Consider the following 288358-nt stretch of genomic DNA (forward strand, 5'->3'; position numbering starts at 1 on the left):
GACGAGAGGAAATGGCCTCAAGTTGCACCAAGGGAGGTTTAGATTGGACATTAGGAGAAATTTCTTTACTGAAAGAGTGGTCAGGCCTTGGAACAGGCTGCCCAGGGAAGTGGTTGAGTCCCCATCCCTGGAAGTATTTAAAAGACGTGTAGATGTAGCACTTGGGGACATGGTGTAGTGGGCATGGTGGTGTTGGGTTGACGGTTGGACTCAATGATCTTAGAGGTCTTTTCCAACCTTAATGATTCTATGATTTTTTTTTTTCTCCTGCTTGGAGTAGACAGAAAAGTTCATCCGAAGAAAAACAATAAAATCTTCATGGTGATAAGAACAACACTCCTCTGCCTTAATAAGAAATAAGCTTGTGCTGAAGAGCAGTAAAAGTGCCATGGAATGAGTCCAGATATGCCCCAAACTTAAATTCTGTCAAAGCTAAATTCTATCAGTATCCATAATGTTTCTCTTTTTCTAAAGTAATGTACCACAGGATTGACAGCAGCGAACAAAGGCTCATTTTATCTATTATTACAGCTAATTACTGTACCTCTTTATTGTTGACCCTGGCCTAATCTTCCTCTCTATAATTGCTCCAGATGGAAATGGAATCTTTAGTGTGATATTTTCTAACTAGTAAGGTTGTTTGGGGTGTTCTTTTCGTTCTGTTGGTTTTTTTTTTTTTTTTTTTTTTTATGTTTTGTTTTGGTTTTTTTTAGGGGGGGTTTGGTTGGTTTTGGGTTTTTTTGGTGGTAGTGTTTTGGGTTTTGGTTTGTTTTTGTTTGGGGTTTTTTGTTTTTTTTGTTTTTTTTTTTTTTTAAATTCAGAAGGACAGTTACTGCTTATCTCTAGGGTGGAGAGTTAAGTCATGTTCTGTGGGGGTTGGCTGAACTTTCTATCCATTGGATGATTTTGATCTTTTATCTTCTTGATTTTTCACTTTTCAAACCAGATTTTTTTTAAACAGAAATGAACCACTTACTTACTCATTAAATATATGGTAGTTCATTATAGCTGCATGTTGGTTGTGTGATTCACAAATTGCCTCTGTTAACTGAATTATACTCATGCAACTCAGTATATCATAAAGGGGTATTTGTATTCTAGAGATTGCAGGCAACAGAGCAAAAAAGCTTTAGGATATTTATTCCAGAAGTTCACACATGCCCCCCTTAATAAATGGCATTATAGAGAAGGGAGTTGTAACAAAATCAGAGTTAAGCTCTTCACACTGATCCCTTGTGGAAATTGGTTAACTCAAGCCAAGCATAAATACAGGTTAATTCAATAAATGGTTGCACATTTGCAGGTTTGGCACTCCCCACTCTGGTAACTCATGTCCATAAATTCCAATTCCATTGGGTAAATCTGAGAGACTCGCTTAACGAAAAGCTACTGTGTCATGTCCTTGCAAAAGCAGAGCAATTTGTTAAACACAGAAGTACTTAGTGACTTATAAAAGCATCAGCAGTCTTTCCTGCTAACCAAACAGAACACAGCTTTTCAACACGGATACAATGAGCAACTGCCTCTGTACATCATTATGTGATTAATTCTATTCTCATAGGATTTTATTCTATTTGTAAATCACCTATGCAAGAGAGTTTGGCCCACAATCCAGGGCTTGGTAACATAAAAATGTTAATGTTTTGTATACTTCTAGTTGGGACTGTCTTATTTTTAGGTGCAAATGTTTACATCCTTATTTAATCTACAGCAAGGAAGATACAGATTAAACTCTAGGTCACTTTGTTTTTTTAAACTGTAAGAGTAGTGCAGTGGTATGAGTTGCCCTTGGAAGTGATCTCTGGAACTGATAGTTTTTAAGGACAAGTTAGAGAAATGTGTTTCAGGGATGGTTTTATGTGGTGGACAGGATACCATCCTCAGGGTTCCTTCCAGCTGTTATTCAAAACACTGCTTTTAGCATCAATCATTGCCAGAAAAGGGCTATTTACTTTGAGTAAAGACATCGTCCTTGATTTCGTCTGGTTTTGAGTCAGCTAACCTGTTGGACTAGCAGTACTCTAAAGAGGAGAGAATTATTACAGATTGAGTCCATAGGAGCAGGTTTGTATGGGACGGCTAAGTCTATTTCTTCCATTATTTCATACTGCTTACTCTGAAGGGAGAAGAAGACACACGTCCGAACTGAGGGACATGAATCCTGTTTCTCCAAAATCCTAATATCAAGTCAGATGTGTTGTGGGGTTTTTTTGTTTGTTCTTTTTTTTCACCCCCCGTTTCTTTTCCTTTCCTCTGCTCCAGCAGGTGTGTTTTAGGCCAGAATTTGGCATAAACAACACGCAGGGTTTGCTGGGCCAGGAGAGGCTGCAACCCAGACATGAGAGAAAGCATTTGCAAGTTTTTGCTGAATGAAGTGGAAGATCTGCAGTATTCTGCATGGATGCAGCCTTTCGGATTCAGGTCAAGAGAGGCAATGTATTTCTCTCAGTTTAATACTCCCAGCTACTCCAGCCATAACCCCAGTACTCTCCTCAGTCTTCTCAGCTCTCATCCTGACCTCAATTTTTACTGAATCAGGTGGCAGCTGCGTCCTCTTATTATGCATCCTACCAAGAAATAAGAGTAACCAGGTTAGGTGATAACCTCTAACTGCTCACTGATTAGGTTTATTGACAAATGCAGAGGTCTTATTGTAGAAAGAGCACAGATGTTTCTCTGGCTTCATTCACATGAGGCAACTCTTGTGCTAGGCAGGCTATCTCTAATGGGACCGTTCCTCTGGTGTTTCAGTATTTCTGGGATTTTAGCCCAGCTCCAGTCAGAGGTGCCAAAGAAACTGTTTTCTTTAGATGAGGCAGGCTAGGCCTGGGGACTTCTCTTGCACAGGATCCTCGCCCTGCATATGTCAAATGTCCCAAGCACAGCTCCATCAGCTGCTGACCACTCCAAACACAAGACAGCTTCTGCTGGGAAGCAGCTTTATGGTTCTGAACCCCTGAGGAAGCCTATGTTGCTCGTGATAGTAGGAATATAAATCTCTTCCTGGGCCTCGTCTGGATACAAAAAGCTTTTCCCAAGGCCAGAGAGGGTGTGAGGAGCAGAGGACTAAATTGCCAAAGTGAGAGTCTGAACCGTGATATCCCCTCGCCAGACTGCCTCCATGCTGTTGAACTCAGGCCTCTCCGGGGCTATAAGAATGCAAAGTATTGTCAAGCTTTAAAAACAATCATTGTTGGGTTAGGTTTCATCCCTCCCCCACCCCCCGCAAAATAAGAGAAAGAGAGCTTATAACTAGGCCAGTAGCAAATTGCAGAAGAGAAGGGTTTCATGCTGTGCTCTAAGCCAGAATAAAGGAAAGTAGCAGCTGATGAAAGGATCAAAAAATGTTAAACTTGCTGGGCGTGAAATGCCTGGTAGGAGAAAACAGCAAGTGCTCCTTGATAACCAGTCAGGCACTTTTTTCCATTACTCTAATGGAAGTTAGCTCACACCTGCATGCAATGATAGAACTGGGTGGAGAGCTGCTTTTTGAAATGATACATGGGGTTTTGTGTTTGGTTTTTTTTTGTTTGGTTGGTTTTTTTTTTTTTGCAAAGGAAGAGGACAAAAATACTCCCTGAAGCTGGGGAGTAGCACAGGCAAGTGCTAGATAGTCTGGAAAGAGAGCAGCCACAGGAGGATTAATTATGTCAGGCCATGAAAAGCCTATGAAGGGAGTAAGGCATGTCTTACACTGACATCTGATACAGTACAGATCCTACAACCACCTCCTTGTAATAAAAAGAAACACACAAAATTCACTATTTCTTCCTACATTAAAATCACCCCCTCCTACATTCACATCATTGCTGTCAGAAACATCTTGATTCTCTACACCTAAGGGGCCATGGAAAAAACCCAAGCATTTCTTCTAAAAATAGACTTTTTTCCCAAGCTGTATTTATTCAGATCTGTTTTCCTCCAAAACGTAGGATTATTTTAATTTTAATTTAATCGCATATCTACATAATTCCAGTACTGCCAAACAAACAAATTATAGTCACTGGGAAGCAGGAGCTTTGCCCCTTTCAGAGTTCCCACTGCTGAGAGAAGGCCACTTAGAGAAGCAAACACTGGAAACACACCTAGAAGTAAGTAGTGACTTCAAAAGTTTTCTATTGTGAAAATCCACTGCTTCAGAAAACTAAAAGCAGAACAGCAGAATTGCCTATAGAGTTGAACACTGCTTAATCTGAAGCTGTCCAGGTAGAAGCACAAGACAGCATCACACAGACACACAGTCTTTGAAGATCCATTTATGTGATAAAGTATGTCAAGCAATTTGGAGACAGCAGGGAATGAAAAGGTCAAGGTTCAGACAAATTTGGACCAACTAAAAGATCTGAGGTCTTACACGAGGGTGGAGACAAGACAAAAATTAAGGAGTCTGAGTTTTAATGAAGGTAATTTTTAAAAACAAGAAGAGAGCAACAGACACGATAGAGAAGAAAAGCAGTGTGCATTTACAAGCAGACACATGGGATCCCAAGCAGGAGGTGCAATTTGAACGACACTGTGCTATGACCATATGATCTTATGACCAGTTTCATACCGACAGAAGAGCTCATTCTGCAAGTGAGATGTGAGTGGGCATGCAGGTAATACCAGGGATGGATTCATGCTGAGAAAGAACTAGAACTCTTTGATTCCTTCCCAGAGCATGACATCCACCTGCCTACATTGAATTAATGCAGATATCTGTTATTGGGGGAAAGATTTTTCTTTCCCTCACCCTCTCTGGACCATCCTCCTACCAGGCTATGCAGCAAAACTGAATGATCTAAAGGGCAAGAAACACTGAAATCCTTTCATTCTTCTGTCTTTTGTTATGAATAACTTTGCAAACGAAACACAAGATGATGATGGGATGTTGGGAAGAGAGTTTCCTAGGGCTGGAATGGAATTAAAAAGTTGGGAAACCCTGAAATCCTAGAGATTTCATTCTAGCTGTTGCAAAATGCCAACTGTGAGGCTTGATTCTGGCTCCGAACTTCCCAGGGCTGCAGTGAATACCAAACTATCCACTTTTCTTTCAAGTTAAAAGAAAGGAACAACTGCTTGATATAGCTGTAAATAAAAAGGACAGCCAAAGAGAAACACCTTCTTCATATAAGCAGTTTCTCCTCCTAGCAGGAACAATTGATCTTGCCTTCTCCCATACTTTTACTGCGTTGTCTGTTTAGACCAAAGTTGCCTCAGAGCAAGTAGCGCTGCTACTTGCTGTGCAGGTGCCCAGTGCTGTTCAGTGTCCAGCACAACGGGACTTCAGCATCTGCTCTCCACCGTGGAGGCTAATCCCTCACAACAAAAACAGTAAGAGAAATTCCAAAGGCCAGCAGAAGATGAAGAGATGTCTGCTGCAGTGAGATCTATTGGGAATTTTTTTCCCCCAGAAAGACTGTGTTTCTCTGTGTTCAAGACTGTCCTTTTTCTTTTAATGATATTTCCCAAAGAGCTACCTTGATCAGTGCATTAATTAGGAGGGATAAATTGCAGAACTGCTGGAGAACCATAAATCATGTACTTGTGACTGATGGTAGTCCTTAGTTTGGAGAACAATCTCTTACACGAATTTTCTTCCCAGTTTTGGAGAGGGGAAGAGATCATAGCAATGACTTTCCAATCCTTTCCTCTAACCCTGTTCCTAGGAGGATCATGAGACTTGTCTCTTGGTGCAAGCTAGCCATAAATTAAAATTAAGCCTCCTCAAGCGAGATACTTTCTTCAGCTTTCTTCTGGAAGAAACTAAAATATTGCAAGGATGCAGAATCAGTGAGAGACAAGTCTATTCTGGTGATCCTTCTTCATAAATGATATGCCACTTCCTTTTTTCCCAGAATAAGCCTTATGACCAATCCTGCTGTCCCACAAGATTCATAGCTGCCCTATGGCACTTTTGTCAAAAAGACCTCAGAGGCAGTTCTGGCCAGCCAGAAGAAATTCCAGTTGTGATATTTGCTTTCATTTCAAATCAGAAAAATGCCAGAGCACTGTTAATTTACATTGAGCATTATTTTGAATCCAATAGCATTGAAACAAAAATGTTTGATGTTTGATCAATGCAAAACATAAATGCAAACTGAAAAATTTCATTTAAAAACATTTTACTGTAAAGAGTTCCCCACAGAAGACCTAAACTTTTTACTGAAACGTCCACAAAGCGTTTTCATCATGACAAAACCATCTCTCCTGCAAACAAATTTTTCATCAGAAATTTTATTGCTCCATGCTACGCATGACAAATCCCCACTTGCTCACTTTCTGTTAGATAGGTTGTAAATTTCTCAAGTGAAAATTTGTTTATGGTCAGATACAGCACTAAGAAAGCAGACAGCACTTAAGAAATCAGTAACAGTCCTAGCTTTCACCTCTCTGGTAAGAATGTGAGATGCGGTAAGACCATTCCTTGGTTCTGTTGATATATTTACTCTTTACTGAATTTATTTGTGTGGTGTTTGTTGAGAACCGTATGTGTTAAAAGTCACACCCTGGCCATTTCCCCATGGATCTCTTGGACAGAAGCAGTGGAAATGGAATGCAGACAGCTGGTTTGGTATGCCCAAATTACATGACAGTGAATTAACAGAGCATGGGGTGGCTTCAGAAAGAGCTCACAGGAATCAGATCAGTGGTGCCTTCCAATGCAAAGGGCAGTAGAAAGCAATGTGAAAAAAACAAGTATCATACTGGTTGTGTATTTTTTTTGAAAGCTGCATATGTGGAGCTGTGATTTAATCTAAGCAGATCCGTATAGAAATATCTTAAAAGCGCCTCCCTCCCCATATGTCAGCAACAAGGGTTTCATTAACTAAAGGCATCTGAAATTGCCCAAGAACCCAGTCACCTCTAGAACTGATTCTCCATCATCTTCTACCATGCATAGTGCTGAGTAAATGAAAACCACCATGAAATCAAATCAGTAATGAATTATACCAATTACACATGCGTGTCTAACTCTGCAAGATGCCAGAGATTCGGTCTGTCTAGCTTTAATTCAGTTTTCAGTTTCAGAAGTACAAATCACAGAAAGCCTGGGTTTTAACTATGTTAAAATCTTTTTAATGCCATGCACAGAATTAATGTAAGCTGAATGTTGCTCCTTTACACTGCAAGATGTTTCATTTCCAGAAGGATTTGAGCAACAAAGAGAAGGTTTTGAAGAGCAATTGATATCCCCGTGGTTCACGCTGGCTGGAACCGCTACATGACGCAGAGATGTTCAGGGTAGCGCTCCTGAGTCATCCCATCAGGAGGCAAGGAGTAAACACTCTGTAGAATTCCCTGACATGAAATGCCCGTTACAGAAGGAAGATGCTCAAGGTTATGTTTCACAGCCAAATACAAGCAAAGTATTTAGCAAATTCTCTGTTCATTTGCCCGTGGACTTTGCATACAGGCTTACTAGGTAACCCAGGGCGGTTCAGCAGTAGACACAGACTGTCTCCCTTCCCTTCCCTTTTTCAGATTTCACGCAAACTGGAGGGTTGTAGTACTACATTATTCTACCAGCAAGAACCCTGGATCCAAATGCTTCTAAGCACTAGGCTGCTTGAAATTTGTCGTCCAGATCAACCGTGACTGGTAGGGAAAAGCAACAGCTCAGTCATAAAAGATTCACCCATCCCACCCACTCCATACCCAAATCAAACTCAAACTCTAACAAACTAGCCTCAAGTCTCAGTCTCAGAGCAGATGTTGCTTTTGAGTCAGGTCTGTTATGAAAAATAACGACAATGTGGGGAGCCCTGCCAGTTGAGGTCATTGACAGATGTGTGCTGCACAGCACTGCCAGTGGCACTTTTCAGATCCAGAAGAGAAACTTCTTCTGATACAAGACCACAGGTCCAAAGAGAGCCAGGCTAAGTTTGGCCTACATAGGGCTGATGCAAAATAAAACCTGGCACTTCCTTTCTGCTTTCCACCTACAGATCTCAGTGCCTTTTACAAATATTAGTAGACCAGTGACCTTCCTAACCCTATCACAGAAATCACCTTTTTCCCAAATATTGGGAAAGCCTCATCTACTTCCCCCCTCAACCTGTATGCAATAGAAGAAATAACACTGCAGAAAATTAGACATGCAACAAGGAGATTAATGTGAAATTTTATATTATTTTTGCATGTAAACTTAGAGTGCTGAGAATCCACTGCTGAAGGTGCTGTACAAATGCCCCAAATAAGGGCAAGCAAGGACTCTCAGCATGTATGGCTGCCTTTCATCCCAAGTTTGGGGTATTGTAGGCAATGCTCAGAGCTATCCCTGCAGTTCAAGGCTACAGGCAGTCCTTTCAGTCCACTCAAGACTCACCAGAGAGACATTGCTAATGCTAACGAGAGAAGAAACATCTTGTGCTGGAGAAGCACTCACACTTGCCTTCCTGAACAAGGTCAGTGGCAAAGTGAGGAACTTCACCCAAGCAACTTTGGATACCTTAAAGACACGATTTTCCTGAGGCCTAAGGGTCACCAGTTTTGGTCTTTTGAAGAGTCTAAACAGTGCAGTCAAGAAACGAGCTGTTTAGAAGATTTATGTCCTGTTACTGCTCCCTTCAAAAGACACTGCTGACATGTGCTGCCTTGGCTGTCAGCGTTGGCAGTTCTTGGTTAAGAACATGATATAATCATCAGTATATTTATCAGCAGGGACAAAAGACTAAAATGTATTTGAACAAAGGAAAAAAGGGGGGGATGGAGTCCTACGATTAATTTTAGAAATAACAAGCTGCGAGTTGCACAGTCACAAAGCGGAGGCTGGAATGCAGTTTTCCAGAGTTTGTAAAGACTCATTTAATTTCTATAGAAACTGAGCAGCAAACAGGTAATTTTCTCTGCAAATTGCTTCTATCACCTCTGTAATGCTCTGCAAGAGGAACGTATTTCCCTTGTGTCTTCTTAATCCCCTGTTATTTTCATTATAGATTTAATTAAGCTCTGCTAAAGAACATTCTATGACATATAAGCCAAGTTTTGTTTTTCTGTCAGTGATGACAGAAATGAGCTGCTGAATTGCGTGGCAATTGGATTTCTTTTTTCTGTGTAAATATTTCAAATTATATTAAGCAGTGGAGACATTCACTTTCCCCAGCTGAATCAATACAGCTAAAGTTAAGAGAAAGAGCTGTACAGAAAAGGTCTGAGTGTCTGAAGTATGCCTTCCAGCCAGTCCTTTCCTCCTTTGGATGATGCCCGCAGCTGCCATTTTGCAGAACATCTCAAGAGCAGATTATTTCTGTGCAAATCAGGTAAATGCAAGCAGCTCTAGGACCAAAGCTTCAAATGCAGCAATCTGCACAGCAGAAATGAATCCAGAGGAATATCCTACTTTTTGTTGTGAAATTGGCATTTAAGGATCCTCCCTAGATTAGAGCACAGCTGAACACCGCTTCCTTGTGATAGCTTTTTCTTTCTGTACTGGCCCTCATTGCAAGATATTATTATTCCACAAGGCCTCTTCTGAGTGTCCTCTTTGTTTTACTTGGGACTGGTTACCAAGCAACACATGCTGTATTATCGATGTTCCAATAAAACATAACTTGAATGGGACACTTCTTGTTTTGGTTTTCTCTTTGCAAAGTTTAAGGAGAAGATTTATTCTAGGCTAATTTCCTGTTTCTAACATCCTGCTAGTTTCATACACTTACTTGACACTGTTGGATTAAATTTATCAAATCATAAGATTACCAGTGTCCCCAGTTACACAAATTATGTCTGAAGACAGAGATTATTGTAATTACCATTTATGTTACCATGCAGAGGTCCTCAAAACAAGATCTAGGCTGTCTTGTGTGAAAAACAAATCCATGCTCCCCCCCCGCTCCCAGTTTTCCATTTTAACCAAGTGACAGTTGAGAACATCTGCCTTTGTTCCTGTCTGACAAGCAGCCGGGGGAGTCACTGATACAGTAAAGCCAGAAGTTTTGCAAAAACTCAGCACTCACAACTGAGTCCAGATTTCTGAAGACCCATACAACCTGCTTTCTATATTTCAGTGGCAGGATTTTCAGAGCTGGACATAAACATCGAGAATAAAACCCAAACCATCCTTACTGAATAATTAAGCCTTTAATGCATGTTGTTGCCCAGCATTTATGAGGGATTCTGGTATCCTAAACCTTTCAACTTCGCTTCCCAAGAAGTGGGGGAAGCAAGAAAAGATCACGTGACATTAGCTGACATCAAGGTCAAATATGTAAAATATGTACTGATACTTAAAAAATAAAATAAAATAAGAAGTCCTTCATTTTCCATATCACGTCAGTACGTCCCCCAACTGCTTTTCTATTATTCCCCTCATCTATCACAAATGCCATCACGTGTAGGAATACACGGAGATCAGCAAAGAAGTGCATACATAGGGATAAGACATGGGGAAGTGAACCATACTGCTTTTAATTCTCATGTCTCTACAACTCGGTGAAAGCAACAATTGTGATCAATGCAAACAAGCTGGGAAACATGCACTGTGCACAGCAGGCAGAAGTCAGTCCTTCATGCCTCACTTCCCGCCCAACCCCCCCAATCTGCTACCTGGAGATTAAAGGGAGTAAAATGAACACCAGAGGTTCCTGTCACAAATTTGAGCCCTTGAGAGCATGCCTTTAAAAATAAAAAGGAAAAAAAAAAAAACAACACACCACACAGAAAAAACCCAAAACAAAAAACCAAACAAAAACCCCAAAACCACAAAATGCCTCCCCACACTACTTCAGTTACCGCTCAGGCTTTGGGTTGTTATTTTGGCTGTTGGGTTTTTTTTTCTTTTTTAAAGACATTGCTAGTACAGGGAGACCAGTATTCCTGTTGCCAGTCACATCCATCATTTTGCAGAATTTCAAGCATCACTGCTAAGAAAAACATCTTCAAAGTGATATTGGAGTAAAAATGTCACACCAAGGGAGAGCTATCTGTCTATGCTTGGTACTTCTTTAATGTTATGCCTTTGACAGCTTACCAACAGCTAAACAGCTTAGGTCTCAGCAAGAGATTTCCAGGCTGTTTGAGTATGAGAAGTATGACATTTTAATTAGAGGCGAAGCTTCCAATTTGCTACAAACACCCCTCTATTTGAGGCAAAGCATAAGGAGCACGGTTTCCGCAGCACAGCTCATGGCATCAGCACTCAAAGCAGGTTTGAGTCCTGCTTTTTCCACCGGAGCCCCAGGCACCACTGTGGTCAGTGCTACTGGTGCTATTGGGGCCTTTCCACAGAGAAAGCACCTGTATCTCCACCCCACACAGGAGCCACTGCCAGTGGCAGGTCGAGTTTAGGATCATCTTAATCTTTAACACAAAGGTGAAGAAAAACAGGACTCCCACGTTGACTTTTTCAGCACCTTCTTCCTTCTCTCTCTCCCCCTTGAACTCAGGTCTGTGAGTTCTCCTGTCTGCAGCGTCCTGTGAGCCTCCCAGCAGATGCCTGGTAGCTATGAGGCTGGCTGGGCCACCAATCTCCCAGGCTCCCCATTGTTCTGAACTTAAGAGAAAGGAGGCTCGCTGTGCAACCCTGAGCACTCTCTGGAGAGCTTTGAAGACAGCTCACTGCTGCCCAATTGCAGTTAAGCAAAGAAAAAATGTGCTTGTTTCAAAATACTCCTGTTAAATAATGAAGCTAGGGCACCCCATGGGAATGTCTGAATATGAGGTGTTGAAGGACACTCTTATGGGAGCAAAGTTTAACTCCTTCCATTGCAAGTATTACTATGAAGGAATCCTCCCCCAGAATGCTTGAGGAGGTGTTAACCAGACATCCATTCCCAATTTTGCCGTTGTTGATGACATGTAATGCAATTTGCCTTCTGCATGCCACAGAATCCAAGAAGATAACTATAACATTAGCAAGATGTGTGCAAAAGTATTGTCTTTTTCATTCTCCTGTGACACAAAACCATCAGAAACAGAAGATATTAGCCACAGTCCTGCTCTCTGCATGATATAAGTAATAAAACCATCTTGAATATCAAGCTCATATCAAGGCACTGAGAAGCACAGAGAGCAGACAGAACAAAAACTGTATCATTTCACAGACCTCAACAATTGTGACTAGTTTCAGTGCATTAAATTGCAGGCTTTCCCTGATTAATGAGAAATGGATAACCTCAGGCATCTCTGCGTGTGAAAGGTCCATTGGAGGAGGGTGGCATTCTGAGAGTCAACTTGGGACCTTGGCATTTAGTCTTCAATTAGCTGCCTTCTCTCAATTCTTTGGGCACTGACTTAATACAAAAGATGTCATTATCCTTCCTCTTTTCCACTTCAACTGATGAGTAAGAAAAAGCACTAGCAGCAGAACAGCCTCTTTCAAAACACTGCCTGTGCCCGTGCCCTGGACTGAAGACAGGGCACATTTAGCAGCCAACACTGGGAAACAGCTCTGGATTTCAGAGCTAGGCTTCAAAGCTAAACAGATGGCTTTAGCTCTTTGGCAGGGAAATACTATAATGGCTAAAAAAAAGAAACGGGGACCAAATTGAGCAAGTGACGCTCCCCCATCATCTGAAGGGCAATTCTGCAGATGCTCTCTCTCTGCATAGTGCTCCATTCTTATAAAAGTGAACATCATCCATGAACGAGAACTAAACTGGGAGTCGTCTGAAATAATCCATCTTATGCATATGCAATATTTTTGGGGCCGGTCCTGTTCAATATCTTTATCAACGATCTGGACGAGGGGATCGAGTGCTCCCTCAGTAAGTTTGTAGATGACACCAAGTTGGGCGGGAGTGTTGATCTGCTCGAGGGTAGGAAGGCTCTGCAGAGGGACCTGGACAGGCTGGATCGATGGGCCGAGGCCAACTGTATGAGGTTCAACAAGGCCAAGTGCCGGGTCCTGCACTTCGGCCACAACAACCCCAGGCAACGCTACAGGCTTGGGGAAGAGTGGCTGGAAAGCTGCCCGGAGGAAAAGGACCTGGGGGTGCTGGTTGACAGCCGGCTGAACATGAGCCGGCAGTGTGCCCAGGTGGCCAAGGCGGCCAACGGCATCCTGGCCTGTATCAGAAATGGTGTGGCCAGCAGGAGCAGGGAGGTGATCGTGCCCCTGTACTCGGCACTGGTGAGGCCGCACCTCGAATCCTGTGTTCAGTTTTGGGCCCCTCACTACAAGAAGGACATGGAGGTGCTGGAGCGTGTCTAGAGAAGGGCAACAAAGCTGGTGAAGGGCCTGGAGCACAAGTCTGATGAGGAGCGGCTGAGGGAGCTGGGGGTGTTTAGTCTGGAGAAGAGGAGGCTGAGGGGAGACCTCATCGCGCTCTACAACTACCTGGAAGGAGGTTGCAGGGAGGTGGGTGTTGGTCTCTTCTCCCAAGTAACTAGCGATAGGACGAGAGGAAATGGCCTCAAGTTGCGCCAAAGGAGGCTTAGACTGGACATTAGGAGAAATTTCTTTACTGAAAGAGTGGTCAGGCCTTGGAACAGGCTGCCCAGGGAAGTGGTTGAGTCACCATCCCTGGAAGTATTTAAAAGACGTGTAGATGAGGCGCTTAGGGACATGGTGTAGTGGGCATGGTGGTGTTGGGTTGACGGTTGGACTCAATGATCTTAGAGGTCTTTTCCAACCTTAATGATTCTATGATTTACATTACACAAGATGTCCCTTGGGGAGATACAACTGGGGAAAGAAAGGCAGGAAACTGTGGAGATATTAGCACAGGTGATGGAAAGTTCACTCCATATTGTGTCATGGGTACAAGCTACATAGTTCCTTCGTCTCAATTATAGCAACCTCTAATCCCAATCTGTACAACCCCTTTCCTCCTCCATCCCTTTGAAAACTTGCATCATAAGCTGGCGCTGGAAGGTAGACAGCATGAGTAAGTAGGCAAATATTATTTCCATTCTCAAGGAATTTCTGAATACTTCAAGCTTGTTTTTGTTGCAAAAAAAAAGGTACATTTTTAAGCTCCCTGCAAAATAAAACCTCACCAGCATTTCAGTTCATAACCTGGTGAAACAAAGAGCTGTGCAATGGCAAATGCTAAAAAGGAATCATTTTAATATAACCCATTTTAAAATAATATCTAGAAGCTTTGCTTTAGTGTCAAAGCATCATGAAAAACAGAGTTAAATATATTATACATTAATATTTTAAGTTAATGTAAAAATGAAAATGAAATTAGTAGAGGTTAGGCTTTTTAACCTTCTCAAGATTTGGATGTTATCAGGCAGCACTTAATGAATCACTTCAACTTCTTCCATGAGTAACATAATCCATTTACCCACAGAAAATGGTTCAACGGAATATATATCTTCATAATGTAAGAAAGTTACTCTCTTGTACACAGCCAGAAGAAAACCTTTTTGGCATATGAAAGGTTTGGAAGGTTTCCTTTAAGTTCTGAAGGCAGATAATTGCAAGGCCATATTGCACAGATACTAATTGTATTCCCAGTGTGCAAGGCAGGGTACTGGACCTCCCCATTCAAGCAGGAGGCAAACCTGGAAGTCAAAGACTTCTATGCCCTGCAATGGAAGGGGAGAGTAAACTGGGCAGCTTCCTACCTTTGTGGTTCAGGAAAGCACCTTGCTCCCGCATCTGCCGTTCTGCAGAGTTGCGGCTGATCCAGTCTCTCCCGCAGAAAAGCAGCCCGTGGCCTGTCCTTGGAGATGCAGGCTGACCCCTGTCTCTACCCAGTTTATAATAATATCCTCGTGACATGTTCAACTGGTCAAACATCAGAAGGAAAATAAATGTATGGGAAGTGACTAAGAGATTTTTAATAGCAGGCACTGTCATCACAATCATCCCTCTTGATCTTTTATTTAGTGTAGTCCAGGGAGCTTCAGTGGGTTAAAGCTAATCTAAGGAAAATCATGCTGTATTAAACAATGAAATATAGTTATGACTCACACATCACAACATAGCTTAGCTCTCATAGAGCATTTTAAGCCTGATGTTCTGCTCTGTCCTGATCAAACTGCCAGGTTTTCCTGGACAATAACTATTTCTCAGACACACCAAGCCTAGATGAAGCCACTGAACAGAACCTCCCTGTACTAGAGCAATTCTAGTTGTTGGCCAGAGCTGGAAAAGGAACCCCCTTTCGTATGCCATTCACCCTTGTTAGCACAAGGGAAACAACCAGGACAACATTTCAAATGGCTAAAGCACTAAAGACGACACTCGAATACCAGCAGAGCAAACAGTTACTGATGTTCAGCTAGAGGAGACAGTCTCCAGCACAGTTACATTTCTTTTCAGCCCAAGCACAGCTACTGGAGCTTTAACAGCTGTCTGTTCAGACCGAGTAAGCCTATTTGTTTGGAGCCCACCATTCTCTCACTGTAGGAAGCAAATTGCATGTTTGCGTTGTTGCTTTGGCTTGCTTGCTGGGACCTGAAGTGCACTGCATGCACAAATAGACTTTTCTATTTCTCCATCTATAAAGGATAAAAAGCAACACTTGCTAAAGTAATGACTCCCAGCTAAGAATGTCCATCAGGAAAGATGCATCTTCTCCTCTGCAGAGCTGTGCATTATTTGGTTACATTGCAGCATCTTTCCAGCTAAGATGATGAAAGTCATCATCCCAGGCACGTTTTGGAAGTGCTTAGCAAATCATGGTAGGATTGTCACAAGCTGCACAAAAGTGCTACTTACTGTGACAAAAGAATCAAATCCATGAAGACTATATGTTCTCCAGAGAAGTAATCAAGCTCTAGAACATCTTCCTGATGGAGATCAAGAATGAGACATGACTTAAACCTTGACCTGAAGATAGCCAGTTCTCTTGTGGATCAACAACTTCTTTGGGGCTAGAAAGTCTCCTTTGCTCTCCAGCCAGTATACTGAGTGACCTATGCTGCTACCTAACTTACTGTTGAGCAATTTCCCCAATTCTTCACCTCTAAAAACAACCCCCACAAATAGGACCAGACATGAAAATAGGATGCATTTGTCGTAAAGCCTGTTCTACCCATCTACAGAAACACACACAGAAGCGTATTTTCAGCGGAAAAGATTGAATCTAGGCAATTGAATTCAATACCTTAAGCACCACTTTCCCAAACACCCCATCTCCTCAAAGACTAGACAAAGGCTCTTAGAAACTAGCCTTTTAAGCTAATACCTGCAGCTGACTGTTATAAGCCTCACCTGTCCATTTCCACAGAGTAAGTACCTGCTAACTTTCCCAGCTGCTCAGTGCTCTTAAAAAAAAAAAGCCTGTGAGAATTTGGGGTAACCCAAGTTAGATACTGCTTTTCTAAGTAGGAACTCTTTCAACCAGTCTATGAAACACCCACAGCAGCATGTTGTAGTTAAGACTGGAGATTATTGGTAGCCCTCATGGCAGGGAACAGGATTCAGAACTGCACCCACTTTTTGGCTTATCTGTAGAGCCATCTTTCTAATGACAGCCTCAGTGTTTAAAGTCTGAAGTGTGGAGGCAGTCAATAAGTAATTTGAATGCTTAGGAAAAAAGCCCTTGGCTCTTTTTTTCTGAAGGGATGGAGTGGAATTATTCTGGAATTTCTTTTTTCTGCGTTGCATCCATTTAAATACCTTCTACTAGTGATTTTTCTTCCTTCCTTGTTTTATTTTATTCTTGTTACAAAAATGAGATGTCAGAAAATCTGACACATTGCTGTACCATATGCTTAGTGTCTATTTCCAGCAGCAGGTGAGAATCTCATGATTCAATTCCCACCTGTGCCAAGGCCATTTTACACCAATCTGCTCTGTAGGAAAACATGGAATAAAAGCAATAAAATCTGTGGAAGACAGATATATGGGTTGCTGTGCACCGTTTCAGCATTGCCTGTATGAAAGGGAGTACACATATCCATTTCCATCCCTGCACAGTAAGTATTAAAACAGGAAAGCATTGCCTAAAGCCAGCATCACCAAGCCAAAATGTTCTACAAGCTTGGTCAGACTCTGGAAAATAACTTGTCGGCTTCCTTCTGCAGCTCCATTTTCTTTTACTCTTTTAGTGCTCATGCTTAGAAACTTCCATTTAAAAAAAAAAAAAAAAGTATTTTCCTGCAATCACCAGGTGACAGGATATGGTGGTTTAAGGCATAGCACCTGATATTGGAAAACTAAGTCGTAAGTGCCAGACTTGATGAATCTACAAATCTGTCCTTCCTGGAACAAATTTGGGTCTTGAAATCTTAGCATCGTTCACCAGAGTCCTATTCCCCAATTTATTCATCAATGAGTCCTTGCCTTGAAGCAGAGTAATGATGTTTTCTCTCTGATGTCTAATTGCCAACTGGAGGGCTGTACAGCCAGTGGTATCTTCCAGGTCAAGCAGAGCACCAGCCTTAATCAAGGTCTTTATAATGGCCATATTGCCCTTGAGGACAGCAAGGTGCAAGGGTGTCCAACCCACTTTGTTCTTAGCGTTGACATCTGCCTTGCACTCCAGAAGATTGATGACGGTCAAAAAGGAGCCCCGCTGGACTGCAAAATGGAGGGGGGCCCACTCGGACTTCTCAGCGATGTTGGGATCTGCCCCACATCTCAATAGCTCACAGACTACCGGCTCATCGCTGTAGCGAGTAGCCAAGTGAAGGGGTGTCCAGTCCATGCTTCCTTTGGCATTCAGTTTGGCGTGGCTGTCTTTTAGCAGGTGGATGATTTCAATGTGTCCTTTGAAAGAAGCCAGGTGCAGGGGAGTCCAACCTTTGTCTGTTCTCAGCTCCACATTAGCTCCGTATTTGATGAGTTTCTCACAGATGAGATACTTCCCCCTCACCACAGCCAGGTGCAGGGCGCTGTAATGATTTTGATCCAGGCTGTTGACAGAGGTCCCATTCTTCAGCAAATAATGGACTACCCTGAATTTCCCCCTCTCCACAGCAACATGAAGTGGGGTTCTATGGTTCTTCTGCTTTTTCTCCAGGTCCGCTCCTTGACTCGCAAGCAGTTTCACCAAGCTGACATGTCCAAAGCAAGCTGCCACATGCAGGGCAGTTTTCCCGTCAACCTCCTGGGTGTTGGAGTCAGCCTGGCGAGATAGCAGTACTCGGGCCACGTTCTCAAAGTTGTTCTGTGATGCCAAGTGCAGAGGGGTCCACCCGTCATGCTCTTGAGCATTTACCTGTGCCTGGTGGTCCAGCAAGAGGCGTACAATTCTGTCATCCCCATTCTGAGCAGCAAAGTGAAGAGGTGTCCAACCATCATCATCAGGCATATTGATGTCCGCATCATGCTCTATCAGAACTGAGCAGATCTCTGGTGACCTCTTCTGAACAGCGATAATAAGTGGGGTGTAGCCACAGACTACACGGCTGTTCACATTGGCTTTACAGCTCAGGAGAAACTTCACCTTTTCCACGTTTCCCTGGATCACCATGAGGTGAAGCAATGTGAGGCCATTTTCATGGACTCTACAGATTTCCTCAGACAGGATGTCTTCTGGACTTTCAACCTCACTGTAAGAAGGTGGGATACGAACCTCCTGATTATCAGTTTCTAAAGGCAGGGGAAACAAAATAGGAGAAAGAGAGTAAGACCAAGTGAAGTAGCTTGGTGTGCACAAGATGGGAGGGAGAGCATGTGAATCCTCATAGTATGAAATGAAATAAAAGGCATTTTAGAGATAAGGAATATGAAATGTGGCAAGACTGCTACATGCAGTCTCTTAGAAAGCAGTGAGACATTTGGCCTCTCCCTCATGAGAACTATATCTGCTATTTCCTGTATAGTTCATTTTCCTTAACTTAAAAAGAAAAGTCACCCACACGGAAAACTTTCGTGAGCCACATCCTTATCACTGGAAAGTGAGGAAATAGGCTATTTTTTGTAGGTTTCCCCTTCTTTATTTTTGAATTATAAAGAAATCCCCCTACTTACCAGCACTTCTCGTGTCTTGGGGGAAGGTAAACTCTTCTTTGTCACTCTCATTTTCAGGAAGGAGAAAAGAAAAAGCCGTAAGACAAAGTTCCTTATTTGCATTCTATAATGTTTGCACAGAGTTCTTTGCTACTGCTCTAGAATTTTGTATTGTCATTCCAGTGGTTTTTATCCAATCCTGTTATTGCATCCAAAACTCAGCAGGGCAAATCATGACACTAACAGGAATGCGGGAGCCTGAAAATGATCTCTGGATATCAATGAGATTTTCCTCTTACTCATTTGCTCCCAAACGTACATATATTCTACTTCCATATTGCAGCATCCCAGCTAGTAATTTTCCTTGTTGTATAGGGAACCCAAACACCCCACCTCCTCAATCCTCTATACTCAGGCATCTTGTTTCTTGCTGACTGCACAGGCAAAACCTCAGAATAGCAATAGTTCTCAGCTGCTACTTCTCCCTGTATGAAGCAGACTTCTAGGCACAATTACACTCCAGTAGCTGGGCTAAAATTGTGACTATCCTGAAACCTGATTTTTTTCTTAGTCAGAGAAAGACAGGGTTTTAAAACTTCTTTTTTTCTTCTGCAAGAGCTGTTTAAACTGAAATGTCCTCAGTTCCATGGAGCTGGAAAATGGTCATCTGAGTACATATGCCAGTGCCATGAGCAAACCCCTGTAATTCTGTGTCTGCTTGAACTTCTTTTAATGACTGAGGCCTATATCATAAACCCACTTCATCTGAGCAGTTAGAAAGAAGGGTCTTCCTCTCAGACTGTCTACCATTTAGCACACTGGCCAGCTTGCTAAATTTATTTGCAAGTTTCCTATCCCCATAAATGAATTACAGATGTACAACCTATGCAAACACACTACGCAAAGCTTGCTGAAGTGCCCTTGTTGTCTGATGATAAACAGTGATGAGAGAGGAAACACATTCTCAAGAACTGGTAAGAACAGGGAAAGGACTCAGTGGAATTTCCTGAGTGGTACTGGGAAGCCTTCCTCACCTGCTGGTTCCCAGAGATGGCAGGCTTGTGTGACATCTTCCTAACAAGGCGCTCATTCTCTGGATCTACTACAAGACTTTGTATCAGTGACAGCAGCACATCTGTTTCTACAGGGATATCTACCAGAACAAAAAGACTGTTAGCTGTGCAGAATACCCAGCTGTTCAGAATGTAGTCAGTACCCAAGGTTGTGGAAGTCTTCCACCTATCCTCCACATGAGGAGGAAGGAAAGAGGGGGAAAGAGGATGTTTTGACAGCAAATGGATACCAAACATTTCCAAGGCAACAGGCAATTTAACCGGCAAAGAGTTATATGCAAGCTTATCCCCCACTTGTTAATCCATGCAGCTGACCCTTGGCTAATCCATATCACAATCAGCTACTACACCTGTAAAGCTTGGCCTTTGTTTAGGGTCTTGGTCCCAACACCTCTTCATCAAGTCAACCATCTGCTGGCATTCCCCTGGCCAGTCATCGCTGATGGGTTCTAGGCAGGGCCTCTTTCCTGCTGCAACCTTGACTATAATGGCCATCATATTGGCTCCTGAAAAAGAGCAATGTGCGTTGGGCTTTTTCTCTGTGAAAATGGCTGTAATAAACATTTAATAAGTGCAGTGCATGTAAGTAGTGTTCATATTTACCTGCATAAGGTTTCCTCTGCATAAGTACCTCCCAAATGACAATTCCAAAGCTGCAGGCAATGAGAGATCATGAGCAATCACTCCCATATGTACACAAATATAAAATTCACTTGTTGCTTTCATCTTCTTGAGAAATGGGAAAATTAGGAGAGAAGTTCTTCAGGATAGTAGGATTTCATCCCCCACACCAAAAGGACAATATCTTATGAATCACCACATACATCTCTGATGCCTCAGCGAAAGGGTTGGTGTAGTGAACGAGTGACTTAGAGCATTTCCTGTGAAAGTCAGGCTCTCAGGCCTTTTTTTCCCCACTTTATTCACGTGGCCATGCAAATCCTCCTTTGCTTCTTGTTTTGGGTTACTGTGTAGTGTAGTGGCTAAGCTGATGAATTTCCAGAATGTATATATGTAGCTTTTGTAAGTGGGTTGCAAAACACTTTGGCCAAAAGGAAAAAAGTAAAGTTGAAAACTTTTCTCCACCTGTTACTGACCAAAATGAAGCTGAATACCGAAGCAGACAAGCAATATTACGGTTGTTTTTAAATAAAAATAAATTTAAGCAGTGACTGCTATGAAAGAGCAGACACTGTCTGTTCTGTGCTCTAATCTTACTCCTTTTCTATAATAACTTCCAGCAACCTAACAGGGTATGGAGATTGGTGACAAATGGTGTCCTGCAGGGGTATTGGGACCAGTACTGTTCCATATCTTCATCAATGACATAGACAATGGGATCGAGTGCACCCTCGGCAAGTTTGCAGGCGACACCAAGCTGAGTGGTGTGGTCAACACCCCTGAGGGACGGGATGCCATCCAGAGGCACCTGGACAAGCTCAAGAAGTGGGCCCGTGTGAACCTCATGAGGTTCCACAAGGCCAAGTGCAGGGTCCTGGGTCCTGGGCAACCCCCAGTATCAATACAGGCTGGGAGATGAAGGGACTGAGAGCAGCCCTGCCAAAAAGGACTTGGGGGTACTGGTGGATGAAAAGCTGGACATGAGCTGACAATGTGCGCTCGCAGCCCAGAAGGCCAACCGTGTCCCGGGCTGCATCAACAGAAGCATGGCCAGCAGGTCGAGGGAGGTGATTCTGCCCCTCTACTCTGCTCTGCTGAGACCCCACCTGCAGTGCTGTGTCCAGCTCTGGAACCCTCAGCACAAGACAGATATGGACCTATTGGAGCAGGTCCAGAGGAGGGCCATGAAAACGATCAGAGGGATGGAAAGCCTCTCCTATGAAGAAAGGCTGAGAGAGTTGGAGTTATTCGGCCTGGAGAAGAGGCGGCTTCGGGGAGACCTTATTGCAGCCTTTCAGTACTTGAAGGGGGCTTATAAGAAAGATGGGGACAAACTTTTTAGCAGGGTCTGTTGCAACAGGACAAGGGTGAATGGTTTTAAACTAAAAGAGGGTAGATTTAGACTAGAGATAAAGAAGAAATTTTTTACAAGGAGGGTGGTGAAACACTGGCACAGGTTGCCCAGAGAGGTGGTAGATGCCCCATCCCTGGAAACCATTCAAGGTCAGGCTGGACGGGGCTCTGAGCAACCTGATCTAGTTGAAGAGGTCCCTGCTCACTGCAGGGGGTCTGGACTAGATGACCTTTAAAGGTCCCTTCCAATCCAAACTATCGTATGATTCTATGATTCTATGATGGAACCTAAGGCAATACAGTCTGCAGCTCACATGGGATCGGTGCTGCACAGAGGTGCATCTGGTAAGAGAGAGATGATTATCCACAGATAATCCCACTCCCCCTCACTCTCCACCACTGACGTTGGAGTACTACATGTCACTCCCAGTGTGTTCCCCACCAAGGACATTATGCAAGACAGAAAGCCAGAATATAAACAAAATGAGGCAATGTTCCAGTCTCTCTTGCTCTGTGTAAGAGCTAGGTGGCAACCCTGTGTGACCTCTGAACAGAAAGGCAGCCCTTACCTGTACACATCATATTTGATTCCTGGGGGCTTGCTGTTCTGGAGAAACATTTCTGGGGGGATGTAGCTCAAAGTACCTCTCAAAGCAGAGCTTTCAATATATTGCATTCGGCTAGACTGCTCCATCCATTTTGATAGCCCAAAGTCTGAAATCTGCAAGCAGAAAAAATGAGAGCCTCCCCTGTAATGCTCACAATCTCCCCTCTCCTTATATTAGCTGGGAGATACCTCCATCCTTCTTGATCAGGGATATGAGGAGGTGCCTAGAGCTGAAACTTGATAAAACCCTGGTAAATTTGTAGTCAGTGCTTTTCACCGAGTCCAGCAGATCAGCATTTCCTCCTAAGTTGGAGCCTTAAGTTGCCAGTTCTGGCACAGATTGACTGTATGATCTTGAGAATACCATGTAATTTTTTTACCAGCTGCTTCTTATAAGCCCCACTGGTCAATCTTTCATTGAGTGTTCCTGAAGAACCTAACTTATTAAGATTCTGACTCATTTGGCAAAAATAATGTTTCTCTTACTTGAGAAATTACCTGTCCCTACAAACACAGCATTAAGGTCATACCTTGACATGCATATTCCCATCTAGGAGAATGTTCCCCGGTTTTAGATCTAAGTGCAGCAAAGGAGGTGTCATGCTATGCAGGAAATTCATAGCCAAGCCCATCTCATGAATAACCCGGAATTTGAGCTGCCATGACATTTTGTGAGTGGGAAGAATTTTCTCCAAGGACCCTCTCGCCATATATTCCATCACTATCCCCAAAGGGCTGTTGCAGACCCCATAGATAGTGACAATGTGCTGGAATTTGATTTTCTCCATCTTGGTTGCCTCTTCCATTAGACAGTTCATACTGGTCCTGGAAAAATAAAAAAGAAAAAAAAAAAGTGGAACCAAGAAATGGTATCAGTCAATTCACAGGCTAAGTTACTGTATAGTAGCTTAGTGATATCCAGCCTTTCCAAGCAGCTCTGCCTACCCCAAAAAGATTAATTCCAATTTGCCCCTTGAATTAGTGATAATGCAACCACATAATGATCTTCTGCAGACTTAAACCTAACATACAAGGTGTTATGACTTTTCAAAATGAGCCAAGGATTGCTTGGGCAAATTCAACCACTAGGCTCCTAGAGAGAGAGATCAAAAGTTCCATCTTAATCCAGCTCTTAGAAGACCTTCAGTGATCACAGTCCATGTGCTTGTGGTGAAATTGCCAAGTGATGCTTCCCCGAAAGCATGATATCGGGAGCAGGCACAGCATGGCGAACCATGCCTTTTTCATACACCACGTGTCCACAGGGTAGCCTCAGTGGTAGCCTGCACACTGCTTGCAGGCAGCCAGGGTCCAATGGCACACTAACCTGCTGAGCTTGAGTATATGGAGGCTTGCACGGCCAGAGGGCATGCCTTGGCCATACATATACCTATGCCTGTGCCTGCAGCTTTCTGTCCGTGAGCATGGTGAATCTGGTCCCAAAGGGAGTCTAGACATGTCTGTCCATTGTTGCCAGTTTTGGCAGACCTGTTTCACTAAATCTTTACATTTCCCAACCTGCTGAACGAGTTGGGGTGCCCAGAGCATGCTGGCAGCAGCCAAGCAGTAAAGTGCCAAAACTGCCTTTTAAAAAGCACACCCTGGGAATGAATCTGAGCTTGCAACAACAATTATGCCAGGCCACTAATAGCTCTAAACATAGTTCAGCTAAGCAAATCCTTCTGCCAGACTTCCTCTAGCAGGCTCCCCACAGTAAAATGTACCTTTGTATTGAGGAATCTCATGTATTGTCTTTCCCACTGTGGAAGAAAGGCTTAACACAGCAAGACAGTTGCAACCTGCAGCATAGAGGGTTGCAGATTGATTCTTCCACCGCCCAGGAAAATGATGGGCATGGAGAAAGAAGTGACTTCTGTGATTTTCTGTTCCCTTCCTGGGACAGAATCACTGGGCACAGCCCCTCTCTGCCTCCCTCCCAGGCACCCCAGGGGCTGGTGAGAGCTGTCCTGCACAGAAGCTTAAGCTGAATCCTGTGGCAGACCAGCATTGTGGGGAATAACAGAGGGAGTGAGGTTAGCCCAGGAAGAGGCATTTGCACCATTAGCACAGATATGTGAGAAGGTAGAGCAAGAAGGTGGATGTTGGACAAGCAGAGGGAGCCCCAAGAAATTAGGCTTGTAAGAGAGAAAAGCAAGACCCCCAAAGCGATTCCCATATAAGAATCTGAGTGTTTCAGCCCTCTGGGAAATACTGTGACTGCATCTGTGGCTGAATTTTCTTTTTCTGTGGGTTCCCTGTGATCTTTTTTCTCTCCTCAGCCTCAACAGACCTGAGTGTTTGCAGCTGACAGAAGTTGAGGCGAGAGCCAGCTTCCAGCCACTCTCTTTCCTTCTCTTAGGTGATACATAGGTTCAGTGGCATTCACTGAGCACCTGCCCTCCTTGCTTTCATGTGCCCACAGGGGTGTCTTTCATCATCCCACAAAATCCATCTTCTGTTTTGTCCTGACAAGCAAAACCATCCAAGGTTAATCAACTTTCTGTCAATTTGCCCCATCATTTTGAATGAACATTGTGAAGCAATTGGTTATGCATCAAGAATATGAGCAGATGGAAGTCACCACACCATTGTCTTCATTCATAGCTACTGACGAGACACATTGTTTTTACAAGCCCACAGAGAGAAGTGCTAAGGACTTTTAAAAGCTCCTCTGAAACTTTTGCCTCCTTTGCCTTCCTTACCAGACAACTGTGCTGCTGTGCCACTGAGTGGCCTGGAAGCTTTCAGTTTTGCATTTGGGGCTTCTACTTAGTGCTGACAGATAAACCATAACCTTTTTATAGTATACATGAGAAGGCTCATGACAGATTCATATGAATCTGTGGGTATGTGTGCATTAGACAAACTGCACACTGAAGGTCTGCCTCTCACAAATATGGAAACCTTCTAAAGCGAGTAGAAATAGCCATTGAACAATACCCCCAGATGCACAGGACTACAGGACCAACGCTGGCCCTTCTTACAACCCGCATGGAAAGGAAGAATTTTTTGGCACAGCCATAGTGCAGGACAGCACGGTCTTGCCTTGTAATCCAGATCGCACAGGGGTTACCGGAAAGTATAATATAAGCCAGAGCAGCCTTAAGGCTGTTTGGACATATGTAAGGGGTAGGAAAGCCTTTTATAACACCAGATTGAAGTGCAAAGTTGTTTTAATGACAAAATAGTATATCTTCAGTCCCTAGGAGACCAGTACAGTAACTATTAAAGGCACATGTACTGTTAGATATTTTTCCCAAACTCAGATTTTCAGATTTAGTTTTTCAAATCCTGGCAATTGCAGAAATATTAAAAAAAAAAAAATAATCAGTGAACATTTCTGTTCACATTCAACCATTCTTCTGGAGTGTACACTAGGAGCTGAGATAATGCATGAAAGCCATATGATTAAATTTACTAGAATTGATATATGCAGAAATAAAACTGATTGACTTTTTTTTTTCCCCAAAGGACAATGAAATGCAAACATAACCTCTGAAGAGCATAAGCAGTGCAAACTAAAGAGGACAGTCACTGCTCAAATTGAACCATCTCAATTGTTGTCAGTAACATGACAAGAAAAGTCATATAAGCATGTGATTTTTAACCAGGCAGGATCCTTCCAACTGGAATGGAATAAAATTTTAGAATAACTAACTTCATTGACTCGGTTGTTTTTTCATCAGGACTGCCTATATTGTATGTAGTATTGGCAGTGGTTGCGATTACCTGGCTTTGTTCTATCTCCAGACCCAAGGTAGTCAGCACAAGAATCTCTGCAGGTGAGAGACAGAGCAAAAAGTAAACTGAAGGTGCAGGTGCACCATCAAGAGAAAAGAGCATGTCTGGAGGGTAAGGCAAGTGAGGGAGCAGAGCGCTTTGCAAGCCCAGCAAAAACAACTGGAAATTCTCTGTCCCTCAGCTTTAAACCTGGTGATTTTAATGACTAAGTTAGTTTAATAGAGACCCATTAGTCCCAATGTCCAGTGAAAGCTGCAAATAAGTAATCACGCTGCTTTTATCCACATGCCCATGTTTAGTTTAAGATGCCTACTTCAGCCTCCACATTTCAACACTAATTTTTCTGAATAAGTGCTCCTTTCCCACTTGCACATGCACATACACACATAAGAAAGAAAGAGAGGCAGAAGTCCAGATCACTAGTGTTTTTTCCACTCCCTTTGGGTACCAAAAACTTGACTTCCGAGGGAGAAGAAGCCATGTGAACACTTTCTTCAGAGTTTTAGCACCGAATCACCATAGATGGCTCTAATTGACAGTTTGAACTGCTGAGCTAGACAAGACCGGACAGTTACCTTTCCATGCTGGAGTCCTGCAGGTACGGAGAGCATTTCACTGCATAAACTGTTCTCCACCTCTTGTGCTTGACTTGGTACACATGCCCAAAGCCTCCGCTGGCCACTTTAATCCAGTCTTCTTCAAAATCCTCCTCATTAAAGACAGTTAAGCTGCCCAGTTGTCGGTCTCTCTCCGAAGTCATGACAGAAAAGGCAGCCTGGCTGTCTGCCTCCTACTCAGGCGGTATCAGAGAAGAATAAAGGAGCTCTTCCTACTTCTGACTTGCATAGGGAGGTAGGGAGTTACCTGAGATGAGCCATGTTACTTACTGCCAAGAGGTGGATCCTAAGTGTCACTCTCATTTGGTATGCAGAGGAGCTGCATGACTTAATTCCAGGCACTCACGCCAGGCTACTGCACAGAGCTTGGCCAGGCTGGGTATGTGTCTACATTTCAGTAAGGCTGCCCTTCTCTCTTGTATCGAGCACTGGGTGGGTAAATGCTGACAGAATAGAAGATGAAAACCGGTGCAATGCAACAATCCTTTAGCAATTGCACTGTTCTGAAGATGGGATTTCTCACCTGAGGCATCAGTATATGCTGGGTGAAAGACTGATACGTAAAGGGAAGGAAGGCCTTACACAGAGAGAAATCCACAAGGCTCCTGTGCAGCATTGCATATGTGAGCTGGATGAAGAAGAAAAGTGGAAAACTCCACTCCAGAAAGATAAAGGACAAGACTCCAGAACTAGCATGTGGTGAACATGAGTGCAAGAACCTGAGAAAATCCTTAAACAGAAATACAACAAACATGGTGAGCCAGAGTGATTACCTCAGGGATAAAGTATGCTATCGAATACCTGCAAGGGGCATTTGAAGAAACAAGAGAATACTGAAGAGCTGGTCTGAGCAGTTTAACCATTACCATGTGAGCACTAGTAAGAGCATGTATGCTTTTAGTTGCTTTATGCCTTGACTCCCCAGCTGTGAAAAGGGTTTAATGACACTCGGCTGGCTCTGGTGCATATATGTCTTCACGACATAGGACAGAGACTATCTCTGTCGGTAAGTCAATATCAAATACAACCAGGTGCTGGTTTCCTTAGTGCCACTGCAATACAAATAATAATTAGTATTTCTGAAGGATAATTGTCATTGAGTCTTGACCTGGAATTTTTAGCTACGTATCAGATCTGAAGAAATTCTTGGAGGAAGACTGATCCAGGTGGAAGTGCAAGCTACTTCTCCGTTGCATTTGACATGAGGTGCTCTGGCAATGGCCCATCACTCACAACTGCAAGGCTTTAGGGAAAGAAGGAAAAGGAAGAAAGCCATCCAGGCTCTGCAGCCTTTTAGGGGAAAAAAAGCATTAGTCTGACGTGATTGTTGCTGATTCCCTGCCGCTCCCTAAGAGTTGCCCACCAAGTATGACGCTTCTGGCCCAGGTACCACCCCCGGCCACCTCCACTCCCAGTTGCCAGCACTCACCTGCCAACACAACTTCAGAGCCAAGGACAAGCACGATGGGGCTCCATTCCCTCATGTTCAGGCACAGGCAGGACAAACTCTTACTGAAATGCTCAAGTTTTATTATAGAAAGTTCAGGAAAAGATGAGGGAGTGGAGGAAAACACTCAATGGTTGCAGAGTGGCAGCTGCTGCTGCTTCACTTCCTCCACAGAGCTTACAGGTGTGCTGCATTTTTTGGCAATTAGCTCAGGCACGTTCCAGGGTCTGTCTCAACTTTAATGGCATTAAAATAAAAGGTTAAGAAGTGAGAAAGTCATGCCAATCATTTACACCTTTGTGGAGAACAGCAACTTACATTTCTTGAAATGAACCTTTCCTGCTTTTGCCCCAAACTGCGGAGCAATTTTACCCCAGTCCACTTTGAAGAACACCTTAACTGTGGAAGTGGTGCTCAAACTCACGAGTTCACAATTGTCATGCTTTCTTTTGAATTTCCTAAGGCACAAGCTTGCGGTGCTTCTCTGAAGTGAATGGGAACGCTGCAGTTATTGATGGCCCTCCTCAGCCTCAAGACGCAGAAGGGTAGATGCTGAGACGTTCAGGGAGGGCTAGGGCCTTGGCCATTCCGAAAAACCCAGCTCCAATTCGCTCTGCACACCAGTCCCACTGCACAACAGATGCAACCTCAACTCTGCCTCTAACAGCTTACACATCCATCCCCTTGCCCTGAACTAATGCCCAGCCAGCTACAGCTCAGTCCAAAGATGAACCAACATAAATCACTCCTACAGCAACACTGCCCTACCACCAAACTCGTTTCTGGAAACCACCACCTGATCTCCCTGAGATTCCCCTTGCAACCAGCCAGGACCAACACACAGAGCAAAAATTCCAATGGTTGCTGAAGGTTAAAATCACATGTGCAGTGCAATTTTGCTGGCATTAGTTAAAGCACAGTTGGGCAGGAAAGTAGCTAAATGGGGAACACACAGTTGGAGAAAGCATTTTATTGCGTACCCCCAGCACTGAATAGCTGGGAAAAGGGTGGGGACAGAAGCTGTTTCAGCACAGAGGGGAGAAACATGTTTCTCCAGAGGTCCACCAGCTTCCTCCCCTGTGCAGGTGCTGAAAGAGAAGCATTAAGAACAGGCGAAACCACCTGAAAATCCCTCGAGTACTCGTCCCCCAGTGTGCACACAGCCTGAAAGGACACTTCGTATGTCTGCAGAGCCCTTCCGCTCCCCACAGCTGGTGCAGCAACATCAAGGTACAAAAAGGAGTTTTGAGACAACTTTGGGAAATCCTGTCATCTTAATGCAGAATCGGAGCAGCTTCTAAAAATCTTGGGAACTGCAATGAGCCAAGTACCTGCTTGAGAGACACAGAAAACATTCCCAAAGGGCCAGGGATGGTTTAGGCGACCGCAGCCCCGAAGACAGGGAGATCCCCTTCCCAAGAGTGCCTTTTCTTGCCCCGTCTTAAGCCTGCTGCTGCTCCTCCTCTCGCTCACTCTTGCCTCACGCTTCCTTCCACACACGATGGATGCCTCTTCTTTCTTCTCCACCAGCTGCTGCTGCAAAGGCAGGAGGACGTGGTCAGGACTGAGAAGCCCCCACTCCTCCACCTGGAGGACAGACGGATGCCAGGCCAGCCCCCGGAGGGAGCTCTCTATAGCACCACCCGACCCTCGGCCGTCCTCCCACACCTACCCCCTATACCCTAACACCCCACCCCACACGGGGAAAAAAACCTCACAGATCAGCTTTTCTCACCAAATTGGTGCTCCGGTGCTCCCCCGGGCACCACCGCTGCCACCTGTGGAGTTCCAGCCAGTGCTGGAGCTGGGCTCGGAGGCGGGCACCCTGGGCAAATGAAGCTGGGCATGCAAAGCAGCGGCCAAAGAGGCTGCACCCCTGCTTACAGGGGGCTCGAGCCCGCTGCCTGGACTGCAAAGCGCCCGGGACTCCAGGGCACTGGCCGGGCCCTGACTTACAGGGCAGCCCTGGTCCCAAAGGGCCCACGGAGGCTCCTTCTCTCTGATTCAGGGGCACCCTGAACAGCACCCTGCTAACGGGCTGCCAGCTAAGCACTATCAAGAGTGCTGGGCATTTTCTGCCCTGGAGGCAGATGAATCTGCAGTGGTGACTAGTGCCTTTCGCAAGGGCTTTTCCCAGGAGGTTTTGGGGGCTTGGGCAGAAGAGCTTCCTGAGGTGGGTTCCTCATCACTTGGGAGAAGCTGCCGCTTCAACGCAGAGCAGCTGGTTGGAACGTGGCTGGTGTTTGGAGCCTGCAAGTGGTGCTTGCCACCCTAAATCTGCTGCCCTGCCCTGCCCTGCCCTGCCCCGCCCTGCCCTGCCGTGCCCTGGTCCCCTTTCCCCCTGCTCTCAGCCCCAGGAGCAGCTTGGGAGAAAGAGAACCATGGGGGAAGGCGGGAGGCTGGGGGGAAGGGGCCCGTTCCGGGCATCGGGGATGTGCCTGCAAGTGGGCCCTGGGTCCTGCCCGGGCAGCCCTGGCACTGGGAAGCCCTTTTATTGCCTTGAGCCGGGCCACCGCCCCAGAAGCAGGGCTGGGGCCTCTGCTCTTTAAGCCTTCAGGCTTCTGGGCACCATGACGGTGAGAAAGGTGGGTCTAAGGTGGCTGAGCCTGGGGGAGTAGGGGGTGGAGGGGGGAAGGATGGCCGGGGGTCGGGGAGCACTGTGGGGAGGTCCCTCCAGGAGCCAGCATCCCTGTGTCCTCCAGGCAGAGGAGCTGGCACTTGACTGCGCCCTCCTTCCTTGGCAGCAGCTCCTGGAGAAGAGAGAAAGAAGAGGCATCCATCATGTGTGGAACTGCGAGGCAAGAGCGAGTGAGAGGAGGAGTGGCGGGCTGAAGAGGGGGAAAGAGAAAAGGTGCACTGGGCAAAGGGACCTCCCTGTCACCAGGGCTGCAGTCACACAAGAGCACCCTTGGCACTTTTGGGATGGTTTTTATGACTCTGGGGGAGGTACTTGGCTCAGTGCTGTTCCCTAGATTTTTAGAAGCCATTCCAATTCTGTGTTAATAAGACCCAACTTCCAAATTTTTGCCCCTGAAAGGCTGGGGCCAGGGGCACCCGCCTGCTTACAGGGGGGCCCTCCCAGCACCTCCCGCCAACCGCAGGGGACACGCACAGCCCTACTTACAGGGCGGTCCCCCTCGGCTCGGCGCTCGCTCCCAACAAGCCCCACGGAGCCCGAGGCTCCGACCTGCGCCTGAGCTAGGGGCTGGCCGTCCTGGCTGCAGCACACCACCACGTCTTCGGGAGCCCAGGGAGCGACCTCGACCCCAACCGCGGGGAGGTCGCCCCAGCCAAAAGCAGCGCCAAAGGCGGGACTGCGCCCGCCGGGCGCAGCACTTCCTCAACCTGCACCCTCTCAAGGGCGAGGGAGGGCTCGTTCCTGTTGGCCGGCTAAAGCAGCCGCCCCAGCCCCGCTTTACAGGGAGGTCGGGCTGCTCCTGGGGACAGAGGGCTCCACGGCTCGTGACACACGCCCCGAGTACAGGGCTGTCACGCTGGCAGGTCGCCAGCAGGACAGGCAGCCACGCAGGCAGAGACCCAGGCCCCGACTACAGGCAGGTCGCCTTGCCCGCGCTACGACTAAGCGGCTTCGCTCCGTCCTTAGAAAGAAGGGGCAAGCCCGGACTCTCCCTCCGCTCGCGGGCTCAGAGGGGACCCCCTGTTGCTGCACAGAGCCCTCCTTTCCCTCCTGGGAAGTTTCAGCTAAGTACGCTGCAGCGATTTTAACAGGGGCCTAAACAAGAAGCTCATTCACTTGCTCACTCACACGGACGCAGACACGGGCACGGACACAGACACAGGCAGGGAAAAACAGAACTTCCCAGAAGAGAGAGGGAGCTCTCTGCAGCCAATGCCTGGGGAGCCATCCCTACGCCCCGAGGAGGAGGGGAGAGCCTCAGACCTGCCCCCCCGGGCTGCATGCAGGCCAGAGGGGCCTCAACACGCCAAGGGGCTTCACGGGTGGCCAAGGGGCAAATGCCGTGCCTCGACTTCAGGGGGTCACGCTGGCCAGGCTGCCAGCAGGCGGAAAGCCGCTGGGGCCGGAGGAGGGGGGCGGGGAAACGGCCCTCCCCTGCTTACAGGGTGGGCCCGGGGTCCAGAGGGCTCCATTTCCCCCTCGGGTGCGGAGACGGTGGCTCTCACCCTCCTTACAGGGTTGCCACTCCCTCCGGGTAGCCAAACCATGGGGCAACATGGCAAAAGGCCAAAGACCTGAGCCCCGGTTACAGGGAGGTCACCCAGCGCAAAGCCAGCCACGGCACGAAAGGCGCTGGCAATGCTCTTGTGTGACTGCAGCCCCAGTGACAGGGAGGTCCCTTTGCCCAGTGCGCCTTTCCTCTTTCCCCCTCTTCAGCCCGCCACTCCTCCTCTCACTCGCTCTTGCCTCGCAGTTCCACACGATGCCTTGTCTTTCTTCTCCAGGAGCTGCTGCCAAGGAAGGAGGGCGCAGTCAAGCGCCAGCTCCTCTGCCTGGAGGAGAGAGGGATGCCGGCCCTCGGAGGGCAGTCCCCACAGCGCTCCCCGACCCCCGGCCATCCTTCCCCCCTCCTACCCTCTATCCCCCCAGGCTCAGCCACCTCAGACCCACCTTTCTCACCGTCATGGTGCCCAGTGGCCTGGAGGGAGCAAAAGAGCAGAGGCTCCAGCCCTGCTTCTGGGGCGGTGGCCCGGCTCAAGGCAATAAAAGGGCTTCCCAGTGCCAGGGCTGCCCAGGCAGGACCCGGGCCCCACTTGCAGGCATGACCCAATGCCCGGAGGGGGCCCTTTCCTCCCAGCCTCCCGCCTTCCCCCATGGTTCTCTTTCTCCCAAGCTGCTCCTGGGGCTGAGAGCAGAAAGAAAGAGGGCTAGGGCAGGGCACGCCCAGCCCCACACATCTCAGCCCCATGCCTCTGAAAGGCCGGGGCCAGGGACACCTGCCTGATTACAGGGGGTCCCTCCCAGCACCTCTTGTTGAGCGCAGGGGATGCGCACAGCCCTGCTTACAGGGTGGTCCCCCTCGGCCTGTGCCTGAGTTACAGGCTGGCCATCCAGGCTGGCCATCCTGGCTGTGGCACACCACCACGTCTTCAGGAGCTCCACTTCCCCCCCGGGTGCCGAGACGGTGGCTCTCACCCTCCTTACAGGGTTGCCACTCTCTCTGGCAGCCTAACCGTGGGGCAACATGGCAAAAGGCCAACAAAAGCAAAAGACCCGAGCCCTGATTACAGGGAGGTCGCTCAGCTCAAAGCCAGCCAGGACACCAAAGGTGCAGGTGACGCCTTTGTGTGACCACAGCTCCGGTGACAGGGAGGTCCCTTTGCCCAGAGTGCCTTTCTCTTTCCTCCACCGCCGTCCCCCGGGCTTCCTCCGCTCCTCTTCTCGCTCGCTCTTGCCTCGCAGTGCCACGCGATGGATGCCTCCGCTGTCTGCTCCACCAGCTGCTGCAAAGGCAGGAGGACGCGGTCAGGACCGAGAAGGCTCCCGGCCCCCGGAGGGAGCTCTCCACAGCACCACCCGACCGCCGGCCGTTCTCCCGCCCCTACCCCCTGCCCCTACCCGCCCCCCCGGAAAAAACCTCGCAGATCGGCTTTTGTCACAGAATTGGTGCTCCCAATGCAGGGACGAGTGCGAAGGGCCCTCTGCTGCTCCGGGCTCCTGGCCGCTGCCGGCGGGGGCTGGACCCTCCGCACCCCCTACGGCGATGGCTGACCGCGCCTCCCCGGGACGGCGCCTGAGCCCCAGCCCTCCCCACGGCGCTCGCAGACCCCCCGAAGGCGATGGTCGACCCCCGCCCGCCCCGAGGCGATCGCGGACCCTTCCCCGGCGGCGCCGGCGCCCGCCCGCCCCGAGGCGATCGCGGCCCCATCCCCACGAAGGCGATGGCCGACCCCGCCCGCCGCCCCGAGACAAGCGCGGACCCTCCCCAGGCGGCGCCGACCCCCGCCTGCCCGCCCGCCCCTTCCCCAGGCGGGTCCCGCTCCCCTTCCCCTCAGGCGGCCGCTCTCCCCCTCACACACGCGCGCGACCGTTGGTGACCCCCGCGCGCGACGGCTGCTCCCGCCCGCCCCCGCCCGCGGCCCTGCCGCCGCGAGACGCCCGCGCGCCGCCCGGGTGAGGGGGCACGCGCCCCGCGCCCGCCGCAGCCCCCGCGCCTCGTTGCCCGCCCCACAGCGGGGACCGTCTGCACGGCGCCGGCCTGCGGCGGAGCTCCGGTGGCTCCCGCCGGCGTCGGACCGGCTCCCCGCGGTGCGGCGGGCTCCGACGGCCGCGGCGGAGCCGGCTCGGCTCCGCTGGGACGCAGCGCCGGTGGCAGATGCGACGGAGTCTGCCGGCAACTGACGGGATCGGTCAGCGTCTCACAGACCCTCCTTCGGCTCCACCAGACTCTTGCACTTAGTAGCAGGAGATTTTTATTTCACTCCCAAAGGCTCTGGGGGGCTCCATTGTGAGAATTCAGGAGTAGATTTTCCAGCTGTAGAATTACTGGTAGACGAGTCTAACAGAACTACCTAGTAGCACTTCTTAGTATCTGCGGCAGCCATGAATCACCTAGCGCAATCTGGGAGTCGCTACAGAGTCAGCAATGACCTCAGGTCTTAGTCTCTTTAACATTCTTAGCATTCTTTGTTAAAAGAAAGACCTAGTGGTATCCGCCATGCTATTGATACCTTTCCCCAGTGTAATCCTACAGATTCCAGTAACTCGGTCTGTTACTGGAGTTCTCTGTCAGCAGTTACATCTGCTGTAACTATTACCATTTGCGATTACCATCTGTATTAGCTACTCGGAAAGTAGTCTGCTGGTGCATGCAGCTGGGGCCCCACTGGGTGCACCCCTGCCACTGGCAGCCCAGCACACACCGTCCTCCCGTAGGGACTGAGCACCTGCGCAGAGAGTTTTCAGTGCTCAAATTGTACACAACCCTTTGGAAATAGTAAGATCCTCCGTCTTTCAGTGTACTCCATACCACCGCCACCATTACAAGGCGCCGGGCAAACACAAGCAAGAACAGGAAAAGTGAATCGGCATCGGTAAGGAGATCAAGTCCAGTCTCACAGGACCCTAGCAAAGAAAGGCTCCACTTTTTAAAATGAGGTTTCATTACACACACGCAGAACAGGAAGATGCTTGGTCTTCATTAACAGGAATTTCCACATTTAGAACGTGTGCAGGTACTTGAAGTCCACACCGCCTTTGTAAGAGGCAGTGCAATAACATGCAGTGTTAGGTCCAACAAGATGTAGGCCACATTTTCCAGATCAGCAACAAGCGCAGGCGCTGTTCGAGCACCTCAAAACAACATAGAACGCTCTACCGAAGAGTAACACGCAAGCATTGGTTTATTTCCTTCCGAAAGAGCAGCTGCATCTCTGCCACCGCCTGGCGGCTCAGTGCCTTGTCACAGGACTGAAAGGTCAGCCTGTAGCAGAGGCTCTTCCGTCCGGTCTCTGACTGCTGGAAACTGTCGATTAACTGGATGGATACAACCATTTCACCTGACACCCGCCTAGCGACGGTGTGAAAAGCAACTTCATCAAATTGTTCCTCATCAGGAACCCCAAAGCTGACATCATGCACATAGAAATGTTGACAAAGAGAAAACACTTGAAAAGCCCCATGGCAGTTACCCGTAGCCTGTACATTGACACCCCTGGACAGTATCCGCGTTGAAAGAATGAACATCACTCAAGACAAACCCAGCTCTTGCTGCCACAGCCACCCATGTGCCAGCAGTTGTGCTGCTCTCTCTTCAACTGATGAGGTGTCCCACCCCATCCACTGCAGAGCTGGAAGGAAAGCCGGACAGTAAGGAAAGCCGGACAGTAAGGAAAGCCAGACAGTAAGGAAAATTCTGCTAGGACACTCAAAAGCTTTATATACCAACAAAACATCTGCAAAGTGGCAAAAAGCTATATCACTGCAGTTGGCATAGCACTCTATCTGGTTTATTCACCCAAAAAAAGAGGGCAAAATGCTGCTGCTGACCAACCTCTGGGGTGGTTGCTGACTGAACCGAGATGCTTCTGTGCCCCCCCCCCCCAAGATGAATGCTGAACACCGCTTCCCTGAGATGCTTGATTACTGTCCCCAAAAAAGGCTGTTGCTGATCCCCTTGAAGATGGTTCCCAACCTGCCCCCGAAGATAGCTGCCAACTCTCATTGTCAAGGCGATTGCTGATGCCTTGCTGCAAGGCGGCTGCTGACCCCCTCTCTCCCACCAGCTATAGCCCCCATCATGTCAGCTGTGGTGTCCAGGATGCGGCACCCCACTCTGTACCTGGGCATCACGCCAGACTCCTTCAGAACCACAAAGCGCTTCTATTTGTGTTTCTAAGAAGCTGCTGTACTTCAAATGTGACTGCATTTCAGGGGCATTTTAGTGCAAAAAGCAGTACGGCTTTTTATGTTGTATTCCTGTCGCTGCTATTTTGTACAGAACCTGCCGTGTCAGTTTCAGAGACCCTGTTTACAAACTTACTTCAGGAAAGAGAACAGGTTAAAGAGCAGGGTTGGGGCACAGGAAAGCTGAACTATATGGCTGTATTGATGCACGCCTGCTTTTAGTTGCTTTATGCCTTGACTCCCCAGCTGTGAAAAGGGTTTAATAACACTCGGCTGGGTCTGGTGCATATATGCCTTTCACAGCTTAGCACAGGGACCATCTCTATAGGTAAGTCTATGTCAAATACAACATGGTGCTGGTTTCCTTAGTGCCACTGCAATACAAATACTAATTAGTATTTCTGGAGGGTAATTGTCATTGAGTCTTGACCTGGAATTTTTAGCTACATATCAGATCTGAAGAAATTCTTGGAGGAAGACTGATCCAGGTGGAAGTGCAAGCTACTTCTCCGTTGCATTTGACAAGAGGTGCTCTGGCAATGGACCCTTTTCTGCCTGCATTCTGGCAACAACGGTAAAGAAACTGGACGTAGAAGTTGAACGTGGTGCATTCTTTTTATGTGCTCTCAAATTCAGCCATACAGACAAAGCTTTTGCATTCCTAACTTTGTGAATTTTACCAACAGGCAGTTAGTGGAAACTTGCTTCCACTGAAGTGAGAAAACAGTAACATCAGTAAAGCAAAAGGATAAAGGGACTCAGCTCCTTAGATGTGAGAAAAGCTGTAACGCTGAGCGGCTGGATCTCTGGAGCTCTTGGGTCCCGTCCACATTCCCAATCAATAAACTTGGGTTTCGTCATTTTTCCTAACAATTCATTCTCCTTGATGGCATGGCTCTAGTCTACAGTGCTTTATTTTACGTGGCTCTTCTGCACCCTGATTTCCTGTTTGCTTTCCCATTTCTGTGAACAGACTGTGTGCTGGTACTTGCACATACTGCATTTTAAGCTCCGCTCACCTTTATAGCTGGACCGCTACTACAATTCTTTCTCTACTCTGCAGTTTGTGGACTCACTCATGCAGAAGGAAAGAAAGGATGGAGAGACGTGCTTAAAGCAGAGATTGGGTATCTTGCTCCCTGGGTCAGCAGAAGCTCTACGAAAGCAATACAGTGTGCAAAGCAAAATCAACTGCTTTTCTGATTATTGTAGCACTGGCATGGGATCTGCAGGACCAGTCAGCTGCTCATAGTTCACAGGCCATGGATTTCTCCAAGTTGTGGATAGCGTATGTTTTTGGTTTTCTGTCTGTGATGCAGCCAAAGGCTTACGAAAGCACTGCCCAAGACGGCACAGCCAGTAAGGGATCCCAGCAGAATGGGTACCAGCATGGCGGAATCAGGACCTGGAAATAAAGAAAGAAGTATTCAAGCAGTGAACAGCATTAAGAGAGGGAGGGAGAAGAAAGAGAAGGTTAAACTCCCATTCGTCTTTATAGCATGCCAAGCGGGTATGGCTAAGTTTCTTTCCATAGAGTAGTCTGAAAGGGTAGTGCCTTTTCAAACACACTACCTTCTTTGCCATAAGATCCTAGCAGTAAATATTGTTTGCATAAGCAAGTAAAGACACAAGAAGTTAGGTGACTCTCAGGGATGGTGCCAGTGGATTTAAGAAGTCTCTCATGTTCATGATGTGCCAGGTTCAGCGTCGCTCCTTTCTAATAGCTGGACAACATCTAATTAACATTGACCAGCTGCTGTATTTCACCTATGAACAGAAAGAAAAAAGAAAATGCTCCTGACTCATGGCCAACCTCATTCTGCACCTAACGTTCCTAAGTTAGATTTTTGTCCAGTTACCGGTGGATGGTATTTCCTTGCTGTACCAGATAACTACCTCTAAATATGGGGACTCTTCCCTAAGCTCAGTACAAAAAATTGCTGCATTGCTCTTCCATTCTAAAAGCTGCAAAGCTAACAGAAAAAAATATTTAAAAGGAGGCCTCTATACCTTGATTCCTCCTATCTCATCTCATCTCATCTCACCTAAAACCCAGACACCTGAAGGAAAGAGTTAGTGGATGTCTCTCACAATTATTTTAATGACATTCCTCATCCTCAGTCAACATGTTTCACAAAAATACTGCAACATGCAGGAAGATTCTTTTCAGCTAGAGGACATTCTGCCTTATTTTTCTCCCCTCTCCTCCTTCTAAAGCTTCAGTTCCTGCAGAGGATACATTTGGCTGTGTCTCCTGTCTGAAAGTCTATCAGATCTGATACTGATTAACCATCATATTTGGGATTTAGGAAGGCCAAAACAAAGATGAGGAGTTGTTGGGATATAATCTAGTCATGCCAGATGGCTGTCAAGAAAGTTGTTAAAAGTGTACCGTTTTTCTTACAGCAGGAAAAGTCAAACAGAAACTTCAGCAAGAGAGAGACAGAGAGAGAGAAGAAAAAATAGGAGACCCACTTTCCACAGGTTTATATAGAAACCTGTTCTTCATTCTCAAAACTGGACCAAACGAGATCAGGTTGTGCAGGTTTCCATAGCTGTTCCTGTCACTTGGCTGGAGGAGTGGCTCCACACTTTCAAAGCAGTTCTAGGAAAGACATATGGAAAACATTTGAAAGTGTACTGGCGGCACCTGAACAGAATCTCCTGCACTAGTGACTCTGCACAGTCCACAGCAACCACAGTGCTGATTGGAGCAGGTCTCCTCAGATTCAGTCTTTGTCCAGCTGTGCTGTCATTCCAAAAAGTGAGTTGCCTAATGCTTGGACCAGCCCATATGTAAATCTCTATTCCCTAATTCCTTTTCTGTAGCGAACAGCACCTATTGCTACCATTTCATACCATTAACTCATCTTCCAGACTTTTCACAAAAGGATTGACCAGATATGGGATGATCCTGATGTGGTGATTTTGTTACAAGAGATGGCTGAGTTTTTTCCCAGAGAGTCCAATTCTCTTTTTAGGCCCAATCGTTGTGTCTGCAGGCCAGGTAGTACTTTTAGAGCAAGCAGGGCATATGCAAGATACAGACATTCATGCTTCACGTGCCCATGCAACTGATTTTCTAATTCCTGCCAAAGCTTCTTAAAAGCAGGCTCAACCTGACTGGCTGAATTTTCAGAGCTTTTCTAGCTCTACTGTGCAGCTTAACCACTCAAACTTCCATGAACCTCTCTTCTACATCCATCTCAAACACTTCTTTGCACTAATTCTGTAGTGCTGTGCCTTTTAAATCCACAGCATGGCCTATGGCTAAGTATGAGACACTGCACCGAGTGTTTCACAGAAGCCTTATCCCTGAGCCCTCCAAGCTTGTGGAAGCCTGAAAACTTCCATATCCCGGACCCAGGACAATGCAAGACAGAGATAGATTTTAGCCCTTCCACATAATTCTACAATGCAAAATTATATAGCTCTGCTGAGCCTTTTCCTTGTGATTCTCGTATAAGGTTGTTACTTGCTTATTTGTTGATATGCTTCTTGTGTTGATTACACAGAGCAATGGTAAACTGTGGTTGTAAAGTGACAATAAAGCACTGCAACCTCAGTTAGCTTAACCGAGAATAGACATTCGCAGGGCTTTAGGAGACACAAAGAGCTGTATAAGCTGGAAGAAGGTGAAGCTGTATAATCTACCATCAAGATTCTTTACTGAATTGGCTGTACTTGCTGGAAGCACCAAATCTTTCCAAAAGTTCCTTAGACCAGTGAGAACAGACCCGTCCCACGTACCTGTTCACACCCTCTTTTGCCATGCAGACAGACATTAAGCTCACAGTGCAAATAGGCCACTGAATGATTCAGCATCTGGAACAGCTGGATGGTGAAGCTAGCAGCTCTGGACTTACTGCTCTGCAGTAACTGGATGTGTCTGCATTCAAATGGCAACCTGGCAAGGACAAATGGCAAAAAGTTTCAAGTTCCAGCTCTCCCTGACTAAAGGTTGGGAAGAGGGCGATCCTCTTACACAGGTCTGCACAAGTTCTAAGCCAGGTACCTGCATCTACAGAGTCAGAGTCAACCAAAAATCCAGAAAATGTCAGCGTCTCAGGCTGTACCTGTCCCTGCTGTGGAGGCCACGGTCCTAGAGCAGCAGAATTGTTTCCTGGAGGTTGATTTTGCTACAACCATTAAAGTGGCTGCTGTAGTGCGATAACCATTCCCTGACATAGACAAATTCAGAAGCACTGTAGAGGTGATCTCCCGCTACAGCTGATATGGGCAAATCAGAAAGCTCTTTTACTGATGAGAATAATGTGTAGCACTTCTAACGCACATTTCGTGCCCCAGTGGTTTTACAAACATCAACTAATGAATCCTCCAATTTCCCTGTGCTCAACCCAGACAGGTTAGGCAAGAATAGCTGTGAAATGCTGATGGGGGAATGGAGGCCTGTGGAGAAGCCTGGCTCCCATCCTTGAACTGCTCTGCTCCTAGGCTGTGCCATCCTCTAGCAGGAAGTGCAGGAGGATGCTGTAAACCTGACATCTGTGACAGCACAGCGTGGAGAAGCAGGACTGCTTATTTACATAAATCAAAGGGTGAAGTTTTTTTTTTTTCCCTGAGGGTTCTTTGTCTTACTAAGCCCTTAGTATTAATTACAAGGCAGCTAAGGGACCAGAGCACTCTCAGACTCATTCCCACTGCTTTGAGCTTGCTCTGAACTCCAAAGATATCAGACTGCAGCCACAGGATACAAGAGAGAGGGTCCTCTAAGGATCAGCCCATTCCCAGCCAAGGCCCAAAGAGCTGTGTGAAGCTACGTCCATCTCCGCAGCTCCATGTCTGACCTGTGGAACAGGCAGCACATCGCGCCTGGTCCCCCTGGGTTGGCGGAAGGCGTCACACAGCACGACCGGATCTGGAGCGTGGGCTGGCTGCTGTTACTCTGCACAGCGATTAAAGCCAGGAAAGTCTCCCGGGAAGGCTCTGACCCTTCGACCTCAGGGCCTGCTTCTGCAGCAGGGCGCAGGCTCATCTGCACAGTGTAGTTACCGGAGCCGCAGACATCATCACTCACAACTGCAAGGCTTTAGGGAAAGAAGGAAAAAATGCTGAGGCCCAGCTAGGCTCCACAGCCTGTTAGGAATAAAACAGCATTACGGTGAGTTTCCTCAGTGAAACAGTAAGGTGAAACAAATAAACAACATGTAGACCCTGGCATGACAGAGCCTCCCATGATCAGAAACACCTCCTGCCTCTCTGCACAGTCAAGTAATTTGAACTGAGGGGAACTTGGAAGTGTTTTACTGTGTGGGAATATCTACCTTCTTTGCTAGCGCATTTGATCACTTGAGCAATATAAAATGTATCAAAAATCAAAATCACATGCAAAATTGCATGTAATTGCTTTTGGGAGGAGAGGCAGAGAGTCAAAGGCTATTGTGAAAAAGAAAATCAGGTCTGAAGGACAGTATTAATATCCGAAGTGTGAAAAGACCCTTTTTTTTGTGTGTGTGATGTAATTGCTGAACAAACTAAGTGTTGTTAAAACCACAATACAGCATACCCATGTTACTGATCCCATGGAACAATTTGGATATTAACCCCCCCTCCTTAAATCCCGCAGCATAAATACGCAACAGCAACTACACTGAGATAATTACCCATTCAGAATGGCAGCATCTGACTGCAAAACCCTCCTCTCATGTGATTCACTCAGCAGTGCACTGGGCTCCAAATCCAGCAGCGTTGGAACAGTTACTAAGCCTTCAGCTGCTTCTTCTGTTACTTTTTTTGTTCTAACCACGTCCTCTGCCTCTGTGTTCAAGAACAGCCTCTCAGATTGTCCAGTGTTTACAACACCCAGCAAGGAATTCCCCTGTGGCATGAGCACTAGCAGACTCCGAGAAGAATACAAAGGGCTTTCTGGGGTTGGAAGGAACTGGATTAGATCTCTGGCTAGAAGCATCTCAGCATCAGTTACTTTATTGAAGACAGCTGACTGATTAGTAACCTTATTTACAAACCTATTAGCAGAGACAGAAAATGCTTTTAATGTAGATGGCCCAGTGGCATGCATAACAGTGTCAGGGATGGAATGACCAGTCTCATATTCAATGTTCTCTTCCAGTGATACCTTCTCCAAAGGGCGTCTTGCTGATGCCTGATGTGGTGAAGACATGGGTGCCTGAGCGGGCAGCTGTCTAGCAGTGGCTGCATCTCCTTTCACTAACATGTCCTCACTCTTCCCTGTTGATGTAGAGACCACAGTTGATTTGTTAACTCTGGCAATTGTAGGCAGCACCATGTTTGGATCAGATCGGATAGTTGATGTTGGCAGAAGAAACACTTTTTTGTTTGTAAGTGAAGTAGTGATATAATCAGTCTTAGCTGCAGAGAGGAAAGTCATTGCTAACGGAGACTGTAATGTGGTCTGTGTCAATTCAGGCTGTCTCTCAAGAGCAATAACAGATCCTGCAGATGATTGTACCGGAGTTAAAACAACCTTATTCCGAAGAACCGCTGTGGGGGATTGCTGTGTCCTTGTGTTAAACATGGCTGACAGAGACATGCTTGTTCCCAAGAATTTACCAGTTCCTATTTTTCTTGCATTTGTGCTGATTTCAGTTGGCTTTGTATTTTCTCCCATGTTGGCCTGTGAGAACAGTTTAGTAGGAGCTCGATGGATTTGGTCATGTTTCAGGGCTGAGAGCAGGGGAACATGTGTAGACGCAGGTGAGGGTGGGCTTGCAGGAGAGTTGGTATACATCCTTGGATGGATAATTGTAGACAGAAGTTTCCCAGAAACTGTTGTTTTCATTTGGACCTTTGTTGAAAATTGAGTATGTGCTGGTGCTATTGCTGGTGTCTCTGTCATTATAAAGGGCTTAGGCAAAATGGAAGTAAATTCCAAATGTTTATTAAGATCAGGTTTTGTAGAAGCGGTGCGGGTTTGTGCTGCTTTAGCATGCATAGTGACTCCTCCTGAAAAAGCCCTGCTGCCCACTACTGAATCTTTGTGATCGTTTCCAGCTGGAAGCGCTGAGAAAGCTGATGATGGGCTGGGTACAAACTGAACTTGCGATGGCAGCCTTTGAAGTGACTCACTACTTACGAGACTTTGTGATGTGGACTGCAAAGGCATGCTGCCTGTGAACATCTTTAATGGGTATTTTATGGTTCTAGCGGAGCGCAAGGTCAAACACTCTGTGCATTGTGCGTGGACAGAGGAAGGTGTGGTCACTAAGCCTTGGCGATGGCGGGTAGTTTGCAGGATTAGTTTCTTACTGTGCTGAACCTGATCTACAGTCCCTGTGATAGTAAATGGAGGTTGGGCAGGCATTTGAAAATCACGGGGTCCTTTTGCTGACCGTAAAGGAATTACAGAACAAGAATGTGGCTTTTCAGCGGTGAAAAATACTTTGGGGGAAATACGGGGGCTACGCTGTGCAGACACCACTAATGGTGGCACGGTGGAGATCAAAGGCTCTGCTAATATACCGTTAAGTAAAAGCAAATCAGTCCCCTTGGCCTTTTGGGAATTGGGAGCAGGTACCTGCATCTCTTCAGGCAGCCTGCGCAGATGCATGGTCTGCACTGTAGTGCTAATCCTCAACCGTGGGTCCAGCAAATGATTTGAAGCTTGAAACAAACTAGTGATAGCTGTATAATTAGGATTAGTTTGCACTGGCTGAGAACTTACTTTTGTTTTCCCTGCTTGTTGGTTAGCTGGAGTGGAGAGAGTAGTTTCAGGCCACAAAGACTTACCAGTGGGATAAGAGGAGCTAGTTTTCATTGGCGTATCATGGCTGCTTTCAGGGGTACCCAAATTCAGATCTTGCTTGTTTATGAACAAGAGGGCAGCTTTGTGGTCATCTTCACCATCAGGAGACGGCACCGTCTGTAAACCTGGTCTGCCAGTGGGCAAAAGGATAAATACAGGCTTAACCAGAATTAAGCTGGAAGGACTCGGATTTTGTAAGTTTGCAAGGTCCAGTGCTGAAGAATTTGATGCTGCCAGGATTTGCTGAACGGAAACCAGACCCCCAACACCAGCATTTGGGAATTTTGTAGGTAGAGGGGAATCTTGCATGGGCTGCAGGCATATCATGCCATTAGTACTTTTAAGCAGAAAGGACAAGTATGGGGATGATGGTAGCGTTCTAAGTTGATCACCTCTAAAAGCACTGAGGTTTTTGGTAGCTGCATCGTGTGACATACCAAACTGCTGTACTAGTGCTTGTGCCAGATATGCTGGGATCTCATCAGAAACACTAGGCACTACCGGTTCAGGATGTGCTGTTCTTGAGCTGGATTGGCTTCCCTGTGCATGGAGTGAGGGCAGTTTTGAAGCAAGAGCTGCCAGACTACCAGCTTGCTGGATCTGGGAGGTCAAAGGGGCAAAACTGTGAAGAGGAACTTTCTGGTTCCTGTTGTCATGTGGTCCAGAGGGGCTGGGGACTGGGCTGGCTTGTGGAGTCAGTGGGGAAGAACCAGTTTTACCTATCTGTTGTGGGAGACTTTTCTTTCTCTCGGAGTCTTGCACTGTGCTCATCTGCAGCATCATAGGGAAGGCTTCCTGAGATACAGGATGGGCAGAAATGCTTTGAACCCGAGACCCAGAACCAGTAGACCTGGATAAAGTTGGTATGTGAAGTCCTTTCTCAGGAGAGGTGGGGATGCCCATTAGTTGCCATCCAACATAAGTAGGAAAAGACGTACCTGATGGCTGAAGCCCTGCATGAACAGAATCAAAAGTGCTTACAGGTTGAAGGGCTGCATTCTCAAAGGTAGACATACCTGGAAAGAGTGCAGCTGTTACTCCTTTTAGCTCTTTAGTAGTTTGGGAAAGTTTTAATGTGGAAATCCATGATTGAATTAATGAGGATGAATTAGCAGAAGCCTGTGGGCTCTCAGGGAATCTAGATTTTTCAGGTTTACTTGTCATCATCTGATGATGAGTATCTCTTTGCAAAACTAGAACTGTGATTTCTTGAGAGCTCCTGTTGGTTTCTTGGGAAACACGTTGTTTAGTACAGTTGAGAGTCTGGGACAAACAGAGGGGCTGTTGTCTATCAGTTGTGCTAATGGGCCCTTGAAATGGAGATGGAAGCAAGTCATCATGAACTAGAGCTTCCAGATCCATCAATAATGAAGAAGAATGTACGTTGCCTTGTGGGAGTGTCTGAAGAGCAGGCAACTGGGTTGGGTGTCCAGAACCACTTATTGCAGCTGTTGTTGAGTTTCTGGCTTTACTGTCTGTTGTTTCTTGCTTCAGAGATAAAATAGGGGAAAACTGAATAGTGCTTGTCAGTGTCTTTCTGGAATAGACTGCATCAAGGTCCGCTGAAGCTGGCTTTTGTAGGAATGCAGAAGTTGTAACTTTAGCATCCATACTCTGAGTCTTCTTTGGGTATACAGGTGTCACTCCAGCTTTGCTGTCAGGCTGGACTTCTGGTTTTGTGTCTTTTGTACTTTTGCTAGTGGGAGGCGTTCCTGTTGGTAACCAATCCACCCTTGCACTTTCAAGAGCAATCTTAACTCCGGTGGGAAATGGAGATGCTGCTATTTCTTTTCTTGGAGGATGAAAATTTACCATTGACGTCAGAAGAGACATTTTAGGACTTCGCACCTCCACCTGCTTGATAACAGGAATGGAAGAGACAGCTGTAAAGTCGGGAGAGTCTTGATGTGTCCCTCCACTGAGAAAGGGCTGGGGCAGCCCAGCGCTAGAGCTGGTAGGACTGAAACCAGCCTCAGTAATATTTTCTGGTTTTCCTTGCAATGACCTGTCTGGCTGTTCCAGATGCATGGTAGCCTGTGATCCTTTTGTGGAGACAGGCATGCTTATGCTACTCAAGAGCTTGCTAGGAAATGTGTGTCCACCCTGGAGTTTTAAAGCTGCTGCTTCTCTGTGCAGTTGCTCAGGCACCTCCAAGTTTCTAACAGCTGTCTCTGTATGGACAGGAATGAAGTCAGCTGTCGTTTCATTGGTAGGATCAACTGCTGGACTCTGAAAATTAAAGGTCACCTCATCTGAGTTATCTTCTGTACTGGAAAACACTTTGCTGGGCACTGGGCTGCTCTCAGCTCTTGGTTGGGCTTCTCCAGGAAAGCTCAGGCCTAATGCTTCACTGACATGATGTTCATTCTTGGAGGCACCTAATGAACAGAAAACAAGCCCTTTGTCTATTCAGTTGTATATGAACTTTTAACAGCTTGCTGCAGCACTTTGCAACAGGCTGAGCGGGAAGCGGAAAGTTAAGCGGTCACTGGCTCCATTCAGAGCCATACAGGAAGGACGATGGGCAGCTCTGGCACTGCCATTCTTACAGCAAGCTGCTATAAATATGAACCTCTACTGTTTATATTCAGTGTCACATGAAGGATGACGCTTCATACTCCTGCCATACTGAGGCAAGGCATTAACCAGCCAGAAAGGAACCCTGTATCTTAATTGTACAAGGATATAAATGACAGCCAAAGATGCAGGGAGAATGAAACCCTCAGGTTGCCCAAGGACAGGCTGGTAGCTCTTTAATAGTAAAGCAAGATTAATATATACATGAATGAGCTCACTCACCTGGCTCTCCTTAACCACCCTTCCTCCCCCAATATCCCAGTCCTGTGATGAGTTTCCTGATTCATACTGGGTGACCAGGCAGGACAAAGCTGGTTTGTTTTGTGGAGTGACACAGAGCAGATAGAACATTGTAACTTCTTTACTTTTAACTTCTCAAATCAAAAGCAGACACTTTGTCATTTAAAGAGGCAGACCTAGGCTTTAAAAGGCTATTGTTTTATCCACACATTTTACTTTTTTCTGTCTTCACACTCAGAAGGTTGACATTCCCAAGTATACTTTCAAAACCATGGGCTAAAATATTAACGTACTTTTGTCTCCATAAACTTTAAGCATTTTCCCCTTGGCACCTGCCAGCAAACACATGTATCTAAAAGCTAAAAGTGATTATGCATTTAAGTGTTATGCATTTAAATTGTGTTTTTTGACAAAGGCAAAGCAGAAGTTTAGCAGTTTCACTTCAGATGAAATCCCTGAGGTTGGCATCCAAGTGTAGTGCCTTAAAAGGAGATCGCAACTTCTCTGTGGTCATTTGGAGAACCAGTACTACTTTCAGTCAACAGCAAGCAGGGTACGGTGATATAAGGGAACCCAAAATCCTGATATATTGCTAAAAAAGAAATGGAAGTTAACGGATACTGAAGACTGGTATGTTAAATCTATAAAATATTTTGAATTGTGGTTCTGTATAAACAAATGTTTGTATAACCATGGTTTAGCCCCAACTTGGTAAAACAACACAAGCAATCTGTCTATAAAGAAAGCACTTACTGAATCAAGGTCTTGTATAAAGAAAGTGGTGTAAATATCCACAAATACACCTTGCAGGGGGACAAGGTAATTAAAAAAAAATGTAACAAACAACCAAAACCCACAAAAAGAATACAGTTACTAATTAGGTGGAAAATTCTTTGACACCACCCCCCCAAGTTTATCTTTACTGAAGAGAACAGTTTGCCTGAAGAAACAAGACTGCTTTCATTAGCCAAGTTAATTTTGTATACACTTGCAGGGTATGCTCACAAGCACACAATAACAGGTAGAAAGCAAAGACGGACTGCAATGAGTGACAGCAGCCCTAGGAACTTGTTTGCGGCATGACAGCATTACAAGTCATCATTGATTTCATGCTGCCAGAAATATTTGGCAGGACAGCTGTTCCCAAAGAAAATGCAGAACAATGTGTTACTGCATGGTGAAGAGGGGAGCCCATGCTTAATGTGATAAACAGTGGTGCCTGGAAAAGTATATTCTGAACAAGGCTTCAGCAGACACGAGTTTGATCCTCAGTTCTTCTATGGACCTACTCTATGAAAAGTGACTCTATTTTTCCTTTGCTTTCCCCCACCTGAAGGAGACAATATATTCCTTGGGGAATGGACTGTCTCTTAGCTTGGCTGTGTAGTAGTAGCACAGCTGTGTCCTGATTTGGGGCCATTAATACTCCCACAACAGAAACCATTTAAACCAAATCTTCAGCCTTACAGCACAGCTGCACAAACAGAGAGAATTTGCTCCTTCATCTCATTGTTGTCACACACCTGAGACTGATGGCACAATATTTAGCATAGTTTTTCTGCTCACTGATAATAGAGGAAAAGAAGGCAGAAAGACAGCAATTGAGATTAGAACAAAATGCATCACTCACCAGATAAATCCAATAGTCCAGCTGCAATCAGAATAAAAATGGGGAATTTTTCCTGCATCTTGTGAAACAGCTCTTGAGTCACCCCAATAACAATATATTCAGACAGGAAGCAGCTCGCTAAGGAATCACTGCTGCCTCTTCGCAATGGGCATTTGCTGAGTTTGTTCTGGAAGGGCAGAGTATTGGGTTATTTTATAAGAGCTTAGGCCAGACAGCAACCAATAATCTGTTCCAAAAAAAAAAAAAAAAAAAAAAAAAAAAGCCTGCACGAATTGGAATCAATTGATTTTTAACAAAAGAAGAGAGTGTGTTCCCGTGTGTGGCAAAGATGGAAAACGTGATTGTAAACATGAGAGGTTGCCTATGCAAGGCAGCTCTTTATCTCTGAAAAAAGAGTTAAAATGCTACCTTGAGTACTGTGTGCAGTTCTGGGCCCCACCATTTTAAAAGGATGTTAAGGTGCTTGAATGCATCCAGAGAAGGGTAACAAAGCTGGTGAAAGGGCTGGAAGGAACGTCCTATGAGGAGCGGCTGAGGACTTTGGGCTTGTCTAGTTTGGAGAAAAGGAGGCTGAGGGGCGACCTCATTGCTCTCTACAGCTTCCCGAGAAGGGCACATGGAGAGGGAGGTGCTGATCTCTTCTCCCTGGGATCCAGAGATAGGACGTGCAGGAATGGCTCAAAGCTGTATCAGGGGAGGTTCAGACCTGACGTTAGGAAGCATTTCTTTACTGAGAGATTGGTCAAACACTGGAACAGGCTTCCTAGAGAGGTGATCAAAGTCCCATGCCCGGCAGTGCTTAAAAGGCATTTGGACAATGCCCTTAATAACATGGTTTAACTTTTGGTCGGCCCTGAAGTGGCCAGCCAGTCGCACTAGATGATAGTTGGAAGTCCCTTCCAACTGAATTATTCTATAATTCTAATTCTACCCAATAAGGGTCAGAAGGTTTTGCCGGTTTGTGCTGAGACAAATATGCACAGGGATCAGTCTGGATCCCAGATGGAAACACTTCACTGAAGCTATCCATTTATGTAGGCGTTTGGTTCTGTGAGCCCAAATAAGATGGACATTCTCTGCCCATGACCCTCCAGGTAGGGTTAGGCCACAGAGGAAAGGCTGCTGGTGGTGCTGCTTCTATCATTCTATCAAGCCTGCTGGATCCTTTCTTCCCTAGGCTTACAAACATTGGCAGAGTGTGTTCTTAATTCAAGAGACAGAGAGAAAAGCCAACACACACTGAAGAGAAGCAGATTGCAGTACAGAAACAAACCCCATCTGGCTCAGAGCAGCCTGAACTAACATTTGGATGAGACAGGAATGAGAACCATAGTGAAAGAACCAGCATGACAAACGCTTAACAAGCACACAATTTAAACTTTCATAATAACCAAAGAAGAGACCAGAGGCTTCTTAGGCAAAGTCACACTTGCACCCCTTCTACCTTTAACGATAAGGCCCTAGTATCCTTGCAAATACTCACCTGAAGATAGTAAGCAAATTACATCTTTTTAGTGCCAGGCACCTGCACACACAAATATCGAATGAAACTCTCGGAGACAGGAAATTTAGAGCAATGCAGGTTAGGAAGATAAGAGAGAAAATTATTACATAGCCATGACTGTTATGAGTGCAGTGGAAATCATATGTAAAAAAATGAGCAAAAGTCAGATAAGTAGCATAATGACAGCTCAGAAAAGCACTGCAAAAGATTCCGAGGACGAGGTGATTGCTCTTGAAGAAAATAACAATAAACCATTATCCATCCTTCAGCAAACTGGAAGTGTAGTCTAGTAGATAATTACACCACAGATTAGGTGCTGACAGATATAATTTCCAGTCCTAGCCATGTCACTCACCTGAATGTGGTAACCAAGGTCAGGTCACTTCATCTTTTTGCTACTCTGTAAGTTGCCTGGGAAAGAAAATTATCCTGACTGGCATTTGTACAGCACCTGACACACAGGGCCCTAATTTTAGGCAGTCCCTCTACCCAAAACCAGCACACAGTAATTTATCATGTTAGCTAACACATTAAACACTTTCAAGAAGGCTCCGTTTCCAGAAGTTCCATGTCTCCAAATTGTGTTCTGCTTCTTCCAATGGTTGACAGTCTAACCATTACCTGGTCTTGTCTTCACACAGCTGATAGTGAGGCCAAGTCTGTATTACTGTGTTACCCGGATGTCGTGGTTTAACCTGGCAGGCAGCCAAATACCACGAGCCGCTCACTCACTCCTCCCGCCCCCCAATGGGACGGGGAGAGAATCGGAAGGGTAAGAGTGAGAAAAACTCGTGGGTTGAGATAAAGACAGTTTAATAGAACAGAAAAGGGAGAATAATGATAATAAATAATGATAGAATACACAAAATGAGTGATACACAATGCAATTGCTCACCACTCGTGCTGACCGATAACCAAGTAGCGATCGGTACTTCCTGGATCACGCCTACCCTTCATATACTGAGCATGACGTCACATGGTATGGAATACCCCATTGGCCAGCTGGGCCGGCTGTCCTGATTATGTTCCCTCCCATCTTGTGTACCTAGCTCAGTCAGTAGGCACGGGAGCTGTCCTTGGACTAGGAGGGCACTTAGCAACAAGTGTGTTGAAAACATCAGTGTGTTATCAACATTCTCCTGGTACTAAATCCAAAACACAGCACTAGGAAGAAATTTAACCCTATCCCAGCTGAAACCAGGACACCGGATTAGAACAGATACGTGCTACTTTGCATCCTACGTACTGTGGTCAAAGTTTGTGATCTGCAATTCAACCTGTATCATATTGTTTGACAGACAGAGAGAAAGTAGCATGATACATCAGCATGGATACCAGACCTGGTACTGTTAAGACTAAACAGCATGAAACTTTACAATTATAACTAAAGGAATAATTCTACTAGAAACAGTAGTTACTACACTTAGAGTCTCTGCAGACCACTTACCCTTGAGAAGGCATGGGTCTCTTCCCACAGACTGTCATGAGTTATACTACCTGAATACCAGTCAAGACATATTCCTGAACCATAAAATCTGGTGCAACAGTTTTACAAGTATAAAGATGCTACAAAAGTGATCCATAAACCCATGTTGACTCCCAGCTAGGATCTACTAGCATGTTCTTTGTTCCTGAAATGGGACTATAGCTTGTACAAGCTCAATGTCTCCTCTGTAACTGCTTGATTGCCCAGATCCACTTACCATACCCAAATAGCAGTAGTTCCTGCTGGTAACCTGGTGCACTCGTAAAAATTCTGCAGTAGTAATTCTTCTTGAGGAGGACAAATCAGTTCTCAAACACCTTTTGCAGAAGGAAGTTAGAAGCAATTATCTTACCTGATCACCATTTTCTTCTGGGAACAATAGCAACTGGTATGTAAAAGGTGCCATTAAGCAAAACACAGCTCATCAGTCAAAACCAAGAAAGATCTTTAGCTTTTTGGCTTTTAAGATTATTTCGACTCTCCTGTAATTTTCTGGTGACACGTTACACCTGCTGTTCCCCTCTGACACCCTGCCTCTGTAAACACAAGATTCAATAACTTTTTTTCCTTAAGACAATGCTTGGTGTTTGTCAGGTTTAGAGCGTAGTGCTTATTTGGACTTGAACCCTAGACACAGTATTTGTTACATATTTGTCTAGGCAGGGTGTAACTTAATAGTAGGAGCTTAAAAAAAGACAGTGAGATTATCAATTGTATGCTTTTCACTGTGAGGGGAGAAAAACCAGGTGCAAGATAATTTCCTTCTTCTCAAGTGGGAAGATGATTCAGCTGCTATTTTGAAAAGGAGATGATATATAATTTGTCAGCCACTGTTCTGAAGGGACAAGATTTCATACAGAATAGACACCCACAGGTGTCAAGGAGGCAAATTGAAGAGGCATTTTAAATTCAAACATGACTGGCCTGTGCTGCTTCATATAAATGTAATGTATTCTTTTGTTTCCTGTGTTCAAAACCAAGGCAAAAAAAGAAGTATTGTATTTATGGCCAAAGTCCTTGTCTAGCCTAAGTTCTACAAGCTTTTAGTATAGATTTGTTTCTATGTGCATCTGTTTATTTGTGAAGAGACTATTTGTTAAATTTGACAGGCTTCTGCCAGCAATACTATAGCTGCTGTTGTGTTAGCACCACCACCAGAGTCCTCAATAGATACGCTTTGCAGAAGCATCTTAAACTGCCTTTTTGGAAGAACACATAAGAGGTAAGAGCAATGCGTTACTGCCTTTCTTTTCAAGTTACACTTGCCGTTAGTAGTAATTCATTTTTGACCTCTCCAGAAAACACACACCTAGAAGGATGTGCCATTTGTGTTATTGTTTAAAAAAATGAATAACTGTAGAGGAGATTAGAGATGAACACAAGGGGCCACGAGAAAGTACTTAAGATCAGGAAGGTCAACTACTGTTCTTACTCCACACAAAAGTAAAGGACTAAGGGATATCATTACATTTACAAAGATAGTAAGTGTAACGCTACTACAATAAACAGCCCATAATTCATAAACAAATCTCATTGTCATAAGTTATCACTAAGATTGAGCGCTTAGTGAAATTAAGACCAACATATTTAAGTAGGTAAGTATGAGGTTTAAGGTTTAAGCAAAGTGTGAGGTGATATCACACATGCGATACTGAATCATAATCTAGCCACCAGAGGACGGTGTAAGGGAGGAAAAAAAGGATTCTTCAAAGTCACAATTCACAATTTATTTCTATCTTCTTCCAGTACACTGGGTACTGGACCCAAACTGGAAAGTAGACTAGACGAGCCATTGGTCAATGATTAACCATCAAGAAACTCGCCAGTAAGGAAAAGCAACATCATTCATTAAAGCAAAGACAAGCTTAATGCAAGCTGTTATTTTAGTGGTTAGCCTAGATGATAAATTAACTTCTTTCTCCTGATACTTATATTGGTATTGTTTCACTGGCTTCTATGGAGGACCAGCAAATAGTTTGAAAAGGGATTGAAAAGTTGATGTGCTTTGAGTTAGTTTTATTAAAGAAAAGAAGAAAATACTCAACAGCAAGTGATATTAACAGCACATTTCGAAGCTATCTTGAAGACTTCAGATGCTATGCAGATATTTCATAGAGGAGCTCAGGATGGCTAGTCCATTGAGTTTCCGCAGTTGAAAAATATGCCTGAAAAGACAACAGAAAGGTTGCTGGGGGGATATAAGATAATTAACAATAAAAGTGTAAAGCTTCCACTGCTCTGCTATACCCCATGCTCAAACTGTCAAGGATGTTTAATGCTACATTCGATAAATTCCTCCTAAAGTAGCATGAGAAACAGAGTTTCTAGATTACTATTCCCCACAAAAAGGGAATACTTTCGCATACTCTTGGCAGGCAGCAGCAGACATTCTTTGCTGACATTTATACTTTTGTTTTGCTCTCATTATTGCTCTGACCTCTACAAACTTACAACATCACTCCTCCTCCTTCCATTCTTCCAGCACAGGTAACATCAGAAAGCAATGAAAAATGAGCTCCTTGAAACGTATTAAGACAGACAACTAACAACACAGGAACCCTAAAGCAGAACTGTGGGGACAGTACCACAAGTGGGAATTCTAGTTGGAGGAAGTGTGATAGCTTTCATGGAGTATTTATATGAACTAATCCTTTGCCCTGTACCTGCTTGCTCTATGAATAGAATTGACTTACACTGGCCAGTTTTTCAAGAATTATCATCTAATAACAACCAGATGGTGCAGGGGAACAATAGCCTTTTTTTACAATACCTTGGTTCAGCGACACAAAGCTTCCCCAGAGCAATTGCTGCATTCTCCTGCACTAAAGTTCTTGTGGCATCACCACCAGCATGTTTCAACAAAATCATCACAACATTGGAATTCAGTAAGGATGTTGCTGCTCCGGGAACTACAAGGCACTGGCCAAGGCAGAAAGCAGCATTTCCCACAATCATTTCATTCTCTGAGTCCAAGAGCTTCAGCAGCACACTGAATCCTGGGAGAAAGAGAAATTAATTGTACAGAATGCACACAGGTTTGTTCAAGTAGCACTGATTTTTTCTCCTGTCTTTACCTAAACTCCTAGAGAGTGAGCATTGTTCCATGTCGGGCATTTTTCTAGAAAACCTGGAGGACCAAGGGAATTTCATAGCAAGGATCCAGGATGCTGTCTCAGCTTCACCTGCCTAGATGTCTTTCTCACAAAACTGAATCTACACTCTAAGAGGTTCTCTAGCATGGAGCTTGTGTTTCTGCATTTGTTTAATATTTCTCTGAAACTGAACATGCCACCTTTGCTGCTTGCAGGATCTTGCACTGGCCTCTCACCCCACCATACTAGCAGGGCAAGCACAGAGTAGAGCACTTATAGTGCCAAGCTAAATGTGTTAAGACAGAAATGCTGTTGTGGAAAGAATAGCTGAAAAAAGGAACATAAAAAAGCTTTCTATGTATCTTTAGCTAACATAAAGCAGCTCAGCTCAGCTACTTCTGTAACCTATACTAATGTACAGCGGCAGAGTATTTTGTCTGTACTCTTGACACAGAGTTTTATAGCTCTTGCTGGCATCTGTAAGCAGCAGCAACATCTCAGACCACAGAATCTAGAAACATTTAGATAGACCGCTTTCTAAATAAAATAAGCCATGGCTTTCACATGCATGAAGTTTCCTTGGGGGTTAAATAAGTCTGCTTTGGTTTTCTTTCATGGTCCCGTCTGTTCTTCCAAATCACATCCCACTTTTTCTGCTCCAATAATATCTTCTGAAAAGGCAGTGCTGCTCCAGATAGCAACAGTGGCTGGTGCAGAAGCTGAACTAAGTGGCCCAGCTGGAATGCAATTTAATGTCATGGGACTATAGCTTGATTCCAACAGGCTTCTAGCAACAGGGCAATGTCTGGGTTGGCAAAGAGAGATGACAAAAATAAGAAATAGTGACTTCTCACAAGATTAATATCCAGAGCTTTGGTGGAAAGAATGAGAGTGAAGTGTTATTGCTAATTTGAGGAAATGAAAGCTTCATCTACAGATGACAGAAACTAATATGGGGTGTACAAAAGGAAGATGATGCTCTGAGAGGCTTTTAATGAGTGGAAATCCTTAGGGTTCAAGCTGAACTACATGAGCTGACAGTTTCTTGACAGGTTCAACCATTTAGATAAGACTTACGTATTCTCTGTTGTAGTTACATTTGCATTAATTGAACCTGGATTTTAAAGCATGACTAGAGGAAATATACTAAAAAATACCCTAGGACACCTGGTCTGATATCGTCACTCTGTCTCCATATCCATTTCCTTTTAATACCAGGCCAGATATCCACATGTAAATTGAAGGAAACTATAAACAGCCTCAACCTCCTGAAATCAGATGTCTAAATGAAGTTTCTTATTTTAGCCGCTAACTTTGGGAAATACAATGCAATTCAGTTAGAGTTTACAAGCATTTTTTTGAAAATATACCTATTTCTGGCTCTGAAAAAGCATATCAAGCCATTTTACTAAAGCACAGTTTCTCTAACTCAGGCTCATTATCTGATGTGCCTATTTCCATCTACACACAGAACTAAGGCTCATTAAGCACTATTTCAGGAGGTAAAACAGCACATTACTTGGAAAACATGGCTAAAGTCTTGCAAGAGTAAAACCCAGTGTTCAGTTCTGTTCTAGAGGGGAAGAAAGTAATCAGATGATACTGAGGTTACATCTCTGCATTCAGTCTCTAATTAGTGAAGTTGTCACTTACTTTTATCTGACTTCACTAGATCTTCTTGAGCTTGTCTATTACTTCTGGTGCAGATGGAAAGGGTCTTTATACCATAATTGGATGTGATCTGTCCTCCAGCCTGGATTTGATTAGAATAAAGCATACATTGACAAGCATACAGTTCATACCCCAACTTACTCAAGGTTACAGAATAGCTTAGGTACCATGGAGATAGTTAGGTATTCCTTATGCCTAAGCCCAAATACCAAATTAAGACCTTTGTAGAGTATATATCTCAAGATGAACACAGGCAGAAAATGACACAGGAACCATCTCTTTCCTGCCAGCAACGAACATACAAAATTCCCTGAATCTCTGGAGCCCAATTCCTTTCAAACTATTAACTCCTCTGATGCTTGCTAGTTACAAGAGCCAAGCTGAATGCCACAATCTTTTTTTTGACTAATTTTATCTGCATCATAGCAAATCTGTAGAATCCACATCAGGCTGGGTGGATACACATTCTGCTAGATACACAGATATGCAGCAAAACAGTGTCTACAGATTAACGTATGCATTATTTAGGGAATAACTGCTCCCAAGCTTGATTCAGCACCCACTGATAATCAGTGGAAAGGGCTCCATTGCTTTTCAGTGGTCCAAATTAGATTCAGGGGCAACTATGGTTTTCTTAAGGGACAATAGAAGCAGAAATAAAGTTAATTTTGTTAAATTAATTTACTTTCAAGAATGTGACCATTTTCTTCACCACCCCTCCTTTCACTACTTCTTCCACTGCTGAGGAGGATGCTGGCAGGATGCGACTTAGCACTCCAATGGCTCTCTTAATTAGAAAACAGTGTGAGAAAGAAAAAAAAAAAAGTTTATTTGTCCAGACAGCTTTAAGAAATTTTCAAATTACTTTGGTTTGGCAGCATAAAACTAAAGTAATTAAAGTGATAAAAGGAGAAATTTACAGAAATATAATGAAGAACATCTTTAGGACATATCTTTTTTTATTGCTTACTGGAAACTGAACTCACTCAGCACAGCTTCTGAAGACTCAGTGTAGAGGGAGAGATGAGACCAAACTGAAATCAGGACAACTCCCTGCATGTTTATTTATTGATACAAATTCCTAGTAGGAACCAGCCCAGCACTGCTGGTATTGAGTCAAGTAAAACAGATCAGAACAATTCATGTGAGTTCATGAGAGGCAAATGGACTCAAGTCCACATCTGCTCCTACCTATTTGCCTTGAATAACTGCTATCTGTGGGAGTTACACACCATTAATAGGAGTACCATCTCCTAGGTATGATTCACATACAAGAATTGAAAAAAGAAACAACCAAATTGTTCTTGCTCTTTTGCTTCTAGATTGATTTTTTTTAAGAGTTTTACATTGAAAACCATCCTAAGGATGAAATGATTTGTAAGAGCTTCTATTACGTAGATTTCAAGAGAACATTGAGAACCTCTTACATCAAACAATATAAAAACCTGAATAAAATAAGTGGTATATTATTTCTTTACTACCAATAATTATGAAAGTTTTAGGCTTCAAAGCCTAATGTACAAACTTGCAGAAGGCAGCAGTTTGCACTGAAGTGTTCGGGTCAGGTCAGCTAATACAGTCTTTTGTTAGTCCATAGATATCCCACTTACTGTCACAATCCTTCCATCCTTATCCCTGAGGAGAGACATGCACCTGCCACTTATGTCCACGGCAAAGTACTGAAACAACAATGTGAAAAACCAGGTCCAGTGATGGCTGGGAAGTGTTAGAGCAGAAATGGGTTAATAGACAAAGTACTCTACAACTAAGAATCCAATGGAGATCAGGGCACACATGGCATTAAGTTACTTACACTTCAGCACCCAGACGTAACTTAAGAAACTCTTCCTCTTGATGGAATCCTTAGTTTTAAATAATTTAGGAATGTGCCAAGCATCTAAGAATATCCCATAATTGGAGACTGATGCCAAACAAAACACTTATACCACTATGGAAAGGTACTATATGTGCTTTCCACTGTACTTTTCTCATAACTGTGTGTATATGGGGGGGGTGGCGGTGGAGAAAATTTTGTAAATTTTTTCACTTTTTAGCTTACTTAAATTGTCAACTACGCTTAATGATAACCTTAAACACCAATAAAAATTAAAAATTAACTGAACACCAGCAAAATCCAAGGTTGGCAGCCTTTAAGTGCTTCAGCATGCTGTGGTGGTGCATTCCTCCCCCCCGCCCTTTCCTCTGGGCTACGATACGATCTCAGAACCTTCTGTTAAGCTTTAGCCATTGTGTATGAGCGGGGCGGTTAAGCATCCCTTGGCCGTACCAAGCGCTCTTGCATGGCTAAGGTGGGGAACACCACTGATCGTACTAGGGATACTAGCTACATGATCAAAGTAGGGAACAGAAACAAGAGATAATTCGTCATCTCTGACGGCTCTGAAGCATTCCCTACCTGGATCATAGCTCAAGTGGAACGATACCATTGTTACCGTGAAACAATACCATAATTACTACCCTGGACCACCTCAGATAGTAGCCAAAATGGAAATTTACTGATGACTAAAGCCAATCATCTTGCAAACCTATAAACAGTGGTACCAAGTGAGACCCTTTGAGCTCTCCTGGACCGCAGCAGGCTGCATCCAGAATCTCCCTCTGAGTGGGACGCCTCTCAGAGTCCGCAAACTCGAATTTGCGATACTCGGAGGAACACCAAGATTTGGGCTGAAACACTCCTCGGGGCTCATTTCTCAACCCTTTGCCCATTGAGAAATGCCAAAGCATTTAACGTGAGTATTTCACGGGACTCGAGGGGAATTTTTAACAGGTATACCTTTATAAATTAGCTAACTCTAGGCCTTTCATTTAGCTTTGGTACCATATTCATATGCATATATATACGTATTGATTGATCTAGATCTTTTTGCGTGCTTATCTGTACAGTTACTAACAAGTATAATCTGTAGTTAAGTTGTTTTAGTATTTGTAGTAACTTGACTAATTCTTTCTATAGCTGCCAAATTGATTAATGCTTAAGTATTGTTGGACTCTAAGTTGCTGCTAAACACCCTTAACCCTTTAGTCATAAACCATTGCCCAGGTCTGAGACTAAGGGTAGAGCCAGCCGCACCTAGGCTCCTCTCTGAGAAGAGTTTAGAAAGCAAGGGGGTCTACTCTGAACCTCGTGACCCAACGGGAGGGCCTTCCTGTCCCCTTTTGTATTAGACACAAACCGTTGTCCAAATCTGAGACTAAGATTGGGTCCAGTCGGATCTTTTCTGAACCTCGTGACTCAACAGGAGGGTCCCCTTTACCCTTTTATCCTCAATCTCTGTACAAATCATTCCAACACAATTCTGATATGATTTTCCCCTACGTATACTTAATCCATGTAATAAGTAAGAGAGTGAACCTTGCCATCAAATTCTGTTAAGTCACGTTTCTATAAATTTCTATCAAAATCACCCTTTGCCAATACGTTTGCTAGTGATTCTTTACGCGGCCTTAAAACCACTCATTCGTGACACATGCTTGATGTGAAAGAGGGCTCTAAATCCACCTAACGCAGTCAAGCTCTTTTCCCCTGTACAAGGTCACAATATTCCACAGTCATACCCTCACCTATTCTATCTGAATGTTCTGGTATTAATTCAGTGACTTGCATCAGGCCCATTTACACTGACAAGGGAGGAGGATGCTCTAACTGCTCAAGCAATTCTGAATCTCTGAGGAAGTGATTATAAGAACACCACTACCAAAGAGCATTCACAGATCTTGTATACCTGGATGACCACATTTGATTCAAGCAGTAGGTTCATCATTAGGCCCAGCACTGCAAACAAACACTCCTGGTATTTGGGTGTGCTGACATCAAAGCATTCATCCTGGGTACAAAGGAGAGAAGAGTGCAATCAATTCAGAGATTCAGAATATGCACTTCCTCAGTCTTCTGCGTGCTTACTGATGCACCACTGATGCTCGCTTATGTGCTTACTTATGCACTTACTGATGCTCACTGATGCAGTGTTCCCCTGGTGCACCATGAACTCAGAAGGAAAAGTCCTGTGAGCACCAGAGCTAATGATGCCTTTTTGATACAGATTCATTCTTGGGTTTGTTTCACTTTGGTATCTAAAGCTGCACACTCCAAACTTGTGATGTTTAGGCAGTAAACAAGATCCTTTCGCACCCTCTGAATTCTTTAGTTTCTGAGGACTGAGTTCATACCACATCCCTACCCTGAAAGGGGCCACTTACAATAAGGGACCACTCACTCTCCTCCACCCATCTATCGATCCACAACTTATGTGAACAATGGACCGCTTTGAGACCTTTATCCAACTACCAGATTTGAAAGATTTCGGTCAAGGGTTCGGAGCTATTAGGGGAGGCAGACAAAACATGATCACACAACTGCCACTTCCACAGGACACAGGGCTGAAAACACTATTCTAGGGAGCCATCAAGTTTCTTTACCACAAGCTTTAAGCACGCTTGCCAGCACTCTTTGCACTCGGCCATCTGCATTCGAATGACTACATCTGCACACAGATTCCCCATGATGCCAATGCAACGGGCAAGGGCTGCCTGGTTCACCAGCTTGGCAGAGGTCTAGAAACAGAAGAGTGGAATAACAAATCAAGAACAAATGACAAGGAAACAACAAATACGTGTTCCTATCCCTCTGGTAATGGAAAATGGGATTCCAGAATCTCTCTCACCTATGTTAAATCCCAACTGTCCAAAGTTTGCAAATCACCCTCATTTTCACAATGAATCTCCTGATGATGTTTTAAGAGTCTTGGGGAAAAAGTGACTGGATTCTGTGGTCCCTAACCTCAGACTGTGAATATTTCCTATTATCACTTACTTAGGTCACAGAACAGAACAGCCCCTGCTGCAGTGGTAATTCCAGTAAGATATGCTCAAAAGGAGAGAGCAACAAGCAATGCAAAAATGCTGTAATTATTGCATTGTCTTGGTGCTCGTATGGAGGAGTGGAAGTATTTTACTTTCCAGCTATATCTGCCATTCTGCAACAGAACCAATCTTCCCTATCATCTTCCCTCTTCCTGAGGACAGGTTTCTGTACCAACAGTATTGTAAGTTTGTAGTTTAAAGAAACCATAACCAGGAAAGGGATCTGAACCATTAAACATCTTTACCTTGTGACCTAATGTCATCTCTTCACCCTGATCTCTTAACCAGTTGGTGACAGTGGATTAAAGTCACATTAAGAAGAGTGTAACACAAAGCTGAAGGTGAAATCCTGGCCTGACAGATTACCAGTGGGAATCTGCAACCAAGTCCAGAGTTTTCACTGAATATAAAACTAGTGATGTGTAGAAACCAAGCACTAAGTACTGGAGACTGAGAACATTTTCCTGAAGAAAGTGTATGACAAAACTGGATTTCTTATACCTACAGAACTAGAGACATGTTAACTACTGTACTTTTACCACAGAGGGTTTCTGTCTAGGAACAACTGGCTGTAAAACTGGAAAGAGCTGTCATAAGACATGTTACACAAAAGTAAACCAGAAATATAGAAACTGAGATCTTTCATACCAGCAACTGGGTGAATAAAGGTAAAACACCCGTGGAAAGCATGACATGACACTGGGTTTTGAACCTGTTGAGGGATAAAGAAAGCCATATTTGGACACTTAAAGCTTTAGACAAAAATCACAACACAACAGCAACATAAAGACACGTAAACATCAGTCAGCAATGTACCCTCACAGCAAAGAAGGCCAACAGCCTCTACCACTAGCTCATTTAGTACATTTCAAAGTACAACTTTATAAAAAAGAATGAAGAAATGTAAGTAAGTTACCTTTCCTCTTCAGTTAAATCAGATAGTATGTTCATGGCACTGCTAGCCCTGGCATCAGCACTGTTGACAAACGTCATCAAAATCTGCAGCCATCTGTTATTAAAAAAAAAAAAAGTCAGTTTTGGTTTAATTATTAAAGATCAAAATTGTGTTTTAAGTGCACCAACACAATTTACGATCTTAAAACTCCTTTGTGTTCAGTAGGGTTTTGACCAAGCTGGATATACTAGGCCCTCCAAACATACTCAGTCACCTAACTGCCATTAGAACAATATTTTGGCAACAGATAGATAGAATAGAACAATAGATTCTCTCGCAATATTGTCCCTCTTTGCACAAGTAGAGTGATTTTAACACATGTACCAATTTCTGTCAGCATTAGAACATTTCATCAGCATGTAAGCCTCAGACATTTGAAGCTAAGCTGCTTTGCTGCTGACAAACATCTTAGGGACAGACAAGTAGAATGCAACAGATAGGACCGAGAACACCATCAGCACAGCCCAGTACTGAACAGCTTCAACAAATTGTAAAGGCCTGCAGGGAATGTCAGTGTTGATGCTTGCATGGCTTAAAAGGACATGCTGAGCAAACCCAACAGTCTTTGGAGGGGTTTAACTAAAAGGCTTTATAGTAGCAAAGAAAAATTAACCTCCTGCCTGAATAAAAGAGCATCATTCCATTCACCTTTTGAGCTTTTGGAATAGTGTGTGCTTGTGGCTGTGAGATTTGAACTGCATGCAATTCACAGGACTTCACACTGTGAACCCATAAGTTCTGCCGAACAATAAGTACATCTGCAGATATGTGCTGGGGTTTCCACATGCTCCTCTACTGAGCTGAAATTCTCTGCCACTCTTCTCTAACTTTGTAGCACAGTAAGAGAACCTATAGTCTCGTCTCTTTTTGATGATGAGCCCAACTGCCGAGAAGCTCAATATCTGCAACTTTACCTTCTGAACATCCTAAATCTTTTCAAGCAATCAGGCCCAGGATCTCTTTCAGAAGTTGGCAGAAGATTTTTCAGGCTCCTGATATTTCAAGCCACAGTAACATTATCTGCCTTTTTTAAGCATCCTCTCATATGTGGCTCATTTCTTTACCCTTTCCTCCAAGGAAAAATGTCTCTGGATTCATGTTGTATATAATATAGCAAAGTGTGTACAACTGTTGGGAGTATCTTTTCTGTTCATCCATTGCTTCGAACCATGCAGTGCAAACCAGTAAATTAAAATTTCTCCTCTGCTTAACTCTAGAAGGAAATAGCAGGGCAATAGGATAAAGGTAATAGACTATGGTTTCTTTCTCCACTCTGTGAGTCATGGCAACACTGAATAATCATAAATACCAATTACCAAATGAGGAGAGAGTCACAGCTTGAAACCATGAGCTAATAAGAGACAACAGTGTAAGCTCCTGATTGAGTGCTAGACAAACACACACTTACTGGTTTAAAAAAAGGTAACTATGCCTCAAAATTACATGAGCATCCTCAGGAATATGCCCTTTTTACTTAGTTTCACAGACATCTTCACATACAAAGTTTACTATAGTTTTCCCCACACACCTGACTTTTACTTTTGCTTAGCTAGGCCCGTTCCTCAAGGATAGAAGTCTCAATGTCATCATGTTCCTTTCAGAAAGCCTGTCACCCTGATGCTAGTGGAATGAGTTCTGAACATCTGTGAACCCAGGCATTAAGGAAATTTTTTCTGAGGTTTAGTAGTGTTTATTACTTGGTTAGGTCCTGGTGCCTGACCAGCAGTCTCCTCCCATTCTCATTCTCTGAGTAAAGAGAAATTAGTGCCAATGTCTCCTTTTGGATCTCAGATACCCCAGAAGAAAGCAGTTTTGGCAGCTGTGCATTCACATCAGGGTGAGTCAACAGAAGACGCTGATTTTCTTCTGAAAAAAGAGAAGATCTAAGAGCAACGTCACACACAATGGCATCCCCATTACTCTTACAATTTTTTTTTCCTAGGTGCTGATTTAACAGGTTTAATGTCTTTATTTCATCCACTAATGTGCTCATTCACTCTGATGTGTTCATCTTGCATAACACTCCTGCAGAGCAATGGTAAAGCAGAACTAACCTTCTCTCAGGTCCATTACTTCAACACATACACTGGTGTTTGAATTTCTACTCTCACTAGCAACACGCTAGCTTCTGGGGCACCAAGCACTTCTTGAAACAAATAGACACCAGAATCGTGAGCACAAAGCGCTCCTCACTTCATCAGCTGCCTGCAAATTGCTAGGGTCCAGGCTGTTCAGGCACAATAGTACACTGCCCTGCCAGGCACAAACATGTAAGCTACACAAACCTGCACATTACTCTGTATTTACTGCTAACTACCTATAGGCAGAATATAAAACGGGTTTTCCCCTTAACCTTACAGCATGAATATTATCTTGGGCATCAGCTGGATCCCGTGATATACAAGTCAACACAGACGCTGACACCAAGCATTCTGTATTTTCCTTGTGTGGCACTCCGCACCACTTTACCACCCACCACCACCCCAAACTATTTTTCAGCTACGTGTATACTCCCTAGAAACAGAGGCAAGGGCTACCTGCCCAATGACTACTGATTGTGAATACCAAAGGAATTCAGCCTTCTCTAATGGCACTTCTATAAAACTCTGCTTTTTGCTGGTATAACTGCTTAAAGAAGACGAAATTATACAAGTGATATTATCTTAAAAGCAGCAATAATCGTGGGGAATTTACTTTCCACCCCTTCAGATCTACTTTCCACCACCTTAGTAGATTTAAAATGCTCACAGAAATAGACTGGAAATTTCATCTCATGATGCACAGAGCCGCCAAAATTGTGATTGCTGCTAGCAGTATACCTCCAACACTTGCATTTGACCTGTAAAACTTTGTTTACAATAAGGTCTAGACCCAAGTGTTCTGGGAAAGTGATGTTCATGCCAAACAACAGTTTTAGACACAGTAAGTGCCATATTAACAGTACATTAACAATGATTAATGTTGATTACATAGTTTTACCGTTCCCAGCGCAGACAGCTTGCCAAAGGAATAGAAGAGAAACAGACAGATCCACTTCAGCAGTGTTTTTTCTCTCTGCACAGAAGCCCCTAAATTAGAAATGTTAGCTCGTACAAAGAGCAAAGGACAGATCAGACAATTAGCTTTTTGGCTAGGGAAATCAGCAAAGTCCCATAGAGATGAGGATCTGCCACATGAACACTTAAGCTCATAAGCTCTAACCCAGCTCAATGGTTAAACATTTTTAGGATTATCACACTTGTTTTCCAGAGGACCTCCCCTGAGACCAGATTTATTATCTACTAGCTCTACTCTACCCTCAACACACTCAGACCCTGTACGAGCATTACACGGCACAATACAGGTGATAAATTCAGTTCTGCACTGAGATAGTTGTGAATAGCCAGGGCGTAAAAACTTTGTGCAAATTTGGAAGGGCTTCATCTCTTAAGTCTGTTTACAGCCAATACCCAAAATACTGATGAACCTTAAAGAAGTCTCTGTGCTGCAGTCCCATTGACAACCTTAAAGAATAGCTCTCCTGCCCTGTTCAACCAGATCATGCTGTTCTGAACTAACTTAGTTGTGCAAAATTTTCAAATTGCATCTTTTGCGTGTCTTACTTGTTTCCATTATCTATCTGAACCTGACTCAAATATACATTCAGAAAAGGGATCCCTTTAAAGACAAAGTTTATAAAGCAATACAGATAAATATTAGTCAGATTTGTTTCTTGATTACTGAAACACAATATTATGGCAGCCAAGAAAATACAGCAGCAGAAGATACAAGTCCTCCCCAGAGATGATCCTCTTCCTTGATTACAGGATTAGAGAGTTTCACAGGTTACATCACAGAGCTCTATGGCCTAATATTTACTGATGGCAGTTAATAGCACCGGGAAGTCTAGCCAGGTATACTTAAAGCAACTAAGTGCTTTCAGATGTTCTTTTATATTAAGTTTTTTTTACAAACCTTCTCTCACCATGAGAGATAGGATAACTGTACCGAAATAGGAGACAGAGGCAGAAATTCATTAATTCTGTTCACTGCATCTAAGAGAGCACTGTTTGTATAAGAGTGAGATATAAGTCAATCCATTCAGACATTAAAATCTGTTATTACGTTATCTTTTGATCATTTCATCTGCATTTCAGGAGGTGATTGTGTTTCTTGAAAACAGTATTTTCATTTTCTCATGCTGTAACATCCTACTGTTTTCCTTTGGAGAGCTCTTACCGTCTTACAATCTCGTTGTCTTTGAGGATACTGAATCCATTGTTTGTTCTAAATAAGGTTTGCTCAGTGCCTGAAAAATTCAGAGATAAACAAATCAGCTCTATGATCCATCTGGCTGATGTATCATTGTGAAGGCAGACTCCTGCTCTTCTATAATACAGTGTTAAAAGAAAAGGTCACTGGATCAACAGCTTTGGGAAAAGAACAACATTAAAAGAGGGGAAAAACGCCAAGAGTGCTACTTGAAGGAGAAGCAGCTTTGAAGCTGAAGGCCACTCTAATTCATGCCTTGTGCTGTAAAGAACAATTGACTTCAAGTTAAAGGCTTTTTACAAAGACTGAAACATGAGACTGGCTTTGCAAATCAATATGCTTTAACAGAGAATTACAAATATTTCTAAACAAATGAAACAGCGCTTAAGAGACCCAGATCCATAAGAAGTCTTAAGAGCTCAGCTACAACATCAGTCTAGTTCTAAAAAATAAATGTAAATATCTACTGGCCATAAATTTTGAAATATCACACACTGCTGATTTTATGTTTTAGATATAGGAATAGTTTTTCTGTTCCTTTAAAAACTACTCCACTTGTATTCATCTACTTGGATTACAGCTCCCATGATCAACAAGCTTTGCATCAAATACTTACAATCTTTCACAGCTCCTGTCAAAAGTCTGATCCCTCCCGTATAGTAGAGGATATTCTGGTCAGGCCTATCAAGTTTCTGCAGCAGTTCTTTTATGGACAGAGCGGCAAGCTTTCCAGACTGAACTTTCTTCATTGCTCTCTCTTCATCTTTAATTCTTTTTTCCTCCAAGTTTACCTCGTTCATACAATCTCGGAAATCAAAAGAAAACAAAGCATGGCAGCTAAATGTTTTGATATGGTCAAGTTTCAAGTAAAAAAATGAAGGTGACTCCATGACAGAGAAAGCACTACCTTCTACATACAGATGTACAGAATGACCCACGGCTCTGATGAGTGAAACAGAGCTTAAAGAAGAAATAATGAGAAACAAAAGCTGCATGAAGACACTCCATCAAAAGTTCTGAAGAGCAGAACAGTGGTTTCAATTAAGTCGCATCATGATCAGAAAACAAGGGACGACAGTGTAAAAATTTCTATTTCTTACCTTTAAATAGGCTTTCCTTTTGGGGATCAATTTGTAAGATCTTCTCATAACACTGCCTGGACTTAACAGAGAAAAAAAACAGGCTCTCAATTTAAGATAAAAATGGGAAGATGATACAAATTATATCCTAGTCAGAGTCATCCTGTTAAAGCTTAAAAGTTCTTGGGCCACAGTACTTAATAAGTGTGAAAAGTAAAATTTATGGAGACACACAAGTCAAAACTTTCATAATTAAAAACGTAAGTTGAAATTATTTTCAGTCCATACATCTGCCTGCTATTTCAATTTAAAAGGGTAATTTCAAGTGCAAACCTAGGAACGTACTAGTAGGAACAAAAAAGCAACGTTCCAGTGAGAAAACAGACAATGAGGCATAGCATTAAAACTGCGGGAACCGTAACTATCAGCAGGGATCAGACATGTGCATCTTGTATCTTTATCTTCTATTTGTGCATTTTGTGTAACTTAAGCATATGCTTGGAATTAAACTGATCACCAAGCTTGCAACAGGGAAGAACCTTCTTCACAGATCAAGCTGCCAAGAACCCTTCAAGGTGGATTTCTTGTAGACTTGTATTGCCCACGCTCTACAGTTATTTCTAGTGAAGTCATTTCTGACAGGATCAGAAATACTTTTGAGCTTGCCTGCTTTCCTCTTCAGGCTCTTTATTATTTTTGAAGATGAAGGGTCAGGGTTGTATTAAAATATCTGGCAGTTTATTCCAAGCTTAAGTATTTGTTAATAGGATGTTCCATTATTTTAACATTATTTATGCTGCCATTAGGTTTTCACACATGAAATGCAGAATTAAATCTTTTGTTTGACATTCATTTCACTAGGACGTTGGAAAGAAAAAAATTGCTCTCAATAGCATCTTTCATCTTAACAGTTCACTTAACTTGAAATATGTAGCGATTTTTCTCATCCACAGGTGACGTGCAATCATTTCTTAGTTATATGCAGCAACAGTTTAATAACACCCGCTGCACAGAGCAATTTAGAATAAAAAAGTGAAATACATTTTACTCAATTGTCTCTTTGGGGGAAATGTAGTCACTGCTAGTAGACTGCAATCACAGTTTGCAGTACCTGACAAGGACATTCCTTCATTCTGATCCTTACCTGAGCTGAAATATGGCACTTCCAGCACCACCACTTCCCTGAGCACACATTGCTCATATCAGTCTTGAAGCACTTCAACAGAAGTGCCAAACATGGGATTCTCTGAGCATATACACAATCCTTGCAGACTCCCCAAACACCCACCCAGTCTAGACTCAAGCCTCACAGCACCAGAGTAAAGCTTGCTGTCTTGGTGTCTGACAGTCAAGTGGTGACAAATTCCCACCAGATAAACCATATATACTGGATAGAAAATTCCATCATTCTTTTGAGGTTGATTAGAGTACAAATTCACACAGCTACACAGAAGTGCCCTCCTACGTTTTGTGTGTACCAAAGTAAAGGACACGGACTATTTTACTAAGATGTGGAAAGACAACTTGATTTTAGAATTATTAGTCTTTGCAAAGCACAGAAAATTTCTCTCAAGGCTAAAGGCTCAACACACTTTCATTTGTCCGATTCTAAAGATCAGAAATTTCTTCCTCTCACCCACAACATCACATCAAAAGCAGAACAAAACATGGTCCCATGGCCACAAGGTTTAGTCAACTTACCTCACTGTAGCGCTTAAGTGCCAGGTGAGCTTTCCCCATTAGAAAATAGGCTTTAATACATTTTTCATTGCACTGTGTTAAAAAAGGAATTATTAATTATGTGTTTAGAAATTTTAACCTTTTAATATTTTTTCCAGCCTTCTGATTAATAGTTATAGCTGCCCAAAATAACTGTAAGCACAGAAAAGGGTATTCATACCATTTACTAGAGGCATCTAAAGTTTATATGCTGAATTATTACCACTAGGTACCAACTTTCCTTCCCTATGCAAGGAACATAGGCTTTGGTCTGGTTAAAGGTGGAAAGCAGCTGGTGCCAATACCCTTCCCAGAAAACTGTACTTCAGGCAATACAAGCAGACTCTCGTGCAATTAGGTAATGTTAAGGTCTGCATCAACAAGTCTATAATTGCAGAACTTCTATAATAACAGAATTTCCATGTGTCTTTTGATTAGTTCTGCCAGGAATTAAATAAGTACTAATTTTCATTAGCTATGCACAAAAAAAATTGAGGAAACATCTAGCTCAACACTAACAGATCTTTTCCAGTTCAAGTATGTGTCAAAAATATTGATTTCTTGAGATGATGCTGCCAGATTATTTATTAATAATCTGTTAATTGTGTTGTAGTCATGGGCATCACTGATGTAACAACTGAATTTGGATTCGGCTCTTTGGCATTTTATATAATCTTTACCTTTCCCATCAGATCTGATCTTTGTGAACTTAAAGAGTCCCTTTTCCCTTTTTAGAAGGATGAGCAAGATACTGTGTGCCACTGTGTGCAGTTAATAGCTTATTATCACTTACAACAAACTTTTTAATTAAAAGCTCTTAAGAGCTAGAAAAGCTTCTGCACACAGGCAGCACTGAAATATCAACTGCTTTATACTGTTCAAGTTAACTCAGAATGCAGGAATCTGTGCAACACCACCACATTCTTTCATTTCCATTAGCAAGTTGTCTCCATATCATCAGTTACACACAAACCTGCCTTCCAGGAGCACTTGACCTGATCATAAAAGACAGAAACCTGAAGTTACCTTTAATGCCCATTCACAGTCACCAATGGCTTTTTCATAGTCATGCATCTTCAGGTAGGCCTGAAATAAAACCAGAGAGAGTCCAGGCAGAAGAATTAGAATACTTCAAACAACTTCCACTAACTATTGTACAACCATTAGCTAATTAAAAAAAAAAAAAACAAACCAAAAAAGAGACTGTTGATTTGCCTAGCCATTGATTTTGCAGGATAATTACCAGCTGTTTCTTAACTTGTCTTCCATCTCCTTGGAGTTTGTAATTTAGAATAAATTTAATAAAACAAAATTCAATACACACATATGGATTATACAAGGCAAGTAGAGAATGCAAAGCAAATGTTAACATTCTACAGTTATAAAAGTGATCTCTAAAAAAATAATCCAAAAAAACCCACAACAGTGCATTTAAATAAAACCATGAACTCAAATGATTTTTTTCCCCACTTATTCTGGAGGAGCAGGGGTTCACCTGTGCCACATCCAAGAGGGAGGAGACACGAACACTCCCTCGGGAAGGACCAGCCACAGGAGAACTAAAGCTTCCGAGGGATTCAGACACATCGATCAAGAGGGAAGAATTTACACCTCTAATGATCATCTTTGTGCAACTCTTTCATTAAGTTTGTAAAAAGATTAAAACCTTCAGCCTGCACTGTCTTGCTGTTAACTTCTAGCCACAGTAAAAATTTACTGTTGATAATATGGCAGCAAGGCAGAACTCATTAATTCCTGGTAGTGGACGACGGCCAGGAAGAATTGTTTTCTCTCTTTTTTAAGCCTCTCTGTAATGCAACATATATTACCTTTTATGAAATTCACTTAGATAATAAAACAATCCTTTTTGGGTTCTATCCTGGTAAAGTAACACTTTACACACAGTTCATTTCCACATGCTGACCTGTGCTCTGTTTGTGTAAAGTTCCTGCTTATCTTTCAGTTTTTCCAGACCTTCAGTGTATTTCTGAATGGCTATGACATAGTCTCCTTTCCTGAAGGCATCGTTTCCCTTCTCTTTCAGAGCTGCAAAACAACAGACATGCATTCAAAATAACATTTGTTTTTTATTTCCCCAAATAATGACTGAAGAAAGAGAGGCCATATTCTCCTGTTGGAATAATCATCAAAATTCCAGTCCAGCTCCACTGCAGCTGTCTTCATTAGCCATTATTTGCAAGGGACTTCTGAGCTATTCAGTGCACATGATCCCCATTCCTCTTTCAGTCGGAAAGCTGAGCCTTTGTCTTTGCCCAGCCCAGCTCTGAAATACTCAAACCCACTCCCTCCATCCCAAGACCTTATCCTAAAGAGGACAGTACGGAGAAGAACAGGTTGCAACAACTCTGTGAAGTGTTGCCTGGAGTACTGCGTCCAGCTCTGGAGCCCTCAGCACAAGACAGACATGGACCTGTTGGAGCAGGTCCAGAGGAGGGCCACAAAAATGATCAGGGGGATGGAACGCCTCTCCTATGAAGAAAGGCTGAGAGAGTTGGGCTTATTCAGCCTGGAGAAGAGAAGGCTTTGGGGAGACCTTATTGCAGCCTTTCAGTACTTAAAGGAGGCTTATAAGAAAGACGGGGACAAACTTTTTAGCAGGGTCTGTTGTGACAGGACAAGGAGGAATGGTTGTAAACTAAAAGAGGGTAGATTTAGACTAGATATAAGGAAAAAAATTTTTAGCAGGAGGGTGGTGAAACACTGGCAGAAGTTGCCCAGAGAGATGGTAGATGCCCCATCCCAGGAAACATTCAAGGTCAGGTTGGACAGGGCTCTGAGCAACCTGATGTAGTTGAAGATGTCCCTGCCCATGGCAGGGGGGTTGGGCTACATGGCCTTTAAAGGTCCCTTCCAACACAAACTATTCTATGATTCTATGATTCCAAGTGTATAACCCTATTATATCCAGCTAATCCATGCTGTGGGCAAGACCATTGGTCTCAGACAACCAAAGCACTGTCTCTGTGTGCGTAAGAATGGCAGAGTAGCTTGATAGTCTCTTAAATCAGCTCAGTTCCTGCTAAGTAGTTTTTGAAGGCATTAGCTAGAAAAGCCTTTAGCAATTACCATTTGCTAAGTGTTCATTTCTCTTCCTTCGTTTAGCTCGTTCTTTTGCATCCTTTTCCAAAATTGCCAGAAAGCCATCTTTGAGCCAGGAGAGTTGGTGGTATTTTAGTTTAAAAAAAAAAAAAAAAAAAAAAAAAAAAAGCTTCATTAAAATCAATCTACAGATGAGGAAAAATAATTTCTAAGGTATTTTTGAGTCATTTCTCTACAAAGAAAATATTGAGGGGACATTTCAACAATTAAACTGGAACATGAATGACAAGCTATTACACATAAAGACCATGCTACCACTCAGGATTTGCATACTTGCCTCAAAGTATCTTATCTCTAGAGATAAACTTGTTTCCCTTTAAATTCAGAATACTAACTTTTTAGATGAGAGGCCAGAATACGATAACAAACTACACCAACAAGCTTCCTACCTATGAACAAGTACAGCCATACTGATAAGATCCTTGAGTGTGTTCCTAGATCTGATGGAATTTTGATTAAAGTCACTAGAAAAGTTAGCTTTGACTTTGGCAGGAGTGGAATTAGGTCTTACATGAAGTAACAGCAATCCTTACTCCATCTCTGCTAAAACAGATTGCAGAGATGCTAAATACTAGAAGGAGCACTGTCCTACCTGCGTTCACTGCCTCTGCAGTTGCCATGTCCTAAAAAAAGAGAAACACAGCACATGCATGTACACATACAGACACTTTAGTAAAACCCACAGCAGCAAAGGAACACTTGGTTAAGTTGTTCAAAGCTACAGGGCATCTAAAATATCCAGACTGATGATAGCGGGAATATCAAATTGACACTTAAACAAAGATGGTAAGGACTTAATAATTTTTGACATTACCAGAAAGCTTCCATTTGTATCTTTAATGAGGCAAGTCACTGAAATCCAAACCCTACTGCAGGAATCAAAGCCTAATGAAATTAATGAAGGGGTTCTTGTGTCTCCAACTATTTTTGCTCAAGTTCCTGAAGCACAGGTAAAAGCTACAAGTTATGGCACCTCAGTGTTTGCATCCAACTTGGATAAATCCAACAGAAGTATTCTGTGTTATTAGCAGTCTTAAGACAAAGACATGACATCAAGTACCTCCCAATAAGATAACCGGTGAAAACAATAAAGTTACATTCAGAACATATTATAAGCATTGCTCAAAATTTTTTCTCCTAGGCAAAGAATGTGAATTAGTGTTATTTAAAAGACCTAAACCACATACAGCTTTAACTTCAAAGGCAAAAACCCCCTTACAGAAGCTCGTGTGCTGATGACTGTTCTGTTCACCGTAGACTTGCTTTCTTCCTCCTTGTTAGTTTCTTGATCATGGAGCCTTTTCTCTGTTTCAGCAATGTTTTTTTCCTTGACAGCTGAGTCTGTGGAGTTCAAGCCTTGCACTAAATTGGCTAAAAAGGGGATGAAAGAAAAGACAGATACACATACTCCATCTAAGTGATCCTGGACGGAGTTCAGTTGTGCCTCTGATGACGTATGCTTTCGAAGGCACTGGTGACCAGGATGCCCTTTATAAATGGAAACATTTACAAATACAACTTCGTCTCACTTTCAAGAGCTACCTACAGCTTCTGCATTACAAAAACTCCTAGGTTTAGAAAACAACTCTTAGCATCCACAAAGCCTCACGACACCTGAGCTCATAAGGATGCTTCACATAAAACACGCGGAACGGGGGGGCGGAGATTTTCCTCTTTTCCATTCCTTTTCTGCCTTCCTTTTACACACCCCCTTTTCTTTCAGTCCCTAGCACCCTATCTGAAGAAAATGGGGATGTTCGACCGCCTACCCGCGGGCGGCACCGCCCCACAACCGGCCGGGGGCGGCCAGCTCCGCCCCAGCCCCGGCCCCACGGCACGCCCGGCCCCACGGCACGCTTACTGATGTCGTCCACACGGCGGAGGAACCGCTGGAAATCCTCCTCCTGCTCCTCGTCGGCCAGCATGGCCAGGCTGGGGGGACCGGCCGGGAAGACCCGCTAGAGGGTCCAGCCGAGCCGGAAGATACGCAGCGACCCCGCCGTTGCCATGGGGACCACGCCCGCCAGCCACGCTCTTGAAGCAGCGTCAGCGGGGGAGGCGGGCTTGGGACGTGGTTATGTAAATGAAGAGGCGGTGCCTCGCTGACCGCCATTTCGCGGATGGTCGGGAGGCAGCAGTCTTCGGAGCCGGAGCCCGCGGCGGCTCCAGCGCAGAGCGCGGCCGGTCGCAGCCCCGGTCACCGCTCGGTGTCTGTAGTACCACCCCGGGGGTACAGCCGGCTGCTGTCCTCCTCCCCGTCCGCCCCGCGTTTGGGCTTCCTCTCCGTCAAGCATAACCCAGGGCGCTGCGAGGGGCAGGAACGGCCACGGCCACGGCGGGAGCTGACCCCGCTCTCGCCTCGCAGGGTGCGGCAAGGGGTCCCTCTTCCGGCCTAGCTCAGCGGGTGCTGCGCAAAATCCCGCTCGCACCGCGCAGCGCGGCCCCTCACTTTGCAGCCCAGAGAAGGTTGGTTCCCGCGAAGGAGCTGTGGCCCCAGCGAGGGGCAGGGCTGTTGGGACGTGCATGTCCGGGCTTACCCACAGACACCCGGACCTCGCTCGCCCTGACACGGTAACTTGCTGCACTGCCTAAGTGCCGGTGTAGAAATTAAGCACCTGAATGTGTGACTTAACATCATGCTTTACTGAGCAAAGATAATAGGCAAATCCTCAACACGAGGTAAAGACAGACCTACAGAAAGGGCATTCCTACCTCCTCTTTTTGCAGATTTCTTTTGAATGCCCCTTCAGGGCTGTGTTATTTTGGGGAAAAAAAGTGTGCTTTTATACTTGCAACGTATGTCAGAGTATTAAGCAGGTGACTTCTCTTCTTCCCCATTACTCCTAGATAAAATCCTTTTGATGGCAAATAGTGCTTATATTTCTACTGCAGCAGAATGGCTGGCTTGACAGGGGCTACAGAGGGCCCCTCTACCAAAGGCCTTCCAGGTGAGCCATGGAGAAATATCTATTGCACAGCAGAGAGGCTCCTAGTCCAGAGCTGGTAGAGGGCTACTATCTTCATCCTGGCTTTCCTCGCTTAATTTCTGGCTTGAGATCTCACAGAAATGCTTCACCGATCGCCGAGCTAAATAGGCTCCTTTTCCCTCTGCTAAACAGGTCAGCTTTTGCCTTGCAGCCTGAATGTATGCAAACCAGAACTGAGATCTGCTGCTGCTCCCTCTTGCTTGTTGTTTTATCAAAACACACATCTGGGTTTGATTTGGCGGAGTGAGGAGGCAAGCTGCCCTGCTGGCAGCCAACAGGGTATGCCATTTCTCCAGGAGCATTGAAGATCTTTCTGGTCTGGCTTTTTTAATGCCCGAAGTCATCTTCTGTTCATACACAGGGGACAGAAATGAGATGGCATGGGCAAAAAATCAGTGAAAGGGACTTCTTTGGTTAATATAAAGATTGGCTGAACTGAAATTTAACAGACCTACCAACTGGAAGAGGGAACCTGAAGAAAGAAACATGAACGCTCATCCACAACCAATACCCTCTAGCCCCCATTGCCCTGATTTTTGTCAGACTTGGATTTTTTTTTTAAGATACCCTTTAAAGACTGGGGCTTTCTCAATCTTTGGTTGGGAAGGAGCGAGACTGGAGTCGGGTTAAGCCCTCATTCAGAACGGGCACTTCTTCCCTCCAAGTTAACGGGATCAGAGGGTCTCAGCAGCGTCTGAGAAGAGGCCACTTGACAGGACGATTTCTGTATCCGCTGTGCTATCAGACAAGGAGACGTGTCCCTGGGAGGGTGCTCAGGTCAGTAGGTTGCAGGGTCTGGGGGGTCTGGTGCCCAGGGAGGCTTCATGGCACTCCCGGGAGCGGGCGCAGCCCTTCCCGGGGTGGGACGTGCAGCCTGTCACCAGTGAGACAGCCAGAGGGTGGCACCATCCTCCAGCACAAAAAGCAGCTGGCCAGCTGGGAGCAAAGCTGTGATTTCAGGCCTTTTCCTGCTTTGTTGCCTGTGTCCCCAAATCAGCCTCCACGCTCCCACCAGCCAGGCTTGTGCACTGCGTGTGCTGCCAAATCCGAGCTACCCACCCAGCTGTGCGTGATCTGTCTGGATGGATGAAGCTGCAGGAAAGGAAACACGGGCTGGCTGATCTCCAGCAGCACATGCAATGCCCCAGAGACATGTCTCTCAACCTTTTCAGGCTCTGAGGGCCAGCTGCCCTTGCAAGAGAATCCTAGCCCTCCTTTACACCATGTGGTCCTGCTGGGATGTGTAAGGCTTGTGGTTCAGAGCAGTTTCTGAATTCAGCTTCCCCTCACTCTAGCACTTCACACAAAGCATGTCCCCGTCAGGACATGCACATGCACACACATGGCTCCAACAGCCAGATGGATCCTTGTCACCACTCTCAGAAGGCGCTCTAGGGCTGTGTTTTCAGAGCCAGAAGATTGGAGGTAGAAGTTAATGGAAGCTGTCAGCCACCAAAGGGAGTCAGGGCATCACTGAGTCCCTGCTGTATTGGCAGGATATTTTAATTCCAGACACATTATAACCCAGCCATCTCAGGAGAGAAAGTCGAGAAACAGAGAGACACGTGACCTGGCAAGTCTCCTGAAAGTGGCAGCATTGCCTAAAGTGTGGGATACCAAGAAGGCCACTCTGGTATCTGCTGGGCGTGAAACTAGAAATCTCACTATGAAGTTACAAACCGCAGCTACATTCATCTGCCTGCTCTTCGATGTCCCACCACACTGCCCAGGAGGAGAAATGCTTTTCTGGGCTATGTGTGCCAACAAGGCACTGAGCTTCCTGACTCCACAGGCAGCGAGGATCTCCTGTCCTTTCCAGCCCCTTTGCTGCAGGAACTGCCAGAAGATCCCTTTCCCCTTCCCTCATGCACCGAAACAAAATAGCTCACTTCTCTCCTCTTGCTGCAAGTCAGCTCTGCTCTTGCTCATGTAAGCCTCCATCCCAAAGGTGGGTTTTTTCCCCTCTAATGAAGCTGTTTCAAATCCAGTGTCTGTGGTGCCCAATTAAAAATATCCACGAGGCAATAGCTATGTCACTGGGATGCTCAGATTCTAGCTTTTATTTGTTATACTAGAAAATCTGGGGAATAAAGCCATGCGTAAGGACTAAGAGAATAAAAACTGTTATAAGCAAACCACGCACAGTACAAAGAGCTTGTTGGTTCATTAAAAGACTGTTTTGGAGTTGCAGGTTTGCAGCAAGTGGAGTTGAGGCGCCCTTTCTTGCTTACACCTCTCTCTTGTCCCATGGGTGGTGCATGCAAGCAGCAGCATTCAGCCCTATGCACTGGTGGAGAGAGCCTGTCTCAGTTCCTGCCTCTCACAACGGCACCGTGAGAGGCCGATGGAGACAAGGGAGGGGCAGTCAGAAAGGTTCTCTCCGATGGCTGTGAATCTGCACAGATAAACTCCCTCCAGATGGATGGAAAACAGAGCAAACACTCTTTCTGCAGTCTCTCCCCTCACATCAGGTAGACTGACTGCTGCAGTTCAGCGTCCTGTGCGCTCTCGGCTGCCAGCTTTGCACTCTCCTCTCTTGCCACTGGGATACCCTACTGGCTCAGTGGCCTGGAGAGCGAAGCCTTTCAGCTTAAAGATGCAGCATCTCTATAGGCAGATCCTGCCTTTACTCCCAGTCACCTGCATCAAAATGGTCTTTACTTCTGCTCCTCCCATTCAGCTTCCCCTTCTCTCTCCATACAAAAAGTTGCATTTCATTCTGCCGTCAGATCCATTGTTTATTTCTCCTGGTCATCAGGCTCTGCAGGAGGGCTACAGAAGAAAGAAAATAATTTGCTAGGGCTGCATGCAAAGCTGCTGCTCCCTCCCAATGCTGTTCACATGCTCCTATAAAGTAACTTAAGAGGGTTTGCCAGCAGACATGGTGCTATACTGCTGTAGGGCTTCTGATGCGCCAGTGTCCCCAGCAGAGTGAGGTGACTATGAGCTGCACCAGTGAGCCAGAGAAACATGAAGAGAAGCCTGCAGGGCCTGAGCCTCCGCAGGAAGGATGAAGCTAATAATGCAGCTGTGGAAAATAAGAGTTGGAATTCATTTAGCAGCTAGGCAGACGTTTCATTACAGCAAATGAAATGAAGAAGTTATCAATTCAGCTCTGCTGCAAGATCTGCTAATCCCTTACAGAGAGCATGGCTGTGGTGCATACTCCCTGCTTGGAGCTCTGGGAGGCTGTGCTAGGCACAGCATTTTCCTAACAGTTTGCAACAAACAGTAGAGACCTTAATTGGCTAATGTACAGAGGGGAGAGCCACCTTTACTGAAGTGGTGTCCAGGTCTCTAAATATTTCCGTACAGTTCAGTACAGAAGCACTTAAAATGATGTGAAAGCATGTGCATGTATATTCATATATTTATATCTGAAGACAAGCCAACTCACCAGAATGGCTAGAAGAGACGGGAGAAAGAAGAAACTGTTTGCAGCAGATCTCCAGCCACCTCCCTTAAGACCCTCCGCCCCGCTTAGACTTAGTCTTCAGCCCAGCCTGTGGTAAAAGGAGACATGCTCAGCCAAGCTGACATTGACGGTTGGGTGCCATGGCCTCAACAGGGGGAGAGGCAAGTTAAAGTTACCAAGAAAGATAGGTCTGAAGATTGATGAATGGCTGAAGAAATACAAAGATCTAGTAAAAAATTTTTCAGTTCTGTCATTGAGCACAACCCCAACTCCAGGGAAAGAAAACTCATCACTCTTCACACATAGGCATGTGCTCTGCAGCAACAGTAAATTAGGCCAAGTGCTCCAGGCCCCTCTATTAATCTCTGAGAGAAAAGACTACCTGAGCTCCTCACGGTTCGTCAAGATGCTACAGCAGGAAACAAGCCAAGCACCAGGGAACAGAGCCCATTCACCAGGCATTACGTAGAGGTGACATTGGTGTGATTCAGGGAAGCAGCTGCTAAAGCCAGGAACACAGAAAAAGGCAACCTCAGAGGCTTCCCTTGAAACAGAATCAGTGACTTTTATCAATTAAAGCTTCCTGACTTGAAAGTAGTTGAAATTTTTTTGTTCAAATGGTTAGGTAGTGAGAAAAAAATCTCTTCTTCAGCCAAATGGAAACTTTTGTGTGAAAATAAAGTCTACCTTGCTTGAATTTGTGGAGGTATTCCCAAGAAAAAGTAAACAGACTCCCTCTGCAAGCCCAACTAGAAAAATTAAATAAAATGTGGAATTTTGGCAGTTTTTAGCTAAACTTGTAGGAAAAAGAGAAAGAAAAAAGTAACACCGAAAAAAGAAATAAACCATTTCCAGAGCATCTTTTGACTTTCCAACTTTCCTGCAGAAGCAAGCCGTACAATACAATTGCATGTGTGCATATTAGTTGAGGACTGACATTGTACCACATCCACCCACTCTCCATTGTTCACGGTGGATTCTCATAAAAAACGCGGTATTGCAAACGTGCAGTGTAACAAAGCAGAAATCAGTATCTGAATACAGAACCATTTTGCCTTCTGTATGCCACCGACTGGAATAAGGAGGAACTCTTTTCAAGAAAAAAGCAGGCTGGAAAAAGTCCACAAACTGTGTAAAAGAAAGAGTCAGGAGAGGGAAGTCAGGAATTCCGATGAAAGAAGAATGACAGCTATACAGGAGCTGAGAGCATGAATCTGGAACATGAATTCATCAGGAATTCTGCAGTAACAGACGCCTGATGAAAGAACCCACCAAGAAGATGGATTGTTTCCTGTGCATTTTTCCTGTCCCTTTTCCTGGGACAGCCTTTTCTAAAGCAGTAGTACCAAAGACACGTGGGGCCAATCATAGCAGCTTTGCTGAAATACTGTCTTACCACAGTGTAAACAGCAGCCAAGAATACAGGGCAAAGCGCTGGAGAAGAGGCAGAAAGGAGAAGGGTATTCTCTAGAGATAACAAGTGCTTCAGCTCAATACATTTACTTTCTTCATTTTCTGTGAACAATTCTGGCACCTAAGTATTGATACATATCAGAGCTCCCATTTCTCCTTCTGTGTCCTGGAAGATCAATGCTTAGGACTGAATTAAATTTAATTAGATTCATCCCACATTAATCAAGTTCAGGCACCCAAATCAGGATGGGTTAAGGACACCTTTTAAAGCCAACAGTCACATGCACACAGCCCCTCTCCCCCTCCCTTCCATAGTCAGCGAACAGAGGAGTGCCTTTTTATGGGAAATCCAGCCGTCCCTGATTCACAGTGGACACGAAACTACCTTTGTGCGTTAGTTAACTCAAGGAAATGATCTACAGTGGGACAGAGAAACAAACTTTTAAAAATACTCCTCTTTGTGACACTCAGAATTTCAGAAGAGCCCGTCAATGGAATCATGTGCTGGCAGGTCTCCTTTCTGCACATCTGAAGTTTGGAAAGGCACTGCAGTTGCCCACTGTTCAGAGATGTACCAGCTTGAACCATGCCGTCACAGTGCAGACAGTTGCATTTCCTGCTTGTCTACAGCCCAGAGCCTCAGACAGACGCTTAACTCATGCTGTGGGCATGCCACAATGGGACTGCTCACTCCGCGTTAAGCTGACATGCAAATCCAGCCCTGGGAATCCATGTCTGTACACAGAACCTAGCAGAGCATCTAAAGAAGGGCAGACTGTACCCATGAGCTTTTTTTTGTAATTTTTATTTGAACACAGTATTCTGACAGAATGCAAAGTCAAAATCCTCAGTTAGTATCAGTATTTACACCAGTGAGAATGGGAATAAAGGTGGAATCGATGTTTCACTTGGTAAAAAGATTTTTTGTGGGTTTTTTTTGTTTTTTTTTTTTAACAAGATACAAGGCCCCCAAAAGTAGGGAATGCTGGGTAAGGATGTCAATGGAGGGTCTGAGAACAACTATCAAAACAGCCTAGTGTGAAAATCTGGGGTTTGAAGGCTCCATAGAAAAGTGTGAAAATAAAACTCCACTCTAAAAGCTGAACAACTGGATGCACTATTATCTTATCATCATTACGTATGGTGCAGCATGAAATGTAATCACTCCACAACTAGAAGCTGATCAGTCTATATTGCCATATAGATATATATGTATGGTATGGATACATATATAAACATATACAGCGTAAACGGCATCAGGTTGGTCCCTCTTCAAAGGTTTACATAAAAGTAATGAAGCCTAAGCTATCTTGGAAATGGTGTACTTCGAACTTAAAACAAGTATTCTCCATTGAGGGCAAGTATAAAACCACTCTCCAGAATTAATCTACAACTGTTGGGAGGTGTCATGAGGGCATTAAAAAGGAGTTGGATGGACACTCCCAGTGTTCAGGCAATCACAGGGTTCACTTCTGCCTTGGAATGGTGCTCACTCCATCGATCTCGACACAAACCCACTGCAGTCAGCAGGGTACTTTCTAATGATGCAGCCGGGTGTTGGATCGGGCTTTGAGCTGGTTACCTTTTATGACAGAAATGCCAATCGAGGTGATAGATTTTCACCCAGCAGGCGCTCACCAATGTCACTGGACATGTTTCTGGTCATTAGCATTGTACAGCATTTATTTCTTATCAGCTGCTCAGTTCTCAGTGGGTTATAACTTAGGAGATATAACATACAGATGACAAAAGCAGTCAAAAAATTTGCAGAAATGAGGAACAAATTGTTGTGGTCATCCACAGCAATGGAGGTACACACTGCCTGCCCACTAGTCCTCCGCTGCCCCAAGGACTCTCCCCCCAACCATAGATAGACCATGGTAGCTTTTTGTGCTGCATTTTATGGATTGATTTCTTAGAAAAAAAAATCCTAGGGACAGTGGGCCAAACTTCCCCATAGTTATAACGACGCTGCTGTGATGGGTCATGCAAGGGCTGAGTTTGACACAAGGCTTTGAAGTGAGGACCCATCCTGCCCTGATACCCTGCTCAGGATGGGTATTGCATGAGTGTCTATGCCTGCATATCCAGTCAGCCTCCATTTGCATCCCAGGAGCTAAGGAAAAAAATGCAAAACCCCCCACACTTAGCAAATGACAAGACCATTATTTTTCACAGTTTGAAATTATGTGATGCCACTGTAAAAGACTGCATACTTAGAAGAACACACTGATAAAAGTGGCTCAATTTACCTGAGCCAAACTTGCAGTGTACCCACCCCCCATCATCCTTTCTCTTTATCACCTTAGCCCAACGGAATGGATGCCATAGTCAGCTCGGTTTGATTTTTCATTTAAAGGCTTCTGTTCCTTGTAAGAGTTGTTCTCTTTTTTTTTTCCTGAATATTTTTTTTTTCAAATCTGAACTATCGCTACACCTTCCACATCCAAACTATGTCGAAGCTTTTATTATTTCAATACTATGACAAAAACACATTTCACACTAAAATAGTCACGCACCCACAGTGCACAAGCTTGCAGATCTAAAGTAGAATAAAAAAGAAAACGAAAAAAAAAAAGAAAAAAAAACCAAAACCCCAACAGAAGGAACATCTCTATACAATGGGCTGGTCTTCCCTATATACCTCTGCCTTCCGTCTGCTCAAGTCTCCTTTCTTTTCACCCTGAAATCTCAGTGTTACTCCATGACTCCCAATGATAACCTCCCCCCTCCATAATGATAATACATGTACTACATCAGCCCCCTTTTCCAACTGTTAAAGACACAATGCCAAGACAAGTGAAATCAATGAGAGTCTTGGCATTGATTTCCAAGCACTTGCTCTTGATCTCATGGTTTTGATTCTGCAGAGCATACATGGATGACTCAATACACATGACGTGATAAAACAGAATAGAATAGTTCAGTTGGAAGGGACCTACAACGATCATCTAGTCCAACTGCTGATGGCGCCGGCTTTGCAGGAGGGGGGGTCTTGCATGCTGCCAAGCACCCTTGTGCAAAAAGGCTTTGCTTGTAAATCAGATTTCTAGGGTCAAAGGAAATGGTATTTACTGACATACTAAGGAGGAATTGATCTAGTCAAATATCTGAGATGAGACCAGACCAGCCCTAACTGTACAATCTCCCTTCTGCTTCTCAAAGCTCCGGGAGGGTTCCATGAAGGAAAGGGGAGAATGTCCTAAAAAAGCAGAGATGATATTTCTCTTATGCAGTCAGGCCCAGGTCCAGCAAGGGACTTAAACTCTTACTAAATTTAAGTATAGAAGGCCTCTCACCAGCAACTCTCTCATTCCAAGTTAAGCATGTGTTTATGTGGATTGCTGGATAAAGACCTTGATTGGTGACAAGTGGTTTGAATACCCCCCCACCCACCCCCAAAAAACCAAACCAAACCCCAGCATTACTTTTCTTCTTACTCCAGTAAGAAATAATAATAATAATAATAATAATAATAATAATAATAATAGCAACAACAACAATAATTAAGAAGAGATAAAGGGGAAACAACTACTGTAAACATCCATGTTTGAAAATGTCTCCCTTTGCAAAGCAAGCATGCTGCTAACCTAGTATCTATAGACTGTATTTACTTAAAAAAAAAGGCAGCTATTTTACACATACATTAAACACAATAAAAGTTAAAAAAAAAATTTGTCAATTGTAAACACTGGAAAGAACAAAAGTTGGCAAAAATTAAAATAAAATTTAAAGAAATTTAGAGTCTGAATACTGCAAATTGAAATATATCCCCGAAGCTGCAATTTTGGCATTCTTCCTAAAAAAAGATAATAGTAAAACCCAAATAAATGTCTAACATGGAGAACAGAATTCAGTCACAAAGAGCTCAAGACACTTTGCATACTGAACAAATACAAGGTGAACAGAAATTATAACTTATTTATGAGGCTTTACATATTTTAAACTCGACTGAAAAGTATAAAAATAAATTGTGGACTTTGTTCATTAAGTACCAGCTGTACCAAGTAGTACAGTGGTTATATCTGCTATACTAATGAAGGAAAGAACAGGGTCTTTTTTTTTTTGTCTTTTTTTTTTTTCCTTCTGTCTAGGACTAGTTGATTTTGAGCTTCCCAACCACATTGCAAATAGTATTTGCAATTTTGCTTGGTTGAATATACACAGAGTCAGCTAAGCCCTGATTTGGTTATGGGTTTAACCCTGTTTTTAAAATGTATTACTTTTTAAAAGCAAGTGCACAACAAATAGAACCTTTCTAGAAATCTTTAAAAAAAAAAAAAAAAAAAAGGAAAAGAGAAGACAAGAAAAGAAAAAGAGAGATTCCCCCCTCCCCCCATTTATGCATTTTCCGTTTTGTTTGTTTTTTAAAAAAAGGCAACAGACACTAGAGGAATGAGATGTGTGTTGTGTGTTTTAAATGCTTGGGTGAAGTTGTTCTGTCATTTGTTTTCAGCTGATCATGCTTTGCTCTCATTTTCATTTGTTTGTGTGGCTTCATTGGGGACCGTCTTGACTTCTGCTGGAGGTGTCTTAGTTTCCGTTGCTTGCACTTCAGATTTGTCTTCTACTGGGATTTTCCTGAAGAAGAATCACCAAAATGGCACAGTTTAGAGACAGAGAAATATAGACTGTCTATTGCTGAATTAGCAATAAGGAAAGAATGTGTTTCTGGAAACAAGCAAATATATCACCTTGCTAGAGCAAAATGAGCATTTCCAGATGCAGAAATAAGTAAAACCAAACTCACCCCCTGCCCGAGCTTCATTTAGCTCTAGTGAAATCTTTTTTGATTTTCCTCCTGCCCTGAGTTAACATACTAGTAGGATGAGGTCTCAGGCTGCAGCAGAGGCGCAAGGCGTGTTGTGGTGTGAAAAAAAGGAGCAAAAGGGAAAACTCACACAGTTGCAAAGGAATTTGATTTTACCATCACTCATTTATGTCATCCAAATGTCTTATTAAAACAGACTGCCATTTTAGCAGAAAATCTTTTTCCCTACAGGAAATCAGTCCCAGCATTTCCCAGTATGTTGCAAGAAGGGAAACACGGAAGTAGTGAATTTTGTCAAACACTTTCAGAAGTGTAAGGGAGGTCAACATCTTCACAGGCTGATGAATCTGTCTTTGGCACTTCACTGAAGAATCAGAGAAGCCTGTTTGTCCAACGCTCTCTTCATAGGCACAAAAAGTGCCACGCAAGGTATATCTGGTGGCCTCCCTGAAGAAGTGCCTGTTCCAGCCCATTAGCCACAAACTTAGTCTGAGATGACTGCAATCTTAATTCACCCTGACAAGCGGGTAAGATGAATCTAAGCCTATGGTTGCAACACTGATTTGCCCCAAGGGAAGCAGATGAGCAGCGCAGGTAGAAGGTGGTGGCTGGATCGGCAGAAAGAACACAGCTCTGCATTCCACCATACCAAAAATTCATTTACATGACACAGGCCAAGTTGCATTAATTCCTTTGAAATGTTTCCTTAATATAGGCAAACCATTTCCTACAGAAACTTTCAGCTCAGTACCAGATCATAACTCACTATTCTCTTCGTCTCTCTGTAGCACCCAGCATGACAGGGCAGTGGCTTTAGGTGCAGTGAACTGAAGTGAACATGGATTTCTCTGCTTGGGAGCAGCCCAATTGCACCCATAAAGGCTGCCTGGTTCCCTCCAACCCTCGTGCATCTGCTATGTCACCCAGGCTTTCCAGGAAGGGCCAGATGCTCCATAGCTTGGGGCACAAGGCAGTGCTGTGGAACAGTCACACGGCAGGAATGTCTCCCGGCTTAGGGGAGGACAAGAGCACAGCAGGGAGGTAGGGAGACCAGAGCCATGAGATGTAAAGGCACCTGAATAATACAGTAAACCAACATGGGTTTTCACTCAGATCTGGTTCTTGGTTCTACAGTGTCTGAATGACTGCTCTTCTGCGAGTGCTAATACACATTGCAATCACAGTGTCAAAGCCAATCAAGGCCAATGCTTTATTTTGGATTAAATATAGCACTTCCAGAAAGAGGTAATTTTCCTGGAGATGTGAGGATGGAAAAAGTTGTGACTCAGGGTGTGTCTCCAGTGTGGTTGCTATAGCATAGCCTAGATTTATTTGAGGGAGCTGTAAACCTCAGGTTCTTGGCAGCAATCTAGCTGACAGCGTAGAGCCCAGTGTCCTCAATATACTTTCCTTTGCAAAAGCTAAAGATACAGTGTGAACTCAGTCTTCTGGTTTTGGGAGCTGCTCCCACAACAAATCTGAGCTGCCTTTTCAGGACTCTCTCTCGTGGTAAAGCACAGACCCTGCTTGGGCAGGAAAGACAAGATACTCCTCCTATTTCATCCTGCCTCTATCCAAATAGGAAGCCAGAAGGAACAGGGACCTTAGGTACTTGTCTCCTCAAGGGTGGCTATCCATTTTCAGTCAGCATTTTCCAGGCTTCTGTGCTCATGGCTCTGTCAGCAACTGCCATCCAAACCAACACAGTAAGAGTATTCTTGTCCAAGACCTGCACAACAGCTGGGGACCCTCCCCACAGTTACCCAGGTGAGGACTTCATGCTGTTTTCACTCTCCAGTTACAGTATCTCCTGCCAAACACAAGATGCAGACTCGATTCAGCTGAGGAAAGTGGACCCTGTCCAGATGGCATACGGCTCCAAAGGACCCCTAGGGTTGTCCTGCCTAGGAGCATGCTGATGCTCTCTGAATAAATCAGCTGGGTAAAGAGGAGACCCAGTACAGTGGATGGAGACTCATCTCTAATATACCAGGACAACACACTGCCAAGTTATCCTGACCCAACTGTGCTATGACTGCTCCCCCTCTCTCAGACAGGATCACATTGCCTTATCCTTTTGCCAGTTTAGGGACAAATCCAGAGGTACCATGCTTTTACAGTTTCACATGGCACTAGTTTCTGCCCTGCCTTACACTGAAATGAGTTCTGAAGGGCTTCACTGATCTGTTAGGAAATTGAATTTGGGTGGCTGTGCTCATTGAACTGCAGGAACTCAGCGCCTCTAAGGACAGCACTTCCTTTGCATCAAACTGAACTGTTTCTGGTCTCTTTCTTAAAAGAATAACCTACAATAGACAAAGCTGCATAGAAGTCTAAAAAATAACACATTTATGATAATTCCTGGGTTTGTCTTTTCTCTGCTTCCCTGGCACAGCTATTCCTGCTTTCCTCCTGGACCTTTAAAGCCAAGCCCTGCTTAGTTGGTTCACAAGTGAGTTAGTTTGCTAAGAAAACAATGAGATTAGTTAAGAGAACACCCAACAAGAACACAGCACAAGCACCAGTGCACAAGAGACACAGCACACAACCAACAGAAGATTAAAGGCAGCCATACTCGGTCTTTGCAGGTGCAGCAGGTACAGAGCTGTCTGCAGTAGAAGCAGCAAGCTCACGAGCTTGCCCGCTAGTCACGCTGGCAGGAGTAGTAGTGCCAAGAGCTGCAAAAACATCCTTTGCAAGATCAATGTCTGGTGTCTTGAAGGTCCCTTCGTCCATTTTAAAGTCCTCATTCTGTGAGGGGTTTGTGGTGCTGCCTGAAGCAGCCTCGCTCTTCAGATTGCTTGGGTTCTTGGTTGTCTCTGTTGGGCTCTTCACTGTACTGGGCTGCACAGCTTCCTTTTCAGGGCTCTTTGTGCTTGAGACCTCCTGCTTGGGCTCTGATGGAACTGGAGGGCTAGTGAGGTTTGCAGGGCTTGGGGCAGCTGGCTTGTTACCACCTGCCACTTTGGAGATCTCGGCCACGTTAGCAACAGCGCTGGGGCTGAGCACTGCACCTTGGCTGGACAGGACACTTGAAGACAAATTATTAGTAGCTGGAGTAGAGCTTGGGGTATCGCTGAGATCAACAAGAGGGGCCACTTTGGGGGTGGAGGAGGGTGGTGGTGAAGAGACTGAGGTGGCTGCCCCTTTGACTGGAGTAGCCTGGCCAGGCGACATGGAGTTTGAGTCAGGAATGGCCGTGGCTGGCAGGGCAATACTGGAGGTCAGCGTAGTGGTCTCGCTGGTGGGGCTGTTCTGAGCAGTGGCAAAGGTTTCAGTGATAGTGTCAGAGTTAGTGGTGCCTGTAGTTACAGAAGGCAGCATGTCCTCAACAGTAGCTGCGGTATCGGCAGGGTGCCTGTGAAGAGGACAGGAGTAGAAGAGAAATAGAGACAATGAAGCCCGTAAATCCAGCAGGGGAAAGGGGAGCAGAGCGTAAGAGTGAAAAGGCAGGTGGGTGGCACAGCAGCAGCATGGCATGTGGTTACAATGTACACACACAACATGGAGAGGTACTCAGAGGAGCAGAAACCTTTCAGAGGTCAAACGTGCAAAAGGTAGCAAGGGCTGGCTGGGATGACTGAAGAAGAACTAGGAAGAGAAAAAGAGCAAAGAGGACACGTCCTTCAGGAATGGCTTGCTCATGCGGATTTTGCTTCAAGTCTTAGCCAAATGTAACCCTGTCAAGTTGCAGAGACTCTTCTCTTTTAGACTAACCTTCCTCTCAGCCTCTTCCACCTAACCTCACAAGGAATTCTGCCAATTCCCTGAGCTTGCAGCCCTGTGCCATCTGTCACCACACAACAAGGTCCCAGTGTAGGACCCCTGAATCCAGTCCCTCATCTTGGCCCTGTCCTTTTGCCTGCAAGTCTAAGGCCTTCATCAAACCACACAGAATATAATTCTATTTCTCACACTCACATGTAATGCGTATATATATGTACATACACATACACACATGCAGCTTTGAGGTAACGTTTTCTGCCCTTTTGACCAGATTCCAGCCTGTTGCGTTAGCTGGAATAAGGTTTGCTTTAGGACGTCTTACTGTGTAACTACGCTTTAGCAGCCATGATGTGGCACTGGTGGCCTTAACAAGTACACAGATGCGAGGCTGGAAAATTAAATGGTTTATTCCATGAGAAGCCAGTGTGCCTGAGAACACCATCTCTGGCTTATTAACAGAGAGAAAACCTTCACAGAGAAGGATAATTGAGTTAAAACTCTGGTAAGACTAGCCAAGAAAATCAGGACAATATAAATCCCAGCTATTCCTCAGTGCTGTGTGTCTGCATTTCAGTGCTGCTTATGGACATAGCCTCCTTTCTCCTCTCACCTCACAGAGACTTCCAGCAGAGCCATTTTATCAGTGGGCCCCACTGCTGACCTAATCAAAGGAGGTGAGCAGTATGCAGGTGGCAGAGCCGGACCACCTCACCGCTGTGATGACTCTGCTGAAGGAAAGGAACCCAACTTGTGTCATCAATCCCAAACCTGACTTAAATATTAACAAGCATTTCAGCAGCTCCCTAAAGTGAATTCCGCCCATTACTACTCCAGAAGCTATGGAGAAGTACTCAGAGGACACTAGAACTGCAGCAGTTTAGGAAAGAGCTTAACGTAGACAGTGGGCAATACTTAAAACCTTGCTAATCCCAGCTAACATGGATTCACAGACTCCGGCTCCAAACAAGTTCTCCAATATAAACAAAACTCGTAGGTAGCTCTCAGCCCTCTCACAGAATAATCAGACTTGCCCTGCCTCCTCCAACATTGAGAGCATAGCTGCTCTGCTGCTATCACTAGAGAGGACTCCTTTCACCATGGGGTGTTCAAGCACTCATCCAGCATTGCTAGGGCAGAGCTCAAGCAGAAGTCGGTGCTAGCTGGGGGCTGCTTTTGCTCTGGATCCTTTGCAGTGAACCTGGACAGGTGCCCGATCTACACGCTGGACAGGACTAGCAGAGACAGGCCTTTCAAGAAATATTGCTTTACTTCCCTTCCAGTGCTGGAAATAGGAGTCACTGAATCTTGGGGAAGAGAGGAGGCATTTCCTCACTGGTATGTCACAAGCGGAGTGTGGAGATTTTACCTTTCTCCCTCTCTTCCTGCCCTAAGTCATGGGCATGACAGATCAAGGATTAAGGCAACTGAAGACAATGTATTGACCCTGTGCTAAGATTGACTAATGCTAACATACTCTGGCTCCGTCAGCGGGGTGGTCTCATTGGGCTCTGTGTGTTTTCCCCCATCGTGATTGGGGGTCCGCTCCTCTTCAGTCCGCACCTCCACAATAGGCTCCTTGGACTCATCTTTCCTGTAAGAAGGGAATTGCATGGAGATTGGTTCCCATTCACACTAGGTATCCTCCTGCAAAGACACGCTGCAAATATTGACAGTGAATGACAGAAACGGACTGGCCTAAACAGCAGATTGCTTCTTTTTGTCACTCCCCCTTCCAGTTATTACCTACAGCACAGAAGACCACTGTCTTCTGGGTCAGCCAGACCATTTGGGCCAGCCACTTGATGGCTACTAACAGGAATAGGACAAAAACAGAGAAACAGCTGAAGAAACCCCTTCCTGGAAATACAAAGCAGGACCAGCGTGGCCCCAGATCTTTTCAGTACCCTCCCATCAGAGGTGAGGAATCTGGAACTCCCTAAACCAGTTTCTTTCCTGGAGTTGCTGAGGGGACACACTGATCAACAGAAGGAGCAATGTAAGTGATGACAGTACTCACGAGAAGGCGGCTTTACCCTCCTCCATGTCTTTGCCCTTGGCTCCTGGGCCGGATTTGCCGCATAAGTTGACAGCAATGCACATCAGCAGGCCACACTTGTTCAGGAAGTAGCAGGTGACATCCACAGCCACCAGGAGCAGCACAAAGATAACAATGAGAATGCCTACGATGGCAGCAGTCCCAAGGCCTGATGTAGGGCTAGTGCTGGCTTTAGAGACCAAAAAGAGAAGAAAAGAAGGCATTGTAGTTAAAAGGTGAGTTGGCTAGATATGGCTCAAATTTGGCTATGCTTAGGTTGCAAGCATGGAAAAATTACAGAAAGTACGCCTTCTCTCTAGCAGCCTTGTGTTATAACCAGTACTTAATCCTAAAGACATGCAGGACAATCTACCTGAAGAGACAGATTCACTTGGACCTAATAGGGTTTTTCCCCATCTCTATTGGGCCAAGGCCTGGAAAGCAGACTACAGAAACCTCTTCTACTGTAGCATATACCCAGCTGGAACTCTGAAGGGCTCTTGATTCCCTCCATCACTTCCTCAAGATGAAGGCTGTGTCTAGGGTCCAGAGTGCCTTTGGCACTGCCAGCCCGGCAGAAGGACAAGTTGTATGTTAGCCTTGTGCTTCACTAGTTCAGTGAAGCCTAGACTCTGTAGCATGACTTGCCCTGGTCACACAGAATACTGGGTGATACCTGTGGGACCTCAGCACTGGTTAGCCCCCTATATGGTGAAAACAAAAGGAAGAATTAAACCCCTTCCTGTTGCTCAGGTAAGACCCAGTTATCCAGAACTGGAAAGTGGTAAGCTTTTCATGTCTTATCCAGAGATAGCTGAGCTCATCAGTGAATGCTCTAGGAATGTTTTGGCTTACAACAATCCAAGTAGCCTTCTGAGAAAGCAAATAGTAAAGATAAGCAGACTGCCACTCTGCTGACGTTGTCCTGGTCACAGCAGCTGCTCGCTCCACCACACCCCATCTCCACCAAGTTTCCCCAGCTATAGAAAAGGAAAAAATACCTTGCCTTTTGCAGTAGACAAAAGGAGAGGAGGTGATGGAGGCCTAGAAAATGCATGGGGTTGCCCATATAGTACTAACTTCAGGGGAAGTACCTTTAACTTTCTACCTGCTTGTTAAATGCTGAATACTTTCTTAGAATCAGGGAGTGGATAAACACATCGGTTAATCCTGTCAAAGCCTTTGATCCTCGCAAAACGAACAGACGCATCCTTGAATGTTGCTAGCTGCAGCTTCCCAACCTCTTACTGTTATACCCTGAACACAAACTACATTTTGTTCCCCTTGTTTTATTCAGAACAATTCTTTCCAAGCTGCTGATCTTCAGGCAGAACATTTGGCTGTTGGCCCATACAGTTCAGCTCTTATTTAGATGTACCAAACTACTCAAAACCAGCTCGCTACTCTCAGTTGTCACATAATTTGCCTCTCACTATGGGACTGTGCACTCAGCAAAGGCCTGTGCATCTGACAGAGCTGCCTACTGGTATTTACTGAGACAGCTGAACAACAACAGCATGTTTGCCATTGCCCGTAGGAGTATTTTGTTTTTTTCTTTCAATTAAGATGCAATTCTATTAATTTCTACTGCATTTTTTACTGATGGATGTCATAAACCCCAAACACTTAGAATCTTTTCTTTGCAGAAAAGCCCAGCAAAGCACCTCTTTCCCTTCAGCTCGATCTAGGCGGAGAGATCATTTCCAGGGCTCACAGAGAGCCATACCCTCTGCCACACATTTTATTACTTAAAAATAGGAGACAGAATATCCTTAAAATGAGGCAGATAAGTGTTGTTTGATTTTGTAACCCTAATATGTATTAAGGAATCCAGACTCCAACAGGAAAGTTTCTTTCTGCATTTGACTGTATCTAAAAGTCACTCTGAGGCACCTGACTCCGACACTTACATCACAAGTCCATTAAATGCTCAGCAGAACATTTGTGCCACAGACCATACCCTTGCAAGCAAGGTGCATAATTAAATGAATTGTCACCCTCCGATGCATGCAGGGAGTGAGGAGGTCATGTATTTTCCCTCTTTTAATGTATTCAGGATTCTTGCGTGGATTATTCAATAATTAACATGTTCCTGTACACACCAGCTCCTGGAGAAAAAGCTAAAGACGTGTCAAACTTTTCTTCTCATCTACATTAGCTTTCTGGGAATGAGCTCCTTGGCAGGCTAGTAAAGGTACACCAAGGAAAACATCACAGACAGGATTACAGGATAATAGTTCCTTGATGTGCCTCCAAAATATACCTCATATCAGTCACCAAAGCTGGAGCGAGACAAAATATTTCGTCCTGGGACAGATGTCTTCTAGCACCTGTGTAAATTCCATCTTTTGGAAAATTCCATTCAAACGAGAGTCCTACTCTTTGCTTCCTCTCCCCACCAGCTTTTACAAGACCTGTCAGTATCAGCTATAAGCCCCTTAAGGTCAGGAATTATCTGTGGCATAAACTACATCAGTAGCCTTATACATTGCCCATACCTTGTCTGTGAACCACTGCACATGACCCATGTGAACTGCAATAAGAAGTGCAAAAGCTGCAAACCCGTTAGGACAATCACAGCCTCTGCCTCTGAGGCACAGCCAAAGCTTCTGGGTCCTCAGCAGGCATTACAGCAGTGGCTGTTTTCAAGCGCCTTAGTATTTACACATGGTATTGGATTTGGGCAAGCTGCTTTACATGAATAGTAAGGAAGGAACTAATTTCTTCCCTGTGCAGGAGTCAGTTCGCTGTGCCATTAGAGATGCAAAGGTTCAGGCATTCCCACAGGATCCTGGGCCAGCCTGTTACCATTTCACTTCTGGCAATACCAAGGCACATGTATAAACAGGGATGCAAGGAGCTGGAAATGAACGAATCTCTCTGTCTTTGGCATCAGTCTGATTAATGTGGGAAAGCTGTTCAGAAAAGATGCTGAGTAAGAAGACGATTCAGGGAAGTATCACAATCATGGTTGAAGAAATAAAAAAAAATTACTTGGGAAACTCAGTCAATGTAATTTCAGAAAAGAAATGTGCAGGGATTAATTAGGTCATTGTAGCCCTATATGCAGCAGAATAGTACATACAATAAAGGCACTTTATTTGAGCAAAGATACAAGAAGATTCAAAAGCTGGAAACAGAAGGTGGAGGAGCTTAGGCTAGGAATAACATATGAAATTTCAACAGAAATGCCCAAATGAGAGCAGGATGTCATATCTTTCTCCCCAAAATTTGGTTGAATAGAAATCTGCTTTACTTTCTAAACAGGGATTTTATGCAGATTACTTGGCACTACTGCAGAAAAGCTTGTCTGAATACTCACGTCTCTCTATTTAGGATTAGTAACAGAAAGCAAAAAAGGAACAAAAAGATGGTTCCTGTTCCAAGCAACATTTGCCATTCCACTTAAAATGACAATAGCGGGTTCTCATATGTTTGTGTGTGCATGTCCGTGCATTTCCGTGACTAGTGCTTGGGAAGCAGAGTATTAGTTCTCTGATAGCCCTTGGCAAGCACTAGGATCTATTAGGACAGCAGACACTCGGCTCTGCAAAAACAACCCCAGCAAGTACCAGGCCCCACAAAATGACTGATCTTGCTAATTGCAATGTGTACGATAGAGAAAGTGCCAGACTTCTACTCAAAGGCCCAGCGATGGCTCCTTGATTTGATCTACAGACTGTCTAAATTTTGCTTTTACGTAGCTTCCATCAGCTTCTTGTGAGGCACTGAGAACACTTAGAAACGCCACATGAACAAAAATTTAACTGTTCACAGACAGAAAACCTGAAAACTGTTGCAGGTATCCCAGGTTTTATGAAACTTGTCCAAACCACAGGCACATTATCAGATAACCTGCAAGGCTTTTCTCACATGAAAGGTTAAAAAAGATCAGATATAACAGAGAAAAAGATGGTTTTATGACTAACACAACAGATAAAGATGTTCAAACCTAGCATCAAGTTTTTGTTCTGCCACCGATTTTCTCTGTGACCCCAAGCATCCCTGAAACAGTAAAGCTTCAGCCACTACGACTACCAGAGATTTGCTGATGCCAATATAACCAGCAGTTCGTAGCAAAGATGGGCCCTGCTATCCTTCCACTCTGTCTCAGGGTCCTATCTTTTATGTTTAGGAAGCAAGGGCATAAACTATTTATAATGCTACACTAGAAGGGCTCCTATATAACTACAAAATAATTCTGAGTTTCCTCAGAAGTCCATTTGGTTTAATTAGCATGAAGATACAGTTCTAACCCAGACTGCTGTGGTCTTGCAGCCACAGAAAATGATCTGCAGCTGATCAACAAAATTGCAAAGAGCACCCAAGTTACACTGAATGACTGTGCTGTCAATGGAACTTCAACATGAAGTGCTGCAGGACAGCAGTCCACAAGAACTGCTGTAACCTGGTAGTAGACCGACTGGCCCTGAAATTTTGGAACCCACTGCACAAGGTTATAAAAACCACCAAGCACTGCTGTTCCCAAAGATCCAATTTCTGCTATGATAGCTACAAAATAACTCTTTTCTCTCTAAATACCCAAAGGAGAGCTACTGAATAGATACAAGTCTTCCCTCCTTGTTCCTCCCTCCCTTCCAAACCATTATCTTTCCTGCTCTGCCCCTCTGCCCCAGGGAGCACGAGCAGCTACAGTAAGAAAGGCTGCCAGGAAGAAGAGTATGGAGATGGGGAGAATAAGGGCAAATCTGCAGAGGAATGCCCTTGTTTTTGTGCTACTCTCAGATTTTATGTTTCAGACAATGAAACTGGGCCAAGGTAATTGCCTGCAATGTTGGTTTTTCTAGGCTAGTAAGAAAGCCCTGCAATTTTCAGTAACTTTCAAATCTCTTCTACTAGTTCTGGTTTTATAAATTCTAATTCATGACATGAATTAATATTCCAAATATTTCAGAGACTAGCAATAAGGAAGAATAATATAAGAATCCTTAAAGACCCCATGAATGTGGAGGCTGTTGGTGCTGTGTTTCTTTTTTCTGTACGTATTTTGTAAAGAAATTTTGCTGTTGCTATAAAATGCACGAAGCATGTAGTATATTATTCGGTTTCACAGAATAGCACATTTGATTAAATTAAATTGATCTACAAATACTTTAAGAACTATTCACTCCATCCTATAGCTAAATTTATGTTGTATTTAATCAAACTAAGATTTAGACACTTAATATCCCTAATGAGTTTGCTGGGGCCTAAAACAATTCAGTGTGTACAAAAGAAGTGTATAAATAAACAGTTAGGTTGTTGAGCATCAGCTGCTAACACTGTGTGTACGAGAGTACACGTGTATCACCAGTGAGTGCTACCGTGTAAATAGCCATGTATTGCAGTAGTATGTGCACTAGGTGGACATTTCTGACCTGATCCAAAGCACATTCAACCTGATGAGAAGATTTCCATTGATTCGCTTTTGCTATTCTCAGGACTAAGAGGAATAATACTTCCACAGGTTAAATAAGGAAACACAAAATGTTAAAAAAAGTCTCTTGAGACCTTAATTCTAAAGAAGTGAGGAATTTATTAATTACAAATTATTTTTTCAATGGAAAGTGAGCTTCCTGCAAGACTGACCTTTCTAATCATCCTTATTTTACAGTGTACAATAAAATGACCCATCAATTTCTCCAATTCTGTACAAACATCTGCCCTGTCAGAGAGAACAGAACCACTCAGATATGTCTTCCTAGTGGGGTCTCAGCTAGAGCGTGCAGAGAATGTTCAGGCACAGGCAGACAAAGAGACAAAAAAGGGATGGAGAGAAGCAGATATGATTCCAGGCATTTCAAAGGTCCTACAATATTTGGCAGAAGACAGAAGAACAAGCAAAACAAATAAAAATTCATTTCATGCATCAGAAGAAAAAAAAAAACAAACCAGGAGAAAAGCTATTTGTTCTCAGTGGTTGCCAACAGCTTTAATATGCAAACACTTAAAAATATCCTTCAAACAAGGGGTGCCACATTTTACAGACCTCATTCTCTCAGACACTGCACAATTTATAGTGGAGAAAAGCAACATGCGAGCAACCTTCTATTCCAAGTGACAACAGCTTCTATTTCCACACAGATTTAGGCTCGACAATTTATGCTTGCTTTAACTTAGCTACTAGGTAGCAGAAATACACAGCAGTCTGTGGAGCATTCCTTCCAAGACAAGAGGGCAATGGATATTTCCCAAAACTACTACTGAACTCACCAACACTGTGTAGCTTCAGTGGTCTGCTCCTGCTCCTGGCTTCAAGATCTGTAATTTTCCTATGACTGACTCCCTTTCCAAGGATGAAAAGGGGTATATGAGCATACAAAGAGGAAAAACTGTAGGCAAAGAGTGAGTCACATGAAGATCCTTGTTTCAGGAGTAAGACTGTAAATCTGAACAGCTCATCTGCAGTCTGACCTCTGCCACGGCTGCCCTTCTATACTACTGCAACGCACACACCTCAGTGCCACTGGCTGCTCGTTCCATTCCACCAGCTTCAGGAGTCAGGAGAGCTTCAAAAACTTCTTTTTACCTAGCAGAAACTAGGAGGTGTGAACAATTGCAACTGATCCTGGTGGAGCAGAATGTTATCAAACAAGGCCTTCCTGTAAAATGAAGGCAGCCAAAGTAATGCTTTGACAAACATCTTTGAAAATATGTAGACACTTAACACAAACTGGGAGTACAGCTGCTGGAATCCCATGGGCCACGTGAGATCCTACAAGGCTCTCTAGTTCATCACACACACATGGAAACATCTTTTCTAAGTGTTGAGGCCAGCCTTCCTGAAGGTATGACTTGTTCCCATAGAACATGTGTTTGCAAGGTTGCATGTGTGCGCTGAAAATCTGAGTGTTTGAACTTCTTCTGGTTTCAGATCTGGATCCATGTCTCATCTCTGAGCACAGAAGAGAGAGCTGGCTTTTCTGCAAACTTTTTTTTATTTTATTTTATTTACATCAAGAATAAGGCCTGGGACCTTGTCCAGCATTGACTATCAGATCTCAAGGATCCAAAGTATATCTAGTATCTGACATGTCACAAATCTGCATAAACTGGTAGTAAAAATATCAATTATGCTCCTTATTTTTACAAACACAGGGACAGAAGCTCTTTTTGTATATATTCCATGTTGACTGGATTCCTGTTTGCTGTTGAGTATGGGATTCATTTCAAGTAACTTCAGCCATCTCTCATCCTCTTGTCTGGGCTTTGCCTAGTCACCACAGAGAGGAGGCCCTTCAGAGCATAATGCATCTCCACTGCCTTAAGGCACCTCTCCTTGAATAAGAACGTCCTCCAGAGGTGCTGCTCTCTCTCCACGCAACATTATGTAAAGTTATAAACTATAATTTATAATCTATATAAGGCAAGATAATTTTAATAACCTATGAGTTGGGTGAGACATATCTCAACCTCAGCTAGTAACCTCCGTCTGTGGATAAGGAGAAACCCACAATACAAGCTGGTATCAGCTCTACAGATGAACTTAATAAATTCAGCTACAGGGGAAGGTCACACAACTTTTTAGTATTATGATTACTCTTGCTGTACTTCAGTAACACTAAGGTGTAAACTCAAAAGATCTAACAAATTTTCTATACTCTAAAACACTGCAGGTGAGGTGTTTTTTTTTTTTTAAAGAAATCCATATGCTTTTGTGTGCAACACCTGCACAAAGTTTTCATTTATAATTTAGATAAAAAAGCAGTTCACAAATCATAATGAACAAGGTCTGAATAAATACAGCAGAGACTTAGGTGCAGAGCATAAAATGCATAGTTAGACAAGACTGATGGCAGGGTTTTTTGTTTGTCCCTATTAGAATGTTGCATTAATCCCATTCCAGACAACTGATAGTATTTGAGACATTCTGTACAGACAGTTCAACAACTATGTCAACAATTTCATCCTTGGCAACCTCAGGCCCACTCACAGAGAAAGAGAGACCTAGAAGGAGGCACACACCCATTTTTAGAAGAGCATCAGAGCCAAATGGATTTCCCATCACAAAGACAATTCATGAGGGGCACAGGGTTTTTTGTTGTTGTTGAGTTGGTTTTTTGTATGTGGTGTTCTTTTTTTTTTTACGTAAGAACAAGAAAAAAAGTCAACTGAAATTTGTTCAACAAAATGCAATACACAGAACTTGATAACAAAGATGCATTATATTGCACCAATTTACACAATGGATTAATGCTGTCTGGTAGTGTCACATGCATAGTTAACCATGAATATTATCAAGGATCAGTAATAATAATAATTTAGCTGGTCAGGTAATTTGATCCAAGCTAATCTTTTCTGTTAAAATGGCAAGAAAAGGGATCTCTATGAAGTTGATAATACAGTAGTGGAAAACCAGAAAATATTAGACAAGCTTCCATTGCAAATTTGTATGCTTATGGGCTGTATTATGCCCCAGATCCACTCTGGGTCATGAGATGCTTGACTGCACGCAAGGGGCCAATGAAGTCGCAAGGATTCAACCACATAAAGAAGAAAGAAAGAAATCTCTTCAGTGTAATTCCCACAAGATGTTTATATTCAGACCATCACATCAGGAGAACATTCTAATGGCCATAAATTTGAATCCACATGCAAAAGCCCTCAGAGACATTTGGGCAACCAGTAGGATTCTCTCTGACAAATCTTCTCTCTCTTTTTATAGTCTGTGGGTTTAGATTTGTGGATGGGGCTTTGGAAACCTTTTGCACAACACAGTGGTGATCAGCACCAGATGTGCAGAGAAATCAGTAAAAAGCAGTATCTTAAAAGGCTTCCAATATTGTACCTTCCTTTGATGAAAAACAGCAAGCAAACAACAACAACAAAATCTTTCTTTACATCCATTAAAAAAGGCAAATTCATTACAAGTAACAAAAAAATGTTAAAGAGAAAAAACTTCGCTTAAACCTTTTTTTTCTTGTTACAAAATACTGACTCTTTCAAATGAAACCTTTTTTTTTTTTTTTAAAATGTTCTGTGTTTGGTGGTTTTTTTTGTGGGGTGTGGGTTTTTTTGTTGTGTGTGGGTTTTTTCCCTTCCCTCTGAACTGACATGATCCTCTGATGCAAAGTTATCTGCTTTCATGCCTTGGTGGGACCCAGGCCTTTTCAAGCAAATATTGTTTTATTTTATTTCAAGTTTCTAACAGAGCAAAAGCAGAGTCACTGCAGAAAGAAGCAATGAAACAAAGGAGGACGACGTTGATGGACTTCCCAAGGTCGCTGCAGGTGCCAGACAATGGTTCCCAGGAGGGGAAAATATGGTTGTTTGAAAATAAATTTGGTGCATGTGGCAAGCGTGGATGTTTCCCCGTGAGATCCAAGGTGACATGTATGACGACAGACATAGGAAAGGAGTAAGGGGAAGAAGGGAGAGGGCAGGGAAGAAAGGACGAGGAAGAAAAAGAAAGAAAGAGAGAAAGAGAGAAAAATAGATAAAAAAATTAGGTCATAAATATAGAAAACATAAGAATCAAAGGTTTATTTAATTTTGTAAATTAAAATGGCTAAAGGTTAAAGAAGAGCATTAGCACATTCACACCGACAAAAGGGCCGGTTCAGAAGCTCAGCAATGTCCAAAGCTGCAGAGCAGGGTCCAAGTCAGGGTTTATGGGGTTCGCAGGCAAATGAGATTAAAAATGATGGAACAGAAGGCTCAGCGAGAAACACAAGAAAATGGTTATCTGGTATTTGAAAGGACAACACTGCCTTTTACACATAAAAAAAAAGAAAAGCTTTTGTGTAGCAGACAATCCACCTCCCTGTCCAAGTCCTTCCCCCAAAGCCTGTTGTACCGAGGATTTGGATAATAGATCCAGGTGACTAAAACCCTGGAGAAGCAAGAAGGTCTCAAGAATACAGGACTAACTTTTCCATTTAGCCTTCCAGCTGCTTGTAAACTACTCTAATGCAATTATTATTATTACTGAAAATAATACCCTTATCCTTCCAACCACTTTAAGGACACTGTACAGATGATGGTAACAAAGGACTCTACATAATAAATACACATTTTGCCTGCAGGAAATTCCTAGCTCTTACTGTCAAGCAGAGCAATGCCATGTTAGAGGCATTGGCTCTGACTTCTCCTATATTCTCATTCTGAAATCAAAATGTAAAAGCTAAACACCATAAAAATGACAAAAGATGCTAAAGGAAAGTAATGCACAGAGCCTCTTCCCTACTGCAGTTTGGCATACTTGCCTTCATTTCAATAGAGGCCTGTGGGCTGCATGTCAGAAAAATCCAGCCTGTCCTCTGGAAATATCTTCCCCAGCATTATTAGTTTGGGGATCAGCTCAGGGAACCAAAGGGTCAGGAAACACCTTGGAAGGCCTAATAGAAACCAAAGTCCTCTACAAGGAGAAAGAGAGTCACAAATCCAGCATAGCCAGCAGTAATCATTTCACTGCACAGTGCTCTACTTGCCCCTGAACCAGAGCACATTCTTTCTGAGAACCAACTGCATCCATCTGTTGGGTCAATCCTGCAGCAAATTTGCACTCCAAAAAAACTGCTTTTCAAAGGGCTTCTGACATTTCCAAGTGCAACATCTGAGTGGCAGCCTCATATCTTGATTCCTCCTATGCTTCACACCAGACTAAGTGAGGAATAATTTCAGAGAGGCCAAAGAAGTTACACCTGTGATAACAAACTGGGCTTCCCCCCCTCCTCCCCCATTTTTTAGAAGGTGTCTGTCCATGTTACTGTTGCATTTCAAGGGCTCAGTGGCATCTGGGCTCATTGCTCCTCCCATTGCCATGGACTACAGTATGAACACTGCGTATTCCAAAGTCAACAGCATTCTCAAAATTTGCTAATACACCTGTGCACGACATCCCAGCTGTCCCAGGTAGCTTTGTTGTCCCACTGGGCATGTAACAAAGGCTAAGAGAAAATATCAGCACAGGAAGGCAACAACAGTTGCACACAAAGGAGCGTGGAGGAACAAAAAGACTGGTAAGTACTTGTAACTTTCCCTGGGGAGATACATCACAGTGCAAAGGAACCACTTTCTGCTGTTTCCAGCCTACCGCATTTGACTGTTCAGCTCTGAACTGACCTTTAGGCACTCTTTGCCAAATTACCCTCACTTTCTCCTGCCAATCAGTCGCAGTTGTCCTTCAAATATGTGAGGGGAGTAAGTATTAGAGCTGTTGAAAATGAGAATCAGAGAGTAAGTTGCTTAATGAGTTACTGAGGGTCCTTCCACCCAAAACTACAGCCTTGTTCAAACACATCCCAATCTCTCTTTTGCCCCATTTCCCTCCTCCTTCCTATCCTCATCCTCCCTATCATACACATTTTTCAAGCCCCAACCAACTAGGTCACTCATTTGTATGCTTAACAACATTATCTGGCTTAATCAAGTGGAGTTTCAGCATGCAAACTGCACAAGGTCTCAGCTGTTTCCTTCAGACAGGAAGGGAGTGGGCACAGTGGGGGCAGACCAAGGATTGAATTCTCAATGCAAGGGAAAGACTGAAGAAAACTCTCTAGTTGTTCTGAAGAAAAACACGAGACTGAGTTAACAATCTAGAAAACAGAATGAAATCAAATCACTCTCTTCAATATGGACTGTCAGCACCAATCTCTGCAGTGAGGACTTATCTTGACTGACTCATCAGCTTTAAAGTTCATCCATCTGTCTTTAACCAATCAGAACTTTAATTTACAGGTGTCCAGTAATTTCATCCTTGAGGTTTTGTTTGGGTTGGGTTTTTGGTGTGTTTTCTTGGGGGATTTTTGTTTGGTTGGTTGGTTTTTTAAACGCGCACTGCCATTATCTGTGTAGAAAACTGTCCTTTCAACACCTTCCAGCGAACTGCTAAATTCCTAGCATCTCAGCTAATAGGGTCTGCTTGTTTTTCATAGCATTTGTGCTTCTGCCTCACTTTTTAAGCACTCTAGTAAGTACAGTCTGTCTGAAACACGAGTTTCCAGCAGCATTCTAATGCTATTTAGTTACTTTTCCCTAATGTCCTACCCAACATTAAGACAGTGCTGTTTTAAAATTACTGTAATTTGATCTCCATTTCATTTAACAAAAAACCTTCAGAGAAAGATTTTAACCCCCTCCCTTTCCAACTGCTAGCAAACTCCTTATGCCTTTATTTCTCCAAAGGCTGAGCTGGATGGACAAATGAGCAGTAAGCAAGCCCAAAGCAGATTTGGAAGGGAAATCTGCATTGTGAAAAGCATCGCCCCAGAGATCTGAATGGTCTCTTTTGCTTTAGTTTAAAATGGGAATCCTGCTTTCTGGTTTCAGAAAGTGTTTTCTATCCGCTGCTTTTCTCATCTGGCAATCCTGTTACCCTGATACAAAAAGCCAACATTCCCTATAAACAGTCAGAGAAGGATTTGTCATGTAGCATTCCTAACAGTGTACTGCTAATGCTGTACATACTGTAACACGGACTACAGTTCAGGTATGTACGTGGCAAAAACTAAGCTTTGGATGGGTAACCAATTGTGATAATGGCTTTAAGCAAGCAAGTTGTCAGGGTTACTCAGGCACATTAAAGGATGCAGCACTGTTGCATTAATTGGAAGCAGAAAACAATGGTAAAGCTTATGACTGCTGTACCTGGGATGACAGTAGGCTGAGCAGAAGTTCGGAAAGCATAGTGAGCTGGTTTGGACTTTCCTTGCTGGTTTTCAGCTATCACATAAACCTCATACTCTGCATTCCAGTCCAGGGACTTGAGCATGACGTGGTCACTGCCAGATGGAAGTCTGATCTCTGGTTTCCATTCTGAGGAATGTTTCTGCAGAGCAGCGAGATGACAGGCAGGGATGCAAAACACACAGCACAAAATTAGTAGCCAGCTTTGAGAACACTGTAATGGCTAACTAGCAAATGGAAAAGCGGGGAAGTTTCTACACGAGCACACGCTCCTCAGCTAATTCAGGGGTGCAAAACATCATGTGCTGTTGGCTTTAAGTGGAGAGGACAAGAGATACCGAAGCAGTCTCTTTCCTGCTCAGAATCCTGTTTTCTGCAGTGTTACCACACTTGAAGAAAATTCCTCAGTTCTTCCTCATCTTTGCCACATCACTAGACTACTTCCATTTCAGAGGCGAAAAGCTGCAACTTCTGTATGTCTCTGCCCTGCAAAGCATTTTAAGAGTGTTCTTTCATGTCTTAGTATGTTAAATTTAAATCATCTGAGAGACAGAGATTTACCTCTTAACATGGGTCTGGCCTAGCTTACCACCACCATTCTATTCTGCACCATTTAAGAGAAATTTTAAAAGGTGCATACAACTAGTAACTTGGATAATTCCTACTCCAGTTTCAGGGAATCCAGATGTACATTTCACCCAGACGAATTTGAAAAACCCTCTGCCAAGGTACCTTGAGACAGTCTTAGGCAGTTTTCTGGGACTGGAGTGTGCTAACAGACTTTTCCGTCTCTGCTGGAATTTATGATTCTGTGATACTAGATTGTCCTTTTGACATTCCAAAGACTCTCCCCATTCTAAGAAGCTCTACGTAACCTGAAATGCACAAAATGATGGTGGTAACAAATATCCTTGGGATTTCTAGACTGCAGTGCAAAGTTTGCTCTGTGACTTTACTCTAAGGATTGTTCATTTGTAGCATATAAAGAAAAGATTACTAATAGCCAATATGGAATTAGTTCAGCACCACATCTGCCAGACTCGGTCACTGAGAAAGTGTCCTGCTTTCTTAATAGCTGGAAAGCTTCCATATTTCACCTCAAACACACTGGTACAGCTGAGCTGCCCCCAGGTATATTAAGACTGAGAAAGCGTGCAGACAATACAAAAAAGGTTCAAAAACTTCTGGCAATTATTTCTGCTGCCCTGAAGAGCTTCATATTCTCATTGACCCTCTCTCAAGGTCCTATTCCTCAAGGATGTGCTAAGCAATCTCCCTGACTGGGTGAGGTTTTTTTGTTGTTGTTGGGGTTGTGTGTTCCCCCCCACCCCCCTTTCATTTTCCCATCGTAGGAAAAAAACATCAAATACCACCTAACACAAAACAAGGGCCATGTTCAGCTTACAACAATACTAGCTGCTCATCACATAGACGTTCTTTCCCAAGACTAGGAATGTTTTGCTCAGAGAATCATGTATTTTGCAATCCTGAGTAATTTACAATGAGAGCTGATTAAGTTAGGCCTAAAGGGGAACTGCTTCCAATAGCATCTCTCACTTTATCTCTGTCTACACTGACTACATTGAATGTCTTATTCAATAATCTGCAGAATAATTTGGTACTGAAGCACCCATTACTCAATCAAATATGGCAGTTTCAATGACCAATGGAAAGTTATGATTAGATACAAGTCTGAAGGTGGGCAATGCTTTACACTATGAACCTCTGGTCCCCAGCTATTTAAGTTGTTCCTGCAATCCCATCTCAGAAGTATATGAAATGAAATAATACTAAGTGCACGTAATTACCATATGCTCACAGTTCTAAAGAAGACAGCACGGGGAAATAATCTTTCATAGTCAAAGTGAAAGGAAAGAAAACGAGACAAAGTTTTTGTATGTTGCTTCTGTGCATGTCATGTCTCATACCCTACACGTTTCCACCACACCTGCTTAGCATGTATTCCCGTGCTGGCCGACCTACAAGATCCTAGCTTCAGGGTTGTCTGCCTACGTAGTGAAGCCCGAGTACTGAACAGGCTAAATACAAATCAGGATTGAGTGTCAGTCATACTTACAGCTTTGTATTTGATCAGATAATGTCTAATTGGGGAGCCACCATCATCCTGCTTGATAACGTTCACTTTAATGGAGTTTCCATCTTCTCCCATCTGACCTTCCAGTTTGGGTGCGCTGGGTTCTCCTGAAACAATGGTGGATTTATGTTTAATTGTAAAAAAATTCATTAGAGAAAAAGTACTCATCAAAATCAGAAAAATACTTCATGTTACTCAGCTGTCAGAGTATCAGCCTCACTCTGACCGAGACACAGAGGACAGCACAACACTAGGGTACAAATATTTGCAAGACCCAAGTATTTCTTGCATTTGGTAGTTTGTTTTCACCAATACAAGTTACCATTTTTGTGTGTGCTGGAATGGAGTCAGAGGCTAACTGAAAAAGACCCCATCCTTCCCCAAGAATATCCTAGAGCAATGACCACTTCCTCGCTATTTTTGATGTGAAACACCTGGAAAACGTCAAGATACGGTATCTTGACAGGCAGGCTGCTCTTGTGAAACGTAGATGTAAAGTGCATCATTGAAAAGGGACATTATTGTTATCATACAGACCTCTGTTTGCACTTTGAATGTTGTTTAGGTTTTATAGTTGCTGGACCAGAGACTCACCGGTGTGCTCACTTAAATGAGTGTGGAAAAAATGGTACTGAATCACAACAGCACACCTTTTCACTCAGCTTGCACTGATGTAACTAATTGCAACGAATACAGGCTGGAGAGAACTAGAACTCTTCACTCTTCTGTAATAATCATTTTTAGAAGAAAAAGCTATCATTTCCCAGTTTGCACCCCTGACACGAGCAGAAAACTGAAATGTCACTTGCCTCTGCAGGGCACACTGATTTACAACCACACTCTCACAGCCATGTCTCTACAACTGCTTTTTCTAGCCAATTCCTCCATAACCTGCAGACACAATCTGCAGAGGATGGCTCCCCAATCCCAATTCAAGTACTTCCTTTCTGCACCTTTACTTAACACCTCTCCTAACAAAAGTCAAATTCACAGCTTGTCCGATTACATGTTTACACCACTTCCCCCCCTCCCCCCTTCAGAAATACTGCAGCAAATTGCTCAAGAGCCATGCTTTCTCCTTCGGCTTTCATATTACCCCAGGAATCAATTGTTTCGGAAGTGGTCTGACAGCCTGTGAATTTACTATGCAAGAGGCATTATTACCTATTCATTTGTTTTTGTGGAAAAATAAACAGAACATCAACTGAACAACCACCTGTCCCCAACAACGTAAGTATCAAATTAGCAAAAGAACTTAAATGACAAAAGGACACTGGTCTCTCTTTTCAAAAGTGATACAGACCACAAGAAAGCTCAGATCCCGCTAACTTTCTGTCAGTGCCTAGATGCTTGCTTTGCTCCATTTTAAGCAAAGGCAAGAAAGGCTTAGGTTCCTCTATGTCAATGCTTATCTGAGATTGGCGTTGGAGCTATTATTTCTACAGCCCTGAAATGTCCCAAGAGTTTAAATGCTAGTCAAAATCAGTAAGACTTGACAAAATTTATCATAAATCTTGCTGAATCTTACTAGGTTGTTTTACAGTACTTACTGAGTTCTTTAGTATCAGCTCTGTGATGTAGCCTAAGTGCTTAAGCCATGAATTCTGGGCTTAAAAGCTTCCTAAGAACTTTTGACCATTTTAGCTGCTATTCTTTGGAAGCTATTCTGCCCAATTTCTTTATGGGTAATTTGAGCAAAACCAACACTTCAATTATTTGTAAGTTAAAACTTACAAATCAGCTGCAGTTGGTTGGCAATTCCAGAAAACTCTCCCCTGAGATTAATTACACTCTGCTGGCTGGTCTCACTACAGGGTCATAATTCCTACAGGTATTTTATATATTCCAGTGGTTTAATGTTAAAAAGCAAAAAATTCCTACACCTCTGTTTAACCACAGTTATGCATATTTTATATGCATTTTGGAAGTATTTCTGTTTATTCATCTGAGTGGTGAATAGCTCATTTAGAGCTGACTAGAAGTAGTTTATATACAGACAATACAACAGACAATGCACATCCTGCGTTTTGCTGTGCACCTTGAATCTAAATACACTTCCCAAATATTTGCAGCCCCAAATGTTTGCAGAGGTTTGCTAATGCTGAGCACACACTTTACTGTTCTAGCTCGAAGTGACCCACGGTTCTGCTACAGCACCTCTGTCTTTACTTGCAGTGCCACTTGTGGTTTGGACAATGGGCTTTCTTGAACACATGCTCACAGATACACCAAATAGTGGTGAAATACGATTAAAAGATGATCCAATTCTGAATGTATCCCAAAGAGAACAATACCAAAACTCTGAAACGGTGACATTTGTGACTTAAGAGCCTGAATGTAACCAAATGAGAACAAAACCAGGACACTGAAGTAACATTTATGACTTTTTAAAAGTTTAGCCTGTTGCCTAGAGTAAAACTTTTAAAAAGACTTAGTTCTGTTGCATTATACGGAAAGTGAAAGGAAATAATAAGCCAGTAGTTGTATTAAGGTCAACTTTGAAAGATAACATCAGTCATGTGAATTTACAGGAGCTTCTTTCACCCCAAAAAACATTCTCAGTTCTAAATCTATTCTGTCTGGATTTGTATTCAGCTACTAATGGAGAGCACATGCATTTCTGACTGGCCAGAGAAAGGTTAATCTTCCAGTATCTTTCAAAGTTGATCTTCAGAAGTAATTTGAAGCCCTTCCCCCAACCCCCTTCCCCTCCAAAGAAAGAATTCAAACACTTTTTTTTTTGTGAAACATCAATAAGAAAACTGCAAGACCTAGACTGAAAGAGTAATTTAAGATTAATTCAATTTTCTTGCAGGCTAACACATGATCTAACACACCAACTGTTCCAAGAAGGTAATTACAATCCATGGATACACAGAGCTCTTTGATGTGAGATACATACATTTGTGTCTCACAACATAACAACTCTTCTTAAAGATGTAAAGAGGGAATGCTCCTTCTTTCTATGTTATATTTTTCTTTCCCAAATCCTCTGCCTCTGCCTGTGTGCCCATTACAAGTCTCCCACGATACAAGCTGGACACTCAAGAGCTGTATTCCACCCTGTGACAGGTTTCTCAGTGACTGTACATCGACAACACAAAGATAATGCTCTCAAGGTGACCATGGAGCTGCCCTTACACGGACCTCTAGTGTGGTTTGAAGCAGATGGCACACAGGAATAGGTTTTCCTGTTTATGTTACAAGAGGTGCTATGCACTCCTCTGGAGTTCTCCTGGTTCACATAGTACAGGACCATTCATGTCTTGAGAAAGGACACGAGAATTTCGTGTTTAACTGATGACCGTATTTGCCATCTACTGTAGAGACAAAAGGGTGGATTTTTATCTTTACTGCCAACTAACTGAGGCTGCATATTTGAAAAGTCCTTCCCAGCCCATGTTCCTCCTGGAATTATGAATGCTGAAAGTATTCATAATGCATACAATGCATTACAGATTGAAAATTAAACGGGAACAAACAAGTTCTAGATGAGCAGAAGTACCTCACCTAGGCATACTGAAACTATCAGATTAACCAAGCAATTATATTTTTTTTTCTTTCCTCAATCCTAAAAGAAAAATATCACCACAAAGGTTAGTGGTTTTGACTAGTGAGTTGAGTTGAAGAAGCTATTACTGCAATAATTGTGTCACAACTATTAACCAATAATTAAATTAAACCAGAAGCAAATGTCTTGTTCTATCACTTTTTCACACAAGAAACTAGCCCACCCAACTGGGGGTGGGGCATTCAAGGCTACTTATTTTGCTGGACATTGAGCCACTTGACACTACTGAAACATTTATGAGCAGCAATGCTCAACTGTTGCCATATTTGTGGTAGACTTGATGAATGGCTTCACTGATAACTAGACAGTACAAGCTCAACATCTCCTTGGTACTCTTTCCCATCCTCACCTCAGAGAGATAATTAGTAATAAGTGAAGAGATCTTGAAGTGATAAGGGAACACTGTACTCATAGAATTTGACCTCTTATCTAACACAGGCTAGAAATTTTTTCCAGTGATTGAGCACCAAGACTAAGATGGAAGGAACATCCTTTGGAAAGATGCTCATTCTTGACAGATTTTAAATGTCAGAGATGCTGCTGTACCTTACACACAGCCATTCCAATGATTAATTACCCTCTCTGCTGAAACTTTTCTTCACTTTGAATGGTCTAATTTCTAGCTCCCAATTCCTTCCTTCCCCAATAGTTTAAACACACTTCTGCTCTGAGAAACATAATTTTCAAATAGGAGAATATAGACCACTCCTAATGGCTGAAACCCAACAAGTATAGCAGTACAAGCCCTGGTGAAGAATACTTCAGTTTTCTCTCCATAAATACATGGCATGTAATTTATCTTAAGCAGGCAGATGTAATCCAGATACAGGGCTGTAAAATAAAAAATGGGTTAGTGTGTAGTTTCAAACAAAGGAGGAAGAAGTTTAGTGGGAAAAGTTTAGTTCAGCAGAATCAGCGTCCCTATAATGAGTCACAGTGTCAGTAGCTGAAGAGAAAAGGTTGTTGTCGGAAGGTTAGAGAAGAAACTCATGCTCACAGAACATGCATCCTCCCTACAGGATGGGGGCTGAAAAGCAAAAGCGCATTACAAATGTGTGCTACATGCCTGGGGATCTCCCATTTACACTGAGCTGACTGGACATACTGCAGAAATCTGCCTATTCCACTAAAATGTGGGATCCTTAAAGAATCCCCCTTGCAATGCTGCTACTTAGCTTACTGAGAGCAGACAGCTCCAAGCATGCCAGACTTCCTCTGTATAGTCATTTTACAAACACCTATCTGCTTAGAATTCACTCTGCAGCAGAAGGAGGGATGCAGGATCTTACGCTTTCACCCTATGGTGAGACAATGCCGAGCGATGATGTCTGAGCCAGATAGCACCTTATTCAGCCCAGCAACAAGAGTATCAAATAACGCAAGTTGAGCCCCCTGGAGGGCACAAGACAAGTAACTTAAATTTTCACCCCTATGCTTTACTCTCCTTGAGAAATGGGATGGATTTTGCTCAAAGATGTAAAGCTTACAGGTTTCAGCCACCCTACATACTTTGTTAGAACTCGACCACTTCCACTAATGTAAACTTCACCCATAGGACACTCTTCAGCAAAGGAAAAAGTAAACCAAATAGGTGCTTTACGTATGAGAAAAGCTAACAGACATGCATGGCACGCTGCCTGCTTCTTGCAATTTAAACTATTTTTTAGCAAACCTTCTCTGGAGGTGAATTCAAGAGAGCTCATGAAGTCCTATATTTTGAAAGGCAATCCATCCGCTCTACGAAGGCTCTTCCAAAAGCGCCATTGCCCAGAAATGACGATCTGTGAATTAGATAGCCTTCAATTTCTTTAGTGCCTTTTAGGAAACTAGATCTGTTTCTGCTCTCACATCTTCTGTGGCTCTGGGGATTTACTTTTTCTCTCCATTAACTCTTCTTTCTTTATCTTTACAACCACAAAGAGCTGCATGAAAAAAACCAACCAGACTCAAGCTCTTCATCGCTCATCTGTCCAGATGCCTCCCCACATTCCTTATGGCTGGCTTCTCAAGAAACAATAATGACATAAGGAAAGACTCCTACCACACTGGTTTGCCTACTATCAGATTTTAGGCCAGAAACACCTTGCTGCCCAGTATGAGACACAAGACACTGGGACTAGCTGGCTCCAGCCCTCCAGCTCCTATCTTTCTAGGAAGCAGCACAATCATTTTGCTGCTTTTCATGAGGGCTACCCAATTGCTGCACTGTACTGGATTACAGTGTAGGTCCCAGGAGTCATCTAAGTGTTACTGCATGGTCTTTCTTTTCCAGCAAGCAAGTTTGTAACTTTCAGAAAGGAAGAAGCCAATACTTTGCTCTGATAAGAATACAAGACAGTGCACGAAGTGAAATGTTATTTATGATGGCACTGTCCTGTCAGGGTCCATCACTGGTAATGCAGTGTTAAGCTCAGGGATCCATTCTTTCGGCTTCAGATGTAACTCGTAATGAATCTGACCAACTGTACTTGAAATAAAGAACTGTTCTGCAGGCTCCTGAAGTCTGAATCACTACCTGTTAGCTCCCACACATGATGTGATGGTAGCTGAGGACAGTGCTCTGAGCCATTACATTTTCAAATCATTTTTTATCCACTCCTGCTAAACCATTAGCATCAATAATCTTCTGCTGCAGGGAAGCAGTGTTTCCTGATATTCTTTCACTGTTGTTTAATTTATATTCAGAGTGGTTCCTTGATCTAATACTAGTCTGATGTAGTTGGATTTCAGAAGCAGCTAACTGTTTTTAATTATCTGATTTTCAGAGAGCACCACAAGCACCAGGACTGGATGCAGCTGTAGTGAAAACTTGAGGTGGGGAGAGAAGAGAATATGAAAAAGCAGCACAAACTTTTCCTTAGTCACAGGGCACTGAATGTGTGCTGGACCCCAGAAGTGATAGCAGTGCAAATGACAGAGACCTTTTATCACATCTCTTCTCTGCTCCCATCAAATGTGTTCCTTCTGCCCACCTTTGAAAAGCAAATTGGTTACTAGACAACTGTAGCTCTTTAGACTATGAGCTTAAATCCTTGCCCAGCTGGCACCAAAGAAAGATCCTGCATCCTTGCTGTGCTTAGGGAATACAACTGCAATCTATGGTAATTTCTGCAACACATGAACAAGGAAGCAGCTGATTTCTGCAATCTTTGACCATCATGTAAAGAACTAGATTGTGACCTACAGCGTCAAAATTTGAAACAAACATCAGCCATACCTATGGAAAGTCTCCATGAGTGGTAAATATACACGGGTGAGAAAGAATAGGTAGAGAGTCTTCAGAATGCACACAGGAGAAGCAAACATCAACAATCAAAAATAAGGAACAAAAACAGAAGAACATGCAAAAACGAGACAACCAAGTCTTCAATCCTCCTGGATTCTGACCAGAGAGGGAAGAGACTAGGGGAAGAGGGGCTGCTTCCATGCATGCAGTCATGTGAGAAGATTACTGGTGTTAGTTTTGTTTTCCTGGCAAACCCCAGCCTAAATCCTTTCCTGATAGTGGTTCAAGACAATAAGGTGATTTCAGAATTCATAGATTGAAAAAAGCCAATCGCTTCCTGGTTTTCAAAATTATTTGTTTAGTTGGGGAAGCAGAAAAGCAGGAGTTTCCCTCCCTCCCCCCCTTTAGATTATGCACAGAGTATAAGTGAAGTTGTAAAAATTACAGTGTTGCAGAAATTGTTTTCACTACCACACACTTGGAGACTGATTTAATCTCCATAAGGTGCAAGGGTCAATGATTTGCTTCTTGATTTCACAGAGATCACCAGATACTGTAACTGTTGCTAGTAAATGAGTTCAGATTAAAACCCTTGCCAGGCTCTGAGGTACTGTGCAGGAGGAATGAGGTGCTCTGGCAAGAAAGGTGCAATAGTACTTCTGATGCAAATTGTGTGAAGTCTAGCTCCCATCAGGTACTCTGTGTGTGCCTATATATATTACTTTATAAAAACATAGTTCCTACTCTAGCTACGTTTGAGTTTTACTCATGATAGAAAAATTTCTTTCTTAAATCATAATGTGACATGCTTACCAATAACTATATTTCAGAGATAGGGAATTTCGGATCCTTTTGATAGGCTACTAAATACATATAGTGTGAGTGTGTGTGTGTGTGTGTGTGTATCTATATAAACGTATACTGTATAGGGTCAAAACGTTGCTAAAGCAACAGGAGATACGGTGTTCACGTTATCTGAGCATCTTACCCACAATCTCCCATCAACTAGCAGTCTGTAGTTGGTACGCTGGTACCCAGAGAGACAAAAGGATTTTTGCCATTGGTGTTAATGCCAGAGAGAGTTTTAGAACCTTACTAGGATGCTGACTGTTGGATTCTGATAGTGAAAGAAGCAAATGACTGAGCCACATGATTTTCGTCTTGGGTTTTTTTTTTTTCCCTCCAAGTTTTTTCAAGCTCGGTGTGGAAGGCTGAGGTTGAGTTCTTCACATGCAGACAACGGTGAGCGACTTCTCCAAAAGGCTTGTAGAAGGATTTTGGAGTGATGGAATTTGGAGATCCCTGGTCACTGACCAGAGGGGAATCCTCACCCCAAATCTAGGCAACCAATCAGAACAAAGTATTTTACCTTCTGTTCACCAGCGTGGACGACATCATCAGCACCATGCAAGCCACATGACAAAGTCACATGATACGCACGCACATGATTGGTTGAAAGGAAAGTGGAGGAGGTCACATGGAAAATACAAAAAAATTAAAAAACTGATGTAAACAATGGGCAAGGGAAAAATCAACAACAGACTAAATAAAATAGAAACAAAATTAAATTAGCTAGTATATATCAGAAACACTGGGGAGACAGTAAAATCACCTGGAAATATAGGAATATTAAACCATAGAAAGCACTGAGTTAGGCTTATTAATACCAAGTCAAAGAAACAAAAATTATTGTAGAGTGTGCTCCAGGACTTGGACAGCTGAAGGAATCCACAAGACTGTTGGAAAGAAAAAGGGAATACATCGTTATTCAGAAACAGTCCAGGCAGCAGAGGTGAAATGGTCAAAATCACAGCCCACACAGTTCAGTGAAGACAAACCTTGGCATTTCATATTGATGTATTCTCCCCTGTGCAAAAACAAATGTCTTCCTAAATATCAACAACAATAATAACTGAAAAAGAGAAAAACCTACTATGTGTATACATTTCCAAGGACAGGGCTTTCGATTAAAGAGCTGCAGCCAGAATTTGGTCAGACTGACAGTTATCACTCAAGAGCGCGAGCTCCATCCAACACATTCAGCTTGAAGATTCAAGGAATGGCATGAGTCACGTACAATGAATTACACTGATGATTTCATGTGTGCAAGGGGTTTTTCTGTCAATGAGGAGAGGAATGAAGTGCTCTGCACTGGAAATTAATTACAAAGATGGGATGAGGAAGACAGCTACTGCTGAAAGAGATGAAAAAGCAGACAGACTGTATGACAGGGGAATGAAAAAAACCAAACCAAACCAAACTCCACAACAATTGTCGCTCTGGAGGACACCACTAACTCCATGCTCTGTTTCCCTTCCTAAATTACTATCTACTTTATAACTTGCATTTTTCATGATCATTCCTCTGTCTCATCTTAATGAGACTACTTCACAGTGCTCTGGTACTTCCCTGTTAATTTAGTGTAAAGAGAATGAAACCCTTAATCTTTTGGGTGCTTGCATCTGACAAGATTAAAGGCATACCATTACTGGGGAAAGAACTGGTGGTACAAAATGTAGAATTGATTTGTTACATCTAAGCTTTCAAACCATTGTCTCTAGTTATAAACATACTCATGGAACTCTAGGCAAGTGCATCATGAAGAGGGGAAGTTTAAGAGTTACTGTGAGATTGCCTGGAAAGGCATTCTGCTCATAAGGAAACATATTTCCAAATCCCCAGTAAGCTTAATGTAACATGAGATTTAAAAACAGGCAAGAGAGGTTGCCTTTGAGATCACCTCCTCCTGAGAGAAAGTTTTAGTTACAGATCAAGGGCAAAATTAGCAGTATAAATGTAACCGAAAGCTACTTTGGATAAGGCTTCTAAGACACAGAAGACATTTGGAAATACTGTCTTTAGCTTAAAACCTTGAAATTCATCCTATTGTCATGGGTAGAAGTCAGGTAGTCAGAACACTGATTGTCTTGGAGCTTGCAAGGGAACAAGGACCTGGTACACATAGGCTTCTATTCACAGGCAGTAGTTAAGTGAATCTGAAAACACAAGGGCTTTCATAGTCAGCTCTGTCTCTCTCAGGACTACTGGACCAAGGAACCTAATCATAGAATCATAGAATCATACAGGTTGGAAAAGACCTCTAAGATCATCGAGTCCAACCGTCAACTCAACACCACCATGCCCACTACACCATGTCCCTAAGGGCCTCATCCACACGTCTTCTAAATACCTCCAGGGATGGTGACTCTACCACTTCCCTGGGCAGCCTGTTCCAAGGCCTGACCACTCTTTCAGTAAAGAAATTTCTCCTAATGTTCAATCTAAACCTCCCTTGGCGCAACTTGAGGCCATTTCCTCTTGTCCTATCGCTAGTTACTTGGGAGAAGAGACCAACACCCACCTCGCTACACCCTCCTTTCAGGTAGTTGTAGAGCGCGATGAGGTCTCCCCTCAGCCTCCTCTTCTCCAGGCTAAACAACCCCAGTTCCCTTAGCCGCTCCTCATAAGACTTGTGCTCCAGGCCCTTCACCAGCTTCGTTGCCCTCCATAAAAATGTCTTTTATAGCTACTGTTATTATCAGGGCCTGTTAAGAGATATGGACCATTGACCAGCTTACTTGCAGATCATATTTTTAAAAAGCATGAAAAGGAGAGATGCAGTTTGGTCTCTTCTGTGAAAATGCTTCTCCCTAACTCCACAGCTAACTAGATCTTAGATTAGAGTTGTCTCTGAACATTAAATTGCTTTGGAGACAGGGACCTCAGCATTGTTTGCCTTGATGCACTGCAATAGTAGCTCTTGGATTCTGGTTGGACACAGGCAGTGGCAGAGAATATACACATCTGTACTTACTTCCTGGTAAATCTGGAATGAGGGAAAGGGAAAGGAAAAAGAAAAGGAGTGTGAAAGACAAATTAATTAATGAACAGCTGCTATCAAACTTTCACTTTTTATGTAAATAGGCTTCAGACACACACACGTCTATCTTGTTATAACAAATACTTGGTGGCCAGGCCCATTTCTTGGGAAAGGAAATTCCAAAGCAAAAAGAGTCACCAGCTCCTTGGGATGCCCATGTGACCTTTTTCCCAAGACTGCAACCTATTTTCAATTGACTGGATGCACTGTGCAAGATAACACAGATTTTATAGAAAAAAAAAACCCAGTTGGCTTTCCACCTGCATGTCTCTTGCTCAGTGTCCTCCAGCTCCCTCATCCTGCAACTTCTGAATTTGTTGGCCAGTATCTAGTAAATATGACAAAAGTTCCTATAGATTCTGGAAAATCAGGAGACTAGACAGAAGAAAGACCCAAATTATACCTCAACTGAAAAAAAAACCAAACAACCACTTTTTCAAGTGACCTCAAACATTGCTAGGCAAAACAGATTCCACAGTGGAGAAAGCTGCAAGGAAAACTTTATTACTGCCACTGATACAGAACTATTTATCCAAGCAACCGAAGAGAATTAAGTCAAAGGAGATACATGTTCCTAAACCTCTCCCATGACTATAGACATCTCCCATACATTACTGGTCACATAAAGCAAAAAACTCACTGAAGTCAGTGAAGAAACTCTCTTCAGCTTCATTAAGTTTCAATTAGATCCATTGTTCATTTTCCTGATGATGATTGCTACACACACAGCAGGTTTCAATTTCTAATTGCTCTTGGTTTCATTCATTTAACCACTGAGGTTAGGTTAGGGTAAGGCACAAGATCATTCAGCAGCCTCATTAATAATAAATAAGGCAAAGTTATAAGAGCATCTCCCTTGTGCCAATGGCCTTTTATGCTGTTGAATATAGCATATTCATATGCTGCAGAACAACTTGGCATACAAATCAACTGTGTCTATTATTTACATAAATTGAATATGTATAAAAATGACAATGAGGCAGTGAGAAGTCAGACGTGCTTCTGTTCAGTGTAAGAGCCTGAACTTCAATGTAGGTGAATAATGGAAACTTTTACCCTTAAAAAACCCAACATCGCCCCCCGCAACAAACACACAACCTCCCCCCTGCGCCGCACCAACCACACAAAAAAAAAGCATGGAAAATGTTTATCACGAACTAGCTCTTAGTATCTTTTCTGGGTAAAAAGACCCATTCTTTTTAAGGAACAAAGAATGTTCTGCAAAACATTAACACAACATTTTCCCTCACAAGTGAAGCTATCTCCTAGCCCCACATATGAACAGCCATAATGGAGTCTCTGCCTTCTAAGAAAAAAAATAAAAGATTATTAGTAGACCTGCTGGTTGCCACCTTTCCCCTGCCCTTCACCGTCTCCACCCCACCCCCTCCAATTCTGATTCGAATTAAAAGTTCTCTTCGGTAATACAGAACCGCTACCACTTCAGATGCGTCAGGAATTATGGTATGGCATGTTGTATACATGAAAAATACTGCAAGAAGGAAAGCATTTGTTGTGGTCACTGGCAGATAAAAGGACATTTCATGCTTTGTGTAAGTGCCAGTCATAAATGCATTAATATTTTTTTTTTTTAATTCCTTTGACAATTCTAGACTAGCTGTACTATCCTCCCTCTCCATCCCACACCCCAAAATAATCACGCACTTCATGCTTTTAGTATTTTCCATTTAAAAGTGATGAACCATTTCTAACCCACTACAGGTAAACACACAGGTCTTTATGTTAAAGACCATATTCACAGAAACGCATACATTTTATTATTGCAAATCTAAAGAAAAACATTTGGCTTTGTAGAAATGATTAGTTGTTCAAAACACACATATGCACCATGTAAACTTATGTCTTCCTTAAGTGTTTTTCTTCGTCTTCCAGGACTGTGTTGCAAATATTTGCTTGGCTTTCATATTGGCATGTGATTGGCTATAGATCTCCTACAAGTAGGGATTAAAATCACACATTTGGTACATCCACTCAGTATCAGGAAGGTGTGTCACTGAACTCTTAACAGCTAGTCTAAACCAGAAATTTCAAAGTGTTTCTTTTACATACAAATCAACTAATGCGAGTTTTAGCTATTTTTCCTTAAACTACTCAGATCCAGCATGGAAGCATCTGCTTACCTGCTAAGTCTCACTAGGAATGGCTATCTAACCAACAAAGTACTGAGCAAGAACTGAGGGAATCTGAATCCAATTACCATTTCAGATATGGACTTCTTGTGAAGTCTTAGACCTCTCTTAACGCAGGCAGGGCATCAGTGGTAAGACGGGGCAATGCTCCCTCTCCCCACAGTCCTCTCTCCTGTAAGATATTCTACCTCCTCATTTGCATCTCCTTTCAACATCCAACATCCATAGTTGTAATATCAACTGCATTTCCCTAAATCCACAGAAAATAGAGCAAGGCAGAGTAGCAAGAAGATTATTTAGTCCATGTCCCTTTTGCGAAGGCAACTTTAACACTAAAATCACTAATGGAAAACGTGAAAGGAAAACATTCCTTTTGGAAATGATAATTTAAATTTCTTTTTCCCCCCCTTTCTTCCCCTCCATGTTCCTTCTAAATCTTTTATTTCCATTTTTTACCACATGCTTGATAGGACGACAGGAAGAGGAGGAAGAGTGGTACCATGCTGGGTTCTTAACAGCTACATGCTCACACAACACATCAATGCCAGATTGTTGGTTAACAGACATCAAAATAACACGGTATACCACTTTAATTCCCGTGATAGAAGGGCTACAGCATAACAAATAGCACTCTGGACCAAAGGGGAGCAGTTCCCATCTACTCACTTGGTGGCTCTGAGATTTCGGATTCAGCAAGAGGCTGAGTTGCTATGGAAACATGAAGGATAGAGAGGACATATAAAGGTGAAGGATACCATGTAAATAAGTTGTAAGAGGCAGGGGTGACAGAAAGGAAAGAGATGAGGTCTAATGAGGAGAGAGTGAGAATGATACTGAATCCTTAAGGCAGATCTGTATTAACTGAAGAGGCTGCAAAAATCATGCGCCGCTGCTGCTGTTTTCCAACTGCGCTCCACAGGGAGAGTTGTGCTGCCAGATACAGGCCCCTCCAGGTGACAGGGAAGCCAGCCTGCACTGCATGGTTCCTGCAGCAAGCTACGGCTCCAAGGGTCCCTACTGATGCTTTTTTATCCAGAGAGTTTTGAAGCTCTGAATCCAATTTCAGAGACAGCTACAGCATTTTTGCCTACTTTTGGCCCAAATAGCAAGCCCGTTAAGTACTGGAATTTCTGGGAGGCCCTCTAGAGCAGCACCCCATTGCTAGCTTTTGCCGAACTATAGAAGACAAAGGAGCAAGGACTAATGAGAACTTACCCTCCTGATACACGTTCTTTCTCATCTCCATGCACTAGGGCCAGGGTACAGGCAGAGAGGAGGAAAAAAAGATCTAACAGCCCAACAAGGTGTGAGCACCCTTGAGAAATACAGCATTTTTGAGAGAAGCAGACAGACTGAAAGCCCCTCAGGAATGCTGCTAAGCACTCCACTCCCAAGAGCAAAGGCAGACTGTACAAGCACCAATACAAGGATTACCAGGACAGAAAGACAAAGAAGAATGTGTCTACTTTCAAAAGTCATGGGAAGAATGCAGCATGAGACACACGAGCGGTGAGGGATTTGTCTACTATTCTATGTAACATCTTTAAAAACAAAAGAATTGTTACTGTCACGTCTTCATGACCAGGCAGAGAACTACAGCTACAGAGAGGGGTAAATCAGACATCCTGAGAGGCTGGAGCAGCCCTGCAGAAAGAGATCTGGGGGTTTGGGTTGATGGCAAGCTGAATATGAGTCAACAGTGTGCCCTGGCAGCCAAAAGGGCCAACTGTGTCCTGGGGTGCATCAAGCACAGCATAGCTAGCCAGTCGAGGGGGTGATTGTCCCACTCTGCACTGCGCTGGTGCAGCCCCACCTCGAGTACTGTGTGCAGTTTTAAGTGCCTCAATATAAGGACATCAAACTATTAGAGTGTGTCCAGGAGGGCAACGAAGATGGTGAAAGGTCTTGAGGGCAAGACTTACGAGGAGTGGCTGAGGTCACTTGGCTTGTTCAGCTTGGAGAAGAGAAGGCTGAGGGGTGACCTTATCACAGTCTACAACTTCCTCAAGGGGGGCAGTGGAGGGGGAGATGCTGATCTCCTCTCTCTGGTGAGCAGCAATAGGACACAAGGAAATGGAATGAAGCTGCATTACGGGAAGTTCAGATTGGACATTAGGAAAAGGTTCTTTACTGAGAGGGTGGTCGGTCACTGGAACAGGCTCCCCAGGGAAGTCGTCATGGCACCAAGCCTGTTAGAGTTCAAGGAGCATCTGGATGATGCTCTTAGTTGTATGATTTAGTTTCAGGTAGTCCTGCAAGAAGCACAGAGTAGGACTTGATGATCCTTATGGATCCCTTCCAACTTGAGATGTTCTATGATTCTATGAATTCCTTTTCCTCCCATGGTAATATCAGTGCTGCTGGTGTGAGGGGAGAACAGAATAGACCCTCATGCGGCTTGCAACCTAAATCTGATTATGCAGATTTAAAAAACCGATGAAGCAGGATATAAAGAAATGAGTTTTCTTCCACAACTCCAGAAGGTGTCTTAGTAACAGGCTTAAGGAAGCACAAGCCATTCCCTGCTGATCACTTGAGTATCTTCTGCTCTATTTAAATGAGAAACTAAACTCTTTATTTGCTGTGCTAAGTTGATTTCAGGAAATTTAGCTTCACACCACAAAAGCTGAGCATATCCCATAAGACGTCCCCAAGAATGGAACACAAACTCATCAGAAATCTTAATGGCAAAGGCCAGTGACAACAACCAGCTTTCACATGGGCAAGGTTTCACTCTACATCTTTCTGTTGATCTCTCTCCTTCCATGAGTCCAGCATACCTGGGAGCTGTCTGTGCCTCTGGAAATCAAACTTATCTGTAGTTCCTCTACCTGAAGATTCAGTTTTCACTGAGGGGAAAAAAAAAATATATACAGAAAATAAGGAAAACATCCAAGGATATTAGGCAGACTGCACCACACTCAGTGAGGAGATGCATGCAGAGCAAAGTGGAACAAAGACAACAGCCTCTTCTACCATACTCACTCTCTGCTAAATGGGAGGCGGGTGCAGCAGTACTTGCTAAAGAAAGAGAAAGGAAGGTGAGGAGGGGAGTTGATTCCTGTTAAATACTGCCAAAAGATGGAAAATTTAAAAAACAAATTGGTAAGATTTTGTCAGATCAAGCCTCTCTGGACACAGAGCGCAAGCAAAGTAAGTGCAATGTGCATTTTGGATCCTCTGTGGGTTCTTTAAACCAACTTTCTCATAACATGGGGTCACTTAACACACAGCACTGTTCACCAACTTTCCTAGGAGTTCAAACCAATGCCATTTAAGGCCAGCAGAGATGCTGGCCAGCACTGTGTGTATGGCAGCAAAAACACAGCCTATATGACCACTGTTTTGGTGAAGGCCATTGCTAACTATCCTATTGCCAGCTTAGGACCTGGTGAAATTTGGGAATTATTTTAATGTTGTTTTGTTGGTTTGGTTTTTTTTACATTAAGGTATTTTGATATCAAAAACAAACATGCCATACACACACACACACTCTTGTGGTTTAACACATATTTGGGTCCCACCTGCACAACAGCAAGAAACAGTTGGGGCTCAAAAAGAAACCATTCACAAGGTCTGCGTGCAGCTTTTGTTTGTCTTCGGATTTATATGGAAAAGGAAAGGCAGAAAAATAGCGAATTGTTGGGATGAAAATACAAACCCAGATCAAGTTAGACTGATATCCTCCCAACCCCACAATTCTCATCTGTGCTCTTATAGTATATCATTATCACTAATTACTTGGCCCTTCATATGCCTCTAAGATAGAAAGAAACTATCTTTTGCTTATTGAGGAAAATTTTAAAAAATCACAATAACTACGGACATATCCCAGCAGGCATTAAAAAATGGTGTCAGTTTTTATATTCAAGTAGAAACTTTAAATAATAGGGCAAGGAAAACTAGATGCTTTGGCTAGTCTGAAAATACAGCCTTGGCTGGTGTCAAAAAACGGTTTTTATATTTTTTCCTGTAAAAGTTCTGAAACATTTCTGTGATCTTCAAATCACACCAGACTAGGGGACACCCAACTTTTTCCTGATTTTGACTTTGCCCACAAACAGGTTATATTGTGTGACTGGAATTCCAGCACAGATGAAAAAAGGCATTTCTGTTGTGCCAACAATCTCTTCACCATTGCTGCAACCCAGTTCATGATCTGAGATGGGCTTTGAGAACCCCGTTGAGAGCAGAGAAAGAACTAGAGAACCAAATGCTCAGAAGGATCACAGCTGCAAGGCATAAATGTGCTTGAAAGAGCATCAGTAGAATTTAATTTGTAAATGAAAAAAAAAAAAAGTTATATCCCACAAAGAAGGAAAAAAGAAATGAAACTTACCCTACAAGGGAGCAGAGTTAGGGACTACAGACTGATTTGACAGCCAACTGCCACATTAAAAAAAAAAAAAAAGCAAAAAACTCTACTACAAGCGTGATTTAATGCTCTTCAAAGCCACATACCTGTCCCCAAGCGATCAACATGAGGCTTGGCAGACAGATCTGTTGATGTGGCTGAAACAAAGCTTTTAATGTTCTTTTTCCTCTCTTCTTAATTGGATCTCTTCCCTTTTCCTGTGATACTGATCTGCACAGAGACTGAATACCTAAGCCCTTACCTCCCTTGTGTATCGTTGACTATGTCCAATTCAGAAGGGCCTACCAAATCATTTGCCTGAGAGTTATAATACTAACCACAATTAACTTCATATAAGGGATATATTACTTCTACTGAAATTAATAGGCTCTAAACAATTTTAGGCAACGGACTGCACATATGTTCTGGAAACATGTCTCCCAGTTGACTCTTTGTAACTATTGCAATTTGCAATTGTCTGTCCATCTGTCCATTCATACACCCATCTTGACTATCAATCCATTCACCCTGTTAGTGATCCACTAAGTCCAGGCTTTTGTACAATACAATCTTTAAGGAAAAATAGCACAAGCATGATTGTAATTAGTGTAAAAGAAAAAAAAAGTCTTTGCTTTTTTTACTTCAGCTTCAGAAATCTCAAAGAATGTGACACCAGCTTCATAAAGCTTGCCCATGCAGTCTTAGGAATATCAACAGTTCACCACAAGGACACATACTTTCATAAACAGAATAATGCTCACTTCGATAAAGAGGTTTCTTTTAGCTGCCATTGATTAACTCCAATTTGAAAGGCCAAAGCTATGGAGCATACAATATTTCACTGAACCCAACTGACAATTAAACGCATCCATCCAATCTCTCTAACTCATTTTGCATTGGGAAGGGGGAAACATGCATTTTTTATTTAGTATGAGGTTTATTTATTTATTTGAGTATACAATCTACACAAGTGCTGGAAGACTGTCCAAAGACTACTAACGGTAGAAGATATTAGTGAGAAGAGGCAAAAAATGTCAATCTTTTCTTGAAGATTTTGCTTTCAAAATTGTGAAGATATTCAAATTTCTGAAGTTTTTGGTTGGCTCTTAATTGGTCTAAACCAGGTCTGCAATTTAGCTAAAACTTTCTCCTGTTCCCCCCCCCTCCCCCCCGATTTACCTACGTTTCATTAAAATTTGAAAAATTTTAATCAATTCATAAACACGAAGCCTTCCACTACTCCACTCTGTAATCAACAAGCTAACTATTATTATTAGACAATCATTAAGTTAAATATTTGAATTGCATGCTTTACAATAAAGACAAAGATGTTAACCCCTAATTCTGTTCTAAAAAGAGCAGTATTACCCATAGTAGGATAACTATTCTAGTGTCAGTCTTGTTAGGAAATGGACAGTACCAGTTACTTAATTTCTAAAGACCCTGAGAGGAAAAAGGTACTAGATTAAAAACTAATGTTATGTATGTTAGAGGAACACTCTAGGAACATAAAAAGAGAGTGAAAGAAATGCAGAGAGGCACTTACGTGAGTGAGGGATGCCTGCAGTTTTTCCATGGATGGAACACAGACCAAAGAAAAGACAGAGATAGGAAAAAAAAAAATGTAGAAGAGGTGAGAAGAGGAGATAGAGAACACAGAGCTGGAAAATCAAAGTACCACCAGCTGTCTCAAATCCAACCCTAGGGAGTGGGGTATGTTACAGGCGTTATCACAACAGATTGGACATCAATTGCGAAGGCTGGCTTACTGCACAGAGCCTGGGACTTCCAAGCGACAAGGCATGTGTACTGTCCCATACTGTTCAGCAATTCTGGTGAGGCAGAAGTTGGCAGACAAAATCAAGACCGTGCACAGCTCACAGGGCCTCAAAGCATGCACACACATGGGCTAGGAATATTGCTAGCTCTGAATTCAGGAGAAGGTCCTGCATAGTGGTTTCAGAGTAGCTATGAAATAGGTACACACATTTGTGTGCGATGGTGGGAAGAAGAACAGGCTGTAGATCTAAGTCCAAGGGAAACAGGAAAGAAGAACCCCAGGGGTCGTGGGCGGTTGAATACAGATCCTAATACTTGGATAAGGCTGTGTACAAGGGTAAGAGACCACCTCTCCCCTGCCTGCTTTTGTCACATCTCCCCTACCCACTCTACACCTTTTTTTTTTTTTTCTTTCTCTCCTTTCTGTCTTGAATAACTGTCTGGTTTTTAATTCTTGCCTCTTTTGTTCCTGGTTGAAACAGGAGGGAAAGTGTTAGGCCACAGCAGAGCATCCTGCCATTGGAGTGGAAGATTACCCAAGTAAAGCAGGTAAGAGGCTGTGGAAATCACCTTATGTGCTGCATGAGCATCTTAAAGCAGTGATTTGCAGAAAAGAGAAATCCCCCTCCCTCCCTCCCTCCCTCCCCTTTCACAGTTCATGGCCAGTCCTGTGCTGAACCTCTGAATTTCTGATTTGCAAAAAAATCTTGCCTTGCAACAATGACATTACATTCTCTATGACCAATGCCCTTCTCAACTCACTGCTTTTTCTTATTAAAACTCTCCATTGCATAGCCCCTTCTCTTTGACAATAAAAAGTTTATACTAGTAACCCAGGGCACAAACTAGTGCAAATAAAATAGTTCCTCTGCCTCCCACCTTCAAAGAAGATTTTTAATTAGTAATGAAATTCACTACAATCAAAAAGCACAACAAAAACAAAGGGTGCAGCAAGGTCTGCAAGAGAAGAAGCTGTCATCCATGCATGGAAGAGACTCCCTGAAAAGATGCAAGGAAAGAGAACCAGAGAAGCAGAGGGAGGTCTCAGTTTTACTTACGAACTGGTTGTGTCTTGAAGTCGGATGGCAGGCTAATCTCACCCACACCCTTGCCATTGACCGCAGACAATCTCAGAGAGTAGGTTGTTTCAGGTTTCAGGCCAGTGATCGTGATCATGCCCTCCACATTTGCTGTTGCAGAAATAAGGGAGGAAAAGCAAAGAAAGGCTCAGGCTTTAAGTCAACAGTAAATGTCATGTTTCTATCGTATACTTTTGCCACACTCACCCCATGTAAAAGAGCCCTCTTCTGGGCCCAGCCTCACATAAAGAGTGCAGACAAAAAGAAAGGTCAGAGCTACCACCTCTGTGTCAACCAGCTGATTAGAGAGATGTATTGCCACAGCCTCTCTAGAGGGAATGTAGCAGAGTTCATGGTAGACACCAGAGGGCATCAGCCTGTGCCAAGGAGCTCCCTGAATAATGCTCTTCAAGACCACTGTCGTGTGGGGCTCTGACTGTAGAAGACATACCACCTAGAACTGCTCATCTGTTGGGCTGCACGATCCAGCTGAAAGCAAAGCCCTTAGCAGGAGAGAAACCCACCTCTCTCCTTTAACAATCTATAAGGAGGTCAGACACAATGTAAGAGATGGAAAGAACCTGCTGTGGGGTCATTGTGATACGAAGAAAGAAACAAGCTCTATTTTCCCTGCACAGACACAAAGGGAGAAATGAGAAAAATAAACCTGACTGTATCTATGATCACATCACTCCAGTGGGGACCTAAAAGAAAAATTTCAGTTCCAGCCAGGATTGGCAGTGGAAGATTCAGCTCTGAAACAGAACTCTCCTCTTCATAATCCTCCCAAATCAAAATTCCTTTGGTTACTGGACTTAAGGATACATTTTAAGCAGTGCGTATTCCTATAGATTGCTATAACAAGACAGGGTGTAATAGGAGTTAGGCTTGCTTCTGGAATAGGAGGGTTTTTGTTCCAAGGGGAACTGAAGGGTAACTAAAGGGGCTGACAGACAAGGCTTGAAAAGCCTTCTGTAAGCAGCACACAGTCACTCCTCAGTCAGCAAGTGAAACCTCATTTGATACCAGGCACAGGTATCTTCACTTTATTCAGACAGGATGGTGTGAACAAGGAAGCCATACAGAGATGAACGCAGTGCTACATGACACATTCTGTAGGCGGAGGAGGCTGGTGCCCTGTCACACACATAGAGCTATCAGCACAGCGGGGCCCTCATTTCCAACTGAAAATTCAAGGTGTCACTGCAAAGCAAATGCTTAAGAACTTGTCTGGGGCCTTAATATAGGAGCTGAAATTGCAAAGCTATGAAACCCTCCACTCTGGCTCTCCCCTAAAGGAAAGTCAGTCTTTTGAGATGTAGGTGGGGGAGGTAACATCTTGTTTTATCATCCTACCTTCTTTTGCATCATATAACCTTGAATGCCATTCTCCCTCGCCCAGTGCCTTCCACTCTGCTTTGTACTTGAGGATGGGCACCCCACCGGTAGCTTCAGGCTCATCAAACTCCACCTGGGCAGTACTGGAATAGGGCTCCACTCTGTCAATGGAAGGAGAGGACGGAGTATCTGGGGGAGGAAGGGAAAACAACCGGTGATACAGAAGACAGCGGGGAAACATGCTCCAGTGGCAAAGAAAACAGAAAACTGGGAATATCAACACACCCTTGTCATGGCTTCACCAAGGCAAAGAGAAGGGTAGGCCTGAGGCTCCCCTTAGGAGGGGAAGGCTGTTGAGAGACCTTTTAAGAATGCTAATTAAACAGTGCAGAGACCTTCATCTTGTCTCTCCTCTAAGAGATTAGAGACTTACAGTACCTTCTTCAAAAGAGGACAACCAGAGCAGAGTAACAAGAGCATCCTGGATGCTATTCTGTCCCTACAGTCTCTTCCATAGGGCACTCCAATACATAGCTTGACCATTCCTAAATCTGTCTCTATGGCAGCCCTGAGAGGACACCAGAGGCCCTTCCAGTCTGTCATGCAGTCAGACACCAGGCTTCTTTTGGTTGGTACATAGTGCTCTGAGGTTTCTATCTTCCACTACCTGTACTATTAGGGATATTTTGCTGATTTTGAGAAGCACACATGCACGCGTATGCACACATGCAATGGCTGTCAGAAATCAAAGATCAGAGCTCTGTCAAAGTGTATTGGAAGCGCAGAAAAGAATGAGACCCTTCAGAAACAAGGAAACAGAGATACTCAGGGTCTTCTTGTCTACAACCCATCCCAACGCAAAAAAAATCTATGAACAGTCTCTCTGAAAGTAGAAGCTGGCTCTCCTGCTCCCCCATCAACATAAACTAGAAAAGAACGGTCACTCTGTCACCTCAGATCAAGGGCTGCGTACACATTTTTTATCTCCCTGCCTGGGATGCTCACCTGCCTGCACAAGAATGAACTCTGAGGACTCCTGGCCAATGCGGTTCACAGCAGTGCAGTTATAGTTCCCAAAGTCATTTTCAGAGTCTGGTGTCACCTGTGGAAGGAACGAAGGCTCATGCTCGGCTCAGAAAAATCTTTTCACTCTGTGAATGCACTCTGCATTTTGCTGGGGAGAGAAGCCACAATAAAGTACACGTGCTAACACTCTGAGGGCTGTCCACAGAGGGGAGAACTGCAGTGGGCAGAAAGTCAAAGGCAAGGAGGGGGCGGTGTCTTCTATTACCTGATTTTCTGAGCATTTATGTGCCAGAAACACCACACAACTTCTTGTCTACCAACAGGGTACCCTGATAAAAGACTTAACTCCTTCAACATCAGGAACAAATTATTTGATAGCACTGAGCCTGCCTGGCTACATTTGCCTTCTCCCCTCCTTGCTTTTCCTCACCTCCAGGTAGCTTGCTGATGGAGTGTTGTAGATCTTGATATTGCTGTAGTTTGAGCTGGGAAGCAGCTGCCCATCCCGGAACCAGGAGATGACAGCACTGGGGTAAGCAAATACCTCACAGGTGATGTTCACTTGATTCCCTTCCCAAGTATAGACAGCCACAGGGCCCTGAAGCTTGGGGGCATCTGAAAGACAGACATATTTGTGAAGGCAATTTGAGCCAGAATATCTCCTAAAGTAGCCCGGTCAGCCTCACTTTAAGGATGCCTTGGCTGGGGTCCAGTTTAATGTGGGGAAGGGAATTTAATATAGGAAATGGGAACAGTCTTCTTATCTAGGGGGGTGGGTGGTGTCTTTTGCTGAAAGATGTAAGGAGGAAACCTACTCAGTCCCAAAGGCTGCTCCTAAAGCAGTGTGGGAGGAGGAGCAGACAGCATGCTATGCATCTAGGGAAGTGCATACCAGGAAGTTCTCCTAGGAAAGAACTCTGATGCACCCAAAAAATGGGACTGCGGTAGATTCATGGCCCATAATCTTCCCAAGGTGCAAACAGTCTCACAGCTGGAGACAGCTAGAGCAAACATTTGCATGTACGCACACAGCAACATGTCTCCAACAAAATTATTTCAGAGTGCGTTGCTTCCCATGCCCTCTACCTAAACAACACACATTTCCCTACCTAGCCGTAGGTGCCTCAGTCTCATCACAGGAAAAGGAAATCGAAACAGTCCCCCCTCTAAACACATTAACACCCTCCCCACCCCATCCTCCACTTCTTACACTGCACTTCAAGGTACATGGCTTGGGAGTCCTGCCCAATGGTGTTGCTGGCTGTGCATACATATTCTCCAGCATCTGTGTACTGAATTTCTTTGAGAGTGAGAGATGACACCCGGGCATGGCTACGTACTACGATGCGTCCATCCAGAGTCTGGCAGGAAAGGAAAAGAGAGTTAGAGGCTGAGCTCTGTGCCTGTGGTGCAGACTAAAGGAATGAGAACAAATGCAAGTCTACCTCACACCAACCCTCCAGTGCTCAATACTTCAGAAGTGATCACCTGAGGCCAGGTGAAATCATGGGCGCAAAGAGGCATTTCCAAAAGCAACAAGAAGATTTCTTGTTGCACAGGGCCAACTGCAGTGATTCAAAGCACTTAGGAGAAGGGAAAAAATGAAATGAAGGCCCAAAGTATCAGATAGAATCATAGAATCATACAGGTTGGAAAAGACCTCTAAGATCATCGTGTCCAACCGTCAACCCAACACACCATGTCCACTAAACCATGTCCCTAAGCGCCTCATCTACACGTCTTTTAAATACTTCCAGGGATGGTGACTCAACCACTTCTCTGGGCAGCCTGTTCCAAGGCCTGACCACTCTTTCAGTAAAGAAATTTCTCCTAATGTCCAATCTAAACCTCCCTTGGCGCAACTTGAGGCCATTTCCTCTAGTCCTATCGCTAGTTACTTGGGAGAAGAGACCAACACTCACCTCACTACAACCTCCTTTCAGGTAGTTGTAGAGCGTGATGAGGTCTCCCCTCAGCCTCCTCTTCTCCAGGCTAAACACCCCCAGTTCCCTCAGCCGCTCCCCATCAGACTTGTGCTCCAGGCCCTTCACCAGCTTCGCTGCCCTCCTCTGGACACACTCCAGCACCTCCATGTCCTTCTTGTAGCGAGGGGCCCAAAACTGAACACAGGATTCGAGGTGCGGCCTCACCAGTGCCAAGTACAGGGGCACGATCACCTCCCTCCTCCTGCTGGCCACACTATTCCTGATACAGGCCAGGATGCCGCTGGCCTTCTTGGCCACCTGGGCACACTGCCGGCTCATGTTCAGCCGGCTGTCAGCCAGCACCCCCAGGTCCTTTTCCTCCAGGCAGCTTTCCAGCCACTCTTCCCCAAGCCTGTAGCGTTGCCTGGGGTTGTTGTGGCCAAAGTGCAGGACCCGGCACTTGGCCTTGTTGAACCTCATGCAGTTGGCCTCGGCCCATCGATCCAGCCTGTCCAGGTCCCTCTGCAGAGCCTTCCTACCCTCGAGCAGATCAACACTCCCGCCCAAGATGCTACAACATGTCTGAGGACAGCTGGATAACATCAAGCTTCTTCCCAAAATGAGAATTGTAGAGATCCAGCTCTGGTTAAAAATTTTTGCCAGCATGCTCTTGTAGAAAACCTCCCCAATGGCTACCTTGTTTCCGCTCAGAGAATTCAGGCCTTCTTCTTCTCTCACTGATACTTGTTTTATTTCAACGTCCTTGAAATTAATAAGAACAGATCCAGACCTCAAAGCTGAATCAGGCAAAATGAAAGCTCAGAACTTTCACCTGAACGTGGCACTGAAGGGAGCAAGGTACAGTGAACAGGGCAAGAACACTATGTGACCCTTCTAGAGACAACCCTGCTTCAAGGTCTTGTGATGCTTCAAGAAAATTCTAGAATAATATGCATTGGCTATATGCCAATTTAGAAATTGCTCCCACATGGAAGAAAGTGTGGGGATGACAATGATAGAGAGACAAGGAATGTAAAATCCAGGCTACCATCTGCTCAAAGGGATTGCAGCCACCCAGCGATCCCATCCCATATCACTTTTTTTTCCTCTCTCCAATTTGTGATCAAAGCCTAAGTGCTTTCTTAATACATGAAGCGCGTAAGTCCATGGACTCTCCCTCCCCCCTGGTGCTTGTGCAAGCTCTTAGTGCTTGTGCTTCAGCTTGGAAGCTTTAAAGCACTAACTCTCTCATCTAGTTTACAAAGTGGCACAAGCAAACAAATTAGGTACCCTCATGGCTGTGCCTGCTGCTGCAGCCTGCCACAGTTAGAATCATAGAATCATTAAGGTTGGAAAAGACCTCTAAGATCATCGAGTCCAACAGTCAACGCAACACTACCATGCCCACTAATGCTCCAAGAGCATTAATTTTCTTGGAAGATAGAGGACAAGTACTGAGATTACGAGTAAAAACCCTGAGGATATTAAACAGCCAAATGCACTGAGCTATAGCACAAAGTACATCTCTGGTATCTCAAGTGGTCAGATCCTCCGGGCCTGAAGCCTCTTTCTGTTCTGAGCTAGTGGTCTCAATCTCTGACACTGATGAAGTTTCTACAAGTAAATTTGATTACCTCTGTAGTTCTGAATATTAGTTCATTTGAGCTAGTCAAATTTCACATGCACAAAAACAGTGTCCTTTGATGACACAAAACCAGTTATATGTATTTTTCTTCTCTTTTTTACCCTGCACGCAGGTCTACTGCAATCCCTGACCAATGCCACAAGCTATACACTCCACTCCCTCTCCTGTGCTTGGTCCCTTATGTTGCTGGGAACAGTTCTTTATTTCACGTACATGTGGTGTTGCATGCATCATTTCCTAGAACAAGGGGAGGATCCCTTAACACAACATTCGTCCATTGTGGTATCTTACACAACCAAATTCTGCTTTTACCTTTCTTCACTGGCTGACTATATTGTTATCCTTTTGTCTGACTTGTGATTTGGCTACAAAACCCAGCTCACTTCTGAAACTATTACAGTAGAACCATAAATGTCAAGACTCCAGATCTGCAGAGGCTCACAGCTTCTTTTAGCTCATGAATTGGGTGAATATTCTAAATACTCATCTCTATGACCCCATCAGCAGGCAAAAGTATAAACATGGCAAAATACCAGCACATGATCGTTACAGCAAAGGTAATTCTACATCCAGTGTCACCTGCCTTTTCCCCACGTTGTCAAGATCTAATACAAACAAAAGAGTGCTAGGCAGTCATGGTAAAATGATAACTTTACAAGTAATGCAATCGATTCTGAAGATGAACCTCTGTTTCTTAACGCAAAAAGCACAAGTAAAGAAAAAGAAAGATCAGGAAAAATACTCCAAAGAAGAGAAGAATGTCTACCCAAGAAAGCATTCTACTAGTTTTCTTTATTCATATTTCAGACCATCAGATTCTAACAATTCCTGCCTCTTAGACACATAGGATAGGTAGCAACTTGTGAGCCAGATGTAGACACTTTTAATCCCTTTACCCAGCCTCTTTGATTTCGAGGATTTTGGATAACGAAATGCTTCATAGTAATGAGGAGACAACCTAAGGGACACAGGCAATAACTCATGCCATAGCAACTGCCACTCTACAGAAAAGGGTATGATGGTTCTCAATAGCGCCAATTGCTACAGCTTACCCTGAGATACATGCAGGTGGTTTTCTCCAAATTCTGACAATGCCATGTGGCACACAGTCACTATGTACAAAGCTGGCCTAGATTTCAATACTTCAGTGCCAACAGGGAAGAGGAGAGACAAGTAGGAAACGCATTTATCCCCCTTCCCTCCACCTTTTGGATTTTTCAGTCCTTTCACAAGCAAGTATCCGTGACTTAATTTCACAGTCATATTTTCTCTTCACCCACTTTCCACACGGTGGACATCATTACAAAACAGCACCCAGAAATCCTGACCACAGCTACGAATTCCAGTGAAAGAAGACAAGTGGTCTCTCCTAGGTCTGTGCTTGCACTGCACTAACCAGAACTCATTTGCAGCTCTTCATATTTCTAAGTTTGCACTAATTCCCAGTTACCAGAAAGGCATCACCAGTTTGTGGTGTAACTGAGGTGTAATTTTGCTTGTAACTGAGTTTTTTAGCATCTGTTGGTGATAACGCAGGGGTTTTTTTGTTAGCATATGCTGCTAATATGACTTTCAAGAATTCTCCAGTGTATGCAGGACCAGAATGGTGAATCAGACATTATGGACTGCACAGTAAGTAGAGCTGACTGTGGCTTACAGGAAGAAGCAGCCAACTGCAACTGTGCCTCCAAAGCAAGGAAGGCAAGATTTAACACCCATATATGCTGCTATGACTGAAGCTCATAGAGACTTCCATACTTTAAACTAGCTAATGCATTAGTAAGAGTGAAACACTTAATGCCAAGTATTCACTCAGCTTCCCGAGAACTGAACTCCCTGCCGCTGGAATACACAAAGACCCCATGCTAGCTATTTTAAAGAAATGCTGCAACAATAAGCTTCAACAACATTCTCACAGAGGCCCGCTTGGATATTTTAAGACACAGAAGCAGTAAGAAATTTAGAGACAGCACGCTTAATAGTATTAGTGCTCATATTAATAAAAAGCTTGAGACAGAAAACACAGTGAAAACACTGGGTGGCAGGGGCAGAGATGGAGACAACTAATAGGAATTAACATGAGGCCTGAAGAGATGCAACGACTCAAATTCCAAATTCTTCAACGCAAACTGGTCTGAATATCCGATGCCTTCACTTGCCACAATTCATCTATTCCAACAGATTATACTGAAGTAAGAATGGGCAGTATCTTCTCAGTCCCATATGAAACAAAGGCAGATGGTGCTTGAGTTAGAGGTTCACTTTGTTTAGGCCACACCAGTCTCTATAGTTTAGGATGGCTTAAAAATAGTTTAGTCTCTATAGTTTAAGATGGCTTAAAAATAAAAAAGAATTCAGGATACCCAGAGCCTCCACGAAGTTGATCCTAAAAATACAAATTGAGACCCCCAGTTCTGATAGCTAATATTATTCTCTATCTGACCCCTATTATTTGCTTGGAAACATACTTTCTCATCCATTTTGAAGCAAGTATGCTACAAATCAGGTGCATGTAAAGGTAGGTTATTATTATTATTTTTAAAATACAACACCGAATGTGAAATAAAACAGCAACAAACCACATTACACCAGACAGAGTTACTGCATTATCCCACAACCCCTCACTGACTTTTGCAAATCAAAGACAAGTAATAGTTTAGCAATTTGGAGCATTTTCTGGAGAAATATAACTTGTGAAAGATTTATCTGCATTGATTTTGAAATGGAACATGATGCAGTTGTCCTTTAAGAGAAGGTCAAACTTAAGGAGTACCATGAGCAAACAGATGAGTTGGCTGGAGCAGAAGAGGCTGTCTTTGGAAAAAAATACTTTCCCAGAATACATGCTGTTGCTAATTCTTAAAATTCTAGAAGACAGATATGATTCGTAGAAGAAAATGGTGAAAGCAGTATTTGCCAGATTTTACATTTGCCTTTTTTTTTTTTAAGTGACAAGCAGAATTACTCACTCGCAACACAGCTAGTTTGCTCATCCAAAAATGCAGTGCTACATGCCAAGCAAATTCTAACTCTATAAGCTGTTTCTTTTATGTATTGATATTTAATTTGTTCATATTATTAATGCTGGTTTAGTTGGCATGGTTACTGGACTACAGATTTGTTAATCTGTAATGCTTAAAAAAACCAAAAGCAAAAAACTAAGAAGTTTGCTAAAGGTCTGGTAATCTTATACCTCTTGTTTCTCGGGCCGGGTCCACGAAGCCTGGAGAGAACAGATATAGAACACAACAACAACAGAAAAAAAGCAATAAAAGTTTATCAAAGGTTGCTTTTACATATCATAGCGTATGCACCACATTGCGCTCTGTGCACATGCAGGCTCCATGTTGTATATCTCATGTGTGGGGGGTGATCACAATTTCCATTTCCCAATATAACTTTAGATTTGCGTTCAAAATTTAATATCCTATCAATTGGTCTTAAAATGATTAAGCGAATGCTAATGATATCTAAAGACTGCTTCTGTTTTTACATATCGAGTTACTATTTCCCTTGTCACATCTCACCATTTCTAGAAACCTGTTCCCAGCATACTGGGGAAGTAATTCTGATTACCTTGGTCACTAAATTGCAAAGATAATTACGGAACTGCTTTTCTAACACTGGTTTGTTAGCCACCCGCACACACTGATTAACATTAACACTCATATCGTTAATGTGATCATGCATTTGTACACGTTTTTACATGCATACTGTGCCAGGAGTAGGAGACCTTGAGCTGCAGAGCACTGACCCCCCTGGACAGGAGACAGCAGGGCAGAACCTTCTACCTCCAGCTGATAATGTCCAACTCATTATGCTTAGGGATGTGTGCACCCAATCCTTACTAGGCTTGGGACAACCAAACCAACAGGCATCAGTGAAACAGGCACAAACCTTACCAATAAACATACATTTCCCATTCAGAGAAAGCCACCAACAGTGTGGACCATATTCATCGTGGTTCAGAAAGATCAAAGTTGCTGGGTTCTGTTTTTTCCCTAGAATTTACCTTTCAAATATATTTTTCTTCTGATCTCTATTTCAATTACAACTTGATCCATTTCAGTTCAGGAATCAAAAATTACCTGCTAATATCACAGCCATGATGGCATTATTGAATGTGAGGCACAAGCATTGGTGACGTGTGGATATAACAGCATACACAAGAGTGACATTACAGAAATGGAGATGAAAGCTTAGGAAATGAGAATAAAAAATATAGTATTGTTTCCACAGTGCTTCCAGTGAACGTCGCGAGACTTGGTACAGACAGCCTCATTTTAGAATGTCTTTGATAAAGGCAAGTTATTTGCTTGTCACTAGAGGTCTGAGGTGAAGCCACCTGAAGAGAAGCTCACCAACACCTGCATGGGCTAGGACACTCCCATCATCTGATCATTTCTATGAGAGAGAGATAGATATATATCTCTCTCTCCTGGTGTGCACAAGTTCCTTGCAAGCTGAACAGGCAACCATAATAATTCAGCATAATCCCTTTTTGATGTACCAGTCATTCCCTGTACCTGAGCAAGCCAGGCTGGCTGGGGAACTGCCTTGCTTATACCCATGCGAGTCCCCTTTCAATCCTATTCACTGCATCTCTATGGTGTCAGCACAGAAGGATTTTTTTTTTTTTTTTAAAAAAAAAAAAAAGAGACATCTTTTTATCCTTTGGTGTTCAGTACCTGTCAACCTAAAGAAAGATGAAGGAGGAAAAAAGCCTGCTCCCACACTCCTAGAGTTAGCTGTTTCTTTGTAATGGCACTTGTGGGCGTGGGGAAAAAAGGCAGAACCACATTCTCCATCCTGGAGAGTTTCAGACTAACTCTCCCTCACCAAGACAAAGAGATACACAAGCTCTACTCAGCACCATGCAGGGGATAGAGGGCGAACCAAGAGCCTCAGGCATGCTAGCATCTTCCCTGCCCTTTGGAAGTAAGTTGTTAAATGGGAGCATCTTCAGTTACAAGGGAGTTCCTGGGAACCGCCAATGTAGTTTACTCCTTAGATCATTAAATCCAAAGATATTCCCATGTACATCTCATGAGATACAAAGTACAACACAAATTTAAGACAGGGAATTGTATTCAAGGCATATTGTCCACTTAAAAGAAAAAAAAAACCATGAAATTAAACTTAAGTTAAATTTTGAAATGTTAGATTTGCTGCATCACATCTAGAAGCACTTTGCTGAAAGTATTGCAACAATGCTCATTTGCATCAGCGGAGTATTTGGCTCTTCTCTATTTCACTCAATTTTTTATATTTTTATTTTTTAATTACTTCACTGCTAAATTTGACCTAGTGTGAGTTGTGCAAGGGAATGAGTTCCTCTCATCTACTGGTTAGTGTGCCCTAGCATGCTACTGCAACACTGGCAACCCAGTGCTTATGTCCTAGCAAAGGGGCACTCCTTACCTTACTGGAATTCAATCAAGTTGTTTTCATCTAAAGATTTCTAAATTTTTAACAACTTATCTATTTGCTTTAGCTGCCCACAACATAGAGTTGATAGAGGCTACTGGTCAGTAACAGTAACCCAGAAAATAAGCGGAAGGATGCACTGGACTGTTCTCAGGGTACCACAACACACCGATATAATTTACCTGTCAGAGGGGTGAGCAAAAAGACTTCTGTTACTCAGACAAGCAGTCACCTACTAAAGAGGCCTCTCAAACTCTGATCCATTCAGAAATCAGGCCTTTGCATTTTCCTACTTTAGGAACAGGGAACCCTGTGGGACAGCCTTGGTGGAAAAGACCCAATAACACTATGCAGGTTAAACTATAATTAGGATAAAGGAGGAAGAATACCAGAGCTGATCTCTTCCTCTGTTCTTTGTTTCCTTCATTCTGGTGAAAAAACGTTCACTTTATTTTTGACTTGCCATAGAGAAAATGATAATGCGATGCAGGTCTTGACAGCTAGCATGGGAGGCCAGACAGCAGTACTGAGTGAGATCCTATGCCACAAATGTACCTACAGCCAGCTCTGGCAAGATGTTAAAAGGCCTGCATAAAAGCCTCACCTGTTATCCTTTCCATTCCTCACACACTGAGCTATACTGCTGGGCAAGAAACTTAGGACTGTCTCCGCAACTGTTTCATGAAAGTGTGTGTAAGAGTAGTTAGCGATTGTCTCATCCAAAAATCCGACAGGAAACACACTCATGTCTGCACTAAAATTGTAAAACTTGTACACACCAATATACAACAGATCAAAACTATATTTACTGAATCACAGTTAGTATTCTGCTAGAGCAATAGAAGAAACATGTCTCTTAAAAAGGCATGAAATATACTGAAGGTGATGAGGAATATGGCATACTGGCTTGATCAGCTTTACATCTGGTATCATTCAAAGAGAAAGAATTCCTCCTCCCTACAATGGCACAGCAATAAATACTCGAGGAAAGATAAAGCCAAACCATTTCAAATCATCATGTTGATGATTTTCCAGGCCTGTTAGTTCTTGAGATGTTCTGTAGTAGCGATAGACAGGAATCTCAGACTGACAGGGCGAAAGTTTCTCTTAAGTAGCATGTTCCTACATTCACAACCAAAGTAAATCACATATAAGCAAGAAGTATTTTTGTGGGTTGTTTTTTTTTTTGGTTTTTTTTTTGGGGGTGGGGTGGGATGTTGTTTTGTTTTGTTTTTGGTTTTGTTTCTTTTTTTTTTATTATTTTACTTGCACTCTCTGCAGGGCAGAGGAATGCCAGCTTCCAGGAAGCTTCCACCGTGCCAGCATCCCAAAGTTTGGTCTGCTCGTCTGTGTTGGTATACAGTTGCCAATCATCTGATTTTGCTAGAGCACAGCCACAACCACTTACCTTTGCAGACCATCCTCAAAGCAAAAGATTGTTTGTCCGAGAGGTGCCACATTATGTAGGCATAGCCATAGAGAGGAGATTCTTTTGCTATGCATGCTAGGATATCAACAGGTCTCTCAGGGAAGCATGGGAATGTTGAAATAGTTGTGACACTGTCAACCTAGGTGTCTGGGCTATAGCACCTCCTGCCCCTTATCCACACCTCAGACTGCCTCTGTTCTTGGACAAAGACTGAGGGGGCGGGAAAAACCTCTAAGCCAGAGATGGTTGGTTTTTTTGTTTGTTTGGGGGTTTGGGTAGGTTTTTCTGAAGTACCAAATGTTCGTGGGAGTTAAGGTACCTCTAGACCTTTAAAAATCTGGACTGAATTATGATTACAAAAGTAAACAACATGTAGCAAGACAGATGCATCCAAGTATCTAAAGCATATTCAAAAGTACGGCTGATAATTTTAAAAATAGTATTGTTTGTCCCACATCAAAGACCATCCATTTCCCTGTGCTATCCCAGAGACAGTAAGTGGATAGTAAACTGAATATATACATTTGGTTGTACATGTAATAGAATGTTTATCAGAGCTATTTTGACTTAAGGATTTTCTGGACATCTGTACCATTCATATAAGCTTACAGCACAAGATAGAGAGTGGGAAAAAGTAAAAAACAAAACAAAACAAAACACACACACACACACAAAAATCCTGCCTAGAAAGTGCATGGTATATGATAAAAAGAAATCTTTGCCCTGAAGGTTTGAACCAGTACATGTGAGACATGGTAGTACCTCAAACCTTTGATTCCCCCCCATCTATATAAGAAACTAACAGAGTATTAACATTTGCCTTAATATTGACCATCAACTTAACAGCATCAAACAGGACATATGAAAGTCTCAAAAATGGTTAGCAGTTTTGCCACTGAGATCTTGTTAGTTTAATTGGGCTGCACAGATGGGACTCTCTGCAAACAGTCTCTCCTACCAACTTCTACTTGATTTAGCATTATTTCAGTTTTTATATTCTTCTCCCTGTCAAAGCTCTTTTCTGTGGCTGTGATCCAAACTCTAGTGCTGGAAGCACTAGAGCACTTACCTCCTCCCACTGCTCTCCTAGACAGAGACAAGACCATGAATAACCTTACCCTATCAAAACAGGTCCCCCAGTTATGCTGTAGTGAGAGCCCGAGCCAATAGCTTTTGAAGGCAATGGAAATCTCTCCCTAAACATTGCAGGGATTTACACTAGTCCACAAATCCAGAAGATGTTAAGAAAGAATTAAGGCTGGAAAACTTTGGCACCCTGATTAATAAGTTACACATTAACAACATGGTAAAGAGCTGACATCATGGAGGCAATTAAAAAAGCTCATTTAGGAAGCTCTAGCGCAGAATGGCAGCTGTGTGGATGACTGACAGTGGATACCTGTGTGGTTTCGAGACTTTCATAGTCTATCAACTGCTGCCTTCATATTGAGTCAGAACCCCTGGTATGCCCAAGTTAGCTGAGCCTTGAAGCATCCTGTTATTAGAAGATTATTAATAAACAACAACTCCTCACTCCAACTTTTGTCTAGGCTTTCTTTGGCTCTAAGCTATGCCTCCTGATCACCTTATGCAACTATTATGAAATATCTACAGTAATACAGCACATCCTGATCTTGTCTAGTTAAGGGGAATTGTGGCCAATAAAAAAAAAACAGCACTCTCTTTTAAAAGAAAAACTGCTAATTATTTTTGCCTTTTAAGAACAAAATGGTATTGACGTGATCAACAAAACAGGTGAACAAAGGCAGCCAGGTTTTTGCGCTTCAGGTACATGCAGTATTAGAATACAATACAGAAGGGCAAGAAGGAATTAACAGGCTCATTTTGGCCCACTGCATCTTTGAGAGATAACACCCCACACCTCTCCACCTGCCACCCTCCCAGATCATATCATCATCATGATGACAGCATGCACAACACTGGAATCAGGGTGCTCATTCCCACTTCTCAGCTTGGAAATAGAAGGGAAAAACCGTTTCACAAGCTTCCTGCAACTGTAGGTCACTTTGGAAACTCCTCTGAAAAGGGTCCAGGGCCTAATGCTTTTCAGGTTAATTCAACTCAGAGTGATACCAGCAGGAATTAAAAAGCATATCCTCAGTTGTTATAAATTGAGACCGCTCTTTCTACAAAAGGACACCTATGGCATTACTTCAGCTGTGGAGTTGACCCTTTAGCAGATAGTCTGTGCAGAACCACACGTGTTCTCACTACAGAGAGGGGAATCACCATGATTTCCATGTGCATCTGCATGCAACTATCATGCATTCTGGATCAGCAGAGGCAGGCAGATACAAGCTGCACTGATCCCAGCAAATAAGAGCATGGTTTTGGGAAGGGTTATACCTTCTCTTCATTGCTGATGTTCCGGGTGGAAGTCCTCCAAGTGATGGAAGGGATTGGGTCCCCAGATGCCTCACAGGTCAGTGTAATCTGATCCTCCAGCTCCATGGCTGTTTTATTCTCCACATAGGTGATTTTGGGTTTTGCTGAAAAGAAAAAGCAACCTTCATTCAGTTGGTGCTCAGAATGAAGCTTGCCTGTCAACAGCAATGTTTGAAACAAGCAACATGGGGGAAAAAAGGCTTTTGAATTGGCACAAGTTTACTGCCATATGGGGAAGGGAGCAGAGTGACATTCGAGAAGAGGGTACCTCCTTGCAGAACTAGAAGACCTTTTCTACACATGATCAGTCCCCGAGATTATCAGCTAAGTCTTCCACCTCGCTGTCTACTTTCTCTGCCCCAAATTAGTCTTTTTGATAAGCAGCTTTGTCAAGTGGCTGCAGAGGGATGGGAAAGGGAGAATTATATTCCTTAACACTCCCAGATTCATGCAAGGTAGGAAAGCTGCTGATTCATTCCTGCAAGCTTAAGGTCATTCACACAGTGGTGGGGTGGAGTTATAACAAGTCCCAGTAAAGTGCTAAAGTCCTTTTAATAGCAGCTTTGATTGCATTAAGATTCAGCCCTCTGGGCCTGGAGATATTCCAAGTATCATGTGAATCTCACACCACCCCCTGCATAGGACTGAATTTCTTTTATCAGAGAGGAAGCAGAATGGAGTTGGCATCTGTTTCAGACAATTACACAGCATCTATTTTACCTAGTGTGATGGCAGAGGTGCATAGCATTATTTGGGAAAGAAGCAGCTCTGGATAAGCCACATCAGGCATTAACCGGGATAGGATAAGTAGGTTACTTCCAGCTTGCACTAGTGAGCTACCAAGAGCCAACTGGATTGGAAAAGGGGGATGGTTTACCAAAGACTTTGAGATGAATGGTGGCATCCTGCTCGCCAGCCTTGTTCTCAGCGATGCAGATGTATTCTGCTTCATCACTCTTATCCACCTTCTTGATGATGAGCTCGGAACCATCGTAGTTAAAACTGTATTTCTCTGCATCATCGGCCTGTTCTATTGGCTCTCCATCCCTGCAGGGCACAAAGCACATTGGCTGTGTTGGGGAGGAGAAGCAATCAAAGGCTATTTGTTTTAGGCTTCTTGTTAATGCTAGAACTACTTTACTACACTGAAACTCCTCAGGTTGAGAGGGACCACCACCTTTTCCTTTCCCTATGGGCTACAAAGCTTACATTCTGATCTATTCTTAATCCCTCCTGCCTTAGGGCTCTTGGCACTTGAACCTTTCACCTCCTGACACACATCATAGCCTATATGCAAGAGCTATAAACACCACTGAAGGAGGCTTCTGTCCTTGCATAACAAGGCAGTATTCCAAGTTGTCATCAGCTTTTTCAACATTACAACTTGTCCTCATAACCTTCACCAAAGGCTGAACAATTTCAAGAACAGTATACCTGAAGTCTGTATCACTGCCTGACAGTAAAATTTAGACCTGATGAAATGAAGAGAAAGACTTTAGATGTGGATCTCCTGGCATGACAAATGCAATTTACAGAATCCACTTTTGCTTGTTTCCCCATCAGTGCAACAGGTGATAATAAACTGACCCGTAGGACAGATCTGGTCAGCATGAAGCTTCATCTCTATTTGCAGCTCGACAAAGGATGCAATGGGTCAGTGAAAAATTGCTATTTTTACTGTTATTCTTGTTTTTCTAGGAAGCTGTACTGGTTTTGGCTGGGATAGAGTTAATTTTCTTCATAGTAGCTCATATGGTGCTATGTTTTGGTTTGTGACCAAAACAGTGTTGATAACACAATGATGTTTTAGCTATTGCTGAAGAGCATACACACCATGTCAAAGGGTTTTCTGTTTCTCACGCTGCCCTGCCTGAGAGTAGGCCAGCGGTGCACAAGAAGTTGGGAGGAGATACAGCTGGGACAGCTGACCTGGCTAAACACCTGTCTGCCAACGGGAAGTAGTGAATGAATTCCTTATTTTGCTTTGCTTGTATGCACAGCTTTTGCTTTATCTATTAAACTGTCTTTATCTCAGCCAACGAGTTTTTGGATTTTACCCTTCTGAGTCTCTTCCCCATCCCACTCAGGGGCCGTGTGGCGAGTGGCTGTGTGGTGCTTAGCTGCCTACCAGGGTTAACCCACAACTGCAACTGCAGAAGCTAATTGCAATTCCGTTATGAGCCCATTCTTTCTCTTGTGAGAAAAATGAATTAATCTTATTCCAGTTAAAATGTTGCTTTCCCTCCAGCCTGGTTTTCCAGGCCTTGGTGAAGACATCCATGCTCACATACAATCAGGACACATTGCACACAGCATCTTACTTCGTCCACGTCATGGTTGGCTCAGGAAAGCCATCAGCATCACATGCTAAGGTGACAGCCTGGCTGAGGTTGGCAGTGGCATTCATAGTGCTCTGCCTGGCACGCACAGAAGGAGGTACTAGAAGAGAAGGAATCCATATTCAAGTTAGAAAGGACAGAAGATGTGAGCAAGAGTGAGCCCTGGAAGGGTCACTGTAAATCTCTGCAATACATACAGATGACACTAGTAATTCAAACTCTTATGCGATCACCTGCCGGTTTCAATCAACAGGTTTGATGCATGAGCTCTCCAAAGCAATCAGCACAGGGAAGAAAGGGCAGGGAGTGGGGAGACCCACAGAAAATCAGTATTGTGGATAAAAGCACTTGTGAGTCCCAACAAGATCAATACCTCACTCTAAGTCACGAGACACTTAAGGTTTCTCTTGACATGATAATTTCCTGTAAACACCTGGCAAACACTCAGCCAATTTCATGGACATTTTTATTTGACACAACAGAGAAAGATTAGTAAGCTGATGGTAAATCGTGAGTGTGAATCTAAAGTAACATTTCCATCAGCAGCCTGGAGTGCAGGCGCTACATACCCTGCCTCTGTACTAGCCTTACTCTAAGCTGCTCACCATTTACGATGACCTGAATATCTTTGAAGTCGATCTCCCCACGAGCCAAGATCCGGCCCTCACAGCGGTATGTCCCTTCATCTGTTTTCTTGATTCCCCGGATCTGCAGGTAGTTGTTGGACAGGACTATAAATCGAACTAGAAAAGACAAAAGGAAGGTTCATCCAAGAATCCTCAGGAAAGCTTACTGCAGGTAACAGGTTCTTCTCCTCTCCTTGCCCTTTCTGGGTTGAGACAAGGCGTAGTGTAATAAAATTTCCCTTCCCATCATTTAATGGAGATGCTGCTGTAACTGGATCTGACATTGCCAAGAAAGAAACCAGATGTGGGTAGCAGGCAAACTGCTCTGGTGCTTTATACCGTAAGTACACACAGAGAGATAAACAGATAAATATACACACACAAATACATTTATATTTAATTAGTATCAGACAACAAGCAATTTGAAACTGTCCCCTCTGCCAGTAAAATGCCCCTCTGGGCATGACAGTCCGCAGCATTTTGAAAGAAAGGGAAAGGTTCTTGCAAGGAGCTTTTAGCCCCTCTTCCTTAGGAAGACTGGAGAGTTTCACAACATGCAGCTTTTCAGTCTGATGTCATTTCTTTTATCTGAAAATTTTTTTCTAGCATTCCTTGGCCTATTGCAGTGTCAAAGCCTGATGGCCATTTCTGTGGGAACACTATTGTCCTGCCATTGCCAAACCACAGCACCTTGAATAACTAAATTCACAACCTAAGACCTAGTGTTAGGTACAAATTGCTTCTCTCCTCCCTTGTGACCACCACCATTTTGTTCTCCTGAACCCCTTGTATGAGCCTGATTTGAGCCCTGATGGGAGATGGACATTTGACCCCTGAGTAGACAAGCACCAAGACACCTCTTGTGCCTTACCATCTTTTTTTAGGATAACATCCCTGCCTTTGTGCTTCCAGATGATGGTAGGAGGCAGTGAACTGACCACATCACACACAACCACAGCATCATCCCCTTCCTTGAATTCCTGAGGAGTGGGAGCATTCTTGAACATCAGCTTTTCTGAAAACAATGGAAGGAGAAAGTCACTGCAGCTTTCTTGGCACACGTCCAGCTGCGCTCCTGACTCAAGCCTGAGGAAAGCAAAAAAATCCCAGAGGACATGTTCTCTAGAAATCCTCATGTTCCCAAGGGGAGAATAAAGGTGTGCCTGACTCTGCAGTGCAACACAGGAACCCCATTTTCCAGCCCTGCGTTCCAGGCACATCAGTGGGCCAAATCAATGCTCCACCTAGCTCACCAATTTGTCCACACTGCAAAGAGAAAACGTGAACTTAGAACTGCTCACCTTCCTGGCAGGAAGGGGAGGAGCTGCTATCACGGCTGTACTGGACAACATGCTGATGGCTTATTAGAACCCTTCTGAATGTGTGATCCTCTTTACTGAAGACTAGTCTTACCTCACAGCATTTCTGTCATCCACAAAAGCTGCTCTCTCTGCTTACTCCTCCCAGACATTTATGATGCGCTAGAAGGTTCTCCTTCTACCCCTTGCTCTCCTGTCTTTCAGAAGAATTTAAGCAGTAGACATGCTGGTAATGCCCTGACAGGCCAAGGTCCTAGTTCTCACTTTCCCCTCAAAACCAAGAAAGGAGAAGGCTGCATCTTCTTAACATCCCCTTTCTTTTCACCTTCCTTCTTCCCCTTTAAAAATAGCCTTTTCTAGGATGGTAAAATGTTTGCCTCCCTAATCTTGCCTCATACATGTGCAAGGTAGACCAGAAAATAGCCTCGGAGCCGCTCTCTTACGGAAAATTTTCACATTGACGGTGGCCTCGGAGTCTTCCTCCTCCACGCTACTGACAACACATTTATAGATGCCAGCATCATCTATGTTGGCGTTGTAGATGGTGAGGGTGGAAGAGAAGTCATCATTTCGCACCACTGAGATGCGCTGTTGGTTCGGCGTCAGCTTCTCACCATTAGGGGAAAACCAGAAAATGTCTTTGTATTTGGCCTCCCCTGCCACTAGGGACAATAAAAGAAAACAGAGCAAATTGAAATGAGTTCCCAACAAATCTGCACAGAGGAAATTAAATACAACCAGTAGCACTATGTGGAAGACTGACCCAAGGGAAGGGCTTCTGGTACAGGAGAAGCAAGCAAAGAAAATTCTCTCTCACAGCACTGTGAATGGTCAGCTGCTGTCCTGCAAAATGGATATTAGGTTGGTTGTATAATCTAAAGGGGTACGCTAATTTTAGCCCAGAATGGCCTTCTATTCATCTGGGGATCCTATGTCCCAGTCCCTCCACTACGCAGATCAGACCGAGAAATAAAAATCTCTTCCTGCTGCTGCTCCATCGTGTTTTCAATAAATACCCATACTTGCAGGCTAGGCTACTTTGCATACCAAAATGGTGACATTGCTGTAGCAGCAGTTCTGGCATTGATCAGCTTAAACCTCCTGCTGTATCCAGTGTAAATCAGAATTGTTATTAAGTGGTTCCAGGCTGTCTCTTTCTCGCAGCTCCTATCTCTGCATTCCTCAGAGTGTCTTTGTTGTTTGGGACAAACTCCTCCTACTGGAGGGGCTTTAATTGATCCCACAGTTTTCTGAATGCAAATATCATCACAACAGCACTTGCTCAGAGTATACTTTCATTTTTAAAGCATAGCCATTAACAAATTACTCTGCAGTTAGGCACTCCTGGATCAGATGACCTCATTACTTGTCCCAGTCAGTATGCTCCTGAGGAATTGTTGTCCTCTGATGGCATTTTGCTCCCAGAGCTCGCTATAGCACCTATTTGCTCTGTGTCATGCTTCACGATGCTATCATGTCGATGCTCCAACATACTAATTCCTCCCATTAGAAACCAGGTCAGCTGCTTTCAGGAGAACCTCTGAAGAGGACATGTGGATGCTAATTTGGAAAATGCCACAAAATTGTAGGACTCGCTTTGGGGCACACCACATTGTGCAGGAGAACAGCCTGGGGCAGTTGGTAGCCTGAACAAACAGTAAATTGTGTCACAAGAAATGCAGGTTTTCAGCAGCATTAAAATCCTTATTTGCAGATGTAACAACTCTTAAGTCACCTAGCACTCCCATTACTGCTGTTAGCAGTTGATTAGAGAAATAATTTGGAAAAACAAGAGGCTTAATTCTAAATTCAAACGATCAAAGAGCTCTGGAATGATGCAAGGTGCCATTGTTGTGGCTATTGCTCCAGCTTAGAGACAACACTTCAGTACCTGTTTGTTCATTTTAAAATCTGTTTGCTGGAGCTGCTTTCTGTTGCCAGCTCTCAAGGGAGAACGCATTTACTGTTTCCAGTAAACAGCATGTGTTGCCTTTGCTACTCAGTCTTATAAACCATAAGGGCATATGAGAGAGAAAGAGCAAGAGATCTTGCAGCTAGAGCTAGCACTGGAGCTTTTACCCCAGAGTTAATACATCAATTAACCTTCCCAGCAAACCCAGATGGAGACAACTGATGCCATAAGCCGTCACTCACCTTGACATAAGAAGAACTTAGATTCTCCAACGCTGATCTCCCCCTGGCTTGGAACAATGTCCACTTGTAGAGAGGCTGGAAAAGAAATGAGCACGCAGAAAATGGTTAGACAATAGGAGGGGTCTTCAGCAAAAACCTTTGCCAGCCTTCCAATCCCAATGGCTCCTTTACTCATCTAATGGAAGAGCATAGGGTGGAGCGTTCTTAGCTTCATAAGCGTTGCTCTTTATCAGTATTTATCTGAATGTACAGTGCCATGGACCCCTGAGGACCCAAAAGAAGTTGCTAACATTCAGAGTTGCTTGCAGCCCTTTATAAAACCACATGGAATGATACAGAAAGGGCTGATTTAAGTTCAGATCTCTACTACACTGCCATACTAGGAAGCACGCTTGGTGTGCACACCAGAACATCAAGCAGCCTGTAAGGACTCCTCTGAAATCAAACTGGACCTGGTTCAAAGGCCTATCCTGGCAGCAAATACAAGTTATCTTTGCTTTGGAGACTTCTTGTTGCTCTATACGATACCATATTCATACAAGCCCCAGTTACCAACCATCACATATACAGAGTGGGAGTCACTGGCATACTCCGGGTCCTTGATCTTCCTTGATCTCCTACTCTGATCTTCCAGTCAGAAACCTAGTCCAAACAGCCAGCAAATCGGAAATGTTTATGGCAGACAGAACAAACCTGGATTAGGAAGGAAATTTCCTCCAGTATATACTGACAAGGACTATTGACAGTTTGTGATTTCTGCCTTCACAGTACTAGCTGAGACTTGCTTCCAAGTTCATCCAGGCACCTAACTCCCTCCTACGGCAGAGATGAAAATATTAGCAATACTTTGATCTCTTCCACTGTCTTCTCATGGAATATCATCAGTGCTTTGGCTTTTATGTTAGCATTTTTTAGTTGTTATTTTCTTGATTCTTTGTTAATTTAATGTAGTTTTATTTTTAAATAAGTGACTAAAGGTGTTTTGCCAGTAGAGATGGAACAGATGTTCCATGTACCTGAGTGAAGCATCTATTACATGCTTGTCTGGAATTGACGGAGCCTGGAGTCAGTAAAAGATATTGTACCTTCTGTGCTCCCTTCAACTGAATCCAGCACAGCTTCAAAGGAATCATTTAAAAATAATCCAATTTAGACAATAATTCTAGAGAGAATATTTGAGGATACTGTTGCTGAAAGAAATCAAAATGATTCTCAGACATTTTCGATCTCCCTTTGGACATCTTTATTTAACTCACATGTCTTGTCTGAGGGTACTCTCTCACCTTCCTTGTACTTTTCAATGAAGTACACGTTGCCCTTCTAGCTCCTGCATTCAGCCTGTTTTATTTCTGGGTAATCTAATTTCTCTCAACTATACTATACTTTAATGTAATTCAATCCCAAACAGAACTGCAAATACGAAGTGCCAAATATAATAAAAAGCTAAAGGTTTATTAGATTCAGTGCAGCGAGAACTAAATAGCCTACTTCTATAGGTTCATTTTTGTTGTTTTTCTACAAATCTTTCCAACATTTGAATTTTACATTTGGAATAATATTCTGGGTTGCTCTTCCTGGGAAGGTCTCTGCTGTATGGAATGAGTGCAAAGGTACTACAAAGAGATCTTAAATGTTTCAAATCCATACCTCCGAGTTCCTCCAGACCAGATTTCTGCTTTGCAGTACTATCTAAAACGTTTATCCTTCTGCATTACAGTAGAACTGGATTTGAGCATAGACAATATTACAAACTTAACTAATGTCTTTGGGCAGCAGCTGCAGCAATATGCAGTGACGCAAATACTCCAGAAGTAGTTTCCAATATGAACACTCCGGAAGCTGGGGGCATCATCAAAAGACAGGCACTTTTTAATAATGGGACTTTTTTACAGTGTTTTCAAATTATCAGTTTAACTGTCTTTTATGATCTTGTCTTCAGCATGTGAGTGATAGCTCCTGTTTAGAAATTAAATTTACAGAACCAAGAATCCTTAGCCTCACCCAAATGAGAACAATTTATTAAGGAACATTTAGAGCTCCTGGGTGAACAGTTAAATGTTTGTTAAAGTTCAGAGGCTCCGATAATTGCTGTCGGAAAAGCTTTCTCACCTTCACTCAGAAGGTAAAAAAGAAAGGCCAACACTGACAACAGAAGTCCAAAGTTCAGTTTTTGAATCCGTATTTAGATATCCAAATTAAAAGTTGGACTCTCTGAGCAGCTCTCTAAGAAGTAGGGCAAGTCTCCTACCTCAATACCTAAGCACAGCTTAGGAGCCTACATTTGGAGTCCCACTACTGAAAAAAAAACCCCAACTTTTTTTTTTCCCTCATTTATTTACAAAAGTGAAACTGATTAGCATTTAATGGACGAAGGAGAAGGAACCATTTTGGAAGTGTCACCAGAAACCGAGAGCAAAAAGTCAAAGATGCTGAATTTCTTAAAACAATTTTAGTACAGTAAGGAGAAAATAAACAACCATAGCGAAGCAAGTTAGACAACCAAGATGAAAGCTAACCAGATTTCTGGCCTGGGTTGTGTATAGTCCAGTATGACTACTCATCTTCTGGTTTGAATTACATTGGTACTAAACAAGTGAGAAAAGAAAGCATACCTCCCCATTTTCATGTTCATTTACAATCAGCCTTCCACAATGCATATCCAAGCATGCCCAATGCCCTTTCCCCCCAGCAACATCACTGCCTTATTCATAGCATAAATTATGACCTATTAGGCAGAAAATGTAATTGGATTCTGGCTTTCCTCCAGCTATAGCTTAATGCTGCAGCAGCTCTGTGGCCTAACGAGTCCAGGTCAAGTATGAATTTCAAGAGGCCAAAATGAATAGGTTTTATTTCAAAACTGCAGCCATTAGCTTGCAGAAAACAATCATCTTAATTGAGCTATTCCTCTACCCCCTGTAGCCAGAGCACTTCTCAGCAACTTTACTGCAAATGCTTTGTTTGTCACCCTCTGTGTTTTCATGCTGTAGTGCATGAAAACCCTTCTCCCAGAGCAGCTAATTTTACCTCCAGACCACAGGGGCATTAGTTTTAGCTGCCAAACAGACCCAGGTTTTTAAGAAACATGCACTGCTTCAGAAATGAAAACCTGTTTGTATGTGCCAATGGCAATATTCCTTACAGTACTTGGGAAACAGACACATGGACTGTGGGGGTTAGACATTAAGTATATAGCTATACACAGAATGAAGGAGCACTGCCTGCCATCATTAAAAAAAGGACATAAGTAGTAGGGTTTTCTGATAAAGTGTTTGAGCACATTTCTTTAGCCAACAACCATTCTGACACAGCATTCTTCTTCATAAGTAAACTGGAAGCAATTAATCGGAGCCAGTGGACCTCCGCAAAGGATAATAGTGCAAGGTCCATGCCACTTTCCTAGTTTTACTCTCACCGGATTTTAGCAGGCTAGACTGATAAATGCTTGTATTCCATCTCAAAAGACTGGGATACAGCAGTAAACAGAAACAACCCAGCCAAGATTCAATTGAAACCAGAGCTTCCAAGTACTGTGTGTTCTAGTTTGGTTAACATTTGCATGTATGGCTGTATGTCTTGCCTAGCCAAGAGGCTTTCAGAAGGAGTATCCCTTAATCTCTTGAGTAACGGCAAGGGGCTTATTACAGTCCCTCTTGGCCTGTCCAAGACACTCTTCTGAGCCCTGCACTTTTTATCAACTGGGAACACAATGAAGTTGTGATTGAATTCCCCCACAGCACTGCCTCAGAAAAGCAGACCAGCCCAAGGAAGGGCATTTAGACTAGTCATCAACTTCCTTTCTGTTCAGCCAAGCACCACTAACAAACAGTGGGATGCTGGTAAAATGGCTTTGAGCTAATCGAGATCTAATATAAATTCATACCTCCTTTTTTTTTTTTTTCTTTCTTTCTTTTTTTTTTTTGCCACACTACACTACATAAATATACCAATGGCCCTCTTCTACACTTTTGAGAGTTGCTGCATGCTGGAAAGGCAGTGGCAAAGGCTGGGGTTATTAATGCTTTTCGTTCCATGCTCAGGTGCTTTCTGTTACAGCTAGAAATGACAAGAAAGGCTCTGTGTAAAGCATTGAATTTTTCATCACCGCAGAATTCAGCATCTGTGCTCTACCTTACATCTTTTTTATGCATGTCTGTGCCACAGTAGATGCAAAGAACAGGAGGAAATCGCACAACCAGAAAACATCTTACTGTAAATACAGCTGAAAGGGCCAGGCAAGAGATCTGAGCTCAGGCAACGACGTCCAGCTCTCAAGGTTTTCCCTTATTTTTTCTGAGGGATCAACTCCACCTGTGCATTTAAGTGATGGGCAGGTTTTCAAGAGAATGAAACCTAGAAACCACCCTTGGGACACAGGAAGGCAAAATTTTTTGGAGTCTTAGAAACGAAAGAAGGAAGGACATCCTTGGTTATGCCTCAGTCAGTGTTCTCTCTGCTCCACCAGCTGCAAAGTTACCATTAAATCTCCTAATTACTGGCCTAAGTAATAGAATTTCTGGAAAGGTTATGCAGAGGGGCAGCATTTCCTTCACCAATAGTCCGCCTGTACGTCTGCACAGTCCCTTCAACCATGATGTGAAGGAGGCAGAGAAGAAACCTCCTGATACTATTACTAACACTGGAAATGCACTTTTCAAACCTAGCAATTACCATGACACAGAAACTGTGACTTCATGGGTAGTAGGAGCCAGAGAGCCAGTATTAACAAATCTACTTCACACTACACTTCAGTTGCTTTAATCTAATACTGGGAACAAGGTGCTGAAGTACCCTGTGAGAGGATCAGGTAAGTCAGACGCACACTGTGTATCTTGTGACTTTTCTTGAAAGAGACTGCTGAAACATATAGCATTGCATCTGCATCACTGGCAACTTAAGGCCTAGTTAATCCCTTTTACAAGAAAATACTAACCTGAGAAATCTTCTCATTGATAGACACTTCCTGCTAACCAGACTTCATGAGCTGACTTGAGCAGGTTACATCACACAAACTTCTGATACAAGCAGAAAAGTGGTGTGATTGCTGTCTCCGTACTAAAGGCAGTAACTTCATTATTGCCTTGTTCATCCACTAGCAATCCATATGCACCATTACATACTCTTTCATGATATTAAAAACATCTGTCTCTGTGCAGCATACAAAACGACAGGGATGCCCCTCAAGCGCATCTTTTCAAGGGGCTCAGCAATATACAGTATTCTGTTCACACTGTTTGAAGAAAACCAACAGAACTTGATGATCTACTGCACATTAGGAAACGGGACTGATTTAGAAGGTGCACATAGGTAGCTGTGTGGCAGATGACACGCTACAAGTTCATATCCCAGTGGTACTTTGCTCACATGTCCGTGGTTCTGGGTTACTATCATACTGCTGGGATGACCTGTGTATTTCTACTTTAAGATGCTCTCCCTGCTTTCATCTCCCCTCTAGCATTCATTTACTTTCCTCAAAAGGACAAGCTGTAAAAGCAAACAAAAAAGAGGCCTCCCCTCAAATTCTTATTCTAAGAGAGTGCTGATACACATGAATCCATGCCTTTTACACTTGATTTACCTTACCCCAGAAAAACTGCATAAGGCCAGTGTCATTCAACAAACTGCTGCTGTCAGAAGCACTGATTTCATCTTTTAAAATGTCAGTGTCTTGTTGAACGCTGCTATTGAACAGCGACAAGGTGACAGTCACTGGCAGGCGATGCTATAGTATTAAGCTGGTTTGGGAAATAGTGCAGAATATTAGTAACGGTGCTAGGCTGGTCCTGGAATGGCAGACTGGAGTTACTATAGTGTGCTTTACTTTTGAGGGTACCTGCTGCTCTTGGTCTGTTCTGCTTATTTAGTGTCCTGTACAGAAGGTGAATTACAGAGCTTCCATCCAAGCAAGGAATAATTAATTCTTTCGACCCAACAGGGTCACTTCACAGAGTTTATATTCTCTGCATACCTATATTGGACAGACCTGAAAACACACAAGCACAGCTTTAAATGTACATACTGATACTATGAGAGTGTTCTGCATCAACACAAAGCTACTCTTAGATCCTACTGCTAAGCTGACAGAAATGGGGTATGCTTAGCAGCAGCAGCTTCCAAAATGGTATCCAATACTTTCATTACCCTCTAAACATAGAGGGCTGGGCATAGCAGATTTCCCATAGCAACCCATCCATCCTATCAAAGAGCACTCTTGCAGGGCCTTATAGAATTGTCTGTGCATTTGTCTCAACCTCTTTGTAATTTAGGACATTAAGGTCACATGAAGTATCTCGACAGGCATCACCATTATTTTTCTCCAAGTTGCTCTGTCCAAGCTTGCTACAATATTAGCAACTCCATAAACTCAATCTTTACTCAAAGGCACAAGTCACATACTGAGGAGTTCCCTAATTTGCAATGACACTGCAGTGCTGAAGAACAACCTTTCATAGAATCATTTAGGTTGGAAAAGACCTTTCATACACAAGTAGCTCTTACAGGAAGGAGTATCTGCTAACCCACCTAGAAGAAACATGTTGCTGAAAAGATTCACATTTCTTTAGTCAAGACAGGAGGGGCTTCTTATACGTGGTAACAGGCTTCATGATGTGAAGCATACAGCTAAGAATAAGGATACATAACTATACAGATCATAAAAATAAAAGCGAATGAACTATTCAAAACAGAAAACACTGAGCCAGAGAGGCACATAGGATGGCTTTATTCTGGGAGAATTCATGATGCTGGATTTATGGCAGTAGCCTAGGCTTTCAAGATTGATCTTGGACACCCTGTCCTTCCACAGAGTCCCTGTGTGCCACTGGACAAATCACTTTCAATCAGTGACTAGTCCCCAGTTATGGTAAACGGTAGAAGCATCTTCTCCATGTCACAAAGGCAACAGGAAAGACAAGTATGGAAGACTGATGTGGTCAGACCATGGCAATAAGGTGAAGATTATTAGAATTCAGACCTGGCTCAGACTCCGAGTTTGTTTATGAAACCGGAAGGAGAAGCATATCTGACACATTCAAGGGTGTTGGCCCCCTATTCAAGTCGTCTCCAGCACTGCTGCATCTAAGCTCCAAGAATGGCCGCATAACATACAATGATTCCTTGAAGCCGTGCCCATGTGTACTGCACACATCACATCTCAAGTTGTTTACTTTTCCTATATTAGCCGTCTCTAGGAAAAGTCAAACTCCTATACTTTGTTAAATACACTCAAATACAGCCAATGCTTTCCAGGTCACCAAGAAATTACTCACTGGCAACAGCATCCTTAGAAAACAGCTCTTATAAATCAAAGAGGCATCTAAGATGTGGCAGATAAGACATAAATATGCAATCTCCAAATTATCCATCTGGCCAGAAGAATGATTAGCTCTTAAGGTTGGGGAGATAAAAGAAGCTTCCTCCTCTTCTTAATTGCGCAAGACGTCAAGTGGCACAAATAATCCTCTTAATGTCCAGAACCTGAAAAGTTACTTGCCTACCTTCTTCACAGCTGCTACTGGCTGTTCTGAACTTCTGCAAAACAAGACCAAAGTAAGCACATTCACTGCCTGCCCTTTATCATTTCATTAGAAAACCAGATGCCCTGATCAGTGGCTGCTATTACGTACCTTACTGCCCACATGCATTTTTGTGCATTAGACATTTAGACCTCCCCTATGTTTCAGTGTCATTCTGCAGCATGGCAGGTGAACTAAAGCCAGTACAACATTCTGGTCTTTTCTCTTGTCTGCAGATACAAAACTGCTTAACAGTACAGACATGATTTTGCTCTCAATGTAACAGCTGGATAGGTTCCTAAATGCGCTCTCTCTCTACTTCTCAAGAGTTTCTCAGCATCCTGATAAATGTCAGGTGAAAACAGGCCGTCAAGTAATATTTCAAATAATGAATAATACTGTTCCTCCTCGACGTCTTATCGTACCTGTGAACCCAGTGTCACTAGGCCCAGCAGGTCATCTGCAGTGGAAATACAAAAGATACAAGCATTGCATTGTTTCAGGCCAACTTAAACAAATAATTTTGCATTTTCGTTCTCCTATCATTAGTGCAGGTAATTTCAAATATGTCTTGAAGTGGTACTTAGCAGCTTTGTATTAAAAAAAAAAAAAACAAAAAAAAAACCAAATCAAAACGTAAGTACACAGTTAACAAAAGGTGGTTTGTTTTGGGTTTGTGTTTTTTTTTTTTTTTTTACATTTTTTTTATTTTAGTCTGTCATTATTAGCAAGTCTGCAGGATTAGATAAGCAGGGCTGCCTTCTGAGGCACACACAACAGGTATTTTGTCCTTTTCCCTTTGGGTAATATCCCTGAGTAGAGTTTTCTCCTCCATATCGCCATGGTTTTCCACCACAGTCCATATACGCAAAGGTCCTTCTTCATATTCACAACTGAAGGCACCATAGATTGATTTCCCTGCAATCTCAGTGTTGGCAGAAATTGTGTCAACATTAACAACCACATTTTAGTTTCTAATGCAGAGTCTTCTGCCCAATGTCTGCTACTCTTTTGCATGGTATTTAAGGAAGCCACTAATACACTGGTGTTATCAACAAAGCTCCCAGTCATATTTGCCAGACACATACAACAGAGGTTCTGCTGCAAGATCATTTATATAAGCAACCAACAGCAACGCATTCTGAAGAAATTTGATATATAATCAATTTTGGCACTTAGCAATCCAAGTGCCTTTACGTTCTAAGTAGCATATAGTCCCAGCTTTTGATGAGTTTAGATGTTCAGGCTTCTAAATAATCCAGGTGCTTTTGCACACACTGTGCTGCAAATAATCAATTTCACTTCTTGCAGAACTAGAGCTTTAAATTCTCAGAGAATGTAACTTAAGAGAGATATTGTGGCTACTATGTTTTGTACTGGTAGCTCCCTAGTAGAGTAAAACCTAATGATTTTGGTATTCCTACATTGACTAGCAACCTAAAAAATATGCCATAGATCTTTCTGAAGAGATCTTCATTCAATATTTGTGCATTTCAGCTTCATAAACATCAGCGTCCTTTCTTGTAAGATGATGTCAGCATAGAAAAGAAGCATTTTCCACTTGCGCTTATATGGTGTCCTGTCAGTGCAAGGACATTTTGAGAAGCTCCCCACATGACTATAATGAAGTGACAGCTTGCAGCTTTGGTGATGGGAACAGCAAGGAGGAGGCACTGACAAGCATAATAAATTCATCTGTGCTGACAAGATATTGCTATTACATGGGAACACCTCATAAGGGAAGTGTTAACTGCCTGCTGGGTTCGGCTCCGGAGATGACCTTGCTCTCTCTCCTGCACCGTTGCCGAGTGCCCTGGCTGAAGTCAGAGAGGCAAGGTGATGTTATGCTTGCATTTTCAATGAGATTGTGACTACCTGAGAAATACTCGCTGACAGCCAGGATGGGGTTCATGATGTCCCATCCAAATGAATCAAACCTCTCTTTTTTTCTTTTTTGCCCCCTCTTCAACGCAGTAAGATTTTTCAAGTGTATTCATTTTTTTGAATGGGGGAACTGTATGACCAGACTGTGGCCTCTCTGCTTGCACAGGGTGGGGTATTCTTTTCTGTCAAAGCAGTTTTATGAAATCAGCTTTGTTAAACAGATTAAGGAGAAGGACAGGACTCGTCTCAGTTGCAAGCAAGCCACACACCTGAAGAAAGGAAGAAGTACAATAGATCTTTTGGAGACAGGTGTGCAGCACAAAAGCAGAACTTCCTTCTTTCCTGTGATGGTGAAAAAGGAACAGGCACAGACCAAAAAAAGGACACACCTTGAGCTCATCTGATTTAGAGCAGCACAACGGAAAAGTCATCTGCACCAGAGAAAGCCCTAGCCCATACCTTTTTTCCTTGGAGCCCACTGACAGTGCAGAGCCACCCTGACTTATGCTGCAGCCCTACCCTGTCCTTGGAGCAGCAAAACCACATGCCAGCCTGGCACTTGCAGAGCAGAATGCCACATCACCTGCCACATACTTACAGCTTAATATACCAAAACCAAATTATTTAGATGCTGCTTCTGCTGCTGCCTTTAAGATACCACGTGTTCACAAGCAGCAAAAGAGACCCTGGTGTTCCTATGCAGCTCAACCCCCTCATCCATTTAAGGGAGACAGAAATTACCTGCCTGGGTCTGGCTAGTGACGATCTGCACTCCAGTCTGAGCAATTAGAAGCTGCCAGAGTTGTCATGCATGGATTAGGTAACTCCACTGCCTTTTTCTGCGCCCTCCCCTGCCCCCATCACGTGAAAATTCTCCCCTGGCTAAGGACTAAAGTACAATGATCAAAATGTAACTGCAGTCTCAAGTGCTATTTTGCTCCAGTTTCCATTGGGATAGAAAACTCCTAGTGCTCATATATGCAGAAACACATCAAGGGGAACCTGCTGGACTAGAGAACTGAGTACAAGCGCTTCAGGCCAACTCCTCCTCAGAACTTCCAAGTGGGAGTCAATCTGCCTGCACTCATCTGCATCTTCTCATCCTTTGTCTTTAGGCAGCAACCACAGCATTTGTTTTGCATTTATACTGTGCCTAGCACAAGGGAATCCAAGATACTGCACTATTCTAAGAAATGGCCATAAGAACCTTCAAGTAATGTCTGACTGCCATGCCTTTGCTTACATCCAGTCAGCAATCACTCCCTGCAGAAAGACTTCTGATTATTAATCACTAGGTGGAGCAAGCAATCATCTCGTAGTTATTAAAGGCACAAAACATGCTCTGAGAAATCTCAGCATTTCCATTCTGCCAGAGATGTTGAGAAGCAAAATTATACCTGGCTTTCTTCAGTCTCTTGTGCTTTCTTCTGGTGGTGGTTCTCTGTAGGAGCCAAGATAACGGACTGGATAGGCGGTGGGCATGCTCCAGTCTGGAACCTGCCCTGGATTTTGTTCTCAATGTGTTTGCAAACAATGTTAAGGCTTTCTCCTACAAACTGAGTTAACAAAGGGCTGGGAGGCAGACCCCTGGTGATGAAATAAGGCGCAAAAGAGCCCAGCTGTGTTTGGTCAGCAGCCTTCAGTGAGGGGAACTGAAGATAACTTCTGGAAATCAGGTATCATCTGAGAAGAAATGTTCCTCTGAATTATTCACATCAAGCTCATCCGCACTTATTTTACACCAGGGAAAATTCAACCCTGATTGTTTCAACCAGCCTTTATCAGCAGAACAATTGGCTGACATCATAACCTGGATAAACAGGTTCGTCATAACAATGAACTATGCCTTAAATTACACAAACAATTGCTCCCTACTTGCTAAACTTTATTGCTCAATATATGATCAACTAACAAACCCAGCACTGCCACAGATTTTAATCACTACTTAGTTTTGTTTTGCAGTTCAGGGAAACGGGAGACTATTTTTTCCACTCTTCATTTAACAGACACTGTGAGCCCATTTGTATTCCACTTCCAACTTCAAGCAATAAAGGCCTTTTTAGCATCACATAACAACTGCATTAAAAGGCCTCTTCATAATCACACAATAACACTTTTTATAGCTCTGCCCTCCCCCATATCTTTTATCTGGTTACAAAGTTCCCCAGCCCCCAAATAATGCTGAATAACTCCCCATTGATTTGAAAAAACTCTGCTAGTGCAACTTCCTGTTCATCTGTAGTTAAATATAATTAGTTTTGCATTTCAACAAAAGAAATGAGCTCAAATTAAGCCATGATTTTGGTAATAGGCAGGGAGGATGTCTCCCTGCTGGGCTAAGACTGAGGCTAACACAGCAGGCTTTACCTGTTAAGTAAATAACATGCCACTTTAAGCAGAGGAAAGTGTGTTAATTGCTGGGTATTGGTTTTACATCTGTTTAAATTCAAAAGGACTCAAGTGAAGCAGAGTGTGAATGAACTGCAGTGAGCTGCAGTCCTTCCACATTAGAAGCAGGAAGGCTAATGCACACACTGCTCTTGAAGATCTATCTGGGGCCATGCAAATGGAATGTCTCGGAACACTAAATACACTTAACTACAGATTTGCATTAATGCAAATTTACTATGGGATTATATCCATCATGGCTCCCTACGATAAATGTGAGTTCATCCCTCTCACATCCTTTCTTTCCCATAAAACCATTACTCCTTTTGCCTTCCACCACTTTGCCACTGACTCTCAAGGTTCTGATCTGACCTTCAGAATTAAATAAGGACCTAAAGACTTCACAGCATGAACTGTTATCATGTTCAGCACATGCTACATGACAAATGTACTATTTGTCTGTAGCTGAAAGAAGTGGGCAGGAATCTACAGCAGGACACACTTGCACATGCAAGGTAGTGTGCCCCCCCCCCATATTTCTGGAGAGGCTATTGCCAGAATTTCATATCTTTGTACTTGCTTTTGGAAAAGATGCAAACCCTCCAGCTTCAGAATAGTCCATTTCAAGCAAAGACAGGAGACACCAACTGCAACTGGGACCTGGCTAAGCCAGTATCAGCAGAATTTTTCACCCTTCTCTGACAGAGCTTGTTTGTCTATCTTCTCAACAAGACTCAGGGCTGAAAACCAAAGGTCTGGCTTCTCTGCTTTATCCAGCTGCCATCTCTGTTATGCAAGAATTTTTCAATGGGTTTGGAAAATCCACACTGGAAATTACTCTTTGGTGGATATCTGTGGAAGACTAACCTCGGCAACAATCACTGGTATATTCTATACGAATTTTCTGTATTTTCTCTATTAACCTTAAATCAACACCTGTTGACCACATAACTCAGCTTTAGGGTGATGAAAAATGGGGAGAGTTGTCGTCTCAGGTTCCCTCCCCATTTTCACTCTTAACATTCTCTCAGCATTATAATATTACAAACTGAAACACTTACTGACCCACATTTCATTTCTAATCTGATCTGAAATGTCTCTTCTGCTTATTAACACTTCAAGTCTCAGGTTAGTCCAGAGACATACCTCCACTCATCCAAAAGCTCACTCTAGCTATGGCAGGATTTTCAGTCTTTCGGCTGCTGAGAAAAATACTACAGACATGAATGGAGGAAAAAAAAGGCAAAATAAAACTTGAACTTGGCAATGAAACCCCAGCTGTGCCTACAGCCAGATCAGGAAGAGGTGCAAACTGAGACAGTACTCACAACACAATGGCAAAGTGGTTTAATGTCTGTGGGGCTGGAGATCAGGGAGGAAGGATATAGCACATCACGATCAGATGCCCTCAAGCAGAAATAATGCACAGTATTCATCAAATCAGTTGTGTGTCTCAGCAGAGGAGCATGACACCTTCTGTAGTGACAAACACTTATTTTTCGTATCACTTTTGATATCTCTGAGTGAGCACTGACCGAGTGTTCTCTGTATCACGAGCCCAGCGTGCGACGCAAAATGACTGCAAAGTGCACAGTGATAGCACAGTTACCCAAAGACATCCCATTCCTACTCACTCGATCATACCTAATTCTCTTACAACCCTCTGGAAATGCATCCTTTCAAGACATAAATTTAAAGCCCTTCTGAACTTCCTAGGATGGAGACAAATTTAACTTTTTTTTAGCACTTAGTGCTGACTGTGGCTATCCTGTTCACATACCATAAAGTCACCTTTATGGTATCACACTGTATCACACCACCCTTTCTGACTCCAGTGTTTCAGAAGAGTATACACAACTGAAACCTTGCTCAATGGTCTGCACATTACTGACACATTTTCTAGCTCCTGCCAGCAAATTTATGACCTATGCATTTGTGTGGTGCTTCCACAAGATCTGCTGTTACCAGGATATTCTCAAATGACAGGCCACAGTAACATCAGCCTAAAGAGAAAACAGGGTTGGTTGCAGGGAGAGGAAGGATGCCAATATCTGAGGAAGGAGCGTAACGGGGCGTTCAAACCTTCATACAATCTCTAAACGCTCTCTTAGGTAGAATATTGATTCTTTCAGTGAGTTAGTTTCTGGGCAGAACATCCTGTTGGTTTCACAGGACAACCCAACAGTCTGTGTCGTCCAGACGAGAGAGCAGTACTTGTATAGCTGATCAGGAGAAAGGAAAACCCAATTCTAAAACTGGCTGGGATATATATGTAATGATGCTGAGCTTCCCTGCCAAGGCATACTTGGATTTCCTTAGCAGTCTTTATCTGCCTTTTCATGGAGTTCTAGGGCTGAATAAATTACAAAGATAGGGATGTGGTGATGTTACAGTAATGGCGCTTTCAGGAGATCAGATAAATAAGAAACAATGACATGTAATACTGAAGAGCAGCAAGGAGCATTATAACAAAGCAAGAAAAGGAAAGAACTACACAAAATGGAAATAAAAGAAAGAAAACAAAAAATAGTAGGGTTGCATCTCCTACAAGATGTAAAACTTGCAATGGAGAGGGAAAGGGGAGGCAGCTATCGTAATCAACATTTGATCATCTCACTCTAGCACTAGGGATCAGTTAAGATTCTTGATAGGCAGTTATCTGTCAAGAGCTGAGAGCATTTCATCTATTTGTTTACCTTTTAAGCCCCATTAATAGCTAAACTTCCCAGTTCTCAATGCTCTTTCTGATATGCATTACTCTTGACTTTGAATACAGTTGGTGAACTTGGACAGTATTTGCCTTTGAGGCAACAGAGTTCCTCCAGTAGTAGGAATCCCTATCCTTATGCCACTTCTATCACAGGTAACCTTCTGGCAGTAGCAGAAGGCATATTTGGCATATTTCTTTCTCCCCAAAATAGCAATCAGCCCCGATGAATACAAAGATCTATTGTAGCAACTCTCTGAAGGTCCAGTCTCTCTACAAACAGCAGTTACTTAGCATGCTATGAATATAATATGAACGAGCTGTGACTAATACCAGCATGGCAACTAAATAAATATCAGTGAACAAAATACAGAATAGCTTTCAAAGAAAATCTTGTGACATTAGTACCTTACTACCATTTCTGCCTTTGAAAGCCTACTGTCTATTCTTTACAAAAAAAATTGCTAGGAGAAGATGTTCCCCTAAGTATACAGATAATATATTATACACATGTAAAGAGACTGAGTGTAACAGAATATTTGTCTAGGGTCAAATTCAGACGATTCAAATTCCTGGGCTACTCACAACTCCAGCTAATCTTATGCTAGGCATCTGACAGCTTCTTTACAGGAGCCACAGTATGCTAGCATCTACTAGACTATCTCTTCTTGCTTGGATCCAGTGCAAACACCTGCAAACACCAAAAGCAACAGTTTCCCTTTCTGTCATTGATATGCTTGGGACAACTGTCACAGCAAAGCAAGCAGTCTTTCACAAGGTATACACCATTCATTGTCACCACAGCACAAGGGGAACCACAGCAAACAAAGGTCCGCTTTCAGTAAAATGGAGAGAGATTTGAGATGGGTGGAAGAATACAGCTAGAGATCCACACATGAAACAATATGCCTCCCTTTGAACAGATGTATTAGGAAGCAGCCTAGAGCTCCAACAGTTGTTAGAGGTTAACTATGCTCTTGAGTTTTCCTTCCCAGATATTAGTCAAAGGGAAGTGAATCCAAATGCAGAGCCATCCAAATATGAAACCATTTGTTGGTTACACTTCCTGAATGGCTTTAGGAAAAGAAATAGCAAAAGAGCAATCCCTTGGGTAAGAATTTTTCACATCCCGCAGCTATGCCTATGTGATCAGCTACTTCTTTTTTGAATCGGAGCAAATGTCCCTGAACCGTTCTTAAAAGGGAGCCAGGTCATAAATCTGAGTCACACTGATTGCTTTCATGACAGCAAGCACAGAAGAAAGCATTGCCTCTTCCACACCTTTGACAAGAATCCAGCTTTTACTCCCCCAGATAAAGAATTATTGGGATCAACTGGATCTAAACAGCTTTCAGCACCTTCAAGCTCGATTAAACAATCCCCCAAAAGCTTGGGATGCTACTCTACCTTGGTGTAACGATTCTAACAATAGCCCAATAAAGTCACTGTCGCTGCAGCAAGCTGAAGCAGGTAGAGAAAAGGAGGTAAAGAAAACTAGACTCATCCCTTTATACAAACACAGCAGGCAGGACTGCAAAGAACAAGCCTGGAGCCTTGCAACTGCAATACAAACATAATTGCCATTTGTAAGAATCCGCTACTGATGCTCTTTCACTGGAGGTCAGCCATTTCTCAATGCCCCTAGGAAGCAACTCCAAGCAGATAACTTGACTGCTGCAACTGTTTAAAAAAAAAAAACTTTGTATAAGAGTACCAAAAATACTTTCCAAAACACTGTCCTTACTATCTCATAGCTTGCTCAAAAATAGTCTTAAAAATAAGTTAAATATATTCGAGTTACTGTTTTGAGGAGGAGGTAGGGGAGAAGGAAAGTAAGTACAGAGCAATAAGTAACAGCCAACACAAGTCTATTTCCAGCTGTCTGAATTCTCTGATCCAAATCTGCATCCACCCTGTAACAGAATAGCCAACAAAAACCTGACTGAAACAGTACCAGCAGGATGTCTTGGTTTATGGCCTCAGTGCAGAGGAACAAGGTGAATTTCTGAGGCGTGGAGGGCAGACTGCGCTATCTCCTTGCATCAAGGTTGTGGAATCTGAATTATGCACCCAGATTTTATGTATCTAAAGGCAGCCCTAAATATGTGCAAGCTAGAACTGGGTGGAGAAGGATTCAGCATCCACTCAGGTACTGATAGAAGCACTGGGTTTTCAGAGGAGCTTGCCCTGCCTGCTGACACCGTCTTTGACACCTGGAAACAGACAGAATTTATGGAAGTTAGTGGAAAGAAATGCTGGCTAAAAGTTAACTTCTAGAAGCAAACCCGCTAACAGCACAAACTTTCAGTTTTATGTTACCACCACTTTTCCTTTGGATTACATTCATCTGCAACATGCAAGTGAAGCTAAGAGAAAATGCAAATAAAGAGAAAGGCAAATAAAAACCAATACAGATAAAATGAGTTTTATAGGCAGAACCCTAGGTTCACTTCTTAAAGACTGTACCTTTAATTTCATTCATTTCTAGCAACAGTTCCCCAATTAAGCTCTGCAGTGCATACTAAATTCCAGAAATAAACAAAATTGATCAGGAAAAAAATATCTACTGGGTCTAATGCCCACAGCTCTTTGAGTAAGGGTAGGATTTGTAAAGCTTGTGAGTTCAGCAGATTATGGTGAAAGCCCTCAGGATTTAATATACAACAAAGGCTTAACAAGACAAAGACATGCCTCCTGTACACAGTCACTTTATTAAAAATACGCTGACTGCTCAGGAGTAGGAGGCAGGCAGCTGGGATTGATCTCAGCTGGTCTGCAGATCCAATTCCTCCTCCGTCACCATGGTAACCACTCAGTAATTCTGCCATGAATTGGCAGAGGGGATTGTTGATACCTTTGGGGAATATCAGAACACAAAGATTCAGAGAGGAAGCAAACAGCAGCTTACCATAGTGCCACGACAAAGAGAAAGACATGACCAAAGCAATATTTAGAGGAGAACCATCTGAAAAAAACCCAAACCATAGGCTAGTGGCCCAGGGGCAATCTGCAGCTGGTACGTGAGAGGATGTTCTTCACCCTGTGGTTAAACACGCTATACTGTAGTCAACACGAACAGGCAGCACTACACGCTGCACAGAGGGCATATCCCCTGCCCATCCCTACAGTATCCCACTTCCAGTTGAGCACAGTGCTCTCAACCACAGGTTTTTGAAATGACTGAGACAGCAGTGGCTCTTGCAAACCATGCAAAAAGCAGGGGCAGCTCTGATCCTGTGCAGTGCCTCTGGCTGCAGACCCCCTTCCTGCCCAAGCAGCTCCAGTGCTACAGTCCTCCGTCGACTCCACCCTGGCCTCAGCTGGATAAAATGGTACCCATACTAGGTCCAAGGTGGATTTATGGGATGAAAACCGCCATTTCCAAAATGACTTGGTGGCTGCTAAGGGTGGGAGAAGGCTAACTCACTTGTTGCTTTAAGAAAACCAGATGCTGTTCTCTTTTAAGACAAACATGCTTCAAATTGTTATATATAATACTGTAACCTTGCCATTGGAAAACCTGCCGCGGGTCTGGGTGTAGGCCTATGATACACCCTTACAAGGGACAAAGCTATCTCTCCGAGCCAAAAGCCTTATCCACTAGTCCATCTGCCATTCTGCAAATATCTGTAGATGACTTAAAACTGCACCCTGCCAGAGAAAGATATGCTTGCCTAAGCAGCTGAAATCAGTAAGCCAGCCAGCTCGTGTAACCATGAAAACACAAACAGGGAATTCAGAAAGATTTCTGCTATGCTTAATTTAAGTCAAAATTATTTTGATTCTGGACAAAGTGACATGCCCAAGTTGATACAGGCAATCTGTGCAGAGAAGAGGGAATAATTCAGATTGTGCCCAGACCTCTTGCCCAGGTTGTGACCCCATCCTTTGTATGCACAGGATCTTTTCAAACATTGCTCAGAAATGCCTTTAATTTTTGAAGTGACCACAAGATACACCAAAAAAATGATACCACTAACACCTTTTCCTACAGAAACTTATAAACCGAAGTAAAGCTGCTCAGACGCAACAGTAGGTTTACATGGAACACAGTTTTATGCCTATTCTGATGACATCCTTGATAAAAGCTTTTTATTGCTATGGATCATAAAACTAATAGCCCTGTTTGCCACAGCAAATATTTTCATTTACCTGAGGCAGCGTAAGCCAAGATGCTTTATGAAGCCATTAAATCAGAGTACGGACAATTTTAATTAAAATCTAAGGAAGTTAAAATCTTCTGCTGAAAAAGAAACGTGGGTGAGTTACATTGGATTGCGGGTATATTAAGAACCCAGAGAAGATGAGAAAAACAGGATTTGTAAAAGCTCATGATTCAAGTCTAATCTTGCTGCAGCTAGTTTATCTTGGCACTCTGCTGAGCAGCATGCACACATACTGCATTCTTTTGTGGAACAGAACTATTGCTTCACTTGCAATGCAACAGTAGCTAACAACCCTGCAAGAGCTGAAGCTCTTGGGATGTCTCTGTCATTCCGAAGATGAAGCAATCCCTATAACCTGCAAGCTCCATTTCCCCTACAGTCTATCATTTAGTCTTAGTGAATGCAGTAGCATTGTTAGCATGAGATTTGATTTTCAAGTCTTGAAAACAATTCTTTTCCAACCTTTTTTATATGGTGATTTAGTTTTGGGACAAACTTTTAGCAACAGTTAAAAAGTTAGACTAGCTGAAAAGCCTGAAATTAAGTATCTACTTCATAGAAATGATTAACTTCAGTATAACATTCTCATCACTGCAGTTAGCAGATTCACTCAAAGAAGCTGTATTCTAGGTCTAGCTCATTCATTCCATGAGTGGACTGTCGCTCCCATATTGTATAATAATTTCTCCGTTTGCCTGACCTATCACGGGTTACCACTGGAATGTCTCAGGAGGAAAATAAACCTTTTTCTCGTACTTCAGTTAAAAGGAAGAAGAAAGAAAACATGGAATGTAGTTTCTCTCTCTTCTCTCTGTATCCAAAGAGGTCAAATCACAGGCAGAAGCAAAGCTCTCTAATTCTTAAATGCTTGTTTATGAAGTGTCCTTGGGTATAAAAGCACTGTGCATTTTGGTCTCACTGATCAAGCTGAAGCAGCAGGTAGAAGTTACTCACATTAGTGAGAATGGGACTTGGTTTCGTCTGCTTCCTCCCAGGTTTAGCAACTTCTGCTTAAGATCACACCTCCTCCTAAAGTACTTAGATATCTAAGGTAACACGAACAATACAGTCCGCATCAATAGATCTGATATGGCAGAGCAGACATCTAAGGCTTCCATTTCCGTGAATGGTTCAACCAGATGATCTTTTGAGGTCCCTTCCAACCTGGGCTGTTCTATGATTCTGTGACATCTTTTCCACTATAGACTATGTTTTTTTCTTACAGCTCACTGTTTCTGTTCAAAATTAATGAGAGCAGTGGCTGTAACAATATGTGAAAGGGCATGTCAAAATCAATTCTATCACTTGGGCAGCATTGTTACGTTGCCATAAATCAAGTAATCCCATAGTACAGTAGCTCTGATTTGCTGACAGCAGCCTGGAAGACTAGCTGCACACACAGCCATTTTTAACTCATAGGTCATACATTTATTATCTATGAATCTGTCCTGTGGCAGCTCAGGGGAAAACAAAAGCAATCTAAGTCTTGAAGGGAGAAGACAAAGAATCACAATTTTTCAAAAGCAAGAAAAAATTTAAAGGGTCTTCATTTTTGGATGCCTCTTCTAAGTTGCTTCAAGGAACCCAATTTGAGGTTTTGAGGCAGGTGTTCTGCACTTAAAAATACCAGGATCTGCAGAAGTTTCTTACAAACATCCAAATCCAAGGCACCCTGAAGACTTCTTACCTGAGTTCATGCCAATTTTATTTCCTTAGGAAAGTGAACCAGCTTCAATGCTGCCCCTCATGTGTGGGGTTTGTGTCCCATCCCCCATCAACAGCCAGTGTAATCCCAAATTTCAGCCAGCTGGGACAATGCAGAAACAGTCTCAAAGAAAATCATGCTCTTCAGAGATTAATTGGAAGGCAGAGAGAAACCTTATTACTGCCCCTGTTGAAGAACAGGTTGGAAGGTAAGCTTACTTGGCAGTAGAGAATTCTCACCAATCACAAATGTCATCTGTGGCAAAAGCTCTGGTCGGTGCCCATAATCAATCCAGAGACAGGATACCATATTTGACAAGCTATGGCAGTCTGAATCTGGATCTCACCCTCAACGGAGGGAGGCTCTTTCCGCCTCTGGAAAACCCTGTTCAGTGCCAATCTCACACACACACAGAATGCCCCGTTCTAGCAATACAGTCCCACTTGTGGCAATTAATTGGAGATGACGAATCAATTATTACTTACTAGACAATGACTTCTAATCCTCTAAATCATATTTTACGTCAATCCATCGTTTTGTGTTATCACCACTGAACCAACAACCCTTTGTGTTACTTGTCTAGGGAAGGATTTCACACTGCTGGCATCCAAGTCCACATGCGTTTCAGAGACATACTGCCTCTCATGAACTGTGGCTCACAAACATGCTTCAAAGAGAGTACTATATATTTTAATAGTTTAAATTCATATCTGGAGCCATCTTTTTCCAAGTACAAAGTGCCAGAAATCAGTACTTTATTTAATGTATAAATTAATCTTTCATACCTAGGGGGAATTCTTTGATAGCTGAATATCACTATATAGTTTAGAAAGAGCTAAAAATCATAGACTTAGAAAGAAAACATAATACTTACCAAATTTTAATAGCAATAATAATAAATTATTACAGTTACTGCTACTCAGCAAATGCAAAGAAAAAAATCCCAGTCTCAGTTTAGTTTCAGTATGAATCTTTGAAGTGTCCTACCTTTAGATACCATCAGAGTTGCACAGTTGTAAGAAAACAATCTTCTTGTGCTTGAGTACGCATTAAGACAAGTCATCTGTGTATACCTACAAAGTCAATGGTCTGATGCTGTTGAAAATAAATAAAATGCACAGCGCTCTCTCAAAGGATCTGCAGTCTGATGAATACAGGTACAGAGACTTCTTGAACATGTGACACATGTCTGCTGAGAGACTTTCAAGAGGTTTGGCCTATTCAGTAGCCTTGTCAGATTAACAGTACTGAAATGTAGTAGATGCTCTCAGCAGCAAAGAAGCTTTTATAGAAACAAGAAACGATACCTTTCTATGAAAACATAATTTTCAGTGAAAAGGCTTAAATCAGAGAAGGAAAACATGGCTGAGAAAAGATTGCCCACTCTCCATTCAGCCTAAAATTTTAAAATTAAGTCTGCTGGGGTTTGCTGACATTGTTCAAAAGCTGTTACACAGTGTCACGATTGGAGCACTTCTTTTGCAATGAAGATTAAAAAAATCAGCATCAGCTACCATAGACACAGAACTATTCTTATGTAGACCCTGACATTAACACTGCAATAAACCTATGTGCTTTAAAGGCAGCATTCACCAACAGCCTGAAGACACTGCAAAATGGTTATTACAGGCCTAGTTACCTCATCCTGTGTAACATTTTACTCCTCCATTATCATCAAGTCTTGGAAATGGTTGTCAGCAAGCTGTTTTTTAAGGGCAGTGGATGTTAAGAAGATCAACAACCACATCTCTCAGTAAAGCCCCTAGGAATTATTTGTACTCAGCTCTCCCTCTGTAACTACTTAAAACTTAAAAGTAACAACTCCGGCTATATGATCATCTCCGGTAATCCTGTCACTCACTCTCCTGAAGCATTTAGCTTTAGGCAACAAGCACTTTCCAGGGCTTATACCTTTGTTCTGTTTTATGCACATCTAGAGGAAAGGCAGCATTGGAAAAAGATGAGAAAACAGCCAAAAGATTCATCAGATTTGCGCTCCTAATGAAATAGCTGCAACTTTCTGGAATTTTAGGTCAGAAGTGATTGTCTATTCCTGCCTCCTGCACTGCCTTTCAGTATAGTGTACAAAGGATTTTCCACTGCAAGGACACAGGAAGCCAAAGGAGTATAGCTTTGGATATCTCAGGGTATAGCAATGTGTTCTACATGGACAGTGACGGTTGTCATATGTCCCCGATCTTTGCAGAAACATGTTCTGACTATGAACTACCAACACAAACAACACAATTTTTTTAACTGAAGTTAGTTCACCACTGAATTGAAGAAATTACAACTGATCATTTAGCTGCTCCCTTTCTCCTGGTCCCATCTTCAGGCAGGATCAGGAGAGCTATATCATCCACATTATTTGGAAAAGAGTAGACAGAGCAGCATTTTGGATCCAAATGGCCTTTTCTCGTCAGCTGATTAAAAAACAAAAAACAAACAAAAAACCCTTACACTGTTACTTATTTGGTGATCAACAAAAATTAGTTTCTTCTTGTCATACATTATAATTACACAATAAGACAAACAACAATTTGCCTGACATTCAAGGATGCAGTGTTCACCACATACTGTTCCACACATTCTTGCAGTTTTTCTGGTTTCAGAGGAATGTCAAGAGCGTTCTATTTTTGGTTTTTTTTTTTGCTTCACAGAAACTGACAGTAAGATTAGGAAACACATTTAAAACAAAAACTAAATCATGCCTGTGAAAAGAAAGTTTACAAAATTTCTGTCCTGTTGCCAAACTGTAAACACTAAACACATGCCTCCATCAAGAAGTCAGGCAAAACATTGGTGGCACTGCACACAATGTCACCATGAAAACATCCAGTTGGAGCTCTTTCATTATGTTTTGCAAGCTATTTTGAGTATATACTCGAAAGTGTCGTTCTGTGGAAGACACTACAAACAGTGAGAATCAAATCAGTTCATAGGTCTTGTACTCTTAAGTGAAACATAATTTTTGGGTGCAGCTGCTTTCCAGCACCAGAGCAAAATGCTACAGAAACCACATAAGCTGCAGATGATGGATGACAGAATCGGTTACACAGTGTTTGGAAACACTCCTAGTCAAGGGCAAGTATCTACAGTGGCAATAAGACAAGGTACATTTTACAACGCTTCTCCCTTAAACAACAGATCAGGCCACAGGACCTCACAATTGCTATCACTCAATAAGGCTAACAAACCCTTAGGGTGGAGAGCTGAAAACACTCTGAAATTTAGTGATATGCAAGAATCTGATGCTCCACCTGACCCTCTCAAGAAGCCCTCTCATTGAGGGCTGCTAGTTTCAGAGGAGCTTTGATTACTGTGGCTCTATTCTTCATGCCGCATTCAGGAATCTGCACCGCTTGTGCTGACTGACCTGAACATCCGGCCTCTCTATTCACATGTTTCTGCAATCTTCTTTGCATCTGGAATACAGAGTTTCTCTCAACAGCTCCTTCCAGCAGAACATTCCCCTCAACCCCAAGTCAGAGCTGGCATAAGAAGCTAAGGAGACATGTGAGCTGGTCTTTCTTTTCTTTTAGCTGCTGAACACAATAGGAATGTTTCATTTACCTACTCTCTCCTGCACGTTTTCTCTGGCTTCCTTGTCACTTGCTTTGTTGCTTGCAAGACAGAAAAGAACAACACAACCTGCAAACTGCCCAGCTCTGCCCTGTTAACAATATAAATCTATTTTTCAAGTGTTTCATTTGTTGCAAAGTAGCCTTTTTTATCCAAGCAGCACCTCAGATTGAGGCTTTTTCTTAAGTTTAATTTCCTTACTACAGTTTCCTTTAGAGTTCTAATTGCTTGTGTCTATTAAGGAAATCCGTAAGCTGGAGTGTTTCATTAAAAGCTCTCTGAGGTACAGAAAATGCTGAATTACTGACTCTACCACTACTTTCAGTGTTGATTGCAGTTGTAGTTTTAAGTTAAGGGCTTGTATAACAGGCTTTGTCACCATTTTCCCGTCTCACACCAAGATGTCAGTTTTTTGTGCTTAATAGCAATAAAGCATCAAGCTATCAGGGTCTGTACGCTCTAATGTCTCCTTTTACCAGAGGACAGGAAAAGTAATGTATAATGCCATCTCCTACAGAGGTGCTGCTGTTGAAATGCACCTTACAACAATATTTATTAGAAGATAGTCTGTCACTTCTGATTATTGAAGTCTGTTCTTTAACGGTCAGCAAACAGTTTTCCAGATATTCCAGTAGCTATTTCCCTGATGTATCACGCTAGTTTTCCTCTTTGCTGGGATTCACAGTAATCAGTGCAGAGCGTGGCAGGCTCTTTTGTTTAATCCTGCACATTCTGAGTGTTCGTGCTACTTGCCAGGCTGTTCAGAGTGGCCAGCTGACTGCCTCACTTACCTGAATCTCTCAAGGAAATCCCTCTGGTAGCGGAACAGATTGTGGACCCTTCAATGCAGTCTACGCTGGGAACTGTCCCCCCAGTACAAATTAGCAACACTTCCTGGTTTCTGTCTTCCGAGACAAACATCAGCTTTCAGAAAACACAAAACCCCACCTGATTAATCATCTGTCAATGAACAAAACTGGTTCTGTCTGCCCACATAGAAGAGTAGTGAACTTGCAGTCCCACACTGTTCCCATCCCAAAAATCATAAACTGAAGCCAGGATCTCAGGACTATCGCAAAACTATGTATGCTGTAAGAATTTATGCAGAAAGGTTTCTTTACTGAATACTATGCCTAAGCATGCTTTTTTTTAACCACAGATTAAGATAAGAAGCTCTTGCTTTTAGTTACTATTCACCTCAATATTTAAGTATCCTCATTTCATCCAAACTCCTAACTAATGGACTGACACATTATGCAGTCACCTGGCACTTCATATACAAATACAGCATGACTTAATAGGCTCAACTCCCTCAGTGGCCAAAGACTGTACTCAGGAGTCACACGGGATCACTGATTTTGCACAACATGACATTAAAAAAAAGCCTATTATTTGCCTGTACCAGTGCATGCCAAAACAGACACTTTTCATCTTGGAAAAAAACCCAGAGAATACACATCTTCTGCTCAAACTTCTTTATTTACCCCAGTGAGGAGGATGCTTCAAGAGCCTTATCAGGCCTGTCTTAGGCCCTGGTTACACAGAACATAATCAAAGCCAGCCATAAGAAAATATGAGGAGGGTATGAAAATTGCATACTACTTCAAGAGGAAGATATCCAGTCAAGTCTTGTCCAGCGCCAGAAGGCCAAATAGAGTGCAAGAGTCAGTAATATTACAGCAGGACTTGACTTGGCTCACACCCAATAAAGTCCGTAGATGCACATTTGTAATCCAAAGCATCTTCTACATGCATAAAAGTATTCTTGCTGTATGGGGTGTGCTGTGTCAGCACCTATTTTATGAACCTGTAGTCTCCAGGATTTGTAACTTGGCTATAAAAAAATCACCCTGGCAGAATCTTGGCATACAAGCAGTTTTGACCTATACCATGAAGTAAGGCAACTAAATCAGCGTAACATTAACAGTGGAAACTTCACCTGGTAGAGTGAGAGTGCCTAGGGAGCTTTTTCCTTGCTGAATGCCAAAGCTGAGGGAAATGCACGAGAGTAGCCAGAAGTGTGTTAAACATACTAGCCTTGGTGTATCTCTCGCCAGAAGGACTGGCCCGTAACATTCCTGCTGGAGATCTTATTCAACTATCAGTCAAATCAGGATTTGTCAAGTGAAGTGGATTGCAGCTGCCAGTGAACAGACTTTGGCCCGATAACATTCACAGAACACAGTTTCCAAAAGACAATTCCTGATCATTTATAGATGACACAACAAGCAGAAATATGCTGATAGCTAGCAGGGTCCCAAAGTTACACACAGATAAAAAGCAAGAACAGGTACCACTGATTTATAGCTGACTTCTCTGTAGTAAACAGGAATTATCAACATTGCCTTACAACTTAATATTGCAAGATTAAACAGTCCCATTTTTCCTTGCTATATTAGGTGAAAAAGAAACTTAATGACTTGCCTTTACATTAAAAGCATGGGAAGGTTGCTTCACTATATAAAATCACATTGGAAGAATGGAAGGCATAGGAGAGCAAAAGAACAAGAAAATATGTTAGTATTTATAAGGAAATACTACATTAACATCAGATGATTTTTACAGAGGAGGAATTAACAAACGTGCGTTTTGCAATAGAAAAAGCACAACGCTATAGGATTGAACTGCAGAGGCAGACTTGAACCACCATTGGACATTTCTAGGCATTATTCCATCTATTTTCCTCCTCGTTTTTCAACTTGGAAAACAAGCTTTTAGCATTTATAGCAACTGCAGAAAACTAGAAGCAACTGTAATAGGGCTGGCAGCTTTGAAATAGTAAAGTAAGTTGGTCACAAAATTCAAGGTTTAAAAGAGTTTCAAGAGTTACTCCAAGCCCCGTGGCATTTAGCCTCTTTGTACAACTCCAGTTCTCATTTCTTCACTGGTTCTTCCTGTCTGGAGACAAATGACCCAAGCAAATGATGGAAGTAAACGGAGCACTAAACTGACGAGACTGGAGGCATCGCAGAACTGCTCAGAAGCAGGGAAATCCAAGCAGTCTGTTGTTTGTGGTTTGTTTTTTTTCCCCCAGTTCCTTTGTTACAGCATCTTACTGCTACATGAGTGGAAGCTGGAGTACTACTGTCAATGATAGCAAAATCAGGCCACCACTGACCATATCTGGAAATCCTCATGCTACTAATTTTTTGTACAAGCCTTCAATGATCATGAACAAAGCAGGCCTAGCCACTTATACCCCAAGGACAAAGCACTGTCACAGGGCAGACTATTAGATGTTTCTGGGAATTTGGTGACTTGCTAAATATGCTAGTGCCTCTGGAAATACCACTATAATTTGTGGGTAGGCTGTGATAACATTTAAAGTAGTGTATTAACTGGAAGACCTTTTGCAACTACCACATTGATAGAACCTCCAGAATTTCAGAAGATCATTAGGACTATTAGCATCATTAAGACATCTTTCCCTTGAATAAAACCTGAAGCATTAACATAATGAAAACAGAAGCCAAAAGATTAGATAGAATAACATGCTAATACGCTGGCCTATTTGCTCAACAAGCACAGGAACGAAAAATGCTTTCAGGCAATAGTGAAATGAGCTTGTTTACTGCCTTTTCTCTCTGCTGCTGCATTACTATTTTAACTATGTAGTTGTCAGACTGATGTCAAGTTACAGGCAATAAATTAGTGGCCCTCCTCATTCAGGCACTAAAACATATAGAAGAGGAATAGTTTACACAAACTCAAATTTAGACATCATTTACAGCTAAGAAGCTCAAAAAGGGGTGATCCCAGGAAAGAAACAAAAAGAGTATAAACCCAACAAAACCTGTCCCCCACCCCCCCAGTGCATCTAAATGTCTTATAGCATCAGCTGTGACTGACAGGATAAACTGTAACTAAATTGCCACCAGGCAAGAAAATGCTTCATCTATTGTCCTCTGGGAAGTCTCCTGGAAACCTAGCAAGAATTCACCACAGCAAACAGAAGAAACTTAATTCATGTTTAATGACAGGGCACAACTCTGGGTAGCTTGGAGTCTTTTCCAGTTACCTCAGCTTTAAAAACATACGACATCTAGTATAATTTTTACTGGGACAATTACATCTGTTAAGGGGGTTATAGTTAGCCTCATCAGCCAGTTAATTTGAGTGAATGCTGACACTGTTCTCCTTGGGTATCTACAATCCTTGCCTGCAGTCTCGTTATATTTCTCTTCTGAATCTCTGCAACTCGTAAGTTATGCAAGTCAGACAAAGAACACTTTAGCTGAACATTTGAACATTTGTGCTTCAAAAATTAAAAGAACTGGCAGAGTTCAGGACTGAACCTCTCTTGGTCACTACAGGCAAGGCACTCCTTGCAATAACATCAGCTTTGGGAATGAAAGAGATTGGGGGTTTTTTTGTGTCTATTCATTACTGGGCCAAACAGCCTCTTCAATTTTTAATGCCTTCTCTGTGCTGTAAGCACTAAATCAGGTGGGATTAAAGCAGAGCTCTTCATCTCACATTCCATCTTCTTCAGTAACCCATCCCCAGACTTAGTAACGTTACATGAGCAATGGGCAGGAATAAAGTCTCTTACCTTTAGTACTAATTTTTTTTTTTTTTTAAACTATCATGAACTCAGATACACACCATCTAATCTTATATGAATGCCAATAGCAGGTAATGGTCACCAATTATCAAATAGTGGAACCAGAGACACGTCAAACCTGGTCCGAGAAAATGGATTTCTACTAGTAAATGACACCATCTCTAGCATGAATCTTACTCAATGGCTTACAAATAGGACTAAATTAATCTCTTGAAATTACCTATAGCATCGAGAAACTATAGCTTTATTTCCTTGATAGCACATGATTTAAGGTTTCTATCCCAAAATAGACAAGCTGTGTCACAACAAAACACTGTATACAGATTAACTCCAGGATCTGGGACATGAGTGATTTGCATTTAAAACTGCTCCTTGAAGAAGAAAGACGGAATGAAAATGTTTCAGAGTTGGCTGGTTAAGAACCAGGTAGTCTGTTTACTTTTTTATTGGGGGAGGATGTGGAACACTATAGGAAGAAAAAAAAAAACGAGTTTAAACAGTTCAAAGTAACATTCTGAACAATTTCTTTCTGTATACACGTAGATAGGCTGATGGCAAGATCCATCTCCTCCATTATAAGAGAATGTGTCTCTGTAACAAGTATAAAACAAAAACACAGTCCAAAATTCTAAGGCTAGAACTCTCCCATGTCCTTCTGATATTTGAAGGATAGACTGTGCAGAGATAATCCTTCCTTGTACCCCTATCAGGAGTCTTTCTTGCTTTCTGTAATACTGGTATGAAGACGCCAGATTTAACAGCAGGATCATGCCTGGAATACGCTGAACTCCAGTTACCCTTCTGCTTCCCAGAGGCCATCAGAATTAAAGAGCTAGTATAGCCAGAGGCCACTCAAATTAACATTGGAGCATGGAAGCACATGCACAGCCATACAACGTCACAAGTGCAAAGCATTTTTAGTTTAAAAATCACTTACTTTCACTACTCTCAGCCCAAATACAGGAAAGAAAAGAAGATTTAGGCCAAGGACAATTACACTGGCTGTTATCTGTGTCACCATCAGAGGAAATGCTCATGCTGTGACAGCTGTGAGCTGGCATCTCCACAGTGTTTGTATTCTGAGGAACAGTCCCTATAAGAGAAACTGGACTCCAACACAGCTGTTACTGTTGAGACCCTAGCCTGCATTTTTTCCCTAGAAAACACACCCTTTGCGCTACACAATCATCTCTTCTCAAACACAAACTATCTGCTGTATGTATAAAGAGATAAAAACAGAAAAGCCTGAGGGCTGGAGGTCTGGCTGTTCATAGCTTCTGTGACAAAGAAAATAGATAAAACAAATATCATAGAATTATAGAATGGTTTAGGTTGGAAGGGACCTTTAAACGCCATCTAGTCCAACCCCCCTGCAAGGTGCAGGGACATCTTCAACTAGATCAGGTTGCTCAAAGACCTGTCCAGTCTGACCTTGAATGTTTCCAGGGATGGGGCAACTATTACCTCTCTGGGCAACCTGTTCCAGTGTTTTACTACCCTCATCATAAAAAATTTCGTCCTTGTATCTAGTCTGAATCTACCTTCTTTTCGTTTAAAACCATTACCCCTTGTCCTGTCACTACAGGCCCTGCTTAATACCTTAAACTGTATTAAACTGTGTGTCCAAGAGGAAGAAAGGGAGGGAGTGAAAGTCCACAGGCAGCTCCTAAGCAAAGCTACAGCTATCCCACACACCACCTCCATACTCCATGTAAAGGAAAATCCTGCTGACTCAAAGGTGTTGCTCGGCTTCTCAGCCAAGTCTTCGCTGAGTTTGCAGAGCTCCTGCTGAGCAGCTTTCAGATTACTGCCATAATCAGGTGTATCCAAGATTTGCTAGACTCAAATGCTTAAAGACAGACAAACGTATTCCAGGCAGACAGGTGTCCAAACAGAGCCCTTGAACCAAGAGATTTTAATGATATGGCCTGATTCTCTCATCCTGTATCCTCTTGTCCCCTCTGGTAATTTACTCCACATAAGCATCAAGAGAACCTTCAGTGCACTCTAAATGCAACTAGATTTTCACACCTCTCCCTGTGCAGTAAAATACAGCATAATGGGAGCTAGACTCCTGCTGTTGTTGCCGAGTGCTTCACGTGACACTGCTTTTGTTACAGCCCTCTGAAAAAAAAAAAACAAACCCAAAATAAAGAAGTCTCACACACATACAGATTCATCTTCTGACCCTACTGTGCAACTCCTCTATATACAGATCCTAACACATTCAGCACAAATACGCATACAAGTCGGTTACCTTTATTCATTTAGTACTGTACTCTGATTTACATCTCCTCAGCACATTGGTCTCTCTGGGTGGAGTTAGAATGACTTAAGTCAGATTAGTGGCTTCAGGCATCAAGTGTTCAGCATGTACAACTTATACTGCATGCATAAAATAACCCATAAAAAATGAACTCTCTACTATAGCAGTTTTGATGGGAAGGAAAATAACAGGTGAAGGTTGTAAATTATGAGAACTCAGCCTAAGCCATAGCTAATCACCAAGATTACAAAGAGGCAGCCTTGTATTAAAACCATAAAGGCTTTATAAAACAGGACTATCTAATCTGTGCTAAAACCACTACAACTATACCAAAGTTACCAAACAAAATGTAAGCGCAAATCTATAATCCTACGGAAGCAAAGTCAGCCTGGTCAAGCCACACACATTAATCCATCACTTTTATTTTCTTCCAGCTTTGCACTCAGCTGCATTCACGTTTTTTGTTCTCTCTCACTCTGTCTCCTCCAGAACCTCTCTTCACAGGAAGGTAATATCTGAACAATTTGGCCTGTGAAGTTCACTGCCTGTCACAAGCAATGAAGTCCCTCTGTGTTCTGCAGAAGACTCCCGCACAACACCAGTACGCTTCTCTGCCCATTTTCCTCTCTGAAGCAGGCTACTGTTATTCCCTGCACCACTCCAAGTCTTTTCTAGGATGCAGAGTTTGCTCCTATAGTAATGTCAGTTACTTACGCTCCTTCTTCATTGATTTTGACCACGGAATGGCTCTGCCTTGCTTAAACTTCATCTCCTCAGCGTAGTAAAATCATCAGGAGAAGCAAGTCTGTAAGTGTCTTGATTACTGCAATAATGCGAGAGGCTTGTGGTGTTCTTAATGAAGCTAGCTTACAGTTTTGTTTAGTGGCTGATTACTCCATCTGAATAAAGACAGTGAGAATCCAGCCCTGAGCTTTTATAAGATACAACATTTGCTTTTTAAAAAAGCTATGTCTCGCATGCAGGAAAAACAAGAACAGTTACCATATACCTTTCAGTAACTGGTGAAAATTCAGTTGGCTCTCAGCTATAATTGCTGCCCAGTCTGACAGCAAAAGCTTGAAATTAGTGGTAATATAATGAAACGTAAAGAGCTAATAGACCGGAGTGGTAACCACAATTTTCAGAATATTGGGGCTTAAATCAAGGGTCATAGGCAGGATTTCTCTAAAGAAGCTTTTCTCCTTCAGGCTCCATGAAAAATCTCAAACCCCAAATCCTTGTTTAGATTTACAAAGTGGCCCGATATTCAGCACTGAACACCTAATGTCAAGAGATGTTTGGTGCCTGCCCTGCACTTTAAAAAAAATCAGATCTTTTTATTGAGATGTGTTCCCTAAATAGGAAAATAGGAACTGTCACAAGGGATTATACAGACTAGAATTGCAGCGAAACTCTTTAGGGTAGGACTGTTGTTTTGTTTGTGATTTAAAGAGCACTTAGCACAACAGTACTCTAGTCCATAATTGTGGCCCTTGTGCTCTACCGAATATGGATGAGTCAGGTGCAATAGCTGGTCTTGAATGATAGTCAGTACCAGCTTTTGAAATAGAAGTAGGCAAGGTTAATCCTTACAATAATGTATATCCAGGGACAGACTCCACCTGACCCCTATTTACTAACGGCTGGGCATAGCCTGAAGCCTTAGCATTTATATGTCTTCTAAAGCTCCCTTGTATATATTAATTTCCTTAATTCTATCAAGCACTCACTGGCATAACTTTTGCTAAGAGGTCTAAAAGTTCCAAAATCTAGAGATAATTGTTGAATACAGATATATCTTTTTTTCTTGTTCTTTAAAAAAAAAAAAGAAAAAACAACAAATCAAGATGTTGACTTGATTTGACTAATGAATGTTAACAACTTCAGACAACTGAAAGACCACTTCCAATTCAATTCTTCTGTGAAACCTGAGGATCTAACTAAGCCTTAAAGCCGGAACAGTAAATTAAAATGTTTCTCTTAACATAACGGTTTCCTACTTCAACTATCCCTCCTTGCTCTGTTAGAGCTATGCTTTTTGTCATAAAAAACGAGAAGGAATATTAATGCAACCATTCCTGGAATACAGAACACAAGCAAGATGCTGTTAGACTGTAAAACTTCAATGCTGACATGAATAAAATACTGTTTATCACTAATGTGTTAAGATAGTGCTTTATAGCAGGTTTTCTGTAGGGCAGATAGAGATGACACTTTGAACCTATTGACATTTAGTTAGAAGAATTTTTAACAGAACCTACGTCCTGTCTGCTCAGCCAGCTCAAGGAATAAAATACCAACCAAACGAATCCCAAGTGAAGAATTCATTTTTGTTTATGTGATATTTAATATTACTTCTCCTACCAAGGTCAACTCCTGTATTAGCCTTAGAAAGCAAATTCTCTCAACTTACTCTTTCTTCAAAACTTGGCATAACCAGCAATCATACCTATGATCTGCTAATGCCTTTTGGCAGGGCAGTGACCAGCCAAATGCCATCAGCCTTTAAGAAAAGAGAGTTCTGTAGGCGATAGCATAAATTGACTATTCACCTTGTATTTTGTAACCAGAGATGAAAGAGACAGAAGAAAGTTATTTCTGACTAGCACTGAGTGCAGAATTATTAGCTAACCATTCAGCACAGCAGTTATTTGGGTGTATAGTAACAAGTTACTCACCTTGCAGTCCTAGGATGGATCCACTGTCAACATACTGGGGAGCACACCAAACCTCTATTCTAATGCTTTCCTATCTCTGCATGTGCATCTCCGAGCCACTCACTCACATCCAAATTAACTCTTCACCACATCTTACTGAAATCAATCAGACGTCAGTGCAATACAGACTTCACCATCTCACTTTCAATCTGTTTCAATTCTCTGACTGTAACAAGGGGACTGTATTGCCTTTTTCTTAGCTTGTCTTGCTTGTCTACAATGTAACTGGGGACAGTCTTTCTCTGTATCTCTGTATCACACGTACCTTGCACACAGCAGCTATCAGGGCTCATGTAGTTAGGTTTACCACATGTTGCTACTACTTACAATGTTTATTGCAACTGTAGCGTAGGAACTACACACTGAAAAAAAGCAGGGAGGGGAGGGCTGAAGAAGAATGCTCAGCTGGAGTGGTCTGCCCAAGCTGGCCACAGTGATCCGCGAGGGCAAAGACCTCTGGGCCACCTGAGGATTCCTGCTGAATACCTTTCCTTCCACACCCCCTTCTACTTTCCAGGGCATGAAATAACAACATAAGGAAAACACCACTGTTACGTAATACGTAACAGCAGAACAGAAAATGCAGAGGAATAAGACAAGTGTCCTCTGAGAGTTCAAGAGGAACGAAAATGTCCTCAAACTGAAAAAAAAACCACACACAAAGTCATTAATGTAGAGGCTTGCTGAAAGAATAAATCTAAGTATTATTTTATTGCCATGATTAAAAATAGCAAAAGATAATGTACCACTAAAAACCCTTTTGGAATCTTTGTTATCATTGGTAATTGCTCTTTACTATAAAAAGTCCCCAGGGAAGAGGGAGATGTGCAAGTGTCTGAATCTCCCAGATACACTATCCTGCCTTTTACCTCTATCACCAAGAACCAATATTTGTTTTTACAGCCAAAGTCCCAGTACTACATTTCCTAACCTTACCCACATCCACAGCTATGCAAATAATCACTAGCAACATGAGTCAAAAATTAACACAGGTCATTTTCTACCCATCCGATCCTTGCATTCATTTCAGACTGAGAAACAGCTGAGCAGGAAGGTGCAAAAAGAGCCTTCCAGAGACTATAGGGATGAAGGGTGTAATAGTCTCTCACAAAGCTTTGAGGATGATGTACTATGTAAAAGCTTAATGGATACAATAAAGTTGCAGGGGTGATCAATAATTCCCATTACCAATCTGCTTTGAAAGCCACAACAGCAGTAGTTAGCATGTCTGGACAGCTAACCGAGCCCTCCCTGCAATAAGGCCAGGTCTTAGGGTCCAAGCAGTTTCAACTTCCCACCCAGAAACTATGTCATATGACCTACACACCCCCATGGATGTTTCCAGTGAACAGTACAAAGAGAGAAGGGACCCATCTCATGGAGGGAGTTGCAAGGATAGCTAAATACATGGAAGCAATTACTCTATCACTGAAACAATGTGAGATAAATAACTAAAACAAACATGGGAAATCTTTGTGTAGGAGCTATTATTTCACCATAGTCTATATCTAGCACTAGAAGGCCTTTTGATCTACCACATAAACAAATAACCTTGCTAGATGTTAGCTGCAAAGGATGGACAAAAATCTTGCCCAAAGGACTGCCCTGCACCACTGTAATACCAGAAAAAGCCATGCTAGAGTTCTCTGCTAAGGATCCTACACTAATTGCTATATTCTACACCTAAGTTTTTTGTGCTAATTGTTGGAGATGAAATGGGGAAACATCAAAAACCTTAATTCTGCTCTCCATGAAGCTTTTTTAGCCAAGTTAAACCAAACAGGAGTAAGCCTATTTTAAAGTTAATAGTTAAAGACTTGCCTTCTATTAAAAGCTAAGACAGATATATTTGTCAGAGACTCGGACGAATGCAAACCAAGTACCACACATGAAGATTAAATACTGTAAGCACCATCTTCCCCGGGGTGTTGCAATTCTAGTCCTTGAGACCATTTACTTAAAAAGGAACTTGAATAGTACACTACAAAACACTGGTACAACACAATGTTGCCGGTAAGTAAAATGTAGTCAGGCTCTGGTCAGCATATATGTGAAGACAGGCAGTATGAAGACTAGCCTTGGTAAAAGGTTCTGGATGTGCTTAAGGCCATGTATAAAACTGGAACACTAACGTCTGGAAATGGAAAAGGCATGTTCTTCAATATCTACACTCCTTTGGTTATTTGCAAGGTCCTATTCTCATCCCCCAAAAAATAGAGTTCAGGTCCAAAGGCTTCTATCAACAACGTTTATCACTTGTAAGCTGCTTCTGACAGGGCTGACAGGTCTGTAAGTGCCATCTCCTACTGAGGTCCACTAAACTTACTCCTTTTATCTGTATTTCACAATGACAAGGGATTAAAAAAATTCAGCTTATCCTCACATGAGGATATTCTTCATTATTTTCTCTTACATTCCCTAAATATTCACACAGTCCTACACTTCAATCTCCACATCCATCTTTCAGGTAGCAACAAGAGCTAAGTATGGGCTCTGCCATGCTAATTTAACCAGGATGCCAAGTGAGTTTTCATGGTCACTGCTTTGGAATCCAAAAGGGAGCAAGACAGATCTCAGCAATTCCAGCTGCACAGGACACAGGCAGATGACATTCATTCCATTCCAGCTTCCACAAAACCAATGAATATGCACCTGTCTAAACCAATCCCATGACTGGGGGAGGGAAAAAAACCCAACAAACCAACAAACAAACCTGGATATGACAAATACATTCCTGAGTGCAGATGGACATGCATTTCTTGCTGTGCATTAATCACTATTCCATTAAGCACCCCAACCCACCTTTTTCCTGAGAAAACTTGGCTATAAACAAACTGCCCTATCAAGACAGGCCAATGATTCATCCAGCAGAGCAAGTCATCAGCAAGACAACTAAAATAACTGCATCAGATGAAGGTATAAAATCTCAGTGTTGTCAGTCACTCACACATATTGGGGCTTCTCAGTTTGCTAAGCAACCAAATAAATACTGTAAGAATAATTGAGAACAAACATAATCTTTGGAGAAGGTTGTAAAGACTGGTTAACTACAGCTTGCACATTTCACCCAGCACATGTGCAGAGTAGCACACTAATAAGGCACAGCTCATAGGGCTACGACCTAGTAGTTGGCTGTTTTTAAACATGGAAAGCAAGCTATCTGAACCAAGAGCAAAAGGGAGCGCAGTCCACAGTCCACATCTTTTATTGTTCTGATTAGAAGTATTATCATCATTATAAATTTCCAGGTCTAAGCAGCAATGGCTGACATCTCTACAGAGAATCTATTTTACTCAGTTCTCTACTACGCGTAAGGTTAACTGGGCAGGTAGTGCAGCAGCTGCCTCTCACCGAGAATCACTGAAAGGAGAGTGTCTCCACTGTATGCCTACAATACATTGGTAAGGACCAAACAACAATCTCTTCAGAAAAGTTTTCAGAAACATACAGAATATAAAATGCATTTCATTGTGGGCACCAGAAATTATTTTAGCAGAAACCAAAGAAATTATTTAAACATTTTCCATCCAAGGAGAAATTAAGGGAAAAAAAAAAAAATCTACTTAGTTTATTCGTTTGAATGAACAGTAAAAGGTAAATGCAATTACTTACTTGTTTTGCATTTTAAAACAAACAAAAAATCTCTATCAGTAGTATACAATTACATCTACTAAAGCTCATCCACTACTGACATGCAGTGTGCTAATCAGTGGGCTGCCACTGTGCGATGAAAACTCTGCGTCACTGACTGACTGCCTGGATGACTCCTCTTTCAGCACTGCTACAGAACGAGAAGTGTTATCTGTCTCACGCAGCACCACCCTGAATAAGCCACGAGAGGGAGCATGTAACCGATGGCACAGCAGAGCCTGCTGTGTGGACTGCTGCGACAGACACGAGCTAGACATTGCTAGAACTGGACATTGCTAGAACTGGACATTGCTAGAACTGAAAGCATAATAAGGCTAGGGAAAACTGTGGGACAAGGTAAGGCCAGAGAGGAGCTAGAAAGCAGAAAGCGCAGATCTAGATTGTAGAAGAAAATCTTGACGGGATGAGCAATGCCCCAGTAGTTCTTCTGTGGCAACAAATGAGGAGAACTGAACGTTCCCCATGGCAAGTCCCCATTCATTCTGTTACTGAGACAGTATCAAAAAAAAAAAAAAAAATCAGCTGCAACCCACCCCAATAACATGTGCTGGAGGTGACTAGCTCCTTCCACAAAGCTTTTAAGCTATAATAAATGTCTCTCACCCCTCTTATCTAGTGTTGCAGCTGCGTGATGCACTTAGAGCTTGCAAGTAACGCTATTTCATAGAATCACAGAATCATAGAATCATTAAGGTTGGAAAAGACCTCTAAGATCATCGAGTCCAACCATCAACCCAACACCACCATGCCCACTACACCATGTCCCTAAGCGCCTCATCTACACGTCTTCTAAATACTTCCAGGGATGGTGACTCCACCACTTCCCTGGGCAGCCTGTTCCAAGGCCTGACCACTCTTTCAGTAAAGAAATTTCTCCTAATGCCCAATCTAAACCTCCCTTGGCGCAACTTGAGGCCATTTCCTCTCGTCCTATCGCTAGTTACTTGGGAGAAGAGACCAACACCCACCTCGCTACAACCTCCTTTCAGGTAGTTGTAGAGCGCGATGAGGTCTCCCCTCAGCCTCCTCTTCTCCAGGCTAAACACCCCCAGCTCCCTCAGCCGCTCCCCATCAGACTTGTTCTCCAGGCCCTTCACCAGCTTCGTTGCCCTCCTCTGGACACGCTCCAGCACCTCCATGTCCTTCTTGTAGCGAGGGGCCCAAAACTGAACACAGGATTCGAGGTGCGGCCTCACCAGTGCCAAGTACAGGGGCACGATCACTGCCCTACTCCTGTTGGCCACACTATTTCTGATACAGGCCAGGATGCCGTTGGCCGCCTTGGCCACCTGGGCACACTGCCGGCTCATGTTCAGCCGGCTGTCAACCAGCACCCCCAGGTCCTTTTCCTCCAGGCAGCTTTCCAGCCACTCTTCCCCAAGCCTGTAGCGTTGCCTGGGGTTGTTGTGGACGAAGTGCAGGACCTGGCACTTGGCCTTGTTGAACCTCATGCAGTTGGCCTCGGCCCATCGATCCAGCCTGTCCAGGTCCCTCTGCAGAGCCCTCCTACCCTCGAGCAGATCAACACTCCCGCCCAACTTGGTGTCATCTGCAAACTTACTGAGGGAGCACTCGATCCCCTCGTCCAGATCATTGATAAAGATATTGAACAGGACCGGCCCCAAAACTGAACCCTGGGGCACACTGCTCGTGACCGGCCGCCAACTGGATTTAACTCCATTCACCACAACTCTCTGGGCTCGGCCGTCCAGCCAGTTTTTCACCCAGGCGAAGAGTACATCAGTCTAAGCCGTGAGCCGCCAGCTTCTCGAGGAGAATGCTGTGGGAGGCAGTGTCAAAGGCTTTACTGAAGTCCAGGTAGACCACATCCACAGCCTTTCACTCATCCATTAGCGGGTCACCTGGTCATAGAAGGAGATCAGGTTGGTTAAGCAGGACCTGCCTTCCATGACCCCGTGCTGGCTGGTTGTCCCGGACATGGCTCGTGAGTGCCCTCAAAACGAACCGCTCCATAATCTTCCCTGGCACTGAGGTCAGGCTGACTGGCCTGTAGTTCCCCGGATCCTCCTTCCGGCCCTTCTTGTAGATGGGCGTCACATTGGCAAGCCTCCAGTCGTCCGGGACCTCCTCAGTTAACCAGGACTGCTGGTAAATGAGAGTGGCTTGGCAAGCTCCTCCGCCAGCTCCCTCAGTACCCTTGGGTGGATCCCATCCGGCCCCATAGACTTGTGAGCGTCCAGGTGGCGTAGCAGGTCGTTAACTGCTTCCTCTTGGATTATGGGGGGTTTATCCTGCTTGCCATCCCTGTCTTCAGGGACAGGGGGTTGAGTACCCCCTGAGGATAACTGCTCTGACTATTAAAGACTGAGGCAAAGGAGGCGTTAAGTACCTCAGCCTTATCCTCATCCTCGGTGGCAATGTTCCCCCCTGCATCCAATAAAGGATGGAGATTCTCCTTGGCTCTCTTTTTGTCATTAATACACTTGTAAAAGCATTTTTTGTTGTCCCTTATGACAGTGGCCAGGTTGAGTTCTAGCTTTTGCCTTTCCAATTGCCTCTCTGCATGACCTAATGAGATCCCTGTACTCTTCTTGAGTTGCCTGCCCCTTCTTCCAAAGGTGGTAAACTCTCCTTTTTTTCCTGAGTCCCAGCCAGAGCTCCCCGTTCAGCCAGGCCCGTCATCTTCCTGTCCGTTCTTCTTACAGCCTGCTCCTGCGCCTTTAAGACTTCCTTCTTGAAGAACGTCCAGCCTTCCTGGACCCCTTTGCCTTTCAGGACTGTCTCCCAAGGGACTCTCTCGACCAGTGTCCTGAGGAGGCCAAAGTCCGCCCTCCAGAAGTCCATGGTAGTGGTTTTGCTGGCCCCCCTCCTTACTTCCCCAAATATCGAGAATTCTATCATTTCATGGTCGCTAAGCCCAAGCCGGCCTCCGACCACCACATCTCCCACCAGCCCTTCTCTGTTTGTGAACAGCAGATCAAGTGAGGCACCTCCCCTAGTGGGCTCGCTTACCAGCTGTGCCAGGAAGTTATCTTCCACACACTCCAGGAACCTCCTCGACTGTTTCCTCTCTGCCTTGCTGTATTTCCAGCAGACATCCGCAAAGTTGAAGTCCCCCACGAGAACAAGGGCTAGTGACTGTGAGACTTCTGCCAACCTCTGGTAGAATATTTCGTCTGCCTCCTCATCCTGGTTAGGTGGTCTATAACGGACTCCCAGCCGGATATCTGCCTTGCTGGCCTTCCCCCTCATCCTTACCCACAAGCACTCGACCTTATCATCACTATCATTGAGCTCTAGACAGTCGAAGCACTCCCTAACATACAGGGCTACCCCACTGCCTCTCCTTCCTCGCCTGTCCCTTCTGAAGAGCTTATAGCCATCCATTGCAGCACTCCAGTCATGAGAGTCATCCCACCATGTTTCCGTGATGGCGACTAAGTCATAGCTATCCCGCTGCACAATGGCTTCCAGCTCCTCCTGTTTGCCGCCCATGCTGCGTGCATTGGTGTAGATGCATTTGAGCTGGGCTACCGATTTCTCCCCCAACATTAACGTGCCACTCCTAGGCTCTTCTCTAGTGAGTCTGGTTTTATCCCCTTCCCCCTTCGAACCTAGATTAAAGCCCTCTCGATGAGAGCCAACTTATGAGTTGGGCCCACCAACTCATAAGCGAGAATCCTTTACCCCCTATGAGACAGCTGAACTCCGTCTGTCGCCAGCAGGCCCAGTGCCGTGTGAACCTCCTCACGATCAAAGAAGCCAAAATTTCCCAAAATTTTAGATGTGTCTGGACCTTTCTGTTTTAAAATAAGTCCCTAGCATCACAATGTGTGTCCTGTTCCAATTGAGAGGATGTTGCAAGCTCCACAAACCCTACTGAAACAAAGAGCCATAGTAACATTTGCCTCAAGAGCATGGAATGTTGATTAGGAGTGTTCCCAATCAACGGATCAGAATTCAACTCATCCAGCTTAGCACCACAATTTGCTATTCTGTATTCAGACATCCTCCCCTCATCTCTTGCCCACCAAGCACATGAAACAATCCTTTGTCACTGCCCATAAAAACTAGGACTCATGCCAATTTCCTGGATTACACCTAGAAAGATTATATGTAGATAGGGTTTTTTCCTCCTAAGCCCATAGATTTTTACGGTCAGAAAGGACCACTACGCTTACCTAAGAAAAAGGAAAGTCAAAATCTGTCAGGAATGGCTTAGTTCAGCAACAACCTTATTAGTTGTGGCTAGTCTGGATCTAATGTACAAAGGTACAGTAATTTGGTTCCTAGGCTGCAATCAGCAATTACCTGTGTACTTCTGAGCCAAGGGGGGTAGGGAAACAATAAATGCAAAGCTGCACATCTCCTTGATTATCAGAACAAGCAAACATTTCATCTGAGAGGGGAACACTTAAAATCAGTTTCACAAATGGCTGCTTCTGCTTTCCAGCACTGCTCTTTTTTTTGTGTGGATGGTGCCTCAGCCAGCTGTTTCTCAAGCACATCCCTAATTCCTTCAGACACTGAGACACCTGAGTAACATGTCATAAATCACTCTGACAATAGCAGCCTTGCTTCCATTTCATTTTGCACACAGAAGCCACCTGCTCACAGATTATGCCATTCAGATACTGCATGACAGAAAAAGAAACCGCCCTTATTTCAACGAACGTAAACCTAATTGCCTCGTGCCTACAAGTCAGCCATTCATAACATACATACACTGCAGCTGGACTGACTTGCTGTCTGTGTGACAAAGGGATCTCATTCACGATTATATCATCACACTTCCAAGTCCTTGCAAACTAGGATCAGAGTTGATCTGACACATACTGTAAGTAAAGACAGTAAAGCATTTCCTTAAGTATCTGCATGGTGTAAAGCTGTACAGCACTTAAAGCATAGGCAGTTATTACTTGGGTGGACTCCTGGGTTTCATTCAATGTTACTGCCATGCAACCAGCAGCAGCTGCTTTCACCTCTGTGCATCAGGGTTTCATCCAATTACACCTGTAAATTTCAATCTGGCACAAGACCTGCTCCTTCTACTGAAAGGACATTGGAGCACTTCTGAAGTACTCTCTGCTCCCAAAGTTAAGTTCTGCCTATTATTTACCTATTCATTTACCTAATGAATTCATTTACCATTCAGCCCTATTCATTTACCTAATGAAACCTTGGATTCTAGATCACAAGTTCACTGGTGATGAAATGAGCAGAAGCCTACTTGTTTTCCAAAATGGCAATATGCCAACGTCACCAGTATTTCATTTGGACTGCCAGTCATTTGGGGAAAGGTACATGGCTGGCTGGAATGCCTTTCTGCACTCTAGAATGAGGAAACATCAAGAGTCTCCTCAACTTTCAGGCTGTTTCCACCCATTCCATTCCTTATCCTCTTTTTACTTCTTCTCAATCCATTCCAACCCTGCCCTCTTTTGCTCCGACAGAAATTAAGTTCTCCAAAAGCATCAGCTGTTATTTTTATCGTATGTTCACATAACACTTCATATACTAAGATCCTAATCCTTGCACGGCATGCATTTCTAAGCAAAAAACCAAAGCTCAGGATGGTAACAGACTTGAAAGCATCCATCTCCTAGGAGTCCAAGTATAAACACATACCATCCATTACAAACACACATCAAGGCATTATCACTGCAGTCAAGGACAAGCATACTTTCCACTATAATTCAGATAGGGGTTTGATTTGGTGAGACAACAGAAGGTTAATCCATGGAAGGGCAAAGAAGGACCTTACGTTCCCCTTTTCCACTGTCTCAGGATACCTTCATGTGGAAGGAAGAACTGACATCAAAGTTAATTCAGTATAATGGAAAAGTAATGCTAATTTGCTCCCACTGAAAGCAACAGGTTTGAGACGCCCAATTCCATCAGAATGCCTTAAAAATTTGAATGTAAGATATTGGGGTCCACAAACTTTCTGGCTCAACTGCCTCTCATCCCATTTGTGATTGGTTCCACTACAATTAATCACAGTTATATTATGAATTTTGTGTTACAAAACTAGAAAAATTGAAAAAATAAGTTATAGCTGGTACACTGCTGCCTCCAGTCTGTGACCTTCATATGAAAGCAAGGCAAATGAGTTTCAAATTCGTCCTAAAATAATCTCATTATCTTATGCCTTAAATTATACCACTTCATTTTTGAACTTCTGTAGAGGTGAAAAATGTTCCATTAAAACTCCCACCTGATCTGCCTGGGTATACCTTATAACCAGGCATTTCAAGAAGTTCAGCAGCAAACAATAACCTACACGTTTCATCTGTAGAAACAGGATTGAACCTGTGCTGGAGGGTACTGCACTGAATGTTGCATGGGCTTAAAGAGATCTATTGCTGCTGGTTTCCAAGGACTGCAGCTATGCAATGTACTTCCCTACAGCTCATTTTTCAGACAGCGTTCAGGGCATAAATAACAATCCTTATTCTCAGTAGAAAAAAGAAAGGGAGAGGGAAGAGTGTGGTATCTCTCATCCCTCCTTAGATGCTCACTTCTCATTATGAAGATACAGAAAGGGAGGGAGGGGAAACTGGCAGCAGACAACTGCTGCGACTCGCCTCCCAATCTGCACTACACAACTGCTCCTGCCTGCCATTTTTGCATTTTTTTTCCCCTATGTGTTTTATCAGAAACAGATGGGGCCCCTGGCTAGGATATTATCAAGTCCCCCCTACACAGCTGCACAACTCTGAAATTGCAGAAATAGCAATCTCCTGAATAAACTTCTCCTGCCACTAACAACTGCTTTCTTTGCTGTAATGAAGACCATAGGGGTCTGGAAAGCTTTCTTCCAGTGTCAAGAGCCATGGATGGGTTTATTTTGAGCCACAAAGCATTTCTGTATTCCACAGTGAAATCCTATGAACATGTGCCAGATGACTCTCCCCTCCCCAGAAGTCACAGGGAAAAGCAGCTAGTACAGTCTGCAAGAAGCATGAAGACAATGCAGACCAGAGAAGTAAAATAATAAACATTTCTTATCCAAGAGTCATTTGATGGGAAAGAAAAACATGTCCACTAATCCTAAATTGCTTCTGTTCTGCTTGGGTCAATCCAATAAGAAGCCTATACCCAAACCAGAAGTTTCCAAAGCAGGAATTAAAGCTGCAGTGATTTTCACCAACATCAATGGGCACCTAAAACTCACCAGCAAGTACTCTCTGCATAGTGGCCTTATCTTGGACATGGTGACTCCAACAATACCAGAGCAGATTTTTGTCAAAAATTGGAAACAGACCTACATTTGCATATCAGAAAAAAAGCGGGGGGGGGGAGCGGGGAGGGACACCACACCAGAAGCAGGTGGAACTACAGCACTACATTCACTGCTGTATCTGCCTATTAATTTTTTGCTATGATCATAAACGTAGTGAGGCCTTTTGTCCACCCTCTAGATACCATTCAGAGAGTCTAAGCACTCCTTTGTACCACCCCACAAGCCAACAAAATGCCTTCCAATTTCCTGACAGGAAAACTATCCCAATTCTTCCAGACAAATAAAACTCGGTCACTAACTCATTACCAAGAGATATTTTTGGTTTTGAAGCCTTCTTTCCTGTACCCGTAGGGAAAGCATTCAAAATTTGCCCTAAGGTATGACACACGACCCTTCCTCCTTGAACTCAGGAAGCAGCAGATATGATGCTAATGCAGATTCCTTGGTCCTTCAAAAATTAGATTGCACATTTCAAATTCTGCCCTGCCTAGCATCATTCTGCATAAACGAAATTCACTGTGGCTCCTCAGTAGATGAGGCAACAACCAGGGAAGTCATAGGCAAGTGAAAACTTTCCAGAAGTCTGTTTATTTGTTCAGATCGTAACTTGGAAAGGAAATTTTTAACACCAAGTCCAAGTTGTGGGCAAGCCACCTTCTGAATATGAGGTAGGTTTCAGTGTGACCAAAAACTAAAGGCTAAATATTAGGTGAATAAATCTGCAATCCCTAGTTCTGTCCTTCAGTGCCTCTTCCCCATACTACCCAATAAAACTAGGAAACTGATGACAGTCCTTTATTCAAGCAAATTTGGCCAATGTGCTTTCATGAATGCACAAGCAACCATCTAAGTGTTATCTTTCATGTTTAGTAGTTCACTCATGTCAATAGGTACAAAATGCTTGTCAGAAAAGAACCTCAAAGGAAGAGCTTAGCAAGTTTCTGTGAAACTGCCTGTTCAACCTCAATAAGATTTCAGCATGCAGCAAGCCTTTTTAGTTGATAGCTCTTTCCTGTCCAGGGGACTAACAAGATGCTAGGAACCAAACCTCATATGAATGCCCGATTCTCACCACAGATTTGCAGACTGCCAGCTCGCAATTGCACGGAGCCTCAATTTGAATGTACAGGTATTCTTTTCCCAGCCTATGCTCTTAGGGTTATTTACGATTACTTATTCAGCATCAGGGTTGCAAGCTTCCCTACAGATGACACACACTGAAAGACATCCCAAAGAATGAATCATCTGAAATAGTAATAGATGTAGTTGGCTTCTCTGACATCACAGATCAGCTCAGGGGCATAGGCAGGCGCAGAAGCTGACTTTCAAACAATGGCCGTAGTGCTTTATACACTTAGATAAGATCCCTAATGACAGCTGTTAGCTCAGATGTCCATATGGATATCTCTAGCACACTCAAGTGAGAACTAGAAGGAGCCAGATAATACCTGATCTACATTTGCATGTCAGCAGGCTTTGTCTGGCAGCTCAGCCAGCTGGTGTCTAGGTAGACATGCTTAGCGAGGGGCACAGCAAGTCTCTAGCAGCAGGATGCCCAATGCCAGCAGGGTCCCTGTTTCCCTGATAAGAGAATAGATTTTGATCCCAAGAACAAACCATACTTACCTATCTTGGTTTGTAGTATGTTTTCCATATACGTAAATTACTAGCCTAAACTCTTGGAGCCTACTCACGCTGTCTCCCCCTGCCCCAATACTATTTCAGATATAAAACAAAGCTTTGCTGGAGCCCCTGGAAATTACCTGCATCACACAGCAGAAATCAGTAATATGTTGCAGGCAATGCAATTATGTTCCGAAAGTTAGACCATGCAAACTATACGTGCGCTACGAAAGCTGGGCTGCCTTATTTTCACTGCGGATCTGCCCCCTATGATCTAGAAGTACTGTGAGGCCCCAGATTCAACCTGGTTACTGAAGTCCAGTCTTTTTTTGAAATATCCCCAGAAAGATTTATCTTTTTTCTTTTCTCTTCTCTCACTGTGAGAGAGTGATCTACGCTTTTTCATCTCTAAGGAGAAAAGGTAGTGCGGGGAAATCTGTAAGCTATCCAATGCTCAAAACAATTCCAGAGTAACAACCAACCAACCTTAAAGAAGCAAACCAGTGTGTGTGAACAATGAGTGAAGGGAGTGGAGGGAATTCTCACAAAGAAAGAAACACCATTTAGCAGCTTACAACAGGAAATACGCCTGAAAATAATGAAACAAAACCTTCACAGAATCTTCTTAAGGTTAATGCTAACTAGCATTCTTAATATTATAACATCAAATTATTTATTCACCTGTGTGTGTGACAGAAGTGTTAATGCAAACTGCAGCCACAGAAATGACTAACAGATTTGCTTTCAGGGCCCTTCCCTTCACAGTGCACAATGGCAGTAAAACAACCATGCTTCATGCAAGCATGTATTAAGCCAGAGACTCAGGTAACTGAATGATTTGCCCTATGAAGAAAAGCATGAAAAAGAAAAGAGGTCTCATTGGGATGTTAACGAACGCAGCATCATTAACACTAAATTACTGGCTGCAAAGTTAAACACAGAATGTAAGTAGACTTTGAACCAAGCCAAGCAAGCTAATCGTTGCATCAAACAACGAGGTCAACCATTCTACTACCCCAATTATTAAACCGGGAATTCTTGTTGTTATAGGATGGCATTAAAAGGAATTTACTGTCGCTTTTATGTTTTACATTCAGTCTTAGAGTGCTACAGTTATTCAAACTATTTGGCATGCAGAGTTTACAGCCACAAAGGATGTTTTGTTTCTGGTAAAGTGAAGGACAAGACAGACAAGGACAGATGAAAATTTGTACACTTTCTGCAATAAAACAGCTTCCATGAGAGGCACCTATGCAATTTCTGACAAACAGACTAATCTCTAAAGACAGTCACCAATTAAACAAGGTCTAACTGGAATCCTCTACTGCATTCTCATTAGAGACTGGTAGCCAGCCCAGCCTTCCTCCATCACACAATCACCACCTGGTAGAGAAAAGGCAGATCCCACAGAAGGAAAAAGGAAAAAGAAGAAAGGAAAAAAAAAAGAAAAGAAGAAAGGAAACTCCAGAATAGGAAGCGAGTTCCAAAGACGATAGCAGGGAGTAGTCTGTGAGTTGTACGCTCCTCCTATCACCACCAACGCTTACGAAACCCTCCTGGCTACCTGTGTGACATGTTTTCAGCAGTGCTCACCACTAAGAGGAATGTAATTCATGTCAGTGTAGTAGTTTATGGCGACCATCACATGCCTCCTGAGGGAGTTCATGAGCGAGTTCCTAGTTCAGTTCAACTTGTGCTTTGGTCTTGAAATATTTCCAAGAGGGAAACCTCAGAAGGACAGGGAAGGCTGTGCAGCTCCAACTGCCTCACTCTCCTTACAAAAAGATGTAATACCATGTTTCATGCGAAAAAGATTCCCAGGCTTTCCACAGTAACCACCTGTTGGAAGAAACATTCTGAGAGGAGGAGGTGGCAGCAGAGGGAGCGATGAAAGTGGAAGAAGCCCCATATTGTGCGATACGCTACAAGCTTCCTTCCAAATCCCCCTATAAAAAGATTTTCCTGCAAGAAGTCCAACAGGATCCAGTATGTGTTTTAGTTAGCAGTCTTACAGAATAAGCTACATCTTGTGCTATACTCGGTGCTTTTGGGCATGACTTGCATTGCAAGGTTTCTTCTGCGGTTAACCCAACAGTGCCCTCATAAAAAAATAAAAGGCTTACGGGGTTTTGTATGTTCAGCACAACAAGAAAAAAATAGCAAGGGCCCCTTGATTTAAACAGCATTCTCTATGAAACGGCACCCTGAATATCTGTTAAAGAAAATTTAAAAATCTCTAGCTATGAAGAAAAATTCTGAACATGTTCTATTTAAGTCCACCATTAAATGCCACAAGGATACATACAAAACTACAGCAAAGAGACAAGGACAGCAGGCGCACGTCAAAAATGCTAGAGGGGGAAGGATGGAAACAAGCAGTGGAGGAACTGAGTTGCGTATCCCCTTGTCTTGATAGATAAAGGTCTACCAAGCAGCTCTATACTCTTGAATATCTTTCCCATGGTAACAGAAATGGCTTGGGCAACCAAGTTGGGACACACATCCTGAATTTTGGGAAGAAAAATTATTATTTCCTAAGAATGATGAGCAGCAAGTTGTGACAGACTTAATTTCAGAGTCTGTCCACAAGCCTCTAATGCTGACTGGGCCTTTCCACTTCATGTCCTCCACCATCACTTGAGATAAGAAAATCTAAAATAAATCTATGTAACAGTGAATAAAAAAAAAAAAAAAAAAAATCTGTCCCCCTTCTTTACTCAATGAAAAGCAAAAGACTTCAGCATATAGGGGAAAGAAAACCAAACAGGCAAACCAAAACTACCTACTCCTTTAATTGCACCCAGTAACAACACTGACCACCACTGGGAGCTATATGACACCAGCCCATCCCTCAAATATACAGCAGTATGTTAGCATAACTAAAGCACCCAGAGGAGGCACAAAAAAAAAAAAAAAACACCAGACAAAAAAAGCTAGCTGTAAATGAGAACACTCAGGTCACTGCAGTAAATCACAGCCCTTAACTTCATGTGAAAGAAGGGAATGTTAGACTACCATAGGAGCCTCAAAGAGCTCTTTGTTAGGATGGAGGCCTGTGCATAAATACATTACAGAAGCCTAGAGAAAGGAGGTTTAGAAAGGAAAATGCCTCTGGATTTTTTTGCCTTATTTTATCACCTTTCAGAGAGTAAAGAAGCTGAAAATCAAGCAGAGAAAGAACTGACAATTAACCTATTAGCGCACACGAGTAACCATTTTATTTGCACTATTTCAGTAGCAAAGAACTCCTCCAAAGAGCCCTGTTACACCTTTGAAGTCACAAGAACATAGGAGAAGCAGAATAAAAGCACAAACCAGACGTAATTTTGTCTTTATTAATACCGCAGATCATACAATCACCAGTGATATGGATCCATACAGCTAAAAACCCCCTGCCACGCTATTCCGCCAGATAAATTTCACAATTAGTCAAAGACAACCGTTGCTTACCGCACTTCTGGAATATCTTCGATTGCCAATTATTGCCTCCTCCCATCTCAAAACTGATATTTTACAGTGGTTTTCATAGCACTACAAATCTTGTCTTGCATACGAACTGTTACTCTTAGTAAGACTATGTTAGAAATTTCCATGTGAATGTCTGTGGTAAAGTGGGGAATGCTACCGAAGATCCTCAGACGGCGCTGTTGTGGAAAGTGACTTATCTCTTGACACTTGATCTTGAGCTTCCCATTACTTAATTGAGAATGTCCTGAAAAGTCATATGTGACCAAAAGCTAAGCCAAGCACCACAGCTGGAATTTCCCCAAGATTAGTGCCGTATTCTCCATGGAACCACAACTTTCAGATTAAAACAGTCAAAAAACCAAGGGCATTAGAATGGAGCTGAAAGAAATTATTTAAAACCCCACAGCAAAATGCCACATCAGAAATAAGTGGATAGACCATTAAAATAAATGATGTACGTTTACAACCAATTAATGCAAGCAGTTGAGAGAGGAAAACACAATGGTTATGCTGTGTGCAAAATTGATATGTGCTTTACTTCTATCAAGAATTCTGACAAAGACAGCAATGTGCGCTGTCTCCACTGCACTATTCCAAAGTGGATTTCACATCTGACAGTTTTTTCCTCTCTTTTTCCCTAAAAATGAATATTTGTGTGGGAATGGGAACATTTCTGATAAGAAATGAATTACCCTGTTCTTTGACACAACATGCTGGGGTCTATAATTAAAGACCTTCAAAATGGGTGCAGCAGTTTTCTAAACTGAATCCCACATTAATTATATCCTCCCAAAATGATCCTGCATTGTTACGCATTATAAATGGAACAGTTATCAGCACATGATGTGACTGGTCATTAAATCACGTGGAATAAAGTAGCCGAACTTGTATTCCATACGCACATCCTCTGTGCTTCTTCCCAGGGGAAAAGAGAGCACGCTCAGATGGTAGCCAGAAGTCAAACATTTTATCATAAGCTTAAATTGTTTGTTAGCAGACATGTCAGACTGCAAGTCAGACAATAAGGATATCCTCAGCTACCCTTCAGCCTTTATCATATATGCTGCTAAATGCTAGCATTAGCTGTTGGATACAGCAGTGCTTTCCCAGCTGTGAACTGTTTACCTCTAGGAAACCTTTAGCCCTTTAGCTACTGTAACTGCCTGGTGCTTTGGGAATGAATTCCACTGTCAAGCCCTAAGACTCATACCATAAACCTAAACAAATGTTTGCTCCATTAAAAGGGCAGCATCTGCAGATGACAAGTAGCATCCTTCTGAATTCCCACCATTTCCCTGCTTGCCCAAAGATCAGAAACAACACAGTGGCACAGGGGTAAAAGAGCATCTAAGTTTTTTTATAAGCACCTCAGATGTACACAGGCCCTCTTCTCATACTTCCCCCGTTGCAATTCCTTTTCTCTTTAACAAAAAAGAACAGCAATATGTATTAGTGTAGGAAGTATTAACACATGGTAGTTATGTCTACACAATCAAGGAGCTCCTTTTGCTTCAATGAAGGCTGCAGTCCTAAAAGACCATGACCAGTCCAGGGGAAATTCCTCAGAACAGGTGCCAGGAAGTGTCACAAATTGGAGTTTCTTCTTGACATTGTGGGGTTGGAAGTGAAATCTTTTACCAGGGCAAGTTAAAAAACAGGATTGCTGTGACTGCAATGTATGGCCCTGAGGCAGAAAGCAAACAGAAATGCTAACCTGATTCAGACAGCAGGTCCCATCCAGTCTCTGGAACACCCTTGTCTGGAAGATGGATCACAGTTGCAGGGATGCTGGATTACACTGAAAGAAATCCAACCCAAAACCATCTGACAGATTTTCTCAGTCCAGCAATGCTCTAGCAAGAAACATGCAAGTAAACAGGTGATGCTGGTCTAAGCACCTTAAGTCTTTGCATGCTCGTTATGTGTTAAACTCCAGAGATTTACTGAAAATGGAAACGGTTCGATAGCCAGACAGGTTTTGGGTATGGTTTGTAAGACACGTCCTAAGAACACTGATGAACCACCCGTTTTTAACAGAAGTTTGAGCTGAACCTTCTATGGCCTAATTGTTCATTCACTGGTTAACAAAGAAAACTCCAAACAGGAGGAGCTTCAGAGCTCTTCTCAGTATATAACCTATGCGTAATGCAGGAAAAGTGTTTGCCTCTGGACTTCACCCCAGATAAAGAAGAGGAAAAGAAGTGTATTCTCCCCTCACCAAAAAATGCAAGCACCAAACCTTCTCACAAGCAGGCTTTTTTGAGAAGTGAAACCTAAACCATTCCAGTGTAGATTTAAGGAAATCTTCCCTCTTACCAACTTTCTGGTAAAATAGAGTCTTGCAAGAAAACCAACTGATTTCTCCATTGTATGACATAAATAAAAGAATGCAAGCCACGTTTGTAACTTTTTGTTGAGTAAAGGAACACAGCAATGTATACTCATTTAGGGTATAGTCGAGGAGAAGCAGAAAAAAGAAACAGGTGCTTAAATAGAGATCATCAGGTTATACATGCCAAAAAATTTGTGAATATCTAACTCCAGGATGAAAATCTAAATAGCAAGCTGCACACTTAAACTGTCTCTTCTTCCAAATCCTCTATTTGATTAACACTTCCCACTGTCTTTCAATCTCTCCTCCTTCCCCCTCAGAACAGAAAAAATCTCCCACTTCATCAGCTCTCTGGAAATGATTCTTAACTAGATTTCCTTCATTAACTACACTGCAACGCTTTAGATATGAAGGCAAATTTCCAAAAAGTAAGGGACTTAATAGTATTACCATAGGTCGATGTTATGATCAAAGCAGAATTAGCCCCATTCTGCTCTTCTCCAGAAGCACCACCATTGCACTGTTTATTTCCCATTTCACAAAGAAATGAAAAAGCTTCAGGGATCGAGGAGAACAACAGGTGGAAGCACATTTCTAATCACCTGAATTGTTTACCACAATGTTAAAGTTGAGAGTCAAATCTGAAAAGTCCATGCAGAAGAAAGTTAAGCCAAGACTTGCCTAGGAAAGAAAATGCCCAGAGAGCTTACTAAAATGAGACCGCTAAAGTAAATGGTTTTTCTTAATTGACTGAGAATAGCAAACAGAACAAGCAAATTGCATAGCAGATTCCTTAACGGTCCTGAAGAACTTGTTAAACTGAAAAGGTCATGCCATTCATTTCACTGGAAACACAGACTGAAGGGCTGTGACACACATCTGTGCTATCCAGATTTAAGGAGTTAATATGAAGCAAATACAGCAAATGTATTAGCTGAAATACCCATCATCAAGGTCCCATGCGCCTTCTGCAAGCTGGAAAGTGCAAACTTGTCCATTACAATGGCTCCAAACATAGCCCACTGTAACTCAGTCACATTGGAGCCAAAAGACATTGTCCTCCAGACACAAGCCAGGCTGGAATCTGTAGCGTTTACAGGTATCCAAGAGACAGAGCAACATCCTGAACTGTGGTCAGAAACATACCACTACGTAGAAACATTAATAAGAGTCTGTATGCCATTTCAGTTCCGTTAAAGGACAAGTGGTGCCATGTCTGTCACTCAGAGATGAAGTCCTACCTTTAATGCAAGTAATTTTCACCATTGCCCATGATGTGCTCACTGAGAGCTCAGGAAGGTTTGCTGAAAGAACACTGTGTTATGGAATGTAGTGCTTTGCTGCATAAAACAGGAGGGAAAAACTCCGTTTTCCGATGCCCTACTAATTTACCTTATTTCCTAATATTTTTCCTCATGCCTCACATAGCAACGTTTTTTCTAAGGACCTGTTAGGTGATGGAGTGTGACTGACCATCTGCAGTGCTGAAAGAGGCCAAGTGACAATCTTCACAACAGCATGTGAGAGACTCTGTTTCATTGTTTCCACGATGGAGAGTCCACGAGAGTATCCTGAGGATCCAATCACCCATTTAATAATTTCAAACCAACTCCAGAAGACACTAACTTCCACCATTGGTTGGAATCTTTCCAGGCTTCCAAAGTCTCTTGTGGAGAACCTAATTTTCCTTGCACAGCATTAAAATCTACATTAATTTTTCTAAAGAAAAAATGTTCTCACTTCATTTGCAGTTTAGTTTCTGAAGAGAGAAGCCTGAAAGATCCAAACTTACAGACTTCACTCATAGTTAAGAGTCGGATTTAATATGCAGTCTGGAGAAAGCAGATGCCCCTCTGTGCCTCAACTTAAAATGGTAACAATGTAACCACAATAAAAAGACGCCATGATGTTACTCAGCTAATTATTAGAGGAATATTTCGGCTGGAGAAATCAGTCCCTCTTTCATACAAATACTCTAAACAAATGCTTTCTTTACTTGATCAAAAGCAATGCTCATATGCAACAAACAGAACAAAATATCAATATTGCACTTATTGGCTTAAAAATAAGCATTTAATCAGTTATCCAAGGTTAAGAGGGCTTCTGGTCGCTTGACGTTTACTTAGCAACATGTTCCATAAGACAGCAAGTTTAAATCAATATTTTAATTGTTAGGGTACGAGAAGAGAAGCAAATTAATTGGTGGTTGTCCTTCTTTCAATCTGCTTTACATTTCTTTTTCTTTTTGTCAGTTATCAAGACACCCTAACGTAACACAGAGTTTGGATCAATAGCAAGTCATTGACAGATTGCATAGACTCGTATCTCCATCTAAACAATTACAGAGCAGGGCCCTTATTATGGAAGGGGACGTAATACCTGCTGCTGTTATTACTGAGCTTCATTCATACATTTAGCCAATAAAACATGACAGCTAAGTGGCCTCATCTCCAAATGTGGAACAAAGAATTGTATACTTCCTTTCTGAAAGTCAAAAACAAGCTGTGATGTCCCTTTCAATCCCAAGGAAAGGCCACCTCCGTATTCATCATTCTTCCCCTGATTATGATCAGCTATGTCAAAGTTATTCAAAGCTAGAGCATAAGACATAATAAACAGTGAGTCAGGACATTTGTGTTGAATTAACAACTACATTTTATAACAGACTAGATTTTCATGATCAAATTAGCCTTTGAAGATGTTAACTCAGAATGAAGAATCATAACGAAAAGCTTAATTTTGAAATATCAACAATACACATTAAATGTATTTATTATAAACAGCTCTCAGTTTATGGGATTGTCGTGGTTTAACCCCAGCCGGCAACTAAGCACGACACAGCTGCTTGCTCACTCCCCCTCAGTGGGGTGGGGGAGAGAATCGGAAGGGTAGAAGTGAGAAAACTCGTGGGTTGAGATAAAGACAGTTTAATAGCCATCACTCCAAACGTCCCCCCCTTCCTTCTTCTTCACCCAGCTTTGTACGCTGAGCATGACGTCATATGGTGTGGAATATCCCTTTGGTCAGTTGGGGTCAGCTGTCCTGGCTGTGTCCCCTCCCAACTTCTGGTGCATCCCCAGCCTACTCACTAGTGAGGTGGTGTGAGAAGCAGAAAAGGCCTTGATTATGTGTAAGCACTGCTCAGCAATAACAAAAACATCTCTCTATTATCAATACCGTTTTCAGCACAAATCCAAAACATAGCCTCTACAAGCTACTATGAAGAAAATTAACTCTATCCCAGCCAAAACTAGCACAGGAATATCATGCAACTGACTACAGTCCCTATCTGAGGTTGCAAAGAATGTTAATGGTTTTTACTTAGTATAGACAGATGAAGACTGCTTTGTATTAATAACATAGTTCAACATATGCAGAATCATTTTTTACCTGTGCCACAAAATAACAGTCTGCTGTCCGCCTAATAAGGCACTGCAAACTTGTGGAACCCTTAATTAGTCAAGTTCTCACCAGAAGCAGATTCAGTGCCATGAAGTCATGGGCCTATGTACTATGTGTGAATAAGCACAATAAACCCTTAGAAAGAGGAAGAATTAAAAACCAAGCATTAACTTACTGTAAATGTAGTGATTTGTCAGAAATAGAAGATAATGGGAAATGAAAGGCTGGCCTACTTGAAAAATAAAATCAGAACAAACAGTGTTATCAATGAGCAGTCAGAACCAACCTGCAGAACACAGATTCTTGCTGTACAGACCCACCACAGTGGACAAACCATTAAACATATTTGGGTCTCAAAACTAATAAACACCTACCCTCTATCACATAAAAACAATGAAGAAATCTGTGTGTTAATGGCAGCCAACTCTTGTAAACAAGAGAACTAGAACTGGCATAATTCCAGATCCAAAACCGTGCTTTCAGTAAGAAGCAAAATTGGAACTCAACTGTTGAGTATGCTGAAGAGAGATCTGGAACAAGTTTGTTATCATGGAATTAAAACAATGCTGATTTATTTTACAGAAAATGCAAAAATCCTGTTCCTTGTAAACATTCAGAGGGATGAATGGGTAGCCGGAGAGACAGCCAGAAAAAAAAAAATTAAGAACAGACATACGGTAGGGAACAGTCTTTCAGAAGTCCACAGGGAATGGATTATACATGGCTTAAACGGTGTAATCCACTTTACTTTCAACAGGTCCCATATAAACAAGGCTAGAATGCATGTTATATAAAAGCTCCATGAAATTTTAATGAAAAGCAATATGCAGTTACAGAACCTAATCTTCTAAACGGAATCTTTTCACAAGTGGCAAATTTCACAAAGCCAGAGACAGCTTGAAATAGAAGTCATAAAATAACCTTATCTAGTGAGCGTAAGCAGAGATGACGATTTCTACACAAGCAAGCATTCAGACACACGGTGATACTGCACTGAATTTTTAAGATTCACATTACTAGTTGTCTGTAAGTATGAAGGAACAAGACATGTTGGGAAGACCTGGACTTCCCACTGTAAGAGGAAATCATGTTGAGTAGGTATACAGTTCCAAAAGAAACAAAAAGTGACTGACAGATCAAACACACAGTCAAGCCAGCACAGAATTCAAGGCAAATCAGAATTATATTACACCTCCTCTAAGTTCTGATACATTTTCCAAATTCTATCATATGACAGAAGTATGTCTTGAACTACTTCAGCTAACTGGTAAGATCTGCCTCAACAATACAAATTTGAAAGTGAAAAGAAAAGCGAACAACTGCCTGCATTCTCAAATGAACATAACCAGTCTGTAGGAAGTCTGTCATTGCTGTATGTTAAAGGCACATTTCTTTGGGATTATTTGATTCTTAAGAGCAGCAAAATCTGTCTTTAAAACAATAGATAGGGAAGATAAACACCTGTTTAAATGCAGAAAGTTAAAATATCTCTTTCCTAAATGCAGGAGCTCTGCCTGGGGATTCCACTATGAATATACCCCACCCTATGTATAAACACCACCCCATAGGTGTTTAAAACATTATTTCCAGTACTTTTTCTTTAACATGTTCTATTTATCTACACTGAACTGTAGCATTTTACATTTTAAGAACAGACATTCAATCTGGCCATCCTTCTCAGATGACAATATCTGAAGATAGTATGAGGATTGTTTCTAGGGTAAAACAGTACAAAACAGATAGAGTGTTTTTCTAGGCTCAATTATTGAAACTATGAAGCTGTTCTGAACTCTGCCACTGACATTCTGCTTTACCTTGGGCAAAACGCTGAACATCTTTGTGTTTCTCCCATGATTCTTTAGCTTGACTTGTTATTTTTATATATCCTTTAAGTTAGTGACAACTTCAATAGGGCATTGGTCTTGCCAGGATATTGGAGATTACTGTCATATAAATAATTGTAATTATTAACAAAAACAGGAGACATACCATAGTGACACAAAGAATCCTATATCCCTCAGCTTTCAAATACATCTCCATACAATGCCATTTCCTTGATTATGGAAGTGAACACACAAAAACTAAATCTTGCTGCATTTCTGACAGATAATCAATAAAAATAAAATTTACTTGCATCAAAGTCACTAGGCATTTATAAAAATTTAGAAGCAGCTATTCAAAGGGCTCTGTGCCAGCACTGTTAAAAACCAACAGATGCAAGAAAAGATTTTGCCACGAGGTAAAACAGGATTAGGAAAAAACCCTCAGTCTTATTTTCAGGGCTCAGCTACTTCCTATGACTGTATCCAACTCTACCAGTAGAAAGAAGAACACAAACAGTATCAGTTGGGATCAGACAACATGATCTCAAGAGGTCCCTTCCAACCTAGATGATTCTGTATTAATGCTTTATACTTTCTCCCAAATTTCATTTTGGTGTACAGGGACAGGGTGTATAGGTATATTTAGACATTAAGCTTGCTAATGCCTACTTGCCAGTGTTTCTCTACCCTTACTTGTACATAGACTCAGCCAGAGCTTACTTCCACATACATTTCATTTCTTACCCCTTAAAAGGGAAAAAAGACTGCTTTTCAAGATGACTGTACTTTGGTTCAGGCTGGTAAAGGAACCACAGACCTCATGATCGAACATGAGCCCCTGGGTGTAATAGCCCCTGGACCATGGACAAGAAGATAAAACTAATTTAAACCAGATTATCAGAGACCTCTGTCACGGTTTAACCCCAGCAACTAACCACCACACAGCCGCTCGCTCACCTCCCCGCTCCCGGTGGGATGGGGGGTAGAATCGGAAGGGTAAGAGTGAGAAAACTTGTGGGTTGAGATAAAGACAGTTTAATTAGTAAAGCAAAAGCCGTGCACGCAAGCAAAGCAAAACAAGGAATCCGTTCGCTCCTTCCCATCGGTGGGCAGGTGTTCAGCCATCTCCAGGAAAGCAGGACAGTGACTTGGGAAGACAAACGGCATCACTCCGAACATCCTCCCTTCCTCCCCCAGCATTTATTGCTGAGCATGACGTCATATGGTGTGGAATATCCCTTTGGTCAGTTGGGGTCAGCTGTCCCAGTCGTGTCCCCTCCCAACTTCTTGTGTACCCCCAGCCTGCTCGCTGGTGGGGTGAGGAGCAGACAAGGCCTTGACTCTGTAAGCACTGCTCAGCAGTAACGAAAACATCCCTGTGTTATCAACACTGTTTTCAGCACAAATCCAAAACATAGCCCCATACTAGCTACTATGAAGAAAATTGACTCTATCCCAGCCAAAACCAGCACAACCCCAAAGTACAAAAAAGGATGCATATACTTGTGGTTTGACTAGCAGCCAACCACTTCACACTATAAATATTAACAGCCTTAATGAGACCTTGAGCTCTCCCGCCATAGCAGCTGGCTGCACGGCGGTCATCTCCCCTTGAGCAGGGACGCCTCTCAAGGTTACCCCTCGAGGCTGAGAGATCCCTTACGTGACACCAGACATTGATGGGTTGGTAAGTGACATTTTTCCGCATGCATGTAACATTTAGATATGTATAGTAAGCTTACGCTTACTATCCCATATCAACTTTGTGTAGCAAATAATAGAGTATTGACCGCTGGTCCATCTGTACTTATTAAATATTCTATATATCTAAATTTACTGATTAGAACCTAATAAACTAGCTACTAAAGCAGACCTGTATGAGTGTTCTCTGACAACATCAAAACATCTCATTTTTCCTGTCACTTCATGAAAAAAGAACTTGAATCCAGCCTCCATAGTCTCTGAATTTTCTATTTTTCTGTGGTAGCATTTTAATGAAAATTATGCAGTACAAAATACATATTAAGTTCAGACTCTACATAGCTTTCTTTAATCACCTCTGACTGTCCCATACAGATCAGTCATTGTATTAGCAGCAGACAGTAATATGAATATTTTAAAGCAAGTTCAGATGCTGTTTATTGAAAATGATCACGTGTTCTAGAAAATACTTGGCGACAAATACCAAGAGTTTTTCTCTAGCGGAAATGAGCAGTTTACTTCATAGTTAGAGGTACTTTTGTATTATTCTGAGATCTGTCTTCACAACAAGGAGGGGGAGACGCACTGTTATCTGCCTTAATATACAATCATAAATTGAACTGCCACCACAAAAACCATTCACATATGTATCAAGCCAATCAGGAGTATTACAAGGATGAAAGAGGGAGGGGAAAAAAAATACAATGATAAATTAGCTTAGTCTTTTGTTCACTGTGTCACACCAGATTCTCTTGGCAAAAAAATTTAAAAATGAATGTGTCATGAAATTGGTACTGTTTATCAATTCAGCAAACTGAAACACCAAAGAAACCAGACGAACAGGAAATTTTTTTTCCCCTCTAATGTGCAAGATAATTGCAGTAAATCATATGTTTCATTCTTTAATTCTTTTGAATAGGGAACAAATAACAAAGAATAAAATACTAAGAAAAAAAATGGGCTGCAATAAAATGAAGTGAGAATGAAAAATGCTGTACATAACAAATACTAGACAGGCATTTGCTTTCACTTGCTGATAAAATTTGATTCTGTCTGATCTTACAAATGATCCGTATCTAGACCTCCCAAGCAGATTCTCTAACACCTGCAAAACTAGCTTGTTACTTGTCACTTTCTAAACAAAAAAACCATAACAACAAAAAGAGACTAACTACAGTCAATTGCCTTCATATTGCAAGGGCCAACAACACTGTCTGCAGGGCAGACATTCCTGACAATCATATTGTAAATACAATTTCATTGTATTTACCAGACAGCTAAATATGGTAGAGATCTTCATACGCATCTATGACAAATAGGCAGCAACACAGTGTGGCAGAGCATGTTTTGTGGCTGCTTAGGGGGTGTGGGGGATGGAATCAATTAAAAAAAAAAAAAAAAAAATCAATGCACCTTCCACAAGCTCACATATGTTCCTACCAGAAACATATTTTCTATCTGGGTTTGGACTATTAAAACCTAAAGCAGCTTTGGATTGCTTTTAGAGTATTTTTTTGTATTCTTTACCTTTAATTGTAAATAATACCCTAGAGTTATGTTTGTTTTCCAATGAGTCCCATTAAAATATAATTTCAGAAAGCAGATTTTTCACAGAGAAGCCATAATGTTACAGTTAGGCCAGCGATACATTGAGGCAGCTATCAGGCAGGACTGTCACACTAATCAAATTGAGAGAGAAAAATACATTTATTTTTTCCTGTCTCAGTAGAAACACAATTAGCAAAAGATGGGTAATCTCCAACAGCTGTGCATATGCTGCAAAACCTTCAGCTTCTTTCTCATAGCTCAAACTATGCAGCTTCCTCATATGCTTTAAAGACCAGCCAACTATATATTCACTGGTTGGGTTTGTCAGAACCTTTAACAACTTCAAATCATTCAATATTCAGCAGATAAGGTACCTCTGTTTGCCACAGGAGTATTAAAAGTTTTGTCAGCTTGAATACAAAACACACACATCTGAATGATCTCAACAGTGTAAAACAAAGACTTGTTTTGCCAACAATACAAGACTCCCATTCACCAGCAAAGGGAGCTCACAAACAAAACTGTTCTTGATAGCTGCAACAGCAGGTTTGCGCGTGTTCCTGGGGACAGACTGCTTCCCAGGCTTCTTTAAACATAAGAAAGCCAACCTGATGTTATGCTTCTTTCACGTACACAAAGAATGCAATAGGGTACTGTACACAGCATTACAAGGGCACTGTCCTTTTATCATTTCTGGGAGCTATGCTCCTTTCAAAGATACAAAAAGACACTAGTGCCAGAGATCTGTAGCATCAGAAACTGTGACAAGTCCCAGGAAACAAACAAACAAACAAAAACACCCCTACCTCCTAGATTTCCTCACGCCTCTGCTTCCTTAACCGGTGGTCAATGCAGAAGAGCTAATTCAACACAGCCACTGAATCCAATAATACAGTTCCAATCTTTTTTGCAACACGAAAGCATGTAATATACAAAGACATTATATTCTTTAAATATGCGTATCTTGGGAGCGACCAAAAAAGAGAGAGTCTATATAATTTATAATCCAGGAAAAAGGAAATCAAGTAAAAGTCAAACATCTCAAATATGTTTTGGGACAAGAAGTGATACCAATTTATTTACTTCCCATATTGTTTCTGTAAGAAATATTTCCATTGTTTCTGCAAGAAAACTCTAATTATGAATAGCTCTCTTGTGCATTCTGTGGCATCATGAAGCACAAGCTTCTAGCCAAATCCTTCACCAACTACGGAAGCTTCAATTGAGAATGAACAACAAGGAAATAGGATTTTCCTTTGTATTACACTGCCACCTTCATTAGAGTCACAGTCACAATACTGCCACTAATTACAAGTCTACAACTCCAGCCCCCCAAGTACTCAAATGAGTTTCCTTCCAAGCAGATGTGCAAAGAATTTACAATGACATTTTGTTCAGCAACAATTATTAAAAAGATAAACCTACATACAGAGTAGTATGAATGACTTGAGAATTATAATATGTTTCATACATAAATAATACAATCCGTACTTCCTAAAGGCTGAGACAGTGAGATAAGGACAGGCCTCAGTGACAATACCATTGATGTGGAGAACTCTCTTCAATGACATCCCTATGACATACTGAACTAATGATACTACAGTCATTATAAAAGAAAGAAAATACCTTTTGCGTGATGCTAAATTAAGTAAGGGCAGAGAAATCAACTGGAAACTAAAGCGGCATGGTAAGAAAGATGTTTTAAATACAATACAAACCCTATGAGTATTCCATACAGACACACAGGGCACTAGCTATAGCAACTAAAAATAAATCAGAAAGCCAAACACTTGAATTATCCCACTGAGAACAGACATGTTCTACTCCTTAAACAGAGTCCTTTCTTCTTTCAAAGATCAGCGGTTATTTTGTTTCTATACCCATCATTTTAAAACGACAACTTACACATTTCTCCCTGGTAGACTTCAGACATCAAAGGAAGGCTATACGGACTCCCCCACACCTTGCAACCAATTAACTCCTTCCAGGATTGCACTGGCCCCAGCTCACTCCCTTGAGGCTGCATACAACAGCCAGCCACAGAACAGAGAAAATAGTGTTTCCAGTAACATCATCTTGCATGACTGTCTAATCACTCAGGAACGTGCCTTTCAGCAGAGACAATTGGATAAAATCAGCTGTTCCTCCAATTATAAGAATCTAAGTCTCTGTATTGTCACAAGAGACCTCTGCAATCTTCTTGGAAGCCAGCTGTAAAACCAAAATGCTGCAGTGGTCCTTCCCAGAATCACAGGGAGACTGGCAGGGGTATCCCCACTCCAGTGGACTCACTTGCCTCCCCACTGTATTCATTACAGCAAAGCCATCACCTTTTGTCAGTTATTTTAGTAGAACTGTGTTTTTCCAAGCCCTTCTACTATGCCATTCGGACTGATTTTCAATAAAGATACATGAGGACTAGCTTTCCAACCCATGGAAAAATCTAGTATTATCACATTGTTAGGAAAATCACAGCACCGACAAAATCTTACCCACAATTGAGAATTTACATGTTTTTAAGCTACTCACATCAAATGGAAAAGATCTTGTGTGCATAGTTTTGACAAGTCTTAAGGAAGTTTAGTCAAGAGTCTTCTTCAGGAGATGATCATTGAAATGAATTTTTAAAAAAATTAAAACTCAAGCAACTGCTGCCAAGTTAAGTCTTGGCTCTAATTTTTTCTGGAAGTGCTTTGTGGGTAGATAGTTGAATGGATCGCTATACAACTTGTGCTGCTGGCATCTAATTATTTCCGTTTTTCTGTTCTTTGGCTGCATATGATAGTTTTGCTTGCACAAGAAATGTCAGTTCTGTAAAAGGGCATTTGTACTGAACAGTGTTTTAATGTTCATTTTATATCATCTGCGCACATTTAAGAAAATAGGTCTTTTAGTAAAACTTCTGCAATTGCAAGTTAGACAAGACAAAAACCTGGTCACAGCCTTTAGGTTCCATAGCGGGAAGGTTATTTACTAGACTGCTGTGGCTTTCCAGAAGACTAATCTATTTCACTGACATTCAAATACTGTAAAATGAACTGTTCCAGGTTTGCCCTCCAGTCTGAGGGGTAATCAGATCTCCAAAGAGTTTTGAAGAAGTACCTTTATATATAAATATAAAGGTGGTAATAGCTTCTCTGTACAAACTTTATCCTTGGGGAGAAACGACTGAGTTCACAGATATGCAAACATTTGTCTGAATGCCAGTTATCCAGAGCTTCTGCTAGGATATGAATAGCAAATATAAAATAGTGTGAATAAAATAATGTGAAATGGAGACAACTTTTCATCTAAAGGAATGATTTAGTATCAACACAGCTTTCTTAACATCTTCCACCTTGTCACATATGCTATGGAACATTGGACGAATACACAGATGATGATATCCACCTACAGCTTTCAACTGTCTTTCCACAGACAAAGGCATAGAGAAGCACCAAACTAAAATGCTCTTAATTCCCTTTTAAAGCGTGGGCGTATTAAATATCTAGTTGGTCAAAAGTTATGCAGTGTGAATACTTCTCAGCAAAATACTGACTTTATGAGGAACTAGGCCCTCAATAAAAATGGAGGTCACTAACAAAGCTGCATGTATTTACAGGTCTTCTGAATCAGACCTGCCTCTGAAAGTAGAATCTGACACTCAAGGGCTCAAGAGAGCTCTGGAATTGAATCAGGAAGGTTGGGTTTTTGTCCTGGTTTTGGCTGGGATAGAGTTAATTTTCTTCCTACGGTATAGTGCTATATTTTGGATTTAGTATGAGAATAATGTTGATAACACACCGACGTTTTAGTGGTTGCTAAGTAGTGTTTTCACTAGTCAAGGACTTGTCAGCTTCCCATACTCTGCCAGGTGCACAAGAAGCTGGGAGGGAGCATAGCCAGGACAGCTAACCCAACTGGCCAATGGGGCATTCCATACCATATGACGTCATGCTCAGCATATAAGGCTGGGGGAAGAAGAAGGAAGGGGGGGACGTTCGGAGTGATGGCGTTTGTCTTCCCAAGTAACCATTACGCGTGATGGAGCCCTGCTTTCCTGGAGACGGCTGAACACCTGCCTGCCAATGGGAAGTAGTGAATGAATTCCTTGTTTTGCTTTGCTTACGTGTGTGGCTTTTGCTTTACCTATTAAACTGTCTTTATCTTAACCCACGAGTTTTCTCACTTTTACTCTTCTGATTCTCTCCCCCATCCCACTTAGGGGGGAGTGAGCGAGCGGCTGTGTGGTGCTTAGTTGCTGGCTGGGGTTAAACGACGACAGTTTTAGAATTATTTTCTTTGGGAAAAGCACTAAACAATCTTGTGACACAGAGCCCGAGAGACACAACTCATCATTTGCTCCTTGTATTACAAAAAAACCCACCATCACCTGTCTCTCCTGAAGATGACAGTAGTTCTCTTCAAAACAATGGAAGAGCCCACACATCCTTTTGTCTTACAAAATTTTAGGTGTACTAGGAAAAAAGGACCTTCCTTTGGTGTTCCATTATTTAACTCAAAAATTAGTAGAAACAGTTAAAAATATCCAAAAACCTGTGTTGCTCTGAGAGTGACAGAGGAGTTTGACAAGAACCAAACACGGTATTCTGTTTGAGAGAAGGCTGACATTAAAATATTAACATTATTTTTATCTCATTCTTTATACACATTGGGCGCATGCTTGCTGTAACTGTAACTGCACAAAACTTTCCATTGTCTGATACAGCTTTTATTTTGTTTCTGTAGGTAGTTGAGTTTTTCTTCTATCTTGTTTCTCTAGTGAAATGAATATGCATTAAGCTACTTAATAGTTCTTGATCACATTTTCTGTCAAACATTCAGATAAGAAATAACAGAGTTTAGAAAGGAAAATGACTAGAGCCTTAGAAAGATTCTGTCTGACAAAAGCTTGAAAAGACTAGGATTATTTGTTTTAAGGTTAAGATGAACGGAGCAATATAGAATAACATACAATATAGAGAAAACATTATAAAAAGGTTGCCTAAAAGCTGTGTCTAACAAGAGCAAAAAGATATCAAAAGGACAGAGAAAGACAACACATTTAATGCTCATAAGAACATTGTTGGTATTCCAACATCAGTTTTGCAGAATACATAATGGATGCCCAGAATGCACTAAATTGTAGAACAGAATTATGCTTTTACAGTGATACTGAAAACATCCTCTACAAGATGTTTCCAGCTGTATTTTTTTTTTTTTTCCAGGACAGAAAAATCCATCAAGAAGCAGTGTAGGCAGAAACTGTCCCTACTGGAAAATCATGCTTTTATCATCCAAGACAAGACACCTGGAGCCAGCTGCTGCCAGATGCAGGAAAAGTGGACTGGATGGTTGACAGATCTAGTTAGGCATAGCAATTGAGATGTGACAATATAAAGTTACTGCTTTGTATCACACTAAATCAACAGACTGTGGTAGTAGTATATTTCCACACCTTTAAGAAGTTATGTTGAAGAACTATTCCTTCAAGAGCAGCCACTGTAAATTATTTAATACCACTGATGCACAATAAGGACAGCAGCCGTACAGGATGCTTAGCACCAGTATCAGATCACTATCAGATCAGTACACTTACTGAAGATGCTCAAGAAAGCTACCTTAGGACTGAATAACTCTGCAATAAGATACCTTCAATTTTCTGAGTACGTCACAGCTGTTAGATAAAGGATTGCTCCTACGAGCCTATCAGTGAGGTACACAGACACATCTCCTACAGAAACTACAGGGGAATAATAGGTCTTAACAGCTTTTTTTTTCTTTCCTTTATTACACAACTAATAAAATTCTAGACTATATGGCTTCCATACTGAGAGCACCCGGTGAGTTGTAAGCTTTTTTTTTTAATTTTTTTTTAAACAATTACACAGCGTTCATTACTTTTCTTTGACTAATGCTTTTACATATCATCTCTTGCACTTTAACAATGCTCAGTTTGTTAAGCTTCAACATATTACTACCAGCTAGGTCTATTTTCCCCAGACTGCAATAGGAACTGTCACTGTTAGATCGGTTTAATTCTTTTACCCATGTTATTCCAACAGCTTACTGACATTCTGGCAAATACTACCATCCTTAAAGCTAGTCAAGTTAAAACCAAAATAATCAGGAAGCACACAATATACGTAGAAATATTAAAAAAGATTTCTAATACTGTGCAGAATTACAATTTTCTTTAAACAAATGGATTAGCCGATGGATTCGGAGGCAATTAGAAACACTCTACAAAAGACACACAGCCCAGCTAATAACATCTTACATGAAGCAGAACATCCAAAGCTTAATTGATATGACAATCACAGATACAGTTATTTCCCAGGTATCTGGACACATGCTGACACATCCGTTATGTGAGAAGTATAATATGAAGAACTTCCAGGCTGCTCTTCCCTGAAGGTTTCAAAAATATGTGAATGAGAATTCATAACTCATAATAAATGTATTACTCCTTTTAGGGAAAAAAAAGAATATATAAAGAAATCAAGGCTATAGCAAGACAAAAGGCTTAAGGGCGTATTGGGGGATGAGGAGGTGTACATGAAACCAGAATCTGAGGAGCCCTAGTAGTCACCACATTACAAATCCAGACCCACACTTTTAAACAGAGTGAAATTGCTTGTCAGATTTTAGAGATAAAATTCCTAAAAAGATACCTCATGAGTTTTTGAGCTATCTTTTTAGCCGCCACTCTCTCCAGCAGGCATAATCACTCACACAGGGCTACCCTGTAGCTAAATGTTATGCATTCTGTGTGAACTGAAGAGAAAAACACTATCTTTAAGAACAGCAAAACCAAGACACTAAAGTATCATAAAGGGAGTATTTCAGGAGCAGGAGAGTTCAGGACTAGAAATTTTCTGCAATCTCAATTTACCTGTGTGTTCAAAAGCCTCTTCAACAATCCTCAGTTCATGTGCTAGATACAGTAGTGCAATACTGATACGGACTAGGACTTCATGTCCAAGGACAAAATTGCTTAAGTTCTGACATAAACAGCAAGTCTTAAAGTTCTGGCAAGTCTTAAACAGAAATGCCTTCCAACTGAAAAATATTGTATTCTATTTACAGTGTAAATCGGAAGCTGTTCACACTCACAGCTTAACAGCCACCAGAGTAAAGGTACAAAGCAAAGTGTGAATATCACTGCATTTCAACCACAAGTATGTACGTAGATCATACTCACAGGCCCATGACAAAGCTCTGGCCTCTCCTATATTCAAATTGCTAAATTGGACAAACAATTCAGATTTTGCTCAATATACCATTGTTTTAACCAACATGTTTTATACATGAGAAATGTAAACAGCAAACTAAAATGGAGCAACCCATGTGAGCAGTACTACTCAGCTGAGATCAATCTACTCATGCTTAAGACTTATACAACATTCCAATTCGAACTATCTAGGAACAAGGACAGATGCCAACACAGGAGCAGACAAAAATACAAACTTGAACCATGGAAGCATAAATCAGTTTAACACCTAGCCTTAACATCTGGAGACAAATTCATCTGTTTAATGCATATGCACTTAGGCTGCCATAAAATAAGGGGAAAAAAATGATTTTGTGCATAAGTTAGTAGGGTCAGAGAATCTCAACTGTAGGTAGAATTCGTCTGCTAAAGATTTGTAACAGAAAAAGATAAAAATCAAAGCTTGCTAACTGAATATTTGGAAAAAAATCTCCCAGTACTATTGAGGACAAAATTGACTCTACTGAAACAAGAGCTGTAGGCATGATACTCAGCTGACAGGAACTGTGCTTAATGCAGCTATGCCAAAAGACATCCACCACTCATCTGACTCTATGTGCCTTCTAGGTCTTATACCAGTGAAGGCAAACCATATGTGAGGGCAGGCAGGCTGGTAACTTTGTCCTCTAAATAAAGCCCTGCCTACAGAATTGGTAAGACACTGGACAACATCATGCCACTGACATTTATAGGAATGGAGGATTCAACTCTGGGCTGCATTTCTTCAGTATGTAAACATCCTTTTTAAAAGGACCGCATACTTGTATTCAAAACAAAGCACCACCAGAATTTACGTCTCTCTCAGCGTGTGGAGAAGAATGTAAGAACTACAGTTACAAGAGGAACCTGACAGATAGTAAACATTGTATTTACCACACTTCTGCCTTCAATCATGCTCTGTAACATGCAATGCAGCTGCACAGTTATAAATATCCAAGTAACCAAAGACAATTTAAACCCTGGAGTAATATGTACATACTCCATGTCCAGTCGAACTTATTCCTAAAATCAATACTGACTCATAAATGACAGGGTATTTGAGTTTTGTTGAGAAGCATTTTCTTCTCTTGTGGGAAAAACACTAAGCCTTGTTTTGATCCTACTCCCTCAAAAGTCTGTTTCAAAGATTGTCTGTATCAAACAAAGTAGACGCTTTACACCACTAATATACAAATAATTAAATAGGTATTTTAATGATTTTTTTTTTCCTTTTGTATCTATTGAAGAAAAAGCCAAAACCAATGACAATTACCACAGCAAGCAAAAAATTCTGTCCAACCAGAGACCTCCAAAATAGTACAAGCTAGCAATTGTTTGTGTAAAGAACAATGTATCTTTCTACTGTGTAAGCTCATTTAAAAAATGCACTCAGGAGGCCTGTTTCTGAATTGGAACTAACACGCAAGGTGATTTTGTTATCAGCCAGTACCTCCTGGGACATCCTAATCCTTTACTTCATCAGAACAGAAATAATGAGCTGCAATTACAGCAATAAACAATTTTCAAAAAAAGAAAAAACAAAATTGGTTAATGACAGGGTAAATATAGTGAGTGAACTGCAGTTTTTGTCCGAATAATTTTTGAGTAAAATCATCTTCTGTGAGAGGCTGATGAAAATACTAAAAACCCAAATCAGATACTTGGCCTTCTCTGATCATTACACTAACAAGGAAATGCATACAATGCTTTGCATCGCTGAAGTCCTACTTGAGTTTTACTTTTAATCACCTGCTCTATTTCCCCCACTCTTCCTAAAATTGCTGCAAACTGGTAAAAACAAACTCGCAAAGTTTGGTAACAGATGGTATGAGAAAAGTGGTATCTCATATATGCATGAAAGCATGAATTTAGTCAGTTCTGTCATTCAATTCAACAACAAAATCCCTCTGAGAACATGACTCCCTATGATTCTGGAAAAAAATTATTACTGTTGAAAATATAAATGAGAATGTATTTTTAAGCTTCCTTGAAACCTAATAAATAGTCAGTTACAGCCATACAATCCCATACAAAAATCCATACAATTTAAAACAGAGAGGCTTTGCAGAGGGATGTAGATAGATTGGAGCATTGGGCAATCATCAATGACATGAAATTTAACAAGAACAAATGCCAGATTCTGCATCTGGGATGGAGTAACACCAGGCACAAGTATAAGTTGGGAGAGGAGGGGCTGGAGAGCAGCCCTACAGAAAGAGATCTGGGGGTGCTGGTGGGCAGCAGGCTCAACAGGAGTCAGCAGCGTGCCCTGGCAGCCAAGAGGGCAAACTGCATCCTGGGGTGCATCAAACATAGTATAACCAGCCGGTCAAAAGAGGTGATTAAGCCACTGTATTCAGCATTGGTGCAGCCTCACCTTGAGCATTGTGTGCAGTTCTGGGCCCCACAATTTAAGAAGGATGTGAAGGTCCTTGAATGCGTCCAGAGGAGGGCAACAAAGCTGGTGGAAGGGCTGGAAGGAACGTCCTATGAGGAGCGGCTGAGGACTCTGGGCTTGTCTCCTTTGGAGAAAATGAGGCTGAGGGGTGACCTCGTTGCTCTCTACAGCTTCCTGAGGAGGGGAAGTGGAGAGGGAGGTGCTGATCTCTTCTCCCTGGGATCCAGTGATAGTGGGGATGGCTCAAAGCTGTGTCAGGGGATGTTTAGACTTGACATTAGGAAGCATTTCTTTACTGAGAGGGTGGTCAAACATTCCAACAGACTTCCTAAAGAGGTGGTCGACGCCCCAAGCCTGTCAGTGTTTATGAGGCATTAGGACAATGCCCTTAATAACATGCTTTAACTTTTGGTCAGCCGTGAAATGGTCAGGCAGTTGGACTAGATGATTGTTGGAGGTCCCCTTCAACTGAACTATTCTATTCTACTATGCTTTTGGGGAATAAAGTAACAGGACTTCAAATCCCCAGGTAAGCAGATAACCACACAGTGGTCAACAGCTGCCTTCTGAAGTTTCTTCTTGCTATGCATGTTTTACATTCCACGTTTACATCCTTTTTCAGAATTCAAGAAGTCTATTTTACTAACTGCAGCATCTGAAGACCACCACCAGAATTACTTCCTCATATTGCCAGCATGGGGAACATAAAAACACAATAAATTAAGAGCAATCCTCAACTAGTATCTAGGTATTCCACTACTGTTTTTAAATACAGGATAATTGTTATCTTTGCAACCATTTAAGGGATATGAATCAGGACCTCACACCTCAAGTTGACAGCCACTGTTACTTTCCATTACACTGCCTATCCATACATCCCAGCATGTCAGAGGTATCCTCATCTTATTCAATCTTTTCTCTTTTAGGCGCTCATAAGTAACAAACTTTTCAATCTCCTGTTGCTGAGTCCAGCTTTCAGCACACATCTGTCACAATTTTTGGATGTATTAGGTAAGTAAGGAGACCATCTAGTGAGAGAGGAAGAAGTAAAATTTTCTTCTACTATTATTTTACACCAACTCCAAACCTTAACCCAAACCACTGTGATGGTGCTTCTGTTATCCCCTCCCTCTCTCTCTCAGATGCTTCCCCTTCTTATAAACGTGTAATGAACTGATAGATCCATTATCTCTGGTCTTCTTGCTGTTTTTTAAAGCACCTAACTGAGCAAGGAATAACAATTTTCTGCATAGAGAGACCCCCTTCACATGCACAAATCAGGAGTGAAATACCCAGTTCTCTCCAAACATGCTGGCCTGTCCACTTCATAAAATACCACAGGAAAACACGTGCATATTCTCTGAAATACCAGACAGAAATAGCTAAATTTTATCTATGCACAAGAATGTCACTCCGATTAGAACTTTTCCTGAAACCTAACTCTCAGCTCTCTCCATCTACACTAGAAGTTTTTCCCCCTCTTAAGTACCATTTCCCTCTGAATTAAGCTGGATTTTTCCCCCTTCAAGAAGGACAATTTTTCCCTTCATTCGCATTTATTTGTTAGCATTAAAAGTCTGCTGCTTTTAAAATGCCTCTCTGCTAAAATTCTGACACACTACTGAAGTTTAAATGATAGAATTTCTAAGCAATCTCGTGCCAAAGATTTATATCAAGTGTTCTCCCCTGCATCTTATGCAATACCATAAACTTAACGCTAAACAAAGAAAACAGCAAGGAAAAGCAGTTTGAAGTTAGAACAGTGATCCTGCTGTCTCTCCAAGACATCAAAGCACACGATGCACCTGTTCATAATGGGCAAGTGCTCAAGGGAACATGTGAGGTGCTGCCTGAATTTGATTATTTGGAAATGACATCACAATTTATAACACAATTTTCTACTTCTAAAGCAGTAATCTAAAAACTTCAGAGGTTAAAATTAACACTCAAATGACGGAAATATACTATAAACAAGAATGATAGAGTACAAGTGGTTGATATCGAAGCCTTCCATTAAAATGGAAATGCATTGTAAATGTGTGAAGACATGATTTTCTGCTTCATCTATTGTTAACATTCATGCTATGCTTTTTTTTTTTATTAGAAGGAAAAACCAAAACCAAACAAACATTAACTTGAGTTGCCTCCAGAATTGTCAACCGAACTCTCAAACACATTGCTGATGCAATTCCACATGCCCAGGAACCAGGAGATTCTTGATTCTTGGTACTATCCCCCCCATAGCTACATGATCTTGTGAGCAGTTATTTCATCCCTCGAGGTGCTCTGATGGACCACTCTGCCAAGTGGTACATTTAAGAAAGTATTCACATCACCTAACAGCAGCGCGAACTCTGAGCCAAGGGTCCCCAGACTTCCCAGACAGTGGAATGGGACAGATGTCCTCGCAGAGTATTCAGAATACTTAGGTTAAGTAACCATGTCTGATTCCTAACCAATCTGTCTGATTCCACACTTCAAATTGCCTTCTGAAGGCTCTTACCACTCTTGCCCGATTCTGCAGTAGAAAAAGCCACTAGCTGACGTAGGCTGAGTAACTAGCTTCAATCATAAACGTTTACTGCTGTTTCTATACAATCTGTGTATTTTGTGGCCTTTAGGAACTTCCGTACTGTCTGATCACAGTCTGAAGACTACAAGGCAGACTCCCAGAGGGCACGCACTTGCCACAAGAAACAAATTCATAATGCAAATACTCTCAGCTGCACTCCACCTATAGCAGACCACACTGTTACACCAATGATGTTAAACCCAGTGTCAGTTTCTTTTAACTTTCAGAGGATGAGAATCACCTCCGTCATTTACACTCGCTAAAGGAAAAAAAAGAAACAATGCAGTAAACTTTCATGCTGTCACAAAAGTGAAATACAATGATGAAAGTAACACAAGAATCAAATCTAAATTAATAGCCATCTTCAAAAAAGCCACAAACAAGTAAAACCAAACCGCAGTACAGTACACAAATGTGCCATTACTGTAAATGGGCACATACATTGCCTACTGATTCATGTGCTATCTATTCAACTGTTCATTTTTTAAAAATACTAGGCATTTTTAGCCTTTAACAACTCCTCTTTCTTCATGAGGTAATTATCTCCAGTACAGAGTTCCTTGCTACTGCTCTGTGTCACATTAAAAAAATGCAAATTGTACTATGAGAATTCCAGAGAACTCATTGTACTTCTCGGCCACTGTTATTTTATTCACACTTTTTCGATCTACTTAACACATTCAGGTTGGATTGTTTGGGGAATTTTTATACATGCTATCCATCTCGACAGCAGGACTCAGCTCAACACCATACAAGCTTGCTTCCAATAACAAGGAAGGACTTAACTGTTCTGTTTTTCTAAGCATGCAAAAAGGGGTGGAAGGACATATGCAAAGCCTGCTTCCAAAATTATTTCCCTTGCAAATTTATAAGCACAGTATTTTCCATCTGTTTTCAAAGAATGTCAGATAATAAATTACTATTCCACCTTCTGTTCTGGAAAACAGACCTCGTACTCATCATGTCCCCCCCCCGCCATGTCTCTACCCATCTCCGTCATCAAGTCCTCATTGATTATCCCAACAGAACAAATCACAGACCTAAATATGCTTCAGTAAATTTCCCCTTTTTAGGCTGATTTACAATTAGATTTGTGCTATGTCTAAAGAATAGCAGGCATCCAGTCCCCATCAGCCTCAGATGACAGACAAACTATTCCCAAGCATTTGTAGCCACACTTGACATGATAAAGTTATTAACAATGCATTTATACAACTGTATCTAGAATGGTAATATCAAAACTTCAAACTGCTAAACAATATGCAGCAAACAAGATACAGAAATTGTGAAGAAGAGAAAAAAATGGTACTGGAAAAAAGTCACTAGGATTATAACCCAGAAGGATAACATATTTTCACAAATTCTGTAAAATCTTTATTTGGTAATGTATGCCTGAATAAGATTCAAACAATTAACATTTTATCAGCTCGTACCTTTTATATACTTTCTGAAAACACTATGTATGTTGTGGAATTTTTACAGCGTTTACCTACATGCCATTTTAATTCATAGAAAAATCCTTGCATCATTAAAACAAAGCTACACTAAAAATGAAAACTCAACCACTTGGACAACATAAGATTCAAAGCCATAACATATCACCAACTGCCTCCTCACAAATGGTTAAATTCTTAAAGCACATAAATTTATGTAAAAAATAAAGGCATCAAGAGGAAAAAAGAGTTTTTTTTAAAAACCCTGTCAATTTCATTGAGTCTACGCAGATCGCAGTGTGCAGGTGAAAGATAACTATAATCATGTATTAGGAGCCAGACTAACAATTGAATCTACAGTTTAAGAGAAAAAAAAACCAAACCAACAAACCCTAAACCAGACAAAGAACATCAGCACATAAATCAAACTGTTTCATGGTACTTAAAACAAAAATGCCTGAAGGCAAATTGCCAACTAAACAAAAATGTATTTCCATTCCCTCATGTACATCACTGTAGTGTCTTGTCTGATTAAGCCACTGTCCATGCAAACATCTCAATACATGTTTTGAAGAGTTACAGCCTTGTCATTTGGGTTTTAAACCTGCCCTTGCCCTGTCTTATGAATAACTTCAAGCAAAGAGCTGGTTGGCACTGGAGAAAGATTTGAGAACCTGAAAACTGGTTTCAGATGTGAAACTCATTTTTCTGTACTATGGAAAACACTCATGCCATACAGGAGGAGACAAAGACACCAGCTCTTGGAAAAGTGCATTGAGCTATGCCAACAGCACAGCAAGCCCCTGGGGAAATACTCTCAACTTTTCTCTGAGACTCCAGGTTCTCCTGAAAGACTTCATCCGTTCAAATACAGGCCAGACAGAAAGCAGATATTGTCAACAGCAAAATGGGGAGCCCGTTTTCTTTGGAAGGCCACTTACTTGCAAATCACTCGCCAGGAAGACAGAGGAAATACATCGCCTTTACTTTACGGAGGGAGGGAGACTGGAGATGGATCTGTACATACTCTGTAAGCACGAGAGCAAGAGCTCTTGAGTTCAGACAAGAACTCCATTTCTCTTGTGCGGCACCAGATGAAAGCACCCACTAGTTCTGGATTCAAAGTCAACAGAGGCAAAACTGCAACACTGCTTATAGCTCCCCCTCAGCTTGATGGAAAACAAGATCAGATGAGGAAAATAAGGTACTGTTTGGTAGAACAAAGCCTTATTCAATATTTATTCTCAGATAGCATCCTAAAAATCTCCCCTACTAGCTTGAAACCAAGGTCCATATGAACCTCATGCATTTACAAGGCCATCAAAGGCAGTATTTGATGGCACAGACAATGAAGAAAAAAGACAAGAGAGATTAAGTTACTGCATGCCCTCCTCAAGCACTGGCTCCACTGAGCTAACTAACTAATTTTCTACCCCGCCACACCTGTAATCAGCAGAACACCTACAGCTTTTGCAGACAAAGTTCTCTGTCCCAGCTATACAGTCTAACAACTGCAAAGGGAAATTTCTTCCCAGCAAGCCAAAAATGGTCAACTGTTAACTGAGTCAAAGACTACTCCAAATGTCCTTCTCAGAATAACATTTTCAGATGGCAAGGGAACATACCAGTCTAGCTCCTTTGATTAGGCTGTTATCTTCGTACAGTGCACGTAGAGCTTGGGTCAGCATGATAGAGAGGATCTTTGTCAAGAACTCTTTGAGTATCAACTTTACAAAAATAACTGTCATGGCCATTTATATGCTTAGTTCTGGAATAAAATATGCTGATGTCATATCCCATGCCCTTCAGCACTATCATGTTGAAATCATTTTGATGCTAACCAAAGCTAGTACTTGTATGATCATAATCCACCAGAAGTACTCTTTCCTTCTCCTTATCAGACCAAGTTTCTGAATGCTGAAATGTTTTGAGACACAATTATGGAAAACCCAGCTGTCCATCAAACGCTGCCTGCATGAATCCATCAGACTAGTTTCTTGTCTTTAACATCAGAAGAGGATTTTAAAGTAAGGAGGATAAAAAACCCTAGGCAATAGGGTTCTAAATATTCTAAATATTTTTTTAAAATGCCTATGATTTGCCTATCCCATCCAAAAATATCAGTTCATTACTCCACTTCAAACGCACAGGGTCTTGAAGGATACCATACATGTATACGCAAGATAAACAGATAAGTATTACTGATCTTCATCATTTTATTTATGCTTGCTATTCCAAAAGTAAAAATCTGCCACCATAATTCACAAACTGCATTTGGTGTTTTTTCCAGAGAAAGCAACTTTATCAACAGAACAATAAATTAGTGCCACCTAGTGGAGTTCAAAATGTTAACCTGGACCAGAGCTTTCAAATCATACCTGTCTTTTACTGCAATGTCTTTAATTTATGACCTCTATAAACACCTAAATGAAACGAAAGCAGAAACAACTGGATAGATCTTCCCTGCAGTGCACACAGCTGATCAAATACATCAGTATAACATGCACTTAAGTCTTTCTCAATTTCTAGAAATCTGCAGAAGAAACAAATGAAGACCAATACATGTCTTCAACATCACCAGAAATTCATCTTTAGAGCTATTGAGCATGCAGCCAATAGCTCTGCAGTCACAATAAATATGGGCCAAAAATTAACAGAAATGTTCAGTATAATGGAAGAAAATACTGCATCGATTTCTAACTATTTTCCCAGCAGTTTTGAAAATAAGAATGCATAGGGAGGTTTAACATAGTGATATCATCGCACCTTATTTTTAAAAAAAAAAAAAAAAATTACTATTACTGTGTGATTATGTATTTCTCTGTTTCAGCCCCTCTGCAAGGGCAGCAAGATCATTTATCTGCTATATGAAAGTAAAAACTATTACCATTAATCCACCCATCTGTCAGTTAATTCAAGAAACATTTACATGAGCTTCCCTACTTCTGTTAAGGTTTAGGATTGTTGCTATATGCCGAGTAGACTGAGAATGCTAAGTTTAATTGTAACACTGCACATCATCTTCGTTAACACTTCTGTTCAGAATTGGTTTGAAACATGTACAAAGAAACATCATTATCCCACGTTCATAATGCATGAGGAAAGCAAGGTGACCAACCTTACCCAGTATTCTTCACACAGGACATGAAAGAAATACAACGCAGAAGAAAACCCCAAACCATTCTAGATCTTTTGCCTTACTTCTCTTAAAAACTGACTCTTAAAAAACAAATACATCTCAAAACATTATATAATTTCTAAGGCTAGCTTCACAAAAACATCCTATAATATGCAAGTGCCACGTACCAAGTGAGGAAAAAGTAAATCAGATGATGTAGTCTCCCAATGTCTAACATGATATATAAAGCAGCAGCATAATCAAAGCTACCCCCATTTCACTGGACTTGCTTCCAATTCCTGTAATTGTAAGCAAGACAGCAATCTGGTATTAGATATGCTGTCCACAGCATCCTGTAAGATAACAAGACCAGATCTCACCTATAAAAACAGAAGGCAATTACAATGGCATTTGTCTAGCAACCAAAGATGAAAGCGCTTTTCTGTCTCAGGACTAAAACTGAACACAGTCCAAACAAAATGGGAGCACATACCACAGTTTAAATCAAAAGATCATAATTTGCGGTAGTGAAATACCAGGTTTTTAGATAAGCACAAAATATGATTATTTCACTTTCCATTGTTAAAATACCATTTCTGGTTTTTATGCGATTATAAGCATGACTACATCTCGAGCCATAATGCAGTGTTAACACACCATCATTTTACAAAAATAGGAGCTATGGGTGAATTAGTTGGCACTAGAATTGATCAGCAAGATAAAAAATGATTTGCAGAGAAATGCAAAAAAATAATGGTAATTTCCTTGAGAAGAACCCATGTAACCCATTCCTTTTTGTTGGTGTAAGCTATGCATTCTTTTCTCCTGTCCCCACATTTTACTCATTTTGCAAAGGTACAGAAGACTACAAACACAGAGCAGAAGCAAGTACTTCAAAACAGTAAGTACAATGCACAGTTACATGCAGAATAATAAGATACGGTCAAGATGCTGAAAGATACCACGCCACTCCAAAGTTACAAAAGGAGGTTAATTCTTGTTAAGGCTTCCACATATCTAAGGAGTGAATTATACATCCTATATAGAACAAAGATTACATTTTCTTTCTGAAACACTTGTTCTATGGGCTACCATTTTAGCAAAATACACCTTAATTTTACAATTATGTCCAACATTCGGATGTTCCACTAAGAATACTGATTCCCAAAGAGCTTACATTTACAATGCTATTATTTAGCTCAAAAATGGAAACATTTTAAAATTTACATCAAATATGTAAATGCACATACTTTAAAACGCTTCCAGATCTGATGCAATGTCAGGCAGGGATATTTTTAGTTCTAATCCATTTAAAGTGCTAAATTCCAAGGGAATCAGCAGCATTGCTTTCACTCACCACTTCAACTGAACTCTTCTGGTCTCACTACTCACTGCAATCTTCAAGAAAAAGGAGATAAGATAAAACCATTCAGCTGATAAGAAAATATCTTTTACCCTTTATTTTTTAATACTTGCAGGTACTTTTGTATGTCCCAAAAATAATAAATCACTACTGCATTTGCACACAAAAGACATTGCAGAAATACATAAATAATGCAGTGCCTTAGCACACGAAATAAATTCATGTGGGATTTGTTATTTTTATCTCGAGTCTTATTGGCATGTACCAATTTAGGTTCATGAGAAACAACTACTAGGAACACACAAAAGCCTCTGAGTATGGCACTAATCATTCTCTAGACCTGACACAGTGACTGCAGCAAGCTACAAAGCCACAAGGAAACAGAATCTTAAGTTCATGGATAACTGCAACAAAAACAGTCAACCACTTGGTACCTCTTTGGTTTGTGATTTCATTTAAATCTACATCCATTCTCACAAAACAAGTATTCTCCATATATAGTTTCTTTCAACCAAAATAAGTTTTGAAATCAGAATACAGTAGGACTTTAATCTATAGATAATTGGCATATTGAGTCTTTTCTTTGGGGATTAACATTTTCAAAAAGTAGACAGTAGCTAAAACAGAGAGACAGGTTATCAGAAATTTAAGCATACATATTGAAAAGAAAGTGACTGCTTTCATTTATTGCTATTATGAGGACAGTACAGCATTTAGAGTTTTCTCATTTAGCACAATTTATTATTTTAGCAATAAAATGATGCAAGCGCAAAAACAACAAGCTTGTGTCTAACAAGTTTATTTCTACTCTTGTTGTATAAGCAAACACAAACCATTATTATTGATAAAAAGAGAAATATTTGAAGTGTGGTTGCCCTGTGACTATGCGTAGAGTACAGGAAAAATACAAGGTAAACAAACTTCAGATATAGTTTCAACAGCTGTTGCTCCAAGTACAAAGGGCATCTTTTTAACCTGAATATTCAATGTCTATTTGGCAAAATAATGGAAACACAACTGCTTCAGAAAATGTATATATAAAAAAAGAGTCCAATTAAAACACTTCAATACACTGCAAGTTATCTTCTGGCAGAGAGACTGAGTAAAAGAAGAAATCAGACAGTATGAGCTTGTTTAATGCATTATTTGATGATGTTCAGATTTGCTGGTGATAAGCGAAGAGGAGGATTTTCGTTCTTGCAACAGAACACAACGTAAGTGAAATACTATGAAATGTTGACAGACCAAATATTTTAAATACTAGCAGTACTACTGTTTAAAAGAGCTGAGAGCGTCTAGCAAGGTAAAGATCAGCATATAAATAAATTTTCTATACTTTTTCCTAACCACCCACAGCAAATCATCATTGGAAGCAGCAGGTCAAATGAATTTTAGTGTGAGCAGTAAGGCAGGTCCTATGTGGAAAAAAATGCTTCCCCATAACGCTACTTTTTTCTTCTTTCAATTAAATCCTTATTTTTTTCAGCAGGTGTAAGAAAGATTACCACAACTCATTTCAACTCACAGGAACGCCCGCTTATTTGAAAAGCACCGTCTTTGGCCAGTCTGCAGATTTACATTCATCTTTACTCAAGTAATCACTCTGAACCTTCCGCAGTAATCATGTTGACAGGATGCCCACTCGACATGATCCCTCTGTACAGTATGTCAGAACAGGTGAGACAGGTTCTTTCCTGGCTATTATGTATGACTATCACTGATGTGGATAACAGCTTTGCACACACGCCTAAGTGCAGGATTTACCTCCTAATGAGTGATACTATGCAAAAGCAAACTGAACAAGAGCATGACCATAAAAACCACACTTCCTTGCTAGGAATAAAAGCATCCTACCAACAGAAATACCCATTTTCAAGTACCTAGACAAAATAACTTTTATTCTATTAAACAGAAACATTTCACAGTATAGCCTTAACCTAGAGCTAACATTCATGCTATCTTGAAGCGGAAAATGATAGTCTTCTCCTGGATACAAACATAAGCATACACTGCAGCACTTCATTCTTTGCGTTATTTTTGTCCATAGAGCACAAACTACTCTAAATTTGCTTGTACAAATGAAGTATTTTATGAAATATTCATTTTACAGAGAAATGGAGAAAAATGATAGAGCTGACTGGCCAAAGCCCATCCACAAAAAAACCCAATGGCAAAGCTAGGAAGTGAATGCATATTAAATTAAGTCTATACTCCACATGCCTTTCCTCTTCTTACAGGCCAATGAGTTCTCCTGAGCTTAAAGACCAAGGCTGAAAAAATTCTGCAGCCAATCAGCTTTTAAACTGTAGATACAAAATCCCTACAATAATAAGCAAGCAATCCCTACAGAACTGAGATAAACAATGTTCCTTCTTTGTCTTGTAGACGTATCCAGCTGTGGAAAGACAAAAGCTAGACTGAAAAAATGCTAGCGAGCTGAAGATAACTAGAGAAGCTTTACAGATGTGAAACAAGGCATATATCTAGCTGCAGTTCAATTGTGATAGAAGGGACAGAGAAATGACCATCCAGAATTCCAGTGATGACAACAGGGAGAAAAGTTAAACAGGATTCATACCTCTTCACAGTATTCATTAAGATTTTCACTTATGATGGCTTTCTTAGCATCTGTTAGTTCTTGCAGACTAAGCGTCCATAATAAATACATATATACATTTTCTTAGTAGTATTCTAATATGCCTGGTTTTTTTCTAACACATACCAACTACTAGGGAGAATATAATAAACGCTAAACGCCTTCAAGTTGCATGCCCAGATCATGAAGAGATTAAACTCCAAAAGGATTTAGGGACTAAGGAATGATTCTGTATGTCTGTTCACAAGCCCTAAAAGCATGTTATACTTCTAAGGGATTATCTTTTGAAAACTCTAGAACTGAAACATGGTTACAGTAGTCTGTTCTTTTGAATTTTGCAGGCTTATAATAATTTAATAAGTTACTTGGACAAGCAGCTGTTGATTACGTTTTTCTAAACTAGTATACACAAGTGTCGATTGTTTCTCTCAGTATTAACATTCAGAAACACAAAATGAAGTTCTTGAAAAATTGTAATTAGCCAATACTGTGAGCATGCATTTTGCATGCTACATCCTGAACTGCACAAAATGAATGTTTTGAGCACATTGATAAGTGTTATTTATACCCACAGCTACAGAGAAAGTTTTAAAAAGGGTTATTTATAAGGCTTTCAAAGTACACACAGGAGTGCACTGTATAAATGCATTGTTTTATCATAACAATGCCACAGCTTGCACAACGATTCAATGACTAAATATCAAGGCAGCCATCATTAAAATGCATCACAGATGGAAATATAACATCAACATTAGTTGTATATATTATTTGCTCCTATACTTAACCTCTAAACACTGGAAGTGCAATGTGCTTTATATAAACATAGGAAGAAAATAAATGTGCAAAGTAATGGAAAGTCTATTGCATAGATGGTTTGTGTTTTTTTTCCTTCTGACTGTAGATGTTGTAACAGTAACGACATACAGGCAAAGCTTCAGTACATTATGAAAATCTTTCCATTTCTACCCTAGCATATATGCACTTGCACACATACATAAACCTAACCATTCTCACTAAAATACAAAAAAACTGTGATAGTTTATCAGAAGAATGCTCTTCCTGTCTTCTTGCACTAATAGCATTACCAAATTTACACAAAAATTCCTCATGTTCACAACAAAAAACATCACACACTGTTCAGCTGAGAAGATATAATTTTGTATTACAGATGGCACCAATAAAAACACCAAAAGCTCCGTTCCTGTGATGAATTTCTGGAAAGACTTTTTCAAGTTAAAAATCAACCTTACCCCAGCCAGAACATCAACACTCAAGATTTTTCTACTGTCTTTAATTCATAGGATAACTGTTTCTAAAAATCCTACCAGTTCACATTACTTCACTTGGAACCTTGTGAATTTCACATTAAAAGGAAACTATCTGATATTTTTCTAGCAGAACAAAATGAAGTTGTTTCAGTGAAAGAAAATATGCCCAAGTAGTTGATAATGCAAGGATAAGCAAAAGAAAAAAGATACCAAGGACTTCAGCAAACAGTAGAGCTCAGGATTACTGATTAAACACAAACATATGATAACACCTTTGGATTTGGGAAGCACCATGATTGTATCAGCTGTCTGAGCTGCAGTTTCTCCCTGAACAGATGTCTATTTCTCCATGGCCTTTAGCAGAAACAGCGTCACCACAGGAATAGATTAGGTTTCACCTGTACTTACAACAGAAGATGTTGATAACGCTACTCTCAACGCCCACAATCACAGACTCAATTTGCAGGCCAATACTCTTACTGATTCTGCCACAGCCCCTTTCAAAATAAAATTTCCACTATAGTGTACTACATATACACACACACACCTCTTTTACCTGTACATCTTCTCATTTACCAAGCAAAATAGTTTGAGAGCTATCACTCATCGAAACATCTCTACCGTTCCCTAAAGTTCACGTTTCAAAATCTCAGAATAAAGAGTTTTGAGTTTTTTTGAGACCGTCAGACACCTTCCTTGCTTATGTAAGGATGTCTAACGTAAAAGTAACAGAAAAGCTCACCTTTCCTGGATTTGCAGCCAGTACAGAAAGAGTACAGACAAAGGTAGCAAGGCTCATGAACATGTCACCCCACATTGCTCTAAAGTGACAGCTGAAGTAACGTAAAACCACATTACCAGAGGTGTGATGTAGGCCTAAGAAATCTTGTTATTCCAAAACTTACGCAACCTGAAAATTTCCCCAAACTTTGCATCCTCCACATGTTTTCCAAAGGTATCAAGGCCTAGAGTTTTGGCCCCTGTGTTCATAAAAGGCAAACACTAAACATTTCACCAATATTTTATTTTAAATCCTAATTGCCTGATAATCCACAGAGTATTTGTACATTTAATTGAGAGTATCTTGCATCCTGTAGATTACATCATACAATGATAAGTCACTCCCCTCTTAACCCTACCCCCAGTGTTCAGACTTCTTACAAGCCAGGACTGCTCCACATGAAATGCAATGACCAAATGGGACTGCTCTTCCACAAAACACTGCGCTAATTCTCCTGCATTCAGTCTTTCCACTTGAATGGAAAAAAAACCCTTTTGAGAACAACAATTCCAATTCCCTCCCCCCCCCCCCCTTTTTTTTTTCCTCAGGCACACTATGGGACTCCTCAGTGCATGCACAATGCAAATAAGGCAAACTTCCTTTGAAAGAGTGATTAATATGCAAAGACAGCCTGCTTTTTAGTGGGATGTGAAGAACCACCAACAAGCATTTCCAAATTCTGAGGTTTCTTCAATTATTTCCACTGTTTATTTTAAACATAAGATTATGCAATAATACCACACATTAAGACCAATTTGCCAATATTATGTAAACAACACCAAATTGGCTGTTCATTTTTTCTATCATATTTAAATGCAGCCTTGAATATCCTAGATATGAAGGCACTGAAAAAAATAGGATTTAAATTTTTCAATCCTCAATGTGTATCATTCTTCATGTTAAAAAGACTGTATTTAAAACCTACTGTAAATAACTGCACTTTTTTTTTTTAAAAAAAGAAATGTTTAGGGTTTTTTAAATAAAACAAAGTTTACAATATTACAAACTAATTTCAATGACAATTAACTAACTTCTGTATGAATATATTGCAGTTCCAGTAACATTTAAAGTATTTTTTTTTAATATAGTTGCTTTCGGAACAAGAGATACAATACATGAAACATCCAGAAAAGCCCATTCAGATTTGGAGACACCGATTTTCTATTTCCATTGTATAAAATTTTCATCACTGTTTTTCATCATTTATCACTTGGTCAACTACACTTTCTATGTAGAACTCAACCAGGACTCTCCTATGGAAAGGACCTTTCATTTCAAGTGCTGATATACCACACTCTGCCCAAAATGAGCTCAAAATACAGTCTAAATATGTTAAGTGACTCATTTCTTATTCTGACCCTTTATTTCACACACTTCCCAACCTTTTTACACAGGTTTAAACACTCCCTTTCACATCTTTGAAAAGGCACTTCAAGTTAACCAACATGGTAAATTATTATTAAACATAAACCAGTAACCAATACTTAACATTCTTGTTTACCTTAAAGATTTCAAGGTTGATACATATCACTAATATAAAGAAAAAATTTAAAAGTAAATTAAATATTTAAATAAGCATCTATTATAACTATTTTTATAGCAGTAGCTGTACTAAAATCACAGAATCATTGAGGTTGGAAGGGACCTCTCAAGATCATCTAGTCCAACAGGGGGAGGCAGCTACAGCAGGTTACCCAGCAGTCTTTCCAGATGGGTTTTGAATGCCTCCATGGATGGAAGCTCCATAGTCTCTCTGGGCAGCCTATTCCAGGATTCAACTACCACCCTCACAATAAATAAATAAAAATTTAAAAAAAAAAAAAAAAAGGTTTTGTTCTATTTTCTTACGTTCGGACAGTATTTTCTGTATTCCAATTTGTGGCCGTTATGTCTTGTCCTGTCACTGGGCATCACTCAGAAAAGCCTGGTTTCCTTCTTCATTCTCTCCCATCAGGTATTTATCCACATTGATTAAGATCCCCTCAAGTCGTCTCTTTCCCAGGCTAAATGGTCTCAGCCTTTCTCAGCTTCTCCTCATACAAAAGATGCTCCAGTCCCTTCACCATCTTTGTGGCCCTTCACTGGACTCACTCCAGTAAGTCCATATCTTTTTTGTACTGGGGAGCCCAGAACTAGACACAGCACTCCAAATGTGGCCTCACCAGTGCCGAGTAGATGGATTTTAAGAAAATTAACCTGTCTTGCATACTTTTAAAATCAATAACAAATTGTGAAAAGTACCTATACTGATTTACAAAGACCCAATTGTTGTAAGCCTTAAAAACTTATCTATAAAGAAAACAAAAATATTTTTATTCAAGACATTATGAGACTGACGATTCTGGAACACTTAAAACAGCATTCTGTCCTAGCAAACAATAACCTGATAAGGTGATGGATATTTGTTTTAACTCAAAATAAATCAAATGGTCTCTCCACTTGAAGAAATTAACCATTTCACTGGATTTCCAAATTATTTTCTACATCATTCTACCAAGTTCGTACTAAATCACGCAACTCCCAGTTTTCACAACACACCCTGCAGATCTCTGTATCTGTCTTGTCATAAGATCTAGGATGCAAATAGCTAAAGGATCAACTACGACATGTATCATATTACTGTCTCTAGCCTAAACTTAATTTTCTTGCATCAGATTTACAGATATAGGGCTTCATCCCTGCCATTACAAATTTCAAGCAGAAATAGTTGTAGGATCAGTTTCTGCCATTCCCTGTTTTTGGGTCCCTCTGTGACCTGGCTTTAAGCCAACTGATGCCAAGTTTACTACTGAATTCTGCGGACAGTCAGAGCCTTACAGACCTTTAGTACCTTAGTTACCTGGACAGGGAAGAAACACAGAACCTGCACTGTAGAAAAAGTGAACAATTATAGACTTGAGCTGAAAATCTCTGTCCCTTATTTGTAAATCTGAGGTCTAACTTTGAACATACAGTAGAAAGTCGAGACATATTAATCTTCAAGCGCAAGCATCTTATTTTCTTCAAACATAACATGGCTCCCTTGTTTCTGCTGCAGATACGCAGGTCTAAATGATTACTAGATATCCACACCAATTATTCACTTTTTAAGTGCGATGGCTTAAGAATTTAGATAACTCATCCAGCTATTAAGTATGGTATACATGAATATACCCCACAGCTGCTGCTTCTTCAGAGAAGGACTGGTATCTGAAAGCAATCTGCACTTGCTTAGCAGGATAAACCTTCCATTGTTAGCTATTCCCCAAAAATCAGCTTTTTCATCAGCAGCTGCCTAAAGATTTGAAGTTATCAGAACTAAGGCTATTGATGTTCTATATTTGTCCAAACAACAGTTTTTCTGTTGTAATACATATATTGTAAAACATATATATACATATATTGATAAAAAAAAAAAGCAACCTCAGATGCCAAAGCCCATAACAAGGTCCAAAAAATGCTATAACAGAAGCTGTCACGTAGCCTTGGTCATTTTCAAATACATCATCATCTACCCTGTACACCTCAACATGTTTTGGCACATGCTTTTCTTTCATTTATCCTTGGAAGGTCTAGAAGCTGCAGGTATGATTCACTGTATGGAGAGCAGTTATCTGCCTTCTTGTCATCATCTTACACAGATATAGTGGAAGCTATTGGACTTGAACCATAAGTGAAAAAATCATTTCAATCTGAAGTTTATCCTTGATTTTTATCCATTCCACTTTCTTTAGGCACCTATATGTAAACCAAAAACCACAGAAAAATCTCATTCCAGTACTTAGTAATGACTGCCTCAGACACTTATAAATGCAATGTCTCAGAAGGGCCTGAAAGCCTGCCATTTGGCTCTCACGGTAACTTCAAAAGGCAACGTTCCTAATGGACAGCTGCAGTGGGGAAGCTGCATTTCAACACCATGAACTGAAAGGCCATAATGGCACTACTGCCAAACCCACCTAATTTACATCCCTTTGCATCAGCAAGGGCTCTAAACGATGGTAATGTGTTTTCCTAAACAAAAGAAGCCAGAGCCAGCATAGATCTGACCTTCAAATTTGCTTCTGTGATTTTTATGTCTCAAAGTCTATTTGCCTGGTGGCTCTTTTTTTCCCTCCACGACTTGAGAGTGTTGAAATAAAAACCGAGACATCAAGTCCTATGAAAACATGCGCAAAGGACACCATTCAGGAAAGTGGAGATGCCTGGGAGCTGTAGTTCTCTTTACAGACACACCCTCTGCCAAGTTACTCCCAGACATTCTCCCTGTTATAGAAAGCTATTGTAGGAAGACAAACAATACAATTTTGTTTCCTGATTGTTTTCAAACTTTTATATTTACCATTTAGTTGCTCTACTTATTTTATCTCACATTTCACACCTTTGTGAGGGTATAGAAAATCAGGAAAACAATAAAGACACCATCTTTTCACTGCACCTGAAAAATACTGTAACAGCCCCTACTTGAATTTTTCTGATAGTTCCCTGCATAAAAGCTATGATACACACTTCCAAAGAAGACAGCTTCTCCCAGTCTGCTCACACAGGCATTCTGGCATTTCATAGTATCTGTCTTATTATTTGCAAGTTGTAAGTTAGAGTACAAAAGAATTGTTATTGACAGATCAAATCATACCAAAGTATACTGCCCTTCAACACCAATGCTTCAAAAATCACACAAGAAAACCAACAAAAAAAAATAGAATTGTGCATTCTCTAGATAAAGAGTATCACCAGGTGTGTTAAATAATGAGTAAAAATGCACAATGGCCTTTTAAATGAGAAAATAAAATGTGTTTTTGTCTCTTACTAAAGCTATTTGTCTGTTCCTTGCAGACTGAAGGCAGCAGATGCAGTATCCCCTCCTCCTCCCCCATCAATTGGTTCTGCTTTTCTGACAGCCAGTGAAGGCAAACCCATGGCATTACCCAAAAAAAGCCCCAAACAAACCAACCAACCAACCCATCCCCCCAAAAACCATGCCATTCTCTATCAACAAGAAACCAATCACTTATACCCAATGGCAGAAAAGTCTATCATTAAAATATGTTTCTGGAGATGAGCCAAATAAAAGTGAAGGCACTTTCAGTCTGGAGAGCTGCCACAATATTTAACACTTAAGAACTGGGTATTCATTAAATTACTATTATATTAAATGTCCTTAAAAAAACCCAAACAAAACCCAAGAACAAAAAAACCAACCCACAAAGAAAACCCACCCCAAAAAAATCCAACAGTGAAGTCAGGACTTTAAGTTTATATGTCAAGAGGATAAATTTCATACAAAATACTCTCAGCTTCTAAATAAATCAGCTTCTAAATTTTAAGAGAATGTTTTAATTTAATAGTAGATTAAATAAATCATCACTATCACAGGCCACAGGAATACATACAAAATGTGGAATTATTCTAAAAGATGTAAAGGCATGCTTTTGTTCCGAACCTACCACATAACTGTCACTCAGACAACGGTCTCTTCAGGGATTCTTCACTAATAAGCACCTATCTCTTGCCCCCTCTTACATTTAAGCTACTGTAAAGCTGTAGTTAGGGTTTCTTTATTAGAATCATTGCAGCTGCTCCCCCTCTTTCACTGACATCTCCTTCAACACCATAGCTTCCAAAGCCCAAAGCAATAGCCTTTCTCCCCCCATGACAGACTGTGGTGAGGTCAGCTGGGAAAAAAGGAAGGTACAAGCTTTAGCAGACCAAAGCATCCTTTAGCGTGGAAAGCATAGCTGATGTGCTGGGTGCTGCTTTTACCATAAACAGTGCTGCTGCTTTGTTCTACCTTTTCAATATTTTATCTTGGTTTTGTGTTCTCTATTTTATGCTGATTTAACAGTCCAGTTCCAGCTGTGCAGCTCCCTAGGCACTCTGCACATTCATAATTATTATTATTGGATAAACATGTATTTGCGTAGGGCAACAGATGATATGCAGATAATTTTTCTTTGCTTACTCCCATCTATTTCCCCTGAAAAAAAGCTTTATTCTCCCCTCCCACAGCTGAGAACGACTGTGTAAATGTGTCAGAGAGGCGATAGCTACAGAATCACAGATAGTAGTCTGGCATCTTATAATGGTTGAGATCAAGACTGTATGCAGAGATGGTGATTAGAGGGCGTGGCTGAGCCAGATGCAGAGCTGGCTACAGGGAAGAATCGTGCTGGAAATGGAAAGATTTGTTTGTTATATATACCCTCTAATAAGCAGTAGTATTTTTTTTTTTAATTATAATAAAGAGAAGCTATATAGTAGTGACATGGAAAGCTGTATATCATTAAGAATGGTTGTCGTGCTGATGTTAAACAGGTGGCTTGCTTTGGCAACAGACTTGAGCACAGTAGTGGCAATGGTCCGCCATGACGGGACTGGAACTGAGCCACAACAAGATAGCAATTGTTACTATGTTAGTAGACAGAGCTACAGCAGAAGTAATTGCTTAAGGAGATAAGGAATCATCAGCATGGGAATGAGTCAGTGAGGAGTTATGGTAGTTAAGGACAGCACTGAAGCGAGGGGTGAAAAGAAGCTGTGCAATGAGGTCTGTAATAGCAGTGATGGGAATGAGTAGTGCACCGGAATACATTGCAAGGAGACAGAAACGGGTACAGGAGCTACCCCGAGAGAGCAGGGATCTGGACAGAGGGCGAGCTTTACTGAGATAACAACAGCAGCGATTGGGAAGTAGTTACGAAATGATGAGCTGAGAAGGGGCTGCAAGAAGTAAAGGCAATGACAGTTTTGAGGTAAAGATAGCAGGGACAATCAGTGTGGGTGCTTCAGGCCACCAAGAAGGGGGAGGGGGGGGAAGTGGTTGATGAGCTGTAGGACAAGACAGGAAGGACATAGTCAAGAGTGGGCGCAGAAGGCTCTGGGCAACACTTCCTAGTGAGTGTGGATAAGGACAGCGCAGAGCAAGGGGTTTGGGGCGACGAGGCTCGCTGAAGGATGGCAACAGGAACGCGGCACGTCGGGGCGGGCCACCGTCTCGCTGGCGGAGGGGGCGGTGTCAGCACGGGTAGGGCCGTAACCGCACCCAGCCAACCTGTCGTCTCCCGGGACGAGCGGCCGGGGCCAGGGCAGGTGAGGCAGGCAGCCGGGACACCGGGCCGTTACGGACGTTGGCGACCCACGGCTAACGGCCGCTTCCGCTCGGGGCCGCCCACTCCCGATTAGCCGCGGCCGCCGTCGACCCCTCCCATCCCCCCCATCGCCGTGAGCAGGGGTGCTCGTGCCCGGCTGCCGCTCCCTTAACGGCAGCGGCGCGCAGCCGCCCCGCACCCCCGGCCGGGAGCCCCTCCGCTCCCCTCCTCTCCCGCAGCGCCCCGTCTCTTTCCCCCACCACTGCCAGCCGTCCTGCTCCCCTCCGTGGTTTTTTTTTTGGTGGGTTTTTTGTTTGGTTGGTTTTTTTTTTTACAGCTGCTCTAACCCCCGCCTCTAATTGCAATCGCATCTCTTCCCTCCCCGCGCTCGCTGCAATTTCTGCCCCGCACATGCACCGCTTGCAAGGAGGAGGGCGGACGGGCGGGGGCGGAGGGGTGGGGGGGCGGACACCGCTGCGTAGCGCAGTAGCATCCTCAATATTCACAATGAAGTCGACGCGACAACGAAAATCCACCGCCTCTTCGCACGGCGACACCATTAACACAGCGCACGTAGCATCCTCTCTGCACCGCTCGCCTCCTCTTTCCTCATCTCCATTGTCTGGAATTCACAGCACACCGAAACCCCAGCCCGGGGGGAGGTGGGCTCCCGCGGGGGGAGCGATTCCTCCTGCCGCACCCGCGAACAGCAGTACCAGAGCGCAGAAGAAGCCGCTCGCTCACACCCTTCTCACCTACCCTCCCCCCGCTCCGCTTTCTCCTGTCAAATTCGCACAGCCCGAGCCATCTTTCCCCTCCGGCTCTCCCGACAGCGAACAATGTGCACGAACCAGCCACCCCGTCACGCACACCGGGCGCGGCTAGGAGGGGGGGGGGACGCCACCACGGGCCGTCTCCTCCCCGAGCCCGGCGGCAGCGCAGGGCAGCGGCGGCAGGTTCCGCCCGACCCCATTGTTCGCCCCACCAGGTCCCGGCACTACCCCGCCCCAGCCCCGGGCATACCTGCAGCTCCAAGCAAAAACAACGTCCAGGGCAGCACAGTGGCTAGCAGCATCGCAGCCGGCTGGGGGAGAGGGAGCCTCTCGTGAAATAGCCTTTTCCTGCAGTTCAGAAGAAACGCCGCTCGCTTCCTTTTTTTTTTTTTTTTTTTTCCCCCTTTTATTTCTCCGCGTCTTCCTTCGCCGCTCCTCCCCACTGCCGGCCGCGCTCCGGCACCGTTACCGCGCGTACTCCCCACACCGCCTTCTGCCGGCTGCGCCTCGGCCGCCTCCCGGCGCCGCCGCGCTGACTGACAGGCGGCCTCAGCACCGCGGCCCGGATCCCTGCGCCACCGGCCTCGGGAGGCGGCTGGCACCGCCGTGTTCTTCCACCCGCGCCTGCTTCAAATAGTGCAGCGCAGGCCGCGCAGAGGGGGACTGGAGGCACCGAGGGGCGCTGCCGGCCGCCTGCGAAACGCGGCGCGGATCGCGGAGCCGGCTGGGCGGCGGCCCGCGTCGGGTGCCCAGCCCGCGGAGGAGCGGCCCGGGGTCCGGGCGCGCTCAGAGTCGGGGAAGGGCGGTGGCGGCCCCTTCGGGGGTAGTTTATTGCCAAAAATGAAATTAAGGAATTAACCGGCATGCGGGAATTTGGGAAGGGAATTCCTTGCCGGTTTGGCCGGCGCCTGCCCGAAGGCATACTGCGGGAAGGCAGGTGGGAAATGAAGAGAGCAAGGGGAAGACCGTTTTATCAATCCCCTACACTTCGCGTGGGCTTTTGTTCCATTTTTGCATGAGGGGGGCAGAGCTTGCTCAGAAATCGCAGAGCGTGTTTAGCGGGAGTCCCAGAGCCACTTTTTACAGGCACCATTTTGCCATAGCTAAGACTTGCGGCAACAGCCAGAGCGGAACTGTGGGTGGAGGTGCTCCGTGGAGACCCAGGTCTGAGGGAAGGACGTTGCCCGCCTTTTGAACGGTTTCTGCCAGGCCTCCCTTCACGTGGCTCCATACTGACCCTCCAGTCACCCCCGACTCACACGGACGGTACATCAAAGCTGTTGTAATGAGTTACACGTTTGTTTGTGTGTATATACAGAATATCTTGTCATTCAACTTGTTGTCTACACCCACCCACAGCAGCAACTCTTCTTCCTTCAAGATCTGAGAGGCAGTGGGCACTCAGGCACAGTAGCAAAGATAAGATAACGTGGATTACTTACTCATTACCTGAGCGTAGTATTTACTTGCTTTGGGATCTGTGAACAAGGGGATCTGTCCTTTAAGGGGGAGAAAGTTCTCAGGAAAAAAATTAAAATTTAAGCATTTATTTCATTCAGATGTAGCCTACAGTCTGTGTTTTCATTTCATTAGTGTTAGAGAAAAGCACTTGAACCAAAGTAGACCTTTGCAAAATAATTTGGCTTAGTTGGCTAATTGTAGTTGCTATTTTAAAACAAAATTCAAAATACCTAGAGTAGTTGTGAACACGTAAGGACTTCTAATGACACAGAGACTTTATTAGCAGAAAACTGCCAAGTAGAAACCGTTCAGGCAGAAGACAGCTTACTTAAAGAAACAATACCCTTTGAATACAATTTGACACCGGTATTTCAACAGTATTTTAATGTAAGTCCATCCATTCCAGTATTTTGCTGTTAGTGGTCTAAAGGATCATTCCAGGCCAGATCATATTCTTTTATTTTATCCTTTTCTGTTTGAGAAATCCCTTCCCCCTTTCCATTTTATAAAAATTCTTCTCTAAAAGAAACAAAATTACTTATTGCACAGTGATTGAAAACATGCCTTCTCTGCTCCTTTGGTCTGCCTAGCCCATGGCCTCATATTGGATTGATTATCTGCAGAGAGCAACCTTGCTCAACCATGCCATGTGCTATCACTCGACTCCCTATCGCTCGCCCAGTTCACACCAATCCCCACTATCCTGCAGACTTGCATTCTTGGACTCTATATCTCTCCTCTTAACATAAGGTCACTCATCCAGGAAGATGCCAGTATTCATTTAAATTTTTTTTAAAGAGGTCAGGCAGATTCTCAGCTCAGACCATTTTGGAATAGAAAGTCTACCCCTCACTAAGAGTATTTGTTTGGGATAAAAACCTTCAGAAGAAACAGCATCCTTTACCCTGAAAATAGTAAGCCAATTTCCAAATATTAGATACTTTTCCTTTTACCATAAAGAGTACACTGAGTTTACATCAATTATTACACATCTTTAGCAGATTAAATCAACTAGTAGCTGTAGAGGAGAGAGGCAGGATCTCTATCATCCATCAAACCAGAATGTCTTGCAAGACTCCCACCTTGTTTCTCCATCCTTTCAACTGCTGGTTGACAAATGTGGATAAACATAGTCGCAAGCCATCTGCTTCTCCTTGGATCTCCCCTCCTCTCTGCCATCAACTTTCTCAATGAGCTTGCCCTGTAAAAAGTAACCCCAGAGGATAACAAAACATAGTTTCATGAGATGTGGTCTTTTTTTATACCAGCTCCACCAGCAGGATTTCTGGCACTAGGGAATTTCTCAGCTCTCCCTCAGCAACTAACTCTTTTGCATTCAGCCAGATTAGTGCCCAATCATTTTCTACAGAGAAAAGAGACCGAGTTGTCATACTGTTATTAGTACTGTCAGAAATAGTTTGTAGAATTAGTTCTAGTTCCCAGAGGCCTTACACAAGTGTCTATTTCTTTCCATTCACTGCAGAGAATATCTAGACAGACAGCTACCTTGTAAAAATTACATTTGTAGCATTCATAATAAGAGATCATGGGAGTGCACAGGCCATTATATATGGAACGAGGAAGCTATAACACTCATAAGATGCAACTGTCCATTTTTACAAACTGCAACTGAGGTTTTTCTATGAAATCTCAGTCATCTCTACCAAAAAAAAAAAAAAATCAGCAAAATACTTGCAAAACAGTAGTATTTGTATGTGTTGAACTATAGTCTTGTACAGAACATTAAATCAATTAAGGCAGCTCTTTTCCCCAAAAGCTGACATTGCATAAAATTGGAACAGAAAGATATGTGAAGAAAGACTGTACCATACAACAAATCGCATGAATTATTATATACTGTGAGTGAGTAGTTGTTTGTGTTAGAGATATCTAGTATATCTTTATTCCTATTAAGCAACACCTTAGTCCATGACATAGTATTAATTCTCAGGGTAAGTAAAGGGAAGTACTCACATGGAAGTCAGCAATGTAAAAAACATGCCAACCTCTATCCAACTCAGTGACAGAGCAGAATAAAGGAGAAGCAGGGGGCACCATTTCACTTGTAGCAGGCTTCCAGAAACATGAGCTTTTTTTCCCCCCCTCTTCAGAAGATTTTACAGAGCAAAGACACCAAATGTCTAGTCTGATTTTAAGCTTCTAAGTAATTTAAAAACAAAATTGTGGCTTTTATGATGAAAGTCCAATAGAGACCAGTCCCAAGCATATCCAAATTGAATGAGATCTTCTAAGTACATTACCCGAAACATTTCCCCTTTTTTTGCCGTTAACAGATGTCTATGGGCCATGCCCATGCATTTCTTGTCCTTAATCTATAAAATAAAAAGGGCAAATCACAGAAATCAATAATTGAAATGCAAGTTTCAATTATTGACTTCATTGGGTACTTTGCATAAAAATGAACAGGAAATTTGGATCAAATTTTCTCCCAGGTTTAAAAGCAGCAATGGTATCTATCAAATTAATGCTACTTCTACTATGCAAATATGAGAACAAGTGAACTAGAGTTTTAACTATATAGGCATTTCACAGAGTAGGTGCAGCTTCAGCATCATAGAAAGATTGCAAAATAAGTCTCTCTATAGCCAGCATTCCCCTTTTCCTTACGTGAGTGTTCACTGGTTGGTATTTGAGGCAGGATTATTACAGGATGCACTGGAAATTCTCTATGACATTAAAGCATCGTGTGGGGTCAAGAGAGAACTTCAGCTGTCAAACTAAAAAGAAATAACATAGAAGACAGTTATGCTTTGTAGTCAGCCTTTGAAAAGAAAAGTTTACAATGTAAAATTGCTACTGAGGTCAAATCCCAAGATTCAAACCTGATGCAACAGGACAGTAATAACTGTTGCTATAATGACAGATGTTGTATGTTGCTGATCATTGAAAAGCAACAGAAACGATTTTCATCAACATGCCCCTTATGTTAGCATCATTAAGGAGAGGTAGCGTGCAGAGAATTACTTGGGATTTTCTGTGGGAACCATTAGAACCAAATTTATAAACCACAAAGTAGACTTATTACTTATTTGTAGGCTACAGAAAATAGGCATACATTAGTGGCACACACATATTAGCGCAGATGCACTTCAATAGTCTCTCTGGTCAAACTGTTATTCTATTCTGTGTAGATATTTATTATGATGGATAACAACGCTATGCACGATGCACCTCAAATCAATATTCTTCTTCACAGATAGGCAATACAAGCAGAGATAGTCCCTTAAAATATCCTTCTTTCTGTCACAGATTATTTTGTAAGGAAGTCTTAATAAAGAAAAAAAAATATTAGTATCTCCCCTTCCTCCTTTAGGCAATATGGTTTACAAAACTAACTGTTAAGGCTCTTCTGGTGATGTCATAAACCAGAAGCATGAAGATGAGGTCATCAGAATTTGAGAGATAAAAATACAGTCCAGAAATTCAGAATGTTGGCCTTAAAAACATATATGTTTTATCTGCATACCTGGAACAAACTCCAACATTGATCTCAGCATTTGCCTTGCTCTGGGATTTTGCTTGCTGCATCTGTGCAAATGGGTAAGTGTTCCATGCACAGAGCTAAGAAAATATGCACATGACTGCTGTTAACCTACTCATGAAAATATCCAGGCAAAGAAACTTCATCAAAATAGTCTGTCAGTCTGACTCACAGTGGAAATGTCATCGACAACCTAATGGCATTCCTAGAAGTTATCTGGCAATTACTTTCCATGTAATTTCGGAAATAAAAGAAATCTTCCACCTTTGAAGTTAAAACTTGAAATTTAATGTCTATGCTTCCATGTATAAAACCATTACGCTTACAGTGTGCAGTAAATGTCTCATTCTAATCTTTTTAATCTATCCAGTCAACTGTGATGTTTCAATTTAGAAGAGAGAAAGTCTCTCAGCTGATCAGAATCACAGAAAATAAGGGGGCTGTAAAGAGTACATCAGTATGAATTGTCTGTTCTTTTACACTCTTCCCATGGTATCACTAGTATTTGTTTTAATTTGAAGCATTCTGATTAGCCAAGGCATTTAAAGCACATCCATCACCTTGTGCCTCTAAATAATAGCATAACCATCACCAATACCTAGCTATTTTAAAAGAACAGCTGTTCTAGTTCTGCTTTTATTTATACTAATGTTAATTAGAAGACTCACCATCAATTACATGGAGTAATACACATGTAAAACCGGTATATGCAAAATTAGAGTAGAAGAGACTAAAACATTAGGGTGTCTCTGGCTAAGTGTTTGGTAGCAAGCAATAAACAGTTATCTTAATTGGAAAAATCCATCCCTCAATCTGCCTTTATTTAAAAAAGTACAAATATGCCTGACAGGAATGTTCAAGCACACACAAAAGTTATGAGAAACCACATTCTATCAACATGGAGCTCCATTTCACATTTACACCCAAGCTAAACAGATTTTTTTCCCACAGAAGTGGATCTAGAGCATGAATGACCAGTTGACTCTACTTAGCAACTTAATGAAGGTTCCCCCATGCCCCAACAGTACACAAATTGTCCAAGAGACTGCGTAAAAGGGTCTTTTACAACCCTTTACTCCTCTTCTTCTTTACCACAAGAGTGGTACCTGCTCCTTTCAAGTCAAGGCTCCAGAAGATGAATCTTGCCATTCTTTCAATTTCTGTGGAAGAAAATTGTACAAGTAGGTGACACAGTAGAGCGAATAATGCAATGGGTGGAGGGGGGTGCACGTTATAAAAAAAATGTAAACATCTGTCTTCATCAGAGGGAGAAAGTAAAAGCATAGAGAATAGAGATTTTAAAATATTGTAGTGTAAAGGAAATACAATGTTAAAGAAGCAATAATAGCCCTGCAAACAGTTTTCATATTGTTTCATAACTGGCATACATTGCATATTCATATATTTTGGAGAAGACCCATCTGCACTGTAGCCTGAGAAGAGTGCCAATTGCTGGGGATTTTTCCCTTTAGAAGACTTAGCACTAAGAAGCTTCATCCTCAAAATCCCCTCCATCCAGCCAGAAAGAGGGTCTTCAGCTTTCTACTAGGAGTCTTCACTGTTCCCTTTTGTTTCTATTACTAACACCCTACTCTTAAACAGCAATCAGGAGGATTTGTCTTCTGCTATTCCATAAATTGTACAGTTGTATCACCAGCTAAAGATTGCAACCTCTGAAGTCAAGTTCTCTGAAACAACTCAAGCAGTACTGTGCTTTAAACTCTCTAGCTGAAAAGCGACTAAATAGGATTATGCTAATTGCATTAAAAAAACACAGGTAGACAGTCACTCAAACAGAAAAAGGAAGAATTCCATTTAAAAATCAGCCCAGAGCATAGTTTAAGACAACATGCAGCATTTCCTCCTGCCTTTCAGGGTTACCTCCTGTTTACTCAACATTTTTAGTTGCAACTAGATTTAAGGCATAGAAGAATAAGGCTAGTAACAGAATCTCAGTCTCTGATTTGGTGTTTTCTCAGCCTAACATTTCTCTAAAAATATTGTAGAAAGGATAAAAATATGAGGAAAATAGTGTTTCTACTTTTGCATAATGGTCTTAAGATGGTGCTGGAATGCAGTGAGAAAGAAAAGATCCCAAAAAATTCTTGCTGTTGAGGCAGAATCATTGTTCTTGAACTGAATATATCCTCTGCTTTATTACCAAAGCCTGGATCTAGGCTGTGGGATACATAACATCCTGGAACCAGATCAGGTTGTTTTGAGGCAACTACCAGGCACATCTGGGTAGATGCCTCATTTGGGATGTCAAAGTTCAGCCGTGAAATCTTTTGGCACCACTTTAGGATATTAACCTTTGCCATAAACAGTCTGGTAGCATACACAGGGGGCAAATTCACTTGTGAGAATCACCAAGTCATGCTAATGCAGCGTTGCCCATTCAATCCAGATTATGATTTTCAAAGGTTTGTCTGATGAATCTTTCCTTGATTTCTGAAGTCAGTTTTTAATCACTGCTGTTCTTGTACTGTAAATCTCCAATCGGAATTAACATAATATTAAATAATCTCCTGAACAGTAAATGATAGAATCTAGACAGGCACTTCATGCCTTTGCAGGGCGTTGTGTGTTACATAGAGTATTTCACATTAATAGATGCGGCAGTTTGTATCTACACATATAGGTAAAAGCTCTTAGGCTAGCATAAATGCTAACCAAGCCATCAAAATAGGATTAGGGAGATGACTTGGATGCATGATATTAGCGCTCTTCACAGAAGAAGTTTCATCTCTAATGAGGTAGTTGTTAGGTAACACATAAATGGCTCTGCGCCTATTGTGATGACATGAGCAATACCGGATGATGTAAAATGATGCATTTCTTTTGCAGACGTCTACCATCTGCACAGCAGCACTAGCTTTTTTGGGGGAAGGGCTGTGCTCATTATGGGAGGGGAAAAATAGAGAAGACTTGCTAACAGTCAGGATCCTCTTTGAAGACTTTGAGACCCTAGTCAGGTAGGACAATCAGGGAAAGACACTGCATTTGGCAGTCAGTTTGTTCCTAGGGTATATAACTTATTTTGATAAATCTCATGAAGAGAAACATATCATTACACCTAAATACAACTCATATTGTGTAGATTTCACTGCACTTCATTAGCAGTATTGGCAAGATAGTACAATTCCACATCCTCCTTTTGTTATTTCACATTCTCATTTACTCCTGGTGAGGATTGCCAATATAAAATTTGGTTTCCCAAAGTCCTTATTATTTTAGTGGAGCGCTTAGGAGAACCAAACTCAGTAATTTTTAAAAGCACAGTAAAAAACAGCCCTTGCTTAGGACAGCACACAGTCTAAATAGATGGAACAAAGTAAGTCACCTTAGCCAAACATATTGAGGAATTAGATTTAGTGATGTGCCTTGTGCTTCCCTATAGGAAATCTGTGGCCAATAGGAAACTGAAAACATCTCCTGAGCCTCAGTTTAAACCATTAACCAATAGGCCAATATTGAAAGCAATAGGATGGAATTAAATGCAAGAACAACAAAATATTATTTCCTCTCCCCCTCATCCACTTTGCAGAAAGCTGTATTACAATAATGTGAGTAATTAAGAGGCTGACAGTAGAGCAACTGGAGTCTCATAAGGGAATGTAGACTCACCGACTTCCCTACTATCCACTACCCTTTTCTGGTCTGTGTGCTCACCGTAGCAACTTTTGCAATAGGGATTAGTTTACAACAGTATCTGCTGCAGTCTGATCTAGATCGAGAAGTTGTTTTGCTTTTAAGTATTTATTGGATCACCACTTGTAAGCATGACTACTTGTTTTCAGCATCCTAGTAAGCAATCTAGCTGATTTCCCTGACAGTATCTGTGAGACAATCTTCCATCATCCTTTGTTTTCTTATGCACAGAGTCAAAAGTTTTATTTCCATTGGTAGAACAATTAGAACAGATGTGTGAAACTCCATATGAGAAAACAGGGTCCACATGACATGTTATTTATCTGTGAAAAGTAATTCCTGAGGGGGAGCAGCAGCACAGAACATACTAGCTGTCCTGATGGTACCAGATCAAACTGTATTAAAGGCTATTAAATGTCACATTTCATGCGACAGTTAAATTTAAACCATGATTTATTCTTTCAAGTGTATTTAATATTACAAAGCCTTTGGAAGTATGGTATCTTACTCTCTTTTGCCATTTTTAGTTATGTTTCTTATTATTTCAGTTCCATAGTAGAAGGGATGTAAATCCTTCTCTTCTCAAAGCCAAGCTATCCTGTAAAGATGCTTTCTGAATGAAAGTCATTGCCATTCTACAGGGCACACTCGCTTTCTATTTCCATTTTTTTTAGCCTAAAACAGCCCCTTGGGCATCTTAACCTTCATTGGCACAAGCATTATATCAGGGGAAATGACTCCTAATTACACTAGCAATCAATACCTACAATGCATTTCTTTCACAGTATTACTAAGAGTCGGCTATGTCCACATAATCAGGCCATTAAATATAGCCGTTTGTAATGTGCTTAAGTTTGATGTCAGCATTTACTTTATACAAGGTAAAATGGTTATGAAAGTTGTTGCGCTAGGCAAGGAAACCACACTGCCAATTCTGCAGATTTCTGTCTTATGTTTCTGACCAAGCTTTATTTCTAAAATAATCCTACCACAAAACTGTCTTCTGATCCTGAAGACAGCCAAAAGACTATGTGCCTGGGATCAGGTTGATATTTCCTTGGCAGTGTTTGACTTTAAATGTACATGCGCATGCTTAAAGTATTAACAAATCAGCCATGTGGTAGCAAATACTAAAGGGCCACATTTACACAATCAAAATTCCAACTAAGCCAGTGTTCTCCACAGCACTTACCCACTTCACACAGTTCCTGAGTTGCTCCTTAAAGTTAACTGGAGACCTGTGTAAAATGAAGGAAATTGTTGAAGTCTACCTGCATTTACTGTCTGGCTTTCAAAACGTTGCAATTGCACCCCTGGTATTATACTATAGAGCATTGTGGATAATATGTGACATGAATAGTAGGTTCACACAATCTTTCCAAAGATGCATCTACCTGAGCCTGCAAACCTTTAGTCAAACTCTGCTTGCAGATTTCAGTGCAGTCATTCACTAACAGCTGAGTGATATGCCCGAAATAGGGGTGGACAAGACAGGGACTTGTTATAGGAGCCAGAACTCCCCAAACTCTTTTGGTACAATCCAGCTATCAGTAAACAGATTATTTTCTCTGTCTTTGTTTTCCCTGTGAGTTGGAGTAACTATCTGCATAACGAGAAAATCTGAAGAATCCCCACAAAATAGAAAATCTGGAATGTCTTACCAGGAGAAAGAAAATAACTACCTCAATTCCACTCAGAGAAAACCCAAGGTAAATGCCAGTTGTTTCATAACACTACTTCCAGGATCAAATCCTTCTGCCATTTTGGCCAACAAAAAAAAAAATCTCAGTAATGTTAGCGGCACGGTGATTTCACCCTCATTCTTTCCTGCTTGTGTATTGCTCCATATTTCTGCTGTGATGTTTTTTATTCAGATAGGAACCTAAACTTCCCCAAAACTCTTCTTCATGCTCCTGTGCATTGTCTAAGGAATTAAGGGAGAGCTTTGCTTTATTCTTCTGGACAGAGCACGAGCTGACCGTTTCCCATTGCTAAGCAACACTCCTAGTCTGGTTCAAGCAGCAGCTCCTATTTTTGCTACAAAGTAAAGATCAAAATATTCAGCAGAGGGAGCAGAATTGTTTATTTATAGTACCTTTAACATTGCATACGGAACATGCATCTTCCTTGAGAATACTTATTGCACATTTAAACTGTAATTAACATCTTCCATTCTAGAGCTCTTCTTCTCACTCTTCTTCAAGCTTTGTGTAAGGTGTGTGAAGTTATTTACATCATTATCCCAGCCTCAAGATAGAAATATAAAAAATTCCAAAAGGGGAGAGGCTCAAAACCAGCTCTAAAGTCAAAAAGAGATTACCGTTGCCTTTCACCCCTCATAGTTTATACTATACTGGTTTGCTTTAAGTCAACGGTTTGCCTGGCTGTCCAGCTTGACAAGCCTCAGGAGGACTTAAATCCATCCAAGCCCTTTCCTATTTTGCCTACAATACAAACACTACTGTAATGTGATGTGTTCTGTGCTTTGGCATAGCTACCTTTCTCAGCACAGCTTCAACAGTGCACTGTGGCTAAGAAGCTGTCAGTGAAGCCTTGCCATTGTTTCTGTGCTTGCCTCGGTTTGAAGGGAATGCTGCTGACTCCTAACCCAGTCTGTTTGTCTGTCCCTTTAGCCTCTCTACCCGCCAGTTATTAAGGGAACATATCTGAAAACTATTAACAGTGAGGAAGGATTAATCTGTCTTGAGTTGTGTCATTAAGAAAGAGCTTACCAACAGAAGTCAAGGAGTGTTACATTTTTGCCTTTGCTGTAGACAGTGATCCTGACGACTTCAAAAACAAGATGGAATTTTAAATCCTGCATGACTCACTAAAGTACTCGCTTCTACTCTACAGCTGCTGCTGAGAGCAGGAGGAACACCCGTAGCATGACTGACTCCTCCAAGGAAACTTTTACCTGGGGTCTGAAAGAAAATACCTTGTAGAGGTGCTCTAGTCAGGGACAGTGGTGTTCTGTGACTGCCAAAGATTTTCTACCAAGTATTTTGTAGAGTAGCTGCAGGAAATTTGACATTGTCTTGTTTCACTTTGCCTTAATCCCATTTAAGGTGCTGGGTAAAAGCTCAGGAGCCTGGTGGTCTTCTAAAACTATTCACAGTGTCTGGCTTACCTCATGTTCTTGCTCTCCCATTATTATCAGCGTTGTTCTTGCCCCATCTTTACAGACAACTGCTGTTTCTTTGTCAACTGCTATTCTTCATATTTCTCCTGAGATGAGTGCCAAAGCAGAAGACATGGGCTGAAGCAGTTGCACCATTTTACGTAATTTCTCTGTAGAGGCAATAACTACCAGGTAATATTAGGGAGAGAACAAGACTGAAAGCTGGCATTTAAATAGGGGAACATAATGTCCTTAATGGAGCACACTAAGGGTGGGATTCATTTCAGCTGGATTAATATCATTCTAAAGCAGATGTCAAGTACAGGTCAAACAGAGACACCTATCAAAGGAGCTGTGGGGAAGTAGTATAGGCATAAATATTTTCATTGTAGAGTTTCAAGTTTTGGATCACATCAGCCTGAGCTTTCAGATACAGCTTGGCTTTTATCATTGTGCAGGTTAATCCAGAAGTTGTTGTTTCGGAAAGCAGGCCATGCCTTTACTCTGGAAAATTATCCAGACATTTAGCATCAATAGCAATATATTTTCAGCTTCCTTATACAATTAATTTCTGCTCTTTATCATGGAAAGTGGTATTTGAAGAAGGTGAATACTGTCATTCATGGTTTGTGGCCTGAATTCAGCTCACCAAGGTTTACGTAATTTACTGAGGCAGTAAAGTCAGGCACTTATCTTTACCTCACTCTGAATGGAGAGAGAGAGAGACTTCAGAGGAGAATTTATGCCCGCTAAAATCTGAATTATTTTTTTCCTCAGAAATTATATTTTTGTAATAAATTACTGGTTTTTTTTCTAAAGTAGTTTCTATTATGTAATCAAAAATACTTCAAAATTTGGAAATCCACATGAAAACAGGAAATCCAGTTTAATCACAGGTCCATTTTCTGTCCACTGCCCCAATTCATGATTTAACAGCAGGGACAAAGTTGCAAAATAATTCATCTTGGTATAAGAGAGTCAAAGAACATTGTGTGGCCTTATTGCTAGCACAACAATACAGTCTTCCAAATTGCATTCTCCATATAAATCACAGAACAAATTGAGCAAATAAAAGAAAAATACAATAGCAGAAGATCCTGTTTCACATTTCTGTGGTCTGTTTCCAGTTCACAGCTCTTCAGTCTGAAAACGAGACTAAGGCCATGCCCACAGCCTAGCAAATGGGTCCCCTGCATGTGATCAAACTCTTGCTATTTATGTATTTGTGATACTTGTAGAATTTTATTTACAGATGGCCTTATATGCTATAGTGCTTATCACAAATGGCATTAACTTCAAAAACTAGACTCACAAAATGAAATTAAAGTTGATCATACAGAAGTTCTTAGTCCCTGATTTTAAGAAATCTGTTGAGGATGAACAGCACGAGATAAGCAGGCTTTTCCTTCAAGGTAAGCTTTACTTTCTTGCCGTGTGAGATTCTCCTGTAGCCAGTGAGATGAACGTTTATTAAAATTTCAATAAATACTAATTCATAGAAGAGAAGAAATTTTTACCTCTGAGTTAGCATGCCCTCCAAAAGTTATTTTTGGACAGATGTTGCTGAAGTACCAAGTACTGAGTCCTCCCGTTGCTGAGGTACTGCTTTGTCCCCGGTGTCTTTTACACTCAGAGCATGAAACTACAACAGAATCTGTAAAGCGATAATATTAAAGGAATGATATGGAAGAACTAATAGTGGGAAATTCAGAGGTGATGTCTAAGCCTCTGGGTTTGAGCGGCTATTCTTTTTCATTCTGCTGATGATTATCACTGTTATCTTGTGGCTTAGTGATTTTGTCTTATGGTATACATACACTGCAGGCACCAAATTTTGACTGGTGTTTGGAGTCTTTAATAACATGGTTTACTGATAAAAACCTTTAATAGTACAACCACACAAATATTAACTAATTAACACAGAATACCCACCTGTAACCTTAGATGGATAGAAGATCTTTAAACTCTGTTGATTTGCAAGCTGAGATTAATTTGTCCTTAAATATTTTGGTCATACACAGAGTTAGGTGTGGTGAGCTGACATTTAGACACCTTTCTAGAACAGGAAAATAATTGAATTTATGATTAGCCAAATGACAAAATTGTTAGCTGAGAAGATTTTTTTTCTCTCTCTCTTTTCAGACCTCATGAGAAAAAAATCATTTTCAGCAATAATTTCTGGAGTTTATCCGAGGACCTTCTCTTGGAATTTTAGTTTGAAATCAGTTTCATGTGAAATTTAGGCTAAAAGTACAACTCACCACATATTTTTGTAATGCAGCCACAAGCATTTGCCCTAGCTTTTTTTTGCACGGCTTATGATCTCTTGTACATCTAGACTGAGTTTCACCTTCTTAATTGACCTCAGAAAAGAAATAATTTTGTAATTCTGGATGTCTTTGTAGATACTTGAGTAATATCCTAGTTTTAAATTGGTGCTTACATATGAATAGAGGCATCACTTGCCGTGCTGCCCTTCCCCACCTCCAGCATTACAAAGAGCACTTGTCAGCCTGTTTGGTCAGTGCTTGACGTAAACAATCACAGATGAGTGCTTCAACGTATTTCTCCCTTAAATTCTGATCTTTAAGCAAAGATGTCATTTGAAATCAAACATGTTTTTATAAACAAGGAAAGAGAACAAACCTTAAGGCACCATGTTTGTCTTTGGGGTAGCTTGTGAGGGTACCGATAGCTAACAGTTCGAACACATTGCCACAGAAGAAATGTTCAAACCACTGCCCACGCAGAGCAAATCGAGGGAGGCAGAGGATAATTACCTAGCTTGGGCCTTTGCCAAGAGAATTATATCAACAATATACTTGTCATGTATAACATTACAGGATCTTTAATGTTATTAATTTATTAGAATCACTTAGTAAGGTAAGAACACAGGGTTTCTACTTCGTCTATAGGCTGACACCTCTAGCCCCATCCGTGTGACAGCAGGTCAACATATGGCAGCAAAATGTGCCATTCACATCACTACCAAAATACTTTGCACTGTCTGAGAAAGATTCCCTTGTTCTGATATGAGCTTCATCTGACTAACCTGCAAGAGTGGACAGGGTCACAACTCAAAACACACTGCTGCCAGTGGACAGGAGTGCATTCAGACTGTGCTGCTCATAGAAAAACAGTTTGTTCTGTAAACTGATTGATATATTATTCCTACCAGTTTACTGAAGGAAGGAGATTGTTGTGTGGGCTGCCTGTCTGTCTTGCTGTCTCACTGCACATCTAGGATGTTGCCAGTAGCATTCACTGCTTCAGTGGCTGACTAGTATAAACTTTTCACAGTAAACTTGTGACATTTTCAGATCAGTAAAAGAGCCCTTTAGAGCCCTTGAAGTGGTCTAGCCATGGCATTCACTTCCTGCATTATGTCTGTTATATAAAGGAAAATAAAGTAGGATGCACCGTGAATAGCAATGGTAGCACTCAGAGCAGCTGGAACTGGCTGTTCCATTCTGCAGTGCAGCATTCCAAGCTTGCAGCACGGGGATGTGCTGCTTGGAGGAAAAAGCAGCTTGCTTTCTGCTCAGGAAGATACTACCTGAAGGTCACATGAACAGAAGGGAAACTCCAAGTCAGTCTTCTGCAATGACTTGTACAAGCATTATATGATCACTGCAGGTGAGGCATGGAAGAAAAAACCCATATTTCATACTTGCATTTCTGAAATGTATTGTTCTGATCCAATTGCCCCAAGGTTTTTATGGAACGTGGTTTTGCTGTCTATTTACACAGAATCTAATGCAGTTGGTTCTCAGGCATGACTGGCAGCCATAGAAGCTACTTCAGAAATAACAATTTTCATGGTCTTCATCACGACCATAATTAGAGTTTTCACTTTTATTTTACATACTTACAGGTAGGAAAAAAGCACTAGAGAGCTCAGGAACCTCAAGTTTCTTGACTTTAGAAGCAACACGATCCTGTGGCTGAGCTGAACAGACCTGCTGGGTTCTTGTGTTCACTAATCCATTGCCTGCTGTCTTCTGCTGTGACCTTCTGCAGTACATCACAGTGCGTCAGCCTGTGAAATGTTCCCATTCTAATTAGCTGAAGTATTTAATTAGGAATGGGAATATTGCTGGTAATTTAGCATCTCATTAATGATGTATTGCATTAATGCATGTATCCTTGAAATCAACCATTAATTCAGACAACAGATTTTCTCGTATTGGAAGGATAATGGCTTCCAATTTTCATTGGTTTAGCCTCTTGCAAATCTGCAAGACTTTCTGTGAGACTAAATTCCATTACAGTGTACCCTAAGTTGTCTGACTTTCCAGAGAAACAACGAAAACACAAGAAAAAAGAATAGAATTAAAAATGAAAGGTTTCACTCTCTCTGCAGAAAGTGACATAGGCCAACTTGGAAAAGCTCAGAATTTGTTACAAGCAGAATTTGTTACGTTCTGGCAGGCTAGTAAAATGCAATTCCAAACAGTGGCCTGAGCCAGAATTTTGCTGTGTTATTACTGGGGTACTCAAAGCATAAAATTTGTTAGATTGACTATAGACATACAAGAAGTTACTGAAACCATCTGCGTCTGGTGTTTCTGCCATTCCAGTATTACATCAAGTAAAGCTGAGAGTTGGGATAGGGCAAGCTCACGTCCAGCTTTTGGAGCAGTGTATATCTGAGGTTCTTAACACTGCATCTAATATGGGGCTAGTCCAAAGTTCACTGAAGCAAACAAAAAGATTCCCACTGACTTGGTGGAGTTCTGGGCTCCATCTAAAGATGCCAAGACGCCCTTCTGCAAGAGCAGTGGGGAATGCTGCTTCTGAAGACTTCTCATGAAGGTGCTGAAATAATTGCCCATCCTTCCTATTTGCTGCAGAGCCATTCTTAGGAGTCATGTTTTGCCTTTTCTATACTGCTGTTCCTGGCATTTCTATGCATCCCTGAACACGTGTTTTCTCCTGGAAAATAGCTTGAAGCCCTTTGCAATAAGAATCTCTGTACACATTAGCTTATGTCATTCTTGGGGGAGGACTAACCAGAGCATGACACTATGGTCTTTTCTACTTGAGATCCTGCGTACAATGCTAGGTGGTACTGCCTGCCAGCAGTTCACTATGCCTAGCATGCCATGTAGGCAAGAGAGCGTCTCAGCCTGCAGGCTCTGAAGGCCCAAAGCCAGGTGAATTTATAAGATACTGAACTTCTTTTAAATGCAACAACAGAGAAATGGCAAGAGGCAAAATTGTACATGTGGTGTAAATTTTGCTACTATTTTTGAGTAAGATTTGCTTTGAGGGTGAATAAGTACTTCTGGAAGGCTCAGGGTCTCTCCTGTGGCTGTGATTTTCCAATTCAGCTCTCAACTGGTAAGAAACACTTGCCTGGTGTTTGTACCTTTGCTTTCAAAAACATCTTACTGATCTCTCTCTCCCACTAGCTGTAACATCTCAAAACTAAAATCATGATTCATCCTCTCTCAGTGACCCTACACATGAAATGGAATAGCCAGGGGCACTCTGGTGAAGGGGTCAGGGGCTAGATCTTTCTCTGCATACATGATTTGAAACTGTGACTTGCAGGAAGGTCAATAACAAAACCATTTAAGCAGCAGTTTGAATACTGAAGGAAAGACGCTTATCAGCTACAGATGCTGCATGGATTAAGGTACCCTCTTGACTGAGGCATTAGTTATTAGTGCCCATAGTTGCTGTGAAAAGAGGTCACTGCTGAGCATGCTGAGACATAGTCAGGTTCTGCTGCTTTGCAGCCAGCCACATTGTTATCGTCAACTCTACTCATTGCCTGAAGCATGCTGATGGCTAGAGTAAGAGCAGAAATTGCTTTTGGAGACTGAATCTGTGGCCATGTCTTTGGTCAGTAATTGAGAAGCCACTTTTCTTCCCTATTCTTGTTTTAGTGTCCTCTGCCCCTCACCTGTGAGAGGAAGGTTTCTTATGACTCTGACAGATAACTTGCAGTGATCTGGAGACACTCTGGATTGTTTCAGCCCAGCCTCATCTGGTGCATATTATGAAGTATGTTTTTAGGTGAATACAGACAGGCATACACATTGCAAGTCCCTTCATCATCAGTCCGTGGTTTACTCACTTGTCCTCAGTGGGCCTTTGAGAATTCAGCTCTTGGTTTGGGCTGGGATGTGGCAGCTATGGAAATTATAATACATGAAGAAACACTGCCAGCCTGCACATGGGGGGGGGGGAGGGGAAGGGCGCAGTTAATGGGGGAATGGCCCTTGCTCCCTTACCAGCCTGTGCTAAGGACACACTAGTGTTAGCCAGGGTTCATTATAATGATCACACATCATGCCTCTCTCTGCCAACTTGGCAAGGTGGTGACATTTTTGTTTCAGTGTTTGCCAAACATGCCGGTGCTGCTCTGTGGGCTTTTTGGAGTGTTTCTGAGGATTGGTTGTTCTGGGCTTTTGGCTTCTTGGAGAGTCACAGCACCATCTTCTGCCTACTGCTCCTTTTAGTTCCCCCATCTTCTCTTGCTTTTACACGCCAAGCTTTTCTACACAAACCTATCAGTCATGTTTTCAGAGTTCCTGAGTACATTCCTTGCATTTTCCCAGGAATTAATTAAGCTATTGTACCACAGCTCTGCCTGGCCTGACAAACTCAAATTCACCTTAACACGAGCATAGGCTCATCCATCAGTGTATGGATTCTGAGATGTGTGTGATAATCTTGCATAAGGGTAGGGTCCTAAACCGGGGGAAAGAGAGCAGTCTGATATGCTGTGCAGAGATGAAGGTTATTTGTATTTTGCCCAGGAAATCTATTCTTTCCAAAGTCCCTTGGTAGGGAATGGTAGTTATGATTTGCATCATCACAGTGAAATCCAATTTCCTGCAGGGATATAGGTATTTGGACTCAGATGTCAGCTTTCCTGTATTGTTGCTTTAATCCTGGTCCTACTATGCCACTACTTGTATTTCTCCCAAGAGGAACTTAAGTGAAAGAAGGCGACTGGGGTTTACATTACATTTCTGCTTCAGTCCTAATTTGTTGAATCCTGACTGAGCTACTTTGATCACAAATTCTTTTGCTCGCTGCTGCGGCCACTGGTTCTGAATATCCAGTCTGAGGTATATGGCTTTCTGTGAGAAGACAGTTATGGTCAGTCACTCAAGAACTCCCTTCCCAAAAGCTGGGCATCTGGGGAAAAAACAATAGCTGAAACTTAGTTGCAACATAGAGAAAAGAAAGAAAAAGAAAAAGAAGATCATTCAAAAGAATAACTTTGTGAAACAAAATGGTTAGTTAAAGAGTAGTTAATTAATGCATTAGGAATAGATATCTGGATGCAAGCTATTCTGGATGATTCCCTGGTATGTGAATAAATCAGTGATTCTGGTGAAGAGAATGTAATGGAGGACGTAAAGTCCAGTTATTATGCCTGTTTTTCTGTGCTATAGCTGTGTTCATCTCTCTTAGTACCTCTCCAACTGTAAACAGCTCTGTCTCTTTGCTACATTTTGCTGGTATGGAGTTTTGCCAAACCAGACACCAAAGGGTTGAGAAGACACGAACACTGTTGGTTAGTCCACTGACCCTCTGGATATTGATTGCTGGTGCTGACAACTTCTGTTACTGTGATCCAAAACCGCTGGGAAATTCCATGCTTGGCAGGCAGCCCATATCTATACCTAATGCATAGGCTGTAGTAACATTAATGTATATCTAAAGCTCCTAAGAAGCAGCATTCTTTTGCACAAAAAAAGCAGACACAGATTGTTTTTCAGCATCTCTCTAGGTCACAATGCTGTTCAAAGGTCTTATTCTTTTGTATGCTGTCTGGTGCCGTGGTTTTACCCCAGCTGGCAACTAAGCACCACACACCTGCTCATTCACTGTCCTCCCAGCGGGGAAGGGGGAACGAATTGGAAGGGTTAAAGTGAGAAAACTTGTGGGTTGAGATAAGAACAGTTTAATAAATGAAAAGGAAAATAACAAAGAGAAAGAAATAAAACCCAAGAAAGACAAGTGATGCAAATGAAAACAATTGCTCACCACCAACTGACCGATGCCCACCCAGTCCCTGAGCAGCGGCCCCCTGGCCAAACTTCTCCCTAGTTTTATTGCTGAGCATGACGTCATATGGTATGGAAAATCCCTTTGGTCAGTGGGGGTCAGCTGTCCCAGCTGTGTCCCCTCCCAACTTCTTGTGCAGCCCCAGCCTGCTCGCTGGTGGGGTGGGGTGAGAAGCAGAAAAGGCCTTGGCTCTTCTACTGCTCAGCAATAAGGAAAGCATCCCTCTATTATCAACACTATTTTCAGCACAAATCCAAAACATAGCCTCATACTAGCTACTATGAAGAAAATTAACTCTACCCCAGCCAAAACCAGCACACTGGCCGTCATCTTTTCTGCTACTTTAAGCTCATGCTGGAGTTACTGAAAGACTATTTTTGCTTTAAAAAACACTTGCTAGCAAGTCCAGATGTGAGTGGTTTGTAGCAACTTTCTTCACATGCCAGGTAGTTTAAACTGAAAGCAAGATGCCTGGTTGCAATCTAACATATGCATTGTTTTGGGAATGCAGAATTGGCTCTGTTACTTTAGGAGAGTTTGGACAAACACAAACAGGGAAGCTGGACAAGGTCACCATTTTACGGCAATTTGGCTTTCCTCTCCTAGGTGAAATACCAAGGGCTAGAAGATGAGTTTACTAAACAGATTTGATTCATTGTTCCTTCAAACAGAATTCCCCCAAGAACAAGGAATGTACCCAAGGCCTGTAACATAGCTTAAATCCCAGCTTCCCTCAGGAACATGAGCCTTGTGTTAACCAAATGTACAGGGCTGAATTTCACCCCCAGTTCCCGAGCAACTAAAGTCCTTCTGAAACCCATAAACTACTGGGGCTAGAAAGAGATGGGGAATACTACATTCTGACAGATTAGCAAAATGTCTTAGAGAAGAGAAAAAGAAGAAATTACTTACCCTTTTTCTCAATGTTTCCTCAATGAAAGTTGGGCATGGCAGATGAGAATTTTGCCTGAAAAAGCCTTAAATTTCTTCAGACAAAATAGTGCTTTCAAGTCAAGTGACATCAATGGGAACCTTACCTGCATTTTTGCAGCTGACTTGTAGGAAGAACAGGTTCTCCTGACTCACGTGTACCATCCTTTTTCCCTCGTGGTGTAAAAACCTCTCTGCTCTAAGTCCAAAAATGGACGCAACCCTTTCCAAAAGCAATGGACATCAATACAAAGCCAAGAGGTGCCGTAGAAAATCTGGAGTTTTTAAGACACCAACACAGTCCTGATGCATTTTCTTTCAGAGAGAAATCAAAACTGCCAAAAATAAAATGCTCAGGTTGGGATCTGTCTTCTGCTATTTCAGTTGATGTAGGTTTTGACAGTGATTTTTTTGGAATCATGATTAGAGGTATTGTGAGTCTATTAGAAAACTATTAGAAAAACGGTTCAATGGCCAAATGTGACTATATCTGTGGCCCATTGTGTCCTTGTTATTAACCTAGTCTATTAACCTTGTTATTAAAAAAAATCTATTAAAATTTGGACTTAGAAGATAAATAAATGTAATTATATTTCTCAGCAGCAAACTTCCTACAAAGTTTTAATGTTGTTTTGGTGCTGGGGATATTTGATAGTGTTAAAAAATAAAACTAAAATAAAGGAACCATAACTGACAAAGCATAGACTTTCCCTTTCTGCTGCTACCGAACATTTAGGAATAAAGACTGTAAACTGTGACCAGGAGACAAAATATTTGGTTCAGAGCAAAAGAAGCTGTTATAAAAGCTGTTATAAAAGACAACAGCTGAAAGTTGTTGTGTTTGAGTGTGAGTGGTGATTGTGTCCTGGCTACTTTGTAACAAATATGTCGGTAAATACAGCCTTTCTTCTCATTTGTGCCTGACAAAACACTGTACTTCCATGAAAATCACATTCCTGAGATTTAAGATGGACTGGGAGAGATTTCCCAACCTGTTAATCATCTAGAATCTTCTGTTAATAATCTAGAAGCACCTGCAAACTAGAAAATGGTTCTTCTCTTGAGGAAAACACCCCAGCACCACCTGGGCCCTAGGTTCTCTTAGAAGGGAGGCTTTTTTTTTTTTTTAATGTTTGCTTTTCAGTTGTGGTTTCTTTTGATGAGTTCATTTGCCTTTGTGTGGTTTTTCTGATTGCAAGGCATTCCTCCACAGAAATAACATAAATATTTACATAGTACCCTACATAAGAAGTCTCTTTTATAGTGAGATTTCATCATTTACAGTCTGCAAGTAAAACTCACGATTAACTGCAACGGGTTGCTGGCATTAGCATCCAAGAGACATATCAAATTTACAGGGTCTGATGTCACAATGATTGTAGGGGGTTTTTATGTGTATCTCAGGAAAACATGTAGCCTCCATATTATTAAAGGGCAATTTTGGGCTAAATTTCTAATTGAACACATCAGCTTCTGAGCAGCCAGTGAAACAACACAAAAGTGAGCTCTGTAACATGTCCCTCTTGTATTAGCTTTGATTCGGGTACAAATAAGCATGGCAGCTGATGGGACAAGGTGCCCACCTGCATGAACTCATCCCTGGGGAATCTACACACTTCTGAGGGAGACAGTGAGCTTCAAAGCCTGCTGGCTCCAATTACTACACTTCATTTCGCAAGAAAAACACTTGTGTGTGATGACAAGAGTTTCATCCTCTCTCAGACCTTCTGAAGTGAATTGCGAGTTAGATGAGAAATTTTTTAAAAGAAAGTCCAAAGCTTGTAGCGAGCAATTTATCACTAGGCAAATGACATCTTAGGGACACGAGTGTGCAGGACTGCAGGGGACAGGCACAGGTTACCTTCCTTAATACCTGCCAAGCTCTGCCTCTCCAAATATCTTTCTTGCCATGTCCCTGTCCCATCTTATTTTCCCAGAAAATTTTGGCTTTGGTGAAAAAGTGATGGTTTAAAGCACCAAAGACGAAGGGTAGAAAGCAGTCAGCACCCTTTCTAGCACAGGCCTTCCTGTTGCTATGGCAATGAGTCACAGGAGGCATTGGTCTCAGAGATAAAGTTCAGCTCAGTTGAGCTAAATCTGGGTTTTCTTTGTTCAGGTTGTTATCCACTGGTAACAAAGCCTGTTGAATCTTCTTGTGAGGGCTGCTCAGTTTTGGGTGGCTGTTTGCCAAGGAGTAGCAGGAAGACACCCACCGCTGAAGACATCAACAGTTTCACTGCATCCTTTTTCTCCACAGAGTGATTCTATAATTTATTACACCGATCTTCTTTAATCTTAGTGGTATTCAAGCGCACATTCTGGTAATTCAGTTGCTGCTTCTTTTTATTTGATACACCAGTAAGGCTACAGATACAGCTGGTTTTAGGCAAAGCAGGAAAGATTCCAGCAGAAAGATTCTTTTCTTACCATTCCAGTGCTTTGCCATATTTTTTGTTGCTGGGTTGTGATTGCATTGTGTGCAATGCTAGTGATGCTTTATTAAACACTGACTGAAAGCACCTTTTGGAAAACTGTCATCAGCTCTATTAAGCACATTTCCTGCTTCTTTTTGAGGTCTTTCTCTTCAGGGCATGGTCTTGATGAGAGGTTTCCCTGCAGGCTCCCTACCCTGTTGGATTTCATTGAGTAGAGCAGAAGAAGCTGACATTGATGCAACACGGAGGTGAAGCTAAGACTTCTCAAATGTGGAGATAAGCCTGTGTGCAGATGAAGGAAGGACACAAGATTCCCCTCCAGTGCTGAAATAAAACTATCTTATGCATCTAGTTTCTGGCTAACAGACAACACCACTTTACATTGCCCTTTGGATCATGAAACTCCTAATTCCCACAGGCAGAGCTGCACTTAAAGATGCGGTCAAGGCACAGCTCTTGCAAAATGCTCTCTTGCTGAAGCGTGACTCCCTGAAAGCAGACTTCCTCCTTCCCACAGTCTCTGGCCAGTGAACTGTAGTGAAAGGGTGGTTGGGCCTGGATTTCTTCCCTGCTTGTGGGAAGGCAGATTTGCCCTGGCAGTCTTGCAGGAGCTGCACAGCTGACAGTGTAGCTGTCAGTGTAAACCAGCCTTTATAGTTGCAAGATAAATCTAGAAGAGGTGAAGTAAACACAGTCTACATACTATCCCCTCAAAGGATTGACAGGAAAGTAGACAGTATTTACTATTAAAACCATTTTAATTATTAAATTGAAAAGGTATTGACTCATACAACTGAGCATTTAAGGGTGAAAACTTGAAATACTTAAAAATCACAGCCAAGCATTGTCTGACTCTCCCTTCTAGGCTCCCTCATTGTGGGATACACCACAGTCTGCTCCTTGGGCTGGCCCTGTCATGTGCATCTTTCTTCCAAATGGAAGCAGCAGAGCTTCTGTCACTCACTGAAGTTTATTGCCCTGCTCTGTTACCTCCGCTGCTTCCCTCTAGTGCAGTGTGGCTGTCCTCAGGCCTTCTGCTTCTAAAATATAATTTCCTTTGCTTGGCTGAAGCCACTTGTTTCTGGTGGTCTGTTCTCTTGAGCCTTCTGGCCCTGCAAGCTGCTGTGTCAAAATAAACCACAATCCCCTCCACTCCCTCATGCTGGAGATAAAGGAAGCCTGTTTGCACAAGGTGCTGTATTTTCAAATAGAAAGTTCTGCTCAGAACCCAGCAAAAGGTGCAGGGAGGCTGTCAGCTCATTTTTCACTAGAGTTCAAATATGGGCTAACAAATGAGTGCATGGGCCTTTCCAGCACGCATCATGCTGAATTACAGTGACATGTAGATGCATCCTCATGCTGTGAAGAGGGTTTTATTCTCCTCCCTCCCTTCAGGACTCTGCACATTTCAGCCCCTTATCACTTTGTGGCTTCTTCAGACAGTGCACTGAATTTCCTGTCTGCCAGTTCAGGTTTAAAGTGCTCTTACATGCTTCCTTTCCCCCAGGACTAGGGAGTGTTAGTGGGACAAGGAGTCAGAAAGTCTAGAAACCCCCCTAAGAAATCCACAGTGCTGGAGTTGAGCAGGATTCCTAACTTGGAAAGGACTTGGGGAACTGGTAATTTTCTCCTTGCTATCCACCCACCTGCCCCACCAAAGCAAAGAGGATCCAATATCATGTGGGTGTGCTTTATGGGAGGAATGCACAACCATGAAAACAAACATGGTCTAGTGATTAAAGTACACATTGAAGAGATCTGCAGAGAGCAGGAGGAAGAGGAATCTGAGAAGGGAAGTGGGAGCTGGCTTCTGTTCCTGGCCACTGATCTGCTATGTGACCTGGAGCAAATCCCATCTCCTTTCTGTGCCTGATTTTTTTCTTTTAATGTCAAGTGGGATGATGTCCCTTACCTAGTTCCCAGGCAGGGGAGAAAGGCAGACTCATTACTATTTCCCATATTACAGTTACTTTTGGCAGCCACAGTAGAGGTCAGACCCCTTTTATTAGAACATCTACATGGTGAGAGCCCTTGTCCTGAACATTAGGCAGGCAGAGGAAGGAGCCGTGCCATGTTACAAAAGGGGACAGAGTCTCAGAGGAACTGCGTGCTTTACCAAGAATCTTTGCAGAAGCCAGTGGCAGAACTAGGAATGAGGCTGTTGACATATGCATCACCACCCAGTCTTTTGAAGCATTCCTCCCCTCAGAGGCAATATCATTTGCTGCCAGCTGTGGATTTATGTTATTACCGGTTTATTTGTCACTTCAGGCTGTGGGACAGAGGCTAATCAGTAAGGAAGCAGCAGAAAGTCTTAGAATGTCATGGCACATGAAATGTGTTCATGTCCTTACATGAGGCCTTTAAAAAGGGTTTGAGAGCACCAGCAAAGTGTTTTGACACACAAGTGCAAGGAACATGATTGTTCCTCTTTTCTGCCAGATCTAAGGTGCTTTCATGGCATGCTGGGAAAACATACCTGAAGTGCAGCAGGCGCACTTCGGAGCTACCTATCTGCAGTTGTTATCAGGGAAGTGACAGCTTGTACAAAGTGTCTCTGTTTCTTACTGCAGAGCATTTGTAACTGACAGGGGATCAGAAACAGCCAGATGCCTTCTGAAATGACGTGGCCACTACAAGAAGAATGGGCTGAACGCATTTTAAAATGAAACACTAACAAGTAGGAATTAAAAAGTATTTGCTGTTTTGGAGCAAGAAAAATGGCAGGGCTTGGGTAAGAAGCACAGCTTACTGACATCAAGATACAGCTCCAAAGGGAGCACTGTTGTTTACACACACATGATGAGAGGTGTTGAAACTAGTCTCACCTCCACTCTCCTCCTGGCTTGCAGGGTCATTTCTGTCAGGCTGTGGCTTTAACTGTTCTTTGCAGTCTCAGATGATGAGTTTCTCACCGTAGGTATTGCAAGGATTAGTCCACTTGCCCAAATCTGCTGGTGCATTGGAATCCTGCCTGAATCGGAGCTGAAATGCCATTTCAAGGTCTGCAAGAGCTGCAACAGCAATAGGGAAGGTAGAAAGGTATCTCGGAGTTTTATAATGGTGAGAATAATGCTGTTGGCAAACTAGATGGTTAGAAATTACCATTGCTTTAAAGAATCAAAGGAATGCAACTCTCTGTTTACAAGCAAATAAACATAGAAGTAACTAGCAGAGCTGTACAGGACCTAGAGGAATATGTGTCCCACTTGTCCCCTCTCAGAGAATATCTTCTTGGACAATATCCCCAAAGCTGCAGATGCTAGAATGGACATTATTGAACTGAAAGATGCTTACTAGTGCCAACCTTTGTAAGAAATACCTGTGAAAGCAGGAGAAAGATCAGTGGAGAAGACAGAATGGTGGGAGTGCTCAGCCTTGTGTTGATGACCCAGTTAGTCCTCCACACCTTAAACATTTCAAATATTTGATGAATGACTCCCCACGCCTTTCGGGCTTGGGCTTTTTTCATCTGCACAGAGAGATGCTGATTTGATAAAGCTTTATTTTCTTATGTCTGGTGAATAGTTATCATGGGAAAATAGTATAGCTGTCTTTTGCAAGTTGAGATGGGTACAAGCGTTTCAAACCCATGACAGTGTTAGGTAGGTCTCAGTGTACCTAGCTACCAGCAATGCCTACTGTACGATGCTTAGTGTTTTCTTCATTATCCGTCTCAGCAAAGAAACTACAGAGCCACAGTTTCTTCTAGTGATTTGAAGAAACCTCTGGAGGACTCTAGATCAATCTCTTACAAGGCTGGAAAAGGCAAGATTCCCATTACCCAAGCCGGGTGGAAATTATCCTATCACTAAGCAATTTGGCTTCTGTCTTAACCAGAATGTACCTTTGGAATTAAAGTTGAGAACACTTTTACACAAGGGAGGTGATAGAGTGGATAGAACTCCTCTGCACAGACACAGTAGGTCCTTTCCCTGTTTGTATCTGGGAATTATGGTCATGATAAATACACGGCACTTCAACTGTAATGAAGGTGCACTTACTGAATGAAGTGCCAGTGTCTCCATGTGGCTTGTGCAATTATAAATTCTCCTAATCCATCCTCTAGCATGGATTTATGAGGCAAACACATTCGTACAAGTGACTCAAAGCCCCATATCTCTCTTAATCTATATGCTGTGTGCTTGCTATCAGGCAGGCAGAAAGCTGTATCTTACCGTGCTTTAATTTATCTCCATAGTACAAGTGAAGTCAGAAGGGACTTGGCAACAATATTGTTGTTTTTTTAGTTATTTCATGGTGTGCCCTACCGCCGATCTCATAAATTCATGACTGGGGATCACAGGACATGTAGAGGGGGATAAAGTCCCTAAAGTCCCATAAAAAACATGCTGGCTTTAGATTTTGCTGAATGAGAAAACTCATGGGTTGAGATAAAGACAGTTTAATAAGTAAAGCTGCACATGCAAGCAAAGCAAAACAAGGAATTCATTCACTACTTCCCATCAGCAGGCAGGTGTTCAGCCATCTCCAGGAAAGCAGGGCTCCGTAACGGTTACTTGGGAAGACAAACGCCATGACTCCGAACGTCCCCCCTTCCTTCTTCTTCCCCCAGCTCTATATGCTGAGCATGACGTCATATGGTGTGGAATATCCCTTTGGTCAGTTGGGGTCAGCTGTCCCGGCTGTGCCCCCTCCCAGCTTCTTGTGCACCCCCAGCCTGCTCGCTGGTGGGGTGGGGTGAGGAGCAGAAAAGGCCTTGACTCTGTGTAAGCCCTGCTCAGCAGGAACGAAAACATCCCTGTGTTATCAACACTGTTTTCAACACAAATCCAAAACATAGCCCCATACTAGCTACTATAGAAAAAATTAACTCTATCCCAGTCAAAACCAGCACACCCTACTGTAGCAAGACTTGATGACCCTTCCTGACATATATTTGTAATCCAAACCATTTAAAAATTGAGGAGAGGCTTTGGGTAGGAGGTTTCTTCCCAAAAATAAATATGAAGGCCAGAATTACTTCTCTGTTTTTTCTTTCTGAGCTAAAAATAAGCTTTGTAGAGCATTCCTTCCACTTGGGAGGGAGTGTGTTTTATTATATTAGATAATCTAATTTTAATCTGTTAGTTTCATATTTGGATTGAGATATATGAGAGTGAGCCTCTTCATACTAGTTTATACATGAGGGAGCATATGCTCTGATACATTCTGTGTGTAGCACTTAAACTAACCATTGTTCCACATGGACAAATAGGTGGAAATTACCCAGAACTACGCTGGAGAGATCGTGCTGTCCAGGCAGTAAGGGGCTGCACTGAGATTTGTGAAAGAAGAACTTTTTTTCTGCATATCCTGACTTCATCCAACTCCTCAAAGCTTTCAGTCCTGTTTTGTCTTTCATATTTTTTAGTATTTAGTGTGGAGACTCTATCTTCTATGAAGCCACAGTAATAAGCACTTTAAACTTTAAACTCACCTGGAACCTCTGTGGGCTAATGAACATTGAATTTATTATGAATACTTAGCCTTTCCTCAGAGGCAGAGATGACCCTCCAGATTTAGTCTTGCAGCCTCTAACTGGAAATACTTTTTTGGATCCAAATCCTTGCTGTGCACCCAGTCATTCATCTCCTGGTTGGCAGTGATATCCCGTGCCATGTTCTTTTGTGGGTTAAGCAGCACTCACTCATGGGGTGCCAGGCCCCAGGGCTCAACAGCCCTGTCTCTGCGTATGTGAGTAGATCAAGAGCAGGAGTACAGAGCACCTCTCTTCTTTACTTTCCTACCCAAGAAAGTAGCAGAAGCATACATCTTGTCTTCTGCTTAGCTGTGTTTTGTAGGATGACTATTCACCTCTTTCTAGCTGTATTTTAATTGCCTCTACAACCACATCATAAATGCAAAGCTCAGAGAATCCATTCAGGAGAAAAACAGAGGACTAGCAATAAAGCTGGCATTTTCTAATGTATTCTTCCTCACAGAGTCTTCTGGCAATATGCTGGCCTGCATGAACTCATCTTTGAGGGCAGGGGAGATGAAAAGATTCAGATCATGCACACCTTATCTGTTATGCAAGTAATAAATATTAATAATAATAAGCAATTACTTCCTAATGTAATTTAGTTTTTCAAGAAGAGCTCAAAGTAACCTTTCTTTTTCCTAAAGTGGCTGTGACACAGGCCCCAATGGGGCTGATAGGGGTTTAATTGTGGTACTAAGTAATTTATCTGATGTAGAACATTAGGAACTGAAGTGGAGTAGGTTAGCAGAGTGAGTATAACACTGTTTCAAGACCTTTGCTGACATTCAACTGTTGTGAGAATAATTGTAAAATAGGAAGGTGACTTTTTGCCTTTGAGGTCTAACCTTAACTGTTTCGAGCTCTGGACTTTGTGGGAGGGTTTTACCTTTGAGGTATCCATAGTGTTAAAAGCACAAAACTTTTGGATTGTCTTGGTGACATAGGTGGATTTAAATTTGCAGGGAGTTAATGAATCTCTCCTCAGTAATGATGGCCATACTTCTGAAGATTTCCATATTGCTATGTTCTTCATGATCCCCAGGAAATGAACCATAAGCCGCTTTGTTGCAGAGATGCGACACCTTTAGCATGAATCAGATGGTAATATTTAAATTAATGGCCATGCTAATTCCCTTAAACTCTACCCTATGAAGCAAGGCTGCTGTGGTACCTGCTGGACAGTGATGGAAAATGTCTAATGCGATTCCCCTGTGATGGATTGTTTCTGGCTTCAGCTTCGCAGAATTCAAATGGTGGTCTAACTGTGCAGTTCCTGTTCTGCTAGCTTCATATGGTCAAATCCTCTGGGTCAGGTCCATGGAGAATGGCCTGGAGGCTACCTCCATAAACCTCAAGCAACACATTCAGGGACACAGCTGACACCACAAATCACTGAAATAAATGCACCAAAGCAGAAACAATGCCAGCTGCAAAAATGTGTGGTAGGGCAGTTTGTTCAACAGCTCATAGATTGCAGTTGGATACAAATGTTGAGGAAAGTAGAGACACTCTAATACATATATATATATATATATATATATATATATAATGCCAGTTATTCTAAACAAGAAGCCTCTAACTCAGACCACACAAGCATTTTCCATGTCCAAGTGTTCTTGCAGAGAGCAGACTTTGATAAGAAGGCACACATAATTGCATGTTAGAGTGCCTTTGCAGGGTGAGGGCAAAGCTCCATCTAGCACAGTTTCCTACATCTGGTAGGGGCCAGTAGCAAGTTGCTATTTTCTGCCTTTTGAAAAGGAGTTAACCAGGTGCTACGTTATATGACATTTGATGTGAGTTTAGGCGGAGATGTGGCCTCCCCCCCGCCTTTGTTTTATACTTTCCTACTCAGCAGAAGTAGCAGAACTGGCCTTTGAAACAGTAAAACCTAGGAGACATGATATCTAGTACTAAAATTGTACTAAAAGTTACTACTTGATCCCTATCTTGAATTAAATTTGGGGTTTGGCTTATATACTGAGCCAGAAATAAGAAAGCACGTGTATAGCCCGTGTATCATGTACCATTCCTTTTAGATGATTAGATGGAGGTATCTGACAGAGCCTTCTGATTTAAGGCCATTGACTTTTTCTTACTTCTCAACATGGGTGCAACAGAGACTAATCAATTAAGTTTTTATATGAACTGTCTTTACATGTCTTTTTATTTGAGTGCACTTCTCTATTAAGATGCAATGTATCAACAAGATAAAATGAAACACTTTTTTTTTATATATATATATATAGCAAGCAAAGGTAAACATACAGTCAAATCCTCTTCTCCCCCAACCCTGGGAAGGTTGGGAAAGTCTGCAGTAGAGACTTTAAATATCAGTGCAAACACATTCTGGACGTTTTCCAAATATTTAAGTCATTAACTGCTCTGAATTTCTTACCTCTCCCAGAAACTAACACACTTTGCCTGTTGAATGTTATATTGACTTGGTTTTGTGAAGGAGACACTTGACACAATAGCTCGGTTATAGATTAATAGTCACCAACTCTCTCTAGTTAGGAAAACACTTCTAGCTGCTGCAGTGATATCTAAAAGAAATAAAGCCAGAGCTGTCGTCCAGGAGACAAGCCAGTGGAGAAATCCATGGTGTGTATTTTGAGGAAAATCGTTAGAGACTAGAGGGAGTGATTTAATAAACTAGAGAAATTGTCAGATCCCTTATCCCATTCTTGGAGAGGCAAGAAGACTCTTGTCACAGCAAAGTCACAGGAACTTAGAACTTCTATGTCAAATTAAACATGTTGCTTCATTGCTTTGCTGATTGGTGGCCCAAATCCCAGGAATATTTAGAAAAAAAAAAAGATATTCTGTCCCCATATTCCAGGACACAAGCCATCAAGTGTCCCTCTTACAGCCTACTCAGCCCCCACAGTTTTGTTGCATCAGCACTATTTCCAAAGGTAGGAAAGACCATGGTACCAGAACTGTGACCATCTGCGAGGGAACTGAGTGCAATCTGCTGAAACAACTATTGGAGAACAGGAGGCCAAAGGCAAAAAGAAGTAATACAAATGCTGAGAAAGGGAAAAATGGATTTGTGCTCCCCACTCAGTTACCAGAAGAGCTTGTCTAGGTGACATGAACAGCAGGTAGAGATGCAGGTCTGGGTTATGCTCATGTCCCACACAACAGAGAGGATTTGCCTATCACATAATTCTCTTCCTGTCTCCTTATGGTTTTTCTCCTATTTCCCTTTGCCTGGTGGCCAGGAGGTAAGAACCCATGGATGATGAAACTAGGAAAGAAGCAAAGCCTGTTTGGGTTTTGGGTTTTCTTCTTTCCTGTTATTTCCTGGAGACTGGACTTTGCGCTATATTTCCTGTGCAGATTGCCTGATGAAATTGGTTTTATTCCTAGGTGTACATGAAGAACTGCTACCTCCGTGTGTGTGTGTGAGAATTATGGGGATAAAGAGGATCTGTAATGCTGAAGATATTTTTTCCCTATGGTCCAGGTGCTGGATGAAGGGTGAACAGAGAGAACCGAGGCAGGATTACTATCTTTTAGGTGCTTTACTTTCACTGTGGGCACATGCTTTTCAGACTTACTCTGTGTCCTCTATTTGCTTTCCTGTACCATTAAGACCTCGCAACAACTGCAGAAAAGCCTCCAAAGCAAGGCAAACTCTATCCCCTCTCCCCCCTTTCTTTTTAAATTTAAAAAGTGTCTCCTGAACATTGTCTCTTCTGCTGACAGCTCAGAATTGGGTCCTTGGTGAAGTATTGTGTGTGTTTGAAGTTTGACAGATTAACTTGTGTCTGCATTTTTCAGTCCTAAGGACAAATTGTAGAAACTGTAGAGCAAATAATTCTTTCTGCCTTCATAGCCTCGTAAAAGCTTCTAGCTGCCATCGCACATTATCCCCCAGACAATGCAAGGATTCTGTTAATGTTTGACCATCAGATTTTTTTGTATTCATGCTTACATGATAGAAAGGTGGAAGAGCACCAGATAAACTGGACTACCAAAAATTGGGGAGGAAAAAGACAAGAAGAGTAAATTCTACAACCACATCTTTCATGTAAATATTCAGTCCTTTCTTCAGTGGCAGCCCAGATCTTAACTGTTTATCAACTTGCTACAAATATAGACTTTCATTGATAGATGATTACAGTTCAATTTCTGGACTGGCTGAGACTCTGCTGACCTACACCAGCTGAAAATGTGAACCACCTCTTACTACTGCCTCTGACTCTTTGCACTTCAAGAGGAAGGATCTCCTCTTTGCTGTATTAGTCTCTCAGCCCCATCCATATCCTTATCAGCTACTTTGTCTCTTTGGTCTTCCCATGATTCTCCTTTCATTGCTTTGTGGCCCAGTTTGTAGAACTACTTTTGTTAGCAAAGAGTCTTCCACTCCCACACTGCAATGGATTAAGAGCCTGTAATTGCTGTTGCTTTAAACTCCTCGTTAAAGAGCTGGTCAGAGCAGGTTTAATCAAGACAGCAGCAGCTGCCTGTCTACAGAAAGGCTCCCAGTGTTGGCAACAAGCAGTGGGAGTTTTTAAGAATACATCCCTGGTACCTGCGGGGCCTAGGGCCTTTCAGGGCAGACTAGATGTGCATAAACAAGCCACTGCTCCCCATTGTGGGATCTTGAGGTGGTGGGGTTTTTTTTTCATACACTTCGCTCCCACCCCTGAGATCTCCTTGTGAGTAGATCTCCTTGTCAGCATCACACCACATGCTCAGTCCAGGCTGTATCAACACACAGCAGACCTGATTGCGTGCGCTCAGACTCTGCAGACCAGGGACTTGGCCACAAACACTCCTTCAGATTTTTCTGGGGAAAAAAAAAAATAAATCTCATTCTAGAGATGCAGCTGAAGGATTTTAAAATCTCCTATTTCTCACTTTTGCAGTGAGTTCCTCCTTCGCACGGCTGCTGCCTTGCCTCTGCTGCCAGAGTAGGGAGGGACTGTGCAAACTTCCCCAGCAGTCTTGCTAGCAGCATTCAACAAATTCCTCCATGGAGAGTCCTTAATCGCAGTCGCCCACAACTCCTCATTGTGCTTGTTCACTCCTCTCCCAGCTGCTGCCAACGCAGAGCCTGCTGACCCACTTCCTCTTTCTTCTTGGGTTAATTCCCAATGCCTCACAAAAATTAGGAAACCAATCTATCCATAGCATTTGTGCACAGAAGGGAGCACATCCGTGGGAACACACAGCAGGCGCTGAGATTGATGCAACATAACTATAAATGCAATGTAAACACTGAGGCAGCAGATGATTCAATGCTGAACAAGGAAGGTTGTTCAGTTATAACTGAAATGCAATTTGTTAGTCACAATGGTTGCTGCAGCAAGCTCAAATGCAGAGAGAGGCAGGGAATGGGAGAAGAGAAGGGAGAGCTAGTCTGTTTTCCCAGTGATTACTGGCAGGGGGATGTACGCTGGGTGTTCTTCAACTCCCTCCCTTGCTTGCTCCTTTCCCTGCAAGGACTTTTTGGCAAGTCTTCATAAGGGGGAAGAGAGGGTCAGTTGCAATCAGGATTTGTAACTTTAATTCTTGCCAGGATCTGCATAGTTATTGCTATTGAATGACTGTCTCCAAAGTAACCCTCAGTTTCTGTGTGGCTCAAAATCAAGGTTGCTTGGCCGGCAATACAGTGCCTCAGTCTGAGAGTCCCAGGAATCTTTGTTACTTTTTTTTTTTTTGAAGAGCACAGCGAAGAAATTCAAAAGTCTAAGCTGTAGATGGAAATACTGTTTTCACAAATATGCAAATAAACTGTGGAATTCCTCACAGCAAGTCCAGAATATGGCAAGACTCAGTAAGGGAGCAGAATCGGCACTTGTCAGAGACAATCCCACATTTGAGGAGGCTTATTTAGTGTCCTGTTTAAAAACATTATCTAACTTCTAGGACCTATGAACAGACCTGACATGCAGCATCTGTTATCTTACATCCTTCTAAAATGAGGATTTTTGTACTTTTCTTTGGAGCAGAGGACATAGGCTGGGCTGGCTTCAGTGGTTCTTTTGTTTGACACCCCCCTCCCATCTTTCCCCTTAAACAAAAATTTACTATTGCTTCAAATGTAATGTTTTTGTAGGAAAAAATGTACTGATGGCATGGCCTGAAAGATCAGTGATGAATACTCTGCACAGCCCTGTGGAAAGCTAATGTTTAGGGATCAATTAACTTGTCACACCAGAAGCACCATCATTTTCAATGCAGTCATGCCTGATTCACCTCAGTATGAGAGAAGAATCCCATTCCTTAGTGGTGGGAAGCTGACATGATCCAAATGTTACAGAAAAAGAACATTGAAAAACAGACTCTAGGACTCTGAAGAAAAGCTGCATTTCTTCTATCACTTTTGCATAAACTCATTGCCATGATTTTAAACACAAAAACATAAATATGGGATGATGTGATTCTTTACTCTCCGATTTCAGTGCTATGCAAGGTCTGTGCTGAGATGTTCGTGTCTCCCTCTGAGTTTCTTGGGACAGCCTGGGACCTGGGAAATTCTGAACAGGCTAGAGGAAGCAGTTGTAGGGTACTACCCTAGGCTTTAAAATCTGTCATCTGATGGTTTTGGAAAGGGCAAGGTGACGACACATTGGAAAGCTCTAACAAGGTGATAAGACATGCCCCAAAACTTCACTTTGGTTTTTGTTATGGTTGATTTTCTTCCACAGTAGCAATGTATGCCAATAACAAACTTGTCAAAGCATTGAAAATACCTCAATAATTGAGACTGCCATGAAAGATTTTTGAGGAGAAGGGAGAAATTTGTTTGGAACAATGGGATCTTAATTTTAAGATTTTTGAAATCAGATTTCTGTAGTTAGACAACCTTCATTATTAGATGTTGCACATGAAGTTATTTTTCTTCCCTAGCCCTGTTTATTCTTCTCCCTGCCTCTCTCCCTTCCTGATCTCATTTGCTGATGCAGGTCTCAAATCAGCACGCATCAGAAGCTCCCTTGAAATATAAAGCATATTTTCAGTGTCTGAATATGTTCTGGTAAACAGCGAGGCATATCTTAAGCAGGGCAGTAAGGAGCATCTCACTCATAAAACTGCTTATGGGAGAAAACGCTCAAGGGCAAAAGAAAGAGACTTGAAGCTAATGACAAATGCAATAGACAACCAGACTGGGTCCAGAAGAATCCTACCTCATCTAGATGGACTTCCAAGCTTCTGTGTTCAAGGATGGGAGAGATGCAGCAATCATCATAAGAAAACAGCCAGGTATGCTCAGCTTAACGGGCTTTTTTCTGCACTAACTTATTCTTTATTGGGTTTAAACAAATTGAGCTGACCTTCTCATATGCTACACCTTAGGATGTGCCCATTGAAACAGTAAATCAACAAGGGAGAACTGCTCTCTCCAGACTGAGCCCTAATGTTCAGCATTAGAGTTGCAAGTAAACAAAAAAGTTATGCTACATCTAATAGCTGGTAGTTTTCAAAGCAGGATGGAGACTTCAGGAAGGCTGGTTGCCTATACAGTGAGTAAGGACTATGATACCAGATCTATTGCACTTACCTGGAAACCCCAACCATTGTCTCCAAAGGGCTGAGACATGTGAATGCTTACAGCTTTAGCCAGCATTGATGGGGACCTCAGATGCTCAGAATTAGTTCTTGGAATGCTTTGGAGTGATTATGGTGTTGCACTTGCAAAAAGAGTCCCAAAATAATAAGAAAAGAGACACAAAGATCACACTCATATCACCTACTGTAGATTAAAACTACCCCAGGGCTCTCACCCCCGCCCCTCCCCCCAGTGTCTGTAATAAGAGTCATGACCATGACACCTGAATGAGACACCCTAAATGCAGGCTCCATAGCCCATGCGTCAGAGCTGCTGCAGCCTGACCATTCCCACTGATTTTGCCAGCAGGGACAAGAGTTTGGCTTGTCTCAAAACAACGTCAAGGACTAAGAAACTATGGTACTATCTGATCTGCACTTTCCAACTCCTTGGTCACCTATAGGGGGTAGCTGTAATATGACCTGTAAGCACAGACAATACCAGGTTTGCTCTTTCTGTGGGTATGAAACCAGGGCCTGAGGGCCAGAGGTGTAGCACACAATGGTATGATACCCAGTCTTCACTGACTGAGGACTTTGGCAAATCTATACCATGCGCCTCCCATGCAGGAGGAAAAGTTGCCCTCCTGAGAGATTTATCAATACTAATTGGCCTCTAATGCTTCCATGTAACTTAAAGTAGTCAGGAAAGCTCCCACAATGGGGTTGTACAAGCTGAGGGCAGGTCAGACTACCTATTAAGAGCATTTTAGAAGTATTGTATGTCTAGATGGACTTACCTCATTCCTCAAGACCTTAACAGTCACTCAGAAAATGGCTTTTAGGGCGGGTAAACCAGGGCTAAATGGCATGATGAATTACATGTGACCCAACAGGTCCTTTCAAATTCTAGTAATAACACTATCAGATTTCCAGCCCCACTTGTCAGCTTGGTAGAGTCCTGGAATGTAAAGCCCAAGATCTGTGTGGTCCAAGCTCCTGGTCTGGGGCTTCTTTCTAGAATGTTGCCTTATCTGCTTACGGCCCTATCTTGACTTGTGATGGATCCAGTGATGGGGCAATGAGGGCCACACTGCCCGGACTTTTGCTGATTAAGGTCTGTAACTGTGCCATTTTGGCTTCAGTCCAGGCCCAATATTCTCCTGGTATTAATCAAACATATTTGAGAGTTCTGCTGGAGGCTATTTCTCTCCTGATAGATACCTCCATCACCTGAACTGATCTTGAGTTTTGCTGCAATGAACCAATTCGCATTTCCACTTTTCTTGCACTTTCAAGGTAACATGCATTTTCACTAACCAGAGCAGCCTCACTGCAGAACCTCAAGGGGTTAAGGGACATTCACAAGGCACTCACTCTTAAAGGCTGATTATTGGGTAAAAACAATGGCTTCAAGAAACATCAAGAGAAGTAGGCAACATTTACTACAGCAATGATTCTGGCTCTCTGCTGGTCAAAACCTTTCTCATTCAGCAACATATAGATCAAACACTTGGTGAATTTCTGACTAAAATGCTGCTAGCTTCTCTCTGGAAGAAACTCTGTCTTGGCTGCAAGTATTGTTTAGATTATGAACACAGCCTGACTTTGAAGCAGTCTACAGTCTTCCTGGTTTGGAAGGATGGGGATCTAAATATTCTCTAATTAACCTATTAGTTTTAATTGGATACCACAGCCACTTATTTTCTAATCTGGAAAACGAGCAGTCCAGATGCAGAGGCAAGGATTTCTTTCTTCCTTCAATTTTTATTTTTTTCTGCTTAGTGAAATGTTTAAATGCCTTGTCAATACAGAAGAAACACAGAAAAAAAAGTGACACTTGATGAAAGATTAAGGAAAATGGGGAAGATTAACAAAGCTTGATAGGCAGGCAATTAAAATAGAAGTGAAGGATTGTTAGTATTCATTACTAGAAAACACAGGCAGGGAGGACTGTGCAGCTGTTGGAAATCCCCAATATCTGACTGCAGAGAAGTCATTCCGAAAAATAACTTGCTCTTTTCGCTGGTGAAGTTTCCACTGGCAGTTAAGTGGATTAGCTGCTTTTTGCTGCCTCTTCACCCTTCAAGTCTTATCTGGACTGAAGCCTGTTTGAAAGGCCTTTGAAATGTGGCACTACTAGGTTCTTGTCAAGGAAGCTCTTGCTTTCTGGAAGGTGAAATGGCTAATAACTCCCAGCAATAGTGACATGTCCTGATTAAATTAAAGTCCAGTGAGGAACAAGTTGCAGTAAAGATGCCAGACAACAGGTTTTAGAACAGTCAGAAAAGCAAGCAACCAGTAGCTAAACATGGGACTTAAGTCTCCCATTGTCCCAGTTTCTCTCTGTTTTCTCTAATGAGAAGTTATTACAAAAAAGGAAGGAAAAAGAAGGAATATACAAGATAATAAGGGTGAAGTCCGCACTTGTGCAATTATTTCAGGCTTAAAGGAAGACAAGCTTACTGCAGTCTGCAAACGAAATTTGTGAGAGGGAAATCAGGACTGGATTGGAAGGTGATCTCTGCAGCAGATTGCTCTAAAGCAATTGCAGACACCAGAAAAGAATCAAATTGTTGCAGGCAGGGACAAGATCCTACACTCAAACAGATCTCAGAACCACAACACACCAGTGGTAACCCACTTCATTGTAGCATGGGAGAGGAACAATAATTTCCATCACTAAAGTGCAGAAATGCTGGCACATAATCCAAAGCTAGAGTAAAAACAAGATACCTTGAACATGGGCCTCAAGTACCTGGAAAACCTTTCAGTATGTCTTGAAAGCAGAGCAACATTGTTTTCATGCAACATCCCCCAAGGTACTGTAAGACAGAAGAAGATTCAGGAAGTTTGAATTGCTTCTTTCTGAGAGAGGAAACCATATCTGATCTGTTCCTCAAGGACAATTGAAATACATTAATTGATCCTTTGGGCTTTTTTTTTTTTTTTTTTTTGAGACAGTAACCAAAATGCATTCCTGCAGATTCCTGAAAATCTCTGGATGAGGAAAGAGGGATTTTTAATTTTTTTTTCTTTTCTGGAATAGTCACAGGTATGAAGAGAACAGGAATTTCCACCTATCATCATCTTTATCCCTAGGACACTAACACCAGTCTTCCTGGCACCCATTTAACTTAAGCAAACTTGTTAATCAAAAAACAAGCTGATAATCACATACAGCACAGAGCGCTAAACACACAGATATGAACATGGGATAGAAAATGAGCCAGAAAGCAGTGGGAAGTCTCTCCTGCTACAGGATAACTTGGAGCCCTGAGCAAACAGCGATAACCACAAAAAAAAACTTAAGGAATTGCACTGGCCGTATCTGGCCAGATTCTCTGCAGGCAGAGATTAGCTTGGCTCCCCAAGTGCTAGTGGGGGCTGTGGTGTTACACCTGCTGTGAATTACACCTGATCTGCTTCACTGACTGTACTAATAAGAGTTTCTTTTCTAGTTCCTTTTGCTAAAAGAGAAACAAAGATATTTTCTTCAGGATATCTTTCCTTCAAGAAGAGTGAGCTGGAGCATGTCTCAAGGAGGAGGGTGTGGGTGGGGCTGTGGATGGCAGCTCTGGGCTCTGCAAGAGAGCCCATGTCTCTTCAAATTATTCCCAAACCTTGTGGCTCTGCATGTTTCTTCTGTATCAATGACCTGTTAAACCTCTAGTCCTGAAAATACCTTGTCTAATGCTTTCTGTGTTACTACAGTGACAGCCATTGTGAATGGGCACCAAGTTAAACCCTGGGTGGACTAACTGAGCAGTTTTGCTCACACCAGCGCTGCCAAACTCCTTCCTGCTAAGTGAGGCTCTTGCTTCAAACTTTCCCTAGTTTTTCACCATTTGTGGCCTCATGACTCTGCTGCTGAGAGAGAGCACAAATCCTTCCTCATGCCATGGGAAAAAAAAATTGCAGGAACTGCCCAATTGCCCCTCACTTCCAGTCTTTGAAGTCAGGACCTTTCTGACCATGCTGTCAGTCCCAGCCTAACCCCCACATCCCTGAGCTTTTCCCTCTCTAATTCTGGACTCTTTCAGCCCAAGCATTGATTTGCTTCAGGCTCATCACTTTCATGCTTCATAATCCGTGATCTGACAGATTAGGGGGATTATTTAGGGCTAGAGCCCAAATTAATGGTGTTACTGACAGGCAGAAGAGAGATGAAAACTACCCCTGGCTTTTCATCTTCCTGTTGTAAACACAACCTTCATACTAGAACATATCTTCTACAGCATTTGAATGGAAACACAGCCAGAGGTTATTGGACCAACTCTTGGAGCTGATAGTACAAAGCTAAGATCAAAACGTATGTGTGCAGGGGGGCCTGCGTGTACACTGTGTGTATATATACCAACAGACAGACAGAACTTTCTAGGCACACACTGTGCTACATGGCTCTGGGCACAGCCCAATTCAGTGGCTACAGCTTTCATTCCCCTTCTGTTCTTCCACTGAACTGAACCAAATCAGCTTTTCCCTGACAGTAATGGATCCAAGCTGAAAACAGGAGCTGAAGACCATTCGTGCTGGCTCAGCCAGGGATAAAGCCCTGCTGGCTAAGGGCAGCTCTACAAGACTCTACTGCATACAAAGGACAGTAGTTTCCACTCAGACCAGGCCAGAAAGGCTCTTGTTTGCAGAAAGAATTTTGCTTTGTGCTCATCTCATCTGGCTAGCCTAAGAGAGGATGGATGAACTGCCACAAAGGATGGAAGGACCTCAAAGTTCCTTGTAAACCCTGTAGTTTGCCAGTTGCTTCCCTGACACGAGTACAGCAAGAACCACTAAACAATTTGCCAGGCCAGCAGCAGCACAGGTGCCAGGCAAACCAGCTGTTTTGCTTTCTATTCTGGAGGGGCGAGAGGGCCAGGGGTCATCACTTCACACTATGCAATCTGTTACCCTGTCAGTAGCTGCTCAGAGTCTCTCCTGATCTGGTCCTGCTGCATCAGCTGTCTTTTTATCAGGGTCCTGGGGCTGTGACATAACTGCTATGGAGAGATACAAACTCAGATGGGTGTTACGAAAGGACATTATCAGCATGTAGCTGCAAGGAAAGATTTGTTGCTCAAGAATCTTCTTTTCTATACTTTGGAATCTTTAAAGGGTTCCTTTTCCTGAAACTCTAATCAGCTTGACAGTCTTCTGGTTTGTGTCTGAGCAGGACTGTGTGCTGGTACCTGACTCACGTTTTCTCTCTTTAGAGCTTGTTTTTAAGGTTCAGGCTTGTTTTTAAGGTTCAATAACATTTGTTCTTTTCCCCAAGTGAGCACAAAGACAGCTATTCCAGCAGATCCAGTTCACATCAGTTCAGCAATCATCTTTGGTCTTTGTTTCACTCTGAAGTGTTCATGTAACAGATGAACAAGCAAGTGTAAGTAAAGCTTCCCTAGCCTATCCTGTCCTGCAGGCTTCTCTGGCATTCCTAAGTTGGCTTATGACCCTTCACTTAGCACCCATCTCTAAAACGGGGCTTTAAGTAGGATCCTGCTTTTTTAAGGAAAAAACTGTTCATGCCCTGGACTTTGCCATGAGCAATGCTCTATCCCAATGGTCAGTCCTTACTGGACCCTTGTTCAAGCCTGAGCTGCCCGTTGTATAAGAGGAGCCAGCCAGTCTCCTCCCCATACAGCAACTCACTGCAGACTCAGGCAGAGTCCTACCAACTTTGTGGCTGCCAGTGTGCGTGGGGCAAGAAATCTCTTGACTGGAAAGAGAGGTCTGGAGAGCCACGTGCAGTTCTATCTTCCCAAATCTTCCTCTGTGCTTCCCATTGCAAAGATCCAGTCAAATCAGGCAGAAGAGTCATTCCCTGCTACCTGCTAGTGCACAAACAAGGCAGCATTTGGTTTTGTTTTGGTGGGCCCTTTTATTATGAGAAAGGAAGGGGGAAAAGCCTGCTTTGCAGAGGGAGGTACATGCTGTACTTGGCTGGATATTTTATTAGGAATGAGCTGAGCTGGTAAATGTCTGCTCTCTATTCTTTATTTTGTTCCAGTTTGTTGGAGACCTCCAGACACGCTCCACTTACAGACTGTGCCTGCAGAATGGGCTAAATTAGAGGGCTGCTTCAGGGAGATTTTAAGGTATTTTTGGCCATGGTGAACTACTGTAGCTCATATGCAGAATTTGAGCTTTAAATATGGAAAAAGACAACAACCTAGCTTCAAGTGAAGCTGATAAACCTCCACGATTTTTTCCATGGCCCACTGAATCTTCAAAGAAGCATGAATACATGGCAGCTGCATGTACCTGTGAACTATGACTTTATAGGTTCATGGAAGAAACATTTCTCAACTTATTTTCTAATTGTGTTAGAGTTTTGAAAGCAGAAATAAGGCTCAGTCTAACCATTTCTTTAGAGATACTTCTCTTTTTGTGTGTGCCTAGTACCCTAGGGAGCCAGTGTCTGACTTACAGCCTACAGAGACACAATAATAATAAGAAATAGATCCTATGAAAGGTATAATCAAAGTGATTCAGTCTAAAACAAGTGTCACACAACACTTCTGGGTACTTCCTAATCAATAGCAGCAAAGAACAGCTTTCCTAGCAATACAGAAAGAAGGAGCTCATGTTTGAAACAAAAGACTAGGAATCAAAACCAGCACACATTATTTCTGGCACAATATTTCTGCAAGCTTGCAGACCTGTGGGTACAACAGTTATCTCTACTCATAAGGAACAAAATGTGTGCTCCAGAAGGCTGTTGGGAACCTTTATAGATGCTTATGAATTGTAAGCATATGATGAAAGGCTCTAGGAGAGAGGCAGGTTTAAGTACCACAAAGTGGACACAAAGAATCTGCATTATTTTGCTTACCATTGATGCTACTCTTCCACTGCTTCACCTCTCACCTTTTCCAGGAAAGCTGTTTGAAGCAGAGGTGAATGGGACTAAGACTCACCTTTTATGTAAGCATTCCCAGCTTGTCTGTCAGGAAGGTTATAACAAAGGGCAGGGCATAAGCACAGCTTTTCCAGGTTAGGTATTTCTTTTTTTTTTTTTTTTGGCTTCTAACATTTCGGAAGTCATGTGAGAATGTAAGTGTAACCCAGCTGCAGCTCGCCAGCAGCTGAGTAACCTTGCAGTGGCCTTGCTATTAGCTGCCTTTGCTTCAGATCCAGGTGGCTTCAGGTGACTCATGCTTCTAATTAATGCCCTTGCCTGTCTAAATGAAGCAGTGCTTTGAAGCTGGAGCCAAACAAATTGGTCCCAAGAGAAGGGAATGATGTGTGGCAATGCTAGTTGCATCATCCAAACAGCATCATCCAAACAGCTAGGCCACTCCACTTCCCGCAGCTTGGGCTTTTGTGAAAGGAAACAGAAAATGAAGGGAGCCCCTGGGGACCAGGGACGTAATACACCTGTGAGCGTGCATCATTAAAGCACCACCACTGTGCTGCTGGAGAGGCTTGCTAGGGCTTTTCTCTATGTATTTTGTGATTTAAAACCTCTTCCATTTCAAATTGGTCAGGCTAAAATGATATTGAACACACGGCAGAGTGTAGTGTTCAGACAAGAGGGGAATGTGTTTGCATCACTAAAAACGTTTTAAAATTGCAAAGCTGCCAAAAAGATTCCTTTAATACTTGAAGGCCAGTATTAAAGCAAATATGCTTCCCCCTTCTAACTTTGGTGCCTGGTTGTCAGACAGCTGTGGATGAGATCAGTTGCCCAAGGTTAGAGGCTCACTGGAATCTGTGCTGATATGCACAGTCAGTACAAACCTGTCTGGTATTTCCTAGCCCCAGACCACATATGTGTTGCTTCATTTCTGAGGTGAAGAGAAAATGCTATAATTATTTTGTTCATTTGCAGTGGTATTAGTCATTTAGCATGTCACTTCACAGCAGGCTATCGTTACTCTTTCCCCCCCAAGTTTATCAGAAGGCTGGTGCCTGGCTAAAGTCTTGAGCTGGGCTTTGGGAGAGCAGTGTTCTTTTTGTGTGTCTGTCACAATTTTTCCATATGAGTCAGGGCAAGTTATTTAGTATGTCTGCACCCCAGTTTCTCATCAGTAAAATGGGGATAATTACTTTCCCTCTGTCCAGTTTGACTGAAAACACTTGAGAACAAGATCATCCTTAAATGTGCATGTCCTTGAACAGGGCTGAATGCAGCAGGTTTCAACAGAATCATCTGAATCCCAGCTGAATCAAGATGTATCACAAGTAACATACTAACAGTAAGGAATTTTCCCTTGGAAACTGGTGGGAATATTTGGCAGGAGGCAACGCCAAGCTATCCCTCTACACTGCTATCTCCTGTGCTCTGTCACCTTTGAATGAATTATCCCCCAGTGCATGATCTGCCTTACTTTGCCCATGTCCCTTGCCTCAGTGGATTGTTTATCAGCTGTCAGCTGGGTGAACTTTCTTTCAACATTCACCTGCATAAGATCTAACAGCTTTTCTCTCCCAGCTGGGCCTGTCTAGCAGTAAATGGGGTAGTGTTTTGCCTAACCACAAGCAAAGATGATGAGAAGGATGTCATCCTGCTAAGTCTTGTGGTTCAAAGGCAAATATTACCCTGTGGCCCCGAACAGCCAAAGCAAGATCTTCACATTGCTTGTGTCTCCAACGATCTTGTGCTTTCCTCATGGATAACCAAACCTTCCTCACTCCCAGCGTCATGTATCAGCTACAGACTGCCTGCTTTTGTCTTTTACTTGCAAAGGGTGGGATCTCACTTGCCCATGTTTTCATAAGTTGCTTTTTTTCATCAGAATCATTTCATTCCAGGAACCTTTGCTGGAGACACTGAGAATAACCCATTGTTATACTTTGTGGAGGTCATTGCTTTGTATTCTCTACCCCTTTGTCATCTCTTGCTGGTACTCATTAGAAGATTCCCTGTAACACAACCCGTTTCTGATCCAAAGGCTTCTACCTACTCAGGGTTCTCCAAATATGTTTCTTAAGGATTTTTTCTCTATTTTAATTAAGGAAAATCTGAAGGAGGACAGTCTTACCTGGATTGCCTTCTTGTAATGGTAGCTGGCTGTTAGGACTCTAGCTTCTAACCCTGTTAATTATGAGATGCATATGCTTTTTTGGAAGATGAGAAAAAAAGGGGAAGATTGTTCTGCAATAACAGACCCAGCAGAATTTGTATGACGGAAAAGGACGAAGCAAAATTTCTATGCTGATGAAATGGAAAATCAAGAACCTCTGTGGCCTAAAAGTTTGCAGATTTTAAGGACCAATTCTTTTACAGCCTACTCCAGCTAAACTCTGCTGACTTCAATATAGTATTCTTCTACACTGGACTTAACTGAGAAAGAAGAAAATCATTTCTGGCAAAACAATGGACTGTGAAGATCAAATGGAATTTCCCACTGAAAATACATCTCTTGTGAAAGATGTCCAGTCATAACCAGGTGTTCAAAAGCAACAAAGTCTGTTTGATTTTTAAAAAAAAAACCTTGGTTAGGAAGATATGTCAGATTTCATTTCATAGAATCAAGGCCAAAGTATGGGGATTGTGCCTGCAGCCTTAGCTGTTCAGCTTCCCTTAGCACTGATGGAAGATGAATGGCAGAGACCCAGGACATGGAGCCATGTCTAGATTCCCTCCGCTTTTATGTCGCTACAAGGCAAAACTGCACTTATTGAAAACCCTGGAACCATTACATGGCTTTAGTTGCTAAAACTACGATTACACTTGCAAAATTACTGGCAGCTACAGGACAGGACAAAAACAGTTTTCTTGGAGGTGGAAGCAAGGGAGATGGGGAGAAAGGAGCACAGTTATGACAGAGAACATTAGAGCATGTGTTGAGGCCAAAACAAGATGAGGAGCTGAATGAAGCTTTTCAAAAAATACCAGGGTCCCCTGTGAACAGGCTTTTCCTGTCTATGCATGGGATCCACATGCAGGACTCTGAGTGTGCCACGGTCCCTAGAATAGGATCGGCATTCTTCACAGCCACTACTGTGTTGCTGATTACTTTTAATAAATGCATGCTGTGGAAATCACACTTAATTTATGCCCAAATTAAGCCACATAGTTTCTATTCTTTTCCTCAGTCACTTCATGTATAAAGAAAAAGCTAATCAATAGTAAATAAATAAGATCAGCTTGTTTGCAGACTCAGTCCCTAAGCTAAGCATGGGGGCTTTTCAGGTAATTCCTCAGAAAAGGTTATGGTGTTTGAAGTTGTGTAACTGGAGATTTTATTTCTGTGAGGAAATAAAGGTATCTGCCTTACCCATGATATCAAATATCTTCTCTATATGCATAGAAATCCTGTATGCAGCTGCGCTAAGATGTTGCTTGAGGTTTCAATCTGCAGTACTTTCAGTCTTTCCGTGGATTAGTTATGGACTTTGCCGTATGAAAAGACCATATGCTTTCCTTTGCAGGAAACATATCTGGATTTTTTTTTCTTTTTTTCATCCCAATGTCGTATGGCTAAAAAGATGAAATTTCTTCACTTGACTGTAGAAGGTAATGAATTTCAAGGAGGAAAAACTGGAAGTGTTACTTTTTTTGGATGCAGAAGCTGTGTTTTCCAAAATGTCTTTTCTACTATTTCTGAAGAGATGTACCCACGTTCATGTACAGTTTCTTTCTTAGATTTGTGGAGCAAAGCACTGAAGCCGTCATTCAGCCATGGTGTTCTCTGTCATACCGTGTAAATTATGTACAAAGTTACAGGGGTGTGTGAGCATTTATAACTACAATATTCTGGAAGTGGCAGAGCACTGCAGCCAGGCTGGCCAAACAAATCAGCCAGATGACATTCAGAGGTGTTTAAAGGAAAGACACGGACCCCTTCCTAAAAATTTCCTAGTTAAAATTTATTTTGAATTAAGGACAAACACAAAAAAAATAAAGACACTCTTCCCAGAGGTTTCTCTGCCTTGTTATTTTTCCGTGCAAGGTACCAAATCCACTCTTCGCTCCCAACAAATAATCAGTTATTCTGAAACCCGCATCCAAAACATCCCCGTGTATCATACAGAACTGACAGGTTCAGAGGGGAAAAAGGTCTATTTCAGTATGGTGACAAGTTCTATTGCTTAATAAATTATAGAGCTTTTGTTCCGTACAACCAGCATCAGAAAACCAGTGGAGGTTATACTGGAAAAGAAATGTTTCTTTTGCAGAGTCAACGGTTCAGCACACGGTACATTTTTGCAATTCTTTCAGGTACCCTCATGCCTTATATAATGATACATAAACCTGAAGTCTGTTGGAAGAAGGAGCTTCAGCCTAGTCTGGGGTTGGGGTGTCTAGGAGAGAGCTGCATTAGTAAAGCACTCTAAAGACCTATGGAAAAAATTGTTTACACCTAATTCAGGAGGCATCTGAAGGAACATGGTCTGGACCTGGCTTGGAAAACATCAGCAGCTGGGAAGCCGTATTTTACATGTGATCAACCTTAGGTAACAGAATAACTCCTTAGTGCTCTGGGTATATATGTACAATTTAGCTTACACAACAGGCAGCTTGAATTTTCATCTGGAATCAAATTACCATTAAGGATTTTGATGTTGTCATTACTGTAGCACCTGGCAAATAGTTCATAGAGCTTTGTTCAGGGAAAGTGGACAAGGTGAAACCCCTGAATTGGTGGCAAGCTGGCATCTTCCATTCCTTTTGAAAAGAGAAGAGGAAAAAAATGGTCTATTATGATCAGAAGTCATAATGATATTTTCCCTGAAGGCAATAATAAATTTTGAGATTAAATGGAAGTCCCTCTCCCAACCCTTTTTCTTCCATGGTTTTAGGAAATCACAAGAAAAACATAAATTTTTTTGTGTGGTTTTGTCAGCAACAGGAGGTTTTGGGACAGGATTGAAGCTTTGATTTCACAATGAAGACCATGTTTTAAATCAGCTAGGGCTTTTTTCTTGACACGATGCTTTTAAAGTCACCTCTTACGATCATCTGGTTTGTTTCATTTCCGCAGTAATGATGCCACTTCAATTAAAAGTGACTATTCAGAGATGCCTTTAGCAGGGCATCTATTCCAAACACTGCAGCAATTCCATCTGATTAGTGATACGATGATTAAGGCAAATGAATTGATTCCTTTGTCAGAGCTTGCTGGGTTTTGCTACAACAGCCTGTGCAAACGCTTCTGTTTCTACAGCGTGGGGCTGTCTTCAGGAATGCAAATTACTGATTAAAATGGTCACTTCTCCCACAACAGATGCATTTTTCACCTGAATACAGCTCAAAAATTTAGTAATTTATGCCTTATAATGTTTGCGTTACTTCATGCACTGGAAGGCTTGAAAAACATGGAAAGCAGAGTCCCGTCATACCAAGGAGAGAGCTTGATTTTGGTTGAATGGTAGGCTTGGGGTTAGCTGCTTTGTGTTGATAGAGAAAGAGTTCAGAAAAAGATATGAAATTCTCTAACAGCTGCTGTTGGCAGTGAAATCCTGAACACAGTTGTTTCTCTCCTGTCCTGAAACAAGAGACCTGGTTACTTTGACAGATTTGTACTGTGCTCTGTTTACACATCATTCAGAGTCCCACAAATGCTCAGTAAGTTCCTTACTCCCACTCATTCCTTGCCCAGCAGAGCCTCCTTCATGATCCATTTCTGCAGGCTTTCCCCATGCAGATCTCCTATGTGACATTTGGAAATGCTGCCCTTTAGTCCTGGAGCTGGAAGGACTGTGCACCTAATTCTCACTGAGGAAGAAGCGCAGCACCTGCTGTTTTCTTTGCAGTGAAATGAAGACATTGTCCTTTCTATTTACTCACCATTTTCTATCTTTACAAAGGCTCTGTTCTGTTACTCGATGGGGAGAGATGCATTTTCCTTAGCACGGTCAAAGCAAAAATGAGCCCAGACTGCCACCTGTGACTCTTACTATTTGGAAATATTGGGAATCTCGAGACAAGCTGCACAGATCTGGGAGTGGATCTTGTTCAGATGCTTGGATTTCTCTCACACTGAGCTCTGCTCCAAGCCCTCTTACTTACGTCACAGGTGCCTTATATCTCACAGTGGACAGGGAGACCATTCACATTCACTTTCCCTAATTAATAAGATGATAAACAGTCATTGCTTTTTTCATCCTTACCTTGAAATACAGGCTTAGACTCTCAGCATACCACCTCCGTGCCAAGGACTGTCTGTATGTTGTTAGTAGGACCAACACTTAAAAATCTTTGTCCCCAGTGAATCGCGTACTTGACAGAAACTGTATTCTCCAAAGGCTGTTCTCATGAAATGAATGGGTTATGTTGATTCTTGCAAACCACAGTTTATTTTCTCCCAGCTGGTCTTAGCAGTTAAACAGCAGGAGGTGACAATTTTTACTATTCCTTGAGACTTTAGAAAAGCTATGAACTAATGGCAGCACTTTGGTGCTAGGCACTGGTGACACCTCTCTTCTCCTTCATGGAACGACTTACTAGTGTTTTCTTTTTTTTCCCCATCTATAGTTCTAGATGAGCTAGAGCTTTTTGTATCTGTCATGGACCAACATGGCTCAAGATATTTTCAGAGTAACTGTTGATGTAAATAACCTAGATAATCTTGTCTGACTGCACTATTACTGGGAAACAAATTCTCCATGATTGTTTGTGTAATACAAAGCATCAAACTGGTTAATTCCCATCCTTGACAAATGTGAATTACACTCTGCATGGTAGCTGAAAGTTAGTTAAGGCCACTATTGGAAATAATCAGACACCTTCAAATCTATTATCCTCCCCAGTGCAATGTGAACAACTGTACCAGTCACAAAAGTGCCACCCTGGTGACAGAAAAACTTTCAGTTCTCACTCCTCCCAATTCCCCCATCTCTAATCCAAGATGTTAGGAAAGCTATGGACACCCTCCCTTTGCAGCTTTTTTGGAACGTCTTATACTTTCTAAAATCCTTTTATTAATCTGAAGATACGACTAGCCTCAGATAATGAAATGCATTATTAAACATTATTAAATGTATCAATCAACTGCATTTATTGAACTATGGTGGTAGACAATATAGATGTTTTTAGCAGCTCCAAAATATTTAAGAAGATTCTCTAGGTGGAGGTTTAGGTTCTTGGGACATACAATGCTCTAGATGACTCTAGATGTGCTTGGCCAAAGAAACATATGGCCCCCATTTAAAATTATGATGCTACGCTTATTTGCCCTCAATGACTGCCTGG

The 288358-nt window shown here is 42.2% G+C and overlaps 3 protein-coding genes across 6 annotated transcripts; all 3 read right to left on the reverse strand.

Moving 5' to 3' along the window:
• Window positions 1-16538: 16538 nt before the first annotated feature.
• ANKK1 (ankyrin repeat and kinase domain containing 1) lies at window positions 16539-26930 on the reverse strand. The gene is made up of 8 exons (XM_075172707.1): window positions 26746-26930; window positions 22960-23254; window positions 22392-22543; window positions 20452-20501; window positions 20199-20354; window positions 19810-19928; window positions 18797-18842; window positions 16539-18415 (listed from the first exon to the last, which is right to left on the reverse strand). Exons 1-8 carry the CDS (start codon window positions 26928-26930, stop codon window positions 17067-17069), a joined length of 2352 nt encoding a protein of 783 aa, XP_075028808.1. The 3' UTR covers window positions 16539-17066.
• A 26515-nt stretch (window positions 26931-53445) lies between these two features.
• Window positions 53446-74554, reverse strand: TTC12 (tetratricopeptide repeat domain 12). Of its 2 annotated transcripts, XM_075172690.1 has the most exons (21): window positions 74371-74554; window positions 73729-73880; window positions 73102-73132; window positions 72477-72554; window positions 71314-71435; window positions 70416-70475; window positions 69372-69443; window positions 67692-67752; window positions 67208-67396; window positions 66559-66628; window positions 65320-65408; window positions 64038-64206; window positions 62302-62394; window positions 62034-62097; window positions 60942-61076; window positions 60248-60349; window positions 58112-58180; window positions 57187-57288; window positions 56484-56583; window positions 54509-54734; window positions 53446-53903 (listed from the first exon to the last, which is right to left on the reverse strand). In XM_075172690.1, the coding sequence occupies exons 1-21, from the start codon at window positions 74432-74434 to the stop codon at window positions 53828-53830; spliced, it is 2124 nt and encodes a 707-aa protein (XP_075028791.1). In that variant the 5' UTR covers window positions 74435-74554; the 3' UTR covers window positions 53446-53827. The 2 variants fall into 2 exon arrangements, with proteins under 2 accessions (XP_075028791.1, XP_075028792.1); XM_075172691.1 differs by lacking the exons at window positions 64038-64206; window positions 65320-65408.
• A 10022-nt stretch (window positions 74555-84576) lies between these two features.
• Window positions 84577-238613, reverse strand: NCAM1 (neural cell adhesion molecule 1). 3 transcript variants are annotated; one of them, XM_075172863.1, is made up of 20 exons: window positions 238350-238597; window positions 147252-147326; window positions 145541-145759; window positions 144650-144793; window positions 143758-143895; window positions 143135-143252; window positions 141691-141860; window positions 140775-140917; window positions 134745-134774; window positions 129192-129342; window positions 128412-128596; window positions 127961-128057; window positions 126974-127144; window positions 125597-125728; window positions 105561-105685; window positions 103445-103625; window positions 90839-91046; window positions 90296-90412; window positions 87671-88453; window positions 84577-84905 (listed from the first exon to the last, which is right to left on the reverse strand). In XM_075172863.1, the coding sequence occupies exons 1-20, from the start codon at window positions 238399-238401 to the stop codon at window positions 84785-84787; spliced, it is 3360 nt and encodes a 1119-aa protein (XP_075028964.1). In that variant the 5' UTR covers window positions 238402-238597; the 3' UTR covers window positions 84577-84784. The 3 variants fall into 3 exon arrangements, with proteins under 3 accessions (XP_075028964.1, XP_075028965.1, XP_075028967.1); XM_075172864.1 differs by lacking the exon at window positions 87671-88453; XM_075172866.1 differs by lacking the exons at window positions 84577-84905; window positions 87671-88453; window positions 90296-90412; window positions 90839-91046 and adding an exon at window positions 96377-100080 and having other exon boundaries at window positions 238350-238613.
• Between the last annotated feature and the right edge of the window lie 49745 nt (window positions 238614-288358).

Source organism: Calonectris borealis, chromosome 24 (genome assembly GCF_964195595.1).
Source record: "Calonectris borealis chromosome 24, bCalBor7.hap1.2, whole genome shotgun sequence".
NCBI lineage: Eukaryota > Metazoa > Chordata > Aves > Procellariiformes > Procellariidae > Calonectris > Calonectris borealis.

Bases quoted from the DNA above. Each gene is read 5' to 3' on its own strand.
- ANKK1 (XM_075172707.1), bottom strand. From the start codon at position 26,930: ATGACTTCGGAGAGAGACCGACAACTGGGCAGCTTAACTGTCTTTAAT. The intron at 19,929-20,198 runs GTGTAGTAGCTG...TTGTTCTGGTAG, and splicing joins ACAAAGGCCAAGCTTTACAG to ATATCCCTGTAGAAACAGAT. The intron at 18,416-18,796 runs GTAAGTAGGGGG...CCCTGCCTTTAG, and splicing joins CCAAGACACGAGAAGTGCTG to AAACTGATAATCAGGAGGTT.
- TTC12 (XM_075172690.1), bottom strand. From the start codon at position 74,434: ATGCTGGCCGACGAGGAGCAGGAGGAGGATTTCCAGCGGTTCCTCCGC. The intron at 72,555-73,101 runs GTAGGACAGTGC...CCTGGCTCAAAG, and splicing joins TGCAGAGGCAGTGAACGCAG to ATGGCTTTCTGGCAATTTTG. The intron at 61,077-62,033 runs GTATGAAAGATC...TTCTGTTTCTAG, and splicing joins CTTTATTCACCCAGTTGCTG to ACCTCTGCCAAGCTGGTGAA.
- NCAM1 (XM_075172863.1), bottom strand. From the start codon at position 238,401: ATGCTGCTAGCCACTGTGCTGCCCTGGACGTTGTTTTTGCTTGGAGCT. The intron at 125,729-126,973 runs GTAGGATGATAA...TTTCTGCAACAG, and splicing joins GTTATATGATGCAAAAGAAG to CAAATGTGGAGGGCATGATC. The intron at 90,413-90,838 runs GTGAGTACTGTC...CCCTTCTTACAG, and splicing joins GAGGGTAAAGCCGCCTTCTC to GAAAGATGAGTCCAAGGAGC.